Source organism: Leuciscus leuciscus (genome assembly GCF_965113295.1).
Source record: "Leuciscus leuciscus genome assembly, chromosome: 23".
Taxonomy (NCBI): domain Eukaryota; kingdom Metazoa; phylum Chordata; class Actinopteri; order Cypriniformes; family Leuciscidae; genus Leuciscus; species Leuciscus leuciscus.
This window is the reverse complement of record NC_138747.1, coordinates 12,228,882-12,441,695: the sequence shown is the minus strand read 5'-3', so window position 1 is coordinate 12,441,695 and position 212,814 is coordinate 12,228,882. Positions and strand designations below refer to the sequence as shown.

The following is a 212,814-nucleotide window of genomic DNA, read 5'->3' as shown; positions in this document are numbered from 1 at the left end:
TCATGAAATTCTGCTAATGCGACTGCACCATAGGCCGGGACTTCCATTGACGCCATATTGAGTGTTTTTCCCCCATTTATATTAGCACGAGTGGATGTCTCTGCCTTAATTACTTTAAAAGTTCATCATAAGTTAAACTTTTCAAGGGTAGATTATAATGTAAATTAAAAGAATTAGACATCTCATTAAAAGAATCAATTGTCAGGTACATTTGAGGTGCGATTTGTGTTTGATTTTTGCTACCTCCTCATCTCACATCTGTAAGATTAGTATTGATGCTTAGTCCACTGTTTAAATAACGTGTTAGTTATTTAAAATAATGTATATTTAACAGTGTTGTTTTTGTTATATACAGCTTATGCTACTGTATTTGTCACTCTGGAATGTGAAGTACAAATAAGAAAAGGAACTATAAAGAGACATTTTTACAACATGTAATAATAACAGGTATTTTACTTGGGGGCGAGGCAATTAATAGGCTACTAGTGTTTGAATTTGCACTAATCATCCTATAAGAGAGGTCTAATTGAACAGACTGGACAAGGAATATTGCATAATTCTCTTTTTACAATAAAAACAGACTTGACTTTGCTGTCTCCAATCATGCTGTACCTGAAATCAATGAGTAACCATATCAACAGATGTAAATAAACACTGCTGCGATTAGATCCTACTCTTTTAGACAGCACCAGAGCCCACTGTAGTCCCAGAGCCACAGAGAGCCAAGTCTGAACAGGTGCATGAGCCGGCAATAACATCCCTCATGGAGATTACCCCTGAATGGAGATTAGGCTCCTTCTTCCCTAGCAGCTCGGATCCGCCTTGGGCTTTCAGCTCTCCAGCTCTGCACTGGTGTGTGGATCTACCTGAAGCCACAAAGCCCCGGACTCCACCTCGTCCTGTCGACCCATCGGCTCCAGCTTGGCTCCATGCTAGCTCAGCTCCACTTTGACCCCTCCTCATCACCCTGGTTGTGGCACAGACTTCCGGTCTCTTCCTTCCCTTCGGCTCCACCGTTGTGTTCACTCACTCTGGCTCTGCCTCGGTCTGCCGGAGTCCCTCGGCCCTCCAGTCCATCGGTGTCGCCCTGGGTTTTCATCTCCTCGGCAGTGCCTGTGTCTTTACCACCCTCATCTCCACCTCACTCAGTTGTGCTCCTGGCTACACCCTGGCTCGTCCCTCTTTCATTTCCACCGTGGGCCTGCACACTGATGGCTCTGTTTGGAGTCACTCCCTGGCTTCTCCCACCGTCACACCCTCCCTAACTCCTCCCCTGTCATCTCCTCCCTGGCTCCTCCCTCATCATTGGAGGTCCCTTCTGCTTACTCCTCGTCCTCCTTCCTCCTCTGTTGGACTTTGTTTTTTAAGTTTGAGTAGTTTTTCATTGTGTCCTGTTCTGTTTCCTTTGTTTGCATTTGTTTCCATGGTTATTCATTGTTTGATTAATGCACCGAAACCTATTTCTCGTTTCTTTCATTGATTTAAGTTAGTTAGTATATATTGAGCCTGTTTTCAGTTAGTATTTGTTCCGCTCTTATCTGTATACAATGGTTATGTTTGTGTTCTTTAGATCCACGAGATCCAGATCATTTTGAGTTTGTAATAAACACTGCTGCTATTAAATCCTGCCCTTTTGTTTCTCTGCTGCAACTATTGGTGACAGATTTGTGGTCTTGGCTTCAAATTTGCTTCCATTAAGATGAAGCATAATCATTTCAAATTTATGAATAGCCTATTCTATTGAACCACATTAAACTGATTCCTGGAATAGCACATTATATAGCCTATTATAGTATCCAACCTGTTTCTATAACAATCTTTAACATCACTGGAAAAAAAAATTTCTCTAGACTATACTCAAGGAATCCTGATTTCCTAACAGGAAGTAACAGTACGTTTCTGGGATGCTTTTGAGTTTTAGTAAACCATATCCTTCCCAATTGCCTTTAAAGGACTATGTACCCCCATCTAAATATGGTCATGTGCTCGATGGATTTCAAGGAATGTCCTAGCACTACAAACTTACGCTGACAGTCCATCGCGTCTCGCGCTGCTCCTCGGGTTTCTTTCACATCCAGAAAGGCTTTAATTGGACTCTTTTCCTGATTTTTCAACTTCACTTTCTAATCTGACAGCTCTATTAATGAATGATTCTTTTTTTTCAAAAGGTAAAATAACTGAAAAATACACGGATATCTTCAGCAAATTCTACAGAGGTTTTTGTCATTACTGAACGCAACTATGTCCCGGAGGAAAGTGAGGGGACTCACTAAAACCGGGCGACAGGTGAGCGAGGACCCGGACCTCGACAGCTTGCTGTCAAACCTGTCACCCGAAGAAATGGAAGAGCTGCAGAAAGAGGTATCAGTTGTTCCCGATCCAGATCCAAGTGAAATAATCGTTGTGGACCAAACGGATTTAAAACCAACCGCGCCAGTTAAAAAGGAATCACAATTGAGCAGCCAGACCGATGATTTCAAATCCCGCTTCCAGAGAAACCTGTCAACGGAGGTAAAATATTCACTAGCTTGCCTACCTTAAAAGTTTGTCTATGAAAATTTGAATACTGGAGTTTAACCTAACATGCTTTATAGTAGGACCTTGAAGACATGGCAGAATAAATTAATAAAAGTAGGCTAATTTGTAGATGTATTTGTATCATTTTATGACACTTGCATACGTCCACCTTATTTTTTATAACATTTACAAATTAGACTTGTACAAACTTCAACTGTAAAAGGCTATGCAATGTTTACTTTTTAATTTAAATACATAATACAAGCAGGAGAAATGTATACCTAATGGAGTCTCTTTGGATATTAATGACTCTTGAAATGTTGGCCCAGTTGAAGTTCCTTGGTTGATTGCTCCTTTGCTCACTGCCTTTTAAGGATAAGTCTGCCCAGGCTGGAGCTTTCCAGTGAAAAAGTGCAGCTCACAAATCAAACACTCAGCCACTGTGCAAGTTTACATCATCTTCACTGTGAAACAACCGACTGTGCATAGTGTAAACATCTAATGTGCATGCACTACAGCTTTTATATAACCATCTGTGTCAAAGCAGTGGCTTTAGTTGAACATTTTCATGTTAGTATGTAGGCCTAAGCCACTGGTTTTAAACAAACATATAAATTTGATTGTATATGTTGGCATAATTTGTCCATAATTTATACATGTTTGATCCTCAGGGAGAGCCGAAGAAGGAGAGCCGGAAGCAAGAGTACCTGCGTAAGATGGGCCTGAGCCAAGAGAAGAATACCTCCACGTCTGACAGCAGAGATGGAGAACTTCAGAGGACCCCCTCCACCTCTTCCTTCCCTAAATGTGATGATAGAATGGTGGACAGGACCCGCAGAGTCACAGAGGGCACTAAAGATGACAAATCTGCCCTTTCCAAGAAGGACGAGGAGAGTGAGAGAAAAGTAGAGGTGAAAGAACAAATTGATGGGAGTAAACTCAAAGACAGAAGAGAGATGAGAGAAAGTAGCAGCAGCAAAACCAAAGAATTAATTTCTAAGCTTCAGGAGAAAAAGGAGGATAGTAAAGAGAAAAATAGAAAGGAAGACAGTCGGAAAAGGGAATCTGTGGAAAGTAGAGCAAAGGAGATGATTTCTAGGCTAAAGGAGAAAGAGGAGAAGGAAAGGGAGAGAAAGGAAGAGATTAGGAAGAAAGAGGAGAACAAGACTAAAGGCTATCCGTCCAGGTTAGAGGAAAAACAAAATCAGGTTCTAGAAGACAAAACAAAAGAAGAGGACAAGGATGAAAAACTAATAAGAAGGTCAAGCGAGAAGATGAAAGAGGGCCCCACGTTGGAATTAAGGGGACTTGCCGAAAATAAAGAGAAAGAACCTGAAAAGAACGATGAAAATGTGAAGAAGCCGCAGGAATATAATGCAAAAGCAAGCGATAAGGAAAGAGATGATGTTCAGAAACAAAATGAAATCATAAATGAAATTCATGAACCCATCAAGGAAGTGAACATTGGAAACTGTGTCTCAGACACCATTTCAAAAAGTAAGACCAAAGAGGAGGAAGAGGAGGATGAGTCGGCCAGTATGTTTGATGAAGACCTTGAGAGAGTTCGTCGCAACGATCCGGGCATGACTGAACTCAATGTGAACAATTCTGAGGTCATAAAAACCAAAACGCTTATTCAGTTCGCAGAAGCCTTGAAAAACAACACACACATCAAAGCGTTTTCTTTGGCTAACTGCCGTGCTGATGACCATGTGGCTTATGCTATTGCAGAGACCTTACGCATTAACAAAAGCATCACTAGCATCAATTTGGACTCCAATCTACTTACTAGCAAAGGCATCATGGCCCTGATCCATGCCCTCCAGCACAACTCCACACTCACTGAGCTACGTTTCCACAACCAGCGACACATCATCGGAGGGAAGTCTGAGATGGAAATGACCAAAATCTTAAAAGAAAACACAACTCTTCTGAAACTAGGCTACCACTTTGAGTTAGCTGGTCCTCGTATGACCATGACCAGTATTCTTAGTCGCAATATGGACCGTCAGCGACAAAAGCGGTTGCAGGAACAGAAGCAGGCTCAAGCCCAAGGTGCTGGAGACAAGAAAGACTCATTAGAAGTTCCAAAACCCGGCTTTGGTAAAGGCTCCCCGAGAGCCTCGCCCAGGCCGTCTCCTATACCTTCTCCCATACCGTCACCGGCCCCATCGCCCAAGTTGACTCATAAGAAAAGGGTCAGTGGGCTTGGTGGTGGACCACCTCCGCCACCACCACCGCCTGGAGGACCACCACCACCTCCACCTCCAATGCTAGACGGAGACTTCCTGAAGAACTCCCTGACGCCCGTGTCACAGAGGAGGCTTGATGATAGGAGTGGAGGAAGACGAGGAGCTCAAAATACAAGGGACCAACTTCTAGCTTCCATTAGAGGCAGCAATATCAAAAAGCTCAAAAAGGTATAAAATTATTCATTTTAAAAATCATTTACATTAAAAAAAATAACATATTGGCCTAATTAAATTATATACAATCTTGCAAATCTTGCAAGTAATTTTTTTAAAATTATCCTCAAGCTTTCCTGTAGATACATTGGGTATCATATTCAGAGGTTTTCCTGTTTTCCCTGAGAGAGTTTGAACTCATAATGAATTGTTTTTCACAGGTTGCAGTACCAAAGCTGTTGCAGTAAGCCGGCAGTGCAGAGAGATAAACATGAATGAAGAAAAAAAGACAGGAATGAAAGGACAGACATCTCACAGACCTTGAGAAGATCAACACTCAGAATCTTCCATACAGAGTCTTTACTGCTGCCCTACAGTATGGAAGACAGGTATAGGTTCGTATAGATGGTGATTATTCCATTGAATGCACAGCTTCTGCCCAGGGGTCTTTGTACAAAATACACTGGACGATTTAAAGAAACGGAAGTGTGGTGCAGTCGTGGGTGCTTAGAGGTTTCGATGGCCTATGGAACTGCGGAGAACTTGATGCCTTGCTTGTCATTTGCACTAAATGAATCATTTCATATGATAGATTTACTAGTGTGTGTTTGGTATGTATGTGGATGTTGAGTAGATGTTTGTTTCGGCAGTAAAATTGGATCTTCTTACATCTGACTGAATTGAACTATGTATGAAATAAAACAATCACCTGGATTTTATCCTAGTATTTTGGGTTTGGGAATCTCTATAGTAAAAGTTCTTGCTAATCAGAGATTAAAGGTGGGATTCAAATTTATTTATTTTTTATCACATAAAACAGGTATTGTTTCCATGGTAGAGATTCTTCAATATCTTATATTTTGAATGAGTGAGTGTGAATGAGAACAGAATTACAGCATTTAGGAGAAAGGGATGGATAATCAGATCTATGTGAATATGGCTGCGTAAACATACAAACTACAAAACATATTTTTTTTATCTGAAATTTTCTTAAAACTTATGTAATCCATATAGATTTTAATCACTGTTAAGTGTAATTTTTTTTACCATCCATCTGTAATTTATATAACAACATAAAAAAAATGTAGAGAGATTTTAATTTGGGAATGTAAGCATTCTCTTCAAGAGCACACTTAATGGAAGTTAGAGCAGAATGTTATGCTCATTGAAAATAAGCTGTGTCAAATAAAATGATTCTTATATCAGGTTTCAGCTGTGACAATCCAGTAATTCCATTTGTGTTATGTAGAAAATTCAAATTGTTTTTGGAGGAATCTGCATGATAAAGATATGATTGGTCCAACAAAAACACCTTGGTCATGTGATTTTATTTGATTATTTTCAGGTCATTGTCAGAATAATGTCAGAAAACTATTTCACTGTTGGTTTAGTATTCATTTGAATTTTAGTTGTTATTTTAATGTGCTTTGCAATTTTTTGTAGTTTTTTTTTAAACCTTTTAGTTATAATTGGACCTGCAACTTATTTTATAAAAGTAAACTTTTCATCCAATATTTATATTTTATTATTTAATATGTCTTTTTTTCAACCACTGAGAACAATTATTAATAGTTTTATTTTTAGTTCAAATAAAAACACTGGTTTATGTCAATACAAACTCCTTAAAGACATACTTCACCCTTTAGTGAGTTTGTCTTACAAAAGTGAAAATTATGTCATCATATCTTCTTTTATGTTCCACAGAAAAAAGTCATACAGTTTTGAAAGGACATGATGAGTAATTGACAGAATTTTCTTGGATGAACTATCCATAACTATCAACACTGTTAGAGTCACATAAAGAATGCATAGTAACTTGCAATACTATGTAAACATATCTTTTAATTTACTCCAATCTAACTTTCTGAGTCATTTTGTGGGGATATAAAAATGCTGTAAAAGCTTTTGAGTCCAGTTCAGAACCATAGATAGAATGAATGGTTCTAGTGTTAGTGAGTAGCTCTTCACATGATCACACTATAAAGGGCAGTAGCACGCTTCCAGAGCTACAATGAGTTCCTTGGGCATGAAAAAAAAAGACAGTGATCTAATGCATTGTTGCTAATGCCACATAGTTCTGCTTAGCTCATTTGGTCACTAGAATAAAGAACTATACACAAAGGCTATGTAGGATAACGAGAAACAAAGGACAACACCACTTGTGATGTAACATTACAAATTACATCCAACCTGGTCACAGGTTTAAAGCTCAAAAACTTTTCCCTCTTTTCTTAGGGAATCATGATCTTCAGATAAGTGTCAGGTGCTTATTGCACTGCATAGATTACAGGATAATACATCACCACTGGGGCTTGCGGTAATCACTCAATAGTCTGTTGTTCATCTTTTTCAGAGCTCTTCAGAAATGTTCTTCTGAAACTGGAGTCTGAAAGTTGATTGGAATCGAAGCAAGCTTGTTTATATTTTGATTGCCCCTGACTAACCCTCAGGACTGCTAAAATGTCTATATTTGGTCATTTCTCAATGCAGGCTCAGACTGCATCTCATTCCTTTCCCCTTCCTAATAATGGAAACATAGCCAACCGCGTGTCGGACTCAGAGCAATAACATAGAGGCGACATGAAGTCGAGAGAGGTTTTTGAATTATGTTTTACCGCAGAGTCATCAACCTACTTTTAATGCAGCCCCATCTCCTCTAGGCGCAACGAAGAGGCTCTAACATAAAGAACAGTTTTATTAGCCACTTGACAACTTTAATTTTTCAAAATTTAAAGTGGGTATGTTGTGATATCAGGCATAATTCTCAAATAAAATTGCATTTTGGCTTATAGCCTAAATTATGTTTTTAGCTAAAGTTTAGCTAAGTTAGCTAAATACAAAAGCACTATAAGATACAATTTTCTTTTTTGTTCAGTCCCTATTAAAAACCATGTGTGGGGGAAACAAGATGGGGCCTCGTGAGTCGTAAACTATTATCCATTATTGTTTAGGTGGACGAAATTGAGTTACCGTACCCATTTGTGGGACCTCTCTGCTCTGCATATTGTCTGACTGTAAATGGTTGGTAATTTGTGTGAATACTGCCACTAGAGGGGAATCTAGCAATTCAACGAGCACAAAGAAAAAGACAGCAAAGGACCACGCGAAAAACCTTACGTCACTCACTGCAACAGCACGTGCTTTGTTACGTCAGTGGGAAGAGGAAAAGAACAAAATGGAGGAGTACGCGAGGGAGCCTTGGTGAGCCGATAGTTCAAACAACTTTTGTATTTGATGCATTTCGAACATTTATATTTGTTGTTATTATAACAGTTAAATATTCTTTATTATGTATACGGTCTGATTAACTGTCAGGCTGTTTGACGCTCGAATTGTTGAGATATTGTCGGTTTACTGGATGTTAGTTAACACGATGTCCTTCAGTAAAGGCTTCTTGCTGTCAGTCCCACACATGACCTTGTTCTGCCGGTGATCGGTTGATTTAGTTTCTACATTATTTTTAATAATATTATATATATATATATATATATTGTTTAAATGTTTAATCTATTAAACTACTACACATAATAGGGTATTATTAACATACAGTTAGTATGATCTGTAGATAACTTAGCTAGCAATACGACGTGAAAGCATAAGTACTAACGTTATAGAAATGTGTCATATTTATATAACATACCCATTTTCTGTTTCATTTAGTGAGCGACATTATGGATACTTATTATGGATACTTCCTCGAGTAGGATTTCCACTAACGAAAGTGTTAACACCTTATTTTGCAGTGTCCTTGTTACACATCTTACATGTACTTACCATAGTAATGACAGTAAATTATGCATAATTGTATCTAACCCTAAACCAAATTGAACCCTAATTATACAGTAATTACATGTTATTAATTTATATTACTCAGTACTTATTTGTATCTAGCCTATAATCTGTAATAAGGGCACCTTAAAATAAAGTGTAACCCAAACGTGCATTGAAGTAATTGTAGAGATCATGTTTGTAACCATTTTTTAAACATGTTTACCAGAGTACATTTTGCAAGGGTTGTTTGTTAGTAGCAGAGATGATCTTTATGCACTATTAGTGTTTTCATAATCATACTGTTGTTGTTTCTCAGCCCCTGGAGGATAGTGGATGACTGTGGGGGAGCTTTCACCATGGGGGCCATCGGTGGAGGGATCTTTCAGGCCGTCAAAGGCTTTAGAAACTCTCCCTCTGTGAGTAATTCTCTGTGCTGCTGATAAAGCAGTGTTGTTTTACTTAAAGTTAAGGGCCTGTAGTACTTTTGGGCCCAATGTTAAGATGTCATTGGTGTTTTTGTTTTTCATCTTTTTAGGGAATGAATCACAGAATGAGGGGTAGTTTGACAGCCATAAGGACCAGAGCTCCACAACTAGGAGGTAATGTTTAAGGGTTCAAAGGTTACTTGTCACATGTAATCCGAGTGAGACACTACAGTTCAAAAGTTTGGGGTTAAGATTTTTTTAATGCTTTTGAATGGAGTGTCTTATGCTCAGCAAGGCTGCATTTATTTGATCAGAAATACATTAAAAATATTAATATTGTAAAATGTTTTGTGTTTTTTAATACATTTTGAACATTTTCAGCAGCCAGTACTCCAGACTTTAGCGTCACATGATCCTTCAGAAATCATTCTAATGGCTGATTTTATTTTTTATTTATTTTTAAGTTTGTTCAAATTAAAGGGTTAGTTCACCTAAAAATGAAAATTCTGTAATCATTTCCTCACCCTTGTGTCATTCCATACCTGTAAGACTTTAATTCATCGTTGGAACTCAAATGATATTTTTTGGAGCACAAAGATATTTTTAATAAAGTCTCAATTTAAATCTGTTCATCATATAAAGCGATCGTGTCTCTTCAGATAATTTGGACTAAGCCACTCAATTCATATGGATTAGTTTTACAATCTCTTTATGAACTTTTTGAAGCGTCCAAGTGGTAGTTGCGAAATCGTGTGTGATGTAGACAATGCAATTGGCTAATAATGAATGTATTTACTTTGAAAGATATTACAAAATACAAATGTTTGTTCATCATTAGGAAGCTTTGCGGTGTGGGGTGGCCTCTTCTCCATGATTGATTGTGGGCTGGTGAAGGTGAGGGGCAAAGAAGACCCCTGGAACTCAATCACAAGTGGAGCCATGACAGGAGCCATTTTAGCTGCAAGAAGTAAGTCAAATCTCAAACTAATGTAGATAACGATGTGGTCACATTTATGCAAGTTCTAATTCCTTGCCAGTTTATAAATATTTAAAGTGCATTCTCTTAATATTCTTCTTTTTCTATTTATTTATTTTAATATATGTGTTTATTTGTGTGATATTAATTTCTTGTCTCATCACAGATGGACCAGTGGCCATGTTTGGCTCTGCTGCAATGGGAGGTATACTGCTTGCATTAATAGAAGGTGCAGGAATTCTGCTCACAAGGTTCGCCTCAGCACAATTCCCAACTGGTAAGTGTGGCAAGTCATCCTTTGAGACTGAATAAACCTTTTTTTTTAAATGCAAAAATTAAAAAGTAATCTATAAATTCAAATCAACCAACATCATCTTTTTTTCTACAGGCCCACAGTTTGCAGAAGAGCCTGCTCCCATGCCTGCTTCGTCATTCGGAGACTATAGACAGTACCAATGAAAAGACCTTTAAAACTCAAGGCCTTTTCTTATTCCATGAACTCAACTGAGACACTGAAGTTACAGTGAGGACCTCATTCATCAACAGAGCATGCCATCAACCACGAATGACTGTGACAAAAAGAATATAAAGGGCAAACACTATTGTCCCTGTTATTGTGTATGCCTTTTGCTATTCTCAGCCTTGTCATTGGCCTCTGGGTCACCCTATTTAAGTCATAAGGAAATCAGACTCAGACCTGTTTTTTCATCCATATTTTCTGTGTTTTTGTTTTTGTGACCTCATATTGTCCTTGACACAGCTGGAAATGTTTGATGAAGCTATAGGTATGCTGTTTGTCATTCTAGGTTTTTCATGTTGAGCCCTAATCAATTTGGCTGTGTAAAGTGTGTTTGTTGCGTGTGTGAGTGTGTGTGTGCGTGCGCGCATCAGAGAGTTTAATACATGCCCGTGTACTGATTGTTTGCCTTAATGTAAACTTCATGGGCTTTGACAATATCATAGTGGGGGGTTTTATTGACTGGTTTATGCCAAACCTACTCTTGCAAAGCTTGTTCCTTCAGAGTTTACTATTTGATGTAGCTATTTATTTTCTAGTACAATTTCCTAATTTCAAGATGTTATACTGTATTGTACTTTAAGGATTTCTCTACAGTGAATATTAGTAGTTTTGTTCAAATGCAGCAGAGAAAAAGTTGATGGATGGGACATAGTTGTCTCTTCTGGTGCATATATGAACAAATTTAGGCTGAGAAACATAGTAAATAAACTAGTTATTACTCTGTGTGAAAAGCACGTAGATATCATTAAGTGTATAATGTACCATATTATTATTTTTATATGGTAATTTTTTTTGTCTAAAACTAGAGCTCCATTTCAAAGTTCGTCCATTGAGTTAAGTAATAAAGTAAAAAAGTTAGTAATTTTGGCCACTAGAGGGAAGTATAGACTCAGTGGTGCACAGCAAGTGTCAAGTTGAAATGTAGATTTAACCAAATGTCTCCAAAAAAGCCGATACGGAGACAATAAATAAAAAATTGTTAAAAAATAATGATAGAAAAATGTGGGATACATTAGTCAAATACATTGGTAGAAATGTAATTTTCCTGAATCTAAATAGCAAAAGCAACTTTCTGACGTCAGGTTAATTTGAATGACGTTTTTGGCGTGTTCAGACCCTCAGACACTTGATTGTAAAATAATAATAGAAATAGCCATTTTGTTTCAGTCATTCGTGAACTGTAAATTGCTATAAGATGGTTCTTAGAGGGAAAACAATTCAGTGTAGTAAGTAAATCAGTAGAAAAAGATTAATCATAAATATTTTGGGATAATTTTATATGCTAAAAGTTCATTTGCCCATTTTTAGAAGAACACATGAAATACAGACATGATATTAGTATATTAAATATGCAACGGTATCATTTTTGACCCGTCTGGAGGCTGCTCACTGCGAAACAAATGGGTGGGGCTTACGTCTCGCTCCCCCTCGCTAGACGTCCAGCGAGGAGGAGTAAATGTAATGTGGGCCTAATCTTCCCCTCCACCCATTACACGTCTATGAGGAGGAGCTGGACGTCATTTGACTCTGCAGTACCACTTGCTTCTTCCGGCCTTTTAAATATGCTGATTGGGCGAACTCTAAAATGGGCGGGGCTTCACAACAACTGGCCAATGATTGAAACAGTAATATACGTGACTGACAGCGCTCGTGATTTAAAAACACAGTTGGCGTGTTGTACACTGCGGGCGTTGGAGTGGGTGCGCGGTGAAATGCAGGGATGTTGTGGCTTGTGAGGCATTTTTTGTGACGTTACTAGACTAGGTTCCTGATATTTGTAACTTACATTTCTGAGTTTTGCTGGTTACACCTGTTCTTCCCTAATCTTTTACATGTCGCACTCGCCACTGCTTCAGAATTATTATTAAGTTTGTATAGGCTATAAAAATAGTTCTAGCATTATAATGATGCAACTAGGAGTAACTAAAGTTAGTTTAGAGGGGAAAAAATTTAAGAGTTCTGGAATGACCAATATTTTTGTTGTCCACCAACACCAAGGCAGATGTTACTTTTACTATACAAAATATAGATTTTTGAGTTCTGGGAAGTGCTAGCCTAAAACATAGGGAGGTAATTATGTTGTTGAATGAAGAGATAGATTAACAAATGTGTTAAATTGTTATTGAGGAGAGGAAATTCAGTGTGTTTAGTTTGTATCAATTTCTTGCATGTTGTTGGACAAAATACTTTCTGCTAGCATACAAATGTTTTCCTTTGAAAACCGGGCATATAACCTGCTGTTTTTATTGTTTTTTCCTGTGTTTCATGTCATTAAGTAGTTCTCATTGGTGTCTTTTCAGCCTTGCTCGTTGATGTCCCTTTATGAGAGAGTCACTTTATTTGACCTTTTGCCTCAACATTCAAAAGTCCAAGGAGTTTGGCTTGACTTTTGCGATTCGGTTTTATTTTCGCTCCTAACCTTCTCATTGAGTAAAAGCATGTCTCTTATAAAAAGCCCTGGTGCTTCACTCCACACTGCTTCGTCCTGCTTGCCATGCACGTTTGTTTGGAGAGCAACAACAACCGAAGGAAGGTCAACTTGTGGTGCAAACAACTCATTAATAATTTAAGGCAGCGAACATGACTGGTTGCTAATCTACATAGTTCCTAAAAAGTGCTGTGATTATTAATTCAGGGCTTTTGAAGGCACTGTGGGAGCGTAGCATTCTTGATTGTATACAAGAGCAGTGAACAAGCTTTGGCCAGGCACTCAAGATGTTTGGTGAAAGACTCCAAATCTTTCTCTGTTGCTGAAGATGTGGTGTGTCTGAAATAGAAATGGGGAATGCATGTTGAATTTTAAATTATAGGTGAATGCTTAGAGATTGATGTGTAGATGCTAATGCAACAATCCTAGTCCTGTCTATTCGACTGTGATAATCATTGCAAAGTAACAGGCAATCAAAGAGACTTTAAATTAGATGTTTTCTCACTTGAGGCCTTATGCTTTACCGCCAGATACACACTAACTAGCTCTTGTTATTTCCTGAACTGCATAGTATCACTGTTTTAAACTGAATTAAGCGGTTATGTATCAATTAAGAGAACTTTTCTTGCCCCTTTTCATTCTAGTTTTGAAAGGATATTATAATAGCTTTTTGTGTCTCTTTAATGACTGTCTTCTAATTTAATTACATATAGCCTAGTGTAGTTTAATTGACCAGAAATTCACTATTTTTGCTTTTCCCTTATACAGCCTTTGTAACTTTTCTTCTATAATAATAGTAAAACTAAAATGTGGGAAATATTTGCAGATAATTTGGTGTTTGTGTACAATTTGGAAAAAAATTAGTAACAAAGTCACAAAAATAATGTCATTACCATCATGCCAATAATTTCACAGAACAATTCAGTTTTCTGAAAAACTTGATATTTAGTTATCAACATATAACTAAATATATTTAGTTATGATATTTTAATTCAGAGACAACATGTTTTCTAAATTCAAGTTTCATTTTGTCGAAGTGAAGCCCTCCAAAGTGAAGCATCATCCATGTATAATTTTTGCCCAATAATAATCAGAAACATCAGGTGTCAACTAGCTTCTTTTTTTTTTTTTGACTGTTAACAATGAAACGTTGACATCTCTGAATTACAGATCATTTCTACAAATGTGAGGCTTGCAGGCAATTGCATGGAATAAATGGCAGTTCATAAATGTCATATTAACTATTTATGTGAATAATCAGAGTCTGTCGTGTGAACAGTGGCAAGCGGAATAAATAAATAAGACGGAATACATTAGACATGACAGCATGATGTACAATAGACATTATCACTGTTGGTGTTAATGACCCTCAGATGTTTGGTGGAATGCTGTGCGTTTAATGAGGTCTTGGTATGCAGTGCACCACTCTAGTCTTCTGTAACACAACTTTTGAAAGTGACTGCATTCACTTCTGTGTCATGAAGGCTTGCAGGAATTTTGCCTTTTAAATTAGGAGTAATAAAAAAAAAAAGAATATTCCAGGTTCAAAACAACTTAAAAATTTGTGACAGTGTTGATTAGAAGAAATAAATGTGGCTGCTTTTTTTTTAAAGCAAAGATCAAGGTTATAATGAGGCACTTATAATGGAAGTGAATTGGGACATTTTTTGGAGGCTTTAAAAGAAGAAATGTGATATTTTACAACAGCACATAAATTTTTTTCTGTTAAAACATTGTGTTATTTGAGCAATGAGAGCATTTTAGAGCATTTCAAATCGAACAACTATACACAGACAGTTTTTATTAAGATAAATTTTTTCTCTGCTAAAATCATGGTAACATGAATATTGTCTTGTTATACTATTGAGTATTTTAACGTTTATGCATCAGCCCCATTAATTTCCACTCTAACTACAATTCAGTTTTTTCTTTGTTTTAAAGGGGGGAAAAAGTTTGTCGATTATGTCTTGAACCCTGGATTATTCCTTTAAATTTAATTGGGTTAACCTTAAATCAGGATGAGTTTACTGCTGTTCCATAACATCAAGCCATAAGAGGAATGCACGAGTAGCAGTAAATCCGCATGCCACTCAAACGTCTATGTTGTCTCTCAATATTTAAGACACCACCATTCAAATCCATTGTAACGGGGAGCTCCTTTCCTAAGGTAGCCATGGTGATCACAAGGGCATCGAGCGATTGATAGAGATGCTCTTTGAGCCGTCAGGAATAAAAGAGGAGCAGTTTTGAAGAGGCAATGTGGGGTGATGGAGGAGGGATTCAGGCCTGAACAAAATAAAATGCCCATAGAGAATGGACTGCTTTCAGAGGTAGAGAGGGGTTGGTCTAATTTGCACAAAGTCTTCTCTTTCTTAAACCGGAGCTGACAGCAGACGTTTTTATCAGTGAGGAACAACTTGCATAGAGAAACGCATTCATTTCAGTGTGGAGTCCTTGCCAGGCACAATGGCCCAGCAGGATGGAACATAGTCGTCCTTTTTGGAAAATCAGAGTAAACATTATTCCGCCTTATTTATTTGCCCGAGCAAACAGCCGTGTCCACGGGAACTAAACGTGACTTTTAGATGTAGGCCAATTGTTCAAAATGCAGGTGGAACTGTTTTTATCCATGTTTTTTCGTATAAGTGTTGCATACATTGGCATACTTTGGTATACATTGTTGTTACCAGTAAACGTACTAGGCTTGAACACACTTACTTGTTTTTTATTACTATTTTTGAGTTCTAGGGCTGCTTTTCCTTTATCTGGTCCAACTTACAACTTACCATGTGTGCTTGAAATATTTTTGTAATTTTAGCCAAACTGATAGTGTACATTTTTGTGTGAAATCTGGTTATTGAGGACTTCTTTGGAAAAAAGTACAACAAAATGTGTCCTCGTGAGGAATGACATCAAACACTTGTTCACAATTTCAATCTCCATGCTGAGACGGGCCAAAATCTCACAGGATCTGAATCCAGACATCTCATTCCTCCTGGGAGAACATGCATTAATAAATCATGTCTTTCCATTTAGTGATGAGATGTGTGTGTGCGTGCACGTCATCTCTTTAGAGCAACATTGTTCCAGCTGCTCATGTCAGTGAGTCCATCAAATGTTTTCATGATCAAAAGTGACAATTAGTTACTGACTTGTTTAGCTATTACAGCTTGGACATTGCAATCAATCACATGCATTTGGACAGATTCAAATTGAAGTAAACCAATCGGAATCTTTTTTTTCTGATCAAAATAACTATTACAAAAAGATTGAAGAGCAGTTAGCTGTATCATTGATGCTTGATCAAAATGGAGGCCTAGCAAACACTCCTTATTTATTATGAATCAAATGTCGTTTAGTCATTTTGATGTAAATTTTCCCACAAAATTGAGAGAAAACTTTAGTTTGACTGTGATAGTTTCATTTTCATTAGAGATGCTGCCTGCAGCTCCTGAGATATACAGTGTGGAAGGGGGCGGATGAGTGATTAGATGTCCTCTTCCTCTGATCGTTTGTGCCTCTGTGCAAATAAATAACCTGCGAACGCAAATAAACAGAGGCATCCATCATGTGAGCGTTCCAAAGACAGTGACTGATTTCTTTGCGAGGCTCCTGAGGGAGCAGGATACGTGACACTGGCACTTTCATTGTGAGAAATGACAGCTGCCAGTGAACCAATATGCACATGGGTGACATTATCACTGAGATGTAAGAGACGCTGCACTGCATGGGTGAGCAGTCAAGTTTGTGGTTTCTACTGGTGTTTTGTTTATCATTTGATGCAACGTGACTCTATTTTGATGAACAGCATGATTAGGTGTTTCTTTTTCAAAACGTGTTTGGGAATTGACATGGGCTTAAAATTGAGATTGTAGCAAACAGACTAGATGTTTTCTTTCTTTGTGCTAAAGACACAATGTTAGGCGGTTGGCAGGGCATTGCTAGTTGCTAAGGTGTTCTGAGTGTTCTTTATTCTGTTATGTATTTGGAAAAGTGTTCTGGGTGGCTGCTTGGGGGTTCTGTAGCTTGGGGGTTCGGGTCCCGAATAAGTTGGAAAACTCAAAAAAAAATTGGTAATCATCTACATTAAACATTTAGTACTACATTGTACTCAAACATTTGAATTGCTCTTAACTTTAAGTTAAGCTAATTCTTACATTTAACAAAATTATCACAGTCTCAAATCTCTAAATATTTTTAGCAGTGGGAAAAAAAACTTGGTTAGCTAATTTAGTAAGTGCTAACTTGCTAATTGGTAACACAATGCAGCAATAGCATAGCAATTGTTGAATGAGTATGGCAATATAAAACGTTTAATTGTATATCGGTTCTCAAACCAAGCTCATGCTCCACTCGTCACCATGATGGTAACCCCCCCAAAAACCCATATAACAGAAACTCTTCTAAATTAGCATAGCAAAGCATTAAACACTAAATTTCCCACTTAATATTAATATTGCACCAAAAAATATTATATAACACTTAATTTGAGCATTTACTCTCCCTTTCGAGCGTCATGGCAAAGCATGGTATAGAAATCCCAGCCCAGTTTCAATTCAATTTAAGTTTGTCTAAATTAAAAGAAACAAGTTCGTAAAACTCAAAACAATGAAACAATTCAGATGAATTAAAATGTGTCAGTTTTGTGAACTCAAGAGAAAGAAATTTATAAATACTCATAAAAAGTTAATTTGATTTAACTCATTTGTTTAATTTAAGTTTACCCTACTCAAATAAACTAATTATTTTGATCATTAGTGTTTCCAGTGCAACAGTCGGGTTCCGGAAGTAAAAATCCCATTCATTTTCTCCAATTTAGGGGAATTGATTGTTAATGATAACTTGTAAATAGTTTTTTTTGAAGTTGTTAGTTGGTGGTATATGCTTTTGTCTCAGCTATCAGCCCACATTATTTTTACTTCTTTTTTTAAGTAATCATGTTTAACAGCAGAGTTCCAGGTCAAACACTCCATCCATGATTAAAAAAAAAAAAAAAAATCCACCAATTAGAGACAAGGAAATCATGCCAAAAGAGCTCAGTTGTGCCCAGTTGCTATTTGTCAGTTGTATAATTAATTATAATGTCATTCACAATGCTGATTGTATTCTTTCTCATTAATGCCATAGTCTTGTCTGATTTTCAAATATTTTCTTGCTTCAAATGAAAGTTTATAATGTTGAGAAATCACCTCATAGCTGTTTGGTTTTGTTCATGGCTAATAACTCTTAAATGACTTTTAAAAAATCCCTATGGGAGAAACTAATGGGAAAAATACCACCGGAACCAATGCCACAGAAAAAGTGGGCGGGCACTTTTGCACTCTTGCTAAGCGGTTTCTTACGGTTCCAAATCAAAAAAGCCCAATCCATGTCTCACAAATGACAGTTCCAAAATATGACCCCTTCATTGCCTTTTTGGGGATTTTCTAAAAGTTGTTTAATCATCCAACAAGATTAGAAAAGTAACATTACATATCTTCTCAATATGCTATACACAGTTTGAAGTACTGTTTAAGATACTGAATGTTATAAAGGTAACAAAAGGTTAGCAATATCCAGTTCATTTAATTCATACTTTATTATTGAAGCCACATCTCTGTGAGAAATACTTTCTATAAGTGTCTTTTTTCACTTCAGTTGTAGCAGTCTGTTCTATTCTAGTTTACTTGACTACTGCAAATGCTGACTCCTTATTTTGAAAAAAATTACTTTGGAAAAAATTGAAATACATTAATATTTAAATAATTTTATTATTAATTTAATTATCCTCCCAAATTCATCTGTATGCATCTGATTGCGTCCCATACTTTTTTTTGGGGGGGTGTTTCTAGAAGCACTTAACTTTGCAGTTTGTCCGTGCCCCTGTTAACAACCCTCTGCTCTCCAGTGCTTCTGATAGTTGCCAGCCTAATAAATACTCTCTCTGTAGTCTGTACCCAGCGATCCATTCCCCTGCCCTCCTGCTCCAAGATTGATCCCTTATCCCCACCCCTTCTTTTCTCTCCCCGCTGCCAGACCCGCAGCTTTAGAACCCATGTGAATAGGTGAAGCTCTGAGGCTCCAACAGATGGCCAGAGCTGCCCTGATTCAGTCACACTGCTGCCGGATGAATACCGGCTCAGAGAGCCCAGAAAAAGTGGAAAAACAGAGTTTGAGGCGGGCAAAAGAGAGATAGAGAGAGTGATAGAGTTTCCTCCATGTGTGTGGGAGAATAAGGGGAAACAGGGACGTGTTAATATGCATGAGGGAAAGAGTAACTGTGTGAGAGAGGGAAAGAGAGACAATAAGAGAGGGGAGTGCACGATATTGAATTGTAGATTAAGGGACTTCTTTCCCTCCCGCCCTCTTTTATTTATCTGCTATGGAACCACGCCTCCTTTCTTTCACCTCTCTGTGTGTCTATATCAGGGGACCGGCTATGAGAGAGCCCACTTGTACAGCTGGCAGAGGGGGAGTCGAGTCAGAGGTGGTCTGGCGAGGACCGAACAGGTGACGGATCATTATATCCCTGAGTTTAACATCTCCTGTTGTTTCGCTGTTCCTCAGGAGGGATTCAGAGGTGGGCATCAGTGAGGTAAGTGCCTTTGTCCCCAATTACTGCTTGGTATCATCACCTCTTGTCAGATTTGATGCCAGTAATGGATGCACAGGTATATTTCTCTATTGTGAAAAGCGAATTATAATTTGATACTCTTTCCAGATTGTTATATACACAATTCTGCATTGCATGAATCTCAATTTGATGTATATCTGAAATTACTTCAACTGATATTTTATATATATATATATATATATATATATATATATATATATATATATTTTTTTTTTTATATATATAAATCGATGTCTTATAAAGACCAAATCATTGCCATTGAGAGGTTCAGAAAGTTGTGATTTCTTCCCATTTATTAAACCTTTTTTAGGTTTGTTTCTTCTAGTCTTCTCAGACTCTTCATGGTGGCGTCGCCATAGTTCTTGGTTTTTCGCATCTGAAATATTTGTCCCTCATACTCGCAGTGTGACTGAAATGGTTCTTACAACGTCTTTGTTTGTGTGTGATTTTGGCCCTTTTAAGGACTTTAACAAGAGTCTGTCGTCACCTCTGTAAATTGCTACATGACTCACGCTGCATTTTTGATGATGAAGAGCTGCTCTCTGGGTCAAGTAGGTCTATGGAAGCAAGTGATGTTTGGAGTGCTGGGGATTCGGTGGGTAAAAATATGCATCAGTGAGCTTGCGCTTGTGTTTGCTGTGTGAGGCTATGAGGTAATGACAAAGGTGATGGGGGCTGAGAGATCTGTGCCTTAGTCATTCATTATTTACTGTGCACTGTCTCCACTTAGCCCCAAAACAACTGGCCTCCTTTTCCTCTTCTGTCATCTGAACCAGAGCTTTAGACCAGGTCCTATGACGTTTAGTGCATCAGACCTGTACAAATGAGTTCACATGGTCAATTTCACAAATTTGCTTCTTTGATTAGTGACCTAGAAATATTGCAGAATCTGAAATATTTCTTGTTCATAGCGTTTGTATCCATTTTGAATGTAAGATTTGGTGGTCTCAGGCTTTTTGGACCCCCCAGTGTATACACACACAGAGGCTTCCAATGCAGTGCGCTTTCTTTTTTCAAAGATTTCTTAAAGTAGTTCAGCAGTAACTTTAGAGCTGAGTGAAACTGCTCATTTGGGACTTCTGTCTGACAGCACAAAAAAAAAAAAAAAAAAAGAAGGAATTTGATCTCAATTTTCTAATTCCTGAGTGGGAGCTATTTAGGGTTCGTTTGCATATGTACGTCCAGGCCTCAATAGGGTTCTCTTATCCTGTGATGATTTTATCTAATTTACAAGCTGGAAACCTATTTTTGGATTCCTTTGTCTACTGTAATTGACATATTGTTGGTTTTAGGGAGAAAGTCCATAACGGATTTATGTTTTAGAGTAGCTTCGCTAATTTTATGCAGAGTTCAACCCAGTGTTGGGATGTACATTTCAAATATAAATCTAACAATGAGGCTCCAACCCCTGACCGAACCTTAAATCTAACCGTGATTGTAAAATCACTCAGATAAATTTTTCTTGATTGCTGAAAAACCATAACCCCCCCCCCCCCCCCCTTATCTTTTCATATTAACAAAGAAAACTGACACTGAGCAGTTAGAAATCGTGGACTCTTCTCAAGTTTAAATCACTGAATTTCTTGGAAGTTGAGTTTGATTAGCACTTTTTAATCACTATAGTAAGTTAATTGGCTTTTTATTTAAACTGCAAACTGAACTGTGTCGGATGTTGTGGTCAGATAAGCTTAAGAGATGTGCAAGATTTAAATGAAGCTGTGAACAAGGTTGTGCATTTATTATTAATCTATTTGCTTTTTATCCCAAAAATCTGGCAAAATTAGATGGGATGTGCATCTCATCCGAGTGATTTTTATCAAGGAGTCTGGACAAGAGACAAATCCGAACCAGCCCAGAGAGCGCGTCTATGTGAGACACGAGATCTCATTTTCATGAGCTGCTGAGAGCAAAACAAGGCCTGGTATGAATCTAAAGTATAATTTGAGCCCGGTACCCACCGTCTTAAATGTTAATGCTGACTGGAAGTCTTTGATGAGTGATTTGGAGTACAGCACCTCTGGCGGTGCCCTCTGAGGCTGAGAGTGATGTGAATGCATTATTACAGAGCTGTGCCAAGATACGGCAGGTGTCCAGCGGAGATCTGTAATTACATCCTGCCAAGAACATGGAGAGCATCAATCTTAGATCAGAATCAGAATTTGTAATCAAAAGGCTTTTTTTCTTTTTCTTTTATTCAAGATCAAATGCATTTTTCCCCTCACTAATCAAATAAATGGTGAATGTTTACACTGGGAATATGGCATTGCTGTTGGAATTCCCTGCTCAAAGTTTTGGGGTCCTCATGTCTCATTACCCATCCCTCAGGCACCTCCCACTGTAAACTTCTCTTCCATCAGCCATGAACATTCAATACTAGAATCCATCTCTCGTATCATATAACATTAACATCTGTCACAACAACAGTAATTGGACCACTGATGCTCCGATGAGATGAGTATATTGGATAGGCCTTTAGAGTTTTGGTTTCAGTTTTTCCCTGTACATTTAAAGAGGGAGTTCACCCAAAAATTTAAGTTAGGTCATCATTTACTCACTCTCATGTCGCTCCAAACCTATATGACTTTCTATATTCTGCGGAACGCAAAAGAGGTTGTAAAGAATGTAAATAACTGTTTTTGTCCATACATTGTTGGGATTTTCACTGGATAGACAAAAAACACAGAGACATTTTTTATTTATTTAAAATTAACTATCCTTTTAAGGCATTTGGCAGATGTTATTATCCAGAAATTCTCTGAAAAGTCAGTTGTCATCACAAATAAGACCATTTTGATCAACAAATGGCAAGAAAGCACACCTAGGCTAATAAAGATTTATGTCCTAGTGTCAATTTTAGCAGGAATAGGGAAGGAGTGAAGGGAACATAATAGCGGTGTGATGTGGAAGTGCTTGGGTTTAATAGGGGGGCTGCATCATTCGGGATGAGCTGCAGAGGTTTGATTTCACACCCTGGGAGACTATTGTAACAGTCATTGGGACTAATGGTGAACTGCTCACTAAAGTAATTTACAGTGACTTAAAAGTTATCTGAAGCACTTCTGGCCAAACAGAGAATCTATATATGAGAATATAGAGAGTCTGCTAAGTGATTTGATCAATATTCATTGAGCTTTGAAAAACATTGTTCATATACTTTACATGTATAGATGTGTCTTTTTGCTCATTTTGAAAATGGAATTTCTTTGCCTTATTCTTGCCCTCGGGGTTCTCCCAACTGAGTTATGGGTTCTTGCTCAGACTTCAGCTCACATCTACCCATTACTCTTTCTGACTTTCTCTCGCTCACCGTATCTATCTCTTGCTCCCTCAGGAGCTCAGCCAGCTTTGTGGCTGCTTATTAACTTTTACGGAATTATAGATTTCCGAAATTGGATTTCCCCAACTCACTAAAGAAAGCAGATTAGCTGGCTACTCTCACATGCACCAGACTTTTTGTGGCCTGAAACTTAACTTGAATGTTTGAGTATGGACAGTATGGACAGTTAGTTTGGATGGCAGGTTTATCTGTATTCCAGTAGGTTTTTTTTCTTCTCTAGTAGAATCAAATTACACTTTAGCATTTGGTATTGTTGTAGTTGGCTTAATTCATTAAATTGTAATTTTAGATGAACACTATGGGCCCTATCATACACCCGGCGCAATGCGTTTTTTGCTAGTTTCAGCCCGACACAGTTATCATTCTCACGTCCTGCGCCACGTTTAAATAGCAAATGCATTTTGCATAAATCTATATACCAGCCTTTATTGTTGAATTATTATATTATTTCTGTTCTGTAAGTTACATATAACAATGTTATATATAATGTAGATTGCAAATTCTAATTAATTTGTATAAAATCCTGGCAAAATAACTGTACCAAAAAAAAAAAACTATAAAAAAAAAATCAGTGGGCTAACTCAATAACTCACTAACTCTAGGGAGCTCTTTTTTTGGCACATGTCGAGATATTAATTGGGTGAATGAGAGGCTTCTGGAATCGATTGAGAGAGATCTGGACCAGACAGAATCAAACACACGTGGCCTGAGGGCTAGTCTGCACCAGAACTGAAAGCACTGATAAAGCTCCCATTATAGACTACATATTTCTCATAAATTATGGTGATGTGCACATTTCTGACATTTATACATTAAACTTGTTTTGGTCCTTTTCCCCAGATTTGATAAATGATACTGATATTTGTATTTCACTGCTATAAATATATAAGTATTATTTTATATTAATATTTATATAATTTAAATATAAAAATAAATATATTTGTCTTATTATACATTTTTTATTAAATAATTAGAGTTCTTTTATTTATTATTTCTATTCGGCTGTTACGTTGGAGAGCTGAATTTATCATGATATCATCATAGCAGATGTGTGCACGACAGTGTGAAGGTGGAGTGATGTCATCTGTTAAAGCTGAATCATGATAAATGGCATATGTGAAAAGAGAGAAATTCCTTTCTGAGGGAAGCGTTTACTTGAAATGAGCCATATTGGATGATTGATTAAAAAAAGACCCACATACATGTCAGGTGTTATCTAAGTAATAGTCTGTCCCAGACACAGATGTTAAAACAATCAAGTTTATCAGAGTTCAATCATTGGGCCAGTGCTTCGCGAACGTAAATTTGATACAAGGCCAAAGTATAGAGAATGGGTTCAAGTCCGAGTAATTAAGTGATTTGGTTCACAACAATAAATGTGGTATTGTTTTTAGTTAATCTAACCAGTGTTGAGGAAAGATACTTTTAAAAGTAATGCGTAACAATATTGCATTACTTCCTAAAAGTAACTCATTGTGTTATGTAGTTACTTTTTATGGAAAGTAATGGGTTACGTTACTTTTGGGTTACATGTTTTCACCTGGACTGGGGTTGCTTGTTTTTTTTTGTTTTTGTTTTTTGTGATCAACTTTTTATTGTTTTTAGATATAACAAAATAACACACATTCAAACAAACAGACAGGCAAAATGGGGAGCAACAGACATATTATCAATAATTTAGCAATCTGAAAAAAAATAAAAAATAAAAGGGTTGATATGTCCTTTATATAATCCAATATGTTGGAAGAAAAACATTTCCATGCATCAATGGTACTAGGTTTAGCTTTGTGAATTCGTGCTGTTGTACATTCACAAGTCACTATTCTGAGGAGGCTATGAATCCAATATGTTTTTGCATACATGTGCGGAGTTAACCAGTTCTGTATTATTGTTTTCTTTGCAGCTGTAAAACCAGCAAACATCATTCTCTTGTGTAATGAACTTATACAGGAGTCAGGATCATCATTGAGCAGACATAAACCTGGATTAGACATGTAATCAATTTGAAGTAACGAGGACAAAACAAAATTTACATGAGTCCATAGGTTGACAACAATTGGACACTCCCAAAACATGTGAAGAAAAGTACCTGATGATACAATGTTACAGATATGGCAGTTATTGGTCGATTGAAGTTTAATTTTAAACCTCTTGTAAAGAGTTATGTATGCTCTATGGATGACTTTGAAATGGATAAGATGATGAGCCAAGTTTTTAGAAGTTAAAATTAGTTGCTTGTTTGTTTTTTAATAACAAAAAGTGAAATAAATATTAGTCTCAGATGAAGAAAATAAAAATTCACGCCTGTATTAGATTAATTACCTTTCAGCTATGCTTAAATGTGATGTTTATCTGAAGTCATTTTTGGTTATTACTAGTATGGTTAAATTGGATCATCGAAGGTCAGTAAAGACATTGCTTAATAAAGTGAAATTGAATACATAGAGTATATTTGTGTTATTTAACATATTTGATTATTGCAGGTTTGCGTAACATTCTGAGTTTGTGTTTCACTGTTTTTATTCATTTTGAGGAACACTGAATCTGTTTTTGTGCAAGTGAGATGAGTAAATGCATGCTCACATTTAGTCTAGATCTATAATAACCATCATGTTTACACATCATACACAACTTCCTACACCTTTACTCCCGATTTGTGGGTACTTAAGAGCTGTCAGTCAATAAATGGCAAAACAAAGTAACTTATTTGAAAAAAGTACTTATATTTGAAAAAGCAACTTTGTTGTAAATTGAAAAGTAATGCTCTACATTACTAGTTACTTGAAAAAAGTAATCTGATTACATAACTCGCATTAATTGTAATGCGTAACCCTCAACACTTAATCTACTCTGAAATGTGGCAGAAAACATTCTATATAGTTCAGCAAGCAGTCTCCTATGTGTTTGTGTGAGAAAGTGCATTCTATTTAGAACTTCATCCTCCCTTATGCATTTCTCCTTAGTGTTACATTCATTATAATTGGTTGTGGGTGGCAGCGTGGTTAAGCCTGATTTGGGACTGAATTGTTGCCTAGTTTCAGCACAGCCCCAGAACAGAAATAGAACAGGGCCTATTAGTTTTTATCTTGCCATGTATCCTGCAGTGAGTCGAACAAACAGCCCATTACACAGTTAGCTGTGCACTGAGTAATGATGCACAGCCTTCATAAGAACCCATGTTCAGGAGCATCTCTGCCCATCATACTATTTTGAGTCCTCATTTATATTAAATGGCTGCCAGAGTCACTAATAGCCACCTAGGCAGTGGGAGACAGGGAAGATCAGTATCAGGATGCTATGATCTCATGTCTTCATGAGTGTGTGAAGTAATGCAGTTTTCATGAGCTTTCATGAGAGACCCGCCCTCTGGACATAATCAAGACCAAACCAAGGACTAATGCGTTTTCAGTTCTGTACATAATTACATCAGCATATGTGGTGTTGAGGTGGAGCATTGACAGATCACACCCTAGAGACTTACCGCATGTTAATGAATTGTAAGAATCGAAAGGAGCTGTCCATCAGCGGGTTTGAATTTGAGGCTTGGATTACTGTTTGTGTACTAAAATGGTTTTTGCTTGGTGATGTTACAGGATACCGATATATTCAGCTATTCTGTTTGAGGCATGATCATATACTTCAAAAGAAAGTCTGTACTTCACCTCTCGTCCCCTTTCAGGCTCTTTTTTGAATTTGCCTTCAGCATAGCAAGATAAAACAGCCACTGCAACCTGGAAGAAAGGGAAAGAACTCTTCAAAGACATAGTGTATGTGTTGATATATATTTTTTTGATTTAAAAAAAAAAAAATCCTTCTTCCAACAAGCCCTTGAAGTTTTTCATTCTTGCACATTATTGCATAAAATCCTTTGGTCTTTCTCTCCCCATAAAACCTTGCTGTTTACATAATGGGCGTAAGCACTGGCTGACTTAGTTTTAAAGGAGGTTTCTTGTGGCTCATGGGAGTATATTTAGTTTTAGTAGAGTCAAATGGAGTCAAACATTTTTTAAATCTAGTAAAATAGAAAATAATGTATAATACTGTATGATATATGCTGTAAAAAGTTTTGTTGTTGTTGTTGTTGTTGTAAATAAAACAAGATTGTTGAAGTAAGTAAAATACTATTTCAGTCTTTCTACTTCAGAATTTCATGTTTAATCCAACTATTTGTGAAATTTACTAGCAATTTCTGAGTGAAAATTGTTTCTAATTTCAGTGTACAAACTAAATAATATGCATACACAAAAATATACATAGAACACTAAAACAAAAGCACACACATCACCAGCAAATTGCTCAAAGTTGGTGCTATACCGAAAAATAACACTAAAGCAAAAAAAAAAAAAAAAGATGTAGATGTAGTGTGCTTGAAACGTTACCTTTAGAGCCGTGGTGTGCAGACTTTATCTCTTTTTTCCCCCCGTTAAATGTAAAATATACATACATTTTTTTTGTCTAATTAATTAGTGTATAATGTGTGTGTATCATTTTTGTGGAAACCATGTTTTTCAGGTCTTTGATGAATAGGAAGTTCAAAAGAGCAGCATTTATTTGAAATGGAAATCTTTTGTAACCTTGTAAATATCTTTACTGTCAGTTTTGATCAATTTAATACATCATTGCTGAATAAAAGTAATATATATATTATATATATATATATATATATATTTTTTTTTAATGTACAAAACTTTTGAATGGTAGTGTATATATTAAAAACATCATTTTCAAAAACATCATCAAGAACATATTCTTACATCAGGGATATCGCCCTGCAATCTAATTAGGAGTCAGATATTAAAATGGTGAGCTGTGTGCTGGGATAATTGATTCTTTCCACTCGGTGCACATGAAAAAAGCAGACAGCAGGAGATACCCTGCTTTGTCAACATTGGGCGATGTGCCCGCTTTTTAAAAAAGGCGCCCAATGAAGCAACATAGATCGTGCCAACAGACATCCCACACACAAAGGTAAGCCACATGCGCCCCAGTGTGTATGGGGAAGACTGAATTACCTCCTGTTTGTGTGAGTGGGTTAGCCTGGCAGGTCAGTGGGAAATCATACACTCTTTGTCTCAGTACTTTTTGGCTATCATCAGAGGAACCGTCTAACTGTCTCTCTCTCTGTTGGCAAAAACGCTCGAAACCTGATAATTACCCTCTTCCTTTGAGAGTTATCAAAATGGACAACTCTCCCGCTGCTTTGCTAATTACTTTAATAGGTTAAGATAGAGATTAGCGACAGACTAGAAGCTTATTGGGTATGTAATGTTGATAGTAAGTGAATAATTCCTCTTACCCTTTTCTGTGGTTTTAAAAATTAGTTTTGTTTATTTTATTTTCAATCTCTATTTTAAGCCTCAAATCTGCTGTACTTTATATGCAATCATCCATGTCGGGCACAGGACCGGCAGATCATATCAGCTTGTGAGCGTTCAGGGTCATTAACTGAATGGCCCGCTCTATAAGTCCTGTATTGCTGTTCACTCACCCTAATGTCGAAGCCATGTCTGTGAAGTCATTCACTATTGCAATTTATGGCCTGTTTTATAGAGGTTGGGTCAAACTCGGTCTCACATCAAGTACTTTAGCTTTTTATGTAGCCCTTTCCTCCCTCAAGCAGATTCTCACCGAACCTCTCAATTATTGGCAGTAACCACCTGCACTGTTCTATTTGTGAATGTAATGACCATTGTTATCGGCAGGGAAGTAAATGGAGGGAAAAAGCAGTGGAAATTGAGGGAATGGTAATAGTCTTTTTTATGGATTACAGATTACGATCATCAAAGGGGCAGTTTAGAGGGTCCAGTCTCGCCACAGGGTAAAAGATGCAGACATGGGGCCCCAATGAAAGCGTCATTAACGAAATGGGTTTTAGTTCAATGACTCCACATTAATGGCCAGTTACCAAATGGGGGGAAAAAGTGGCTATTGTAACCGGATACCATGTAATGATTAAGTACTGTATTCGCTTAATGTATATACTGTACAGTATGTGGGAACTGTGTAATACTACCTTGGGAAATCATATATTTTCCAACCTGGTTCCATTTTCATTCATTTGGCAGATGTTTTTATCTAAAGCCGCTTACATTCGGAAAATGTATACCTTGAATGCATTTCATTGAGATTTTCTGAAAAATCAAACCCATGTTCTTAGTGCCATGATCTTTTGATCTACTCTTTGTGCAACATAGATGCTATTTTTTCTATGTTTTGTCCTGCATGTCATTGATTCTTCTGAACTGGCATTTGAGGCGAAATTAGGCAAAATATTTAAGAAACCAATACATAAGCAGGCGGGGAATTTATAGAATTTTATGATTGACAGGAGGGTAAATTCTGAGTGAATCTATGTGTGTGCCAGTCATGGGTTGTTCGTGATATGATTAAAGACATTCATGCACAATTAAAACACAAAGAGATGGAAATGAGAATTAATGATTTTCACCAGATGTTTTATTAATTTGGCACTTGTATGTGACAGTGGGGGTATTTATTTCCATTGAATGTGTCTGTTTATGGTTATGCGAGTGTGAGAAACTCCCTTCGATATGGATTACACATTACAGCCAAATTCTGAAAGACAGGAACAAATGATAGTGATAAGAACTGTCCAGGAAAACATCCTTAGTACTTTGTCAATCTGAAGCTACATTGGCATATTAAATAAACTATATTTCCAATGTACTGAAGAAGAAAAAAAAGAAAGAAACCGGGAGAGTTATGGCTGTGAGAGATGTTGGGTATGGGCATCATGCCAATGGTTAGACATTAGATATGTCTTGGTTGTGGCCAAAATAGAGCATCCAAATTTTTGAAACATTTAGACGTATTGCAATTTTAAGTTGTAATTTTTTTTAAAGAAGCTGTTTAGTTTACAGTTTAGCACAGCGCGGATGAATCCAATGTTTTGAGGAGAATGTGTGGCTGTCAGTCACCGCGCCGGTGTGGATACTGTCATTCGGAATCACAGATTCTACTTAAGTAACATCCACTTTTGTTCTGACCAACTTAGGGGAAAAAGCATTGCAGTAAATCGCGCTGATTAAATCTAACTATCGCTTATCATATCACGTAAAACCGTGCAAATTATACTTTATTCTATAATTGTTAATTTTAACAACATAAGCATTGCGTGACAACATGTAAGGCCCTTCCGAAATTGTCCTTGTTTTTGCATGGGCCCGGTTGCAGTCTCTTTTTTTCTGTAACCACTCCGAAGCCGGAACGAAGTCTTTTGCGTTTTACAACGGGTGAATCTCCAGTTGTCACTGGTGATTGTCGTTTGAACCTTTCTGGACCCGCCATCAAATTGATAAGTTTACTTATATAAAGTGCGGTGAGAAAAAGCTATAAATCTCCACCTCCAACATCCTCACACGCAATATAGCCTACTAGCCGAGAGTGAGACACCTTCTTTATGTGTACAGATGTGACGTAATGACGCAAAGACATGCTCGAATTTCCCACCGAAATCCACCAGTACCACTGGAATTAAAAACATTATTAACGAGCTAAGGCAAGCAGCTAGTTTTGAACACTGGCTGGTTATGTACTTGCTCAGATTTATTTTGAATAATTTTTAACCCAAAAAAGTTATGGAATGCAGCTTAAAGACTGTTAGATTGAAATTTAAGTTGGATGTAAGATGGGATGTTCTTTTACTTAGGAAAAATAGCTTATTAATTCCCTACAGTATAACATTTCAAGGTCCATATTTCATAACTTTTTCATGTTTCATTAACTTTTTCTTTCGCTTAAAATATCCATAGACAATCGGAACAGTTTACATCTGATTAGCGGAGATATCTTGTGAAGACTCGGGTCAGTGTGCTGGGCATTGGACCTTATCTAATTCCTCTTTTCAAGTTCCCATCCATCCCTGCACTTCTTAAAGCCCTTGTGTGTCTTTGGCAATGAGGCCTGTAACATGTATAGATTTTGGAGGGGCTACCACTAAGCCTTCTAATCTAACCACAAAGAGAAGGAAGGGAGAAGGAGAAGAGGATTAGGATGAGGAAAGTCAGAAAAAGAAAATACCAACAAGCCGCACATCCCCAGGGACCATCTCCAGCGAAGATTAGAAAATCTTCACAGTGGCCACACTGACAGTGGGAAGGGAAGCCCATGTGAATAACTGCTAATGTTCATGTGCTGGAATCCACAGGGGTCAGGGGCGTTAGATGTGATAATTACACTTTCTGCTGTGAGCTGTAAGTGCTTCTTTGTGGATGGAATACTGAAGATGGTTTCAGTGAACGGAGGGAGCTGCGTTTTAAAAGCTGCAATTTGGGGTTATTTTGGTTTTGAAAATGTAGCTAGTTTTTATTTTTATTTCACTGTGTATTTATAATTCCAATTCCATTTTAGTTTTAGTTCATTTTAATTGTTTCACTTTTCTTTGGAAAAGTACTAGTTTGTATTTTATTTCATTTTTATAAAATATTTTCCAGAGCTAACGGAGGCCAGTTAGTAAGAGCTGTGCGAGTAAAAGCTCACTCCCCTGGTCTCAAGAGGTGCATTAGCGACTGACGCTAGATGCTGTGGTCTTTAGCGTACTTGTTGCGCTACTTGTTATGCCTCCCATGCTGGAAACGCTGGTTTGAAACCCATCCGGAGCGGTGCAAGTAGAACCAGAGGGGTTACATTGGTGCCGTGACCCGGATGGGAGTGAGCTTAAGAAGGGTGAGTGTAACGGTGGTCAGCTATAAACCGCGAAGCAAGTAGAACCGGAGTTTTGTCATTTGAAGCCATTTTCATTAGGGATTTATTACATTGACTTTGGTGAAGTGATGCATGTTATTTCTGTCTGAGGCACAATGCACACTGCATTTGCTGTGTGAACAAAAAGATGAATGTATTTCTATTTTTCCACCACTGAGCCAGCTTACTGAAATGAGAAACCAATACTGTCTGTAATCATCATTAAGTCAGGGCCATTACCCTTACCCTCTCCCTCAAGTCATTTAGAGGAGACAAGAAAAATTGGAAGTAATTAAAATAAAATGAATGACATATACTGGCATCCTGTAGCATGGCAGAAAGCAGATTGTAAGGAAAGCTGAAACCTGATACTAAGTATTCAATACAAACAAACAAATCTTTCACTACAGACTCAAAGTAGATGTCACATGCATTAAAGCATATAAATTAATTTAATGTATTTGTATATGCTATTCTGAGTTTTGATTTGGATACAATGTATTTCTTTTAATGTGATGAACATCTTGATGTGCAGTATGGTCCTGCTCTCAGTTTCTCTACCTTTAAAAATCTAAGGCACAATTTCTCCTTCTGCATCCGAATATGTAAATGAAGAAACCAGTAGTCACTCTCCCCTCTCATTTTATTTCTATCTTTCTCACTCCATCTACTTCTTTTGTCAGAATCGGATGAGTGGAGCCAGTGCTCTAGGAAAGACTAATCTTAAAGGATTTTCCTGGCAGATAGCAGTGGAAAAACCATTTTTTGAGGTTGAAAAATGTACCAGAAACTATTTTCTCCTCCAGTTGCTTGTTAAGACCCTGATATCTGGGGTCCACATGAAACCCTTAGGCACAATCACAGCACTGCTGATAGTGTGCGAGGGCCAAAGATTTTGGGGTCTACTACTAAGATTAGCATTACTTTAATCCAGTTTTGTCAGTACATATTATATTATCTACATAATGATTTGAGTAAAAAGTTGTATTGAAAAATGTCCATTAATTCAAATTTTTTTTAAGGGGTGTTTGTCCCCTGTTTGCTTTAAAGGCAGAAGCACTCAAGCTCCATGAGCTCCAAAGTGTCTTTGTTTTAACATTCCCTATTTTCCCTTAAATTCGATTTTGAGTCCAAAATTTCCATCTTCGTTCTGAGACTTTTGGACCCCACTGTATGTGGCCCCTCTGTCCTTCTGTCACAGGACATACGGAGGGCGATAAAGTGGCCTTAGACTCCAGGGTGACTCCTACAAATATCCCCTATTGGCCACAGGGATCAGGACCACCACGCTTGCCTAGTGCATGCCATATGGCTGCTGACGGATACGGAGGACGGGAACTGGATTCCTCTGCTCCTGATGGCAGGAGTACATATAATTTGTTAATCAGTCACCGGTTAGATGCTGCAATTAGTAGGGGCAACAACAATTAGCAGTACGGTTCCTGTCTAGTTGATTGATATTTAGCCTCACATTACACTAGTGCACATATTTAGTTCAAAACTCATTTTAGTCAGATTCAGCTATAAAAAAAAATAATCTTTGATGCATTTGATATTTAGCTTCTTTTTCCCTCCTTTTGTTCTTGTTTGAAAATTGTCAGTGTCATTTGTGTTCAGAGGAAGCATCTAAACATGGCTTTTCATCTGTCCATTATCAGCCACTGCGATAACAAGCAGACGATTATGATGATTAACGCTTATTCTGACCTTTCTTTGTTCTTGTTTGAAGCTGAAACAGAAGAGGCTCATCATTAACTCACTCAGATACCAGCTTAAAGATGCTCAGCTAGCTGCAGGAAGCTGGATTAAAGTGATACACTCTTAAAACTCAATTTTATATGCTTATACATAACTTCTATTAAATTAGTATTCTGATCTCAATATACAGCACAAACAAAAGCATTTGTAGCATAATGTTGATTACCACAAAAAGTCATTTCAACTCGTCTTGTGTCCCTTGTTTTCTTTTTCTTTCTTAAAAAAGAAGCAGCAGAAATAAACATTATAGGTGAAGTGAATTGGGACAATTTTTGGAGCTCAAGCTTATAATTTTTCTAAAGCATTGATTATTATTTGAGCTGTAAAAAGAAGTCATAGAGATTTTGTTTTCGAATTGAAAGGTTAATGGCGTTGTAATGTCATAGCATCGAAGTTGTGAAATTGAATATAGCCTTACACAGAACAGGTTGGTAGACAATTTTTTATGCTAAAATCATGTTAACTTGCATATTGTTCATGTCTTGTGGCTATACTCTTATAACAGCGAGAATTTTTAATATTTATGGATTGTCCAATTCACTTCTGTTATCACATTTTTTTTGTGTGTAAAGTTGATTATTAATTATGATTATTAATTATGCCACAAATGCTGTTTGAGCTTAATATTCCATTAAGCGAGTTCTTCATTTACTGGAGAAAATAGGTAGACTACTTGAGCTGTCCTCTGTGACATGTAAAGCAATGCTTTATATGGGTGTAACCAATATATTGTCACAATATATCGCAATACAAAAATGCAACAGTATGTATCATGGATAGTGACAATCTGCATTGTGTATAGTTCACCCGAAGTAAAAAATGACTTTCCAAAAATTTACAAAATGTAAATTTGTAAAAAAAGAAAGAAAAATTTTAAGTTTACAGAGTTTTAGTGTCTGTACTACATTATATATAATGTTGAATATATTGTATAATAATGCAATGGGGGAATATGTGTGTGCCCTGATAATGCCAAATGTCTTATGTTACAAGAAAAAAGTGGCCTACATTATTTGAAATATATCTAGTCAGTGACAGAGTGCAAGCATTTTCATCTAAAATAATTATGTATTTTCAGCTTCAGAATCATGAATATTTTTATTCTGGTGTCACCATTGTCCTGTGCATTGGGTTACCAACACCAAGTCAAAGCCTATTCCCCTATGAAATACCAAATTTAGCATTTTAATCAACAGTAAAAAAATTTTTTTAACTTTTACCATATGTCTTGGAGTATCGCAATAATATCGTATTGTGAGTTCAGAATGAAGATATGTATCGAATCGTGATATGAGGGTATTGTTACTATGTTTCTCATTTGCTCTCTGCTGCTTGTCATCATAGCCTTGTGATGTAAATCTGAGGGTTAGGTCAGTAATGTTTACGGGACTTGAGGTGTTGACTCTGACCAGTCTAATTCGTTAAAGCTTGATTTAGAAGCCCTCTGTGTTCACACAGTGCTGACATGCAGCTTTTCGGCTGTTTATCATACTGCTGATCAAGGCAGAAAACACAATTTGCTCTTGATAATTGTGTGTTCAATATTTGTTCAAGGAAAATGCCGCCCCTGCAACTGCTCACGGCATCATTTAAATGCGCAAATCAATTGTTGTAGGTGCCATGGCGTATATGTTCCACTCCAAACAAGTAGGGTATGATGGATACTGATGTTGACCAAATCTGACGCAAGTCCTTTTGGCCACAGTTTGCCACAAAAGGGCCTGATGTACAGTATTCAACTGGAGAATCCACATATCCCCCCCACCTCACTTTAAACTGGCTGGCAGATAAAGGTCTTCCCCATGAAAGAGGCTTGTCAGACCATTTGCATCTGAATACCAACTGCTGTTGGCAAATTCAAGGAGACTTTGGAAAGTTTGCATACTGAATCAGAGGGTGGACGCACATTCCCCAAGCCATGCCAGCATAGTTATGAGGGCAGGAAGTAGAGTGATGGCGGTACTTGAGAGGCCCAGGGCACGAAAGTTGGGTCAAGTGCACTCTATTTCACCTGTGTCAAATGGCTCTTACTTTATGTTGTTCTGTCATGTACAAGACCCTCCATAAAAAGCATTATTACTGTCGTTCAGTAGCATTCAGAAAGAGCTAATTTTCTTTGGTCCGATTTTGTGTGACTTTTTGTCATTGACACCATCCTGTTTGTAAAATTAGCTTTTACACAAAGTCATATATCAGGCAAAAGTAAAGAAAAATTATCTTGAAAATGTTCTACAGACAATTGAAAAGAATTATTTTGCAATTCAAGCAAACAAAAAGACACAATTAAATATAACACTGCAAAAAAGTGTTTTTTCTTACCAACAATATATCTTGATTTCTATACCATTCGATACTATTTATACATTTTGTACTTGTTTTATGTAAGTTTTACTTGTTGTAAACATAAACCTTGCACTCTTTTGCTACATTTATGCTTAAAAAAAGAAACATTTGCCAACGGGTTAAGAAAAATGAAATTATATTATCTGAAAATAAGTTTTAATTATATATTTACATCTTGTTGAATATATTTGTATATATATCTTGTTGAATTTATATATATATACAGACATACATACATAGTTTTACGTATTATTTTTTTAAACTGCAACTTTGTTTTCAATCGTAGAACATTTTTAAGAAAATATTTTTGCTTTTGAATTTTTTTTTAAAATGAACTTTTTACAACTAGCTCCAAACATTTGAATGAGATTTGATATGTTTAAAATTGTTTTACTGAGAAGTTTATTATATCCCTAGGTTTGTCATACCATATCATGTCAACCCAATTTATAACGCGAGCTGGGCAAAACGCTGACAGCAGCAATAACAGGAGCTCAGCGCTAAAGGACATGCTGGCAAGCAGAATGGTAGATCAGATACAGAGCATCTGATACTGGCAATTATTGGCAATGGCAATACTGAGAATTATTCTCACTGGTGTGGCGGTAATGAAGAACCTTTAAAATCAAACAACGTCACCATGCAACTGTTAAAAAATGTTGCAATCAATATGTCGCAATTAACTTACTTTTAATGACAAAACATCTCCTGTTTGTCCTGCTAGAGCTATTTAAGATTGAACTCTTTTCTCAAGCTGTTGTTTTTATCAATTGCCAGCAATGAGTCCTGGAGAGGGACAAGGAGGAGAGGAGGGGCCCGGGGTAAACAGAGCAGCCAAGAGAATTTAAAACAGGAGACCCCCAAGGTCAGACCTCATCCATTCCCCTGAGAGAGAACAATGACGGAGGAGAGAACAGGAATTAACATGGACTGAATGCAGCTGTGTGAGTGTTTGTGAGGGTATGAGAGGAGATGTTGGGAGAAACGGAAAGAGAGAGAGGGAGAGTGACGAGAAGAGCATAGATGAAGGAGAGAAAGCTGTCATATACACTATAAGATTAAAAATATACCCTTTAGATGAGAAGGTCCAGGGATGAGCAGTGGGAGACCCTCAAGGCATCTCTTGCAGAAAGTTTTGGCTGATAGTTTGGAGGGTGAACTTTGTGTGATCACCTTTGCCCTGAAGACCACAGGGTGCCTGGATCTACAGCACGTTTGGCCTTGACCGCTCTGAGGTAAGATGGGATGAATATTTCTGCTGTTGTAACCTGTGTGATTTGAATTAAAAGAAAATAAGCTGTAATTTAGATGGCATGGAGTTTAATGAAAGGGATACTTCCATGTGGATTTATGTTTCAAGGGACGACGCTGAGGGAGATGGGTTTCCTGTGGTCTCCAAAGCAAACAGTAATTCCTGTCTTAGCTCATGCTTCTTTCTGAATGTAACCCATCACAGTGGGTGGTGTGTTGGGTTAATGCTGTGTTAAGAAGCTACAAAATCCTTCCATTGTATTTGACTATCAGTTATTAGAGATATTTTGTTTGACCTCCTCCGAGGACAAAGAACAACTGCTGTGGGTTTTATCCAAAAATTCTGGTGTGTTAGAGGTGAAGTGTTTTGCGCTTGTTCTGATTTGGCAATTTACATCTTGTATGAGTAGTACTGATTTAACAGAGGAAAATGTTTCTCTTCTGCATCTGTGAATCAAAAACGCTGGTTATAGGTTGTGAATATGGTAGCAAATTCAGTTGATATTCAATAAATCAGTGTTTCTCCATTGGTCTGTTATGATGGGGACATGGACATTAGGGGAAAACAAAGCAAATTGTACGTGAAAAAATGTACATATAATTGTACATAAGGATAGAAAAGTAAATAGATTTATTAACTTTCAAAATGCAAGAAAAATTGAAGGCCACGGTAGGACTATGGTAGAACTGCATGATAATAGTTAAAAAGATAATCGCAATTATTACATTGATGATTAATGATAATACAAAAGTGATTTGAGAACAATATTTTAGGACACTTTAAAAGATTTACTGCACTTTCATGTATTTAGCCAAGTGTTTATTCGAATGTTAAACTGGTAAATAACATTTCTGCAGCTGTTTAGTATTTATGCAATTTTTTATTAATTTCCAGAATTGTCATTGCAAATTCATTGTAGATTATATTAATGAATTGCATGTCTTTTTGTCTTTTGTTGACTTTTACGATAATGATTTGCATATTCCTCATGACAGTCCCTAAAACATTTTCTACTGCATAAAAAATTGCCCCAACCCTGGCTGTGAGGTCAATCTAAACATGCATTTCCATAACCAATTTGTATCACATACCTTCCCTATTCCAATTCATTAACACCCTATTGTCTTCTCTAATAATGACCCTTTCCTCTTCTAACCTTTGGCCCGTATCATTCACCCTCTCTCTGACTCCTTTTGGCCTGTAGCCCGCTGTCATTATCATCCACACCAGCTGCCATGTGTTCAACTGATCCGATCGTTACACTTGGGGAATGAGTTGGTCTCTATGCATCATTAATGATTAATTAATGCCAAGCATCATAAATAAGATCATTTATATGGACGAGCTCCTCAGTTACTCTGCCCATGGTGACCAAAAGCCCAAAGGAGTAGAAGAGGAGGGTCATTTGAGGAGTGTGTATGTGTGTGCGCGCCACTGTCAGTGAGCACCACTGTCAATGAATGCCAGTTCAAGTTAATGTTATATATAAAAAATAAAAAAAATTATTCTGATAAATCTTCTAACTGTGTGTGTGTTAATGCACAACAAACACTTAATTACTTTATAAAACACAAATACTTTAAATGCAAAAAATCTTCCTTCCTTCCTTCTGAATAGACCATTTATTGTGAAACCAGAAAAGTTATGTTTTTATAATATTAACTGGACCTGAAAAATATAGGAAATATAGGAAATGTTTGATAATGGGCCCTGTATAAATTACAGTTACTCTTGTTTTGCTCTCCAGGTTGAGAAGAAACAGTGATCTTACTAACTAGTGTGGGAGCTGGAAGACGGGTTAAAGTCATGGCAGTTGGGTGGAGACCGGCCACCCTTCTCCTTGTCTTCATCCTGACGTTCCTCTGCCCCTCGGATGGAACCATGTACCTCTCTGGCCAGAAGCTGAGGTCTCGTCTTCAGAGGGATCGACGAAACGTTCGTCCAAACATCATTCTCATTCTTACTGATGACCAAGACATTGAACTCGGTGTGTTGCCTATTTGCATTTCTCTCTGTATGTGGGTGCATATTATGTTTGTGAATTTGCTCGCAGTGTGACATCAAGTATGAGTTTATCAGAGTATGATTCACATTTATGAGTCATTATCATATAATTTACTTAAATTCTCTGGAGAAGGGCATCTTGCACATTCATTCCAGTAGCATCGGCCAACTGCTGAGGTCAATTGTGCCAAACATGCTGTTTTTCTACTCGATTTTTGGCACTTTAATCACTGAAGTGGCAACATAATGGCCTCACTGCTGGTCTTTGTTCAGGCTTTTCACTCGAACCCTTTTAGGGAGGAAATTTATGGTCAAGCATCTGTTACATAAAACAATCTGGATCTCTTTTGCTCTGTCTCCCTCTTTTTCGAATCTACATATATTGCCCGTTTTTTCCCTAAAGGCTCCATGCAGGCCATGAACAAAACAAAGCGCATAATGATGCAGGGCGGCACCCACTTCTCCAATGCGTTTGCCACCACTCCGATGTGCTGCCCTTCTCGATCCTCCATCCTGACTGGGAAATATGTGCACAACCACCACACCTACACCAACAACGAGAACTGCTCATCACCGTCCTGGCAGGCCCACCATGAACCGCACACTTTTGCCGTCCACCTCAACAATTCAGGCTACCGGACAGGTTAGTAGACAGCATGGATCTGTATATGCAGTATTTTTGCAATACTGAATTATGTTCATAAATTTCTTTCAGTTAAGATCTCAAAATAATCCATTTCTGTTACAGCCTTTTTTGGGAAGTATCTGAATGAGTATAATGGCTCTTATGTGCCTCCTGGCTGGAGAGAATGGGTAGCACTGGTGAAGAACTCTCGTTTCTACAACTACACACTGTGCCGGAATGGGATCCGAGAAAAGCATGGCTCAGAGTATCCGAAGGTTGTCCGCTGTCTTTTTTCAAAGAACATGACTGAACATTGTATTATGAAATGTTCCTACTTACAACACAGTAGACCAAGTGTAAAACGGTTCAAAAATCGGTTCAGGTCATTCTCAGTATTTACCCAACATATTTAAGGACGCACAATGTATTGGTATCATATCGGTAGACAGACAATTTTAGAGAGTTAAGATATTGGGAATTATTTAACTGTACATGCTCATTTCCTATTAACTTTGCCGCAATATGATGCTGTCATTAAATTATTCATATATTTAAATCTTTAGCAAATTGCAAAATGAATATCATTCCAATATCCCTAAATTCCCTTGTAGTGTTTAAAACGATTGACTTTAGTTGTTAGTAGTGTTTATATAGACAAAACAGCATGAATTAATATTGGCTATGTATCACTTATTGCTCATAACTTGAAAATAATTAGCAGCTTATGATCGCCTCAGCCAAAGTTTTAATATTGGTGAATCTTTTAACATAATAATAGATAAACATGATCTAGGATTAAATTATACACCAATGTGCAAGAGTTTGGAGTCCGTAAGATCAAAAAAAATTCTAAAAATAAATGTATACTTTTATTCAGCAAGGATGCATTCAATTGATCAAATGTGACAGTAAAGACATTCACAATGTTACAAAAAGATTTCATTTGAAATAAAAACGAAAGAATGAAGGAATCCTTTCAAATGTCCTGGCTTCTTTCAAAAACGTAAAAAAAAAATCTTACCGACCCCAAGCTTTTGAACAGTAGTGTATGTGTTTAGTAAACACATATTGATACTTTCTTGCATCGGACAGATTTCCCTTTTAATATTACTTCTTTTACAGGACTATCTCACTGATGTAATCACAAATGACAGTATCAACTACTTCCGAATGTCAAAGAGGATGTACCCGCACAGGCCTGTGATGATGGTCCTGAGCCACGCTGCCCCCCATGGGCCGGAGGACGCAGCACCTCAGTACAGCAGCGCCTTCCCCAATGCATCTCAACACATGTAAGACCCTCTTTCTCTTTCTTTCTCTCTCTCATTCACTAGGAGAATTCACAGTATGCATGAGGTTATAGCTTCATAAATCTCATTCGGTTTAAATCTTTCAGTCTCCAGCACTTCTCCAGTCAAATGTTCTCATGCCATTTGAAATACGACAGCCTAATAAATAATGCTCACTGTATAGTACTATAGCCACTATTCTCATTACACATTAGCTACTTTTAATGAACCACCTCTTATGACATACTTTCTTGGTTTATTGCAGGAACAGAGGTTTGATTATGTATTCTGTGTACAGTAATTGTTTCCATAGTGCCTCCGGCAAATTAGTGCATACAGTAGGCTCAAGAGAGATATAGAGTGCTATTATTATAATATCATGATTTATTATTTGCATCAGTATTCATTCATAGGTCCCATTAGAGGTATAAAGTCTATTGCTAGTGCATAAACTAAATTAGCATACTATTTTATCTAAACACATGTACAATCACAAGTTCACTGTTATTTTACTATTGTTTTTTTTAATTATCATTTTAATTGCTCATTCATCAAGCTGCAGCTGAAATGTACAATGCAACTTTATGCAAATCAAATCTTCTCAAACAGTGCAAACCAAGAGAAGACAATGTATTGGCCTTTACAATATGACTTCAGAATTCAGCACAATGAAATTTCTCAGCAATGTTATTCAGCACCAGCAGCACACAATGAATTACACACAAATCTTGTGTAAAAGGACTGTGACTCTACATTTTCTTGCCAAAAATGTTACGTTTTATTCATAGACAGTAAAGTGTATAACAAATGTGTAATTTCTTCCAATGGCACAGAAAACAGCTTTTAACAATTCTGTAAATGTCCCACTCAGAACACCAAGCTACAACCACGCCCCCAACCTAGACAAGCACTGGATCCTGCGTTACACGGGACCCATGAAGCCTGTGCACATGCAGTTCACCAATATTTTACAGAGGAGAAGGCTGCAGACCCTGCTTTCAGTGGATGACAGCGTTGAGAAGGTCAAGATCATGATAACCTTACAATATAGCACATAGATCATATTTTACATAGAAGTTAGTTCCAATCCTTGTACATATTCTTTTTTTTTTGTCTTTGTGGTGTTATAAGAGTGCTGACAGTACTGATATGTTTTTATTACTCCGCCGGTCTGTCCGTTAGTAGTGCAAATAATAATTTTTAATAATTCATTCAAAAACACTGATTCATTCAGTAATAAACCAAGAAGTCACTGTTTATGAGTAAGTCAGTAAATCATTCACTGAACTGATTCATTCCAAACACAGATTCAGATTCAGGAAAGACATGCCAACTATTGTTTATTGCTCTGAGATACGCAATTGGTCTTCTGTGGCTCCGTTTGAAACTATTTCCATTGTAGAGCAAAAATGGACAAACTGAACCTGGCAATATTGTGTCAAGTGTACGCAACTGTTAAAAATGTTGGGGTCAGTAAGTATTTTTTTTAAAGAGATGTATAGTTTTATTTAGAAAGAACACATTACATTGATTAAAAGTGATTTACATTTTCTATTTTATTTTAGGTTTGCATAAAAATATTGAGCAGCACAACTGTTTTCAACATTGATAATAATTAAGAAATGTTTCTTGAGCACCAAATCAGCATATTAGATTGATTTCTGAAGAATCATGTGACTGAAGACTAGAGTAATGATGCTGAAAATTCAGCTTTGCCATCACATGAATAAATTACGCTTTAAAATATATTAAAATTGAAAACTATTAAAGAAAAGAAAATGATTGAATAGAAAACTAATATTAATATTTCACAATATTACTGTTTTTACTGTATTTTTGATTAAATAAATGCTTAAGAAACTTTTCAAATACATTAATAAAACCTACCCCGAACTTTTGAATGCTAGTGTAAGTTACACAATATTTACATCTTGTTCATAAAACTGTTTTATGAAAGTCAAGTCAAGTCAAGTCAAGTTTATTTGTATAGCGCTTTTCACAATACAGATTGTATCAAAGCAGCTTCACAGTGTTAAATTAAAATAATACAACAAAGTTTGTTTCAAGAGGAATTTATTGATTGATAAAATTAAATTAAATATCCCCAAAATATCCCCAACTGAGCAAGCCAAAGGCAACAGTGGCAAGGAACCGAAAAACTCCATCAAGTGACCTAATGGTGTCCTAAAACTCCATCAGGTGACCTAATGGAGAAAAAAAACCTTGGGAGAACCCAGGCTCAGTCGGGGGCCAGTTCTCCTCTGGCATTTATGAGCTAGAGGCCGGATTGTAGTTTGAACTGTAGGATTATATGAATGCCTGGCTGAAGACATGCGACTTTAATCTAGTTTTAAACTATTCCAGAGTTTTGGAGCCAAATGTGAAAATGCTCTCCCTCCTTTGGTGGTTCTGGATATCCTAGGTATCCAGCAATAATATTTGTTAATTTACTAGAATAACTAGCAAAACCAGAATCTACTTCCTAGTGAACTAAGCCCAAGACAAGTACCTTATACATATAAACCCACGGTACTTAGCAATAAAGGTGATTCTGATTGGTGAGGCACATCAGCATCTAAAACATATGAGAGATGCCTCTGAAATGTACAGAAAAATTTAGAAATGGACGTGTGTAACTAGCCTGGAAGTTGTAACGTGCTGTTTACTATTCCCCCCCCCACAGGTTTACAATATGTTGGTGGAAACTGGGGAGCTTGATAACACCTACATCATTTACATGTCTGATCATGGCTACCACATTGGCCAGTTTGGCTTGGTGAAGGGCAAATCAATGCCATATGATTTTGACATTCGAATCCCCTTCTACCTGAGAGGGCCGAATGTGGAGGCAGGTGGCATGTGAGTCAAAGATATTAAGCTCACAACTTTACTGCAAAATGCTAAAAATAACACATTGTTGATTCTAAGTATGTGATCTCCTGCAGTAATCCTCACATAGTCCTGAATGTTGACCTAGCCCCTACCTTGCTGGACATGGCCGGAGTGGATATTCCATTGGAGATGGATGGCAAGTCCATCCTCAAGCTGTTGGAAACAGAACAACCTGTCAACAGGTGCTAAAATACACTAAGATAAACATTTCATGCTTACAATTTAAAAACACATTTTTCCTCATTATATTCTTCCAGTTTCACCAGGTTTCATTCTTACAAGAAGGTGAAAGTGTGGAGGGATTCATTCCTGGTAGAGAGGGGGTGAGTACATTTGATCAGGCCAGATGAACCCATGCATTTTTAATTGAACTCCGTATCACAAACTCTTACACTGTATCGCTCTGAAAAAGATTTGTAACCCCAGAAATTGATTAGACACGACTCCATTAGAGAGGCACCAGATGGCACACTGACATCGGACACATCTACAAATTTTGAATAGGGGCTGTATCTGATTCTTTGCTGTTTTTGAGTGGCAACCTGATGTGATCTCTTTCCGATCTACAGGAAGCCTCTGCATAAGCTAGCAGATGGCAAAGAGGTGGAACAGAATTCACTGCCAAAATTTCAGCGGGTTAGAGACCTGTGTCAAAGAGCTGAGTACCAGACGCCCTGTGAGCAGCCAGGGCAGGTAAATATTCACTTTCATTTACCATGGCATATTCCCTTGATTATTTCCAGTGATTGCCATCTGTCTAGTCCTTTCTAAGTAACCACTCCTCCTCTGTGCAGAAGTGGCAGTGTATTGAGGATTCCACTGGAATGCCGAGGCTGTATAAGTGTAAAGGGATGGCGGGTCTCTATGCACCTCGTGCTCTGGGCCTGATGGCTGCCAACAGGGGAGAGATCAACGGAGCTCATTCCGCATCAGACCACTGTGATTGTGAACCCAACATGCCTCTCAAGAGGAAGAAGGCACTCACCAAAAAGAGTGTGTTACAGTATAGTTTTACATATTTTGTCCAGGTGTTCTTGCTTGCTAAGTGGTTAGGAGTCTCTTTTTTTTTACGGAAAAGACTAATAATAATTGTGTATTTTGGAACCACAGCATTGTGGGCAGCGCTTTGACATAGTGCAGCTTTTGAGTGTAAGTCCTGGCTCAAGGTCCTTTGCTGATCCTGCCCTCCTCTCTCTCTCTCCTCTCTCCTCTCTCGTCTATTCAATTCAGAATATTTGAATCAAAATTTTAAATTATTAATATTAATGGAGTTAGTTCCAAGGAGGCCTGGAAAAAGCTGTTTGTTAGCATTCCCAGTCCCACTCATGAGGCAGTTCTAATGCATCAGTTGCTCGGAACTCTTTGGAAGTGTGAAGTTTAAAATTTGCGAAAATAAGGAAAAGGTATTTTACACTTTTAAGATGTTTAAGACCTAGTAAACATCTACTATAAAATAATGAAAAATGTCAGATATTTGTATGTAGCAAAATTATATAGCAAAAATAAAATAAGTCAGTAAACATGGCAAATTTTAAATGGCAGCCTATGAAGAAACATGCTTTTTGCAGCCAGAGTGGCATCAGCCAAAAAGGGCTAACCGGATAATTATGCACATCAAAACCGTATACACCAAAATTTAAATGTAATTGCCCACCTTCATGTCATACCAAATCTGCATTATTTCCTTATTCTTGGAACAAAAACGAGATAGTTTGCAGAATGTCTGAATTGCTCTATTCCATGCAAAAAATGCATTGGATGAATTGGATGTTGATTTATACTGTCAAACTCCAAAAAGGACAAAAATATACCAGTTCCTCTCATTTTTAGGAATTATGTTCATATACAAAATCAGATTAGACCATGACATAGAATGATAGTAGTTTAAGCAATAATATACCTGTATCTGTAACAAAGTCCATGTACAATATTCCAGAGTTGAAGACCAAGAAGAGTTTGCCACGAAATCGTTGGGCCCGCTCTGTCACGTATCACTTGGACTCAGATGTGTTCACTCTGGACCTGGAGAAGGGCTACCAGCCCGTCAACCTGAACACCAGCCTTATGCTAGGCAGAAAGCAGGCAGTGTATGGAGAGAATGAAGAATACAGCGGAATGGGACCCACAGACAACAACTTCAACACCCTCACGCCACCTGCTGCTCTTAAAGTCACCTACAGGTTCATTACAGACAGTTACTGTGGATGATAAACAGCTTGTGGCAGTGAAAAACAATGAAAAACAAAACTTTCTTTTTTTGTTCAGATGCTCAATTCTGATGAATGACACAGTCAGGTGTGATGGTGGATTATATAAATCTCTACAAGCATGGAAAGATCACAAACTACACATTGAGCATGAGGTAAGATCATGGTTAAATTGTTCTAATACAACCTGAATAAAACCAAACCAAAATAATGCTTTAATTTACTACATTCCCAACTAACATGAACGTTCAGACGAGATGTTCTCAAAGTTATGAACAAATGTTCTTCCAGTAATGTTAATAGAATAGAAAGTTATCTGGGGCCGGTTTCATAAAGATAGACTTTGACTATGGCTTAGATATAGTAGGTAGTCAGACTTCAGATAGACATCTAAATCAGACCGTTGCACAAAGCACTTAAGACTCTGACTATCTTAAGTAGGACTACACTGCAATGCATTCTGGGTAAAATAAGACACTTTTCAAAACAAAAAACATGGCGGATCAAGTAAGCGCATTCAACCGCTCAGTGCAGTTTACCCCAGTGGAAAATATGTGTTTGTTGGAGGAGTATATCAGTTACAAGGACATTTTACTTGGGAAATTTAGCGGAGAATGTAGTAAAAAGAAGAAATGTTTAAATTATGAGCCATTTTCCCTTTTCTTTTGGCTGTTTGTAATGTAACTGATTGTTACTGTTGGTTGCCAAGGTAACATAGAGTCTTAGACCTAAGTTAGCCTGGGGGTAAGGTGTCTAATTTTTTTTAACTAAATTAAGTCAGTCTTTATTTTTGTGAAATAGTCTAACTTGCATTAGACTAGTCTATGAGCAAATTTTAGACTCGTCTAACACTATAGACCGGTCTAAAATAGCTTTGTGAAACCGGCCCCTGGTCTTTAATCATTTTCTCAAAACAGCACAACTACGTTTTTATACATCATTCATGGAACTTTTTGTTGAAATGTTTTTACTTCGTCTAACTTCTTTTTTAAATGTTACCACTTGTTTCAGAATTTTCAGTGAACATTCCCATAATGTTTGCAAACTTATAAAATGGAATGTTCCCTTAATAACATATATATAACATTTGTATAACCAATAACCAATTTTTTTTTATGTTAAAAACGGGACATTTTGAACATTCAGAACACGTTTCCAGAACAAAACCTTCTTAGAACATATTTTCGTTAGCTGGGTTAGGTTTTACTTCTAACCACTTTTTGCTCTTAATGTAGATTGAGACTTTGCAGACCAAAATAAAGAACCTCAGAGAGGTCAAAGGGCATCTAAAGCAGGTTCGACCAAAAGAGTGTGAATGCAACCAAAACACGTAAGCTTTTCATACTTTAACTGCTTAAGTGTTGGCTTGATCTTTTTCACACAATAGACATAATCATGTAATATTTGCTTTAAAGGTATCAGTACAACAATAGAGCACTGTTCAAACTCAAATCAGGGCGGATACATTCTGTCAAGTAGGTTTTCATTCATCATCTGTCATTAACTTCAAGGAAGGCACATTAATGCCTAATGTTCTAATCTAACTAACATACACTTAGACAGTTGATAGTAAAGACATCTGTTCTTTTAATCTAAGTGGAATGACCTCCAAAGATAAGAAACAGTGGCTGATGAAAGAGCAGAAACGCAGGAAGAAGCTGAGGAAGCTCCTGAAGCGCCTCCGTAATAATGATACTTGCAGCATGCCTGGCCTCACCTGCTTCACACATGACAACCAACACTGGCAGACCGCCCCCTTCTGGACAAGTACTGCATAGCACATCACTCCAGTTGTTTTTAATGCCACAAAACTTTTACTTAATAGTTAAATAATTATATCATTTCACTTAAATTATCTTTTTGTGTTGTTAGTGGGGACGTTTTGTGCTTGCACGAGTGCCAACAATAACACTTACTGGTGTCTGAGGACTATCAATGAGACGCACAACTTCCTATTTTGTGAGTTTGCCACTGGCTTCCTGGAGTATTTTGATCTTAACACAGATCCTTATCAGGTAGATCTTTATCTTTTTATCTCCTTTACCATTTTTTCATAATTTAATAAGATTTGTCAAGGGAACCCCCATAATTTCCACTGCTGTTTTTTTGCTGTGTGCAGCTGGTAAATGGCGTGAGCACGCTTGATCGTGATGCGGTGAACCACATGCACCAGGAGCTCATGAAACTGCGCAGCTGCAAAGGTCACAAAGAGTGCAATCAGGAGACAGGTGAGTCATGCCACGTGTTTGATGAAAATCTTTGCTTTGATGTTGCATTTCAACATAATACCAATAAATATACAATTTGTAACCAAGTTACTCATCATATCTCTTACAGGTGGTAAAGAAAGAAATTCTTTGTACGATTATAGGTATGGTTTCATTCTTATATTTTATGGCTGATTACAAAAAAAATATATATATGTTTATATATTTTATTCTGTATATATTTGAAATAGAAATCTTTTGTAACATTATAAATGTTATTTTTTGATCAATTAAATATGTCAGCTGAAAAATATGATATTAAATATTATCAAAGAATCCTGAAAGAATGTATCACGGTTCCCACAAAAATATTAAGCAGCACAACCGTTTTCAACATTGATAATAACAGAAAATTCAGCTTTGCAATCATTTGAATAAATTACTTTTTACAGAAAAATAATTACATTTATTTTAAATTGTAATAATATTTAATGTTTTTACTTATTTTTTGATCAATTAAATGCAGCCTTGGTGAGCATAAGAGACTTCAAAGAATTATTATATACTCTATAATATTTATTAATTAGTTATAAAGTTAGTTATAAAGGCTTTAACAGATCTGGATCTTGGGAAATAAATAATGTCCTATCTTTGTTATGTATGTTTGCTGGCATGGGGTGTTTTTGTATATGTATGAGGTCACAAATTTATATAATGACATGGGTATTACAACATAAACATGGTTTACGAGGACACCTCCTGTCCAGTTTGAACAGTATAAAAACCATTACGCCTATGAAGAGGACGGTAATACCATAAATATTTATGTAAATATAGACATTTTCTGTTCCGCATTAGGAAAACAGCTTCTACATCATACAAAATATAAAAAAATAATGTTTTTTGAAAATGTAAAATTGCATAAAGTTTTTTTAAATATTTTTTTTAGGGTTGTATTTAGGGGTAGAGAGGGTTAGGGGATAGAACATACACTTTGTACAATATAAAAGTCATTGTCTATGGAAAGTCCCCATAAAAAATGAAAACCCAACGTGTGTGTGTGTGTGTGTGTGTGTGTGTTCTCCACATGCTTCAGGCCCCTTCATCGTCGAAAGAGGCCAAAAGTGAAGAAACCATCCTCCAAATCAATGTGAGTTTGTTGTACACACCATCTGCTTAATATAATTCAGCCAGCCAGTTATCAGCACTAATCCTCAGTAGTCCTCCTCCCTCTGTCATACAGTGTATGTGCATGCTGTCCCTCGCTGCATGAGCAGCTTTTCAATTCTCCGGACATTCCTTTAGATGCACACGTGATGACAAGAGTCCTTCATTACTGATAAGAAAAAGTGTGTTAACAAAGTACAGAGTGGTGCAGACCGCCCCACTGCCATAATTACACATTGTCCTCGTTTTGTACATGACTTTCTTTTGTCTTTATGTTGTTCTTACTTTGCTCAAACCTAGACTCCTGTAATCAGAACTAAGATTTTGTTTTATTGTCTGTTTACACAGGGGCCAAATTTGGGAAGGATGGGTAGGTTAGTTTATCACTACTATCCACTGTGAAGGATGCACAGAGGTGAGGAATGTGAACTGATGAACTCCTGACCCGAGGACAGCAAGTAAACTCTGCAAACGTCCAGCTATTATGAAGTGTGGATTCGGAGAGAGTCATATCAGTGTGGCCATCTCATTTTCTCTCTCGATGCATTTTTCTATTTACAGTTTTTGATTCACTACATTTTTGGGAACTTTTTAATGAAAGACTTCTACCATGGAAACTTTTTACGATAAGGGACTTTGATGTGTGTTTTTTTTTTTTTAAATGAGCCAATCTCTATCCAACTCAGCACCTAACATTTTGTGGCTAAGATCAGTCACCTTCACTGTTCTCATAAGACAAGAAAACTCACTTGGCTCATCATTGAGATATAAACTTGTCATCTATAAACACTCTACTCCTTTATTATTCCTGTAAGACTGTGATGTGGGACTCTGATACTGTGTTAAATACAGGGCCGACGTGCTCTGACTTCGTTGCTGCTGTGGATATTGTAATATTACTCTCAAACTGAAAATCCCAAGGAAACGTCATGATACTTTACACATGTTGTGCTATATAATAATAATGTCACCAACTTATGTGATTCCGTTCATGGAAATGTTGCTTTTTGAAACATGGTGCTACTGTAAGTTAACACTTGGAACTGAATGCTGCATAATATGTATTTGAATGTATGTGCAATTAATGTAAATATTAGTAGCCTATATTTTTACCAGACTGAACATATGGGAGTTTCTCTTCGTGACTGTTCTGAAAAGAGAGCACCCTCAGTCTAACAAATGTTTTATGTTTATCTGAATGCACTTATGAATAACATACTAAACAGTGTTGGAGTAATGATGTGTTATAATAGTTAAATTCAAATATCTGTGTAGGTGTCATCACAAACCAATTCCTTCCCTTTTTGCTGTTTTCCATTGGCTTGAAATATGGAAAGCAATGAAGGTATAGTAGTTGGTGAATAAAGTGTTAAATACCCAGGTTTACGCCTTTTTCATATTCCCCATATATTTTTGTTTTAGAAAGAAACAACTAAAACCAGTCTAAAACTAATTTACTGGTCTTTGCTGGTCTCTCATGTTTGTCTGTTGGCTAGTTTTTGTTTGCAGGGGTTTTGGGCACTTTTAAGCTCATCGGACTGTGAGACCATCCGAAGACTTTATCCAAACTGGGAGACCATTTAAACCAGCTTAGTTTTTCTTTTTTTTTCTTTTTTTGCCTTCTATGAATATTCAAAATGTTATGTTTTACTTATAAAAGATATGTATGTGGGTCCATGTCGCTCATCTTGTTTTTGTCACCCAGTCTAAGCTGGTTTGCTGGTCTTGGTTGTTTTCCCTGCTGTTAGTTTTGGTGGTTTTAGAGTGTTTGTGTTTACCTATAGACCATATATATAACCTTTATTTAAACAGGAAAAGTCCCATTGAGACACAGTCTCTTTTACAAGGGAGTCCTGTATAGCATATTCAGACCATGTGGCTGATCAGCTGAAACCCATTTGAGCCAGGATGGGAAACCATTAGAAAAAAGAAACTAAAACCAGGCTTTGAGACCAGATAGAGCAGCCTTAACCTAAACTATTCTACATTTATGGTGCTTTTTTTTAGAAGGATTTCATGTTTGCCTTATTCGCCAGCAGGTGGCGCTTTCTGAATAATCCGATATACTTTAAATCCCTTCAGGCAATCAAATATGAATCCAACTCCACCTGAACTTGCACCTGTTGTATAAACCAACACAAAAACTCTCCACCACATGTAGTTTGTTTTACTAAACTTTTTGGACGTCACATTTACTCCGTGTCAGCCAGTACAGGTAAACTGGAGTTGCAGTATCTGTGTAGGGGGTGAAGAGAGAGATAGCGAGAGAGAGAGAGAGAGAGAGAGAGAGAGAGAGAGAGAGAGAGAGAGAGGTGCTCACGAGACACCCCCCAGCTATCCAGACCAGCTCACGCGCACGCAGCCAGCACAGGCGCGCGAGCATTCAGGACTCTGAACATATCACGAAGCCCTCGCGCAGGACGTCCGACAGACCGAGGAGATACAGTTTTGCCGTCTTTACGCTATCCTTTTATACTTTTTTTGTGGTTTAACCGTACAATGTGAGAAGAAATGGCTGGGAAAAGGTAAGTTTGAATCTTTCTTTTGGAAAATTAACCAAGTTTTGACACGAGAAGTTAGCGCGGTATCTTTCTTGTACGTTAGCCCCTCAACTAGTTTTAGATCTGTAAATGAACTATTACTCACTAGGAAACTATAAATACCACTCAATTTGCTTAAGATGTCGGCTATAAATCAGTATGAAGGAAAATATGGAGATTCTGTGAATGAAGAGATGGTTTTCCCACGACTCACGAGGAGTCAGTCAAATGTGATATTTTGTTCAGTTCGCTGCTGTCGTTTGTTCAGTCGTGTCATTAAATCAGCATCACTGCCGGAAGCCAACTGTTTCGGCCATGTGTATTTGAACTGATTTGATTTGAACCGACTTCACTATAAACATAGCTCAGTCACAGATCATTGGCTGTTTTGACTAACTTAGGTGTTCCTCGTACTGTAATCTCAGACTGATCTCATCTGATAATAAAAATGATAAACTAGCTGCTACAGTTCTGTTCACTGATCTTGAGACAAAATAGGTTTCACAACTTTACCCGCCATTCGATTTGTTTTAATTCCATTCTTAAGTAATCAGAGATGATCACTAGTATGTAGTTGGCTGCCTCTTTTTAATGTTTTACAACTGTGTCGTTACTTTTGGTCTCCACATATTTATTAAAATAGGCTAAATAAATAAAATCAGGCAGTATTAAAGTCAGATCTTTTTTCCTGAAGATCCTTCCATATTTCACTCCATTTGAGTTCAACAACATCACAAGCACTTGTGAGATGTATGTTTTGTATATAATTTAGCTGTGCTTATATATTGTTTTCTGTCACAATCGTGATATTTAAACTCATCATACAAATGATAAAGATTATTTTTAATTATTATCTAATTTCTCTAATTAAGACTTCAATTTCCCCCCTAAATTTTAGACTGTCCTATTAGCAGCAGCATACTACTACTACAGGAAAAAAATATTAGTGCATTTAATATACCAAATGATGGCTTGGTGACAATTCAATAGATGGAGCTTAATATAAGCAGCATCCGTACACTCTATTTATTCATTAATTGAACTGCTAGATTTGTCAGGTTTTTTATAATAAATATATATGGCATAATGGCACATTCTTTTATTTTTTATTTTTTTTTAAATCTGACAAATGACAATGCACATTTTGAGAGAAAATGGAAGAACATGTTGAATCACAATAATTCCTTGATATGTAAACTATACTTAGTTTTTAACTGTTTTGTTTCGTATTCAAGAGTCAGTCTTGTATCAGATATTGAATGTGGTCTAATTCCTAATATCGGCTGATGGTTACAGGAAACCACCAGAACCCTCTTTGATATCCCACAATACCTTCTGTCGCCTTTACTGTGGTTAGAAGCATTGAAGTCACATAATGTGAGCTGTGGACGCATGTTGCTTTAGTTGGTGCTGCACTGCCAGAAAAACACACAGCATCTGTTTAGTGCAGGGTTACAGATGTACGAATTAATTAAATTCATTCAATTAAAATGTAGTCTAACCTCTTTTTCCACCCTGAGCTTGATTATGACACAGATGCTGAAGTGTAAATAGATGAAAAGAGGTGGTTGAAAGACTTCTGTGAGTGAGCACTGTTTGATGTAACACTACCGAGCTTTGATCAGCCGTTGTATTGATGGCTCCCTGTTCCTCTCTCCGAGTTCGCTGTTCAGAAGCTGAGCAGGGGCATGACATTGGACACTTGACGCTTTTAACATTGCCATGTCTCTATGAAGCTCAAGTTTGAAGCTTGTTTTAAAATTCTTCAGATGTGTTCTAGTTTTGCACCATTTTGAAGAAACTCTAATATGATAAGACCTCTGACTGAAGTTAATGGACACTCTTATGGTCTGTTCCAGCTAGTGAGTGTAAATGTATGTTTTGACAGGCTGAGGTTTATCTTTGATTCAGAATGAGATCTTACAATAGGATGTTTTCCCCTGTTTGCATATCTGGTACACAATAGTGTGCAGACAAAGGGAGGACATAGCATTGTGACAGCAGTTTAGCACCAGTGTTTTAACAAGACCTTTGAGCTCAATGTGAAAAGCACCCATCTCCAGTGCTCAGCCTGAGGCCATGTCTCGCGCGCCAATAAGTTGCTTTTCTATTCCAGTTTTTTTTTTTTTTTTATCTTCAAATTTTTTTTGCTCTGGCAAAGACATTGACAGATAAAGAGATCGTAAAACGAATCCATATGAATTGAGTGCTTTAGTCCAAAATGCATGCTTTGGATTTTATGGGCCAACATTACTGAGCCAACCAATAACAGTTGGACATTATTTTATCACTGCATTATTTGATCATAGCCTTGTGAAACACTTTTATATTAGTGTTGTTATCTTAATTGTTTTACTGGTATTAATTCCTGTGTTTGTTCAGGATGGGGCACTTATAATGCAGCTGTTGACTCCACCTTGACAATTTGTACTGTTAATATGCTAATCTTCTCCAAAACTTGAAAGCATTATTTTTAACCTGTCCTTACTTACTACCTACTAAGCTCTGAAACAAACATTAAAGGATTAGTTCACTCCAGAATTAAAATTTCCTGATAATCCACTCACCCCCATGTCATCCAAGATGTTCATGTCTTTCTTTCTTTAGTAGAAAAGATATTACGTTTTTTGAGGAAAACATTCTATGATTTTTCTCCATAATGGACTTCAACGAGGACCAACGGGTTGAAGGTCCAAATTGCAGTTTCAATGCAGCTCCAAAGGGGTCTACACAATCCCAGCCGAGGAATAATGGTCTTATCTAGCGAAACGATCTGTCATTTTCTAATAAAAAAAAAAATTATATACTTTTTAACCACAAATTCTCGTCTTGCACTAGCTCTGCGATGCGCGTCCACGACTTTACACATTATTTAGTCCAGTTGGTGGTCATGCCAGTAAATTACATTTACTGTAGCGAAGTACTATACTGAGTTTTTCGCCCTACCCTACCGTGACGTTCCCAACGTGATTACGTAATGCGTGAAGTCGTGGACGCGCATCGCAACCCGTTGGTCCCAGTTGAACTCCACTATATGGAGAAAAATCCTGGAATGTTTTCCTCAAAAACCTTAAAGGGTTAGTTCACCCAAAAATGAAAATTCTGTCAGTAATTACTCACCCTCATGTTGTTCCAACCCCGTAAGACCTTCGTTCATCTTCGGAACACAAATTAGGATATTTTTGATGAAAATTCGGGGCCTCGAGTTTTTTCACGTAGGATAACTGCGCAGCGCTTCTGTGTTGTACGTCACCACGCATCACACACATGACCAGCGTCGGCCAATAGTGAGCCTACGTGTGATGTGCAACACAGACGCGCTGTGCAAAAACACTACATGAAAAAACTCGAGGCCCAGAGAGAAGGAAATGAATAGTGGAATAAAGTCGTTATTTTTGTGTTTTTTTGCGCACAAAAAGTATTCTCGTCGCTTTATAAACTTAAGATTGAGCCACTGTAGTCACTTGGACTATATTAACGATGTCTTTAATGCATTTTCTGGGCCAGCAAGTTATAACGTCTTTAGAAGCCTATGGAGGAGTGAGACAGCTCTCAGATTTAATCATAATTATCTTAATTTGTGTTCCGAAGATGAACGAAGGTCTTACGGGGTTGGAACAACATGAGGGTGAGTAATTACTGACAGAATTTTTGGGTGAACTAACCCTTTAATTTATTTTCGACTGAAGAAAGAAAGACATGAACATCTTGATTGACATGGGTGTGAGTAAATTATCAGGAAATTTTAATTCTGGAGTGAACTAATCCTTTAACAACTAGTTAGTTGGGCATTCAGGGCTCCCAATTCCCATCTCCTAGGAGCTCGCTTTGACAACGTCGTCCTTTGAGGTGGTTAGGTGACCTCTGACCCTGCTCCCACCCAGTCACTCAGCCTGACCTAAGAGGAAATTTGATGCGTTGAATTTGATACTTTTAAACACTAAAAGTAAGACTTTAACTTGTTGCCCGTCTGACTCTGACCGGATGCGTAATGATAAAATCATTATGTTCAGCACGGAAGGTCAGCTCAGGGAACAGTTAATCTTTTTTTATCTTGCTAAATCTTTACAGTTGTTTCTGTATATCAAAATGAGATGTTCATTCGAAAGAAGTATTAATACTGACGCTGACAGCTGGTAGTAGACAAGCGAATCTGTATTTGAGCACACATCTACTCTGCTTCTTCTGTGTGTCTTAGCCCCTCACACATGTCCATTCACATCTCACTGTTGCTGTCAGTGTGCTCGTTTGTCCTGAATAAGGGCTTTGGGGTTGTGGGTGTGCAGGCCTGCAAACAGTGGGCTTGTCAGATTTGTCCTCTCTAGAAAGAAGATTTATTGTTTTGCTAACACAGTTGCTGTTTGGCATTTACAGACTTCCCGCCCAGAGTAGAAATTTCCGGCAGCACTGTCCGTTGAGACAGGAAGTAGTTCAGCAGCAGTGCGGACAAAAACAGCCGTATAACATATACAGGCAGGCAGTGCATCATCCCAAAGAGGTCAACTTTTCTTGCTTTATATAGAAAGAATTCTCGGAAGGGGGTTGTAGTTCAGCATCTCAGACCCCTTATCCTTACCCCAAAGCCACACACCCCCGCTGAGGCACGACTCGTGTTCTGATTGGCCACCAGTGCCGTGAGAGCTTTAATTGTAAAGGGGGTTGTTCCAAATGAATAGAGGCTGATGGTTGTGCTAACAATGCTCTCCATTGTCATGACCCCATTATCCATTAGTAATGGGTGGAATTCTCACATATTGTCATGCATATGATACTGACTTACTACAATTTGGCTAGACAGTTTGATGCCCTCCTTCGTTGAACCACAACACTTAAGTACTATCTGGTTTAGTTATCATCATCTCAGGAAAAGCAAGAGACATTAGCCATATGCTCTTTGCAGATTTTTGGGTGATTTAAAAATCTAACAAACAATTTTCTTGTTTTCCAATAAAAATATCTGAGGATCCTTAACAAGAGAAATTTAGTTTGGAAGCAAAATGACATGATACTAAGTCAAAAAAACAACATTGGAGAAGACTAGTGTACATCACCAGAGAGAAGTCAGCTATTTAACTAGAAAGAAGTTTAAAGGAAAACAAGATAAAAATGTTGGCATCTCATGACATAGATGTCTCTGCTTCTGTGGTTTTCTAACACCGCACCTCTTGACGAGCTATCAGCGTTCAAAAAAGAGTGACGTCATTATATTATGAACTAGTTGGACAGAAATCGGATCTGATAATTTTTTTAATGTTAATTTGGTTGTTGAATGTGATTGTCACTTCTGTAAATAATCTTGACCAAATCCAGTCCAAAAATTAATAGACTTTAAGAAATCCAAATATGGTTATTTGTAATTAAATAAAACCTTAATTATGTAATAAAATAAATTAAAAACATAATATTCAGACAGATGACTGTGATTGTATTTATTGTGGTTTTTAACTCTAGCTTGTGTTGACAGTATTCATAAGAGGACCCCAGTAAGATAATGCTGAGGCTCTGGTTTTGATAGGGATAGGCTTATTTTCTTATGTCTAATCCAATCGAAGGCCCTGTGCCTGTAGTTTTAAATCGCTTTTAATGTAAACAAATACAAACAAGTGATTTCTGTTTTTTGCTCTCACATTCGTTCTTGTGTAGGAAACTCTGACCACACCATGTCCTGTTGTGTATGAATGAAGTGTGTCTGTTTAACCTTATTTTTCTCTTCTTTTGCTGGCTTTCAGCCATCTATCAGAATGCTTTCCTGTAACCAATCTGTTAACACACGGCCAGCTATATCAGTACTGACATGTTACCCACAAAGATAAATGAAGCCAGCGTTGGTCTTGGTCCGTAAAGCCAGGCAGAATAAAAGTGAAATGGACGGGAGCAGCTGTACTATGACCTCTGCTGATGGAGGCCTGGTCCGCTCTAGTCATTTGCCCTCTTCAAAATGAGCAAAAGCAACCTGCACAGGGCTCCAGAAAAACAAAACAAAAAAATTTAATGAAGGAGCCATTGACTCCTATAAGAAAATAAATAGGTGGTAAATTATGTTGAATTTTATTTTTAGCTCCTTCCATTCTTTCTCATCATGTAGACAACAGGTTAAGTACAAATATAATGGATATGTAATATAGTTAAGTTCATATATTTAGCGAAATTCTCCACTTTATGGCAGTTTTTTCTAGCTGACTAATTTGTTTTGAATACTTTTCTGAGGTAGATATAATGTTACGAACATATTGTTTACAAGCTGTTTTATTGACGTCTTTTCACGGTTGAAACTGATAGAGCGATTACATGAGACATGATGCATTTCAGTAAGTTGTAAGTAAGTTGTAGCCTACTGTTTCTTTCATTATACCTTCTGATGTTCATTCAAGTTTATTTTGTGCAATAACTAGTAGTAAAGACAAAGAGATGATCTGTTCACGTGTTGCTTGAACTGAACTACAGCTGTCTGTCACACTACGTTAAAGAGCGCCAAAACAACATTTATTCTATTGTATATTTTGTGATAAAACTGACATAATTTGAAAGCTGAGTCTTTGTTTATTAAAAGGAACAAAGCATATTGCGGTTATTGGATGGCAGGTGCTCTTCAAGTAATATGAAGTTCACGCATCAGCAGAAAACAGCATAAACTAAAGAAAATCTGAGATTTAAGAATCCATATCAGTATTAATTAAAAAATGAGAATTGTTATCGATATTGTGTCCACACAGCTGACACGTTTATGCACCATTTTACTTGCACCATTCAGTGTCCTGTCCATTCAGTGACACGGAAAGATGATCCTCTGTCGTTTTCTATCTCTCTCATGCTGGCACAACTGGTGCCTGCTTTTTTAGCAGTCTGGAGCATTCTGCTGCACCTTCATTCACTACTGTATATCAACCCCAGGGGCCAGATCTAACCCTGTGTTCATTCTCAAGGTGTTTAGTTAGTACCATGGGATGAATGAAGCATTTGCATGAAGCAGGAAGGGACAGAAGAACTCCACCCATTTTCATCCATCTATTTTCATTCAAATGTGTATGAGTACATTTTGTATGTCCAGCTTTTCCTAGTATCACTGGAATGAGTGACCTCACTTCACAGAACTAAAGAATTCCTCTGACAGGTGCAGCAGTTTGTTTTTTTGTTTGAATGAAGTGAGTTCACTGTTCACTCTTCTCTATTTCAGGGGCAGGGCAGTGTCCTTCCTTGTGTGTTCTGTTTGTGGAACTATGCCTGTTTGCTTTTGTGTGTACTCAGCTGACACTCTGTGCATTTGTGTTTGAGAGTGAGTGACACAGCATGTATTCTGTACTCAAATGCAACAAATATGCAAGTTAAATTAGTTGTAGGCCATATATGGTTGAAATAGTTTGAGAGGTGAATACTGATTTAAGGTTAGAACAATTGATTTGTTTTAGTGTATCTAAGCAAGTACTTTTTTTTTTTTTTTTGCCACACCTTGAGGTAATTACGTAATCCCGGCCCACCTATCACACAATTTGCATGCTGTTCCACCATATTGAATGGCATTACATCACCTGAACCCTCTTTCACCTTTTATTCCAAACTCCTTTCACCTTTTATTTCAAGGATATTCTTGTTTTGATGTAAATAATCCCTGACTGCTCACGGGAACACAGTTTATTTTGAGATAAAGTGGCTGTGTTTAGCACTATCAGCTAGCCAGAGGACTAAGTTGTCTAAGTCAAAGGCAGGTTCTGTTTTTAAACATGTTGGCTTGGTGTGGCAAATGTTTGTCAAGTGTCAAACTCAGAATAGTATGTTATTTTTTTGTGTGGAATTCAGCAAAATTCAATTTTGATGAGTAAATGGCAGCTAAGAGACTTTGGTACTACTGATAATTATTGTTAAATTTGTTGCATTTTTTTCCATTCTTTCAGAGTGATCTCGGGTAGTCTAAATCAGAAACACCTAAGGTGGAATTTCAAAATTGTGCTCCCAAAAAAAGCACTGAATAAAAACGGCATTTGGCCTCATTTTGGAACAATGGATTTAGTCCATTATGTCGTTGTTTATTCAGTGCTTGGAGACCAGCCATTTTACCAGCTATTTTTAAACAATGGTGCAGATTCTTAGACTTCAAGAATTTGAAAAATAATTTCATTGTTTTATATATTTGAGGAAATTATTTGACATATTTTTAGACCCTTTCTAAAAATATATTTCTTTGTCATACAGAGCTAGACACAAGAAAAGGGTAAATGTATGATGCATTCTTGTATGCTGCCTGCTTTTGGTGGCATTATTAAATTGATATATTTCTAGTGCCTGTGAAAAACAACTTGCAGAGAATAGCCTTAGCAGAACCAGGAGGGGATAAAGGCACATGATAGGCTACATTTATTACAGACAGGAAGGTAACAGGAGACCTACTTGATTATTACACAAAAGGATTTTTTATAATGTGAAAAAGAATATCTAACAGCATTAATTTCTTTCTATTATTAATTCTAGAGTTTCAATTCTAATCTATGATCTTATGTTTATTAAAGGATGGAGAGTTTTCTCTGTGTGATTTTTACAGTGGTCTTGGTGGTCAACCTAAATACCTCATGCTTTCTTATGCAACTTTTCACTTTATTTCCTTTTTTTTTCATTTTTACATTTTTACACATGTACGTAAATCTGTTTTCTTGATAATATAATGCCAAACATTTGAACTTGATGAGGAGGAATTTAGTCATAAGGATTCTGTTGCAGAGACTGCATGCCTTTCTTGAGGCTGCTTGAACGAGTGAGAAAAAGGTGGGTGGAGTTCAGCACACAAAAGGCCTCCAGTTTAACTGCTCTTCAATTACACGGCTCCCACCCATAAAGCTCTTGATCTAGTAGCGAGAAACAGTTTGTGCAGAATACATTCTACAGGACAGGATTCTTTATGAGCAGTAACATTGCCAACCTTACCCATAGTTACATTTGTCAAACTGACAAATGCACACACACACACTTGCACATGCATTGACATAAAATCAGTGCTTTTCCTTAGGTCAGTTGCTGTTTCTCTCAAGGCAAAGCTCAAATATTTAACGGTGTTAATGAAGGTAAAATGAGCTGATTGGTATGTCGGCGACAGATGGTGCCCCAGTATGTCTTTGCTGAGTTCTGTTGTTTTGATTTGTGTTTCCCAGCTTACCTGGCACCAGCTGTATATTAGTCTCTCTTGGCCTCTGTATATCTACATTTGTTTTTATTAAGATGCAATGATATATTAACAGATTTGGTTTTAGCTTTTTTTCTCAAATGTAAGGAGTAGAACAATAAAGACAGTTGGACTACTTGTGTTACATTTCAAGCACCTTTGAACAGGTGGGCTGACTATTTCTGATCCTGAGCCACAGCTTGGGTTGAAGCCCAGGGAACAAATGGACATATGGACGTGACAACTCACAAACACACTCTTCACTGTCCAACCAGTGGTATAGAGGGCACGTGGCAGGAGAGAAAGAGCACACTTGTTGTGGCACAGAACATTGACATGCCTCACTGGAGCATCATCAGACCATTCTAAACAGCTGAAGATGAATCGAAACTTGAAAGGATAATTTACAGTAGCTGTGTCTACATGTCTAGACATCTGAATGTTCATATTCATATCGTCTTGCGTTTTATTCTAGTGTGTAAGTGTTTGTTTATTTTGCGAAGGTTTAAACCACACTCTCCATGACTCTCTCGGAATGAGTCATATTGAGCCCTTCGCTGGTTTGGGTGGCCTAAAGAAGCAATCCCGCCGCCTGTGACAGATAGCCTTAGCTACCACACCATGGCTTAAATTAGCACACTAAAGATTCTCTGCATTAGGAAACTAGATCAAAAGAAACATAATAGGTTTCTCAGAGGGTTATCATGACCCAAATTAGCTGCATTCAATTTTTGTTGTTGTTGTTTAGGTCTCCATCCGATGTCACTTTCCACATTCGGTGTCCTAGACGCAGGTGAAGAGTTTTGAGTCTTATTGTAAAATGTTGTAGTACCTTTATTTGGGTTCAGAATTGTATTTGTTGGCTTTAAACTCGCAATGTAACGGAAGTAGCAACAGATCGTTTCTTGCATATTGTGACATTGAACATCCGAGTGGTTCTATGCATCAGGTGTTGATTGTATGGAGGGAGATCAAAATGTAAGCTTCCAGTCGTTTGTAAGAAGAAGTTGGGGTTTGTGAAGACAAAATGAAGTCTGGTATGGTCCAAAATGTGCATAGGTGAATCGTTCACAATAAGATCAATAATATGCATTTATAAAATGGATACATTTCCATACTTATTCCTCTTACTCTCATGGTAGTCACCATGCTCAGTTCAGATTTTAGTGTAATGTCAAACATGGTTGAACTTTCCACAGTGTCTGCACTTGTGATTCCAAGACGATTGCGTTGTCTTTAGTCTCGCCCTTTCTTTCCAATCCTGTCATCTATAAATATTTTAGCAGTCACATGACACACTAAGATGACTTAGAGAGCTTTTCAGACCACGACAAGCGCACCTGTGACCAGATGGGAGACCAGACTTGTCTTGCAGTGACCAGTGTGCATGTATGTATGGGAATATACTGTATGTGAATGCTTTCCAGCTCACAACTTTGTTTCCTCGTCCGTGGCTGTATCTGCTGATAGGATTATGGGTGCGCTGAGACAGCGTTTCTGTGCATACACTCTCACACATGGTGAATCTCTCTGGCTTTGGCCTAATTCCCTTGATAACAGATCCGTCAGATTACACTTAAGAGATTGACCATGAAGCGCAGCCTCTAATTTATAACAGCACATCTGTGCCATTTTGAGTTGATTTGATTTTAATTTACTAGGATTCCAATATACCAGCTTTTGTTTGGAAAACAATCACAGTCAATCTTATGACAATAAATGTGTTATGTTTGTTCTTAGTATAATAAATATGATCAATTTAAATACGATTTGAATGGTGATAATGCTCTCTATTTTTGTGTTCTCAGCGCTGATTGGGTGGAAATCCTGGAGCCTCGTTCACAAGAGCGCATGTACGTGAATCTGGCCACTGGAGAGTGTGGTTGGGACCCTCCCACCGACGTGCCTGTCCGCCAGGCTGATGGTAACCAGTGGTGGGAGCTTTTTGACCCCCAGAGCAGCAGGTTCTACTACTACAACTCTGCCGGCCGGATCACCGTGTGGCACAGGCCGCAAGGTGCAGATATTGTCCCTCTGTCTCAGCTCCAGGCCATGAAACGCAACACGGCATCCGAGCGCAAGACTGATGGGGGTACTAAAGAAAGGAAACATAGTAATCAGTCCATGGGAAGTCAAGATAGATGCACCCCTCTACCACCCATGGAGCCCTACACTAAAGAGCCAGAATGTGCCGACAAAGAGCCTAAACAACAAGAAATGGACAACAGACAGAAGCCAGACATCCATGGCGCAGACAGCAGCAAAGACTCTCTCAGGTAGGCCACTGGGCTTTTTCTGCATGTTATCTTGAGTCTAGTCGTTATAGTTCCATAGAAATAACTGGCCGTAACCAGAGACCAATTATCTTCGACTGCTGGAATATCACTCTCATTTTCCCTGACTTTAAAGAAACATTCTGGGTTCAGAACAAGTTATGCTCAACTGGCAGCACTTGTGGCATAATGTTGATTACCACAAAAAATTAATTTTGACTTGTCCCTTGTTTTCTTTAGAAAAAGCTAGAATCAAGGTTACATTGAGGCACTTAGTGGAAATGAATAGGGGCCAATTTTTGTTGGATTTAAAAGCAGAAATGTGAAACAATTTATAAAAGTACTTGCATAAATTTTTCTGTTAAAACTTGAGCTGTAAAGCTGTTTAAAGGGTTAGTTCACCCAAAAATGAAAAATCTGTGATCATTTACTCACCCTCATGTTATTCCAAACCCGTAAGACTTTCGTTCATCTTCGAAACACAAATGAAGATATTTTTAATAAAATCTGAGCCAGTTCTGCACTCTCCATTGACAGTCTACGCAACTACTGTTGACGCTTCAAAAAGTTCATAAAGAGATAGTAAAACGAATCTGAATTGAGCGGTTTAGTAAAAAATTTCTGAAGATACACGATTGCTTTATATAATGAACAGATTGAATTTAGGCTTTTATTTACATATAAACATTGATCAGAAAACAAAAACAGAAGCTCAACCGAACCTGCTTGAAGCGCAAGAACAAACCTCTTGCAGAAGCTCAAATGTGCTGCGTAACACGAGAATAAACCTCATTGGTTCTCGCACATCAAGCATGCATGCTTGAGCTTCCGTTTATTATAACTGATGTGTGAATTGATGAATGTTTATATGTGAATAAAAGCCTAAATTAAATCTGTTTCTCTTCAGAAAATTTTGATTAAACCGCCCATTTTTGGGTGAACTATCCCTTTAAATAATTGTTTGCAGTTGTTAGAGTTTTATGCGTTATATTGTCATGGCGACAGAGTTAAGTTTACAGATTGGCCTCATTCACTTCCATTGAAAGTTTCTCACTGTAACCCAAAAGGAGGCACAAGTGGAGGCACAAATGTATTTTTGTTCAACACTATGCCACAAATGCTGTCGATGGAGCTTAACTTGTACTCGTTTTTGTTTATCATGTACTCATAAGGAAGTAATTTAGATAAATTGCTGCCAAATGTGAAAAGTTAATATTTCCTCATAACCCTTACTATGGAGTGCTTTATGAGAGTTTGCTTGTTTCTTCCCAGACCCATTGTCACCTTCATAGCCAGATTCCAGTCATGCCAGCTCTTTTTCACCTGGCACTGGGCTATGTCTGTTATTTCAGTGCCTTATGCTTTACCGAACTACAATACTTAGGCCATTCATTCTTTCCTAAAACAATCTCTGGGCCCCACCAGATGAAAGCTGCTGGGGTCGGGGCCCAGGGAGAGCCAAACCATTGTGGTTCGAACGTGACTGGACTTTCCCTTTTTCCCGCAAAAAAAGCTCTCTTGAAGCCACGGTATACATTATCCAGCATATACAGCGGTTCTTTCTATTTCAGGGAAATGTTGTGCAGGGCCCTCGTTCTTTTAAATCCACCCATGGAAAAAGAGTTAATGGACTGCAATATCTTTAACAGTTGGATCCCACTGAAGCTTGGGAGGATTTTGAAATATTGTGGCTACATGTGGCCCGAGCTACTTGATGGGTGTTATGAAGAGCTGTCCTCTGTCTTCGCTTTAGACACGCATGACTGCTGTCTCTGGGAGGCCCAACATTTTTGAACCTTTTTGTAAAACTAGAAGGGCAACAAATTTTTGACCTTTAGGTAAAACTAGAAGGGCAACAAACCACTCATCTCCCACCGCCTGGCCTTCAAGTTTTTTCTAACCTCACAAGCAACAGTATTGCTCTCTCAGGAACCCCACACGTCTAAGCCTCCTAACGGATGACTCACATTTTTCAAAGGTCATACGATGTACAAAACAATAGACAGCTGTGTGCGAGAGAATCAGAGACCAAAGATATAGCTTCATGAGTGCATTGTGCCTAATTTAGAAGTGTGATAATATCTTAGTTGTTTTCCAATAACTTGTGGGTTGTGAGTAGGGCTGGGAGATATTTTGAATATTCATGATATACACTACTGTTCAAAAGTTACATTTTAAATATATTAAAATTTAAAAAGTGTTATTTAACAATATAATTTTTACTGTAGTTTTGATCAAATAAATACATCCTTGGTGAGTATTTGTGATGATTTTTCTGACGACATAAAATTAAGCTTTGATTTGATTTATTTTTAAGTTATGAATATTGTGGCAATTTGAATGTGTTTTTTAATATGCCGATTAAGTTTTTAATAGCGTCTTTGATTTAAATTTCAGTATCAAAATCTTGTTTAGATATTTCACCCATAGAAAGAGGCTATTTTGGCTCTTACTGTCCCTTGTGTGCTTACACCGGAATGAAGAAAGATTATTTTGCTGAATTTCTGTATAATTATTATTGACCTGTTGTGACATGTTCTTTGTTATTGTTTCATACATCAAGCTGAATAAGTCTTCAATAACGATTTCATTTGTTTGTCAGTCTAAAAATAAAAGCTAGGGAGTGGTCATAAAATATCAGCCTGACAATGATCTAAACAGCACCATCTGTGTTATCATATGGTGTGTTTGGGACTATCAGCTTCCCCTGATTGATGAACAAAGTGCTAAATCTGGTAGTCATCACACCCGCCCCTCCAGGACACAGTCGTGTTACGGGCAAGCAGAGCTTGACCCTAGTAGTCAGAGAATTCTGTAAACATGCTAACCAAATCCCTGTAAACAAACACTAATACACTGGCACACACATATAATGTGATCCTGTTTAAATGATGGATAGATGGCAGGGACGGGGGTGTTTCTGTTAAAGTTATTAAGTGTTGAGAAAAAGGAAGCTTACTTTGTCCACATCTGCACTAGAGATCACAAGAGTTAATTCAACAATGTCTGTGTGTTATCTAGCATTCAGCCGTTTAGTAGGTTACCATGGCGAGAAGATTGTAGATTAGAGCACACCTCTGTGCTTCCTTTGCCGTGTGACGCAATGGTGTAACGTAACCCAGGGATGACCTGGGGAAGTTGTGAAGGGGTCACGAAATTCTTTTGTCCTGCAGACGGACCCCAGGCAGAGTGGCTGCTATAGGAGGACAAGGGTTTTAGTTAAGCACGCAAATCCCTGAGGACCAGCTGTTAGGGTTTCCCATAGCATGAACTGGAGTGGGATCTAAGACATTAAATTAACAGCCTAATACAACCTTCTCTTTGTGGACAAATGATTTAGTAAACTTTCTTTTGAAGGAGTTGAGACAGATCTGAATAATATGAATTGATATATAGAGTTAAAGACAGAAGTCTTTTTATGGCATGTTTGTCAGAGTGAAATGATTCAGGGATGGAGTTAATGATAACTAACTACGGCAATGTTGCATGTCATAGCCTAGATAACATGTCTTTATGATATTGGTATTTATGGGGATTTCTCAGAAGAGCCTGAAAACCGCTGTGTAACGGCTTGGTTAGATACCAAAAGTGAAAGCTGTATAAGACAAGCAACACTCCTTTTTGCCGGTCTTGTGTGCTTACTTTCACTTTTGTCATGGTCACAAGATTTGTTTGAGTTGGGGAATATCTGGGAGTTAATAAATAGGTGAGATTGCAAAAGACATTTTAAATGAATTACTTGGTCTTTTTATAGGCTAATATAATGTTATCTAATGTTATCATGTTTGGAGTAAAAAAGTCACCATTAATATCCTTAGGGAGTATTGCTAAAGGGGCATCTCATATTTCAGAAATCATTTGGCCTTTCTCATGCGTTTACCTTTAAATGGTCATAAACATTAAACTGTAAAGAGATTCCTTAAATCTTTTGCGCAGCCTGTCACGCACGTTTTGTTACCTCAGTCCTTTTCTCTGAAAACTAGATTAGTGGCCTAACACAGATCGTCTATGAAAGTAGAGCAATTTCGGCTGTTTTGTTTTATTTTAGTCGTGCCTTTGGTGTTGCTTAAAATACATTGAGAACAGATTGCTGCCTTGATCCGCTGGTTCCACTTGAAACGCAGAGAAACATAATTTTTTTTAATCTTTATGATTCTTTATGTATTTATGTAGTTGACCAGAACTGCTACTCTAGTTGTTGGGACCTCATTTTTCACCCGTAACCACAATCATCTCTCTTAGAAAAAAAGTATTTGAAATTAATTGTCCACATGTTTTGGTCACACTGTTGTATATGCCTTATTCTCTGTACAGTATCCTCACTGTTCGTGAGGGAATTAGTAATTTTTATAGCTGTAACCAGAGCCGTGCATTCTCATGCTATCTAATTTCATATCAACAGATGTAGATTAGTGCTGAGATTCCAGAGCCATCTCATTGTCCATATGCCGAGCCGGCCCCCCTCTGACTGCCTCTTCCGGGGGTTACAGACACCCGAATGTACATATACACCACAAGCTTGGTGTGAAACATACAATATGCTAGTTTTATAAAGTCAAAAATAAGAACCGTAATTTGGCATAACCAATAAATCTTTATTTTGTAGTTGTAGAGCCCTTAGTTATTCCCACCCTGTTTGTGGTCAGGCTTTATTGCTCTTAATAATTTGAATTATCTGCTTAAGTTGTTCTCAAGTCTTTTGAGAGCAGGGTGTGGAGGGAGAGGATGGGCCGGTCACGTGTGCGGTATGTGAAGAAGCTAGACTCACTGGCTCAGTAGTGAGAGGTGTTCAGCTGTCTGCAAACAGCTGAGTCCTCAAGAGACCTTCATTTGCTTCATTGAGAAAATATTGAGAAACAAATAATTTTCAGTGTTGATGAATTAATACATGTGGAATGGAGAGAATGTTATCTCTACTAAACACATTACCATTCACAAGTTTAGGGTCACTAAGATTTTAATACTTTTACTTAGAGCAAGAATTCATTAAATTGATCAGTAGTGACAGTAAAGACATTTATGTTATGAAAGATTTCTATTTTTTTAAACTCTCTATTCATCAAAGAACTCTGAAAAAAATTACGGTTTCCACAATACTTAGCAGCATAACTGTTTTCAACATTGATTATAAGAAGAAATATTTTTTGAACAGCAAATCAGAATGATTTCTGAAGGATCATGTGTAGGGATGGGGCCGATCCGATCCAGTATCGGTATCGGGACCGATACCAGCGTAATTCACGTATCGGATTTTCCCGATCCAACCTGCGGAGATATCCGATATCCTTGAGTCATGTCTGCGCTTTAACGTTGTCTGCTGAAATGACTCCAAAAGTGATTCCCGCCCTATATGGGGAGGCTGCAGACCTGGAGCCGGTAGATCTACGCCCCTAGCAGTTTTACGCCCCTGGCAGTTTTACGCCCCTGCTGTTCCTGATGCGTCCAGTAGGGGGATATGCTGCGAAATAACACCATTAAATCGATGCTCAAAATTTACACAATAATAACCGTCCAGTTCATAGATTTTGCCCGAATTTGTGGTTTTTGTTAATTTAAATATTAAACGTTTTAGTATAAATCTGCACTGCACTATGGATTAAAATATCTCTAGATATTAGGTTGGGCTTCACTCAGCCTATACAGAAGACTATTTGTTTTCATGAATTAAAAAATAACACACATAGTTGGATCAGATGACAAGTAATGATATATGACCTACTATAGAATAGTTAATTGAATATTGAATACATTAATATTGAATAAATAGTAATAATAATAATAATAATTAATAATAATAGAATATTCACTGTATGTTTTTATACAGGAGACTGAGTGAAATAAGTTGTTGTGAATTTATATAAAGTTACAATTAGATATTAAACATATTTAGCCCATTAGACATACAGCACCGTGTAATCATATGGATCCTGGATTAAATATCTGCTGTACTATTCACTTAGTCATCATACAGCTACAAAACAGTGTCCTTCATAGCATTTTATGAAGACAAACACAATTTATCCCTTTTCTAAAATTCCAAGGGCCATTTATAAGAAAGAGACAATATTTTTGTTCACAAAAACATTATTTATCAACACCATTTATGAATTATGATGACTCCCCTATGGCTTGCCACTCTGCTTTAACTGTTTTTCTATCCTCCTGTCAAAGTGCTTCTGCTCACTGATAAAAAATTAAAATAAAATTAAACAAACAAATGTAAAAAGGACATCCATGGTGAATTTTATTTTGTCAAATTCAAAAGCAGCAGGACTCACTGTTAAATTTTGTATAAAATTCCTGAATCCTTAATTTTTTATCACAGTTGCTTTTGTACATTTCATCATTATTCATTATATCAATTCATTTTTTCCTTCATTAGTGAAATTCTAAATACACCTCCGCAATTCATCAATTCAGGACACATTTACAAAATAAAGTGTAATAGAAATGTATTGAAAACATGCTTAACAGTTTATGACAACTAGTCAGCCATTTTGCATTTAATGACTTATGCAAGGAACTAATGCCTAGATGTTTTGAGGAGTATGACAATTCAACAGAGAAATAGTATAATAGGCCTATATTTTGATCAACAAGACATAAAGAGTTGATAATGTAGGAAACAGCAGACAGTTGTACATTATGAATTGCATGAATGTACCAAAGCATTTGCAATTTGTATAAAATGAGAAATTGCTTTTATGATGTGCACAAGTGAAAGATGATGTGATTTCAGGTGTGATCTGAGAAATGCACCAAAGCAACTGAGATAAACTATAATACTTATTGGAGACCCTGCAGAATCACTGACCCCATGAGTCACAGACCACATAAAAGAAAGTGTTACGAGAACACAAACTGCCTTTTTAATTTGCATTTCATGTGTGTATTTCATTAAAAAAAGCTAAACTTTAAAAAAATATAAAAAGGACATCCATGGTGAATTTGATCTAGTCACAGTGTGTGTGTGTGTGTGTGTGTTGGCCAGAATTTATGTCAGATGAGTGTGGATTGCATCAATTTGCTCCTGATCTTCAAAGTACAATGGCACAGGTACTTGTTGGTGGAACACTTTTGGAAAAAGTGTCAAGACACTTTGATTTCTTTTGGCCACTGATGATGGACTGTGCAGAGAAAATTTAAAAAATGACATTAAAAACATGTCCTTGTATGTCTCTGTAAGTCATTTATTTACTAGAGAAGCTATTGGTTTGGAATGCAGTTAAAAAAGAGATGGGTGTTTATAGTTTATAAAAGTTTCGAGAGAGAGAGAGAGAGAGAGAGAGAGAGAGAGAGAGAGAGAGAGAGAGAGAGAGAGAGAGAGAGAGAGAGAGAGAGATTTCCATAGCTAAAGCAAACACACTGGGATGCATCATGCAAGTTACTTGGCAAAGAAAAATCCCACTTTAAGTGCACACAGCCTACATTTTAATCCAGATCAGTACGCTATTTTAAGAAAAATGTATATTTAGATATAAATGAGATAGTTAGATCTCATTTTATAAGAAACAACTCAAACCAGAAAGGAGTAAAGGAGTCTTACCAGAAGAGGCAAGATAAAGACGGGCAACAAAAGAACATTCAAAAGAAAATTAATTTTGAAAGTGAGTAGAGAAGACTAGGGGCAGCTAAACTTACACGTGGTAAGCTATAACTTATAAATTTAAGCCAGACAGAACATCAACCTGACCGTCCAGAACTTTTTGTCTCTCGAAATAAATGATAGACCTATCCATTGATATAAATAAATGAATTGATATCTACCTAGCTCTATCAAGCTATTCGTTTATAAATAATAAATGTTGCATCATTGCTAAACAACAATAACTTTAGCGGATTATTTATTATACCTCAATCAATTCGTGTCAATGTACAGCCTCCCCCTACTGGACGCATCAGGAACAGCAGGGGCGTAAAACTGCCAGGGGCGTAAAACTGCTTGGGGCGTAGATCTACCGGCTCCAGGGCTGCGTTCCAAACCGCATACTCAATGAGTAGGTACTTAATTTCAATGAGTACTTACTTAACGAGCGCTAAAAGAGTAGGTACTTTATAGCCAGATCTCGTTGAGTATGAATGCGAACCGGACATCTGCCATGTTGACGTTATCATGTGACCTACGACGCGTTATCACACGCGCAACAACTTAAAAGAATCGAACGGACACGTTTAATTCATCTATCTGTAAATATCTTGATATTGATTAAACTTGCTCATTTTGTGGTCTTTTTGAAGAAACTGCTGCCCATTTATTTTGTGAATACATTTAGGGTTGATTTAAGTTATTTTATTTAACCTTACTAATGTGAACTACCGTTTTATCCTTAACGGTGTTATTTATTTTTATTACGAAATCCCAAAATTGTCATCTCTTGAATATGTTGTTAATTTTTTATATCCAAATATTTTCATCCACAAGCAAAAGTGGCTAACTGCTTTATTTTTTCCTCTTTTTCTTGTTGAATTTAACTGTCGTTTCATCTCTCAGGCCTATAAATAACAAAAAATGCTTTTTTAAAATGTATTATAATGAATTATTTAAGAAAATATATATTAAGATATTCAACCTTGTAGGTTCTTTTTTCCTATGTAAAAAATCTCATATTATGTATGCAAACCAATTATATATATATATATATATATATATATATATATATATATTGGGTTTGCATACATAATGAGATTTTTTACAGATCTCATAACATCAGTAACTCGACAGCCCTACCTAGAACGGGTTTCCTCAGCGTTTGTAATGTCGGCACAAAGGGCAGCTGTGCGAAGATTCGCCTTTGGAGGAAAACTGTTGATTTTATACTCGAAAATTTTAAGTATCATTAATATTAAAAATGAATATTACCTCAGAATGAATTGCATTTCTATCCCACCCCAAAACATACAATAATAACAACGATAAATGCTGACCAATACTTAATTATATGACTTTTTACTGAAAATTATATAATTTAATAAAACAAACAAATTGTAATGTATGTCATATGACATAGCTATGCATGATTGAATACACTCTAGATGTGTATATAATGAACATATCTACATCTTCTTTCAAAGAATTAAATCAAACATTAATTAAATAATTATATTTTATTTACTGACAACAATGAGAAATATTAATAAATTAGTAAAAGAATGGATGAAAGTCATCATCACACAATAAACAAATGCATAAGTCAACACATGAAACAAGCTTTATTCAAACTACAATCATGTATGTATGTAGACTACAGGCACTGAACCCCACATCCTTCTGCCATCTCAACACAGCGGTGCCCATTCTGAGGCTTTATTCTGATGAATCAGCTGACCACCAGAGGTGAGCCATTCCCTCGTGCCGGAGGTTGTTGCGTGATGTGTTGTGCTTCACAATCTGAGGCAAGTGGAGTGATGGAGGGACCATCTCCAGGATTCAGCTCTGGGCTCCTCATCCTCAGTGCTCACACCAGCCCGCTGACATTTCAGATCCTACAAAATGCACAAACATAACACAAAAGCAGTAATTTTAACCACACAATGTCATTTGATTTCAGTATTATTTAGAAGACAAAAACGCTTTTTTCCACAAATGCCGCCATCATCTTCCCTTGCAGGTCCTGCTCCACCACAAAAGCTGTGCGGCAAATGCACAGAAATCAAGAATCAGAAAAGTGCTGTAATAGCTCTGTTTGAAATTACAATAATTAAAATAAACTACAACTTAAGATTTAAATAGTTGTTATTTATTTCTGTAGTATACTCACTCAAAGCCTTCTTCAGCCACTCTCCACCAGATAAACACACATCTGTTCATCTGACCCTGTAACATCCAGACAAGATTCACATTACCTCTGTGATTTATGAACTCAACACTACATTTACATGTTGAGGTTGTTTTAACTTTTTATCCAACATAAATGTTCCTAAATTTATCAACAGTAATGGACAAATAAAATAGATAACTTATGTTTAACGTTAGTTACATTATAGATTTGTTCTACATAATAGCACACATTCATCACTCAGATGTCTATTTCATGTTGTGAAATTTCAAGATTTTCCTGTCAGATGTAAATAGACATTTAAAATAAGCGTCTTTGATGTATGGTTTGTTTATGTAAATCCACTTTAGAGACGTAACTTACGTGTCCTTACTGGAGCTCCCCTGTTAGCTAACGTTATACATAATAAAACGTGTTTTTACAGCAAAATCACAACTATACTACACTGTGTAACGTCTTTACACCTTCAACAATTCAACAGTTTACTCTACAGTAGTTCAACACATGCAATTTTAACAAAAGGAACTGTGTTTACTCACATTTGAAAGCACCCGCGTCGCCGATCTCTGCGATGTTTGATAATGACGTATCCTCTCGCGTGGCCTCCTGGGATAGAAGAGTATCCATCGGATGAGCACTCGAAAATCTGGCCGGAAGAAGTAAGCCATCCGGGAACTTCTCGCCTACTCTTTTATGAATACTGACGTTTGGAACGTACTGCTTCCTTCACGTACTGTTTTCGCCTACTATATAGTAGGAAAGTAGGCATATTGGAACGCACTTAAGTCCGAATCTCGCGATAATTCGTACGTCACCCAGGTTATTCTCGCCTACTCTTTTGGATTCGTACATACTTTTTCGCTCGCCTACTCTTTTTCCCATACTAAATAGTAGGGAAGTATGCGGTTTGGAACGCAGCACAGGTCTGCAGCCTCCCCTTACTCTTCCCGCCGGCTAGTCTGCTAGCTGGCTGCAAACTGCGGAATGGATTTCCTGAACGGAGGCGCGGCTCAATGAGACACAGAGTTATGAGACACGCCACCGCTCAGGAAATCCATTCCGCAGTTTGCGGCCGCTGTGTGGAAATTCTTCACACTGGAAACACCGCAGAGCAAGACAGCAAAATGCAATGTTTGCAAAGCCGTAATTCAGAGCTCGTTGAAGCTCCCTCGCGTCGTACAACACAACGAATGCAATCAAACATTTAAAAAGCACCACGTTACTGTGCGTTCACACCAAACGCGAATAGCGCGTCAAATTCGCGTCTGCCGCGTCTAGTTGGACGCTTGAATATTTTGAATCCATTCGCGCGCCCAGAGCGAAATTGACGCTCGTAAAAAGCAAAAGTTTGAAGCGAAATTGACGCGCGTCTGAGGCGAAATCCGCTTGTCTGTTTGCACATGGCTGATGTTGATCGAGCATTCATCGAGAGAGTTACAGCATCGGAGCGAGGATCACCCTTTAGATAGTGTGTGTGTGTGTGTGTGTGTGTGTAAGATGTTTACACTTGCACTTTTCTTATATTTCAAGACTCAAGTATTTGACATTTTGGGAATGTAATAAATATTGACATGACCTACAGTTGCATATTTGTTTTCAGAATGGGATTTTTCCTGTTAACAGGATTTACTGTTTTTCTGACTTCCTTTTCTGACCTTATACTTACCATACATGCATAAATATGTAGGCCTACATATCATACTTGCCTGTTGAGAGGAGTTTATTTCAGCATCATATAAAATAAACAATAATGATAATAATAATATTAAAGCAAACACAGCTCTGGTATCGGAATAGTATCGGTATCGGCCGATATCCAAATTCAGGTATCGGGATCGGATCGGAAGTGAAAAAATGTGGATCGGTGCATCCCTAATCATGTGTGTCAAGTACTGTTCTGAGACACAAAGGTTGAGGATCCAAATGCAGTATTTATTGAACAGGGTAATCAAAGACGTAATCCAGATAACAGGCAAGGGTCATACACAAACAAACAATAACAGGATACAAACATGCTCAAAAATGCAGTGAGACACATACAAGACTTCACAGAGACAACAGAATGAACCAGGCTTTTATAGTGTGAGCTAAACAGGATAATGAGACACAGGTGAATGTGATAATGGATGATGGTCTGGGCAAAGGACTATGGGGAATGGAGGATGTGTGGTGATTGTCCAGGTTGGAGTGTCCTCTGATTATCCCAGGCACTCTGGTGATCGTTACAATGTGAAACTGAATACTGGAGTAATGATGCTGAAAATTCAGCTTTGCCACTACAGGAATATATTACATTTTAAATATAGGCTATATTCAAATAGAAAACAATGATTTTAATTTGTAATAAATTACTTATCACTTATTAATTGCATTTTTAATCAAGCAAAGGCATTATTGAATGATGAGCATAAGAGACTTATATCAAAAACATTAAAATAAAATTACACAGACCACAAACTTTTGAGCGGTCGTGTATATGAGTGTATGTTAATCCAAGACTTTCACATCTGTTGAAGATGATTATCAACTATGAGTCATGTTTTAGGTTTTTCGCTATAGACCACATTTCCTCTTCCTGTCCTTACGATGAAAATAGCCCATTATTTCAGTTTCCCTCTTTAGTTGGGGAAGAGTTTAGGATACATTGTCTTGATTATGTTTTCCGACACTCATGGAAAGTCCAATGCATTCATAAAATAATGAGGTTAGATACATTTCCACACACATCCTAATATCTCACCTCTGTTTTGACTGTTAGTCCCTGTTTACACCTGGTATTAAGATGTGTTTTGTTTGATCGAATCACAAGTAGATGAGGGAGACACATTCCCGTTTACACCTGGTGTTTTAATCCGTCTCTTTTATCAACGTTCGAACACTTCTGTCCTGTATGGGCTTTTTTAGATCTTTCGATCTACTGGATGAAATAAGCTCGCACAATTTACATATGAACGGAAGGTGACGGAAAACATACAGAGAGCAGCAGCATTAATTTCTGCCCTGACAGCGACAAGACTACGCTGAAAGCTATGAGTGCATGTAAGAAAGCAGCAATGGTGAGAGAACATTGTGCTTGGTACGTTTTTCGTCTTCAAACCAAACTTGGGTCTTCAGTTGACAAAGTTTAAATCCCGTCTGGCTATTGCGCTTCCCATAATGTTTATGCATTACGGTCGAATGTGTTTCGAAGTGGACAAGCTCAAAACGATTTAGACCCTGTTTACACCTGTATTTAGCGTTGTCCACAAGTGATCCGATCAATGAAAACACCTCTTAATACTAGGGTTGGGTATTGGTTGGGTTTTATCTGATACCAGTACCTACTCTGTATTTTTTAAACGGTTCCGGTGCTTAAACGGTTCTTGAACCGGTACTTAAGAAAACGAAAGCACACACACTTTATAAAAAAAATAATACGTGTGTGTGTGTGTGTGTGTGTGTGTGTGTGTGTGTGTGTGTGTGTGTGTGTGTGTGTGTGCGCGCGTGTGTGTGCGCGTGTGTGTGCGCGTGTGTGTGTGTCCAAACTGGACACAATATTAACTTAAATCTTTAAAGGTTTTCTGATTTCTGATTAAGTGAAAAATTGCGCCGTTTAATAGGCTACTGATGTAGCCTAAAACACTTAAGTTAAGATCAAAATTTTGTCTTCTCATATTATGACTTTTACTTTAAAACAGAGAAATATCTGACACTGAGCAGAAATATTTAACACACACAGTATAGCCTCATATAAATATACTTGATATACTTAATACTTGATACGCAAGATTTGCAGTTGACATTAAAATACTAGACTTCCATGTCCACCACGACACTGGCAGCTGAACTTGAACTTTAGTCAAGCGTGTCAGAGGTTTTGGGTTCTAATCCGAAAATAAAATATATATGCAACACAACTTCTCGTCCAGGCCCTGGTCATTACTAGGCTTGACTACTGCAATGCTCTTCTGGCTGGACTTCCATCATGTGCAACTAAACCTCTACAAATGATTCAGAACGCTGCAGCTCGTCTTGTCTTCAACGAGCCCAAGAGGGCCCACGTCACTCCTTTGTTCATCTCACTGCACTGGCTACCTCTCTCTGCTCGCATCAAGTTCAAGGCACTGACGCTTGCTTACAGATCTGTCACAGGCTCAGCTCCCTCCTACTTTCACTCACTCCTACAAGTCTACATCCCTACCAGAAGCCTTCGATCGGTCAACGAGCGACGTCTCGTGGTCCCATCACAGAGAGCCAAAAAGTCACTTTCCAGAACATTCTCATTCACAGTTCCATGCTGGTGGAACGATCTCCCCACTGGCATCCGGAATGCAGAATCCATGACAACATTCAAAAAAGAGCTGAAAACTCTTCTCTTCCGTGAGCACTTAACCTTATAAAAAAAAAAAAAAAATCGTATTTTGAGCACTTCTTGCGTTGTTTTTTGCCTCTTCACGATGACTTGCTTAATTTAGTCCCAATTTGTAAGTCGCTTTGGACAAAAGCGTCTGCTAAATGACTAAATGTAAATATATATACAGTATATATTTATTTTTTTAAACCGATTATGCTCATCAGTGGTTGTATATCAAGCAGGGAGACGCATTTCGTGATTTCACCGGAACGAATAGAGAGTCTCCGCAACGTATTGAAGCGCGCGTCCGAGTGAAGACAGTGCGGTGTGCGCGAGCCAAAAAAGAAAACACTGTATCAGCGCCACTGATCGCAGCGGCAACGAGCACTTTGATCACTTGATTTAAAAAACACATTTCAGCGCTAGATCGTCTCTTATTTAACAAACGAACGAAATGAATGCTCTGCTGGTTAACTGGAGATGTTTTATTATTGGAACATTCGTGCCGCGAGATGTTTTATAGGGGGCGGTAAAAAAAGTCAGGCACCGAAATCAGGCACTGAAAGTTTCGTTCTTATTTGGTCTCGTTACTACCGTTTACGTCGGAACCGGTTCCCTATTGGAACCGGGTTTCAGTACCCAACCCTACTTAATACCATGAGTAAACAGGGCCTTAGACACCAGACGGCCTAGGACAAATTGGTCCTCCCTGACTAGTTAACCTTATTTTCCTCACTGCCAAATTAAATTAGAGTCAGAGTGGAATCTTATCTTATCTTGCTTTTTAGTCATGCTAACCTCTTTTACACAAAGACTGTAATAAAATGTGTGAATTAACTCTAATTCATCTATGAATTGTCATAATGTACACATGGAATATGGTATAATCAATGGATAATCAATCAAATCGAAATTAACTTGCCAACAAAACAAAAAAATGCTAGGTTGTCTTTCATCAGTCTACTTGGTAGCAACCACACTCCCTGCCCACAAGGATCTTATTATGAAACATTAGGGTAAGAGAACCATTGCCATGACGCTTAACAACCATGCATTGTCCTGCTATTTAAACAATCCCGGCGCCTTTGAGTGATCAGTGGAAGGAATGCCAACGTTGTTTCTAATACCAACCAAAGCAGCCTCCCATGACTAATCTCTCACTTTCTCAGTTTCTCTCTTCCGCTCTCATTTGACTAGTTTTTGTTCTTCTGCACTTTCATGGTCACACAGTACTTTTTTACCGGGGCTATGTATAAATACAATTGAAAACACGTCATGTGTTGGTGCCATGCTTTAGCGTCAGGGACAACCAGTCTTGGTTGCTGTAGTAACTCATTCACTTGTATTGGGAAAAGTAAAGAGAAATATCCTATTGATTTTGTCATTTTTCAGAAAGCAAACAATCCAAAAGTCAGACTGAATTTAGGTATTTATTTTGCGTTGTATAAAGTTATTCTGCCGACATTAGATATGTTCAGATGTCAAAAATAGCTTGATTTATATTGGACATTTCTTGTTGTTTTTCCTTTTGAAATTGATGGGTAACTATTTGGGTAACTACTAATTTGTTCGGGGCTTCTTTGTCATCTGTATTTAAATGTCAGAGGGTGTTACCAATATGTGTCTTGTTTCACCCAAAGGCTTCAAGGCACTGTATAAACTTACTGTTGTTTGGGGACATTTTTAAACAGGTTTTGAGTTTTACTGTTGTCTTATTCTATGTCTGAGTGAACTAAATGTCACTGATTTACTGTATAAATTTTGACAAATTATTTTTATGTTGTCCATTCAGACCATGTTTTTAGGTTCAAATTATTTATTTATTATTATGGGTTTTTTTAAAGGAGAAAATCTTGTCACGTGTCAGTTTCTCCCCACTACTGGTGTTTATCAGGTCGTTAAAAAATAAAACAATAAAAACATACCCTGACAACATATAGTTAATCACAGTCAGTGATTATTGCAGTCTTGTGTTTCAAATCCCATACACTACCATTCAAAATTTTGGGGTCTGTCAGATTTTTGGGGGGAAAAAAAGAAAGAAAGAAAGGAAGATTTTTATTCAGAAAGGATGCATTAAATTGTATCAAAAGTGACAGTAAAGAAATGTATAAAGTTACAAAAGATTTCAATTTCAAATAAATGTTGTTTCTTTGAATTTTCTGTTCATCAAGAAATCCTGAAAACAAATTGTATAATCATAAAATCTAAAATAAAAATAAGTGGCACAACTGATTTCAGCATTGATAATAAGAAATGTTTCTTGAAATCACAGGGATAAATTACAATTTTAAAATATATTAAAATAGAAAATGGTTATTTTACATTCTAATTATTTCACAATATTACAGTTTTTAATGTATCTTTCATCAAATAAATGCAGGCTTGGTGAGCATAAGATACTTTTCAAAAACATAAACAAATCTTACAGACCCCAAACTTTTAAAGGTACATTGCCGTTTTCCTTTCTGAGTAACGTTTCATAAGTCCAGCAGTAAATCTGGCGCTATATTTATATCTGCATTAGTATTTCCTCTTTGTGCTGTGTAGTCTGTCCTTTGAGCTTTTTACTAGTCATTCCCTGTGACAGGAAATTGAGCTGCCTGCTTTCTCACATCGGCAGAACTCGTATAACAACAGCATGTTTAATCTGTGGGCCTACATAAACATCTCTCCTGGATGTTCAGTGTCACATTGGAGATCATTTCTAGCATTGTTTTCCCAACATTTAAGCAAACTGAAATCATACTCTATCACTTTTCCTTATTGTTAAAGTGACCCTGTGAGGATGTTATAATGTCATTGTGTCATGGCTGACACAGAAGGCTGAATTTCACAGGAAAGAGCAGCTACTTTTTTACAGTCTTCTCTTTGGTGCGTAACACTTATACAGCAATGCCCCCTCCGTCACTACCCTGAGAAAACCAACACCATCTAAACATTCACACTCTGTGATTCAAGTGTCAAGTCTTTCTATCAGTGTGACGGACTTTGAACATTGTTGATTGTTGTGTTGTCACGTCTCACAGTCTTTACAATTGCCTTGGGGCTCTGCCAGATGGCTGACTTCCAGTCTTCCTATATGCTGTACCTGTCTGGCATTTCAAACGGCTGTTTATCTTCAAAAATGTGAGAAATGATTTGAGAAGAAAAGGGAACAATTCTAATGAAATAAAATGCCTCAGCGAATAGAAGAGAAGGGAAGTGCTTCCTCCACAGCAATGATCCTGTGTTGTTTCAAAATGCAACAGTGGATTATCATAGTCAATGTAATTGTTAAATAAGTGTTTACCTACAGTCGGACATAACTCTTATCTCTTACCTTCTTTCTGAGTTTGATAGTGTAGGTCTGTTTTGTTTGTGTTTATTGAATGTAGCGGTGTAAGAGGAAGCAGGACCAGAGATTCATTTGAGAAGTGACTCATTAAAAATCCCCAGAGACTGGCCTGAGCAGTTTTTATCAGAGGATTTCTTGGGGGTTTTTTAGTGTGGTATCCAGTTGTGTACATAAAAGCTCAGTGAAAGCATATCCCTTATAGATTTCTTTCAGTACAGGACAGGCGTTCATCTCCTCATACACAAACGGTAAATTAAGTATTTACTACTCTCTTTGCTTTGATTTTTTGTTTTGTACGATTAGGGATTATCTGCAAGTTGTTAACTTTCTTTTTTAAAGACCTATCACTTATTTTGTGTTTTCACTCTGTACTTTCTAACATTTTACCGGAAATTACTTTGATAATGCATATTGTTTCATTTTGGAGATTGAGTAAATAAACAAATACAGAAGATTTATGAGGCCACATCAGAAAATATTCTGTTGGGAATAGTGCGAGTACATTTGTGTCTAAATGATTAGTCTGCCTGATGTGAACAGATTAGATCTTTTGTCTTCAGTATGAAACACTGTCTAGGAGTACTGAAGCTGTGTGAGTTGTTGGGTTTACAAACAGAAGCAGATTGGTGTAGTGACAATAACATGTTGTTGGCAAACTTTTGAATAAGAACAATTCAAGGAACCACATTCATTTTCACCACAAAACTGTTTTACACTCCAACATTGTAGTGTTTTAAAATCTATTTCAGTTGAACAATCATGGTTTTGTTTTCCTGACAATGGCATTATGGATGTTTAAATAGACATTTTATACTCTTCACAGACCCTTAGTTTCCCTAAATTGCTGAGAATTTAGCTAGACTTGTCTGGATGATAAAGACAGCCATGGAGATTGCTGTTTTGGACTTGTTAAAGGCATCATAAAGATGATTGGTTTTGGCTTCATAGGTTAGCTTTTTAACCAAGTTTTCTTGTACTTGCTTTTACTGCTTCTCCTTTTGTGGATTTGTGTTGCCTTCTGGTGTTTTACAAATTCTTTCCTTATTTTTGGTTCTTATTTTCTAATTTATCTAACTTAAATGCATTTCTTTTACTTTTTACAGGCAAGAGCAAAGAGACACATCTCAGAGGTGGCAGCCCTCACCTGGATCCAAAGCCGCCATGTTGGTAAAGGTCAGCAGCATTGGCAGAAGCCAGACAAGAGGAACCAACGGAGCTGCTTCCCTTCATCTCCCACAGAGCAAAGCCAGTGACCATAGTGCCTGCACACTCAATCCTGGCAGCGTCAAATCTGTTTCAGGCTACATGCTGTCCCCGCAGGCTTACAAAACCACACCAGGAGGAAAAATAGCAGCGGACTCAAAGCAGGCTCACCACTTGAGGAAGGCGAGCAATGGCAGCTTCTGCCTTGTGACTTCTGGGGACTCTACAGCGTCTCTAAGACCACAGTCCAGCTCACTTAGGCCAGTATCTCCTCAATATGGAGCAACTGCAAGTTTCTATGACGATCCATCATCCGATTGCCCCATTTATGATGAGCCTCCAGTAGATATGGAGGTTGAAGGTGCTCACCTACACAATGGCCCATCCAGACACAATCACAGCCTTCAGAAGATGAAACTCCTCCAGCACCCGGTTCAGTCTCACACCGGATCCAGACACAAGAGGAACCCTTCAGACTATAGTCCAGCAGGCTTGGAGTGTATCAAGCACATGGTGAATGTTGATCCCAAACAAGGGCTCCTTTCCACCTCACCGGTCCCCTCTCCCAGCCCTTCTCCGACCTCAGCATCCGAGTCTCTGCTTCTCCCAACAAGGGGACTTCAGAAGGAGCCCACCAGCCTGGAGAAGAAGCAGTCATGGAAGATCCTAGAAGTGAGTGTGCTCAGAGCTATGGAAGTGCACCACAGCCGACAGGGCAGCCAAGGATCTCAGGACTATTCCACACCACCGCCTCCCGCCGTTAGCTACCAGGACTCGGGTTACTCAACCGGCTCGTCTCCCAGCCTTCGGAGGAAAAGCAGGAGGAGGATAGGTGCTGGAGCCCAGGGCCGACCCGGGTCTGTGGGCAGCACTGGGGAACTTACAGCCCTGAACGAGCGCCTAATGGAAGAGATGAGGGAGGTGGTCAGTCGCTCAAACACCATGCGGGAGACCAAAGCTAGTCTGGATTCTGAGATGTCTGAGAACTCTTCCTCGCAGCGCACACACAGCGTGGGTCGGTGCTCCTCCAGGGAGGATGTTGCATCTTGCAGCAGGTCACAAAGCAGGACAAGTAACCATCCCAGTTTGGCCTTCACATCTCTGGAGATTCCAGGACGGCAGAAGCGGACTTATGAAAAGGTGGACACGCTTGAGAAGAGTTTGACTTTGTCCTCACCTGAGACTGCTGGACCCCCCTCACAGGTACAACATAGAAATGTTCAGTTTAATTGTTTATTTGGTAGAAACGACTTGGTAACACTACAGTAAAGTTCAATTCGTTAACATTAGTTTGGTTAGGGCTGGGCGATAAAACGGTATCGGTATTTATCGACGGTACACCATTGTCGGTAACGATATAAAAAATGTTCGATATAGCGATAGATATTTTCATTAAAATGCACGCGGATCGCTGACGCGACCACCACAACGTTGCCCAACATCAAATGGCAAACGTAATGAAAGCGAAATGAAACTGCGCTATCATTATTTTGTGCTTTACGGACCGTTTATCAGTTTGGAGTCCAATGTCAGTGCAGCGTGAGCCGATCTTGATCAAGTGACACTGTTACAACACAGCGCTAAGAGATCCAGTAAATTTGTTGTTTGCCTTAATAATGTAAAAAAGACTAAACAAAAAAAACAGTTAAAATTTATAAATAAAAAGGTTATTAAAAATGTCAATAATTGTCGATACCGAACGATATGAAACATTGTATTGTGATCAAATTTGGTATCGAAAATTGGTAATATTTGGTCAAAAAGTTTGGTATCATGAACTTACTATCAACACTGCTTTTGCAGCATTTGTTAACCTTGGTTATAGGGATAGTTTATCCAAAAAAGATTCTGTCATTTATTTGAAGAAGAAAAAAGGAATGTTAAACTATTTTTTCTATGTTCCATAGAAAAGAGACATACAGGTTTGGACCGATGAGTAAATGATGAAACCTTTATTGTTGGGTGAACTATCCCTTTAATGTTAATGTCGACGACATATAATAACACATTTAACAATGAATAATGGTATATTTATAGTTTAAATACATTAACTAATATTAACAAAAAAAAGAATGTTACTGGCAATCTTCTGGTAAACTATCACTTATAATGAGTTTAACATTTACACGTCCTCCATGAGAGTAGCTTTTCCCTTGTTATTTTATAGAGATTTGCAGTCTTGTAGAAAATATGTGAATGAACTTCTGACACACTTCTTTTCCACCGATCTTGAGTTTCAGCATCATTAAAAACCAGACGTTGTATTTGTTTAATCTTTATGTGGGACTGTTGGGAGAGCGTTTTGTTTTGGTTGAAGTTTTTCATACCTGTCTGATTTTTTTTTCCTGTGGTCTATATTAGAAACAGAGTATTGTGTCTGTACACCTTACACCAGCCATTATAACATAATAGTGATGTAAAATATCAGTCTTTTAGTTATTTCAGTCTAAAACATAAATTACAACGAGGCAACAGGCAGAATAACAACATCTTTCTCTTTTGTGTTCAACATTGCAGTCAGGCAAGTTAGAGGTAATTCCTCGGCTGCACATGATTCTAGTTAAGGGCAATAATTTCACTCAAAGGAACGGTTACTGCCGCTCTGACCCGTAGCAAAGCTGTAATATGTCCTCCCTCAGTGATGAATTCTATCTGCATTGTTCAACAGCCAGGCGCCCAGAGGACCGTACTTCTCAAATGCTTTCAAGAACTCACTACTTGGGTTTTGATCCAATCAGCTCTGGAAACATGAAAGGGATTGTTTTAGGGCTTTGAGACTTACAGGTGCTGATCGTTGCAAACGTTTTTATTACCTATTTAAAAAGAGGCGATGATATCTACTCTCGTCGCACCCAACTACCCCCCACCCCTGGTCCTCTGATATGAGTCCAGCAGTGAACTGCGGGGGTAATGGGTGAAATGCCAGAACGTAGTGGAGCTCCAAAACACGACGCCTATTGAGCAGGAAGGATGGCTACTGTGGCCCATATGGTAGCATCGCTGACACAGACGGGACAGTTGGGTCCTGGACAGGCGTGGTCACTGTACCGACCAATTGTGTGTCTACAGTGCAGTCGATAGGGGTTTGGAACCTGCTGGGGATTGTTCCATAAGCTGATGACATCATAGATCACCTCATTCCCTGGTGTATAAGCCATTTCACCACACTGGCAATTTCAATGTGCTGCTTCCCAAAACCTTTGGCAGATGATAGTGAATACACAGAGAAAAAAATGGGAAAATATGTTTTGATTCTGTTTCTTGTGTCATGGGGAACCATGGGGAATCCATCCATAACAGTGGTGTTTTTGTTAACTAAAACTATTTAAAAAAAAAAAGTTTTGTTAATTGAAATAAAGCTGAAATAAAATTATTAATTATAAATAAATATTAGAGGAACAACTTAAACTTAAAAATACTCAAACTCAAAAATCACTGAATTTAGTGAAATAAAAATCACTGTGAAATAAAAATACATTAAATCTAAATAGATATTTTTCTGTATGAAAATGAAAATTAAAACCTGAAAATATAAAAATAAAAGCTAATTCAAAATATTAGTAAGTAATATATATCTAGTAAATAAGTAATGCTTAAATAATACTGATCTGTAAGTTTAAGTTTAAAACTATAAAAATAAAAACCATATGGTTTTAATAGACCCACATTGTTTCTACAAAGGTGAACTCTAATTGTATTGCTTAAATCACCTCTATGACTTATGTAAATTTGACCCACAGTGTCCTAAATATTCTATATTTGGTATAAAAGTGAAGTTGGCACACAAGTTGTGTCTAGATTTTGTAACTGGAATACAGCTTTCAGTACAGCAAGAGAGGCAATGACTGCATAAGGGACCTTATTACAGGACAAAATTCCTCTAGGGATCAAAATGAGGCCATTGCTGGATTTGCACTATTTTTTAGAGACATAGAAGGAGAAACGTCTTGCTGTAGAAGGATTTTTTATGTCAGCGATTGGTCATACTTCATCTATAGTGGATTGGATTTTTTTTTTTACATAGTGTTTGGTGGAGATTATTGTGATTTTTGTGTTAATTTACGATTTTAGGTGCCGATCCTGCAATTATTGCAGAACATAACAGAGGGTCAAGTTCAGTAAACGGCAGTCGGAACTAACTGAAGCTGTAGAGAAATAGATTTTTTATGAATACCTTTGTTTTCACCGTGTTTCTCCTCCTCTGTAGGCGGGAACTCTGGAGCCAAAGGTTCAGTTGGACATCAGAAAGAAAGGTATGGTAGACAACAGAACGGGCTCACTTGGCCCTCATCGCCACATAGCCAGCGATACCAATTTACAGGGAGGTGATGGTGGGGCTTACCAGCTATCCTACGCCACCCTCCGTCAGCCACCACCCCCAGACTCCAACATGGCAGACTGGGCCAGCAAGCACTTGAACATGCACACCCAGGGCCTGTTCCGCCGTCGAGTCTCCATCGCCAACATGCTGTCATGGAACCGCGGCTCCATCAAGAAACCCATGCTGATGACCAACGACCGCACTGTGCGCAAAGAAGCCTGCGAGATGTTTAAGCTCGTCCAGGCATACATGGGAGACCGACCTTCACGGTTGGACCGGCGGCATGCGGCTCTCCTAGTTGTCACTAAGTGTTGGGGCATGCAGGGCCTGAGGGATGAGCTCTATGTCCAGCTCGTGAGGCAGACCACAGGCAACACCAGCCCACGCAGTCTGGCAGCAGGCTGGGAGCTTATGGCTGTGTGCCTCGCCTTCTTCGCTCCTTCACCCAAGTTCTGCTGCTACCTGGAAGGCTATATTCAGAGGCACTTGGAGCCAACCAATGACAAGAAAAGTAAGTTTGTCAGTTAATTAAAAATCTAATAATATTATAAAATAATCTTCTCTAGTAAATCTAGTAAAAAAAACTAGGCTACAGGCAGTGTGTCTCGCCAAACCATCAAGAAGTTGTTCATACAGGACACATTCTTGTGTTCTAAAACAGTGACACGAACACAACTGAATGGAACGGAAGGCCTCAAGACACATTTTTAAACTTACGGCATCTTAAAAATGCAAAGAACACATCCTGTCAACAGCCCCGCAAGTCAAAGTCCAATTTTTGGGGCAGTACAATTATTATAATTTTTTAAAGGAAATAATACTTTTATTTAGCATAAACCTACCAAAAGTGACAGTAAAGACTTTTATAATTTTATGACTTTATTTGATTTTTTTTACCACGGTTTCCACCAGAAAACTTTTTTCAACATTGATAATAAAATGAAAATGTTACTTGAGCACCAAATCAGCATATTAGAATGATTTCTGAAGTATCATGTGACACTGAAGACTGGAATGGCTGCGGGAAATTCGGCTTTGCATCACAGGAATAAATTACATTTTTAAATATATTAAAATTGAAAAGTTTTTATTTTAAATTTTAATAATATTTAACAGTATTAGTTTTACTGTATATTTGATCAAATAAAGGTCAAATAATTTTTTTTTACATGCAATTAATTGTGATTTAATTAATTTTGCATATAATTTAACAAATTTTATTCTAAAACATATATATCAAATGAAAGCAGTATTTTATATATCAATGTTTTTTTGTTTTTTTTCCCCGTCTCATTTGCAGTAACCCTGTACATACTGGACCAGCAGGATATTAAGAAGAAGAACTCAAAGTCAAGGAAGAAGAGAAAACAGAGCTCAGAGGAGGAAGCAGAAGGTACCTACCCCTCAGGCCCTTTCTTTAACTATGGCTGTTTCACTTTGTTCAGAGGAAAGTTTGTTGAAATAGACATTTGAGAGATTTTTAAGAGATTTGGAATATGTAATGGATCAACTAGAGATTTAATGTACCACTATACACTGATAAAGAATTAGATGTTGGTATGCAGGTCTCTCTAAATATATATTGAGTGTTCTTCATTTGTGGGTGCATCCCACTGCATTAGTAGCATTGATTATTTGACAGGTCAATAAAACTATTTTAATTAGCCCTTTCGGGCAGTACACATCACGTGTGCTAATCAGTAGATGACTGTACCTCCATATGGTGACACTTTGACCTTGTTACTGTATTACCACAATGATTGGTCCTGATGATCTCATCAGATTTCTGCCTACACATAGCCGTGGCATTCACCACAGTGAGGATCCCTTACACTGATTTTCACTGCCTGCATGCAAGGCATAACATTGACTCACAGCCACTGCTAAAGAACTTCTCATGAGCCATCTCTAGTCACAGGATCATTAGACTAGCACCAGCCACTGGCCACTTGAAGGAGCAGGATATGGCTCATGGCCTGCAATGATTTTGAGTCATTTAGTTGGATCTGATGGGCAGATGTCCAGATAAGTGGGTCAACTTCACAGATAGTGCTGCAGATGGATGTGAGTCACTATGTGAGGATTCTCAAGGTTAGATCTGGTCTGTAAGTAGGGCCGGCTCAGCTGAGGAGTTTATTGGGATGCTGAATGCCCTGATGACGGGGCCGCTGTAAAACAGGAATTTACTCATCTCTCTGACATAGGGAGTCACCACAAAGATCTGTGTGGTCTCATTTGTGGCCTCTGAAAAGATTGTTGTTTCCTCTGGCTTTCCTTCACTTTATTGTTGCCTTTCATTTCAAATGAGTGCAAGCTGTTGCTTCAGAGCCGGACCACCAGCACTTAGTCATGCAAAATATTCAGAATTAAGCAGAATCCGTATGTTTACCCTGTAAATGAACTGTTTAGGTTCAGGAATCCCAAAAAAAGAGATCAAGGGCAAATTTATGATGCAATATCTCTCATTAAACATAATTGCAGTCTGGTGCGGGGAAATGAACAAGAGGTTGTGTCAACACGCATGTGTGTCACCTGTTTGCTATAAATCTGAAGGGGTGTCGAGTTTGGGGCACATTCCAGAAAAGATGCTTTTTATCGCCGCACAAGTTTTTACCATCTGGCTTCTTTAGTTAAGATTCGTAAAGCCTGCAGTGACGGTATTAGAAATGCCCCCTATGGATTTAACTTTGGAGTTATGAAGCTCTTGTGTGAAACTAGAGAAATCCTGAAGAGACAGGCTGTGGTTTCTCTAAAATACTGAGCACAGAGTGCAATAAATTCAAAATTTTTGAATGTACAATAAATCATAGTGATTCTACAAGTCTGGAGTTTGTCTCAGAATCTAACATCAAGTGATATCTGTGAATATAATTTATTCTAAGTAATGGAAAATGTTCTGCAATGTCTACTTTTATAGTCCTTACATAACAGAAGGACAGAACAGCACATTGATGAAACACAGCCTAGTAGAAAACCCCTCTGTCTTTTCCTCTCCTCCAGTTCACATGTTGATCTGATGAGTCACTACTAACAGAATGTTCAGGCTGGATTTCCTCCTCCACACTTTTGATGGAACCAAATAATTTTTCATTCATTGTTAAAAAAGTGACTCATTTTGAAGTGCTTCACTCCCCACGTGCCGCTGTGATCCCATGATCGCTGGTGCCATAACAACTATTGCAGAGCAATATTGAACTCACGTTCCAGACAAAAAAAAGTGACTCAGTTCTCAAAGTGTTTAACTTGTAAAACAGGTTTTGATGCATTAGATGTAAATCTGTCAGCGATTAGGCTGTGCAGATCCTGTGTCTAAGAATAGATAATATATTATGTCTTTTTGTCTCTAGCACTTCCCATCAGCACATATGCCAAGTACTGCTACCGGAAGCTCCAGAAAGTGGCGGTCACTGGAGGGAAAAAGGTGAGTTTTTAACAAATACACATGAAGAAGAATCAGATGTTTTAGAAAGAAGATGATAAGTAGCAATTCCTCTATTTTGCATAAAGGGTCTCCGTAAGCCTAGCTTGGAGGAGGTGGACCACAGTCGACGTGCCATCATGACCCCCTCACTATTCGGCAGCTCTCTAGAGGAAGTGATGGAGCGGCAGAGTGAACTCTTCCCAGACAGGAAGTTACCATGGGTGCAAGTGCAGCTGTCTCAGTATGTGCTGGCTCTGGGTGGAGCTCAGACTGAGGGGATATTCAGGTAAGACCTGCTTAACTCACTACTAATTAGGCAGAATAGAAGAGTAGACTATATTTTACTATATGAGTGTGTTGACAAGTAAATTAAAAGTTGTGACGCTACCAGCTTAGCGTGTCATGTGTCATTAGCACAGTTAAATAAAAGTATTAATTTAAAAAAAACATCTTAGTGACTCCAAACTTTTAAACGGTAGTATGTATCAATTAGTTTACAGTTTTATTAGAAATTTAGAAATGTAATACTCTCACTAATTGCTTGTTTTCGCTCTGACAGCAAAAATAAATCATATCATCACATTGTTAATTTATTTAAAAGGACTTTGTGCCCTTTAAAATCTCCAACGTAACTTGTAGTGTAGTTAACTACACATTTAAGCTAATCAAACTCTCCCTTTTTTCAACTCTGTATTTTGTAATTGTATTTAGTTATAGTGCTTTTTTTTCTTTCTCCTTTTTGTTCGCTGAGGTGGAGCGGTGATGAAATATTGTTCTTGTAAATACTTTCCAGCATTTCAGTAATAAAAGTGTCTTTAAAAAGCATGCAGATTACAGTTAAGCGCAACATCGTAAGGAAGGTGCTCGACAGTGATCAAAAAGGATTTAAACAGTGAATTTTGAAGTGATCTCTTCTTGTAAGCTCAGAGATGTGGATTCGGACGGCAATTAAATCACCACACAACCTTCAAAAAGTTGGCCAGGGATTTTTACGCGGGTGGTGGGAGAAAAACACTGACATTCTGGATTCGGACGGCAATAAAATCACATACTAGCCCCTGTAAATGTTGAAAATACCTTACGACCCCATGGGAAACAATTACCGTCCGAATAGGGCTTTTGAATACTTTTCCATGCTAAAGCAATAACACGTTTAGCTTGTATTAAACTGAATCTATGAGCTTCCGTTTGCAGTTACGGCAACCCTTACAGGATATACTGTCCTGTGCAAAAGTATTAGGCATGTTAGTATTTTCACACAAAAAAAAGCCAGTTATTTATATCTTTTGCAGTAGTGTGTCAGTAGGAAATATCAGTTTACATTTCCAAACATTCCTTTTGCCATTCATTTTAATAATCCAGTGAGCTTTTTGTATGTACAAGGAGTCTGACAACAGCCGGTATGATCTGATCCACACGGAGATCTGATCTCACCATCGTCGAATCTGTCTGGGATTGCATGAAGAAACAGAAAAAAACTAAAACAGAGTAAATCCAGAAGAACTGTGGCAAGGTCTCCAAGACGCTTGAAGAAACCTGCCTGCAAATCTAGCTTAAAAACTATGTGCAGGTGTACCTGGACAAAAGCTGTTTTAAACACAGGGGTGGTCACACCAAATATGGATTTCATTTAGTAAATGGAAGTTAATTGATAAATGAAACCTATTTATGACATTAATTTTGAAAGCATCCTCACTTTACAGCATTTTTACACAAGTGCGTAAAACTTTACACAGTACTGTAGCTTTGGAGGCAGGTTTCTTCAGGTTCTTCGTTTTGGAGACGTTGCCACAGTTCTTCTAGATTTAGAACACCTACAACTCTCTACAGTCCCACATACAGTGAAACAGTGTGCCAATTTCATGTTAGGAATAAACTTATGCACTTTAACTAGGTTAATGTATGTCCTAAGCATCCATTTGTATTGTAGTATTCTGTACCTAGTAGTGATAGATTTAGTTTGAGCCAAAGGCAAGAACGATCAAAACTCTCCTTTTAAACATATCAAGTAATGAGTAGCTTGTTGCTTGGCAAACTGCAGTTTCAAAATAGATTCCCCCTACTGTCATATATTTATCTCTTGGGAGGGAAATTGCACAACTTATGGATGAGAAAGACTAACTGGGGGACATACAATTTTGCCCAACTCACAGTCTAGTTCATGCATAATTATGGTGTGCTGTCTCCCTCTGGTGGTTCTCGAGTGTAACATTACAATTTCCTCCTACAGGGTCCCTGGTGACATTGATGAAGTTAATGCACTGAAGCTACAGGTGGACCAGTGGAGGATTCCTGAAAATTTGTCAGACCCTAATGTTCCTGGTGAGTAACTGTTCTCATGCATTTATAAGAATATTACGTATCCAAAGACAATATTTACTGGCATTCCAGAAACATACCAGACATGTTTAGACATCTTATACCAATGTTTCCCTCAGCCTCTCTGATGAAGCTCTGGTACCGTGAGCTGGAAGAGCCTCTTATCCCTATGAGTTTCTACAAGGAGTGTGTCAGTAACTATGATGATCCTGTGGCAGCCATCAGCGTGGTGCAGTTGCTGCCTGAGCTCAACCGGCTGGTGTTGTGCTACTTCATCCACTTCCTACAGGTAGCCACAACACTCAAACACACACAATGGGCAGCAGTGCTTTCAAATGCACAACAAATGTCTTATTTCACTTATGTATGTCCCATGTCTTCCTCAGGTTTTTGCTCAGCCTACGAATGTTGCAGTCACTAAAATGGACGTAAACAACCTTGCAATGGTAATGGCTCCTAATTGCCTTCGGTGCCAGTCGGACGACCCCCGTGTCATATTCGAGAACACCCGCAAGGAGATGTCTTTTCTGCGAATGCTTATTGTACATCTGGACACAAGTTTCATTGAGGGCATTGTTTAAAGTTCTCCTTACGTATCAATGGCTGTACATGATTCAGTGATACACAAACAACCTTCTCACAAATATGACAACATGGACAAAAACTAGGCAAAATCTTAGACAAAAGTACACTTTTAAGGATGATTGTTTGTGAAAAATGTGTTAACTGGAATACTCTCCACAACGTCAATGTTTGTTTTGTTAGTTAGGTGTGTTCTGCCCACTTCCTCGATATAAAGACTAGTGAGATTGATGGTAACATGGCAGAAATGTCATGCCTTCATCCTAAGTTCTTTGCATGTTCAAGAAATGCATTAAAAAAAGGCACATCTTCAGTTGTGATGATCACGAATTGTTAGTGGTACATACGTTAACGTGCATTGCAAGGTTCAAAGTTCAAAGTAACTTGCATGGATGCATTGCTTTGTGAGCACTCAAACGCTGTCTGCTTGTGTTGTATAGTAAGTCATAGTGACAGGCTGTAAGAAAACTTTATTTTGTTTGTCCTGACAGTATCTTTGTGGATTTTAAAGAAAAGGTCATCTGTTATGCACATGACAAATGTATAAACGTTGTATTTGTTCTTAGTTTGATCTAAGAGTAACTATAGAAAAGAGAAAAATGTGACTTTTTCATACTCTATCCTATAATATACAGTATTTTAAGAAGTGAAAGTTTTCTATTTTATTTTATGATTTTTTTTTTTTTAAAGAAATTGCTACTCCCTGATAATCAGGAATGTAATTTATGCAAAATTGAATCCAGAGTCATGAAATAGTACATTTTCAGCTCCCATTGGAAGTCCACAGCCTCATACATACCATTTGGAAATACTACTTCTAAAAAAATTTTAAATGAATCAAATATATGAAGTGATAATGAAATTATATGCCATTGTATGATGCCTGTAAAAAAAAAAAAAAAAAAAAGCCTTTGAAGAATTAAAATGTAAAATCTTGGAAAACAGTAAATAAAATCCATGGCTTATCTAAAAAGACAGGTACCCTTTGTGTATTCATGTTCTTTGTGAGTTTTTGTGTGTAAATAAAGCTTGTAAATAGTGCTGCTTATTTTACTGATGTTGCTTATAAATGGAACTGAGTGGTGGTGAGTTGTTGGAAAATAGAAAATCTAAATTCTTGTATTTAGTATTCTGTGCTATAGACCGATTGTGTATGATCAAAATATTCTATACAACATTTGGATTGTGTGTGTATTTTGTGTGAAATGGATGTTGAGGAATAAGTAAAATAAAGTTTCACAAAGATGTGATTTGTTTATTTATTTAATATTTTAGGTGGTTAAATAAAATTAGGCTCTATACATTATACCTATATTATGTTACATTATATAAATAGACTACTGTTCAAAAGTTTGGGGTTGGTAAGAATTGTTTATGTTTTTCAAATTAGTCTCTTACGCTTACCAAGGCTACATTTATTTATTTATATTTTAATATTTAATTTACTCCTGTGATGCAAAGCTGAATTTTCAGCATCATTACTCCAGTCTTGAGTGTCACATGATCCTTCGGAAATGATCTAAATCAGTTGTGCTGCATGATGTTTTTGTGTTTTCCTGATAAAACAAATGTTCAAGATTCTCTGAATATTTATTTTAAAAAACCATAAATGTCCTTTTAAAAAATTCTAATGAATGCAAACTTTTGAAGGGTAATGTATTAAAATAATGCCTGTGCTCAGTGTGCTGTGTGAATCACAATAAAGCTCCCAGGCGTCTTTATATAGACGCGAAGTCGCTGACGCATGCGCAGTTCTGGTATTGTTCATACCGGTAGTCTGTGGAACACATTGGAAAATAGTAAGTGCGTCTCGCGCCCAACGTGGTTACAATAAAAGACGCGACGCGCCTTTGTATATAAAGAGACGGATATCGCTGCAGGTAACTGAGATTTATAGCATTATACAATACTGTTTTCGCAATGGCAAGACTTTGCTCGAGTAAGATATGTTTAAAGATGCTGTTTTAGAAAACTGAATCTGTAATTGCAGATTTTAGGTAACGCTAATTAAATAAATGGCGTAACATGTGCATTGATAGATGCATGTTGTGATTTACAGCTTGTATTTGTGGGAGTGGCGATGTACTCGCCCATTACTATCCATGTCATTATTCTCGTGGAGGGTGTGGATCAGTCAGGAAGTTAACGTCTGCTTGTGTTTTCACTAAGATGAAAATGATCCTGTAGCATTTCAAATCGTCTTAAATGATGTCCCCTGTCTGATTTTGGCTAAATACAGGCAGGAATATGTAATATGAGAATAATAAGCAGCCATGTAGTGTAGTATTGAAATATATGGCATCTCTATTGTTTCCATTGTCATTGTCAGGCACTTGGTGGCCCCCGAAAAAAATCTGATTTAATCACTCTCACCTATATTACTTCTCAGACAAGAGCAAATAAGTTAAATAAGTGTGTTTTGTTATGGTTTATTTTGTAGTTTGGTAACATTTTGATAGATCTAATATCCTGTTCCTAGCATTTCTATTAATAGAAACCGAATGATGAATTTAAACTTAAACATAAAAGTTACATATAGAAATAAGAGTCTTAGTTAAGTAGGCTATTGATAATTAAGCTAAGTCTGTTGTTCGCGTTGTGTTTAGTGGCATGATGCCATGACCTGGATTCTGTGCACCTACTACACTGTTTCTAGATCAGAGATGATCCAGTACTGGGAAAGATTTCGCTTTTTCCTTGATAGACCTATAAAAAGAAATTATGGAATATCAGGGCTTTCAAAAGTCAAAACAATAAATCTTGTGATTTAAGCATAAACATTTAAATAATTATTAATTTAATTATGCATTAAACTATTTTAATAATATTAATGGTAATGAAAACGTGTAGCATGAAAAATACAAATCTTTTGTTGACATTGGTTAACTACATTAGTTGACATGAACTAACATTGATAACTAATTCTAATGTATTTATTATTAATCTTAGTTAAAGTTTATTTCAACATTTAAAAATACATTATTAAAATCAAAGTTGTATCTGAAAGATTTATATTACAAGTCAAATACTTTTGTTAAAAGTTTGTTTTTACAAAACAGTGCTATTTTGTCAGTAACCAGTGGCCTTGTTATGTGATTTTAGCAAGCTGTGACAATAAATACATAATTGTTAATAATTGTACATAATTGTTTTCCTGTCAAAATACAGTTGTGGTTGTTATTATTATTAATTATTAATGATACAGTTCAGACTTAAGAGTGTCAGCTAATGTTATAATTATATTTATCGGAAAAGGAAAAATTTAATCACTTTTACTACATTTCATTAGGGTTATTTTCTCTCATGTTAGCTCTCAAATAGTCTACTTGAATGTATTAAGTAGGGCTGGAAATTGACACAAATTTCACGCTTAGATTTTGATTCAATTCAATTTGATATCGATTAATTGTGGACTACCAGGTACAGTACATGGTAATATTTCCTCAAGGAAAAAATCTCTCTCAACTAATGCTATAAACTATACAGGGAATCCAGATGATGCATCACTATAATATTAAAGGTTAAAATGAACTGATTTGTAGGGCAGTGCACTTCTTCCTACATTTAAATTGTACAATAATAACGTTATAATAATACATTTTAATTACTTATGTTTCTACTCGGTTTAAAAAAAATGTAAACACTTAAATGGTGGCTGTCATAAAAACATGGCGGATTTATTAAAAATACATTAAATATTGAAGAACAGGTTAAGTAAACATACAGTACAATGAATATATGCAATATAGTGCATATATTTAGCAAAATGCTCCTATCTGGAGTTAATTTTCTAGCTGACTAACGAGTTTTGAATTGCTTTTCTGAGGTAAATGTAACTTTACGTGACATTGGGTAAGTGATTACATGATCTGTGATGCAGATTTTGGTAAGTTGTACTGTAGGCCTATCTTTCAACATTCCTTCTGATGTTCATTCATGTTTATTTTGTGCTGTAAATAGTAGTAAAGCGTAAAAACGTTCACGTGCCCTTAGCGCTGCAGCTTCGCTTGAATTAAGGCGCTATAGCGATCTGTCGCGCCACATAAAAGAGCGTCAAAACGGTATTTATCGTTTGATTTCGTAAAATAAGAGTGACAAAATTTGAAAGCTGAGATTTTGTTTCTTATCAGAAGTAACAGCACAAAGCTTATCGCGATTTATTGGATGGTAGGTACGCTGCGTTGTCCATTCATCAACAACATAGACTGAAAGATTGATAATAAATGGGATTTAAGAATCAATATCGGTTCTTCAAAATGAGGATCGACTAAATCGAGAAATCGATATTAACCCAGCCCTAGTATTGATTTGAGAATGATCTATGTAATGTAATCCTCACTGGGCGGTTACTGAAATGTGACACTTTCATATTAGGTATTTGCTGACAACATGAGCAATACGCCTCCTAACAGACGAGGAATAACTTTTGAGGTGGGCGCTGCTCTTGAAGCACGGGACAGTCTGAAGAACTGGCAAGTGCCATTCTTTTAAAAACAGTCATTTTTGTAGCCTGTCCATCACTCCTTTTTATAGCAAGCTATCCGTATGTGATTTCGCTCCCAGGTATGCTGCCAACATTGAGAAGATTGACTACGAGGATGAGAAAGTCTTAATCCACTATCGCCAGTGGAGCCATCGCTATGATGAGTGGTTTGACTGGGCCAGTCCGTATCTGAGGCCCATGGAGAGGGTTCAGTTGAGGAGAGAGGGACGGCAGGAAGACAGCATTATCCCTGTGAGTCACAGACTGCTCCTCAAAAATCCCAGTATTTGCAAGCTAATCTAGGATCAGACTTGCGTATAAATCTGTTCAGTGAGATATGAATGTGATGCTGCATCAGTCCTGTTGTTCTTTCAACTGATTATTACTGTGTGGATCACAAAAGCAAATCTTGCATCAACCAGTATACACAAATATAATTTGTAATTAACTAATTGTTCATTCATTGGATACATTAAAAATGCAATTCATACATACATGATACAATGGGTTGAGTACACATACTATGGTGAACATGTTTTTAATTTCTGACTTAAAATGTTTGATATTTTTCATGTTTTTATTCAGGGGGATACAGCCTCATTAAAATAATTAAATGATTGAAAAGAAAACATTGTAAAGTACTTTGGCGTAATCCTTTATTATTTTTTTGTTAGAAAATTATATATAAGCACTACTGTTTGAAAGTTTGGGGTCATAAGATTTTTCAATGTTTTTGAAAGAAGCTCATCAAGGCTGCATGTATTTGATAAAAAAAAAATTGAGTAAAATTGTAATATTGTGAAATAATATTATAACATATAACATTTCTAAGATATTTTAAAATGTAATTTATTCCTTTTGGCGAAGCTGAATTTTCAGCGTCATTACTCCAGTCTTCAGTGTCACACGATTTGCTGATCAAGAAACATTTCTTATTATTATCAATTTTGAAAACATTACAGTACATGGTAATATTTCCTCAAGGAAAAAATCTCTCTCAACTAATGCTATAAACTATACAGGGAATCCAGATGATGCATCACTATAATATTAAAGGTTAAAATGAACTGATTTGTAGGGCAGTGCACTTCTTCCTACATTTAAATTGTACAATAATAACGTTATAATAATACATTTTAATTACTTATGTTTCTATGTAAGTTTTGAAGTTAGAAAGTTTATACTTTCTAATATTTTGTGTGGAAACCATGGTTCTTTCAGGATTCTCTGATGAATAGAACATCCAAAAGAAAGCATTTATTTAAATTAGAGATCTATTGTAACATTATGTATGTTTTTACTGTCACTTTTGATCAGTTTAATGTATCCTTGCTGAATAAAAGTGTTTATTTCTATCTTACAGACCTGAACAGTAGTGTATATTACTACACAACTTCAGTGCTTATTAATATTTGTTTATATTAGTTTTGTGGTGTAGCTAGCATGCAGAAAAGCAGACCCACTTAACTATGTGTCAAGGTCAATAAGTCTCTTAAAAATCTGATAATTTGAACCTAAATACTGATTGGTTAAACCACATTTAAAACCATTGTAAAATGCAAATGAATAAATTCTGTTTTAATTCATACTTTTTTTTGCAGGGATTTCATGTGAATGACAAAGTTCTTGCCAGTTGGTCTGACTGTCGATTTTATCCTGCTAAAGTCTTGGTCGTCAACAAAGATGGTAAGCTGTTGATGTAAATATTGCATGAAACAAATGTTATGTGAACAGATTCTTTTTCAAATTGAAATTGTATGTTTCAAATGTGATTCAAATGTACAAAATGCTCCTGCAGCATCCTACACTGTAAAGTTCTATGACGGGGTCATCCAAACAGTCAAAGGAATCCACGTGAAGCCCTTCACCAAAGAGGTTCATTTTGTATTTGTATTCTATTCATGTTGCGTCTCTATTTCAGTACCAATTTTGGCCTTCTCTTCTTTTACTCATTCTCTCATTCTCTCCAATTAGTGTAGAAAGAAACTAACTGACAAAAATGGAGAGAAGCCAATGGTAAAAAAGACAGTAAAGGACAAGAAAATGCAGGAGAATGAAGCCAGCGGTGATAAACAGATTGACCGTGTTCCTGAGGAAGAGGAGGATGAGAACTCAGTCTTGGATGGAGAGGAAGGTGAAAAGAATAAAAGCAATGGGAATGGGAAATGCATTGAAGTGCAAAATATAAGCATAAAGGAGGAAGATGCAGAGGGAGAGACAGTCTTGGAGCAAATAGCGCAGCACAACTACAGTAAGTTATTTCTGAAGAGGGGCTCAGGGCCTGAGGAGAGAGAAGAGAAGACCAGCTTGAAAATGGAGAACTCTGTGGTGTTAGATTTGGGCTTGAACTTTAATGAGGGGGCGGTAAAGAGAAATGAGAACGAGGAAGCAGAAGTCCTGGAACGAAAAGAGGAGGAAATCAAAGGACAAGGTCTTCCTCATGACAGGAAGTCACGGAGGCAGCGAATAAGAAGTACGTACAAAGTTAAACTATTCAAAGTGATTTTCTTGACTGGATACAAGTGATTGATTTGTAGGTTGATTTCCCTGAAAAGTATAAACACTGCGGTTCTGTGGCGGTACCAAAACAATGTTCTGTTTGTTTGAGAACTGCCCCTACCCGGTAACAGTGGCTCAACCAATGGTGTTGAGTTTGGGGTTGGGGCTATTTGTTTGACTGACCAATAGCAGGGGGAATATTTTGGAAACATGTTTGAAACTAACATTATTTGTTCAACTCCATGTGGGAGAGCTGCACAAGTAATCAAAATAAAATTTACACCACAATTATTATTTAAAATTTTTATTTTTTTTTTACATGTGAGCAGTTTATGATCCAGTGTTTTCGTCCTCTCAGAGTGGCTTGATTTGCAGTAAATGCTGCTCCACACAAACTCATCTCTGCATCTGCTCTGGGTTTGACTTGGGAACCAAACATGCACCAACCATTTTCATCAAACTTGTAATGAGAAGCCCTTATAAACTGACTGTTTTCAACAAAAGAGATATAAGGGTTTTCTGCAGTTTTCTACTGAAATAAAGGCTCTGTGGTTTAATGTTTGAGCATGAAAAAATGAAGACAGCCTTTTCTTAAATACTCAGTTTTTTTTTTTTTTTTAATCACAAATGCAATTATCAGAAAAAATCAATTCATGCAGCTCTATTATTTGGTGAGGCTTCATTTATTCAAGGTTATTTAACATTTAAGTTTATTTTCTCTAGGGAAGAGGAGACTTTCAATGGCACGAAGGAGCTCCAAAAAAACCAAGACTGATTCAGGTTTGAGTATATGACTGTTATGTAAAAAAATTGTTTACTAGTGCCATAATGGTAGATTTCCTCATCATTCATCTCTTTCCTCCAGAAAAAACTTTTCATAATGATCGCAAGCCCATATGCGAATCCACCAATCAGAGAACTCAAGGAAAAGGATCAGACCCCTTATGCCTGACACAACCATCCAATGACACATCAGAACCTAAGGCTCAGTGCCAATCAGAAACCTTTAAGCCTACAGGTGAGATTCCATCCACTACATCCACACATATTTACTCAAATAAGACCTGGTTCATTTTGATCATGGTTTTTTGTTGTTGTTCTTTTTAAATTGTAGCAGTTAGAAAACAAGCCTTCCACAACCCCAACCGGTTCAGCAGAGAACCATGTGAGTAATGATCTCTACTAATTAATGAAAACAATCAGAATCATCTTGAATTAGTGATGATGAATGTAAATTGTACTTATCACAGTATACAGAGTCATCAGAAACCAACCGCCACCAGTGCTCTCGATCAACTTGGACCATAATCCATATAAATGCAGCGCTCCTGGCTGTACGAAGTCTTTCCGCAAAGCAAAACTACTGCACTATCATATGAAATACTACCATGGAGATGATCGTCTGATGGAGCCAGACCCGATCCGGGCAATGGACAAACAGACTGCACTTAATAATCAGGATGGCTCTAAGAAGAGGTGCGTTACATCACATGAGTGTGCGCAGGTGACCGCGAAGAGACGCTCTCTTGCGCCCCCTGTTGTCAGTGCACAGAATTACCAACGATGGCCTTCACTGAAGGACAAGACCAGGGATAAGACCAGAGACAATCAGCTAGACAGCAACATGCATAGATACTTCAACAAGGAAAGAGAGAGGAGATTTATGGAAATGGGTATGGCTGATGGATAAAATTTATATTGTATTTCACAGAAAGGATTTGGGATTTTCAGTGTTATTTAATTGAAGGTCTAACTGAGCTTTGTTTTTTGCCTTTTGTAGAAGGCGTGAAAGAACGTGACAGGTCAAAAGAGAAACAGACTAGAGACTTCTTGCGTATAAAGTTGAAGGAAAAGAAAAAGATGAAGAAAACCACATCAGGTAAAGAAAAGCAGCATTTATTTACAGACAATGCAAACAATTCCTGAAGTGTTGATTTTTGAGTGATCGTAAATCTTTATTTCTATGCACAACAACTGTAATTGAACTAAAATATGTTCGTAACAGTAAATTATAATACAAGTAGAAATATAAATTATAGAAGTGTAAATTGTATTATATAATCTCATAACAATGTTATATTATCATACGTCATATGCTATGCAAAACATCTTGCATTTTATAATTTAAGAAGAAAAAAAACATTTTGCTCTGCTATTCATCCACTTCCTGTCAATTTATATTTTCACTGTTAGTACATTCAGCAGTGCTTTAACTGAAGTTTTCCTGTCTAAATGTTTTGTAGAGTTTATAGATTTTTGCGATTTGAGATTATCTGACTTTTTACCTCATAATACAAGTTTTGTAATATGTTTCCAGATGAGGATAGCATTTCAGACTGGTCCTCTGACAGCTGTGGTTGGAGTGAAGATGAAATGGGGGTGGATCTGGATGTCATTGCCTCACCTCTCAGCTGTAGCTCTGTTGCCTCAACTACAGGAAGTCAGGAAACTGTCCGCTGTGTGTGTGAAGCAGAAGAGGAAAATGACTTCATGTTACAGGTGACCATTCATTTGGCCTGTACACTACCATTCAAAATGTGGGGGGTCAGTAAAGAAATTAGTACTTGTATTCAGCAAGGATGCATTAAATTGACCAAAGGTGATAGTAAAGACATTTCTAATGTTACAAAAGAGTTAATGATCACCAAATCAGCATATTAGAATGATTTCTGAAGGATCATGTGACACTGAAGACTGGAGTAATGGCTGCTGAAAATATTGATTTGACATCACATGAATAAATTAAATTTTAAAATAGAAATATTGTGTTATAATAGAAAATTTAGCTTTAACATTTTAACTTTTAACAACGATCACATTTGTTGCTTTTTCTCTTGAACCTCAGTGTGAAGAGTGTCTGTACTGGCAGCATGGAACCTGTATGGGCCTCCTGGAAGAGAACGTTCCAGAACGATACGCTTGCTTCATTTGCCGGGATTCTCCAGGTTTGGAAGTGATGCATGTTAAACAAAACTCTAATATAGATCTCAGGATGAGTGGCAGTTTGAGTAGTTTGACTCAGCATTTCTTGTCACCTTGTCAATTCCCCTTTCTCCTGCTAGGGAATTAGGGAATTTTCTGCCGTTTTAAGTCAATTTTGGCTTACCAGTGCATTTGTTTGTGTGTATCCAGGGCAGACCAGAGGTCAGAGACAGAGCCTGCGGTACTGGTATGACAGGGACTGGCTTAGCACCGGCCATATGTATGGCCTCTCTTTCCTGGAGAACTACTCCCATCAGAATGGCAAGAAGATCGCAGCCACTCATCAGCTGTTAGGGGACGTTCAGCATGTGCTGGAAGTCCTCAATGGCCTGCAGCTCAAAATCAGCGTCCTACAGTAAGGCCACATTTACACTGCAGGTCTTGATGCCCACTCGTTGACTATATCCGATTTTTTGTGTGTGATATCTTCATTTACACTATTCACTTGATGATAGCTAGGTCATTACACATTACACCCTTGTATCTAATGTTATAGGCTAACACAATAATATATCGTCACTTTTTCTAATTTGGCAATGGCTGAAATAACGTTTATATGCCAGCTAATGTCTGCAAAAACTTAAATTTACCTTACCTGTAACTTTAATTTTCTCACACTCCGGCTCTTGACAGTCCACTGGCGACGCGGCATCTTCCTCTCTAAAACTATTTAGTATTTCAGTTGGTCGGCAGCTAAAACGCCTTCCATTTGTTTGTAGAATGGGAATGTAATATGGCTATTATCACTCTTGTTGTTGTGATCTTTGACTACCTTGTACTTGCTTTTTAAGCTTTTGATTTTATGTTGGCACAGTAGCCACGAGTGCTTAAAACAGTGCGTTCCCATCTCGCCTTTGTTTCTTAAAATACGCCTTTGTTTCTGTAACAACCCTGCTTTTTTGCCTGCACTGTCCCTTCGCCCCAAAGACCCAAAATATATAAAACTTCATCATGACTCCACTGGGTTGAGCCTTCGTCCTCCATTGCGCCATTGAAAAGAGTCACGTGATCGCAGTTTTTCTCCACCCGAGTTGACGTCATTCGCAAATGCACATATCCAGTTCATAGCAGAATCCATGTGCTTTTTTCCTGTTTGCATGTTTGTGGGTCATATCCGATCTCTGCCACATGGGAGGAAAAAATCTGAATTGGGTCACTTGTAAATGCGGCCTAAGTGATGCTGTTTTATCTCTGTTTTAACCAGTAAGACTGTTTGAAAAGCCACATGAAAAGAGTGTTACACCCCTTTCTGCAGGAGCCAGACTCATCCAGACCTCAAGTTGTGGCGGGAGCCGTGGAAGCTGACTGAGAGATCCAGGATAAAAAGCATGGCTCTTCCAGACGCAAAAACCGTTTCTTCATCAGCACCTTCAGAAGTCATTCTACATAAAGAGCCCTTCTCTTCATCCTTCCAGGACTACATTAGCAGTGAGCACTGCTACCAAAAGCCACAAACTCTGTACCAAGTATTGGAGCCGAGGCTGGTGCTGAAGACACGGGTTGAGTCAGTGTTGGAAGATCGATCACACAACACAGAGAGAGTGCTGAAGAATGAACAACGCTATTATGGAGAGATCCAACCAGCACTACTGAAGACATCTAGTACTCAGCTGTTCAACCACAGGATGGTGAGGGTCAAATGAGGTTAATATTATGTGATTAACACGGTCCAGTTCTGTGAAATATAATTATTACGGTCAAATCAAAAGGTCTGATCCTACAATGAGCTGACATTTTTAAAGGAATAGTACATCTAAAAGTGAATTTTAATAGAATAGAAATGTTGAAGAATGGGCCATTTCTTTCTATATAATGAAAGTGAATGGGGATTTGTGCTGTTAAGCTCCAAAATGATAGAAAGCACAATAAAAGTATTAGTGGTCCAAGAGGTCCATCAATATTTAAAATACGTACTGAACATTAAACATCTGCATCTATTAAAATATGGCTCATTTAGACACACCACGACTGGTTTGATGTCATAATAAAACGACTAGTCGTCATTTAGGATTTATTTTGAGTTGAACTATTCCTTTAAAGATATTCAGCGAACTTAAAAAGTGCATTTCAAAATAAGTACATTTGTTCAAAAGATTTTTTTTTTTTATAGAAATTAATACTTTCATCAAGGAATTCATACTTTTTCTACATTTAGCAAGGGCTCAGTTAAGGTTTTGTTATAAAAGGTTTATATTTCTAATAAGTTTCATTCTTTGAACTGTCCATTCATCAAAGAATCCTGAAAAAAAATGCATCATGGTTTCCACAGAAACATTAAGAAGCACTGTTTTCAACATCGATAATAATAATAATGATAATATTTTTTTGAGCACCAAATCAGCAATATTAGAATGATTTATAAAGGATCATGTGACACTAAAGACTGACTAGTCTACACTACTGTTCAAAAGTTTGGGGTTGGTAAGATTTTTTTTAATTGTTTTTCAAAGTCTCTAGGCTTTTATATTGTTTGTGACTGAATGTTAATTACATTGAATGCTGCAATGTAAGTAATGAGTGAATATGACATTGTAGGATGCAGGAGAGAATCGTGAGGCGTGTGGTGATGGAGGCGGGGTAAAGGGCGCAGCTCAGCCCCAGCAGTGGAGGATCAACCTGCTGGAACACATCGAGACTTTACAAGAAGAAGTTACTCGCAGGATGGACTTCATCGAAAGGGAGCTTGATGGTGTGCCAGAGGGTTTCAGGGGGCTGGATTTATGTTTAGCAATTTTTCATTTGGTGATTTGTATAATGGGAATGTTTCATATACATTAAAGCTAATACATCAAAACACTAATTATTCATAAACATCGTTTCTTGTTTCAGTGCTTGAAAACTGGCTGGACTGCACGGGTGAGTTGGAGCCTCCAGAGCCATTGGACCGTCTGCCTGAACTCAAGCAAAGCATCAAACAGCTGCTAAATGAACTGGGAAAGGTGCAACAGATCGCTCTGATTTGTGCCACATGAGGGCGCCAGGGCAAATTTCACTATCATCACAGGACTACCTCAGTTTAATACATTCCTAAAGTGGGCCACGAAACCAAAGAGCCTAAAGAACATTAGACTGAGAACAATGTGAAACTATACAAGGTGTTTGTTACAGAATCTGTGATTCTGACTGTGGACTTGGAGTTAGGATTGAATGTTGCAAAACTTTATCTCCCCACCTATCCCTTTACAGCAAATGTGATCCAGATCCTTTTCATCCTTTCTCTTTCACATTACAGGTGCAAATAACAAAATACCTAAATGTATGTTTGCTGAAAGGTGTATATATATATAATTTTTTTTTAACTAAGTTAATCATGTTTATTCTAAAAACCTACTGGATAGTCAAAATAAGGATCAGTCCTGCATTGTTCAAAGGTTAGTATCCATTAACCTCCATTTAACAGGTTGGGTGTGAACTGTGAAACTGAAGTAAAATGTACACAATGAAACTATTGTTTATGTGCTCCGCTGTATTTAAAGGACCTTATGCTTAGAAAGTTCAAATGTTTTTTGAATATTGCATATTTATTTCTGAACAACTGTGAATTTCATAATTACTGCATTACTTTAAGATTTTTGCAGTAAATGTAGTCTGTGACATCACTTCATTATGGATTAGCCATCAAATGTTTAGGCCTGGTTTCACAGACAGGGCTTAGATTAAGCCAGGATTAGACCTTAGTTCAATAAGGACATTTAAGTAGCTTTTATAAACATGCATCAGAAAAAAAACATTACTGGTGTGCATCTTGAGACAGAATGGCACTGACATATTTTAAGATATCTCAGTGCAAGTTGCTTTCAGTTAAAACAACTCAAACATGCATTTTAGTCTGGGACTAGGCTTAAGCCTGGTCTGTGAAACCAGGAGTTAGTATTAACAAAGACTGAACCACATGACTGTTTGTCTAAAAGCAGAAACTGGAAATACTGAATTTTCTCATTCTGAATGCATTTCAGTATTGCAATTGTAGTTCCTAAAATTAAATCTATGCATATTAGTTATCTTGATGAACACATATATAAAATTCTGTAATTATTTACTCACGTATTTTCAATACTGTAGCCTATGACTGGAAAACGGTATTCCCTCTATATATATATACTGCATTATGATGACGATATGCTTGTTTAACATGTTGCCCAGCTGTTGAGTTGGAGACAGTTACAATAAAAGCACTTTGTATGCATATGTGTATACCTGGTGTACTGGTGATTTTCTTTAGTCGAAAAAATATTGCGGAACTAAAGAAAAAGACATAACTGTCGATAAAGACGTGACACGATATCCATGTAGATAACCTCACGGGGGCGATAAATCGCGTGTGAGGGGTCTTCCAAACGTTGAGTGTAATGTGGGTAGCCCAGAAGGCCCCGCCCACCGAGTGACATCAAAACACGGCTACTGGCAGAGACTGCGAGCAGAGAAACGTGCGGACGAGCCCTTCTACCAGCCTCCGTTCACTTCAACATCTTTGTGAGGGATTTTTCCTTAGTCAAATCCAAGTATTGTTCCTCAAGACTGTTTGGTGAGTTAAATGCCTCATTTTAGAACTGAACTAGTACGGTGTGTTCTTGGAATATAAACAAAACTGACGGGAATTGTGTGATATAATTTAGAGTGATAGTGTTGGTCATCTTCTCTTCAGCGACCAATGTAATTCCATTTAAAATGGCTCCATGTTTTTAAACTGCTGGGAGCCACAGTAACGTCGATTTCCACCTCAACAGCCGCTGAATAAGACAGAAGAGAAGAAACACGCACATTCTGATTTATTATAGATCGATTTTTTTCACACATCCGACACCAAGGATGTTGCCAAAAATAGAAACTTTTTACCTCATTAGATGCAAGGGGTTTTAATTCGGTGCATTTTTATCCTCTTCGTCGCTGCAGATGTTTCATAGTTTTCATAGATGGTTATCGTATAGAACATGAGGGCCAGCTGCAATCTATTCTATTGAATATGATTTTTCTTTGTGTACATGTGTATATATATAACAGTTTAAATGAAAAATGTAATGTCTTCGTATTGTGTCTGAATTTGTCTATTGCTAAATTATTTACGTCAGTCTAACTTTGATTTGTGATTGCTTCGTCTTTCTAATTTTACCCTATAAATGTAAAGTGTGTATATATATATATATATATATATATATAATATTTCTCGAAGGACGGCGATGTATCAAAGACGTACGGATGGATTTTAGCCTAATTTCGATTATATTCGAGACAACTTCCGGCATGTCACAAATGACATTGTCCTCGGTCACCTGCTCATGGGAAGGTCGCAGTGCTGATGATGTGAACTCCATGTGCTCGCAGGTGTGCTTTTTCAGCACACTCAGACAATGTGGTGCACTACACACTATTGACACAACAAACAAACAGCACTAACCTGTTGTTATCATCAACACAGGTCTCCTAAGAAATCCCTTACAGTCTTTTTGCTGAAATTGTTTGTCGTATCTACATTGAAACGTTGATTGTTGTTTTAGCACACAGTATTTGTGTTAATCAGTTGTATTCAAGACAAAGCTTTAACCGATCTTTATGCTGCTGTTTGAGATGACGTGTGAATTTCTATAGAAATCCAATGAAACTTTCTACTCAAACAGTCATTTCACATGGGAAATTTCACATTTTGACAGGTATAATTAATAATGGTACACTTCCTCATTGCCTCGTAAACATTCATAATTGCATGTGGAAAGCTAGATATCCATGTTTACCTGTCTGTTATTGTCTAACATAAGTAACCCCTTTTTAGTTTGTTAACACCCCAAAATAACAGATGAATGTGCAGGAACGGGAATAAGAAAAATATGATCTGTTTTTATTCTGATTTCTGGCTTTACAGTGAATGCTTTAACTCATTTACCGTCATTACGCTGTAAGTTCTCTCTGTTTTAATTTTCCTTATTTTCTAAAATGATTAATCCGTGTATTTCCTATTACTAAAACATTAACATTTAAACATCTCTATATGGAGATGTATATTTGGAGAGAGCGAAAGAGGGCGAGATTTGGTCTGTTCCTGCAGGTTGGCGTGTAGAGATAGATAGATGTCAGGGAATCCTGGGACTCTCGGGAGCTGCGAGCTTTAATTAAGCTTTGCTCCGTTCAATCGAGTGTGCTTACAATCTCAATAACTCTTCTTATCAGGATTGTGGACCAGCACGAGGGCCAATGAGTATAGCCCATAGTGCTATACAGAGATAAAGACGACACTTCATCTTAAACTGGCCATAATGAATGTGTCAGATCTTATTTTAATGTAAAACATATTTTGGTGTGTGTGTGTGTGTGTTAGTGACAGATGAGGCAGTGAGTGCAAAGTAAACACAGTATAAGGATAGAAAATTCTGTCATTACAGAACAAAACAGAGCAGAAACCCCATAGGGTTTTTATTTTGAATCTTTTTGCAGCACTTTGCCGTACAAGGCTCATACTGCTGTTCCTTTAAATAAACTAAGCAGTACATTTCCACTCTCCCTCATAGCATCTTCTGTAAAGCACCTGCTGCAGGTGGAGCAATATCACAGTTGTCAGGCTGTTGAGTGTGTGATGTTGTGGACGGATTCCAAACTGGTCCTCCAGACCGTCCCTCACTGCAGGGATGTGCAGGACCGAAGGGACACTCTGTAATACTTAATCCGTTTTGATTTCAGATTATTCTTCACCAGACATGGCCTAAATTAACATATAAAACTGGCTTTAATGTACATCTTTTTCTTCATAATATGAGTTTATCCATTCAAAAGGTCAGTAAGAATTTTTAAAGGAAATTAATACTTCAATTCATGCATTAAATTTATCAAAAAAGACATGTAGTAAGTAATGTTAGAAAAGTTTCTAATAAATGCTGTGGGTTTTTTTCAACTTAACATTCATAAAAGTATCCCCCAAAAAATGAATCATGTTTTCAACAAAAATATTAAGCAGCACAACTGTTTTCAACGTTGATAATAATAATAAATGTCTCTTGCGCACCAAATCAGCATTTTAGAATGATTTCTGAAGGATCGTGTGACACTGAAGACTTGAGTAATGATGCTGAAAATTCAGCTTTGCATCACAGGAATAAATTGCATTTCAAAATGTAACAAAATGGAAAACTGTTATTTTAAATTGTAATAATATTTCACAATAATAAAGTTTTTACTGTATTTTTTATCAAATAAATGCAGTCTTGGTGAGCAAAACAAAATTTCTTTCAAAAACATTATTTTACTACCCCAAACTATGTAATGTACATAGTGTTCCAGGGTCTTTCAAACAAAAAACATAGTAAAACTTGAGTACTGTTTTTCCTTAAAATTACTATTAATTGTTTCAATTGGTTTTAAAAGAACTGGTTGTATTTTGTAAGATGGTAATGATTTAATATAACCTTGCAGACCAGTGTTTACTGAAAAACAAATTGGTTGTTTGCATAGTGTTATTGCTGCATAGCGAATATGATCCTCCGGAGCGTTTGTTCCCGTGAGTGTGCTTCCTTAAGTGCAGTCTAGTGGAGAGAAAGGAGGATCGCAAAAAAAAACATCAAACGTCTCATTTGTTTAGTGATTCAATAGTGGAATTTTTAGGGCTTTCAGTAGATCAATTGCATTGCACTGCTCTCTCCCCCGTTTTAACCTTTTTTATTGTCAGAAACGCTGTGAAACTGGTTTCGGCAAATGGCAGCCGTTGTTAGCATGACTGTCTGAAGATTTGTGAGAGTTCCCTGTGACCTTAATTTTTTCGATTCTGCTGTTGCTACGTGAAGCACTCGCTTTTTTCTCATTTTCAGATGTTGCACCTTGTTAATCAGCTCAAACCCATCTTATATCTGACCTACAAAAGGCGAATCATCCCTGTGCTGGATCTCTGAGCTCTTTTAATCAATTTCAACAGTCCCATCTTCGTCTTATTAACATTAAAGGTCATTCGTTCTGGCCTGTCGCACGTGTCTGGTGGGTTTCATGTGGTTGTCCTGGATTGTGGCCAGCCCACTAAACTTGTGTCTTTGGTTTTGTGCCATGTTTCTCTTTCTCCCATCGTTCCCTCCTCCCATTTTCACCTTGACAGCTGTGCTTCTGCATGATGGCTCAATATCAGGCTGGCCTGCTGAGATGTCTCAGTCCATTCCATCAAAATGGTCATCAGATTTCACACTGACCCGGCACTTTTTCAGATCACTGCAGAGGCTCTTATTTTATTTGCTCAGTGTATATTCATGCAGCTCTTGAGCAGTATTCTGCACTGGATCCCTAAGGACTCAGTGCTCTTAAAAGCAAAACATATAACAATCCTTTTGTAAGAACAACTGCTAGTTCTGCTTTTGCAACGTTTTTTGCATGAGCCTCAGTTCAGTGTCTCTTTAGCTTTTACCCTAAAATGTCTAGTGTGTTATTAATAATAAACAGTGTAAAATAAACTACCATTCAAAAGTTTAGATGTTGTTCAGATGAAATCCGACCGGGTTCTCAGAGCACTTCCCCTGGTCCTGCTGAAGACAGACAGTGGGATTTCCCTTTAGTCTGTGCTAATGCAGGTTCTCTTAAATACATTTAACCAAGGCTCCTCCACATGGCAAATGTTTCGATTTTATTTATGGCTCTGGGAGCTGTTGTAGAAAGTCATTTACCCAGCTGACATCTTGCCTGGACAGGTTAGAAATGTATTTTCTGTCATTTATCAAACCAGTTGAATCTAATGCATACGGCTCGTGCTTTGCTTTGTGCATCTCTGGGGGATCTGGCACCCTTATGAGCGATTACCATGTTGATTATAGATTACCTAATTTATATTGATATAAAAAGTAAATGGAATATATAGAATGTAAATTATATATGTGCACACTATTTGTGAAACAAAATTTGACCATCTGCTTGTTTGAAGGCTTTAGTCCCACACTGTAATTTAACCTACTTTAAATCCTCATGCTTTCGGTTCAAAAACTGAGGCCAAAGCAGATCCTCTGCAGAGACAGATGCATTCTGTGATGGGATTGTTTTGATGTCACATATGTCCCCTAATAAACATGACTAAAACATTCAGCCTTTCACTAGGGTAGGCCCTGTGCTGTCTGCACAAAACATCATGAAAGTATGTGTCTGGAAAGAGTATTTGTGGCAAGAACCTTGCAAAAATGTAAATTGTACAAAGTATGTTCAATGTATCTGTAGGCTACCATATGGATTTATATTATATACTATACCATATACGATATTATGATATTGTAGATTTTTGTAATTTGTAGGAATTTTTGTAATTTGCAGTGTCCATTGTTCTAAAAATTGTTCTTAAATAGAAAGAATAGTCAGGTCCACACCACAACTATAACGATAATGGCACTTGAATCACTTTCAGAATAGTTTTTTTCTTGCTGATAAACGATAAAAACATTGACAGCCAATCAGAATCCATCCTGCTTTAAAGAGCTCTAGAATAAAAAGCGGCAGGCGACAAAACTGTGCTTATAATAAACAACTATATTGTGCATTGATGTGGACACTAATATTGTTATTATCGTTATAGTTGGTGTGAACCAAGGCCGTCAACTGGGTATGGCACAGTGTGGTGGCTGCTATACCTTGACTGCCTGTAAAGTATAGGATAAACCGAGTTATATTACTATGTGTAACATAATTTGTAATTGTTTAATAAAAGAGAAAAGCAAGTAAATTAAAATGTTCTGGTTGTTATATTCATGTCATGTTCAACAGCGGTGCTTCAGCGGTTCAACAGATGAGGTATTTACAACGTGATTTTGCAGCATTGAGTGAATTGTAGTGTTGTAGCCAATCACAGGTATTTCTGTTGAAAATAATGACCAGTAAGTGGTGTTTAAGTTACTGGTAGTGAGAATCCGCTCAGTAACTCTTAAAACGCTGTAATAGTTTTTCTTTAGCTCAAGTTTACAAAGTTATGCACATGCACTAATCCTCTCGTTATAACAAACAAAGCGGAGACATAATGTAAATAAAAGATTAATTCACCACTCAATGAGTTTGCACTGAACTGATTGACAGCTTCAGTGATTATAAAGGAAGAGATCTTTACTCCGTGTAATTTCATTCTCAATTTGAAGAAAGGTTTTTGTTTTTCATAAGACTTTGTGACTTTTCCAACATAATTTAGTACAAAAAGTGACAGAAAATTGATTTTTAAATAATAATGTCTAAAAATAAATTCAAAACCAAAACGTGTGAGAAAAAAACTATATTATGGAATGGAAATGGCTAATTAAAGGGATAGTTCACTTTGAAATTAAATTTTGGTATGTTTTAGCTTACCTCAAGGGCATCCAAGATGTAGGTGTCTTTTTTTCCGCAGTAGTTTCAATTTTGATATTTTTAGGTCAAACCGTTCTTGTCTGTCAGTCATATAATGCAGGTCTATGGTCACTGTCTCAAAGAGCATGCACAGAGTCCAAATTAAAACAATTCCCCATCGTCCAAATTAAACAATTCCCCATCGTAAGTACACATTGATGGCCCAAGACACGAAACGAGCGGTTTGTGTGAGAAAACGAACAGTATTTATATCGTTTTTACCTCTTATACACAGCCATGTCCAAGTGATCTGAGAGCGCGGGCGGGTATAGATATATACACTAGATGTCGCATAAGGCGACTTCTATTGTATATATCTATACCCGCCCGCATTATATGACTGACAGACAAGAATTTGATAAAAATATCTAAATTGAAACTACTACGGAAAAAAAGACACCTACAAATCTTGGATGCCCTTGAGGTAAGCTAAAACATACCAAAATTTAATTTCAAAGTGAACTATCCCTTTAACCAATTAGTGCTCCTCTGTCGCCATCTACTGGTTATAATGTAATTTAATGTCTTTAAAAAAAAAAAAAAAAATCTACAGTACAAATGAGGACAATCTTTGAAGAATGAACAAAAAATATTTTTGGTCATCACATTAATACTAACATTTAAATAAAAATTAAAAAAGCAGACTTTTGAGCTTTGAAGTGCTGGAAAAAGTCCTTGAAAATTTGTTCTCATAACAGTGGTCTACAACTGTCTAATTTGCTGGGTTATGATTTAATATCTGATTCATCTTTGGACGCACCACACACACTTGTCGTATTTTAAGGTTGGTGCAGTTTTAAGGTTGGTTCGTTTTTGTCTCCGCTATCGGTTTGCATGAATTTCAGTTTTTATGCATTTCAATTTGTCTAATGGCTTCAGTATGTGTAGATGTGCTTGTTGTGATATGTGAGGATGGCTGCAGCAGCGGCATGTTTAGGGTCGGTGATGAAAGACATTGGCCCTCATTTATCAAAAGTGCGTACACCAAATTTCCAGCGTACACCTGGCGTACACCCAAAACCACGGTGACTTTGAGATTTATCAATATGAACATTGGCGTACGGCACGCTCAAATCCTACGCCAGCTCAGGAGGTGGTGTACGCACGTTTTGAGTGCGGGAATGCGCAGAAAAACAATTCCTAACACCACAAAACGCACTGACAAACTAAAAGATATGATATATTATGACCCACTGTAAAAAAACAACAACATCGTAATTATAAACTTCAGTGTTTATTTTTGTGCAACATGGACTTCAGTGTTTAATTTGTGTGACTTTACCAAAGCATTTGATTTGTAGGCATATGTATTCCTTCAGTTGCGAGCCTGTGCGCTTTACCTGACGTTTCAAGCCTTGTTTATACTTTCGCCTGGCTCCGCAGCGCGAGTCTCCGCAGACTGCGCGCGCACCTCCCCAAACGGACGAGGCGTTTATTCTCGACGCGCTCGCCGTCGTACTATTCTTTGAAACGATGGTTAGGCCAGGGTTAGGCCCGGCAGGTGCGCACGGACTGGGTTTAGTAATGAAAGGCTTTCAATGACCAAAAAAATAATTCAGACTGACAAAATAATAAAAATGACATTCTTCTTTTAAATAATAATAATACAAATAATAATAATAACGACATTCTTCTTCTAAATAACAATAAGCGTCATTAATAATAAAAATCTAGAAATCAATTTTGTTTCTTTCCACTTCCCTGGTTTCGCTTTCTCTTTCTCAAAGAAGTTTCTCTTCTTTGCCGTCTTCCGTGTGTCCATGGCGTAAAATGAGGGCGTGGGGGAAGCGGAGACTTGAATATATAGGGGCGTGTTATTCTAATGACGATCGTTTTCAGCCGCGGCATTTATCAAGGTCAGGTATTGCGTACACCTGGATTTCAAAGGTACGCACAGCTTCATAAATCAGGCGGTGAGAGGAGTGTAAGCATAATCTTACGCCAACATATACGCCCGTTTCTACGCAAGATTGATAAATGAGGGCCAATGTGTGGAACTGTCACGTCGAGGGAGTAAGATTTGATCACGTTATCAGAGTCTGCCATACCAGTTTGCTTTTGGTGAATTGACGCCACTGGTGTGAATGCACCTTTAAATCTTTTTTTGTGTTTTATTTAATTTGAGAAAATAGTCTAACATCTGTCATTTATCGTTTTTTGCCATAATCTGAAAATAATGATCAGTATTGGCCTGCACTTAAAAAATACGTGCATCCCTAATTATACATCATCAATAGTGGTTCACTTCTGGGAGTTAGGACGGACTTTCAAACTCTTTTTAGTTGTGAAATGTACTGAAGTTCACAAAAACAGAACCCCATGTACCCTTTTTAACACCAATCAAGTGAACCGAGCTCTAATGTCAAACAGGCTCGGGTCCGCACCAAAAGCATAGTGTGTGTGGGAGGCATAAGTGAATGTCTTGGAGGACATAAGATGCTTTTACTGATGATGCCAACAAATAGTAAGCTTTAAATCAATACAGTGAGTGGCTTTCTCTTCTAATAAGGCGAAACATTGTGACCCTTCAGGAATAATGCACTCCGTTCAAAGCATTCTGGGAACTCTAAGAAGGGTTTTCGCTATAGTCTGCATTATACAGTATATGAAAAAGATTGTATGTGATTGTATGTGTGCATAAGAGAGATTTCTGAGAACACTTAAAGGCAGACAAGTATCCTCATATACCCTTGTGTGTATGCAAGTCCTTGTTTCTTCAGAAATGACAGCAAGGAAGTGGCTTAATGTATAAGGAAAAAGCCGAAGTATGATGGATGCGATGCTGTGAGTCTGTGACAGTTTGCGTCAGCATGCAGGGTGTCCCTCATCCCTTAGTGTATGAAAAGAGAAAGAGATGGAACTCCTTTTTTGGCAGAGAGTTTAGTGCATCGGCCGCTCTCTGCCACCACAAGAGCTTTATAACGGAGTGTGTGAGTCACCCTATCACGCACACAACTGCTTAGACCAGGGGTTTCCCTTAATTCAGTTAGTGATAGAGGGAGCCACAGAGATGGAGACAAAAGCAGGCAGAAAAAGGTGAGAGGGAACAAACATTCTACCAGTGACTTTTCTGAAGCTGTCTATGCATCATGTATTCTTTTAACATAATACATAGAGTACATTTTTTATTTCAATCTTTATGCATTTTATGTATGCTAATATGATTTTTTTGTATTATTATAAAGAGGGTTTCATCTTTAATCTTATGATATTTTTATTATTTTTATTTGTTGACATTTGAAGTGCTTGGTGTTTTTTTTCTTTCTTCATTTTTGTTAACACTTTACTTAAAGCCTTTATATATTATGCATTATGAAAGTATTTTTATTGCATTAATTATGCCTTGTAATGCACTTTATTATGCATTGAATGGTCTCTATAACCACTGTTATAATACATTATACTTATCTATTAATTGAGCACACCTTTAGAAGGTATAATGTATTAAAATACAACAACCAATTTTAGATGTAACAAAGAATCTGCAAATATTATAATGCATTTTAACTTTGGTTGCAATTAGTTATGAAAATATATAAGGCGTTATACATAATGAATACCCCTATAAAGGCTTTAAGTAAGATGTAACACTTTTTTCAGGTATGATTTCTAACATGTTTGTGTCGTTATTTTTTGGTTTGAGTGCCAAAAGTTAAGATGTTGCTATACAAAATTATATAAAAAATGCAAAATAACCATATATATGTACTCAGATAATGCCATTTATTAAATTAAACATTGTCTAATATTTATAATTAGAAAGCACTATATATTGTATTAATCTATCTAAAAATGCCATATTGGAGGGGTATAGAATGCCTTTAGTAAATAATATTAAATGATATTAATAATATATGATAAACTAGCCTAATTAATAAATGAATAATAAAATGAAAGATTAAATGGAAATGATAAATATACTAAATCCATATTGAACCCATAATACACGTGTACTTCATTAATAAACATGACATTACCGCAACAACACTGCATCATGCTTTGAAACATTTGTCATGGCATGTTGTGAAGTATTTGACAATATTTCAGATCTAGTAGGCATTATTGAGTGTGCACTGCACAGTATGCTGTACCTAGTGCACTTCCATTCTGACCCTAGTCATAGGTCGTGTCTCTCAACTTCCCTGCAAACCACTTCCCACTCTCCCAGTAAAGAGCCGGGGATTCAGAGGAAGTTATTTGGACTGGTTGAAATTTAACACATGAGAATGCATGTAAGTGGTCTTTGGTGGATTCCTGAGAACAGGAACAATGACCTTCCACGTAAAAAGAGGTTGAATTGTCACAAAAATTAATGGAGCATGTGCTGCCGATGTTACTTCATGATTTGAGTTCTGTTACAAACAGCAAGTGGTTAATAATCAACTATAAATATAGCTGAAAATCAGTAATGAGGACTGGGCATGTGATGGTATCAAATTTTCATGTTGCGATAATCATTGAAGCTTTCATCACGGTACGGTATTATCACGATATTGAAATAAGTTATTATTTATTCTATCACGCTATACTCTTTATTTCGCTTAGTCTGTGATTAAAGGTACAATATGTAAGAATTTTGCATTAAAATATCCCAAAATCTCAAGGCCAGTGTTATATATTTTGTTAAGTTGATTACTTACAATATCCCAAATGTTTCCAACTATTTTTAAATCGTGAGAAAATTGCGATTTTAACCAAGGAAACGGGGCGTTAGAGCTGGGGGGAGCTGGGAGTCGCCAGTCAATTGCGTCATATCCGCGTTACCCTCGGTTTCCGCTCGTACTGCGTGGAGTCCTGGACAAATGCGGAAGTTGTAGTTGTAGCGTCTATCAAGCAACACACGTAGCTTGTTTCTTGCAGTCGTTATGGAACATAATTATTCTTTACCGATTGCAGCTGGTTCTGTCGACAAAGTAACGTTATGCTTAATTTTATATTTCCTAATGTAGCATTCGGTATGTAAGGGAAGTATTATTGCTTTAGATTTCTGTTTAGTTTATTGACATTGTTTATCACGTCTGGTGTTTATGGCCATGTAAATAAACATAGCATGTGTTATACATAAAGATTAATCAGTATTTTGGCAAATGATGTGGGCATGTTCGAATGTACTTTTACAACAATTGTTTAGAACATGTAAAACTGCGCAGCGTTATCACAACAATGAATTCAACAAATACAGTAACATCTATGAAGTATTAAACCTTACTTTTCTTGCGGTTAATTCATTTTAATGAAATAAAAGTGTGATGAGGTTTAAGAGTCAGGAAGGAAGAAGACAGGGATCGTCGTGACTGGGACTCGTACTTTATTAAAATAAAGCAAAACAAACAAAAGCCGCGCACAACGCGCATTCACCGTGGCAACCGCGACGGCACAAAACAGTTCAAAAATGAGAGCTCGGATCCACCGGTTCTCTTCCTCTGCGTCCAATTTTCTCCCAGTCTCTCTCTCGTTCCAGCACGGCTTATAAGCGGTCTCTCCACGCCGATCACTGCAATAAGACACAGGTGCATTTGCACTTGACCTACTTGCTCGTCTCTTTTCTCTCCCATCACAGACCGCGCTGAACCACGCCCCCCTCGCCACAAAAAGCATGTCATTAAACGCAACATTTATAAAAATAGAACTTAGCCTCATCATCCATGAACATGATTTTTCGATTCCCGTCTGACTGATTTACATCCACGGTGGAGTTTAAAACGACAGTTCCCATCATTCCACGCTCCTTCACATCGTCATCAAGCTACGCCGTTGTTGTTGTTTGGAATGTAGCGCCCTCTAGCGGCAAAAATTCTTGCATATTGTACCTTTAACTAAATGTGTGGAGACAATTTACAGAAGTCCTCCCTGGAACAGGCCTGATCAAATCACTATCTGTGCAAGGACAACACACTGTGTGTGTGTGTCTGTACAGGTTTGGCCAAATATCCTCACGTAAATAGTGAAATATTTTGACAACAACCGAGTAGTGAGGACATTTTACTGATCCTCACTAGTTAAAAAGTCTAAATCGGCCAAAATGTGTTTTTATTTAAATCTAGTGTTTTGCACATTTTGTGAGGATTGTGTTTAGGTGAGGGGTTGGGATAGGCCAAAGAGAATATTAACCTAATATAAAATCGATGGAAGTTTATGCAATATCCTCGCTAATATAGTGAAACAAACGTGTGTGCGTGCGTGCGTGTGTGTGTGTGTGTGTGTGTGTGTGTGTGTGTGTGTGTGTGTGTGTGTGGGCTAGAAGGCCTCTTTACCCACATGTGACTGATTAACAGGGTGTTTGGAGGGGCTTGTTAGGGCTGAAAGTTGATATTTGTAGACAGTTATCTGTGAAATAGATTCAGCAATGCCCTATAGTAACGTTGTCATGTGACTGCTAGCTCTGATAATTTTTTTCTGCTATTTTCTTTTCGCAGCTGTGTAGATACACATTTTCACTGAAAATCTCTGAAATATGAGGCTGGAACCCTGGGAAGTGTTTTTACATGAGTCACATTTCTTCGGACAGCACAGTCCTCAGTTATGCAATACACATGGGAAGATGCTGGTGAATCAGGGTTTGTTTTGCTGTAGGTTTTACCTAAAGTAGATTTTTCGTCTATACTCAGAAAAAGCCCTGATTTGATGTGAGAAATATAATATACGGAACTATGGGTGTCTGTGAGTCTCAGCTTTCTGAGTCTTCATTACTCCTTCCCGTCCCTTGGGGAGCCCACTCTGAAAATAAACATCAGCCCTTTTGTCTCTATGGCAACAGTTTTACACTTCACTGAATGCACAACTAGAGTGGGCGGAAACTGAAAATGACATTGATTGCGGTTGATAGTTTTGGTGAGAAAGTTAACTCGGGTTAATGAAGCAAGTCAAATCTTGTTGATATGAAATCTTGACACTGATCTTGGCAGTATGTAAAAAAAAAAAAAAAAAAAAAAAAGTATATGAATCTGCCCTATAATTCCAGCCGGAGCCTTTCAGATCAATCTTGGGATTACAATCAGTGGCCATGATGGCAGTTTGACCTTTGCCCTCTGTCCAGATTCGTGGACCATGCGCAGAAGAATCTTGGAAATCTTTGGCATGCTGAACATTTGTTGTTTTCTTTTTGTGTCACTCACTTCTTGTCTAAATATTATTTAATGCCCTTCATCCGGATTTGTTGCTGGGATTGCGGAGGAGATTTCCACCTCCTAAGCTTTCAAATCTTAATGTGTGCTAGTAGTTTTCTCGCTTTTTATGTAATGGAAGTTTAATTTCATGCTGCTCTGCTATTTCATTGATGAAAGGCACTGCACTGACATAAGGGAAGCTGCTAAACAACTTAACAAAAATTTAACTGCATTTTGCTCATTATTGTACAAGGCAAAAATGGTTTTGAAAACTGTTACAGTGTGTAAAATATATATATTCCACCTATATACACTACAGTACAAAAGTTTGGGGTCCTTTCTATTATTCAGCAGTAACGCATTCATTTTATCAAAAGAGATGGTAAAGACATTTATAATGTTACAAAAGCTTTCTATTAGGGGTTAAACGACTTCAGATTTTTAAAGTCGAAATTTATGTGATGAAAGTTGACGTCGACTAGTCGCTGATGACGTCATTAATGAACAAATAAGCCTGAACCACGAGTTGTGACTTGAACGCGGGTTGCCTTGTGCACAGCTATGGCATATGACTATTGCTCCTACATAACAGCTTATTTTTATCAGTTCTTTCGTCTTTGGGTCATTATATTTGTCACAGATTTCTGCTCGTTCTAAATCAGATACAGATAAAGTAGCACAGTAAAGATTACATTTATATGAATGTATTAGTAAGAAAGCGATTGCGTGTGAATTAATTCTACCTGGTGGTGTGTCTCTCTAATAGTGACGCTAGGGGTGCACGATTCAGAAAATTTCACGATTCGATTCGATACCGATTTTTAGTCTCAAGATTCGATTCAAAATCGATTTTCGATTCAAAAACGATTCTCGATTCAAAAAACGATTCACAGTATGTAAATGTAGTTGACTTTTTCCTGTGTGATTGCAGTAGACATACAATTTAAAAGAAAATAAATAACAAATTAAATGAAGTTTGATATTACTTTGTCTTCATAAAAACTTTTGCAACTAAACAGTGCAAAGTGCCAAGCTTTGGCCAGCTTTCGAATACATTTAATTCAAGTTTAAATTAAAACTTAAATTTTTTTTTTATTTTTATTTTTTTTACATTTAGCTTTAAAGTGCTGTAGTCAGATTAAACAAACAACACTGCTAAATGTAGTTTAAGGAGTAGGCTATTGACGGCAAAATAGGCTACAGAATATTTCGTTCTGTATTGACAGGTGCAATTTAAAAAAAAAATAAAAAAAAATACAATAAGCCTACATTATATCTGCATTTATGTCAAAACCTAGACTTTCAAACATCAAAATGTCATTTATTAATATGAATATTCGTGTCAAAATGACATATAAACATTCTATTTTGCCTGGAAACGCTTCCAACACGCTTGCGTGTCGCGAGAAAAATAGGCGTTGGTTCTATTTCTAGCATGTACACGTTTTCCGCACGACTCGGGCCACACCTGAGACGCGCGTGTCACGCAGGCTGTGTGCAAGCTCTAACCTGTTAACATGGGAGCCGAAATAAAACCAGACACGCCACAAAGCCAGCCAGCCAGCCTTCCTTCTGCTCCGCTTCGCTTCTGCTGCACTTCTTCTTTTGGCAATGACAAGAGTGTGCAGGAATGGCAAGCTAAACTCATTTCAGGACAATACCAAAAAATGTATATTTAAAAAAAAAAAAAAAAAAAAAAAAAAGAATCGATTTTTGGAATTCTATGAATCGATTTTAAATCGGTAACGTTTGAATCGCGATTCATATGTGAATCGATTTTTTTGCCCACCCCTAAGTGACGCTGTGGGTTTTAGTTACTAAGAAATGTGTGCTAGAACTTTTCAGTTTCTAAGCGATTTTATTGATAAATCACAGATCATTGTTGACAGTACATTTATGTGCTACTGAATGATTCTGTGCATCTGCGCGTAATGTGTGAGCTATGTTTGTGCGTTACAATGCAGCAGCTCATTAGTTTAGAACAGCGTTGTAAACTTACGTCTACAATAAGCTGTTTAAAACATGCATTCTCCCAATTTTGAGCATCTAGGTGATATAATCAAACATGTTTTGTGGAGCGCCCTCAGAGTATGCATTTATTTGTCATTTTAACTATTTGGAAATTGAGCGTAAATGTGGACTATAAAGATTTCTTATCCTGTTGCGCCCTCTATAGGCCATGATCAGCGACGAGTCGATGTCAACCTTAAAGCGTCATGGCTAAGTCAGCTAGTCTGTGCAACCCCTACTTTCTATTCATCAAAGAATCCTGAAAAAAATGATGGTTTCCACAAAAATACTAAGCAACACAACTGTTTTCTCAACATTAATAATATTAAGAAAAGTTTCTGGAACAACAAATCAGCATATTAGAATGATTTCCTAAGGATCAAAAAAAATTCTGTGAAAACAGTTTTTTTAAAGTGTAATTTTTCACATTACTGTTTCTTAACTGTATTTTTGATCAACTTTTAAAGCGGCAGTGTATTCTTATCAATTCTAACCAAAATTCTTGATTAAAATGTTTTAAAACCGATGGCTCATCTGATGGTGGTGGTCCATCAGTCCGTTGACGGTGTTACAATTAAAGCAGCCAGTCACGTTTGGACCCATCCCAAGGTCAGGAAGGTCAGAACTGTGACGATAGACAGATGAGGCTAGTGGAAGTGGGTTAAGCCACGTCAGCATGTCATTCCGCCTTACAGCATGATCTCAGCAGATCTCAATAGGCACATCATTCACACCGAATGTCACATTTTTGTTGCATCTAGGTTTGTTTGATCATGCATCATATTTCTGTAGGTCTCACCTTGAATAGAGTTTGAAAAAAACATAAGGTGGGGCTTCATTTGCATAGTCACTCATTAGCAGCAATCAAACAGAAGTGACGCAAATAAAAAACAATTTGTGTGAACGTTCCTGTCTCAGTCCTTGTAATGAATACAGGAAGTGATTATACTGGAAGAATAATTTTAAAAACTGATCCTTTCATAAAACTTAGCCTTCAGAATGTTAATCGCAGACCAGAATCATGCAACATTTATATATTAACTAGCAAGCAGACTCTACACTTACATCAAAACATCCCAGTTCCCAAGGCAACGGAAAAGAGCAAATTTAATTGTAGAGACATTCCCTTCGGCTCGCAGCTTTTATTACTGTTTACCGAGAGTGTGTAACTAAAGGCTGTTGTGGGCTGATACCCAATCTCAGGTCTGCCAGGTTAATTAAAATAAAAAGGGTGACTACACTTGCGCTTGATTACAAGGGTGGAAATTATTAGAACTCTACTAAGTACATCGCAAAGCGTGTTTTATTAACAGAAATTCAATACAAAGCTCTGTGTTGACTCAGGTGAGGTCTGCTGCAAATGTGACGCAACGTTAGATTTGTCTGGCAATGCTGGGCTTTATTAGACTAGATTAGGTTCAACTGAAACAGATAGTGTGCAGTGCACATTGTTTTTTATTTACATTAATAAGAAATAGTGTTGGTCATGTATTGTGTTTCATGAATGTGCTTTTTTCTTCTTCTTTTTGTAGTACAGACAGATACAGAGATGGATGAGTTGCAAGATGTTCAGCTGACCGAGATCAAGCCTCTGCTGACCTACAAGGTGAGATAAACATATCAGAAACATCCATCTCTCACACACACACACACACACACACTAGTATGCCCGTCTACTGTATACACAATCATAAACAAGATATAACTATATCTTTTACAAGTGATACCTCTGTCAGTTTTGCACGACTAACACATCTTCTGTCTTGTGTACATACCGTTTTTATAGACCCTAGGTTTGATACACCTACAATTAGTTCTATTTATTATTTTTTTGTAACTTTTATTATTATTATTTTAAAAAAATTATACATTTTTGAATAATAGTAAAGCCAATAGTAAAATGATAGTAAAGCCATCAAATGATCGTGAAAAGACCACGTGTAAAGGCCCTCTGAAACGGTTTCGATTCGATATCGATTTAAATCCGGTCACTCAGTCCACTTCAGGAGATGGTTTGAGACTCATTCCAGACGAAACCGGACAGGTGTAAATGCATCTGGTTGTTGAAGCCACATATGTACATTTTACTCCTCTCAAAATGGTAAAAAGTAAGCGTGTGAGAGTGTGTTTTACCGGCTCCCGGTAGCCAGATATGACTGCGCTACTGCAACACACATCGCCACAGAGTAACTCAGTATCTCTTTAGCAAACCGACACTCAAACTGAATCAAAAAGTAATAATAGCTGGAAATGATACAGCTCCAACTCATCACAATTTTTTGGTTTAGAATTTCCAACCCAATCCTAAAGTCATTCTCTCTATTTTTACAAAACTTTTACAAAATCATTTGTTATAAATCTTGTAAGTCAGCAAGATGTATAGTTTAAATCAGCAGCCAGACTTTGAGCCGTTGCTGATATATATGCACATAAATGTATGAGGAGGAAGATCTAACACAATATAAAGCCTCTATAGACACAGCAGAGCTCATACCTCTTTTCTCTCTGTAATGCATTGTGATGCTCACGCGCACATGCCACGTCTCACGACTCAAGCATTACACATCTGTGCCACACTCTCACGCACGTCTTTCCTCCACGGCTCCTCGTGTTAGAGATCTGTGTTTTCCTGTAGCTGAGGCAAAGTTCCTCTCTACCTCTGCGTTTTTCTTTACTTCATCAAACTGAATAATTCATGTGAGAGCATGGAGCAAGTGAAAACAAATGGAGATGGAAAAGGGACGGATGGGGTGGAATAGTAGTGAAATGGTTTAAGCAAGAGAAAAATAATGGAATTTAAAGGATGGGAATGGGGTTGAGGTGGCAAAAAAGTATGCACAATTAAAGATATTTTCAATCCATTCCAGAATCATTTTTTTTCTTCCTGCTGCCCTTATTGGCAGAAATTTTCATAATGGCATCCCAGGGTTTGACAGTTAAATCTTGCTATTAGTTTTTGCCACACAGCATCCATATCAAAAATTATATTTCTAAAAATAGAAATGTAAATGTCATACACCCATTAGTGCTGAGCGAGGCCACCAGTAAAACGCGAGAGGCAAGGGACAAATGTTGTATGGGCGGTCCTTCTCTCACTTTAAACTAATGAATGGGCTAAACCATAGAGCAGCCATAGGGTTAAAAATTTTTTATAATAAACTAAGCTAAAATATATCCAATTTGACAATGCTGGTTGAAAATAATTTCATTGTTTTATGTGTATTGACAGCAATAGTTTTCCTTCGGGTTTTTAACAAAACACAAATGGGGTGGGTAGAAAAAAGATAGTAATATTTATAATTGTATAATATTTTTCACATAACGTTTACACACATTTATAGTTTATTAGAATTATTTTCATTACACTTGCAGGTCGGTGTTATTAGTTTTTTCCTTTGAAATACAAAGAATTGACCCCCGGCTGTCAAGTTCCATAAAACACCAAAAATGTATCATATAAGTGTCATAAAAATCATCCATACACCTTAATTTTCTACTTTTGTGTTCCACTGAAAAAAAAAAAAAATCAGCATAGAGGGGTTTAAAAAGACATGATGGTGAGTTAATTATGACATAATTGTATTTTTTCTTTATTTATGGCCTGGTTTCACAAACAGGGCTTAGATTAAGCCAGGATTAGACTTTAGTTCAATTAGAACATTTAAGCAGCTTTTATAAATGTGCATTTAAAAAAAAAAAAAAAACATTTCTTGTGTGCATCTTGAGACAAAACAATGGCACTAATGCAAGTTGCTTTCAGTTAAAACAGCTCAAACATGCATTTTAGTCTGGGACTAGGCTTAAGTCTTGTCTGTGAAATCAGGGTAAATGCGTGAACTGGAGAGACTCACTGACCTCTCACTCCATCTAGTGGTGTCAATATAAAGAGCAGCAGTGGCTGGGAGAGAATAATTGATAATATGATCAACATTTAACATTGTTAGACATTTTTTATGCACCTCAATGAGTAAGGAATAATCACATATCATCTCTTTTTCCTACAGAACTCTCAGAACTTCCAAGACTTCGACTGTCAGGTAAGAATCTTATCTTACATTTATTTCATTAGTGGATGAGATAAAAGTCAGTTTAATCTCTTAGATGCTCTCACTGGTTTGTGTGCAAAAACAGACAAGTGGTGGGATAAGGATATTTTAGGCTGTTCAACCTTCATATTTTAATATCAAAGGTGTTATTTTGGGAAATGCATACTATTTTGGTGTTGAAATAAGACTCACTGGAGGATATGAATATGTGCTTTCATGATACTGTGTTTTTGTTGAAACTTTGTCACACCAGGATTCTTTCGAATCAGCTCTGACAGCCATCGACTGATTTTGTTTAATTGAAACAAGTCAATTTTAAAGAAAACAAGACAATGTTGTAGTTCTAACTCAAGAAGGTCCTCAAGAACTTAATGCATCCTGTAAAGCATATCATAATTATCCACATTGATCATTATCCATTCTATTGAAAGTTGATAATGATGGTGGTTGATATCTTGAAATATAGATGTATGCATCATTTACAAATTCATATCTGATTGGGTTTTTTAATTCCTCTGTTGCAATGAGGAAACGGAAATACATCGTCGTGGATTACATTCTCCTCTTTCAGTGCAGGGGTCTCAGATGAGCTAAATATAGCCTAGCGCCTGCAGCTGTTGAAGTGAGCATGCTCAGACTCCAGCATGACCTGGTCTACATTATATAGTGGCTTTAGTATTCCTTACTCAGCAAGCCTCCATACACTAGCTCGCACACATTAAGTGTTAGTCAGATGATGGGCCGACACCGAGCCAGCCAATCCAATCACACAGTAGCATTGAGTGCTGCAGAACACCTAGATGTGCATGAGACAGTAGCACCTCAATGCAGTACACGAGATCCGGGGGGTGGAGTTGGATCCAGATATAAGGGTTTGAGATTGGTAGGTTTAGGGGTGGGTTTAGGGATCAGGGGGTGGAGATGGGTAGGTTTAGGTATATGTAAGGTGGGAGGAGTTGGATCTGGATCCGACTCCTCCCCGTGGATTTCATGTTCTGCAGTGAGGACCATCTCGCATGAGATGGCTTTGGTTTAAGGAGGGACTGCTCTCTGCTGGTGAAGAGAGGTAATGCAGTCTGAGGGGCCATTCAAGGCAAGGCAAGGCCTTGTTTTTATGCATTCCACTGCCTTGCTTCTCGCATTTTTAACCACAAAAACACATTTACTCTGTGTAAATGACCTCTCTCTCTCTCTCTCTCTCTACAGCCATCCAAAATATAGTGCAAAAGCCAGAAGATAAAATTGAAACAGTCTATCGCCATTTTTATAGCATAGATGGTTTACAGAGTCTTATAGGTTTAAGGTGAAATAATAAAAAGTCAGATTGTGACCTCATTGCTTGTCTTTTCAGAAAATGGCTGTTTTTTCTTTTGGCTTTTTTTGTTTGTTGTTGTTGCAACTACAGCTTCTTTTATGTCCCAAATGTTTGTTTGAACAGATTACAGACTAATGGATTACATCTTGTTTTTGATTATGAAGTTCATGTTTAAACGGCATTGCAAAATTTTTACAACATCTTTTATGTGTATAATTATTAATATAATTATTATTATTCGTCTTAATAGTGCTATTGCTGTTTTTTTTTTTTGTTAGCCAAAATACTTAGACCTCAGTTGGTGATTCAGCTCTCTGAGCCCCCTTTTGGAGACCCCGTTTTTCCTTCTGCTCTTAGCCAATAGTAATAGCCGAAGCATCTTGTGTGAATACTGCAAGTCATCACGACAGGTTCATCATTATTCAGAGACCATTTCATCCTGTAGAGGGCACCAGAAGCTCAGAGTAGGCAAAGTCATATCCTTGCCTTTAATACAGTGTCATTAACGTATTAAATAATATTCAAAATAAGCAAAAGACCGCTGCCCAGTAGAAAAATAATCATTTATAGCATGATTTCATCTCTGATCCCCTCAGACTCCGCCATCAAATAGGAATATAAAAATGTAACCCAAATGCCTAGAATCGTATTGACCTCTCTCTCTCTCTTTCTGTGTCCATTTTCAGATAGTTTCAGAGTAGTTTCGAATGTAAATTATATTTTGTTGATTATGAAGTTTCTAGTCAGTCTTGACAGGCCTTCATAAGGCCGTGTCTGTCCATTTTGCCCTCTGGTGTGCACACGTTCGCCTGAAGGTCACTCGCACACGGCACGCTCCGCAGGACTGCTCACTGAGACGGAGAGAGTGGCTAACACAATCTGATTTATTACTGAAGCTGCAGGTCCATCAATAAGTAATAAAACCATGGGTTACACTTTATTGTTAGGTGTTCTTGTTACAGTTTAATTATACAAGTACTGAGTAATATTAATTAGCATGTACTTACTGTAGGGTTAGGGATAGGAATAAAACACTCTACATACCTTTATAAACGCATTGCTTTATTCCAATCCACAAATGCTGACTTCTTTTGCCTTATGTGTTTCAGCTCCAGCTGTGTTAGCTTTCCCTGACTATTGCTCCTCAGATTGTGTTTGTCTACGGCGGCCCCTGGGGTGCAGCACAGAGGCTTACTGAATGAAAAACAATGTTTCAACCTCATCTACTGATAAATGGAACCAAAGCAAATCAATAACCTATCAGAGCCCAAGATCCGTAGAGAGATTGCTCAGATGATATACCACAATGCACCTCTGCTGGGTCATAATTCCTTCATTGGGGACAAACTGTGTTCTGCAACCGTGATTATTTATTGCAGTGGTAGAAAACACAGGGGAAAAAAACATTATTGTAAATCCAAGGGCACTGGTAATAGGTTTAGTTATTGTTGTTGTACTGATTTGATGGCTCGTTTGAGTAATTATACAATAAAGTATTGGTATTAACGTGTCGCAACCTATAAATGGGTCATGTCTAAATGCATATGCTGTCACGATCGGTGGTTGCAATGATGGAGAAAATCAAGCAATAAACCAAACAAGGTTACACTCAACTTAACTTTGACGTCAAAAACCATGTGTCCAATCAAACTGTAAGGTATCTTACTCTATCATTGATGGGTGAGTTTACATGTACTCATCCTGGGAAATCTTGAGACTGAGCAAAACTATGCAAAGGTAAAAGAAATATTGCTAAATTGTAAGGACATTTTTGTATAGTTTCATGTGATAATCAATTATGCGTTTTATTATTGGTCTTAACCCCCACTTGATCAAATCAAATCTACCATGAGGCAACCCAAAAAAACAAAACAAAAAAAAAACAGTTGGGAACCCCTCCCATGAATAAATTTATTGAATAAATTTATTTGCAAGGTCAAATATCTCTGCATTTTTTCTCTTGTTGAATCTGAAGCTGTGAACTGGTTGTCCCCACCCAAAAACAAATCATAAAGTGCAGTGGAGAGCATCATCCCTTCCTCGCCCTCTGTGTCTGCCCCACCCTTTCATCCCTGCTTCTGCCACCTCCCGCCCACCTGACTTCCCCTCGTCCAATCAGAGCAGGGCTGCCGTATGCATGAGCAAGCACTGCCTCCCCAGCGCAAACCGCAGTCACTTCGTTCTCCTCACTCTATCTGCATCTCAACAGTCTCTCTCCCTCTCTCTCTCTCTCTCTCTCCCCCTCTCTCTCAAAACATACCTCCTCTGTTCATTTATTTCACTCTCCCTCTCTCTACTCCTCTGTCTCCCCTCCCTCTTGGATCTCTGCCTAGCTACTGCTCTCCCTGTCCGTTCCCCTCCATCCCTCCTTCAGCCACTCTGTGTCTCTCTCGTGGATCCTCCCATCTCCTCCTGTCTCCTCTCTGAAGCTGTCACTGTCTCGTGTGTGGAAACATGTCAACCGTTCTGGATGTGGAGCAGAATGCATGCACTGGAAATGCAGTGGTGAGTGTGTGTGTGTGTGTGTGTGTGTAAGAGAGATCTCTACAACTGACAGCCGAGGCTGATTCCTTACTCCTGATTCCTACTGTTTTATCCCTGATATCCTCCTATGTTCTAGCAGAAATGTTTGTATGTGCATGCATGTCGTGGTTGATGTGTGAGCCAGTATATGTGATTCTTTCCAATGAGGGATGTGTGTTTTCTTGCATTAGTCATGCGAGTCATGCGCCTCTCTGCTTGTTTACCTTACCACAGATTAAACCAGTCAGAGACTAAACTGTTAGTTACAAAGATCTTCAGTTTAGGTGCTTCAAATGTACATGATTCACACTAAAATGATATGTTGGTGCAGTCGAGGGATTGTCAAGTAAATAAGGATTTTGTGTATTTAAATATGGCACACGTCCCGAGACATCATCAAACGGTCTAATAGGTCAAGCAAATCAAGGGCATTTGATTTGGAGCACTTAAATGCGCTAGCATTACTGGCAGGGTGTGGTTGAGAGTGTATACTGTGTGTGTTTCTAGAAATGCATATGGATGGTGTGTACTAATATCTGTGTATGTGATCTCTCTGTGTGTGTGTATAATAGTTATCTGCCATCAAGTTTGTGCTGTGTAATGGCTCCCAGGCTTGTGGTCTGTGATTGATGCTATTAGCTGGAGGAGCGGGGGTGGGATGGGGGGGGGGCAAAGGCTGGGACTGTTGGCTTGTATTCATTCATATACCTTGGTTTAGGCTCTGTTTCCCGAGAGAGAGCTATTTTAATTGTCCTTTTGCCATGTTTGAATGTTTTCATGCAAGGATGCAACCACATATTCAGGATAAAAGGGTGCTAGATACAATTATTTAAGTCAACCATTAAAAAAAGTGAGTCCAATAGTAATTTGATTATTTTGTAAATGTGTCCACTTCAGTTTGTGTTATTGTTATGGCACTATTTGAATGCAAGAAACATCTTTATCCAGTTGAAAAGACTTGGAATTTGTGTTTTGGATGCTCCCACCAGGCTTCTTGACTAGCTAGACCAGCCACATACTTGAATTTCTCCAGAAAGAATAGGCTGGTTGATCAGCATTTCTTTATCGTGAACAGCAGGTTGCAGTGCTCCCTAGTCGATCCTGATTTTTTTTTTCCTTTTGAAGAGCACAAAGGAAGATGATGCAAGCGTTTGATATCAGATCATATTATAGGTTGTTTATGGTTTTTAATGAATATATTGCAGAGTTTAGATCACCTTCTACAGCTTATTGTAGACCTAGTCAGGAATCATGATGACCCATCACTATTTGTCCCACTGAATTAGTCATCTTCTTTTTTCAGGCTCATTCCTATTCTGCCCCTCTTTCCAGACTCTCCCACACTCTCTAGACCCACATGCAGAGTATAAATGCGTGCATGTGTGTGTCTGAAAGATTGAGAGTGTGTTTGGCAGAGTGAACAGGAGAGACTTTTTTAAATGTTACATTTCAGAGTCTCCCACTCTCTGGCCTTGATCCCTCACGTCCCTGAGAGCTGAAAACATTCGGACACGTTCCAGTGCAACCAAATTAAAGCCAAGCACCAGACATTTGTTCAATCAGCATGCCTAGCTGCAAGCGCTACTCAATTATACCAATTTTCGATATCAAGTATTACCCTATAAAATAATTTGATGAGCACAGTTTTTTTCAATTTGCTATTGAAACTGAACTTGAATAATAGCAGGTTGGTTTTAGTTATATCTCAGCCATGAATCATGATATGCTGCTTGCTAGTTGAAGGTGGTATTAGGGTGCGGGACATTCTCTAGAGACCATTTGATCGGACAAAATCTGTGTAGTGCAGGATGTCATCAATATTTTTGGCTTGTTTCTCTGTAAGAAGGACTGTACATTTTGCTTATATCTGCATAAATCTAAATTTTGTCAGTGTTTGAAGTCATAATGAAACCGCAGTAGTGAGTGACCAATCTTTTCTTCTGTATTGGAAAGCACATCCGAGTGAAATGGATTATCGGAAAAGAAAAAAATGTAGAGAACGGACTTGATTTTTATCTGTCGGTTGGTGATTGGCTGGAAGCAGATTTGAATGTGAGCTTGTAGTCGATTGCAAGAATGGGGCAGGGTTTTTATATATATATATATATATATATATATCTCACCAGAGAGAAGTCTGGCGTTTCACCGGAAGATCCAGTTATGATATTAATTTAAAAGTTACAAGATCAGTTTTGGTGAATAGTCCATTTAATGCCAACTTCAACATATAAGATGGCCCCAAAGCTAGAAAGGTATTAGCAAATAATAGCCTGTCACAATATTGTGACTCTTATCCACACAAAGAGCTTCAGTGTAGAAGCTAATTTTTTTCCTTACCTCAGGACTCCTGTCTCTCTGCTGTGAGTCATTCTATAATTGATGGAGAGGAAGCTGTGATGCGCAGAACACACACACACACTCTCACTCTCTCTCTCTCTCTCTCTCTCTCTCTCTCTCTCTCTCTCTGTGTATATACACACACACACACACACACTTATAGTCCAACCTTGTTATATCCTTGGTATATACATCACTGAACATGAAATGATGAAACTCTATCCAGGACCTTAGTTGGTCCTCCCTCAATACAAGGCCCAGGACAACATTCCCAGTTTTCCCTCTTGACTACTGGCCTATCTCCTTCTGGTGATTATATAGATTGAATACAACATTAAAACAATTCTAATTTTATGTCAGCAGATATTGATCTGAAACTCTCTGTCCTGTCATTAATCTCTTTATTAGTTCTTCTCCTGTTGAGGAATCTCTCTGCTCTCTCAGGCATATGACGGCTCCATCTTGGTTTATACCAGTTGGGTTTGAAGGGTCATATGGTTAGGGACATCACAGTCTGGATAGACTGACATGTAAACCGATCAGTTGGTTAGCTTTGTATTTGCAAAGGGCTTATATGAAATAGACTCTTTGAGATAATAGCTGTAAGATAACTTGAGATAACTTGCTGTAAAAATAGCACAAAAAAAATGTGTAGACTTTGTAATGAGAATTTCTATCCATACAAATTGTGATATACAACTTCTGGTTGACTTGCTACTAAAAATTCTCAGGAGCTGCATAAAGCAGCCATTTAGATTGTAACTGGTGATTTCAGCCATTTTTGCTTTCCAATTTTATGTGCAATATGAATCTGACAGTTCTGTGAATGTTAAGACTCAAAGCTTTACTCTGTTTGAAAAGCACTCTGTCTGTTTCTCATGAGTCCTGCAGTGCGTTACAGTTCTGCAAAGTCATGCTCACAGGATGATGGTTTTGTTCTGCAGCCGCTCCCAGTGATGGCTCGGAAGCATCCGGCCAGCGTCCACATTGATATTTTTGATTTGACCAGAGAAAGTCTTTCTGTTTAGAGGTTATCTTATCATATAGACTAAAGTTTGTTGTTGGTAAGATTATTATTTTTTGTATGTTTTTGAAAGTCTCATTTAATCAAAAATGCTGTAAAACAGTAATATTGGGAAATATTATTACAATTTAAAATAACTGTTTTCTGTTTTTATATATTTTAAAATGTAATTTATGAAAGACATGATGATCGTATTATGATTGTTACATTATACTGTCTTTAATGAATCCTTGATTGTATTCTTTAAGTATTCATTTCTTTATTGAGCCCAAACTTTTGAACATAAGTGTAGTTTGTGTGTATGTTTGCCCTCGTATTGAGGATAAGTAACTACTATAATGCAGCACTAATTGGGCTCTTGGAAGGATGCTTTATAGATTTTGGCTTTCTTCCTAAACTGATTTGGATGATGATGACTGGAGTGAAATTAAAGTACAAGAAGTTCACGGTTAATCCTTTCAACATTTATGTCTATTTATTTATATTAAAACATTAGATCTCTGGATTTAGATCACTTACATACATCCAATGGATTTAATCTTGTCAATGAATATGAATCACTAGATACATTTCACAAATTTGAATGCTCAGGGATTCTTTAAAGTAACCATAAACCCAAATCAGTGTATAATGCAATGAAAAACGTTTCTAAGCAAGGCACACACCCATAATGCAACAGTACTGATGTGCAGCTGCTTGGCCTTCCCTCTAGATCTTTCTATTGATCCTGCAGCCATCTGTTTGAGCCTCTCATGGGGGATATCACTTACTACACAAATACATTCTTCCTGAAAGCAGCAGCACCAACACTTCACTCACTTAGTAGCATAGTAAACCCTTAAGCATTTCCTGGCAGCCTGATGAAGTTTTTGAGGACAGATTTTATTGCCTGTATTTGACTTCTTGTTGTTTGTTCCAGGAGCATGACATTGAGACGCCCCATGGTGTGCTCCATGTGACCATGAGAGGCAGCCCTAAAGGCAACCGCCCTGTCATTCTCACCTACCATGACATCGGCCTCAACCGTATGTGAAAAAAATGAAATGACAGACAAATTGTGTACTTGTCAGAAATTCTGAGTGTGATGATGACGTTGGTGTTTTGGTTGGTTTTCAGACAAGTCCTGCTTCAACACCCTGTTTAACTTTGAGGACATGATGGAGATCACTCAGCACTTTGCCGTCGTGCACGTGGACGCCCCTGGCCAGCAGGAGGCAGCACCCCCCTTTCCCACAGGGTGAGTGGCACGTCCCAACAGCCAATGAGGCAATACTGCCATTAAACACATTATCAAAATCTTGTGATTACAAAGCCCTGCATCTTGAAAAACAATTTCTGCTGATTTTCAAGAATTTCGAAGAATTCAAAATGTATGTTAACTCACAATCTGCAAAGGAGTGAACAAATATTTTGTCGAATATAATTTTTTTTAAAAACTAAAGAAGTTTACATGAACACTTTTTTTCACAAAATATGTTGTTTGAATGTAGTAAAACATCTGGCTCATGTTTGCATTTTCTTCTGTCATTGGCCATAATTATAACTTGTAATCATGACTAGGCATAAAATAATATATATGTGAATATCAGCTGAGAATTGAACAAAGAGTTCTAACCTGGCAACCTGTCTATGTGGCAGTGTTTCTGGTGATTAAGGGATAAAACAAGACGTCTTCGCCTTATAAATGATGAAATGCTATGAAATGCACATCATATTTGGTGAGAAACTGGCGTGCAAACAGGCACTAATTTTGGAATCAGCACCCCAAAGTTAGTAAGAAACAAGTATTGGATTTAATTCAGCAAATAAGATGCAGAGTGGTGTTATTTATTAGTTCTATTCCCTTGGTTAATATTGGTTGGTTTATATTCCCATTGATTTATATAATTGTCATTTTCTGTCTTTGTTGCTCTTCAGGTACCAGTACCCTACCATGGATGAGCTGGCAGAGATGTTATCCTCAGTCCTGACTCAGCTGAAGTGAGTAACAAAGTCCAGCTGGTCCATTAGTATTGAATTACTCTCTACCACATCAATCAGTGACGGAACAGGACATCTCTGCATCTGTAGGACTGTTTGAGTGAATTAAAAGATTTCTCTGTTGGGAGCACTGATGAAACACTGCAGATGTTGAAAATGACACAGGATGTGTATGTATCCGTTTGCAGGGTGAACAGCGTGATTGGCATTGGTGTGGGAGCAGGTGCATACATCTTAAGCCGCTTTGCTGTGAGTTCTGCTTTTCATTTCAATTTCATTTTATTGTCTTAAAAAATTGTCTGTGCCTTTCTCTCTGTCTAGCTCATTCTTTCTTTCTTTATACCGGTATTGAATCCCCTAAATTAGCATTCTGTTTGCGTACGGAATACTGAATTGCCTCCCAAACCCGTCGGTGTAACCACAGCAACATTTTTGTGTCTCTCAGCTGTAAACAAGGAACATGGATGCCAACAGTTTAACCCGTTTGCCGTTATCTGTTTTTATCTAAAAGAAAAATATTTATAAATATTTTTCATAGGAAGTATTAAAAAAAAATCTATAAAAAAAGAAGAAGAAATGTTTTCCTTAAAACAACTATTTACAACCAATAATTAATTAGTTTTTAATATAATTATTTGAATTAATAATATTACATTTACAAAAATAACTTCTACATCATGTACCACTTTAAACTTCATAAACACTAGATTTTGTAAATGTTTTATATGCTTTTCATTATTATTAGTTTTTTTTATATTTCTATATATTTTTATCCTTTTAGTTTGAATAATTTTAGTTCTTCAACTTGAATTTAGTTTTTCAATGATCAAGTTTTCATATTTTTCAACTAATGATAGTTTTAGTTAACAATAAAACACTGAAATGATGCTGCATATTAAACTGCGGTGTGTACATGCCCTATATCAAACAGCTATATCACATATTTTTATATCATCCCCACCTGCACTTTTAGTGAAAATGGTGCCGGAAAAGCTGCATTGCCCCCAGAGGCTCTGAATGCAGGACTGTTATTATACTGCCCGCACTGCAGCCTCAAGCATCTGAGGCTATTGATCAAAGTCTAAATATCTCTGACACACTCACAAGCCTGATATATTCAGCATTTCTTTTATGCAAAACGACCCATAATACATCTCTTCCCCCTCCCTCTTTTCTCATTCACGGGCCGCTAAGTGCCCTGTGTTATTTTCCTGTGCTGTGCTCTCTCATCCTCTCTTCATATGTGTGCGCATAGACTCGCACACTGAAAGATTAATGTCACTGACAGTCAGGAGCAACAGAGGCTTCTGAAGAAAGATGCTTTGAGTTCAGCTGCTAAAAGCTCCTACTCTGCCATGACTACATGCACTTTTAAATCACTCTCCCCACGTTCCCCTCATTAAAGACCCTAATTCCCTCATTTCCTTTGCTCTGTCTGCAGCTGATTCAGCCGACCCTGGTAGAGGGGCTGGTTTTGATCAATGTGGACCCCTGCGCTGAGGGCTGGATAGACTGGGCTGCTTCCAAGGTGAGTATACACTTTTGATCAAACAGATGGTGATTATATATAATATATATGGCGATCAGCTGTCCTTCCTGTCTCCCTGTAGTCTTAGGTGTTTTACATTAGAAATGACAGTTTATTGCTCTATGCACATCTGCAGTCCTCATGCCTCCCTGCAGCAGGTCTATGGCATGGTCACGCAGGTGATCAGGGACCCTGGGCATCTTTCTCCTGGGGTTTTTCAGAATCAGTGGAAAGGTCTCTTTAGTGTCCTAAGTTATTGGACATTTTGACATTAATTTTCTTCCACCTGTAAACTGTCACCCCTGGTTTCACAGACAAGGCTTAAGCCTTTAGTTTGAGTTTGAGCTGTTTTGACTTTAAGCGACTTGCACTGACAGATTTTAAAATGTCAGTGCCATTGTCTTGTCTCAAAATGCACACCAGTAATGTTTTTTCCCCCCTAAGAAACGATTATAAAATTTACTTAAATGCCCTAATTTAACTAAGGCCTAATCCTGGCTTAATCTAAGCCCTGTCTGTGAAACTGGGCTTCAGTGTCTTAAGGACTCTACCACAGGCGCAGCAATATGTTTATATTTGATTACTTTCATAGTATTATCCATATTATTCTTTTTTTTTTTTTTTAGCTCACTGGGTGGACTAGCAATCTAGTGGACACCGTGATGTATCATCACTTCAGCACTGTGAGTAAACCCCTCTGGCTTTACAACAATCATTCCCATAATGCTTTGTGAGCACAGTGAGAGCCAGCTGGCTATTATTTCTCTTTAAACTTAATGTTTTTTTATTTATTATTCTGATAAATTAGGAAGAGCTGACTGACAACCAAGAACTGATTCAGACCTACCGCCTGCACATTGCCCAAGACATCAACCAGGACAACTTGGGCCTTTTCTGTGGCTCATACAATGCGTAAGTTACTTTTCATTAAAGAAATCATCTGTATTGGTCATTAATTATGCTGAATTAGGTCTTTGTTTTAACAGTCGTCAAGACCTTGGAATCGAGAGGCCAGTTGCTGGTCTCAATGAGAACACAGTGAAAACGCTGATGTAAGCTTTTATTTCATTTGATTATTTGATTTGATTACAGTTCTTTTTATTGTTTTATTTTTTTGTGTATTTTCTATTCACCACTGTCTGTCCCTGTACAGATGCCCTGCTCTTCTGGTGGTTGGAGACACTTCCCCTGCTGTGGAGGCTGTGGTAAGTTTGGAAGTACAAGGTCATTTTTTCCCCCTTTTGTTGCTGTACCCACTACTTGAAAACTAATAAATGATTTTATATTACAGGTTGAATGCAACTCTAGATTAAATCCAACAAAGACCACCTTGCTGAAGGTAAGACAACATGGGTATTTTGCAAAGCCCTAACTCTTAATCTTCAAGTCCAGCATTTAACTCGTCTAACTTTTTGCTCTCCTGAAGTGGTACATTGTGAACATTGCGTGTATTTCAAAGTGATATTTGTATCTCTTTATTTATTTATTTTTTACATTATTTGAATTCTCTCTCTTTCTATGACAGATGGCTGACTGTGGCGGTCTGCCTCAGGTTGTTCAGGTTAGTCCTGATCTTTTAATTCTTGATATAGAACACCATATTAAACACCTCCGCCCCTGCTGTTATCTTCACCAATGTTCAAGTATGCATTATGTAATATGAATGTGTAATCCTGTTTAAATGACCTCTAATCTCCCAACAGCCTGGAAAGTTGGCCGAAGCCTTCAAATACTTTGTTCAAGGAATGGGATACAGTGAGTATTTTTATCCGTTTACCTCAGCATTTGACACATTCTAACCTGTGAATGTATCTTCAGTGAGGTTAGTTTAATCTGCAGAGCAATCTGGGACAGCTTTCTCCGTAAACATGCATCTGTTTATCTGCGTTTCTGAGACACTGGCCTATGCTGATTATCTATTCAGCACAACACTATGACTAATGGCCGTCTTTTATTAAGACAAATCCGGCTCTGGGAGTCTGTCTTTGTTTCTTTTCTCCTTTCTTTTTACCGCACACAACTCACCATGACTTCCCACACACCCTGTGTTTTGATTAGTTTTCCTTCCAAACTACAGACGTGCACGAAATAGCAATGTCCTCTGAAAGAGCCCTCCCCACATTTTGGTTGACAGGTTTCGGCGCACCAGTATAGTGCTTAATGTGCTGCCAGCGCTCTGTGTGAAAAAATGTCACCCTCTCTCTGACCTCATACCTCCCCCCTCAAAAGATACTTGCTGTTTCATTTCTGCACTGTTGTATAGTCTTTGTTGCAATCAGGCAGGAATTTACATGTCAGGAGTCGAACCAAAGCGGTGACTTTTCAAGAACATAATACTTGGTAACATTCATCCCAGGCTTTTAAATTAAGCCATCAAATCCCCTAGAGAGTTTTTAAAGGGGGTCACACCATGAGGAATCTAATTGCTAAATCTTATCTTGAGATTGAAGAGAACATTGTACTATAAAAACATACTTTGAACATTCAAACAGGACAAAAAAGAGCTTATTTTTTATTATTATGGGGCGACAGTCATTATCTGGAGGTCACAGACAGTTAAAGGTGACTGGAAGTTAGAGTGAAATTGGATAATGGTTATGTAGAACTTCATTGTGAATATCAGGGAAAATTATTAAATAATAAAAAAATTATTAGATGCCAAAAAGATTCATAATTATTAAAGAGCGTAACTGCGTCCCAATTTGCATACTATCCATCCTAAATAGTATTTGAAATTAGAATTAGTGTGTCCCAAATCATAGTGTTGAAATGACTCCAAAGATACCCAGATAGTCTAATATTTCCTGTTAGAATCCGAAGTGCAGATCCGTGCACACTCTAATGGCTAATATTGCCTACAACCCATTGTGCATTAGATGAGGCTTCGATAAGAACTACAAACACTAATACATTTTTTTAAACTACAAACATGGCGGATGTGCGAGCCAACAGTTAAGTGGAGAAGGGTTTTACTCGTGATTAACAATCAGTATCTAACCTGATGAAAAAATATTTATTCAAAGTCATCCACATTATATTTCATCTGCAACAACTTTGTGATCATTTATAGTACATTTGGTCATTAACTTTCAAATGCATCATTATACAAACACATGTGGAGAGTTAAAGACGCAGTTATGACGAAGTAGTATGTCCCAAAGCTTACCTACTCTTCTGCTACACACTCAAAAGTATTTACTTTTCCTCACAAAAACAGTACATATTTTAGGGCGTAGTGGGACGCAGCACATGTTTTTGCCTCTTGGCGCCCTCTGTAGGTGAGGAGCCATAAATGAAGCATTAGGCTCAGCTCACGTCACTGCAGGAAAAGGATTTGCGATTTAAGACCCTGCAGAAAGGCCACTGAAACACAGCTGTAAACACCTGCAAGGTTTACAGTGGTAATTAGTAGGGTTGAGGTTGTAACTTGCAAGGTTACATTTTAAAACACAGCCGTCCCCATAGTATCTAGCCTGTATTCAAATTAACAGAAATATTGAAAACATTTCCATGAAATACTTCACACAGTTTTCTTTTTATACCAAAACCTGTACAGATGTCTTATTGTTCTGTCTATCTGTCTCCCTTCAACATTTGCAAACAGTTCCTCATGTTTTGCTCAGCCATCTGAGCACTGAATCAGGTACCCGGGTGTGATCCAACAGTTATTTTGACTGGTGTTTACATGCTTGCATGGTTCACCTCTGTGCTTGTGTTTAGACATATTTGCATGTAGATATTTGACATGGTATTATTTAGTGGTTAACCGATATTGTTTTTTCAATTTTTTTTCCACATTTTTCAGAAGGTATGTGTTGGTTTTTAGTTTTGCTTGAATGTGTCTTTGCGCTGTGTTTGGTAGATCTACATTTCGTCAGAAATGCCTCTGTGTGCACATTTATACTCTATGTGGGCAGACACAAGACGAATCTATTATCGCATTCTCGGTTTGGTTTCCTCTTGCATGATGCTTGTTCTATCTGTTTACTTGCAATTACCCCCGATTCTACTGAAGACTGAAATAATCACATATCTTCTCATATCTCACTCCCACCTCACAGTACCAGCGGCTGGCATGACCCGTCTGTCTCGATCCCGGTCCTCCTCCTCCAGCATCACATCCATGGACGGCTCACGCAGCCGCAACCTGAACAGCCCTCTGGACGGGCCCAACTCTGGAATCCTGGACAACCAGGCCAGGCCACAAACCATGGAGGTCTCCTGCTAAAGAATCTGCTGTCTGCTGTTCTTTCACCCCTCACCTCCTGTTATTTGTGTCCTAGATACCTACATGTTTCTAATGCCTTTAATAGTGAGGCAGGGGAGGCTGGAATGAAATGTATTATATACTGAAGGTATGCATAATGAATATATACAGATGTTACTATATGCTAGCCACATTTTCAGCCATAAAAGCAGATAAAATTAAAGACTAATATATATTTACACATGAAGGGTCTTCCATCACGCTTTTTATTTTCATTTTTTTATCACGGTTTGCGTTACATGGAATTAATTCCACCAATTTTATGAGCCACTCTCACGTAAAGGAAAACACATGCATTAAAACATTTTTTTTTTTTATGTTTTATGGTGTGACCTGTGACCTTTCCTGTGCTCTTATCGTGCTACACTGTGTGCTATTGTTTAATTTGTTATGTCTTACAAATGTGTTTTGTCGTTGAATACACTTTCCTGTTCATCATATGAATGTAATGAATGTTCAGTAACTGACTTTTGTTGTATTTATATTAAAAACTCTAATGGGTTATACTAAAAACCATCAACTATTAGAAAACAAACACTTGTAATGACTCATCAGACAAAAGAAGTGGAATATCATTCTTTATTTTCATTTTAATACTTGTTTCTTTTTATTTTTTAAAAAGTTACATTAAGCCATCACCCTTTTAAATATTCAAAACAAAAGTAGCATGGACTTAGTTTGATATAAAATCATTTTTTCTTTTGTATTTTAATTCCTAACCATTTTTTAACATAATAATTCTTAATTAAAACATGACTTGATGTACACATGGAATGACAGCTGTATATGAGTATGAAATAGTGTCTGACAAAACCACTGTCCACTGATTCTCAATTACTAAATAAAGTTAGATCATGGGAAATAACACTGTTCATGCATTTTTTCCTTAGACGTTTATAACTGCTATAGCCTACTTTTGCTTTCAAAATAGTATTATTTTCAGAACCACTCAAGAAACAACCTCTCAACGGTATGCCAATGAGACGGAAGATAAAGGCGCAAAGTTTCCGACCACACATGTACTTTTTCCTCCCCTCACCTCAAACAACACTTCTCAGGTTGTGGTTATACTATTTTTACCAGTCTCTTCAATTGAAGGTTAATATTATTGCCAAGAAAATGTTAGAAGCTCAAAAGTTATCACGTACACACAAAATTACCTTCATGAATGATATAGCATTGGCTTAACTTTCACATAGGCCTATGTACAATCTATGTCTATATCCATTCTATGTAATTACACTTAGTCCCTTTACAACAGTTTTATTCTGACTGTTGTATGATTTGTGGATTTGTAATGCACAGGAAATGTCATTTGCATGTTGGTAAGTTCACCACAACTACTCAACAGAACAGAAGTCAATTCACACGCACAACAACAGACAATAGAGGACGAAGGTCGTGTCAACACCGTTGTGCACTCATCTAGTGATGGTGGGATTCCTATAGTGGGTACTCTTTTATCAAATAGCCTACCATTTGTTTTTTGACCTAGGCCTACTATTATTTTTATATCTTGTAATTTTAGCGTTTTCGCACACGGAGTTGAAACAGTGCTGAGTAAGTATTTAATATCTGTCTCTTAAACCATCGATTAAAAAACAACAACTTTATTTAAGTCTGTCTGTCTGTCTGTCTGTTTTTATATCAAATGAATCAATAATATTGTGTAATTGAATTTTTGAATAGTGTTGTTTCTTCAGTTGGGTTTTCAGGGTGAATTCTGTCATAAAATCAGAAAATGGTGATAAAATAACGATGGGGTGTCTAACAAGCAGACTGTGGCGTCGATCTGCTGACAGACTGGAGGATCCCGTATTGATGTCTGATGATGGGTGTTTGAGTATGAGCGTGATTATGCAATTAATCTTCCACATATGAACAGCTTTTCTTTGTCAAACACCTCTAACTCAGTTAGCTTTTACTCTGTACTAAATATTTTATTAGTCATCATGTTGTGTATAATTATCCCTCAACTGTGTCTCTTTTACTTTAGCTGCAGGAAATCGCATGCACACGGCAGTGGCTTTATGCAACTTTCCACCCCACAGGTCTGATGTACATGGTTTATGTTTAGGAGACAAACTGAACATTATATCCGAGTAAGTAAAGATATTTTTTTGACATAAATGCATGTAAGTCTGTGTTCAAATCAATTCAGAATGGGTTTGTTTCTCTTACAGAGATGATGACATGTTGAGAGTTATTTCTACATCAACTGGCACAGAGTTTTTCATTCCTCACACGTACATTTCCAAAGTGCGCAATCGGTCAGTCAAATTCAAACTATTTTTAAAAACATTCCTTATTTCCAAAAAGAAAAGAAACAAATACAAATGCTAAAAACATTTTGAACTTTCTGTTCTTATGGGAGACCCGGGTTTGAGTCTGGCCTGCATGGGTCCTCTCTCTCTCTCTCTCTCTCTCTCTCTCTCTCTCTCCCCCCCCCCCATGTAATGTTTTTCTACCATTGCGTATCATTGCGACCATCATAAAAATGGTGAAAAAGAAAAACATAGACAAGGAGATCATAATTAGGGAGTGGATGCAATCATACCACCTGATCACTGCTGATTGACTGATTTTGAAAAAAGTGTGATTATTATGTCCATTATTAACTTTGCCAAATCTTGTTTATTTCAATAAAGGTGGCTGTTTGAAGGGATCACCAGGAGAAATGCAGAACAACTTCTTATGCTGCCTCAAAACTACTCTGGATGTTTTCTAATTCGGGAAAGCCAGTCATGCCCTGGTTAGTCCGTGCTAAAAGCAATTTATTGCTTGCCATCTTTTGAATTAATAAGTCTATTTCTTAACCTTAACAAATCTATTGCTGTTGGTTGTAGGTTCCTACTCACTCTCAATGCGACAAGATAGAGACCATGTGCACAATGTAAAGCACTACAGAATCAATCAGCTCGACAACAACTGGTTCTATATCCACTACAACCGGACCTTCTCCACTCTCACCCAGCTGGTAGACTATTACTCACGTAAGCTCATATGACAAAAACAACAACAAAATTGCTCAGTATTAGTCCTCCAACCCACAAAAGACAGTCCATTGCATTTCAATGATGATAAATACAACATTTGAATGTTAAAATAGATAAGAGAGAATACATTTAATCTATTTACAGGACCTTTTAATGGAACGTACTGTCAGCTGACTGAACCTTGCTTACTTCATGACTCGAACACAACTGTAGCGCATATACCTTCACCAATAGCATTCCAGAGGTCCAATCTTAACTGGAAAGATGTGTCCAGGTAGGTTAAGTTTTTATTTGGATCACATTTTCCAGGCTTTTCCTATAATTTAAGCTAGTATGATGCTTGCTTTTGTTGTTCTGTGTTATGCATAGATATAACTCATATTTATCATCAGGTCGATGATTCAAAGGCAGTTAAAGGGGACGGATCAGGAGAGGCTGTTTAGTGAAGGACTGCGAGAGTGTATGAATTCATATTTTTACATCACAGAGGAGTCGAGCTGTGAGGACTGAGTGACATCCTACAAAGAACAGATATTGATTAACATCAAAGCCCACCCGCAACTATAGTTGCCGCAGTGTATAGTTGTCATTTTCCTTTTGTAAGTATTTTTCTAGATGTTATCCATGTTTTATGTCTCAATGAGATGCAAGCAAACAACTAAATAAAGGATTTCAAGAAAAAAAAAAGGTATTCACTTCCTTCCTGTCACATGAGGCTGTCAACTTTCTACCCCTACTTCCAGGAAGCATGGCGAAGGCAAACCCTCCCAAAGAAAGGTCATTTTCATGTTACTAATAAGTATTTTTTGTTGACACATACATATATATATATATATATATATATATATATATATATATATCATGACGGTCTCTAGAATCATGAGGGTCTCTTGAATCATCCAAACAAAACAAATCCTACAAGAGAAAAAAAAAGTTTATTCAAGTGTTCTATTAGTATACTTCTTTTAAAATTAAAATAAAGTATACTTTCACTCTACATTTTATATACTTCTCAAAAATATACTTTATGTACTTCTCAGAAATATACTTAAAATTACATAGTGTACTTGACTTATACTGAGAGAAAAGTCCAAGTATATTTGGCCTGTACTTGTACTCAATATTTTCATCGAGATATACTTAAAAGTATAATTAAGTATTCAAAGTATACTTGACTTGTAGTTGTGTTAACTCTTTGATCGAGTAGCCTATTAAATATACTTTTTTTTACATAGTTTTTTCACAGTCTTGTGAAACTTACATTGTTTGAAAATATTGATTAGAATAATGATATAAGAAATATGTTGATTCTGATTTTGAGGATGAATTTTGTCCATTGACAAAATTCATTTGATTCTAATCATAATATAACATTATTGAAAAACAGATTTCTTTTTTCAGTACAAAAAATTTAACTAAACTTGAACAAAAAGTAACTTTTATTGTTATAATTGTGATTTCATAATATGTAGATATGAATACAACTGGAAAAACTTGTGAAAAGATGTCTTTCAGTTAGTCAAATAGCAAATAGTGGAGCTCTGCAGCCATCTACTGGTTAAAGTGATAATTTGTTACTTTTAAAACTGCATTTTCCAAAAGATGGGCAAAAATCTTACACTAAAGTCAAATATCATGAAACCATTCAGAAAACATTGGTTATAATGGGTTAATAATAGATGTTTGATGGGCATTTTGACCACGATGCTCTGTCCTGTACAAAAACATTCTTAAGCCTGATTAATGATCATGGTAACACTTTACAATAAGGTCTCATTTGTTAACATTAGTTAATGTGTAAACTAACATCAATATCGAGGAATATATTTTTTTACAGCATCTATTAACCTTTGTTAATGTTTTATGTTCATGTTAGTTCATGGTGCAATAACTCATGTTGACAGATACAACTTTTGATCTTAAAATATTTAGTAGTAAATGTTGAGATTAACATTAACTGATTAATAAATGCAGTAGAATTATTGTTCATTCTTAGTTCTTGTTAGCAAATGTAGTTAACTAATGTTAACAAAAGAAAACTTATTATAATCTTTTATTTATTTAATGATAATATTGATAATTTTATTTTTTATTTTTTAAATGATGATTTGTTATGTTATAGTCATATTTTGTGTCTGTTGTAGTGAACAGGATGCATTACCTTGGGAAATTGCTCAATAGGACCCGACAGAAAGTAAAGTAACAATACAAACTATAAAGTAACTTACTTTAATACAGTTATGTGACATAACATAATTATGCTGAATTAATTGTGCAATTGTGGGGAAATTCTTATTTTACCTTAACTTTGTTTAATTAAATGCAACAATACTTTAAAATCTATTTTTATGTGTCAGTATTTACGTGGTCAAAATGCAAAACCACCTTTTAGAAGTGTGAGAACTGACGTGTTTATATGTTTTGTAATCATGAGACTGACCAATTGAAATAATGGAGGCCTATTATAATTATATAGACCCTTTAAATATGAAATGAAGGAGATAAGGTTGCTGCATCTATATTATGACATTGTCTGCCCTTTCATTAATAGTTGACAACTTAGTTAACTAATTTATTTAAAATACATTGTATTCATTTCATAGTAAAATACATCAGGAACTCTTTTTAGTCCATTAGTCCAAAGTGGTCACAAATGCTAGTCCTGCCTCTCATGATGTATATCCCACTATTTTGATTTCTTTTTAAAATATGCAATCTAACATTACATTAGAAAATGTGATTTAATGTTATTTAGAACGCAAGTCAGTACATGTTGATTGTTGATTGAATCTTTTCCTGTATGACTTTGTTTTTTAAGCAGTCTGCAACAGATGTATTTGAAAATTGCTTTTTAATTTGTTTTAAATGTAAATGTATAAACTATAAATATATATTTTAATTAAATATATATTTTTAAACGGACGTTACATTTTACAGTTGTGTTTTTATTCAGAGTACAGAAGTACAATTTAGCTCAGTGCATGGCGCCCTCTACTGGTTGGTTAAAACATCGTCCACACGAGGGCGCTCAACACACACGAGTGAGCGTCGAAAGCTGAGCGATTTTAACTTCCTGTTTGGAGCAGTTCAGGAAGACGAAGTAATGGCGACGCTACTGGGGCCCGAGTCCCCTTGGATGGGAGGAAAGAAACGGACTCGAAACAGGAATATTCTCACCAGGATACGACAGAGTCAGGTCACTGGACGAGGCGTCAGCAGAGGGACGCAGGTAAACGGGAGAATTTGTTCTGCTGACACAGAAAAGCCGCTGTCAGGGATCCGCGTTTATGAGCTGAACCGTCTATCAACCTGCTTTAAGTTAAGCAACAAAATAAATCGGACGGTTGTTACATTTAAGTTTGATCTAAATGTAGTTTAAATAATCTCTTAAAACTTGTTACATGATCAGTGTAGTTTGAAAATAAACCACGTAAAGGGAGAAGAATGACAACTGGCCGTTAACTAATTAGGTTGTTCTTGGCTTTGACTGTCCGATGATAATTTGGGTTAAACGAGGCTTTAAATACAGTCCAAATACAATCCAATTAAAGACTCCGACACATGGAGTCGTATTATTATGAATGAGTAATATTATGCATTCTAATCACACACCGAGCAATCTGTAATCATATAATGTTTATAACCGACCAGCTGCTTTAAGTTAACACGGGTTGTGTCTCACAACCTAAAGCTTTTTACCTAGACAGCATTTGTGATCATTATATGCTCCATAAAGCCCAACAATGTTGTCAGGGAGAGCAGTCAGCAATGCTAGAGTTTGACTGCCACAGATTGTCATTTTATCTAGTGTCCAATTGTGCCATATCATTTTCGTATAGGTTGTCTTATCCATTTTTTCCCCACCACCAGCCTAAACAGTAAATTGCACTCATTTTGTGTGGGTTATTGGTTCAGGCTGTGATATTTTGCTGGCTCAGGCCTGGAGTTTAAAGAGCTTGAATTATGTAAGATGTCCTGTTGAGTTAGACATGACCCTAGCCTGGGAATTTAACTGAATTGAACCCCCACAGGTTTCACTTTCACTTCATACTCCCAGTATTTGATACTGATTAACACTAAATAAGTTAGGACCTATTCGAATACTTTGTTGTTTAATGTTTCTACAATGACAGGTTGGTAAATGTTTCTTAAGACCTTTTATTAGTATGCCTTTTTTTGGCACCTTTCAGGCTACTTGTTCCTTTGAGTATTTGATTGTATTTTGAAGAAATAAAAAGGTAGAGGACATACTTATGTGGTATATGGTAGAATGCATGGAGTTCATTGTATCAACATGACCTTGAAAGACACTTTATGAGTATTATATGTAATAAAATACAAAAAGTATACCAGCTAGGAATAGGCAACCTACAGGTATAACAACTACTGATAGAATGAACATTAAATCAAATTATTGCCTAAATGAATGTCACCTTTGTGTCAGGATGTAAAGTACTTTGGAGTCGAATTAACTTCTAAAGACTTCACAAAATTAAAGAATATAGCTTGTATGTAAGTGATTTGCATTTTATTGAAAGTGTGTGTGTGAATTGTACTTTGCAGCCCTTCAAAGTAATGTACATGTAAATTCTTTGCAATAGCATTTCATTATTACCATTAGTTGTCAAACATGCAATGGACTTTTATTATTGGTCTTACAAGGCAGTGTATTTGAAAAATGGATGCTATTAATTAATAACCAATTTTAGTAAGTAAACATAAATGAATTGTATTATCTATTGTTTCTATTTATCTGTCTGGACTCTGCTGTTCTTTTAAATGTATAAAAAATAAAATAAAATAAATCTATATCATTCAAGTTTTCTTGCTTTATGTGAACTGGCCTTGCTCCTTTTGCTGAATTGCAAGAACTGGAACAAGAATCTAGTTTCTGTTTATTCTTTGTTTCCAGCTCCCAGAAGTTCTTCTTAAGGAGAGAGACAAGAGGGCGAAATGGCACGGGATTCCAGTCTTACTCCAGGAGCTGTACGAGAGCAGCCACCTAAACAGTGACTTCACCCGCACGCATATTGTCCTGAAGGTGAGATCTCTGATTCCACTCACTCTTTTGAGTGTGGGATATTTTCTTATATCTTAAATAGCTTTATAGCCACTTGATATCCTTATTTCAGAGCAGACCTCACTCTGAGTGTCTCTCTAGGCTGAATTTTTCTCACATTGTGATGTTCTGATACAGGAACTGTCATCCTTGCTGTCTATGGAGGCCATGTCTTTTGTGACGGAGGATAGGAAGACGGCGCAGGAGTCCACCTTTCCCAACACATACACCTTTGACCTGTTTGGAGGTGTAGATGTGAGTTCAGACACTCTCATGTCTTCTCTGTGTAATGAGGAATTGGCACCATAACTGTGATGAATAAAAAAAATGCAAATGAAAATGGATGACAGTGAAGTTATTGATTAGCCTAGTCTGTGTGTTGTGGCATAGAATAGCTTTGTCGCTACTGTAACTTTACAGTAAAGAAAAAAAGAAAAATATTTATAATTATAATTATTAAATATTAAATTTATATTACCTTTTTTTTTTTTTTTTTTTGCTCAACACTGTTAAAATTTCTGTTTTGATAATGGGTGCGTTTTGATAATGCATGAATGTTCTAAACCCAATTATGCATAATAAGCCGACAATGCATGTGATCATGTTAACCCGTTTTCCTTTATCGGAGTACGGTTATAAACGGCTTAGGGTTAGGGTTAGCATAAACTGATTGTCACAGCTAGATTTTTGCCCCTTACGCTGATTTTGCCCAGCATGTAAAGTAAACTCATTAACCTGATTTCTGTCGTGCGCATGTTTGATGTGTGACAGGAACGTGTCCTTACTGTGCATTTTAAGCGCATCCAGACAGAGCGAGTGTTTTGCAGTAAGGGTGGAGGAAATAAGTCACAAACTCAGACTCTTTCTTGACCCAAAAAATTATAAAAGTGCTCTCATCTCGTGCAGCAGAAGAAGTGGTAAACTACAGTAACAGTCAAAAATGCTGCATCTGTAACTGCATGAGAGGATAATATATGAGCAGTAAGTTTCCCGCTGACATTTTGCAATACTCTTCTTCAGTTTTTACTGCTTTATTTAACATCACAACCGACATAACAAGTCAAATACCTGGAGGCAGATATGCAAATTACGTTTGACGTCACTAACAGGAAATAACCTGATATATTAATAAAGTCTTGTAAACTCAATTTACTTGCGTTATCAGGTTATTGGTTTGCATTTAAAGTTATCAGTGTCCTGGTGTGTATGTAAACGTGCACAATGTTAAAAGCTCTCTGTAACTTGCATTACAACCATTTAAATATATTTTATATCATGTTTTAAAATATTGTAAAATATTCATATATTATTTACACATTATCATGAGGAGAACATTGGCAGACTACCAGAATTTGTAGAGGCAGAATTCCGCAGATAGCTCCGAAAAATGTATTGTTTGTGCTATATCTGTCAATAAGATTGTAGTGTATATTTCACAATATTCAGCGCGTTTCAATTAAATCATATTCAATCATAAATTGAACTTTCATTATTAATCAGTTAATTGAATAATTAATTGACAGATCAATTTATTCATCAAATGGATTTTAATTGCAGACCTAAGATCAATTCAGAATGAATTATTATTTTTGTCTTTTTAGCTGCTGGTGGAACTTCTGATGAGACCCACTCTGACAACGCTACAAAAGCCCAAGAGTAAGTTAACTAGTAGAACATTTTATGGAGATTATTTAAAAAATAATGATATTTATTATTATTATTATTACTATTATTTATTGCTAAATATATTATTTATATAAAATAACAACAACAATTATATTATTATTATTTTATCTGCACTTAGTCTAGTAACCATTGTTAAATACTATGTCTTTCATCAATAAATAAAATTTGATCTTTTTTTAAAATGACTTTTTTAAACTTCTTGTAGTGAATGATGACTTGGTTAAGGACTGCCTTAGTGTGCTGTACAACTGCTGCATATGTGTAAGTATTCTGGATTCGTTCTCATTAGGAATTGAATTGAAGGGTGACTAATATCCTCATGATAGGTTCAGGATGAGTATAAGTGCACTTATTTTCCTACAGACGGAAGGGGTCACTAAAAACCTGGCATCGAGGGATGATTTCGTCTTATTTCTCTTCACGTTGATGACAAATAAGAAGACCTTTTTGCAAACAGCTACATTAATTGAGGATATTCTTGGAGTTAAAAAGGTCAGCCTTAAATGCATTGAGAGGATTAAGAATATTTGTCTAATCTACAAAAACAAAAGCCTAACAATTAAAAGTGATAAGCATGTGGAATACATCACTAGTAATATCTGATGGTGTTTAATAATGGTTCATAACAGGAAATGATTCAGTTGGAGTGGATCCCGAACCTGTCAGGACTGGTCCAGAGCTTTGACCAGCAGCAGCTCGCCAACTTCTGTCGTATCCTCTCCGTCACCATATCTGAGCCTGATGTGGGGAACGATGACAAACACACACTCCTGGCTAAAAACGCACAGCAGAAACGCAATACCAGCCCCTCACGTGCCGAGGTCAACCAGGGTATGTGGACTACTAACTTGACTTTACTTAGAGCTGATGCCACAAAGAGCAGTAAAGTGGTGACTGAGAATAAGATCATTGCTAAAGGGAAATTTGTTATATGGAAAAAATACAGCTTTTTCCATTCAGTATACTGTATATATAGAGTATTTCTAGCAGGAAAATATTTATGGAGTAAGCGTTAATAGGGCATGAATTATAAAAACATAATGTAATATTTTCCAGTCACACTCCTGAACATCCCTGGGTTCATTGAGCGTCTCTGTAAGTTGGCCACACGGAAGGTGTCTGAGGCAACTGGAACATCAAACTTTCTGCAGGAACTGGAGGAGTGGTACACTTGGCTCGACAACACGCTAGTACTGGATGCGCTCATGCAGATAGCAACTGATGAAGCTGAGCACAGCAGCACAGGTAGAACTGCTGTTTAACTTGTTCATTTCTGATTCATAATATAACCTTTGGTGCATAAGAAATACTTATTTTTATCAATGCTAAACATTTGTGTTCATAATATTTTTGTGGAAACCATGATACCTTTTTTCCCCAGATTTTTAGATGAACAGAAAGTGCAATAGAAGAACACAATTTATTTGAAATAGAAATCTTTTGTTATATTATAAATGTCAGTACTGTTGATAAATTTAATGTTCTTGCTAAATACATTTCTTTCACAAAAATATTACTGATCACAAAAATTTGAACTTTTATATTTATAAAATAATTTTTTTAAACATTTCTTTTACAGAATCATCTGATGAGAGTACGTTGGCCACCATCCCACTGAGGCATCGTTTGCCACAGTCCATGAAGATCGTTCATGAGATCATGTATAAGGTGGAAGTGCTGTACGTGTTGTGCGTCCTGCTCATGGGCCGACAGCGGAATCAGGCAAGAGTCTGTCTATAAAGGATCTACATTTAACTAGGGCTGTAACGATACATCATTATATCAAGATATAGCAATATAAAAATGCGACTTTATGTATCGTAAGCGATATGATTTTGTGTTAGTTTTATCCAAGATTCCGCTTACTGTTTTTATAAGGTATAATTCACCCAAAAATGTACATTGTCGTCATGTACTCACCCTTATGTCGTTTCAAACCTCGCTTCAATCTTCCAAACACAAATGAAGATATTTTTTATGAAACCTAAAGGCCCGTACACACCGGGACGAATATCGGCGCGCGTTATTCGCCAGCGTTTTTCAACGCGTTTTTTGTGTTCACACCCAAGCGATTTTCGCTGACGATGAGCCGAGTGAACATGCAAATTCATTCCCTGACATTAGATGGCGCTTAATGTAAAACAGAAATACAATACCACTCCATAACAGTCAAGGCCGCCTTAATGCACGGGCTTACCTGGGCTGAAGCCCAGGGGCCTCCCAAGTTCAGGGGCCTCCCATGTTCAGGTTCATGATGAGCTGAAAAGGTCATATTGTTTTGTAACTTGTCAGATTTTGTCGCTGTATGTCGCTAGTCTCTATACTGTGAAGTCGCTTGTGGGCGTTGGTAGTGCTGTCGCTCTAATGTTATTGGTAGACTTCTCGTCTGGCCACATCTATACAAAACGTATTTTAACTATATTATTTTAATTTGACTAGGAATTAGGCTCGAAAGAAACAGTATGCTGTTCGGGAGAGTGTTTTTATATTACCACACAGCAGTGTTCAGTGGATTAAATAATTTACTAGATTAACGATCGATCAATCTATAAATTAAACTCACTCATACTGTCATAAATTACTAAAACGTCATCCGAATTTGACAAATAATACATTTTCTTGTCCCTAATAGTCAACATAATGCAGGGGAAACTGTAAAATGAACTGCAGCAGTGCTAAACTTGCATCGTAAAACTACAACACTCGATCTATAAATGTATGAATAAAACTCACTGAGACTGTCGACAGTTTCTTTTCCATGCATCATTTTATTATATCCATGTTTGTGGTTAGTTAGTCAAATCATATAAAACAGTGAAATCGCCCTTGAACTCTTCTGTCTTGCCTGCACTGCACTCGAGACGGTGACGGGAGCTGAGCTCCACTGAAAGGCTTCTTTCCTATTGGTTGTCGCTCGCAAAAATCGCTTCTCATTTGCATAAAGTTGAAATTTAGTTGCTGTGTGTGATTGTTAAATAAAGTGTCTTGTGTTTATGCTCAAGTGGGCTCAGTGATATGTTATTAACAATATTATGGTGTTTTCTGGCTCAAAGAGGGAAAACTCACTGTTGTAGGTCTCGAAAGAAACGAATGCATTTTGTGATGTAGATTACCTAGATATTACACTTTTTTTAAATGAGACTCTATAAATCGAGGGGATGGGGGGCCTACAAAACCTCTCAGCCCCGGGGCCTAACATAGGTTAAAGGCGGCTCTGATAACAGTATATACTCTGCAATACCACTCCATAGCAGTTCTCTTTTATCAAGATTTTTGTAGTCGCTGTCGCGTTTGTCATAGGCCTATAGTTCTTTATGTTCCGACACCAACGAGACCAGCAGCTCTACATTCATCTTGCCTTGCATCTTCCTCGTCTTATTTCTTCCCGGCAGTGTCTGTCTATGGGCAGTGTAGACGCTACTTGGCGTATATCTTCTTCGCTGTTACGTATGTGTGCTCGGCAAGACCGTTTTGTGTTTGAGCGCCCCCAAGTTTTACTGTAACTTCAGAAGCTCCAGACACGTGAGCAAAAGCGCCAATCTCATTGGCCGGATAGTTTTTGACGCGGCGCGTCAAACCAAAAAAAACGAACCCGAGGCGCTTTAAAAAAAATTACGCTTTTACGCGTGCCGTTTTTCGCGTCGGTGTGCACACCGGGGCACATTGGCGCCCTTTGTTTAGTCACGAGGAGTTAAACGTCGGCGAATATCGCGCGCGAAATTCGTCCCGGTGTGTACGGGCCTTAAGACATTCTGTCCCTCCATTTAAAGTCCATTCCTCTAAAACTTAAAATATCCAAAAAATGTCATGAAGGCATCGTAAAAATAATCAATCGAGTGGTCTAATACAAATCCAAGTCTTCTGAAGAGACAAAATGGCTTTGTATGAAGAACAGATTTACAACACGCATAAAGGCTACTGAAGTAAACACAAACATGCTTGTGCGACACGCAAAAACATCATGAGAGTGAGTAAATACAGATTTTATCCTTTTTGTATGAACTAACCATTTACAGTTTGTGAAATAGTTATTTGACACGCTTTCTTGCAATTAAAACTGTAATTGATAGCAATGATCATCTGAAGCTAATCCGTGCTGGAACGGCACTCCTCAAAGTGAAAGCGCAAACATAATTTAATTCACCGTATCGCATTAAGTTTTAGTTGAATGATTATTTAAAGCATTTTAGATGGTATATTCTTATATGTATTGTGCATTAATAGCGGGAGAGGCGGGACATGGCGAGTACCGGGAGAGTCTGTGCGTTTTAACGAATCGTGACATGAGTGTATTGTTACACCCTTACACAGAACTGATTAAATCCTAATGTTGTAATTCCCATCCTTGTTTATCATATCTGTTAGGTGCATAAAATGTTGGCGGAGTTTCGTTTGATTCCTGGACTCAATAACCTTTTCGACAAGCTCATCTGGAGGAAATACACCACCTCTAATCACGTGGTTCATGGACAGAATGAAAACTGTGATTGCAGTCCGGTGAGCTTTGAGTGAATACATTGCAGATTTATCCCATTCGCTCTAATCCATTTCCCATAATTCTCATTGATCATGTTATGCTTTTGTTTATTGTGCAGGAAATTTCATTTAAAATCCAGTTTTTGAGGCTTCTGCAGAGCTTTAGTGACCATCATGAGTAAGTTGCAAGATTGTGAGCTTTGAGTGGCATGTCGCATGTGGATTGACCGAAGAATATATTCATCCATGTATTCTTTTGTTCTCAGAAATAAGTACTTACTTCTGAATGCTCAAGAGCTGAGTGAGTTGAGTGCAATCTCCCTAAAGGCAAATATCCCTGAGGTGGAGGCACTAGTAAACACCGACAGGTATTGTTCAGCTCTCTCTCTCTCTCTCTCTCTCTCTCTCTCTCTCTCTCTCTCTCTCTCTCTCTCTCTCTCTCTCTCTCTCTCTCTCTCTCTCTCTCTCTCTCTCTCTCTCTCTCTCTCTCTCTCTCTCTCTCTCTCTCTCTATATATATATATATATATATATATATATATATATATATATATATATATATATATATATATATATATAGTGTGAAATATGTGTGAATATATATATATATATATATATAGTGTGAAATATGTGTGAATATATATATATATATATAATTATATCTATATAATTTTTTTTTTTTTTTTAAACAGCATACACATGTTACAATCTATCTTATCTGTGGTGTCTTTCAGGAGTTTAGTGTGTGATGGTAAAAAAGGGCTCCTCACGCGGCTCCTCGCTGTTATGAAAAGAGAACCGCCAGACTCTTCCTTCAGGTGAGACTCTGGGTTCATAATGATTTGGATAAATGTGTTTTGAAATGTCATGATGACATATTTTCTATCTAAAGGTTCTGGCAGGCAAGAGCTGTTGAGAGCTTCCTCAGAGGGGCCACATCATACGCAGACCAGATGTTTTTGCTGAAGAGAGGCTTGCTGGAGGTACAGATGTTTATTCAAATACCTGTGCCTCTCTTATTGGTCAAAATGTTTTTCCCCATAGAAGTGATTGAGTTGCTCAAATCTTGTCTTTTGATTGTAGCACATCCTCTTTTGCATCATCGACAGCGGCTGCAAGTCCAGAGATGTCCTGCAGAGCTACTTTGACCTGCTCGGAGAGCTTATGAAGTTCAACATTGATGCCTTCAAGAGATTCAACAAATATGTCAACACAGAGGAAAAGGTAAAGGGAATAACAAAATGTGGAGAAATAAAAGCTGTTGTTTAACAACCTCTGCTTGTCTTTGGTTAAACAATGTGCCTTCCTCAGTTCCAGGTGTTCCTCACCCAGATCAACAGCTCTCTGGTGGACTCCAACATGCTTGTCCGCTGTATTGTCCTCTCACTTGATCGATTTGAGAGCCAGACAGAGGATGTGAAAGGTAAATTCAGCCATTGTACTCTTGGATTGTTAGCAATATTGCTAAAAGTATACACTACCGTTCAAAAGTTTTTGGTCTAAATTTTTTTTTAAAGAAATTAATACTTTTTTTAAGGAAGGACACATTAAATGACAGTAAAGACATTTATAATGTTGCAAATAGGGCTGTGAAATGATTAATCGCATCCAAAATAAAAGTTTGTTTACATAATATATGTGTGTGTACTGTGTATAATTCAATTTGTATATATAAATACACACACATGCTTGTATATATTTAAGAAAAATTTGTAATTTATATATAATATAAATTATATCTAAATATATACAGTATATGTATGCAAATATTTCTTAAATATATACATGCATGTGTGTGTATTTATATATACAAAATAATTATACACAGTACACACACATATATTATGTAAACACAAACTTTTATTTTGGATGCGATTAATCGCGATTAATCTTTTGACAGCCCTAATATATATATATATATAATTATTAAATATGTATATATTAAATAAATCATCTTGATTTTTATGTATTTGTAAACTTAAAAAAAAAAGCCAGGTAGATCGTCAAAGTTTAATGCAAGAAATAAAAAAATCTGGTTGCTTCCAAAAGGTATGCTTTTACTCTAGTTTTTACAATTAATAAGAAGGAAGATTTATGTTGTTTGTTTATGTATTGATAATGTATGTGTACCAAAATAACCGTACATAGCTACAGCAATATTTTTCCTCCATATTGTTTTTACTAAAAATATAAACACTGAATTCCATACTGAGATTCATACTGAGACAGTTTCAATTAAACTTGCCAACTCTAGTACAGTTTTTACAACTGAAGGACAATCAGACATTAAAACATCTGTCTTCATATTCCCATACTCACTAGTCTAATTTTGGCTAATGACAGTCTTTAGGGAATTTAAGTCAAATTAAAAGTGCACTAAAATCATCACAAGTATTCAATATTTTGCTCTGCCCTAATTGTTAGTGAAAAAGTGTTGTAAATTTCTTCATCAGATGGGAAGTCTGTTGAGCGCATTAGACGTTCTTTTCTGAAACATATTTTGTCTGATCACTATTGACAAATTTCAGTGTTTTTGTGTTTGTGCCTCTGTAGTGGTTGAAGTGCTCTCTGAGTGCTGTCTGCTGTCCTACATGGCTCGAGTGGAGAACAGGCTGTCCTTCCTTTTTAGGCTGGTTAACATCATCAATGTGCAGACCCTCACACAGGCAAGACCACAGTGCAGATCTCCTCTCCCTGTTTGTCTCATTTGAGTCCTCCATGATAATTATTCCTCTGTGTTTTTCTGGCTTCTCTCCCAGGAGAACGTGAGTTGTCTTAACACCAGCCTGGTGATTCTGATGCTGGCCCGGAGGAGAGGCAAGCTCCCGTTTTACCTGAACGCCCTGCGGGAGAAGGAATACACAGAGAAATATCCCGGCTGCCTCCTCAACAACTTCCACAACTTGCTGCGCTTTTGGCAGCACCACTACCTCAACAAAGATAAAGACAGCACCTGCCTGGAGAATGTGAGTCTATATATGGTTTAGAGCTGCACAATATCTCAAAATCAAAACGATATCACGTTATGGCTTAGTGCCATTGTAAAACTGATTTCAGTAAATATGTTACTGATTTGAGAATGAAGCATTTCATTTACACGTGTTGTTCACGTGTGTGAATGAACATACAGTGCCTTCACTCTGAAACCGGCAGCGCATTTATTTATTTGTCGGCTACCTGTCAAAATAAAAGCTTTATGGTAATAGACATTATTCAGGTTAGACGCCATATTGAATTTAAGACTGTAACAAAGTTCAGTGATGGAAGGAAGGAGGCGAGAACTTGGCAAATGATAAAAGTAAACTTTGAACACAAAGTAAAACAACGAAACAAAAGTAAGCAGCAGCCGCCACACAGCCAACTTAGGCATTATAAAACAAACTACATAAATGTCTCAGGCCTGGTCCTCTCTCGACTTAAACTGGGTTAGAGTTAGCAGTCCCCTCTGGGACTCGAGACCTGTGTGCCGCACAGGTGTCTCTCATTAGCATTCTCTCCACAGGCCTCGCTCCGCTCCCATGGCTCTCAGCCCCGACCTGCTTCGCCACAAACACGGATGGCAACAAAGCTGTGAGGGATAGACTTAGTCTTTACAATGGCACACACTGTATAAAGGGTCTAGATCACGTAACTTTCACAACTTTTGTTTTATGGAGTTTGTGTCTACTGAAATGTTTTTCGGAAAGATGTTTCGTCAGCTAAACTATCGGTATGTTGTTAAACAATAGTACAAACTATTAAACATGCTGTAATTCTATCCCTCACAGCTTCGTTTTCATTCCTGTAAAAAAATGTATATTGTGCTACCCTTACTTAGGTCTGTAGTATGTGCCATACAAATATTTACGCCTTAATTTCTTAATTTTCAAATGGTATAGACTATACCATTTGAAAAATAAGGAATTAAGGTGTAAATATTTGTATTATAATTTTACAGTGAAATTATTTATTTTACAACTTTTTTTGTTATTTTACAGTACAATTGTATTAAAATATATTTCTTATTTTATTCAATATATTTTATAATAATCACAATAAAATTATGAGTATTTTATTATCATTGAGTTGGTCAATCACATTCAACAGTGTGAATGTGGCTTATGAAAACTAAAGAGGAAAGATTTTTTTCAAACTTTTTACTTTATAATTTGAGTTTGTTCTTGTTAAGAGTAAACCCAAGTATGAACACCTAAAAGTTTTCCCCAAATCATTCATCCCTTAAAGGATTTTGTGGGGGGGAAATTCATCAGGGTAAAAATATAATTCTTCAGCTCTTTTTTTCCCTTTGCAGATGCACTCCTTAACAAAATCACTCCAATTATTCTAGAATGATGAATTCTTTCAAAATAAAGCTATTCAAGTCATCTTGGCAATATATTTTGCAGTTAAACAAAATATCACAATCTCATTTTTTTCCCAATATCGTGCTGCCCTAATACAGTTTATATTTTACTGCATGGAATCCTTCCTTTAGGAGAATATTTAACCGTCAATGTTCTCTTCTCTTACAGAGTTCCTGTATTCCCTTCAGTTACTGGAAGGAGACGGTTTCAGTACTGCTCGGAGAGGACAGGACTTCTCCCTGTGCCATTATCAGCTACATAGATGAGCCTTACATGGAGCTAGAGCGGGACCTTCTAGAGGATTGACTCTTCTGGGTGGGCTCGGGGTGGGATTTGCACGTTCAGCTCCGATTGGGTTCAGAGAGCATATAGAACAGCCTCCCGTCTCATCCGACTGCATGCTACGGCTCAGAGAGCTGTCCATTCTCTACTTGGTGCCCATGTTCCACTTCATCTCCAGCTCCTGGGTGCAAAGGAACGTCCCGTGAAGGATCGCCCACCCTGTCATTCATTCACTGGGAACGCAGTACCTGGACCGCTCAAGCCAGAGCCGAAACTCTGACCTGAAACTCTCGTTGTGTTTTGGTGCCGTTCTTTCGGTGAAATCGCATGGGGCCTTTTATACAGAATTACACAAAGAAGAAAATATTTAGGCTAAATGTCCGACTTGGATCATAAATCTGTATCCTCGACTGGGGGTGGTCGATGATCTAGTGATCGAAGAACTGTACAGCCAGCCTTTAAGGAGATTTTCCTCTGTAATTTAGGATGAAAAAAGCAAAAGAGAAGTGTTGGATTGTTGAATGGTGGCTTGGATGTTAGTTTGCCAAGCTGTCAGAAGGTTATTCTAACATTTAAGAGGTGAACGGCACTCATGCTTAACTGCTTGATGTCAAAATCTTTGTACAGTGTAGATGAATGAGAACTGAAATTGAATTTGGACAAGTCTTATTTATTTTCTCACATTTCTCATGTAATTTTGCGCCCATGATGGGATCATAAATCTGTTTTCTTTTCATATTCTCCATTGCTTCTCTCCTTTAATTAGGTTTTATCAAGCACATATGAAATAAGAGATTTTCCGTTCTTGTATTTTTAATTTTTTGTATAAATGAGTTTTCAATAGGTGTATCATGCCTTTTGTTTTATTTTTTCACAATGAAACACTTCATATCTTGTGGGCACGGAAGGTGTTAAACTATGCAGGTTCACTCACTCCATGGTCGTAAATATCCAGCTAGCCTTGATCTCCATGCTGCCATCTGTCGTTTGTTCCGTAGCAAACCACTAAATCACCATCTTCTAACTTAACAGGCCTCAGCCGTTGACAATCTGTGTTGCGCTCAAACATGCGGCTCCGGCTTGGTGGCCGGGAACCTGCGAAGGTGCTGCTTCGTGCTGGATGTGGTAGCTGAACTAGACTAGAAGCGCTAAACTAGAAACTTCCAATCAACTACCTCGTTTCATTAGTGTTGTTTTCTAACCCACTCCTATAGTTTAAGCATGCTGTGGCTTTTATTCTGTTCCACTTAATTTCACTGTGTATGCAGAAGTTCCTGTGTATAAATGTGTTTCACAACAATTGCTTTGCTTTTACCTGTGGATGTTCGCACGTTCTCGTGTGTGTTTTTTTTCTTTTCTTTAAATCGCTTCCTTATACTGTCACGGTGCTTTGCATTGGCAAAACACAATTTCATACCATTCGTATAAATGGGGTTGAATGCAACAGAGTTTTTGGTCACTTCCTTTGACACCAGGAATGTGTAGTTGTTGTAATAGCAGTAGCGTGAATGTGCTTTTTCTGATTTGAATGATTGCTACATAAACACAAAGGATCTGAATGTCTCTTCTTTATCCACAGGCCTTGGTTCATGTCTCGCATGGGTTGGGTTTGGTTTTAAAGACCAACATTTTCTTGCGTAGCTCTGTCTGGATGAATTTAGTCATAAGTGATAACCATGTCAAGCCCAGTAAACTTAATGCTTTAAATAAACCTGAATTCATTATCCTGCCTCTGACAGTTCAAGTTAGATGAGCTTTACTTTTTTGTGCTTTTTATTATCAATGGTTGCAGTCATTTTGTGGGAATCTATAACAGTTTGAATCTGAATCATTTTGCCTCTATTTTGCCTATTTTTGTTTTAATATAACGGCACAGACTGTCTTTGAAATGAAAAATGAACTAAAACAACTTCAAATTGAAAAAATGTTTGTTATATTAACTATTATTGCCATTCAATCCTATTTCTTTTTCATATCCTCCTGGGACCCAAGAATAGACTTTTGTCCACTGTAGTGGACATTATATTTTAGTGAATTTCTCTGACATCATACATGTCACATGACACAACCTGGGTGTCCTGTAAAGAGCACATTCAGGACTTTTCAGAGATACCAAATGTTTGGAGGTTTCACCATGAAACCTTTCTCCTTGGTCTTTAAAAATGTCTGACATCAATTTAGTGATCAAATGTAGCATTCTTATGGAAATATGATAATATATTGTAATTATAATTTAAATTGGACTACTTTTCAAATTGTATTTCATAAAACAACATCTCAGGAAAATGTAATGGGGTTTCAAATAAAAAAAGACTTTCTGTTCCAGAACAGGGCGTTGATTTCAAACGTGTCCACTGTAGAGGACATCAGGACTTAAATCTTGTTTATCAGGCATTTTAGGAGACACAACAAGTGAATATGGAAATAAATTATACATCAATATTCCTATGAAATATTAGATATTATTATTAAAATGTTGCCAATTATTACTCCAATTATTACACTTCTTTTTTCATTAAATGAATGAAATACATTAGATACAGTGTAAAGATACATTGCATTGAATGGGAATATTCATTTGTGGCCATTTTACCCACATATTGCATAAAGTAAAATGGTGTATCAATTCATTCCGTTATTTCTTTCATAACATAGTTGAGAATAATCTTTATACACATTTTGGTTGAAAAAATCCTGAAACCCTAAAATTTATTGGTGATTGAAAAAAAAAAATCCCATTGTTTTTGCCTATACATATAATTTCATGTCATTTTATTTTTTAAACAACTTAGTCCTGGCGTCCACTACAGAGGACATAGCATAACGTATGAATAAAATATTATTTTTCAAAAATGTTTTTTTTTTACCATTTGTTTATTGTGCTTTAAACAGTGTGATGACATGGAAAAAAACTAAATTCAAAAAACTTTTTTTCTTCTGGGTCTCAGGAGGATATAGCAATAGTCCAAACAGAAAAATGTTTTGAAAACCAGTCTGAAAGGAAACCATTTTATATATTTGCGCTATTGCTTTAATCTATTTTCATTAACTCGGATTTTAAAGGTGTGCGTAGTCTACTTTATAAATTAGAATGAATACTTTTTAATTAGGAATACTTAATAATTAAATAAAGTTAAAATATTATTTTTTAAAACAACTTAGACGAAGACTGCAAGACGCCAGTCACACGCAGCGCTACTCGCTTTACCGCATACAATCGTGGAATAAATAAATGTGTTGCTGACTATAGTAGCGCATTTCTAGTGGTACCAGTTAACTTTACTGGAAATGTATTGCTTTTGTGTTCCACGACCACTGCCATTTTGACCAGAGCAACAGGAAAGACCGCGACTCGCGAGCACCTGTAAGTTATTGTAAACACATTTGTTTACATTGTGGTATAGTCATACACTTATCCTTTTTTTGCAAAATACCTTGAACATCCTGAACAGGGTTTTAGAGTGACTGTGTTTTATCTTTTTTCTTAGTTTAAAGTCAGAGTTGTCATGAAATTGCAGTATACATTGGTAAATGAGGACAACATGAAATACACATTTCTATGGTCTACATAAACATAAACACACTTCTTTGCTCATAGCTTCTGGCACACACAACTGTTGCAGTGGGCTGTATTCATGGTAGAGAGGGGCTTCCTCTTCACTCTGCAAGCTGAAATGGGTATAAAAGATGATTATTCTAAATGTATTCAGTACAGCCTTAATGGGGAAAAAAGTAGCCAATATGTTGAAATGCAATATTCAAGACTTGAGCTACATGCCTTAGTAGCCTTGCTACCCAAGTCTCTGGTGCGGGTGCGTAGTTTATTCACTTGAGACTCTGCAGTCTCGGCTCGTTCCTCAGCATCATCCAGCTCATGTTGGATCTTCTTGTACTTGGTCAAGTTGGTATTAGCTTGCTCCTCCTACAATACAATCAGCAGGAACCATCAGTGATGTTGTTATAAGTATACATGAGATGTGGCACATTAAGGTTTATTTGTAGACTCACCGCTTCCTCTGCTTGTCTCTTGTAGGTCTTGACTTTGGCCTGTAGCTTGTCTATGAGTTCCTGAAGGCGAGCCATGTTCTTCCTGTCCTCCTCAGTCTGTAGAAACAGCAGGTGGTGCCACAGGCTTTGTTCTTTCAGGCTCAGTGCAACTCAAGCTATTGTACTAACTAAATTTAATTTGTGAATCTGTCTCATGGAGTTTGTACCTGATAGGTGAGCTCCTTGATCCTTCGCTCATATTTGTGGACTCCCTTCTGGAATTCATTGCTTTTTTTCTGCTCAGATTCCAGTTCATTCTCCAGGTCTCTCGCCTTGAGGAAAGTTTGTTTTATATTTTTGATAAGGTGCAGGCCATCATCGATGTCATTCAGGTTTGAATTATTTTATAGATGGCAAAAGTCATCATGCATACCTTGCTTTCCAGTTTTTGAATTTGCTTCTTGCCTCCTTTTAGAGCGATCTGCTCAGCCTCATCCAGGCGCATCTGCAGATCTTTGATGGTCTGCTCCATGTTTTTCTTCATACGTTCCAGGTGAGCGCTGGTGTCCTGCTCTTTCTTCAGCTCTTCCGCCATCATGGCAGCCTGCTCATTGGAAGCTTCATATTAAATTTCCTGTTCAATACACAACAATTTTTACCAAAAAAAATCCTCTCTATGCAAACTCCTCACATCAGTGATGGCTTTTTTGGCTTTCTCTTCTGCATTTCGGCCCTCCTGCACAGCATCATCCATCTCATTAGACAACGTGGAGAGATCACTCTCCAACTTTTTCTTTTGATTGAGCAGTGATGTGTTCTGGGGAGGCAGAAAGAATTAAATGCCTTGGTATTATTTGTTGTGTCTGCTAGGAAGAGTTGCCTTCTGCAAACCTTGATGGTAAATCTGGCCATTACCTGGGCATGCAGTAGGTTGACTCTCTCTATGGTTTCCAGGAGCTCAAACTCTGCCAGTTTGCGAGCACGATCGTTCTGCTCCAGCTGGCTTCTCAGTTCTTCCACCTCAGCTGTCAGGAGGTTGTTCCTGCGTTCAGTAATGGCACCCTGTTCCTTTAGTTCTTCATTTTGGTGAATAGTCTCATCCAGCTCAATCTGAAGGTCCTTTTCATTTAAAAGATGAATTTTATGTTATTTAGGCTTCAGTAGGTGACTATTTGTTTAGATCATTTTGTATATATATCATGATATTAAAATAATCCCAAACTGTTTTTATTTCCCACATTAATGATGCAATAGTTGAAATATGTTTGTTTTAACAGAAGCGACATTTGGATTTACCTTAACCTGTGTCTGCAGGTTACGGACCATTTTTTGGGACTCAGTGGCCAAGCGATTTGCATGGTTCAGCTGAACCTCCATTTCATTCAGGTCACCCTCCATCTTCTTCTTTACCCTGATGGCTTCATTACGGGTTTTTGTTTCTGCATCCAGGGTGGCTTGCATGGACTCTATGGTACGCTGATGGTTACGCCTAGTAAAGGTGAGTAAATAAGTTAGGAAGCCTTGTGGTTTAAACAATAGTGGCCGTATAATGGAATGGAGTAAATGGAAAATAATGGTTCAATAATCAGTCTTCCTCACTAGTTCTCACCGAAGATTGTCAATTTCCTCGTCTTTCTCAGCTAGCTTCCTGTCAATGTCTGCTTTGATCAGGTTTAACTCCAGCTGTATACGCAGAGTCTTACTCTCCTCATGCTCCAGAGTGCCCTGATACAAAAATAAGGTAAGAGAATTTAAGAGAATGAGAGTCCAAGTACCTTCAAGTCCGTATTGTGTTGATATTATTCTATATAGGCCAGTTTTAAAAACCTCAGCTGCACCTGTCAAGTTATTAATTTTTTATTTTTATAGAAGTATTCCAGTTTTTACTTGAATCAAACTGTCTTTTCTCTTTAATGCATACATACACTATGTAACCTTATCTAAAAAAAAAAAAAGACCCACTAAACAATTTTTTTCTTTCTGTTCAAGTAAATGCTCAAGTAAACAAGTTCTTTCTTTCAGTAAATGCTTAGCAAACTGGAAATTTCCCACTACCTTTATTTAAAATGTCACAATAATAATCATTGCAAATATTTACATTGATGGCTTAATGTTTGTTATTCACAATTTTAAGCAAATACTTAAATATATTTTTGGCGTAACATAAAAATTGACTCTGGATTTCATTTCTGGTTCTCAGCTACAAAAAGTTCAGACACAAAAAAACAGTACTTCAGCTTCCTCCAGTGCTGCTTGAATTTCAGTCTTCTCCATGTCCAAGCCCTTCTTGATCTTCTCAAGCTCATGAATAGTCTTGCCACCCTGGCTTATTTGGTCATGCAGGTCAGAAATCTCTTCTGTTAGAAACATGATGGCATTGATAAAAACACATTTTGTGACTGCCAATGTATGTTAATTTGACGTCATAGTATTTTCTCCATTCATAACCCTTGAAGTAACATACCTTGTAGATTTTTATTCTCCCGTTTGATGCTCTCCAGATGGTCCAGAGCCTCTTCATAAGAGTTCTTGAGTTTAAACAGCTCGGTGCTCAGATTACGAGACTCTTTCTGTGAAGATTCCAGCTCAGACTGGCACTCCTCGTACTTCTGCCTCCATTCTGACAGAATCTTGTCAAATTGCTTCTGCTTCTTGTCCAGGGCAGCAGCGGCTGCATTAGAGCGCTCCAGATCTACTACAAGATCCTCAATCTCTGTCTGAAGCCGATGTTTGGTCTTTTCTAGAGAGGAGCACTTGGCGTTTGTTGCCTCGACTTGTTCCTCAGCCTCTTGGAGGCGGGTGGCCAACTTCTTCCTGTCAAGTTTAGGAATATAATGATTCAGATTTAGGTTGAATGAAGCCAGTCATTATTGTCCTTCTATTCCACACACTCACTTTGCTTCCTCAAGTTCCTCTGTCTTCTGAATGGCGTCTGTCTCATACTTGGTCCTCCATTGGGCGACCTCGGCATTAGCCTTGGACAGTGCACGCTGCAGCTCAGATTTGCCCTCTTGCTCTTCATCATACTGCTCCCTCAGCAGATCACAGTCATGCCTGGATGATTGCAAGGCATGAGCCAAGGAATTCTTTGACTGAAAGGAGCAGATGCCAAAGACAAGTAAAATTACAAATTTGTTCCACATTAAAGCCAAAACATGTTAAGCAGTGAGGGGGAAAATGGTATCTCTTACTTTGGCTTCTTCATCTAGCTGTTTCTTGAGCTCGTCTATGTTTTGGCTAAGGGAATTCTTGGTACGCTGCAGTTGAGACACCAGAACTTCACGCTCCTCCAGCTTTCTGTGCTGTTCGCCTGTATTATGTAAAAAATTATGTAGGTTCAGAGCTAGTAGGGATATTAAATGTCTCAAAATCAGTGCATAGATGTCTGAGTGGTTCTTGTTAAGGTTGAATTTGTTCAGTAGGTAGTTTTTTTAGTATACCGCTTTCAGCCTGAGCGCGGGCTCGCTGCGTGTTGGTGTCACTGAGCTGTCTTTGGAGCTCCTCCACTTTGGCTTTTGACTCATTCATCTGATCCTCATAGAGGCGACACATTTTCTCACTGGTAGCCTGCAATATTTTTATATGATGAAATAATATAATCAATTGTTTTCAATAAATTGTCTCTTACATATATGTATATGAATGAAAATATATGAAAAAATACATATATGTGTAAATAAATATATATATATAATATAAATATATGCACACACATGCCACATACATATTATTTATTATATGTTTCCTGTCAGATGAATATTCCTTTATTTATTCCTTTATTTGCGTATCTTTACCAACACGTTGTTTTATGGAAAACCACTCGGTAATGATACTGACACAAAACTTTCTTCATATTTTTATTGAAAATAATGATAACTTGCAGTTAAGTGAGTGAGTCATGTTTTACTCAGTTCAGTTCATTTTAACTGTAATCAATTAACCTTAAAGTTTTTTATTACCCTTAGTAAATTAAAATGACTGTTAAATATAAGGCATTTGAATATTTTAATTGGAATTGTTTTAAATTATTGTTTCTTTTGCATTATTTATTTTATATATATTCATATAATAAAATTTTACAATAAAGTTAAATTTGTTAACATTAGTTAAAGCATTAGGTATCATGAACTAAGAATGAACAACAGTTTTCACAGCATTTATTAATCTAGGTTCATGTTAATTCATAGATGTACTATTTTTTGTTAATTCATGTTTGTTAATAATAGATTCACTGATGTTAATTCATAGAGCTTGAATTGTAAAAATATTTGATATTTAAAAATTAACATTAAGCTACATTAATAAATGCTGTAAATTATTGTTCATTGTAAATAAATGATACCTAATACCCATTTAAACTTATTGTGTAAAATTACATTTATAAATAAAATAAAATAATAATAGTACATACAAAATCAGTGCATGTAAAATTCACCCAACGAAGACTATTTAAACCTGAGCTCGAACTGAAATCAGCCCTTGATTTTTCAGTGTTAAAGTCAATGCTAAATTAATGCTCGTTAAATTAGATCAGAATGTGATGCATCATATTTTCCACCTTGCTCTTTGCCAGCTGCTCTAAATTTGAGGTGAGGTCATCCGCCTCCATCTTGGCCTCACTCCTCTCCTTCTCCAACTTCTGTTTGACTCGCTGAAGGCTGTCAATTTGCTCACTCAGTTCAGCCACGCTGTCTGCATGCTTTTTGCGCAGTGCAGCAGTCATAGCCTCGTGGCGCAATATGGCCTCCTCAAGGTCACGGCGCAGCTTTAGAAAGTCTGCCTCCCGTTTTTTATTCATCTCAATTTGGGCTGACGTGGCACCTCCGGCTTCCTCGAGAAGCTCGCTGAGCTCTTCAAGCTCTTTGGATGCATCGCCTCGCTGTTTCTCCGTCTTCGCTCGGGTGGAACGCTCTGCTTCCAGTTCCTCTTCAAGCTCCTCAATACGAGCCTTGAGCACAATGAAAGAACGAATGAAAATATGTTCTGACTGAGACATCAATTTGAAGATTAAATTGTCTAGTTTGATTTACCTGCAATTCCTTGATCTTTTTTTGAAGCTGGATGATTAATGCTTGCTCATCTTCGATTTTCGAACTGATTTGGTTCATTTCAAAATCTTTCCTACAAAAAATCCCCACAAATTAAGAACAGAAATGGTTTTATTTTACAGCATCTTGTCATATGATAATCTTACTTCTTTAGCTTTTCCTCTAATTGCTGCTTGTCATTTTCGAGGTCCATGACAGACTCCATTGACAGCTTCAGATCACCCTCCAGCTTGCGTTTGGCCCGTTCCAGGTCCATTCGCAATTTCTTCTCTTGTTCCAAGGATCCCTCCAACTAAAACAAGGAATTATATTGTATTACTGATTCCTGACTCATTCTAGATCTGTTAACGGTCCCTCTAACATTTATCCAACATATGAACGTACATCATCTACTTGCTGCTCTAACTTGGCTTTGGCCTTAGTCAGAGTGTTGACTTTGTCTTCCTCCATCTGCAAGTCATCCAACGTCTGCTGGTGACTCTCCTGTAAGGCCTTCTTCTCTTTGGTAAGCTTCAGAATAGTTTCATCCAAAGCTGCCATCTCTTCTATCAGATTCTTCACCTATGAAGAGGTATTTTGATTAGTTTAACAGACTTCATGGTGAAGCGGTTCATTTTTCTTCAGAATGGCCTCACCTTGTTTTCAGTGGCATGCTTCTCCTTCTCCAGCTTGGCCAAGGTTATCTCCAGATCATCCATGTCCTTTTTCAGCTCAGCACACTCATCCTCTAGCTTGCGTTTTTTTGCAAGAACGGTAGCGTTCATCTCCTCTTCGTCTTCCAGGCGTTCAGTCATCTCCTTCACTCTGGCTTCAAGATGAAACTTGGTTTTGATGAGCAGGTCACAGCGATCCTCAGCATCTGCCAGGTTATCCTGCTCCTGTAGAGCGATTTAAAAAAGTTAATTCAAGCATTTTTACACCTGAATATGTACAATTAATTTTATTATTTTTGGACTATTTCACAATTTATTGGGTATCAGCATTAAAACTCTGTACAATTGTAGATCTTTCACATCATCTTCTTTCCCTAAAACCTAAATAGATCATGTTAAAATGATTGACTTGGAGAAGAAAGGTAATTTTATACTTCTATGGCCACTGTAGCTCATTTTGTGGTGTTTATGATCAAACAGTGTTTGCCACTCGAACTGCAAACTGATATTGTATGAGACTTACTGCCTGAAGTTGCAGGGAAAGGTCATTCTTCTCTTGGATCAGGCTGACCTGTTTCTCCTCCAACTCTTTGCGTTTGGACTCTGATTTCTCTAGTGCCTCCTTTAGCTTCAGGAACTCCTCTTTTATGGCGCGTTTCCACCGAGCGGTACAGTACGGTACGGTACGGGTCGGTACCCTTTTATTTGCGTTTCCACTGCCAAAAGTTGAGAATGGTACCAAAAAGCCGAACCGTACCGTACCACTTTTTGGGTACCCTTCCGTTGGGGTACCTAGCACAGTGGTACGGTACTAAAAGGTGGAGCTAGACTCACTGCAGGACGTTGATTGGTTGACAGAGAATCGTCACTTGCGCGTGCTACGACGAGGGGAATGACAACATAAGAAGCGCCATTTTTTAATATACAGTTTAATATAATACTACTGTTACTGTGTCACGAAATGTAATTTTAAGAGTTTTTCAGGCGAGAATGTAGTTGTTTAAAGCTCAAATCTGTGGTTTATTTATAAAGATTATTTGTTTTTCCCCGGTTGTGAGATCCATGCGATCAGCGGGCGCTCGGCGCTCATGTTTCCCGGCTGGATGAGCCTTTCCTCGGCTAAGTTCTTCTGACGTTCGCCGATGACTCCGACGGTAGTGGTTAAACATGAGATATAATAATTCGTCTTGTGCAGACCTAACGGGCGATCTTTGGTCTCGTGAATATATAATTCGTTCCCTGTCAATCGTTTTGGCTGAGGGCTAAGTTTAGTTTCATATTATAGGCTATTTGTATTTAACTTTACTGTTGTAATGTTAGATTAGAGCGCAGCATTTGGACATTTGACTGAATTGTTTGCTTTATTTCTTATTGTATAGCTTCTTGTACCTTTTACTTAAACTTTTATATTGGCTATTATTGATAAAACTGAAATTTTACAAAAAGAAATATGGTTTCTTGTCATTTTCTTATTACAAGATTAACACTGATGTTTATTGCAACATTTGTACAAATGCATATATTGCCTGTAATATGTGTAATTATTTGTATTATTTAAACGAAAAGAGGTAACGTTAGGGTTGTGTTTTAAATTTCGTTTTGTTATAACGTTAAATAGAATAACGTATAACGTGCAGTGAATAATCAATATGCGTTGTGCATGAACCACATTTGTGTCCCTATAATGTTTAATTTATTTAAATGAAAACGAAAAGAGGCAGAGTAGTGTTTTATAACATATTTCGTTTTATTGTTGCTTAAAATGTACATACAGAGTAACAGAGATAACCGGAGTAGCAGAGCGAGCTGAGTGACCTTTTAAGAACGCGCTGTACCATTTGCATGTAGGAGTCGCACATGGCAAGTACAAACTTTGCGTACTTAATATTGAGAAAAGCCTAATGTCGGCGCTTGTCTTCTTGTGACAAACATGTCGAGGAGCAAGAACAAGATCTGCTGTATATGTCATCCATTGTAGTTTACTATGTTCTTCTTCGCGCGAAAATGACGTCGATCGAAACACCACGCCCATCAAGTAAGGGTACTGTTGGCAGTGGAAACGCTAGCCAGATCATGGTTAACAGACCCGAACCGTACCGTACTGTACCGTACCGTACTGTACTGCTCAGTGGAAACGCGCCATTATAAGAGCGGCCAGCTCTTTTTCTGTGGCTGCGCTCCTCAGCAGGGGCTTGATTTTGAAGAAAAGTTTCATCCACGGCCAGTTCTTCACAGTGTTGAAGGCCCGAATATTCCACTGGATGATCATCAGAGCCTCCCTAATGACAAAAGGCAGGTATAATCAGGCATGTCAGTCTACTTGGTGGCCATCTTGGTGATACAAGTACAGCTCCTTTATAGTTAAATTGGGGGCAATTGAAAACTGTTGGAATTAAGTTTTACAATTTTGTTTCTTTAAATCAAATTATGCTAAAATACTCTATTTTTTAAGCTGGTCCAGTTACATCATGTCCTTCAGCCACCATTTTGAACTCGACTATTTTAGGTTTTACTGTCTCTAGTCCAATTCTTTTTTTTTGCATTTTTTTTTTTACAATACAATTAGTTTTTGTTTTACAGTTGCAGTTTTTGTCTCATTTATTGTAACAAGTATTTCTGCAGTCTTATCATTCATCTATATTTAAACTATAAATACACTGTATTAACTACATGAACAAACTATTGATACATCATGGGCAGTGTTATTTTAGTATTATTTATATACTTTTATTGTATTTATTAATATATTTTCACTTCTTTTTAATTGTCATTACATTTTAGTATGTATTTTATGTTAGTTTTTTTTAACTTCAGTTAGTTGCCAAGGCAACATTTCTAATTTTAAATATTTATATTTAATTTTATTTGAGCTTTATTTCAGTTGGTAATAGTTTTAGTTAACAATATCAACACTGATCATGAGAAGACTGTCACCCCCATATGACCCACTGGCTTATGTCCATGAATGCATGAAATGAGGCTCATTTTAGTTAGTCTATTACTGGGGCGACTTTCAGATGTCATGCACTTACTGTCACAGTTCTGCTGTTACTACTTTGGAGATGACGGCATAGAATTTGGTCTGATCAAATAGCTGCCGTGCATCTGTGCCCCAGGCCACCCAAAAGGTGAAGTGCCTAATATTTATTTAGAAACCGAGGCCTTCTGTTGGACCAGCGGCTTTAATCCTTTGCCAGTCTGCAGATATGCTTTCAATGTGGTCCTTTAGAGGCACAGGCGCCTTGGCAAAACAGATCTTTGAGAAGGGAGCTGGCCTGTATTTTTAGTGGGGAGTGGGGTGAGCAGCTGCCATGTGACCCACTGAGCCTATAAGCTTTAAGGACACTGTCTGCATTGTCTAATAAAGGGAAAGGGTGGAGGTCATGGATATGGACATGGAAAACCTTACATGTTTCACAGAGAGTGTCGGAGCGTATGAAGGGTCTCGGCCATACATGCACATGGACAAATGCATATCTGAAGACACACGCCTCACACACTCCATCCACATGGCCCCAAAATACCTCTCATATGTTAAGGGTTGAGAGGTATCATGTGACAACAGCTTGTTGCTATCTTTATTAGGAGTGAACCTGTTGGATATCAGTATAGTTTTGTGAATATTTGTGTAGGGCGGCATCATTTCAGAGTTAAAATATGGAGAATATAAGAGCATGGAAGCCATTTTCTCTATACTAGTGGATTGAAAGCAGGTAAGAGCTGTTAGCAGGGTAAAGCTGCGGTCACATTTACTTTGGTTCTGCGCATTTTCGAGGTCACGAACATCTGTATTAATCTGCACGATCAGGAATTTTGCCTTGCAGATGCTGCATCGGGTTCATAGTGGTCACCCGAATTCACAGCATTGTGACTTCTCTGTGAGCTGGGCTTCAAAAATCACTACACTCATTTTTGCCCGTGAAATTTTGCTAATGTGACTGCACTTTAAAGCTGAATATGTAACCTTCATATTTCACTTCATATTTTTTATTCAGAAAAATCTCTAAATCAATTTACAATGGCCCCAAAATATATTTTGCCACTTAAACCACACTTAACATCTTCAAACAAATGATGATAGAGCTTTTCTTAGTACTACTTTCTTTGCTTTTGTGAGCCATTTTAGCAATTATTTTTGACCTACTGGGGTCAAAGTGATGGATGTTCCACTAACTTTTGATAATCAGAAAATGTTCAATTAAATTGTCAAACTACTTTACAGAGACTTTTTTTTGGTGCAATATCTTTCTTTAAAATGTTATCTAATACAATGACTTTCATTCATTTTTAAGTGTGACTTAAATGTCCAAATATGTTCAGGGGCATCCATTTTAATGTTAGTAGCAATTTTGCATGGAATCGCGTATTACTTGCTCTCCATCATATTCTTCAGCTCCATCCTCATGATCTTGCCACGGCTGGCGGCCTGCAGCAGAGTGAGAACTTTAGCCAGACGCTCGTCCCTCATCTCCTCTAGGTGTCCCAGCAGACCGGCCTTAAAGAACACCTGTAATGCAGAGACACAGACTGTTGATTTAGACAATTTTGTCTTCTGTTCAGAGTAGCGCCTCTGATTGATGTCCCATTGCTTGAGGCTCAAAGCAACAAACACTCTTACTATCTGAAGTCTGACTTGCCTTAGTATGCCCAAATCTATATTGATTATGGTCAATTTCCAGTGAAGCCAGCAGTTTCTCTGCAGCCTTCCTGCTGTCCACAAACTTGTCATCAGGGATAGCGTGAGGATTCAGAATGCGATATCTTTGAAATGGAGGAATTTACACATCCTCATTGTTTATGCCATATGGATTATATAGTAATGTATAGTGCCTTTATGTATTTCTGAACACAAAGTGTGTAAACAGTAGCTCATCTTACCGTTGTTTGAATTCGGCATAAATAATTCTGTTAGGAAATCCCTTCCTGCAAATACGAATGCCCTCCAGCACTCCATTACAGCGCAACTGGTGCAGCACCAGGAAAGCGTCCATAATTCCTGCAAATAAGACGAAAATGTTTTAGTTAGATGTTTGTGCTGAGGTTTTGCAGCTTGGATACTTGTTCAGACCATTGTTTTAGTGTAACATAAAGCTGTGATTTTGATTGATGCTCAGAAATAGTGATTTTCATGAAAACCCTGTTGGTTTGGATGTGTTGAAGTGCTCAGTGCAGCACCTGGAGTTTTGGTCTCATTGGGGATGATGCAGCGCACAAAATGGGGCTGAGTGCTCCGCAAGTTTGTCATCAACTTGTTGAGATTCTCCTGTAGGTGAGAAGCAATCAAGGGACACACTCCTGTAAGTCATGTTGTACAGCAGTGTTTCTACATTTTACATGCTAAAAGCACATGCATTCAACAAATGCAAAGGTGTCGTTCTCCTCAAAACAACATTGTCAAGTGTGTTTCTAGACTTACCTTGAGTTGTTGATCTTTGTGGAAACAGACAGAACAGGAGCCAGCACAGACTTAAAGTGATGTTCATGTGTCATTTCTCTAAACATCACTGCAAGTCTTAACTGCCTCCCTCTTAGTACTGATGAGTTTAGATTTTTTGTTTTAATGACAATGAATAATTATTTCTGTTTAATATCAGTTTCTACCTAGCGCAAGAAGCAGAAAAGTCTTGTTATATTCCCACCTTGTGTAGCTGTGACACTGTCTGGAAGGAAGCAGCCTTTTTCCTCTTTTCTTTGCCCCCTGTTTTTGCGTCAGAGGCTAAAAGGAAAAAGTTTAATTTAGAATAAGTATTCTATGGTTTAGAAAAGAATTGTGGTATATTTCAGACAGAATGTGTGGTTTATTTACCTGAGTCAGAGCTAACATAATTATCATAGAGACAAGCCAGAAGCTTGTTGGCTGATTTCTGGAAACAGACTACCACTGTTTCATTCAGGGGGTCTTTGTTTTTGTCTAACCAACCAATAATATTGTATGGCACCTGAAATTCAGATAAAACTCTTTTTAAGTAATATTCAATATCTTTTTTCAGCAGGGTTACTTAAAAACAGCTTAAACCAGCCTAAACTGGTTCCGCATCCTAGCCTTGCTGATTAGCATTTTTTTAAAGAGCACTTTTCAGCTTGCCAGGCTGGAAGACCAGCTTAAACCTGCTAAAGCCAGCAAACTGACTGGTTTAAGTTGTTTTTCAGCAGAGAAAGTACCAAAAATAATCTAAAATACATAATATACTTTTAATATCAGGTGCTACCTAAGAGACCTTAAATTTAGTCTTGTTCAAGCTCTATTATTGGTACAAACTCACCACTCCTGCGTAGTGACCCAGCTCAAAATGTGCCTCATACTTTCTCTTCTTGTCAGGCCTTGGCTTTTGGAAATTGGCAGACTTGCCAAGGTGATTGTCAAACAGCTTAGCCTTGAAGCTGTTGTCGGAAGCTTTAGGGAACATGCACTCCTCTTCAAGGATGGACATAATTCCTAAGGGCTAACAAAGAGAAAAAAGCTCAAAAGGGTGTAATAATATTCTTGGTACATTCTGTAATAAAAATTATTTACTATTATATTCCTATCATATTTAAAAAAAAAAAAAAAAAAACCTTTTCAATGAGGTCAATGCAGGCTTGGAGGTCAAGCCCAAAGTCGATAAAGGTCCACTCAATGCCCTCCCTTTTGTACTCCTCTTGTTCCAGGATGAACATGTGGTGGTTGAAAAACTGTTGCAGTTTCTCATTGGTGAAGTTGATGCAGAGCTGCTCGAAGCTGTTGAGCTGTTGAGAGAATCCACATGACAGATGCACAAGTGTGAATGCCGGCGGAAATCTAGATAAGTGCGGTGTGGAATTTCGAGAGTCACTCACCTCAAAGATCTCAAAGCCGGCGATGTCCAGCACTCCGATAAAGAACTGCCGTGGCAGAGCGGTGTAGAGCGTCCTATTTATACGTCCCACCAACCACTTGAACATGCGATCATAAGTGGCTTTGGCCAGAGCTCCCAAGGCATAGTTAACCTGGTGGAGCCACACAATGTGTGTGGAGCACATAAGACCACAGCTGTCACTTACATGGATTGCAACAGTTGCCTGGATACCAGGCTGATTTCTCAGGCTTATTTATTCCTTGTATCTCAATAGATCAACAGTAAATGTCAGGGGTTTCGACATGCATTAATATTGACAGCAAATAATCATTATTATTCCCCCCAAATTAGTATTTTTTTCTTTCTGTAACTATAGACACACATCCATAGACAGGATTTTGGGAACACTTCTCACCTGTTCGACATTCTGTCCTTTAACCACATACTCGTTGCCCACCTTCACTCTAGGGTGCAGAAGACCCTTCATGAGGTCTGCTGAGCTAACACCCATCAGGTAGGAGGCCTTATCAGCACCTGGAAAGATAATTTCATTTAAGTTTTGGACCATATTTAAGGCATATTTTTAATAGACAAGTCAGGTTATGGATTTACACTCACTTTCAGTGCCATCGGTCTCTGCCTGCTCCTCCCGCTGCTTCTGTTTGAATTTCATGTTCCCGAAGTGCATGATGGCGCCTACTATTTTATAGCAGCCGTACTTTTCTTCTGGAGTAAAGCCAAGGATGTCCATGGCATGCTGGATGAAAAAGAGAATGATTTTGCAGGCTATTTTTATTTTTTTTATTTGGTCTTTGTAGGTGATCAAATACATTTTTCACAGCTTACATCAGTAGCCATAAGTTCCTGCCCATCATCCATGCTCTCCACCGTTGTCACTCCTTGGGAGCAAAAATGGTAGTCATAGGGATTTGAAGAGACCAGAAGCATGTCTGAAATCCACAAGGAAAGAATGAATGAAGGATTTTCTTGAATAATAGGTCAATAAAATACACAATTATAGCATTTATCATACCAAGAAGTTCAGGCTTCTTTTGTGACATGATCTGGTAGAAGATGTGGTAACTTCTCTCTCCAGGCTGCTGAAATATAACTCTGGATTTTTCTAGTAGATCTATACAAATAATTTGAAAAAATCACTGCACTGTCAGGTTTTACATTTTAGAATAACATGAACTAGAAGGGCATCATCATTCTTTGAACAATTTACTTACACAAGTCAATGTCAGCGGAAGCCAGTTTCCCTGTTGGTCCGAAATGGATCCTGATGAACTTACCCTAGAGCAAGAATTCGGAGCAGGAATGTAAATTAATTTGCACATTATGTATTATCTTATGACGCTTATGGTTGAACATCATGATAATATGCAGTCATTTTAATTTTACAGTATGGTAAAATCAGTCTTTTTGTGTATGTGAGAGGAGCAGACTTAGGAACTACAACATTGGTCTATATAGTGTCAGATACTCACAAAACGGGACGAGTTGTCGTTCCTCAGTGTCTTGGCATTTCCAAAAGCCTCCATTGCAGGATTAGCTTCAATGATCTGGTCCTCTAAAGTACCCTGGGAGAAGTAGTTTTATAATTGATTGCTCAATTTTTTCCTGTTTATGCAGTATTTCTCCATGGATGAAGATATACTCACCCCTGTTTTAGTTGCAGGGGCCTTAAAAAAAAAACAGCAACAAAAAAGATTTTTGTTTTGTTAAACATTACATATTTCTCAGCTTCTATTTTTATTATATTATTCTATTCTATATTAAATAAACTGATTGTTTAATATGAATGTGATAAAGTGCATGTAACATTTTTAAATGACCCATTTCTAAGTATTCAAGTTTTACTTAAAATGCTAATTCATAGACTATTATGGGTTAAGAATTAAAAAACGGGGTAAAATCTTGTTAGCTCACATCAAATACAGCAAAGTATTTAACTATGATAATCAGAAGAAAAAAAATATTCCGTGAATAATGGATTTTGAAATGGAGTGTAAAAACTGTAATCTAGGAAACAAAGATGTTGGGCCAGCTTGAAATGTTAATCACAAGTTTGTTTCACAGAAAAACTTCAAGAACAAGGAGGAAAAATGCAGGAGATGATGTGCTGAGGATAAGCTATTGAAAACACAGTGTCAGGTTAACCCCACAAAAACATTTGGGGAAACTGGCAAAGACATATGCAAATGAAAGGGAGAGTCAAACCTCAGTCTAGATGTCCATTTACATTTATAGAAAAACAAGTTACAATACATAGAGCTAAAGTCACTGTAAAATTGTGCCAGACACCTAGATGAGGAACGACTTCAAAATGATAATGACAAACACTTGCCAGCATGAGAGGTAAAAAAAAAAAGAAAAAAAGCTGATTGAAAAAGAAGAGGGACATGATGTGAGGGAAACCGAGAGAGCGTTGTCTTACTCCTTTTTTAGTTGGCGCCTCACCCAGGGCCGCTACTATGGCAAAATACTGAATTACACGTTTCGTGTTTACCGTTTTGCCAGCACCAGATTCTCCGCTATGAGTATCAAGAAATGATTGAGTGACAAGACATTGAAAAAGAAAAAAAGCAAGAAAGATACCATAGCAAAGAACATTAGAAAAAACAGTGCAACAAAATGTTCTTAAAAAAAAAAATAAAAAAAAAATTGTTCTAAGAATAATCAAAAAAAATGTTTTACCAGACTGAAAATGTGTGTGTTAATGCAACAATACAGAATGTGTACAGATATGTCCAAACTTACGTGATTAGCATGGACTGATTATCCCGATCTGTGTAGGGAAACAATAACACAATTTTAGGTCATAAAGGGCTTTTCTCCATTGGATAAAGTATGATAGGAGAAAATGATCCCTCCTGTAAGCTATAGTAGAGGGCAGGGAAGAGACAAGCAATCCTTTAATTTAATACTTACTGCGCAACATGTCATTGTAGGCATTGTCAGCGATGGAATAGATGTGAGGTGGAGCCTCGGAGCGACGTTTGCCTTTGTAAGAAGCCACTACAAGGGACGTGTAGACGGGAAGCAATTTATATGGGTTCACGGTCACACAGAACAGTCCAGAGTACGTCTGCCATGAGAGGATTTGACAAGATTAATCTCAGGTACGGTATTTAGTCACAATAAATGACCAATTCTTTAGGCCAGGTTTTTTTTTTTTTTATCTAGGTGGATAGAGAGATGGAGCAGAGGGTTGAATTTTTTTTTTTGATGATGCTTACATTTGCAAAGCCAAAAAATAATCATTATATAAAGAAAAATATACTTTTACAATTCAATTTTATTTAACAAATTGTTTTTTGGTAAAAATGGCAATGGTACATTTAGCGAAATTTTGGCTTCATGCTTTGTTAAAGTTAAATTAATATTCTTTCTTTTTTTTAAATCCAAAATAGTCAATTGACTTGAAGTTGCCAAATAATAATTGCCAAATGACTTGAAGTTGGACCCCCTGGGGCTGAAGACCCCTAACTTAAAAATAAATATCCTCAGAATAAAAACAGAGGAAAAAGGTAACTTTATTTCTCATAATGTGACTTTTTATATACAGCCCGATCTCAGAAAATGTAACTATTTTAAAAGATGGCGATTTCGTATGAATTTGTACGATTTGATTAGTACGGAAATATTTTTTTAAGGAAAAGATAGCAAGAAGGTCCATCCCTAAAACGAACCATCAGTGAGGCGTATGCATATTGAGTGATAAAATTTGAATGAGATTGTACAAATTCGTATGAATTAGCCACCAATTCACCTTAATGTAAAATAGTTACAAACTTATAATTTACAATGTGACTTTATTTTTTATGCTAACTTCACTATTAACTTTTTTTCCATTTATACAGACTTCCATATTCTAGTTTTCCCATGTGCACAATCTGTTTAAATGCACTTCAGGAAACCGTAAACTGAGAAAACCCTAAGTTGACTTTATGAGATACTTTGAATATGGCAGTTATAAAGGACATGCCTGTAGGGAATTCACTTGTATTTGTCCCTTGGCAAAGGCAAGTGTTAAATTCATTACTGTGACTGTAAAGTTCTATGAATAGTGCCGCCCCTCTATGTTTAATGCCCCGGTCAGGTTATTTGTGGCATCAAAGATTAGTGAGAAAGGGCAGATCTTTTCTTTGCTTTGAGCTGTGATGTGATGGTACCAACATAGATCATCCAACTGCTGTAGCGCCTCCGCAGATTACAGAGCACCGAAGCTTCATTCAGGTGTGTGAGCATGGCCATGTCCTCTATCATGTCAAACTTCGGTGGGTTCATCTGTTGAATGTCATCATCCTTGACAGTTAAGCACTACAGGATTCAGAGGGAATAAATACAGAGTAAGTAAAGGGTCAGAACATGGTTGAAGATAACATGGGACAGGAAAAACAACTTATTTATTATGCCTATTCCTTATTACATGGCTCTCTGAACATTTTAATTGTGATTGGCCAATCGCACATTGAGCTGTCAAATATTTTTATATTTTTAAATGACCGCTAAACTAGATCAAAGTTCCTCATGTCAACATACCGGTGCTACTTTCATGTCTCTCGTATCACTCCGCTGACTTTAACGCACTTTGAAATAGTTAATGTCGCCATCTGGCGACTCAAAACGGGTTACTAACCTACTACAGCTTATACAAATGGTCTCAGAAAATACTCTAAACATTATTATTGTTTAAATAGCCTATGCTAAATATAAAACCTTTGATAAATGACGAGGCTTAGAAGAAAACCAAAACATTGATCGGAAGACCGTCGAACAGGTAATGCAAAGTGCTGGATGATGACTTGAAATAGAGGACAAGTTACATTGATAAACATGGTTGTTAACTAGTTAATTGTTTAAAAATTGCTAACTTGAATGGCAGGTTAAGATAATAATACAAATGATAATATGGCCCTATAATTAAATATCTTACGCAATGTTGGCCTTTTACATTGTAAAGGGTTGGGTATAGTCTATTTTCCTTAGGCTAATTGTAAAATAATTTAAACTCAAAACAATATTTCATGTCTATATAGGCTATTTATGTTTAAGTCATTATCGCACAATAAAACATTAGCCTACAATTTAATTTCATTAATAGTTGCATTGATTCTACACCACTTAAGTCAAAGCCCTAATGCAGCTAAAGTTAATTTGTTTTGGCATATCTGCAAATCATTAAATTCAGATGTCCTCATTTGATCGTTTTTGCATGATAAATCGAATTCCATTAAAGAGTCTTACCTTTCCATCCTTCGTCTCAACGATGACTTTGTCACCATCAATCTCCCTGATTTCCACCTCAATGTACGCGTCCTTTTCATCTGGTATCCAAGCGCGTTTCTTTCCTGCGCACAAGGAAGTCTGTCAATATCCATGCGTCGAGAAAGTTTATCGTTGGTTTGTTTGCTATGAATCCAGTATTCAATGCCAAATTTATTTCAATATGCCCTTTTCAACAGTAACAGTTTAAGATCCTAACATGCAATTACGAACACCTAAAAGCAGCCGCGTAAACCAGATGCCAAGTATTTCAAAGAGAATTGAAGTGTTCGTATCCGCTGTAAAACAATAGTTGAAGTCACTTGAAAATGTATTTCAAGTACCATCAAACGCCACAGTTTGCGCTGCCAGCAGCTCCAGGTTGGATTTGCGCAGAAACGGTGCAGCTTCTCCAAACTCCTTCATATCCAACAGTCTCGACATGATGATAAATCCACCGCTCCTTTACTCGCTAAAGAAAAAATTATTCCAGATACCTTAAAAGAAGACAAATATTTTTGGTTACACTTTGAATTCAATAATTAGCCTAAGTAAAATGAAAACAAAAAAAGTCAAATAGTAGCCTACAAACTTTAACATAGAGGGAATAATCACAAACAATTACAGTTTAAATTAAATATATGTTCCAGGAGGTGTATTATGTAATAAAACTAAGCATTGCATTACTGACACAAAATAAAAGTTTAAGTTTTAAGAGTCTGATTTGATAGCATTTTATGATTCCTGTATTGTAGTATAAACAAATGATCAATTAAATGAAATGATTCAAAGTGTCCAGTCATAATTTGCTAACTGACCTTAACACGGACTGAACGGGTGGAGTGGCCAAACTCCTTTTATCATCTCCTCCAAGGTCATGGTCACAGAAATTATCATGTGTCACCTCCTCCACCGCCTATTGGTGCTCTACTGTGTGCCCAAACTGACACAAAAGGGCAAGCCGCATTTTTATCTTTACCCAAACCCAAGCTTAGTTATTTCTATGGCAGCATTATAATGCAGACTAAGTGAGTGGAGGGCTCTGATTAGAAACTAATCAATACGTTTATTTTATTTGTATTATTTTTTTTTTTTTACATTTTCATTTTTGATAATTATGTAGTTACAGAAGTTAAATTAAATTATATTTTTTCAGCTTTTTGACAGTAAAAACAGCAATCATTAGACTACAGCAATAAAAGCAATTAATATTTAATGACAAAAAATTATATTCGTTTTTTGAGATATGCTGTTTTTAATTTCATGTTTTTAGCTGTTATGTGTTGCATGTTTCTAACTTCAAAATGATTGCCTGTTATGTAAAATTTTATAAGTAACTAGTTAGTTTATTTTCCTGTGAACACCATCATTTCTATCTGTGACTATCGTCAAACAATATCAATCAAGCCATTATCAGATTGAAATAGATGCATGTTTAGTGCTAATTGAGACAGTATCAGCTTTGTAACTGCTTTCACCATAACACATGTGCACAAATATGCATCATCTTAACACTTATGTTTTTAATAAATGCAATAATAATTAACATATTTCACGGTTAATAATTTCATAATTTTCACTGTTAATAACTTTTCTTCGAGTTATATTTTGTTTTCAACACCAACAATCATCTGAGCGGCTGTGGTCACTGCAAAATTCCCCCGGCCCCTGCTTGGATAAAGGTTACAGAGATCCACTCAGCGGCAACAAGCAACACCCTTACCATTGGCTCTTTAACATCTCTTTAATAACTCGTCAACAATTCTCTCCTCAACATACAGGACAAGTATTAGGTGAACATAATGGCCATGTGTTCGGTCTTCTCCCTTACTCTAATTGCTTGTTTGCGGAATCCTTTGTTGTAAACGCCAGCGGAGAGAGGCATTGTGTGTGTGTGTGGCCACAGTAAATGCAACTCTAGACGAAATTACTAAAGGGTCCCTTGAGCTTGACATGATATGGGACGCTAAAAATACATGCTAATATAAGCCAAGATGCACTGCTCTTAATGATAATAGCAACATAATTGAGATGGATTTTCTTTCCATGATGGAAATGAGCACAATTTTCTGATTGAGTTGAAGGAAAATCAGTACAATAACTCTAAATCTGTCATAAATGTAGCATTAAGGCTTGGGGAAAACACACCAGGCAAATTTTTTTATATATTTTCTTAAAGGGATAGTTCACCCAAAAATGAAAATTCTGTCATCATTTACTCACCCAAACCTGTATGAGTTTCTTTCTTCAGTTGAACACAAAAGAAGATATTTTGAAGAATGTTGGTAACCAGACAGTTGACGGCACCCATTGACTTCCATAGTAGAAAAAAAATGCTATGGAAGTTCCTACCGTCAACTGTTTGATTACCAACATTCTTCATAATATCTTCTTTTGGGTTCAACAGAAGAAAGAAACTCATTTGGAACAACATGAGGGGGAGTAAATGATGACAACATGTACATTTTGGGGTGAACTGTCCCTTTAAGATAGCAGTTACATGTGGCTTCAGACCTTCTCAATAATTCACACATCCAGGCCACTTCACTGCTGACTCACATTTTTGATGTACGAAACGGCAGGTGTGGCGCAGAACTTTCCAGACAAAGTGCTAAAATAACAGGCCTAAATTCAGCTTATAATGCAGGCAGCCAGTGCTAGTTTTCCACTATGGTGTCAGTGCAGTAATTGAGCGTGCTGGAGAGGAGCGCCTCTTTTTACACACCGGCCCCTGTGGATCTGACCTTGAGATCAGTGTCCTTGTATGTGGAAAAGGGGTAAAGAGTGTGGACCAAAGGGGAGGGGGCTCATAGTGTCCCGATATAGACAAGAATACTCCATCCCTGCGTCATGCCAAAGGCTGACATTCCTGACAAAGAGCAATAGACAAGGGCTATTGTTAAAGACTGCTTATTGTTTAAGAAAGAAATCACTCAACAAAGTTACAAATTTACAGGACGCAGACAGCATTATGAACATAATGAATAGCATTATGATCTATGAAATGTTGAAACCTGTTTCTGCTGTAGTTATCAATCTTATGGCAGTTTAGTGGAATAACTACAAATGATTGTTGTTGTTGGGACTTCAGCTATCTTTTGGCTAAGCAAGGAGTGTTACATTGATGACTGAAACTTTCTTGCGCTTCATTTAGATATAGCAGGCCAGTTGAGGGCTATTCTGGGACGCTTCATAAGTGTGGCAGCTGCGTTATGTACAGCCTCACTTGCTAGTCTGTGCATAAAAACGTTGACAGACAGATAAAACGTGAGAGATAATGAAATCAGAGGATGCCTGTAACATTTCAGATCCTTCTATGTACACGCAACATTTAGGAAGATTAAAATAACTGTTAAATAGCCCCAGTAATTCAATAACACAAGCTCAGAAACATTTTAAATGAGCCAGACTTTTGTGCATGCATATTTATCTGCATGTTTATCGGTTGTTGCGAAACAGTGGAGTTAAGTCACATCATCCCCATTGAAACAGGGATTCCTGGAATCAAAGTTGCAATTGCAGTTGGGTCACAGTTGTTTTAGATCATCGTGCACCAAATGCCAGCAGGCTTAGACACTGAAGTGGAGGGAGGCTGAGATTTACAGGCACACACACACTTTTAAGGGGGTAGACCACCACACATACATACCTAATTTGTCACGTAAGACCTGATAATTCAAATAAACGCCCAGCCCAGCAAGTGGTAATAGGAAAAATAGTAACGCATGTCAGTGTTTCAAATAAAATAGTGCCTAGATGAGAATGCACTGGTGCCAGTTAGCAGCAGCCACTCCATTCAGTTTGGACGTCGGCTAATCGCTGTGATTGTCCACAAAACCTTTCGGCAACTGTGCTGTCTCTGTTGCAAGTCGTCAATCCATATGAGGGGGGACGGAAAAGCATATTGAGGAGACATGAGTTAATACCTCAGCTCTTCATTAATCTCATCCAATACCGTGAGCAGAGCCTAACACAAACACACAAACAGGCAATGAGTCAATTAGTCTTTAAGCAAGTGGTGGATAAAAAGACCACTGTGGCTTTGTTTAGACAATAGTCTGTCTTTCACTGGTTTAAGTCATGGCCTTTGGCCCTAGCTGGGGATACCAGCATCTTTAGCTGTTTTTCTATTTATGTCCTGTCATGACATGCCTTTGTTCGGCTATCTCACCGCCACGTGGCTTTATCTAAACCAATGCAGACAAGCGGTCGCACTTTGGGATATCGCAGAAAATCCCTGCCTGGTTTCAGTAATGCATTAAGCATCCCTAGACTGATGTGGTGATGATCATCAACATAACTGTTGTAGGAAGATTCACTGGTGCTTTTTGTCCTCCTTGATGAGGTTTTCATTTTACACAGTTGAAATTATGGAGGCTTTTAAAGGGATAGTATTGTAAATCGTTTTAGGAGGCAGCAACAATTGTTGTTTTGTTTTTATTTCATTTAAATGATCTACACCAGAGGTTTATTTTTTTTCCTGATGCCAAGGGCCCCCTAAGATGATAATCCCCTTGAAAAGGACCTTCTCCTTCAATAGAAATGCTAATTAAAAAAGCTATAAGCGATGAAAGCTGTTTTCATACTGTGTGAAAAAAAAGAAGACTTTTATAATACTTTTATAATACTATTATTATGTTACTGTACTAAAACCAGTGTTATTTTTATATTATGTATATACTAGTAGGTTTTATTCATATTTTTAATTTTATTTAATGTTTTCAGATTTCATTATAATTTTAGTAAATTTTTTGTTAAGTTATTATGTGCTTTTGTCATTTTTATTAGTTTTTCAAATTATTTAATATATTTTTTATATACTATTTGGTATTATTATTTTAAAAAATTATTAATATAATTTTTTTAACGTTTTTAGTTATTTTTTTGTTTTATTCCAGTTAGTAATTTTATTGTTTAAACTTGTTTCAGTTATTTTATTTCTAAAGTTGTTTCTAAATAATTTTTTTATATACTATTTAATTTTATTTCAGCTTCATTTCAGTTAACAAAACTGTTTTAATAGTTAATAATAACCCTGACTTAAACAAGCTAATTATTAAAATATCTGAAAAATATAGATTTTGTATTATTATTATCATTAAGTGTATCTTTTTACCCAGTGATCCTTTTTCACAATAGATATTTTTCCAGAGCAGTCTTACGTTTAACTTTGATAGCCAGAAAATACACAGACTTGGATTATCTAACAAGTTTTATTTAAGCTGCTTATAGTAACTAAATAATATAAAGGCTCGGCATAAAGTAAAAGCACCCTCATCGTCTTGTTAAGAAATTTAAAACCTGATTCATTTGTCTAACCAGTTGTTGCTCTGATAACTTGCTAATATGGAGACCTTGCTAATTGGCATGTCTTGCTGAGTGGCTTCTTACAGGCTACCTGAAGACAGCATGCACATCACGTGAGTGAGGTATAAACACATTTTACATTGTCCACCTCATGAGTTTTACCATGGTTCCTCTGAACCTTACGAGGGCAGTGATTCACATGCCAGAGGCCACAGTTAATCTGTAAGGTGGTGTGGAATGCAGGGGGGTTTGTCCACTACTGAAGTCAGTTTACTCTGCCTCTGCTCCCTGCGCCTCTGAAACGTCCCGGGAGACTGTGGCACCTGTCTCATGGAGCAACTGCTTAAACGCAGACACAGCCTGCCCATGACACAGATGGCTTTCAGCATGCCTTTCTCGAAGACTAAAGAGCAGCATCTGAACTGTGAAGCATGTGTTTTATTTTTCTATCATTCTCTATCTTTATTTGAACATTTGATCTTTAGTTTTAAACACAAAACTCCTAACAAGCATATCGTCATTGTCGGGCCGAAACCTTATATCTCCTTTTTTTTTTTTATAAATCTATTGGTTTTACTATTGGTCACCCATTTTTATTTTTTATTTTTTTTATATTTAACCAATGAAAAGTATTAAAAAGAGCTTGTGACCAAACCTCGTAACTCCATTGGATCCTCAAACCGTCTGTAAAACCTCATAACTCCTCCCCGCCTCTATTGTGAATGAAGTGCCGCACACAGTTTGGACCGTCTCTGCTTGTTTGCAATGCAAGGGTAAATAAACAACTGATGTTTGAGTAAGTAGTGTTTTCCTTACTCAAGAAACACTGTAAAGGCTAATGTTTTATGCATTTGAGGAGCGAAGAAGAGTGTATTATTACACAGTGTCTACACAAGACGCAAGCGGCGAGACGCGACAAAAGCAAATAGAACCCATTATAATCAGTGGTGCTGCCGACACGACAAATCCCAGACTGTAAACTGATGCCCTGTTTTATTTCTGACGTACTCCAAGCACTATATTGTGCTACTGACATGAAGAACAAATAGATTTGAACAGTCGCTTTGTCGTGTCTGGTGTAGAAACGGTGTAGCATTTGTTGTCAAGTCATAGCTAGTGCTCTCTCATATAGCCTGTGCGTAGCACTTCATCTTCAACAAAATTTGGGAGGGACTCGATTTTGTCCATCGGAAATTGATTGGATGCTGTGGTTTGCTATTGCTGTGATGTCATATGAGTGTCACGTGACCAGTAAACGGGTCATCAGAGAAGAGAGTAGATGTCGTGGCAAGGGGCACGGGAAGTTATTTTGATTAAAGATTACAATGGCATATGAATACAAAAAATTATGTGTATGGATCATCTCAAATTATTTATAATAAATACGGCAATATTTCATAAAATAGTGTTCATTTTGATTTCACTGTGACTTTAAACAGGCAATAGAACCCCAGTCAAAACATTTAGACATTTCCATCAATAGAGGGCACTGCATTGATTAAACTGTCTTGTTTGAATGAGTCCTAGAAAGCATGCATGGCCACATTAGCATAAAACTTCCTGAGTACAGTAAAATGTCTAGTTCATGATTCTATATGTGTGAATGGTGTTTATGCAAATAGATATGCACTTCAGGTCATTATAAATCTAAATCATTATAAAACTGCATACAGTCACATTTGGCAATGTCTAGGATAGGCCTTTCATACTGTGTTGTGTAATCATTTTTGTTATGTTTAGTTAGCAAAATAAAAAAGAACAAGGAAGTGGGTCCAAAGACATTTATAAAGTTACAAAAGATTTTTATTTTAAATCTTATGAACGGTTTATTGAATCCTGAAAAAAATGTATCATGGTTTCCATAAAAATATCAAGTCACACAACTGATCTTATAAAGTTTCCTGAGCAGCAAATGAGCATATTAGAAAGATTTCTGAAAGATCATGTGACACTGAAAACTTGAGTAATGAAAGTTCAGCTTTGCTATCAGAAGAATAAACTACATTTCAAAATATATTAAAACAGAAAACAGTTATTTTATATTACAATAATATTTCACAATATTATAGTTTTACTCAATTCTTGATCAAATAAGTGCAGGCGTGGTAATCATAACAGACTTTTTTTTTTAATAACAATAAACAATCGTACTGCCCCTTACTGTGTATCCATCATCTTACATTTGAGTACAATATAATAAAAACATTTAAATGGCTTTTTCTGTACGTTAATACAAAAACCTGAAAGTTCAAACTGCATTTTTAAATAGAATTTGCCCTCAGTTAATAGCCTATGCCTAAAAAGATATTTATAAATACCAAAATACATTTAATGATATTTATGCATTTACAGTCATTTTTGTGCCTTCATGTGAGAATTTGCACCTGTAAATGAATACATCATGGAAGATGTTTGCAGCACAACATAACCCTGGAAATCTGGTAGTTCAGTTGCTTTAGCACTATGTCTAATATACAGCTTGGCAGGAAATTATGGCAATACTACTTTGACACGTGTAATGGCATCCCTCAGGGGCTTGATATCCATCTACAGTGAGAGAAAGGGTGTCAGTTGTGTCACTTGCACTTCTAACATTGTGGGGTGTTGGTGTGAACCCCAAAGCATCTTGAGAAGTGCTGTTTATTGGCAGAGACTCAGGCATTTGAGCAGTGTCACTAGACCCTTCTAGTGAATTAGGTGTTCATTTTGCACTTAATGATATTAAACTGACAATTGGGAGCATACTTGAGAAGCTGTGCACATATGACATCCAGTTGTAGTTACAACCCATTGTTATAGAATATAATGTTGCTGCGGAGTAACATTTTTATGTAGCTTGTACTTTTCGATAACTTCTGCACATTCAGGGCACTGATTTTCAAGACAAAACAGGTCCTACGATTTGACCTGCCTTTTTCTCTACTTTAAAATGAATCACGATCACTAGAATGTTCCTAACACAAATGCAGAATAACTTTAACTATGTATATTAGCCTACTTATATTTTCTGTGTGCCATCCCAATCATTGAAATAAAATAAAACATTTGGGTAAAATTGGGATTTTATATAATTCACTTCAAACATAGCTAGCAACTTATTTTGTTGTCAGATTTTCTGTTGTGACAATTTATGAAAAAATTGCTTTTGCAAATAAAATAAAATAAAAAATGCATCCTTGTTGTCTTCATATATTTGTCAAATTTCAGAATTATTATAAGTAATAAAATAAAAAGATAATTGTGAGAAAACGGGTTATACAGGAGGCTGGACCATTATAATCATGAATAGACTAACTCCTAACATGTTAATCAGAGTAGTCCAAAATAATGTCTTTGTAAATATACGTAGGCCTACAGTATTTCAGCGCTATATATCTTGGTTTTGTCCCAGTACTGAAGTGAGCTGCTTTTGGCGCCATCTACTGGTATTGTCTAGTTACTGGTGTGGATAGATAGCGATTGTGCAGGTGTGGCTAGCGGGAGTTTGATGCGATAGATTAAGTGTTTGGATATTTTGCTCTTTACATTAGACTTAAGACTACTGATGAAATACAGAACAGTGCCCAGTCAAGTCTTCTAAAATACATTCTGTTCAGTCGAACAGTGATGGAACACAGTCTTCATGACTAATGAAAACTCTTACTACTAACCTAGGACTCTCCAGGTCTGATTATGTAATTACTGCACTGTTAATTAAAGTCACTTGAATGGAAATACCCTTGCTAAATTACGATAAAAAAATTAGCTGTGAGATCTTTATCATTTTAATTAGCACTGTTTGTAGGGATGCTATATTGTAGTCGGCCACTAGATGGCCCCATGTGCCACTTTAACCGTAAAGGTAACTGAAGAGAGTAAATCATTGAAATTTACCATAATTTTACAAAGCTTTCATACACACTTTTTTTCTGTATTTGTAAGTTTGCAATTGTATTATAGATCCTCTTTTAGCAGTGTATTATAGATCCTCTTTTAGCAGTGACACCAAATTATGATACCAAAAGTAGTTTTAAGTAACTTTTCTGAGTGTTTGCCATAGACTGTACAAAAAGTGTTTGCATGTTGGAAACTGAATTTACAGGCCTACAGTGTCTCTCCGTAATGTCTGTGTTTCTCTGCCTCATATGGAATTTGTTCTTGAACATTCCCCACTTCACATCCAGGCATGATGGCTAAGTGTGTTTATACATAACCATTTGGCTTCCAAATCTAATAAAACGTCTATATTTAGATCTTCACAGCAATGTTCTCTCTGTTTTCATTCCGTTCTCCCACTAATTCTAAATATCTTGATTTCATGTCATGTTCGCTCACGGATATGAACTATGACGGGAAAGAAAAAGCCCAGAAAAAGCTCCTAACAACATTAGCTCGGACAAGAACGGTGCCTTGTTCGATATTTCATTATCACGTGAATATCTGCATCCACTGTTTTTCTTTTCAGGCATTCTTTCTCTGGATGTCATATGGACAGGAAAGGGTTATCTGACAGGAAGTGGAAGTCCTCCTGCCGCCCCATCCTGTAGCTGAAGGCCTGTGAGCCAGGAACCCCTGCTCCCCCCCTCCCGTCCCTCCGCAGGGCATGGCTGCCCGCTTGTGTTTTGGTAATCTTCATCCACCCTGACCTGCTGGCCTGCTCCTGGCGCCAGCAGTCTCAGAGCCCCCCCACACCCCCCGATCCCCCTGGCTAATTCAGTCCAGCTGTTGCAAGGTGCCTCGGCCACCCCCACCCGTCACTGCACTTGCCATATCCTTCACTAACACTAATATGCTGCCTTTGCGGAAAAGACAGAGCGCTTTTTATGCTCTTGTGAGAGCAGGTATAAGAAGAACCTTGTAACCGTTATTTAGTAAGTAAAAGAAATCCGTTCAGGCTGTCTGAAGAGTTTCAGTGCCACTTGACCAAAGTTTAGATGAACGTACCAGACAAATCAGTGCAAGCTTTAAAACATAATAAAACACATTTAATTTTTTTTAATTTTTTTTATAGATTTTTCCTGTCTTGCAGTAAAAAGTATATGAATCCTTAAAACAAGGAAATCCTTTTATATTATATTATACATTTAATATATTTTGTACATATTTATTTATTTATTTATTTATTATTTGTTTTTTTCTAACCCCACTATTATATTATATTATTCATATAATTTTTTCTTCTTCTTGTTTTAACCATAAAATCCCCAAGACAAACCTTTCCCTACCAATATAACACATTAAAAAAAAAACATTTTTATTTGAATTAATCATTTTTGCCATGTCCTCCAGAAAAAGTCTAAGAATTCTTAAAACAAGACAATGAAATATTTATGTTTTGTATTCATAATTTTTTTATTATTAGTTTTCTTTGATCCAGGACAAATCTGAGCATGCATTTTCCTTTTCCAAAATAACATATTTGTTTAGTTTGCTTGTTGATCTCTTTGTTACAAATATAAGAACATATAATTTCCAAAAGATTTGTTTCATTTCCCGCTGAAACGTATCAACAGCCGCTCTCGCATTAGCATGAATGTGAACAGACCCTCAGTTGACTTGCCGTGTCCATATTGAAATCACATGCAGACCATGAGTTTTCTGAATGAGGAGATGATAGAGAGGGCTCTGTTTCCTCTACTGTGGATGAGTGCAGAGGAATGCAGTGCTTTAAGATACCTCTATCTCTGCTGCTTCGCAAGACTGTGGGAATGCACTTGCTCGGTTTTGTGCGTGTTTATATGGGAGACATATAATTGTGTGCTTTGTTTAGATGTTTGTTTCAAAAATTGCCTGTGTTTTAGTGGCCGGTGCCACCTTGCTTGTTTTTGCCAAAATGTCCTAAATGGGAATAGTCTATAGAGACATGCAGCTTTTGATGTACCTACCACACCCAGAGAGAGAGAAAGGGAAAGAGAGACAGTAGGTGAACTCATGTGTAATGTTGGCTCAAATGGAGGTCAGGTTGCTGTGGGATTTCCTCCCTCAACCCTCTGATGTTCTCTTGTTCTCCTCATCCCTCTTTTCTGCGTTTCCTCTCTCTGACTCTGTTGAGATTTACAACACTAGTTCTCATTGTGCACATAAAAACTTAAAACTTTTTATTTTTTTTTCTTTATTTTTTTTAAGAGTAAGTGTACCTACACAATTGAGTTAAAAACAAATTGGGGACTATTTTAAAGTTGCGTTACACAAAAGTTCACTTAGGTGTCAACCAACTCTTTAATGCATGCATTTAATGCATCTTTCTAAGCAAACACCAGTGTTTGTTTTGTAAAGGGCCATTTAGAGGGGGGATTCAAGCTCTCTGCTCCATGCACATAGACTCAAACCACTTAACAAACCGACCATATCACAGAGACAATGAAAATCCCCTTCCTGCTTCGTAAAAGTGAGAATCCTTTTCACAGCTGATGGCCGACAGGTGATTGCACAAGGACGATGACAGTGTTTGAACTGCAGACAGGTGTTTGTGCCATTTGCCCACTTCAGACTTATCACTGGGGTGTTAAAAGTGAGGGTGGGTGGGTGGAGGAGGGCTGGCCGAAGCTTACTGGTATGTGAGCAAAAGCCGTTATCCTACAGTTCTTTGATCTAAGGTGTGAATGTCCGGCATGGTGGGCGAGAGTCATTCATTTAGCGTTACAGTGAGAGACAGGGTTCTTTTGATAGAGCTCTGCATTAAAACAGTGCTGTGAAAAGCCCGGCGGTCCACTTAAACACACAACTACCTTTGTGTAAGTGTTGTAAGTGAACATAGAAGCTAAAGAGGAAGAGAGATTCTTATACTTTTGTTACCCAGCACTAAAGATGATGATGAATCCTATACCTTTTAGAATTTGCAAAAAAGCATTTTCTTAATAACTATCTTTGACTTTTTCAGGAAAAATATCTAAACATCTTATCTGAACAAGATATTGTTGTATAAGGTTTATATTTATTTTATAGATTTTATTAGTTTTTCTTATTTATTATCAGTTTGGTGAACTCAGAACTAAGTTGTGTTTTAAATAAAATAGTTATTTATTGTAATATTAATTGTAAAGGTTATAAAAGTAATGTTTTACATTGATTAATTTCATTATATCTCGTACTCCATTGTTCTAAGCATAAAATCCACCTAAAACAGGATTTTCTTTTATTTATTAAAAATATTATTATATAACATTTGTATATTAAATTAATCTATATGTACTTATTAATTGTATGTATATTTATTATGTTTAACATCTTATAAAACACCTCTTATTATGTTTTTAACAGAGTTTTGCTCGAGTAAATATCTTGTTTAAGGGATGTATGGATATTTTTACTTCGTTTAAAAATTTTTTTGGTTGTTGCAGTAAACTTAGTTATAAATGTCCTCCCAAGGTTCACTTATTAGATCTCCCTCTCTTTCTAGATTTCACGGTCACCACAGAGTCTCTGAATCGCAAACTAATGTCAGAGAGAGTAAAGGAGCTGAATATAGGAAAATGCTTTGGTCTACACACCATGACAATATTTAAAAACGGGTGACTTTACCTTTGAGAAATTTTAGATTTTAGTCCATATGTTCATGGCTCATTACAGTCCCTATATTTCAAGGCAAGCCAGCATTCCTATAACCCAAAGCTCAGTTGGGTGGCAAGACTTTCAGCATTCTTTGCGTGAAGCCTTTTTACTTTTGGGAAGGGAAAACAACAAGCTGCAGTCTAATCACTTCAGCATGAGAGTTGTTAAACTGACAGAAGAGAACAAGATGGCAAGAAGATCTGCTTTGTATAACATGTATTCATTAATTTTAGAAGGTGCAAGTGTGTAGGGCGCGGAAATATGGGCTATGCTTGATATGCAACGCATATGGGGCCATTTTCTCTTGGGGGCCTCGAGAAAAATATGCAGAAAATACATAAACATTATATTCACGATAATGAGCCTTTTAAACCCCCCAAAAGAGGGATGTCCGGAGTCAAATCTCACATACCGCTTGTTGCACCCCTGCTTGCATGTATGAGAATATGAATGCGTGTGTTTGTGAGTTTTGGAGGAGTTTCATCTCATTTCCTGCTTAAGATCTCTGACATTAATGAGCGAATCCCCCCCTCTCATAATATGTTAGTTTAGAGATTGTGGGTTGTCAAACTCCTCCAAACAACAGGATGAGAAGATCAGAACGATGCCTCATATGAGGATTAGAGACTGCCTGTAGATCAGGGTGACTGTGAGGTTGCAAAAGGCTTCTCGTCATTGCTGGGCTGCTGCTTGTTTGGTCTCTCTGCAACAAAAGACCACCCCTGGACGTATGTATTTGTGTTGGGGGAAGGTGCTGGTGGGTTGCATGATGTTATATGACAGCTGGAGATACTGTGTATGCTTGAGTGTTAGTTTGTGTTAAATTGTTTAGTTAGTTCAGTAAACTGAGAGCCACCCCACGCGATTCCGGTTTATAAACAGCTTTTCATCAGTCATGCATTAATTTTTGTTCTTTATATTTGAAGGACAGTTGTTCAGAACACACCCAGTCAGTAGTTCACGCCCCCTTTTACAGGTCGACGACAACAGGAAATTCAAGAGTTAAAGTCTCGAAATGCCGTGAGGTACCATTGATCTAACAGTAAAGTTTTGACACTTGTCCATCTGGGGTTGAACCTGTGAATAACGGCACTCTTTTCCCTCCGCATGTGTGAGGAAAAGCCTGGGCAGTGGGAGCTGAGCACAGGATATAAGCCGCTATGCTCAGGAACAAGTTAAGTACGACCTGCGAGCCAGACCTAAAATTGGACTTGCATCCTCCATGTGCCTCACTTCCCTCTCGCTTAGTTGTTCAGCTAACGCCTACATTCATTTTTACAGTCAAGGATGTTTCTCTTGTTTTGGCAAGAATTTTAGTCTTGAGTCATTAGGCATTTCTACATGACTTTAAGCATTTGACAAGGATATTTAGAGTAAGTGGTGTGGGCCATGGTCTTAAATCATAATTGGTACAATATGTCAAAAGCCTTCTGAGGAATTGTTATTCTATTAGACCTTAAAGATAAAGCATGTGATTTCTACACTATAGTGGCAGCCAATGGAATTGCAGTCTATTTGTTTGAACTGCCCCAAAGGGTTGGCTATCACAACATTATTGTTTCACCTTATAATAAGGTTACTTTTTAGTTAATGCGTTAGGTACAATGAATGGGCAAAAGACAATACTTTTACAGCAATTATTAATCTAGGTTAAGGTTCATTTCAAGCTATATAAATTAACATTAATGTTAATTAACATTAATCAATTAAACGAATTTACAATAAACAATATAGTAAATTTATATTAAATAAATCTTTTTCACTTTTTCATATTTTTCCATAGCAATCAATTTTTTTTTCTTGCAGTGAAGTTAATTACAAATGTCTTCTTAAGTCACCAACACACTACAATAAAATCAGGCCGATTTTGGTCCCAACTCTCCCCTTCCCACAATCCTATAGGTATCACAATCCGATTATCTCCATGGTTCTATAGATTATCTTATCAGATTTTCCTGTGGTGTGAGGTGTGTTAAGAGGGATTGAATCTGCTCGGAAGAGCGTGGATATTGTTGAATATTCAGATCAGAGATCCTGCTTTGTCAGGGGAACCCCGAGGACCAATGCGCGCACAGTCTGTAGATTGTTGCTTGGAACAAAACGATACCAAATCAGAAACTGAGCTGACGGAAACATAACACGACTTCATCCGTATCGTTTCTGTAAAAAGCAGTCCAAACACTATTATTGCCATTTCTTCTTGCCCGTTTGTTTACTCTAAAGTCACGTTTGACCGTGAGAAATTTTGCGAGATTTCCTGTGTTCACAGTCGGGACTCTGGGGCCAGTTGCATAAACATAGCCAATATGTTAATACTGTGTCTTAAGTACTATGACCAACTAGTGGTTAGTCAAGGGGCAATCAGTCTTACTTTTTAGTATCAAATTAGACCAATCCACATTTATATGTAACAAATGCATTTGTAACCATTTTACACATAAGTTGAGTAATTTAACAAGATAAATGTATTGTGTACAAACATTAAACATTAGGACTACCTGTTGCATGGCTGTAAAACAGCAGTAAAACCTGTTTAATAACAGTAATTTTTGCAATAGCTGGTACCACTAGTGGGCAGACCTTTAGGTTCAATAGATATAATTAGGAAGGTTACAATGAGATGGTTCTTGAGCACCTTCGTTTGCTATCTGAGTGTTTGGCAGTGAATTTTGGCGTTTGATTTGAGGTTCAAAATCAGTGCATGGACTGAAATTAGAGGCTTCATGCTCTCGCTTAATGTGGATCTCCTCGCTGCAGTCTGCTTCCTGTCCTGAGGTTTACACGGTTTATTTTTCTCAGCATGACCCCCACAGTTACCCCAACCCCTGTGTGTGTGGCAGAATCGGGGCCAAGGGAGCCCAGGCGCCACACATTCGCGCTCGGCTCTCCTTCCCCTCGCTTCTCACTGGAACTGAGACCTCAGAAACACATGTCTCTGATCAAGTGCAGCCTGCGTCATTGGTTAGTAAACACGCAGCTCCAGGAAAACCAACAGAGAGCACATTCATCTTCAGCAACCCTGTGACTTAGTGAGTGTGTGATTCATTATTCTGTAATAAGGTCTCTCCGCTTCTTCAGCGGCCCTCTGGCAAACTCTGAAGTTTTTGGAGAGGGAGATGAGGGCCTTTGTTTGCATTTTGTTTGGTGGTTTTGTTTAGATGCTATTGTTCATGGGAGACCTCAGAGAAGTTGATGCAGAAGTATCTGTCTGTAATTAGTCTCAGTGCTCGTACTAGGGCACATCTGATGGACAGACATTGAAAGATTTGGGTTATGCGAGGTGAAGTTTGAGATAGAAATGTGTGATTCTCTCATCTGTCAAGTCCTACATCCTCATAAATAAACAAAACTTTGACATTAAACTGCGCTCAGTTTCTCATGCCACTGATTCATAAGTGTGTTCTGTACTTGTGTTAACCTGAAATAAAGAAAAATAAATCTGAAAGGAATTACACTCGATTGCATAGATTGTGTCCAGAACCTGAAAATGTAGTATATGGAAGTAGGAAGTCATCAAGGCATGTCTGAATCCATTATTTGTAGATCTGTCCACTTAAATGCCTCCATCTGGTAAATTTTAAAGGTGGCACAGATGTGTCCTTCGATGCTTATGATTTCCCACAATTCTGATCTTGCGGTCTGGCATTTGTTTGAAAGAATAACAATGCTGTCTGACGGAGCATTTGAAACCAGCATGTTAATTTATAAATGAACATTTTTGCAGATCAAAGCACAGTACCTTTTTTTTATTTTTTTATAGCTTTCAGCAGAAACTGCAAGCAAAACAATGCTATATTTTTTATATATATATATTGCCGTAGTTAAGACAAACAGTAGTTAAGCCCCATCAGTCTCTTGAAATTCGCATCTAATTTGATATATATATAGTAATTTAATATATATTTTATACATCTCAGAAAAATCACTACATCACTACTATATATATATATATATATATATATATATATATTATTAAATTAATAAAAATGTTGTAGTGATTTTTCTGAAATGCATAAAATATACACTAAAATATACACATTTATATAATATACACTTGATTGATTTTTTTGAAAATGACAATAAAATATACACTTTTTTTAGGGGGTTACTATAAAAAATGATATATACACTTTATTTTTGTAGTGGTTTTTCAGAGTCGTGCTGTGTACGTCCTCCACATACCACGACGGCGGTACCACCGTTTTAGAACCACTGTTATAGATCATCAGATGTGACGTTATAGTGCCTTGGAAGGCGGTCCGAAAGCAGTTTCTTTCATACTTCAACTCTGTCTGTTAATTCATCGACTGACTGGCCAATGAGTGCCTTCGCCTTCTGACACAGGAGACACAACAGCGTTCTGAGGTACTAACAGCAGAGATGCTTGTAATGAAGTTTAGAATACCTGTGGTGAGAAACGCGTGACTTTTTGCATTCAGTCGGTTTGACACAGACAGTATGGCGGCGTTGGAGCATTCCCTGAGGCGCTAGTTTGTCGTGGGTGCAAAACCCTTCGTGTTTATAAGAGGCTGACAGCTTCTTCCTGTATCCCAGGCCCTGAGCCCCAAGTCTTGGCCAAGGCCCTTGCAGCGCTCTCCCCCTGACTGAGTGGGAGAGCAGGCGTAGGAGGGAATCTTGAGTGGGGGGATGGGGCTCCGCTGCAGTCACTGAACACTTGAGCCCACTTGTTCTCTCCCTGCAAAGTCAGGCCAATGTAAACTCCCATTTCCTGCCTGGGACTTTGGGTGTCTCTGAGGGAGAGAGATGATCCTCATGTGAAGTAAGGCAAAGACGCATCATACTTGTGCTCAAATTTAGCCATGCAAAGTTGAGCAAGAGCAAAAGAAAGGGAGTATAAAAGGCACACACAAGCCTTGAGAAAAGGGCTGGAATGTTAAACACATGCTTTATGGCAGCAGCAGCAGCCACTTTTGGTAAATTACAGTGAACGTTCTGGCACTTGGGAATGCGCAGTGGGGAATGAGTTCTCCGATTTCAGAGCCAGACGTCTCATTATCCCTTAGGAACGACTGTATGAGAGTGCATATTTAGTTTTCATTTCTTAGCACAGAATATGCACTAAATATTGCTGCGGGTTGCGTTACAGCAAACTCTCTGGCGGCACATTGACGTGTTGGCTCACCACACACTTTCCAGGTTTGGAAATGTGCTTTTTTTTTTTTTGCCTGGATAAGTTTGATGAATCAGATATACTAGCGTGTGGGCTCTATACCTGCTGACGAAACAGAGTCAAGCTTTATCAGGAATTTCTTCTTTCAAGTTTCCCACAGCAACTCCGATAACGTCATCTCATTAGACCGCCTCTCCCTCCCCTCTGGGCTTGTTACAAATCAACCACATGTAACTCTTCTGCTTCCATTTCATACAGATGTTTTCCTGTCGGTTTTCCAGAGCGTTTGGAGGATTGCGTCCTTCCACTGTTGCACTGCACCTAAAGACGAATGAACCCCAATTGCATCACCAAAATGTGAAGCTTAAACAATTCTTTCCAAACCAGCCCCCCCCCCAAGGATCACACTTCACTGCCGTAAACTACATGTCAGCACCTGACACATGCATTCCAGAGATTGTGATTGTCTGTGAGTGGTTGAGTGACTAAACGGGAAGAGGCTCCTCATACTAACACTCTTTCAGACGTTCAGATCTGGGACAGCACATGGAAGGACTTACCTCATGCTCCACAAACGCACCTACACTTACAATGAGAACTCACTATTGCTCCTGACAGCAGCTGACTCACTGTCTGGATTCAACAGTTCGGTCTGATTAATGTAGACCTGTTTCCACTAGGAGCTTACAGCACAAGTGCTGTTGGAAGATCCATTTTAGCTTTTCACATCCTAATTTTTTACAACTGAATGGCCAACAGAGTATGGAAGCCTGTTTCCACCTCAGAGTAGAAAATGAAAAAGGTAATTGCGTGAAAGTTTAAACTAAGAAATAAACGATGCACAATATAAAGTCACGATTCTGAGATAAAGTTACTATCGTGAGATATAAAGTCGCACCTGCGAGATTAAAAAACAAAATATTTTGAGGTACAAAGGCGCAATTGTGAGATGTAAAGCTGCATTGTGACTTAAAAGTTGCAATTGCACGATAGAAAATCACATTGTGAGAGTCAGACAGAATTATGAGAAACAAAGTTGCAATTAAGATATGAAATCACGTGAGATTTAAGATTACAACTGTGAAGTTGCAAATGTGAGATACAAAATGAAACTTTGAGATTGTCACAATTATGAGACATGAAGTCACGTGAGATACAAGTCAGAACTATGAGAAACAAATTCACAGCTGTGAGATTATGAAGTTACATTGTGAGATACAAAGTTGCTACTGTGAGATACTAAGTTGCAATTGTGAGATTCAAGGTCACAGTTGTGAGATATAGTCATGTGAGATAAAAGTTACAACTCTAAGATATAGTTGCAGTTGTGAGATATAAAGCTGCATTGTGAGAAATAGTCGCAATCGTGATAAAACGTGATATTCAAAGTCAAAACTTAAAAATAAAGAGATACAAGTCACATATAAAGTTGCAATTGTGAGATATAAAGTTTTAATTCCAAGGTGGAAACAGGCTTTCATAGCAGAGATTTGATCCTAGCTCCGTATGATTATATAGTCATTACAGTTACACATGCCAGGTTTTGAGGTCAGCAGATAGAAGCGCCTTACATCAATGCAGCATACACACGCAACTCTTCCAACGCTCGTAAGCAAAGCTTCCAACATGAAAATATTTATGCAAGACATTCCATCAGTTTGCCTCACAGCAATACCTCCAGAGGCAAAATTACAGTTTGAACGAACACAGAGTGCTCAGATGACTAAAACGCCATCAGGCCACAATGACATCTTTATGTCTTGTATATAAAATGGATCTGCTGCACTGACCGTGCATACACAAAAAGATCAACACACATCCGTATGCATAAGCAGGCCAGGAGTCCGTTCTGGGTAAACCGTTTTGTTTGCGGAGAGCGTGTGCGTGCAGTAGGACAGGTGTGTGGGGCAGGTGCATGCAGTTGTCCCTCTGCTGTCATAGCACGTTCACCTGCCACCCAGCAAACATCACAGTTACAAACCAGTGAGTCACTCCTATTCATGGGAAATGAAGCACCGCTCTTCCTAATAATGCATTTCAACAGCTTCAAATAGCATGAGCCATCAGATTACCTGTATGAGTCTTTGTGACACTTTGTAACTGTGGCGAATCCAAAACAACTGAGCATGAATCAAAGTCTTTGTATAAACTTAAATTATTTTATTGGGTGGAAATGATTTGGACAAATACAAAGAGACATGAAATGTATATTTTATAAAAAGTATGCTAAAAAAATTGCACTGAACTCATTCAATTTCATTAAAAAAAAATGTTTAAAAAAATCATGCATGAAATTGTCAGTAAAATGTGACATTAGGGTTGAAATGTCCACATGTATTGTGAACAGAATATGAAAAACATTGATGGCTATTTACTAAGACTGTCCTTTTTTTCCACATCAGATAAAAATACAGAAGTTGTTGCATGTCATCACTTGAAAAAAACATTGAGGTACAAAAAAGAAAAACTTTTTAAATTACAAAAAGTAGCATGGCTTTCGTTTAAATGTCTAATCATTTGTTTTAATAGTACACAATGACAGGACTTCAATACTCTTTGGTAAACTGGAGTGCATTTTAAAACTCAGTCCCTGTACAACAAAAGGAGTGATAAAGGACACAGAGAGTAAAAAAAAAAAAAAAAGATGTGTGTGGTGAAAAGAACAAACATCAGTAAAAACAAGCGAAGAACCATGCGCATGCAGGTTACAACCAACTAAAAACAACAAAAAAAACAACAACAACAGTCAACTGTGGTCCATTACGACTCTCAAAGTGTGTTTCTAGAGAAATTGGCAGACGCCACCTGTTATCAGAGAGATGTGACGGTCAGGGCCAGGGCACCTGTTAGCACACTGCCTCCGCACCACAGAACAGCTGTCTGTCTGTGTGCATATGTTTGCGTGTGTGTGTGTGTGTGTGTGTGTGTGTGTGTGTGTGTGTGTCATGCTGAGAGACATACCCTACCATAGTGAGCCCACCCCCAACCTGACAGCAGCTGTCCCTGCTTCAGGACTCCTAGCTGAACAGCTATTATACTTTAAACATTCATAATTCCTTCATTTGAAGTGTTTTGGTTAAGAAAAAAAAAGTCTGACGTGGCATTTTGGAAATGTATCGACCATGTTATGTTTAAGAAGTCTGCTTAAATGCCGCATCATCCTTATCCTGTTGCATATTGCATATATGCGCGGGTGTTGAGAGAAGAAGCGCACGTCATTATTTTCTCACAAGGCACCGAGTCCTGAAGTAGAATAAAATGTCTCCTGGTGTCCTCAGGCCGTGGAGGGACAGCAGCCGGCAGCGCTGTGTTTCTGCAGCAAGGACATGCGGCTGAAGGTGCGAGAACAGGTGTTGCACTGGTATTTCTTCACATCTGCGTGGGTCTGCAGGTGCGCACGCAGGTTTGAACGGTCCGCGAAGGCACGGTTACAGTGTGGGCAGGAGAAAGGACGCTCACCTGGGGGAAAAGGCCATTTAAAGTGTTAAATATGCACTTGTAATCATAAATGTCTGTTCTAAAAGTACATATCTTTGTAAAAAAAAACATGTTGTCGAAGTAACAGTCACATGGTAACCTGATTGAATCAACCACAAGTACACAAAATAAGTGGCCACTCAGCAAGGATGATAACAAGTGCTCCTTGGCATTCTTGATCAACTTATCTTTGGTTATCTCTGCTCTCACACTAGTGATTGATAAGATTGTCCTATTGTGTCATTGTTAAAAAGATGTCAACACAATGAGTGATCAATGAAAAGCAATTCTATTGAGGACAAACTCACTTGACTGAGTGAATCACTAAACTAACGGTGTTGCATTAATGAAATGATTGCGAAAAGAGATTTTAGAGAGTGCAAGACATTTACATCTACATCTTAAAATGATAAACACAATGCAAAATTAGCATGAACCATATTGAGTGCTAGTAACACATTTTGTACGTTTGTTGAAGAAAAACTAAACAAAAACAATTGATTTACCTGTATGTGTGCGAATGTGTCCTCTTAACAGCCAGGGTCGGGAGAAAGCCTTTCCACAGGTGGGACAGACGCATGGTAGAGTGTGTGAGCGGATGTGCATCTTTAGGGCACCGAGACTGTTGTATTCTTTGGGACAGTGCTTGCAGAAGAAGGCCGGTCGAGTGACTGGGACGGTGGCCTCGCTCTTGTCCTCTCTCTGTCCTGCCCTGTTCTTGTTGTTGCGTCTCGGCCTGCTGGTCTGTTGGGGGTGGTAGGTGTCTGAGGAATCTGGGCTCGGTGGGTCTGATGTGCGTCCTTCATCTTCTTCCCCGCTGCTGCTGCAGCTGACGCTGCTGGACGGGGAGCTGAGGTCCAGCGGGCCCTGGCTAGTGGATGGGGATGTGGGATTGTGCAGGGAAGGTAGCAAGCTGACATCCCAAACCAGTCCAGTGGTCAAGCAAGTCACTGGGAAGTCATTGCTGACTGCTGGAAGTTCTGCAAGTGGGTATCTGTCTGGCAGAGTATCTGATGGATGAGAGGAAAAGAAAATAAGTTCCTAATGATATTTACAACCATATTAGTGGCTATAGAATTCATGGACTTGGTATTTTACAATATAAGTGATTGCCAGTGAAAAGCACAGGACACTCAGTTGCAACAGAAGTAGAAACTCAAAAAACACATGTGCATCACATGCAACCAGATCCAGTGAAGAAAGGGCGCTGTGTCTAGATTGAAATTCCACAAGGGATCGAAAATACAACAGCCAAATTCTTTTTTTTTTATTAAAACGATTTATATGTATATTAATATGTCCGATGTACCGATGACACAAATGCAATCCCCTGGGTACTTTGATCAGAACAACTAATTTAGGTGCCAGTTGTACACTTTAAAATCATTTCATCATTTTCGAATTTATTAAAAGGGAGCAAAACTCACCGTTCTGACATTCCAGCTCGCTGTAGTTTGGCCTCTTGCTGGTGAAATACTTTTTTACCAGGAAAGACCGAGGCATTCTGAACTCTTAAGTTTTAACAATCCAGTCCAATTATTTTTCAAGGGTAAAATTTCGCTGAAACGCTCCGCTTCAGATAGTCCTTAAAATGTAGCGTCCTCGCCAATCCGCAGTTCTTGTAACGTTAACACCGAACACTGATCTGAAATGGACTACAATTAGTTAGTCTGTACTTATTTAAAACAGTCTGACAGACTGAGTGGGTATACGTCCATTTGGACCCGCCCTAAAGAATAGCCTACAGTCGCTGTCGTCAGTGTTTCATTTAATTACCCAGCACTTGACTGCTGCCTAGGTGTGAATGTTCCCAAGCGCACTTCGCAGGTAATACAGACAAGTGAATTGTTTAATTCGTGCCTATCAATGTCATGCAAATTAGCCAATCTAAATTCATTGTTTACTTCGCGGCTCCAAGCCAATGTGTGTATAAAGCCAGATCATTGTTCATTTAAATTAAAGCTTTTGTGAAGGAAATGTTTGCCATCTCCTAAGTATGCACAATGAAGGATAATATAATTAGCATGTGCAACATAAATCTGTAGTCTACTTTCTATCAAAACACTAAGCTATGCCAGACCTTGTTTGTACAGATGCAGCGTTTAAGAAATGTTCACATGCTGTCATCACGTTTTATTTTATCCTCAAGACCATTATATATCATACACTGAAATGTATGGTCTGGAGATGTTTTATAAACTAATTTTGATAAGCTGACAAGTGCACGATGCACTTTTCAACAGATGTCAGGGCGAGCCTGGAATGAATTTGGTGTGTGAAAGTACAATTTTGATTATGGCTCCACCTTGTGGTAATAAAATATAGTTATTTTGCTTCTAACGGTTTTCTGGCGCCCATGAAACAAGTTTGTGTCCACATTCCACAATGTTTGATGAAGTGCACTAAAAACGCAAAAAAAATCTTCTATTACGTGTTTAGCAGGCCCAAATATAGGCCTATCAATTCTCTTTAAAATTATTTAATGTGACTTATTTAACTTTATTTAAAGAGGAAATGTTTTGAGTTTTTTCCTATTCACTTACCATCAATCATATTTGCATATTGCCACGTTCGTTTTAATTATATTTAAGGATCATTTATTTGTGTCCATGAATTTTTATTTTAAAAGTGTTTAATTCATTTCTTTCTAACGTTACTATTCATAGAAACGTTTGTAATGTTAGTGATAAGAGGCCATGACCCTGATAATAACAGAGCTGTAAGAAAATTACGAGTGGTTATTATTAGTGGAAAGTAACTTAGTAACGTTACCATTCATAGTAGACTATTTAAAGGCGCATTTGCTATAAATGTAAAATGTTACACCATTGAAAATGTAACCTCCGTCATTGACATTGCGTCTTTTTCCATACAGTTTAAGTGACTGAGACTCTCTGCTAATATTCCCTTTTTAGAGTTTCCACCGAAGAAGGCAAGCCATATTGATTTGGAACATATGTTTGGCACCACATGAAGGTAAATTGCTCTGCAGCTCTGGTCTCCATGTAATTCCCATTTCCTACTGTCCCGAGTGTCCGTTGCTGCGGCACATTCTGCAGTTTTCAAATTTGATGATTGACACGCCCCTCGACATGTCCAAATCCTTTCCTCCACAACTGAACTGGAATCAGTTTTACTTACGGTCGACCCATGAGTTTTATAGTTTAACGTTAAAAACTGTTCCCAGGTCAGCTGTAGATGACAAACGGATAATACGCCCCGTTAAATTCTGGCTCCACCTCTCGGTTTGTGTACGAATCTTATTGGACTAGCCCACAGCAGTAGGCGGAGCTACTTCGCCTGGCTTTTTGTTTTTATTATCAGCTGTTCGTTCGTTGGGATCTATACTGCGGTGCTGTCATTTGCAAAAATAAACAGAACAAAAGAGCATAATATTCTGCACCTCTACCTCGGAAACTACCAAAAAACCAAAGATTTTTTTTAACGAATTAGACGGCGGAAAATCAGTTGCTCTATAAAGAAGCAGGTAACGTTAGTATGTTTTACTTAGCCTAAGCCTCGATTTTAGCTATGTGAGAAAATCTGTATATTCCCAAATTGTTTTGTTTGTAGCCTATATATGCATGTATACACATTTAATTTGTATGTATTACACATGCTCATACCATATTTCTTAATCATAATCTAGCCATATAGCGCTGTTTCATTGATTCATATGTGACGTTTGCAGTATTTGTCATTTACATTTCTTCTACAACATTTTTTTTTTTTTATGAGTTAACGTTACTGTGTATTTGTAGCCCATTGCACTGCACAAAATGATAATCGAGTTCCCCTTGGCTTTTCCTCGACATTTGGATGACTAGCGAAAGAGCAAAACAGTAAACGTTATTTGATAGCCTAAATGCTGTTAACTGAATCCTGCATTCAAAAACAAACAAACATTGAAATTAAACAATTTCCACATGATACAGATGCTAGGTTTTCGGAAGAAAATGTAGATATTGTTTCAATGGCACACCCCCCAGCTGGAGAACGACAGATGGACTTCAACAATAGAGCTGGGGTCCAACAATGCACTCCCAAAATTCTGTTCATCCATCTTTGTGGCCATATGAACAAATATACACAGAAATGGCACTCACATTTAGAACATGTCTTTGTTGGTAACTAAACTAATGACTAAAACCACAATGTTCACTGAATGATTTGAATTTCTAAGTGTGCATGGATGGGGAAAGCAAAGTAATAAGTGCTTATTATTATTATTTATTTTTAAAATTCATCCCTACCTAATGCCAGGCCTGAAAAAAAAAAAAAAAGATGCTCTGATTTCAGAATGAAACCTGACCTCAATATGAGTTATGAGTTTAAAATAGCTCGTAGCCTGATCCTGTCAGGTGTGGTTTCCAACCAAGCCTTGATTAGATTATATAATTCAAAACAGAGACTATCTGAGTGTTTATATTTATAGTCACATTTTTCCTTTACCAAAGGTCTGGCTGAAGTCGTTCTGCTGAGATCCGTGTTCAAGAGATCCGTGTACTAGGCAATCCAGTTCACCATCTATTATTAAGTACAATCACACTTAATTTATAACCATGTTTCAACTGCTCACAAACCTGCTCTTTGGAAGCGTGAGTGAAACAACTCAGGAACCAACTGTACCAAAACCAGGGTCTCCGGAAGTGGACGAGGAGGGCTGGCTCATGGTCAATGCAGCTGGTGAGTACAGAGACACAAATGTCTCATATTCATACGAAGGAACATCCTAGTGCATTTAATTCAGGGACTGCAAGTAATATATTTGTAAATAATTCACTTAAAGAGATATGCAAAAATGAACATTCTGTCATCAGTTACTGTGTTTTGTATCCATACAAGAAGTCAATAAATGTGTGGTTTTGGACAAAACATTCTTCAAAATATCTTTTTATGATATTATTTAGCACAGATAACAGTAGTGTGATTGTGCCTATAAAGCCTACTCTTATCATATTTGATACACATTTTTCTAAGGCCTCTAAATTATCAACATTATTGTTGTACACAATATACTTCATTCCTTCTGTTGTCTAAATTGTTGTGTTGTACTAGGAAAAGGGAGCATATCACCACAGTTTTGGTAAAGCTGCACTGGCTATACCGGTTATATATCTGATTCATTATAGGGTGTTACTCTACGTTTATAAAGCTGTCCATGGCCTGGCCCCAGAATGTATTACTATTTGAATTCATATGAATTCATGTAGACCTCAACGATCACTTAATTGTTTACTTCTCGCAATTCCTAAAACTCGCTCGGAAACTAAAGGGGATTGGGCTTTTTCTGTTGCCGACCCAAGACTGTGGAATACCCTTCCACCTGACATCAGATCTGCACCCTCAATTGACATGTTTAAATCTCGATTGAAAACACATTTGTTGTGTGTATGTACACATGATGTGTATGTAGGTGGTTTCCTTTCTGTTTTCTGTTTTTTTCTTTTCTTCTTGTTACTATTGACTGTTGTCTTGTGTTCTGTTTTATTATTATTTGTAATTATCTGTAGACTGTTTTAACTGTACAGCCCTTTGGTCTACTTTGTAGTGGAAAGGGCTCTATAAATAAACTAGACTTGAGACAAAATGATATTTTATAATTTTTTAGCAAGTAAAAGGTCTTGCAGTATAATTCTAAAAAAAATCCACTTTCAGGTTGTGATTCACATGTTTTTTTTTTTGCTGTGTAAATATAAGAATAGCTTTTGTATGGTTAGTAATATTTCAAGATGAACTCCTACTGGATTGAAGCAACATAGGTTTATTTGATTTCGTCATACTTTTTGGTTATATAAATATCAGCAACTGCAGCAAATTAAATATTTTTGCTGAGTTTGGGGTTCTGAATAATATTGAGGTTTTTTGTTTTTTTCCTCAAGTGTGAGCTCCATAGTTTTTTGTTATTTTGTCTAAAGGTTCAATAATCTGTTAAATTCATATATGTGACCCTGGACCACAAAACCAGTTTTATGGGTCCTTTTTTTTTAAATTGAGATTTATACATCATCTGAAAGCTGGATACATAATATTTCCATTGATGTATGGTTTGTTAGGATAGGACAATATTTGGCCGAGATACAACTATTTGAAAATCTGGAATCTGAGGGTACAGAAAAATCAAAATATTGAGAAAATCGCCTTTAAAGTTGTCCATTTCTATTGGCGATAGTGCTGCATCCATTCACAAAAATGTTTTATATATTTAAGGTGGGAAATTTACCAAATATCTTCATGGAACATGATTTTTACTTAATATCCTAATGATTTTTGGCATAAAAGAAAAATCTGTCGTTTTGACCCATACAATGTTTTGTTGGCTATTGCCACAAATATACCCGTGCAACATAAGACTGGTTTTGTGATCCAGGGTCACATATATATTTTTTTTTTTAAGATCTGACAATTATTTATCAGGGTTCAGGTACAGCTTTCTGTGGTAACTGTATTCTTCTTTTCTGTAGATGGAGAGACATCTTCTGAACCCAGTGAGGTGCAGTTCAAGTTAATAAGAACCCTTTCAAACACTGAGAAATGTGCTGCCAGCTTGGTCAGTGATGCAAGGTAAAACCAATACATCTGCTCAGAGATTACAATCATTATCACTGTATTTCTACTGTCAGGCTGCATTGACATTGACGTTCACTATTGGATTGACTTGAAATGGTGTTTTGTTCTCTTTCTAAAGCATCGTAGATCCGGAAGTCCCTGTTTCTCGAGGCAGTGTTCGAGTATCTCAGCGGCTGGTCTCTCAGTCCGGGGCTCTGGTCAAAGTCACGCAGGTGGGCCGGATACAGCGGGCTCAGGCTCGGGCCAACCGCCACAATCTCGGCCGCAATTGCATTCAGCGTCAGAACCACATTCGTCAACGTGTTCCTCAACATTACTCTCGCATACACCGCGTGATCCTCCACCAGCCTGGCCGTCGCAACTTTAATTACTAAGATGCAGAGAAAGTCAACAAGCATGCAAGCTCATGCAAGTACCTTGGTGCAAAATAAAAGCTTGATATGAGAATATTTGAATCATTTTTATTTTGTTATTTATAATGTAGGGTATAATAAACCCAGTGGCAGCTAAAATTATGCCTCCAAAAATTATGTCGGCCATTGGATAATCTGTTTTTACACGCTTGTGTACTAGACTTTTGAATTATCATGTATTCTTTCATTGTAACACTATATAACTTACATAGATCATGTAGTGAAATCACTTTATTGTGGTGAAGACAATAAAGCAATGGGGTATCAATGGCAGCCAGTTTACCTCATTAATACAGATATTTACTTTCCAACTTGACCGTCATTTATTTATAATAAATATAATATACTGTATGTTTCTAAGTTTGCAGAAAGCGTTATTGTCATGCAGTGCACTATAACAACCACGAGGGGGCGCCTGGGTTCGCCTAGTGTGGTCTAGTCATGGAGCCCTTTACCAACTTTCTGTGGTCAATATAAGACATGTCCATTATCTATGAGGCATGACTGTCTTCCAGAGTGTATTACAAAATCATAAATCATGTTCCTAAAATGAATCCTATTTACAATGTTATACGTTTTTAGTTCAACATTAAAATATATATATAAACATTAAAGTTTAATGATGACATTTAGTTCTTCTAGCTTAGCAAGTGACATATTCTCAGCTATTTGTACTGGACATTTGATATGATTTATGCTCTTAGTAAAAAAAAAAGAATTATTTACATTCTTTTAGAGCTACAAGATACTTTGACTGTTTGATCTTTTTCATGTTTCCACATGAATATAGCATGGCGTGCTGGTGGTTTGCTGGATGTGAAATACTTTAAGTTATTTCTCTTGTTTTCCCCAATTCATTTTCAATTAGAGTAGAGAATAAAGTTTGCAGTTTATTGGTTACTCTGTTTTGTTTCTCGGCGAGGACATCATAGCCCTGCAGCATAAACATCACAGATTACCCAGAATGCTGCTGTCATGTGAACGGGTCATTAAGAGCATCCAATACATAATTAAATGTGTAGCAGACCAAGATGGTGTTGCAAAGGTATCAACTTTACTTAAAGCTGGACATTTGTTGCCATCTATGCGCCAAATCATTGTTGTGTCAACAATTCCGAATCACATGTTGCTAATTGTTTCATAATATTTTTCTTGTACTAATAAAGTGCAAGTCTTATTCTATTAGGGAAAGTATAAAGGTCATCTTTACCAGTTACATAAAAATCTGTCAAAAGATCTCATGCTATCAGGCATGTCTAGTGAACACCTTCTTTCTTTAACACACGTCTTCATAGACATCACCTGATCTGATGGGCAGCAAGATAAATGTCAACTTATTTCAACTATGCCATGTGGCGTCCGTAGTTATTTGAGTTTGTATCGGGTGAATGCTCCCTGCAGTTTTATCTGTCAGAAAGTGACATAAAGCAGGTGATGAAATGTATGACTTCAGATGTCTCGTGTTAACTAGAGTTCAAAAGGGTTCTTCTGAAACATGTCTGCAGATTTATCAAATTAATAATGCATTGGTTCATGGAAAATGTGTGGGGTTTGCAGAACTGTAATTTGCATGCATATGCAAATTGCTTTATATTATAATGCTCCTCCCTCTAGGGCAGAATGGGTTAAGATTATTCCATAAAAAATATCAGGAAAAGAAAATCGGAAATGCAAACCTTTTAGTTAGTGCCTTTTTTTGTTTTAGTTTTTTTGCGACAAATTGTAGGAAATTTGCATGATGGAGATCATTATAATTCGAGGCAATGCAGTAGCAGATTTTTAAAGAATCTAAAACCAAAAAAAAAAAAAAAAAAAGGAATATTATGCTAGATTTTTCAAATTTACTTATGTTATAGTTGTCAGCTTCATAAAGTTGGAGGAATTGTTACTGTATGAAGAAGCAAAATGTCATTATATTTTCCAGCAATAGGAATGTAGGAATGTTGAATATTTTCAACAACAGTTGTCTTAGTTTATTTGTTCAATTCAGTAGAGGCTTTTAAAAAAGAATCTGAAGCAGGATGTTTCTCTTTAACTCCATTTATTTAGTCTCATTTTTGGGCAGTTTAAAAGATATTTCACCATGAACATGGATTGTAAGTCTGTTTTTTCTACACTTCTATATGCTTTCTTTTATATATACCTCCTAGTTTCTTTAATAGGACACAGAAGTATAGACGGGGCATTCAAATCCATCTCATATCTCCTTGCGTACTGAACCGAACTGTAGTCATTGACTTCTTAGCCTTTAAAATGACTAATACAACGTTTTTAACAGTGAAAAGAACAAGTTACAAAACAAGTTCATCAAGTTAGTGTTCAGACATTCAAGGTCAGGTGCTGAATACAAAAGCATGCGCTTAAAGAACAGTGCAGACTTTTCAACATGTTAAATGGTGATTGTCTTTGAAGGTGCTCAAAATGTATTTTCTTTTTAATTGTCTTTAACTTAAGTGAACATTTGTCATCTGGCTTGCCTACTTAGACAGCATTCTTATTGGCATCACAGGTGTTCTGCTGAGTAGACCCCAAAAAGACACTTATACCCAAAATGTTAGGTAAATATTGTAATTCAGGAATAGATGTATGTATATTAGACTTGAGAATTGCTAGTTTTATTGTAACCTAGTTTAGTTACACAACAAGGCAAATTAGTAGGCTA

General features: G+C 37.4%; 11 protein-coding genes and 1 long non-coding RNA gene across 23 annotated transcripts; 9 read left to right on the top strand and 3 right to left on the bottom strand.

The window, feature by feature from the left end:
* Window positions 1-1,982: 1,982 nt before the first annotated feature.
* Window positions 1,983-6,231, top strand: lmod1b (leiomodin 1b (smooth muscle)). The gene is made up of 3 exons (XM_082155709.1): window positions 1,983-2,511; window positions 3,189-4,937; window positions 5,144-6,231. Exons 1-3 carry the CDS (start codon window positions 2,242-2,244, stop codon window positions 5,168-5,170), a joined length of 2,046 nt encoding a protein of 681 aa, XP_082011835.1. The 5' UTR covers window positions 1,983-2,241; the 3' UTR covers window positions 5,171-6,231.
* A 1,761-nt stretch (window positions 6,232-7,992) lies between these two features.
* On the top strand, window positions 7,993-11,345 carry timm17a (translocase of inner mitochondrial membrane 17 homolog A (yeast)). The gene is made up of 6 exons (XM_082155711.1): window positions 7,993-8,123; window positions 9,010-9,109; window positions 9,229-9,292; window positions 9,957-10,085; window positions 10,261-10,371; window positions 10,483-11,345. Exons 1-6 carry the CDS (start codon window positions 8,098-8,100, stop codon window positions 10,551-10,553), a joined length of 501 nt encoding a protein of 166 aa, XP_082011837.1. The 5' UTR covers window positions 7,993-8,097; the 3' UTR covers window positions 10,554-11,345.
* A 4,891-nt stretch (window positions 11,346-16,236) lies between these two features.
* On the top strand, window positions 16,237-51,059 carry sulf2a (sulfatase 2a). Of its 2 annotated transcripts, XM_082155179.1 has the most exons (22): window positions 16,237-16,773; window positions 19,451-19,616; window positions 38,796-39,035; window positions 39,456-39,695; window positions 39,801-39,952; window positions 40,800-40,969; window positions 41,838-41,988; window positions 43,650-43,825; window positions 43,912-44,040; window positions 44,116-44,181; window positions 44,428-44,551; window positions 44,653-44,851; window positions 45,795-46,038; window positions 46,124-46,220; window positions 47,301-47,395; window positions 47,481-47,540; window positions 47,663-47,832; window positions 47,938-48,080; window positions 48,185-48,293; window positions 48,403-48,436; window positions 49,369-49,422; window positions 49,788-51,059. In XM_082155179.1, the coding sequence occupies exons 3-22, from the start codon at window positions 38,855-38,857 to the stop codon at window positions 49,816-49,818; spliced, it is 2,625 nt and encodes an 874-aa protein (XP_082011305.1). In that variant the 5' UTR covers window positions 16,237-16,773; window positions 19,451-19,616; window positions 38,796-38,854; the 3' UTR covers window positions 49,819-51,059. The 2 variants fall into 2 exon arrangements, with proteins under 2 accessions (XP_082011305.1, XP_082011306.1); XM_082155180.1 differs by lacking the exon at window positions 16,237-16,773 and having other exon boundaries at window positions 19,374-19,616.
* A 714-nt stretch (window positions 51,060-51,773) lies between these two features.
* Window positions 51,774-93,940, top strand: arhgap46a (Rho GTPase activating protein 46a). 2 transcript variants are annotated; one of them, XM_082155051.1, is made up of 10 exons: window positions 51,774-51,964; window positions 62,936-63,403; window positions 81,950-83,252; window positions 86,257-86,881; window positions 87,671-87,763; window positions 89,718-89,791; window positions 89,878-90,077; window positions 92,022-92,113; window positions 92,230-92,399; window positions 92,497-93,940. In XM_082155051.1, exons 1-10 carry the CDS (start codon window positions 51,951-51,953, stop codon window positions 92,689-92,691), a joined length of 3,234 nt encoding a protein of 1,077 aa, XP_082011177.1. In that variant the 5' UTR covers window positions 51,774-51,950; the 3' UTR covers window positions 92,692-93,940. The 2 variants fall into 2 exon arrangements, with proteins under 2 accessions (XP_082011177.1, XP_082011178.1); XM_082155052.1 differs by lacking the exons at window positions 51,774-51,964; window positions 62,936-63,403 and adding an exon at window positions 79,710-81,094.
* LOC309487403 lies at window positions 72,591-74,095 on the bottom strand. The gene is made up of 3 exons (XR_014201839.1): window positions 73,716-74,095; window positions 73,159-73,214; window positions 72,591-72,883 (listed from the first exon to the last, which is right to left on the bottom strand). It is a non-coding gene; the product is annotated as an uncharacterized lncRNA (long non-coding RNA).
* Window positions 93,941-94,459: 519 nt separating the features above from the next.
* On the top strand, window positions 94,460-106,848 carry phf20a (PHD finger protein 20, a). Of its 4 annotated transcripts, none has more exons than XM_082156335.1 (17): window positions 94,460-94,572; window positions 97,067-97,164; window positions 97,256-97,427; window positions 98,777-98,861; window positions 98,974-99,050; window positions 99,150-99,648; window positions 100,398-100,454; window positions 100,540-100,692; window positions 100,792-100,839; window positions 100,925-101,347; window positions 101,455-101,553; window positions 101,992-102,173; window positions 102,520-102,619; window positions 102,807-103,011; window positions 103,912-104,284; window positions 105,192-105,345; window positions 105,486-106,848. In XM_082156335.1, the coding sequence occupies exons 2-17, from the start codon at window positions 97,082-97,084 to the stop codon at window positions 105,626-105,628; spliced, it is 2,853 nt and encodes a 950-aa protein (XP_082012461.1). In that variant the 5' UTR covers window positions 94,460-94,572; window positions 97,067-97,081; the 3' UTR covers window positions 105,629-106,848. The 4 variants fall into 4 exon arrangements, with proteins under 4 accessions (XP_082012461.1, XP_082012460.1, XP_082012463.1 ...); XM_082156334.1 differs by having other exon boundaries at window positions 100,789-100,839; XM_082156336.1 differs by having other exon boundaries at window positions 94,480-94,572; window positions 97,067-97,123; window positions 100,789-100,839.
* Window positions 106,849-107,023: 175 nt separating this feature from the next.
* On the top strand, window positions 107,024-141,974 carry ndrg3a (ndrg family member 3a). Of its 4 annotated transcripts, none has more exons than XM_082156339.1 (17): window positions 107,030-107,181; window positions 123,627-123,695; window positions 126,094-126,126; window positions 134,254-134,359; window positions 134,451-134,571; window positions 135,252-135,314; window positions 135,503-135,563; window positions 136,756-136,842; window positions 137,469-137,525; window positions 137,651-137,754; window positions 137,829-137,894; window positions 137,996-138,047; window positions 138,134-138,181; window positions 138,368-138,403; window positions 138,546-138,597; window positions 140,447-140,485; window positions 140,904-141,974. In XM_082156339.1, the coding sequence occupies exons 2-17, from the start codon at window positions 123,639-123,641 to the stop codon at window positions 141,068-141,070; spliced, it is 1,149 nt and encodes a 382-aa protein (XP_082012465.1). In that variant the 5' UTR covers window positions 107,030-107,181; window positions 123,627-123,638; the 3' UTR covers window positions 141,071-141,974. The 4 variants fall into 4 exon arrangements, with proteins under 4 accessions (XP_082012466.1, XP_082012465.1, XP_082012468.1 ...); XM_082156342.1 differs by having other exon boundaries at window positions 107,034-107,181; window positions 123,622-123,695; XM_082156340.1 differs by lacking the exon at window positions 140,447-140,485 and having other exon boundaries at window positions 107,024-107,181; window positions 123,622-123,695.
* Window positions 141,975-142,417: 443 nt separating this feature from the next.
* sla2a (Src like adaptor 2a) lies at window positions 142,418-144,909 on the top strand. Its single transcript, XM_082156343.1, has 8 exons — window positions 142,418-142,669; window positions 142,813-142,952; window positions 143,106-143,211; window positions 143,293-143,379; window positions 143,758-143,861; window positions 143,956-144,102; window positions 144,250-144,379; window positions 144,498-144,909. The coding sequence occupies exons 2-8, from the start codon at window positions 142,868-142,870 to the stop codon at window positions 144,613-144,615; spliced, it is 777 nt and encodes a 258-aa protein (XP_082012469.1). The 5' UTR covers window positions 142,418-142,669; window positions 142,813-142,867; the 3' UTR covers window positions 144,616-144,909.
* A 2,265-nt stretch (window positions 144,910-147,174) lies between these two features.
* On the top strand, window positions 147,175-161,674 carry trpc4apa (transient receptor potential cation channel, subfamily C, member 4 associated protein a). Its single transcript, XM_082156338.1, has 19 exons — window positions 147,175-147,334; window positions 149,018-149,146; window positions 149,303-149,419; window positions 150,766-150,820; window positions 151,056-151,111; window positions 151,214-151,342; window positions 151,480-151,681; window positions 151,907-152,095; window positions 152,430-152,572; window positions 155,216-155,347; window positions 155,446-155,504; window positions 155,593-155,694; window positions 156,060-156,143; window positions 156,218-156,308; window positions 156,409-156,549; window positions 156,637-156,748; window positions 157,879-157,991; window positions 158,085-158,291; window positions 159,837-161,674. Exons 1-19 carry the CDS (start codon window positions 147,209-147,211, stop codon window positions 159,972-159,974), a joined length of 2,325 nt encoding a protein of 774 aa, XP_082012464.1. The 5' UTR covers window positions 147,175-147,208; the 3' UTR covers window positions 159,975-161,674.
* A 1,730-nt stretch (window positions 161,675-163,404) lies between these two features.
* On the bottom strand, window positions 163,405-182,225 carry myh7ba (myosin, heavy chain 7B, cardiac muscle, beta a). Of its 2 annotated transcripts, XM_082156331.1 has the most exons (43): window positions 182,069-182,225; window positions 181,707-181,810; window positions 180,636-180,779; window positions 179,388-179,544; window positions 179,217-179,244; window positions 178,894-178,990; window positions 178,118-178,138; window positions 177,944-178,036; window positions 177,686-177,749; window positions 177,487-177,585; window positions 177,300-177,403; window positions 177,072-177,210; window positions 176,869-176,987; window positions 176,455-176,604; window positions 176,194-176,364; window positions 175,902-176,081; window positions 175,445-175,577; window positions 175,278-175,354; window positions 174,814-174,901; window positions 174,517-174,634; window positions 174,276-174,399; window positions 174,009-174,145; window positions 171,779-171,917; window positions 170,162-170,278; window positions 169,621-169,863; window positions 169,370-169,546; window positions 169,132-169,277; window positions 168,968-169,058; window positions 168,496-168,885; window positions 167,378-167,504; window positions 167,129-167,247; window positions 166,833-167,029; window positions 166,402-166,751; window positions 166,170-166,294; window positions 165,547-165,662; window positions 165,234-165,426; window positions 164,853-165,056; window positions 164,629-164,754; window positions 164,371-164,541; window positions 164,165-164,269; window positions 163,959-164,054; window positions 163,729-163,872; window positions 163,405-163,619 (listed from the first exon to the last, which is right to left on the bottom strand). In XM_082156331.1, exons 1-43 carry the CDS (start codon window positions 182,166-182,168, stop codon window positions 163,608-163,610), a joined length of 5,835 nt encoding a protein of 1,944 aa, XP_082012457.1. In that variant the 5' UTR covers window positions 182,169-182,225; the 3' UTR covers window positions 163,405-163,607. The 2 variants fall into 2 exon arrangements, with proteins under 2 accessions (XP_082012457.1, XP_082012456.1); XM_082156330.1 differs by lacking the exons at window positions 178,894-178,990; window positions 180,636-180,779; window positions 181,707-181,810; window positions 182,069-182,225 and having other exon boundaries at window positions 170,162-170,286; window positions 171,787-171,917; window positions 179,388-179,454.
* Window positions 182,226-201,831: 19,606 nt separating this feature from the next.
* Window positions 201,832-205,106, bottom strand: snai1a (snail family zinc finger 1a). Its single transcript, XM_082155579.1, has 3 exons — window positions 204,597-205,106; window positions 203,676-204,179; window positions 201,832-203,151 (listed from the first exon to the last, which is right to left on the bottom strand). The coding sequence occupies exons 1-3, from the start codon at window positions 204,670-204,672 to the stop codon at window positions 202,967-202,969; spliced, it is 765 nt and encodes a 254-aa protein (XP_082011705.1). The 5' UTR covers window positions 204,673-205,106; the 3' UTR covers window positions 201,832-202,966.
* Window positions 205,107-206,106: 1,000 nt separating this feature from the next.
* On the top strand, window positions 206,107-210,186 carry tp53inp2a (tumor protein p53 inducible nuclear protein 2a). Of its 3 annotated transcripts, none has more exons than XM_082155581.1 (4): window positions 206,107-206,145; window positions 207,627-207,855; window positions 209,634-209,733; window positions 209,858-210,186. In XM_082155581.1, the coding sequence occupies exons 2-4, from the start codon at window positions 207,732-207,734 to the stop codon at window positions 210,111-210,113; spliced, it is 480 nt and encodes a 159-aa protein (XP_082011707.1). In that variant the 5' UTR covers window positions 206,107-206,145; window positions 207,627-207,731; the 3' UTR covers window positions 210,114-210,186. The 3 variants fall into 3 exon arrangements, with proteins under 3 accessions (XP_082011707.1, XP_082011706.1, XP_082011708.1); XM_082155580.1 differs by lacking the exon at window positions 206,107-206,145 and adding an exon at window positions 206,473-206,656; XM_082155582.1 differs by lacking the exon at window positions 206,107-206,145 and adding an exon at window positions 206,761-207,375.
* Window positions 210,187-212,814: the final 2,628 nt, after the last annotated feature.

Bases quoted from the DNA above. Each gene is read 5' to 3' on its own strand.
- lmod1b (XM_082155709.1), top strand. From the start codon at position 2,242: ATGTCCCGGAGGAAAGTGAGGGGACTCACTAAAACCGGGCGACAGGTG. The intron at 2,512-3,188 runs GTAAAATATTCA...TTTGATCCTCAG, and splicing joins AGAGAAACCTGTCAACGGAG to GGAGAGCCGAAGAAGGAGAG. The intron at 4,938-5,143 runs GTATAAAATTAT...TGTTTTTCACAG, and splicing joins ATATCAAAAAGCTCAAAAAG to GTTGCAGTACCAAAGCTGTT.
- timm17a (XM_082155711.1), top strand. From the start codon at position 8,098: ATGGAGGAGTACGCGAGGGAGCCTTG. The intron at 9,293-9,956 runs GTAATGTTTAAG...GTTCATCATTAG, and splicing joins CAGAGCTCCACAACTAGGAG to GAAGCTTTGCGGTGTGGGGT. The intron at 10,086-10,260 runs GTAAGTCAAATC...GTCTCATCACAG, and splicing joins AGCCATTTTAGCTGCAAGAA to ATGGACCAGTGGCCATGTTT.
- sulf2a (XM_082155179.1), top strand. From the start codon at position 38,855: ATGGCAGTTGGGTGGAGACCGGCCACCCTTCTCCTTGTCTTCATCCTG. The intron at 39,696-39,800 runs GTTAGTAGACAG...TTTCTGTTACAG, and splicing joins CAATTCAGGCTACCGGACAG to CCTTTTTTGGGAAGTATCTG. The intron at 41,989-43,649 runs GTCAAGATCATG...CCCCCCCCACAG, and splicing joins TGGATGACAGCGTTGAGAAG to GTTTACAATATGTTGGTGGA.
- arhgap46a (XM_082155051.1), top strand. The intron at 86,882-87,670 runs GTAAGTTTGTCA...TCTCATTTGCAG, and splicing joins GCCAACCAATGACAAGAAAA to TAACCCTGTACATACTGGAC. The intron at 89,792-89,877 runs GTGAGTTTTTAA...TTTTGCATAAAG, and splicing joins CGGTCACTGGAGGGAAAAAG to GGTCTCCGTAAGCCTAGCTT.
- phf20a (XM_082156334.1), top strand. From the start codon at position 97,082: ATGAGCAATACGCCTCCTAACAGACGAGGAATAACTTTTGAGGTGGGC. The intron at 103,012-103,911 runs GTAAGGCCACAT...CCCTTTCTGCAG, and splicing joins CTCAAAATCAGCGTCCTACA to GAGCCAGACTCATCCAGACC. The intron at 105,346-105,485 runs GTGTGCCAGAGG...TTCTTGTTTCAG, and splicing joins CATCGAAAGGGAGCTTGATG to TGCTTGAAAACTGGCTGGAC.
- ndrg3a (XM_082156339.1), top strand. From the start codon at position 123,639: ATGGATGAGTTGCAAGATGTTCAGCTGACCGAGATCAAGCCTCTGCTG. The intron at 123,696-126,093 runs GTGAGATAAACA...TTTTTCCTACAG, and splicing joins AGCCTCTGCTGACCTACAAG to AACTCTCAGAACTTCCAAGA. The intron at 140,486-140,903 runs GTACCCGGGTGT...CCCACCTCACAG, and splicing joins CCATCTGAGCACTGAATCAG to TACCAGCGGCTGGCATGACC.
- sla2a (XM_082156343.1), top strand. From the start codon at position 142,868: ATGGGGTGTCTAACAAGCAGACTGTGGCGTCGATCTGCTGACAGACTG. The intron at 143,212-143,292 runs GTAAGTAAAGAT...TTTCTCTTACAG, and splicing joins AAACTGAACATTATATCCGA to AGATGATGACATGTTGAGAG. The intron at 143,862-143,955 runs GTTAGTCCGTGC...TGTTGGTTGTAG, and splicing joins GGAAAGCCAGTCATGCCCTG to GTTCCTACTCACTCTCAATG.
- trpc4apa (XM_082156338.1), top strand. From the start codon at position 147,209: ATGGCGACGCTACTGGGGCCCGAGTCCCCTTGGATGGGAGGAAAGAAA. The intron at 151,343-151,479 runs GTCAGCCTTAAA...GGTTCATAACAG, and splicing joins ATATTCTTGGAGTTAAAAAG to GAAATGATTCAGTTGGAGTG. The intron at 155,348-155,445 runs GTGAGCTTTGAG...TTTATTGTGCAG, and splicing joins AAAACTGTGATTGCAGTCCG to GAAATTTCATTTAAAATCCA.
- myh7ba (XM_082156331.1), bottom strand. From the start codon at position 182,168: ATGTCGAGACTGTTGGATATGAAGGAGTTTGGAGAAGCTGCACCGTTT. The intron at 174,635-174,813 runs GTGCTGCACTGA...TCTTATTTGCAG, and splicing joins CAATGAGACCAAAACTCCAG to GAATTATGGACGCTTTCCTG. The intron at 165,663-166,169 runs GTACTGTTTTTT...TTTTTGTATCAG, and splicing joins CAGCACTGGAGGAAGCTGAA to GGCACTCTGGAGCATGAGGA.
- snai1a (XM_082155579.1), bottom strand. From the start codon at position 204,672: ATGCCTCGGTCTTTCCTGGTAAAAAAGTATTTCACCAGCAAGAGGCCA. The intron at 204,180-204,596 runs GTGAGTTTTGCT...CTCATCCATCAG, and splicing joins CGAGCTGGAATGTCAGAACG to ATACTCTGCCAGACAGATAC. The intron at 203,152-203,675 runs GTAAATCAATTG...CTTTTCCCCCAG, and splicing joins ACACATTCGCACACATACAG to GTGAGCGTCCTTTCTCCTGC.
- tp53inp2a (XM_082155581.1), top strand. From the start codon at position 207,732: ATGTTTCAACTGCTCACAAACCTGCTCTTTGGAAGCGTGAGTGAAACA. The intron at 207,856-209,633 runs GTGAGTACAGAG...TCTTTTCTGTAG, and splicing joins GCTCATGGTCAATGCAGCTG to ATGGAGAGACATCTTCTGAA. The intron at 209,734-209,857 runs GTAAAACCAATA...CTCTTTCTAAAG, and splicing joins AGCTTGGTCAGTGATGCAAG to CATCGTAGATCCGGAAGTCC.